The 288,358-nt window shown below is 36.3% G+C and overlaps 5 protein-coding genes and 3 long non-coding RNA genes across 19 annotated transcripts in view; 6 read left to right on the top strand and 2 right to left on the bottom strand.

The window, feature by feature from the left end:
- LOC128211073 (uncharacterized) overlaps positions 1 to 782 on the top strand; it is a 7,336-nt gene extending 6,554 nt beyond the window's left edge. Inside the window, exon 4 of the long non-coding RNA XR_008257200.1 lies at positions 1 to 782. This exon is cut by the window's left edge and continues 183 nt beyond it. This is a non-coding gene — a long non-coding RNA (uncharacterized LOC128211073).
- A 68,377-nt stretch (positions 783 to 69,159) lies between these two features.
- On the top strand, positions 69,160 to 84,525 carry LOC128210601 (cytochrome P450 26A1-like). The gene is made up of 5 exons (XM_052914952.1): positions 69,160 to 69,299; positions 75,274 to 75,466; positions 76,279 to 76,776; positions 83,647 to 84,078; positions 84,193 to 84,525. The coding sequence occupies exons 1-5, from the start codon at positions 69,160 to 69,162 to the stop codon at positions 84,523 to 84,525; spliced, it is 1,596 nt and encodes a 531-aa protein (XP_052770912.1).
- An 18,642-nt stretch (positions 84,526 to 103,167) lies between these two features.
- On the bottom strand, positions 103,168 to 118,711 carry LOC128212430 (peripheral-type benzodiazepine receptor-associated protein 1-like). Its single transcript, XM_052917891.1, has 7 exons — positions 118,498 to 118,711; positions 115,941 to 116,143; positions 115,110 to 115,201; positions 112,321 to 112,489; positions 111,908 to 112,042; positions 105,065 to 105,139; positions 103,168 to 103,956 (listed from the first exon to the last, which is right to left on the bottom strand). The coding sequence occupies exons 1-7, from the start codon at positions 118,595 to 118,597 to the stop codon at positions 103,900 to 103,902; spliced, it is 831 nt and encodes a 276-aa protein (XP_052773851.1). The 5' UTR covers positions 118,598 to 118,711; the 3' UTR covers positions 103,168 to 103,899.
- Positions 118,712 to 146,570: 27,859 nt separating this feature from the next.
- On the top strand, positions 146,571 to 155,364 carry LOC128210600 (mucin-2-like). Its single transcript, XM_052914951.1, has 4 exons — positions 146,571 to 146,635; positions 151,828 to 152,855; positions 153,123 to 154,295; positions 154,682 to 155,364. Exons 1-4 carry the CDS (start codon positions 146,571 to 146,573, stop codon positions 155,362 to 155,364), a joined length of 2,949 nt encoding a protein of 982 aa, XP_052770911.1.
- Positions 155,365 to 155,764: 400 nt separating this feature from the next.
- LOC128211651 (5-hydroxytryptamine receptor 4-like) lies at positions 155,765 to 266,660 on the top strand. Of its 11 annotated transcripts, XM_052916652.1 has the most exons (5): positions 155,765 to 155,902; positions 180,421 to 180,536; positions 183,384 to 183,451; positions 254,915 to 254,963; positions 262,718 to 266,660. In XM_052916652.1, the coding sequence occupies exon 5, from the start codon at positions 263,260 to 263,262 to the stop codon at positions 264,508 to 264,510; it is 1,251 nt and encodes a 416-aa protein (XP_052772612.1). In that variant the 5' UTR covers positions 155,765 to 155,902; positions 180,421 to 180,536; positions 183,384 to 183,451; positions 254,915 to 254,963; positions 262,718 to 263,259; the 3' UTR covers positions 264,511 to 266,660. The 11 variants fall into 11 exon arrangements, with proteins under 11 accessions (XP_052772612.1, XP_052772615.1, XP_052772613.1 ...); XM_052916655.1 differs by lacking the exons at positions 180,421 to 180,536; positions 183,384 to 183,451 and adding an exon at positions 255,297 to 255,421; XM_052916653.1 differs by lacking the exon at positions 180,421 to 180,536.
- LOC128211658 (uncharacterized) lies at positions 249,120 to 254,339 on the bottom strand. Of its 2 annotated transcripts, none has more exons than XR_008257336.1 (3): positions 254,253 to 254,339; positions 250,428 to 250,630; positions 249,120 to 249,191 (listed from the first exon to the last, which is right to left on the bottom strand). It is a non-coding gene; the product is annotated as an uncharacterized LOC128211658 (long non-coding RNA). The 2 variants fall into 2 exon arrangements; XR_008257337.1 differs by having other exon boundaries at positions 249,150 to 249,258.
- Positions 266,661 to 281,119: 14,459 nt separating the features above from the next.
- On the top strand, positions 281,120 to 283,144 carry LOC128211659 (uncharacterized). Its single transcript, XR_008257338.1, has 3 exons — positions 281,120 to 281,184; positions 281,861 to 281,918; positions 282,302 to 283,144. It is a non-coding gene; the product is annotated as an uncharacterized LOC128211659 (long non-coding RNA).
- Positions 283,145 to 284,197: 1,053 nt separating this feature from the next.
- Positions 284,198 to 286,329, top strand: LOC128210599 (uncharacterized). The gene is made up of 3 exons (XM_052914949.1): positions 284,198 to 284,260; positions 285,220 to 285,412; positions 285,539 to 286,329. The coding sequence occupies exons 1-3, from the start codon at positions 284,198 to 284,200 to the stop codon at positions 286,327 to 286,329; spliced, it is 1,047 nt and encodes a 348-aa protein (XP_052770909.1).
- The last annotated feature ends 2,029 nt before the right edge of the window (positions 286,330 to 288,358 follow it).

Raw genomic sequence — 288,358 nt, 5'->3', positions numbered from 1 at the left:
GTATCCTTGATTTGTCAAAATATACCATGTACGATTTTTATTATAATCATTTGAAAAATGTGTATGGTAGCAACGTTGAGCTAGAATTAACGGACACAGATTCATTTTTAGTATCATGTACAACACCGGACATTTTCCAAGATATGTTGGCCTATTCACATTTGTTTGACACTTCAGATTTCCCTAAAGATCATTTTTTATATAGTGACTTCAACAAAAAAGTAATGGGAAAAATGAAAAGTGAAACAAATGAGAAATGTATTAGTGAATATTGCTGTTTGCGATCGAAAATGTATGCATTTAAGTGTGATGATATAGATGAGAAAAGAGCAAAAGGGATATCAAAAGCGGTTGTTAAAAAATCATTGACTCTTAATGATTATAAACATGTATTATTTAATAAATCTCAAATGCACTCAACAATGCATTCATTAAGAAGTCATAACCATAAAATTTATCTGGAAACAATCAGCAAAGTAGGATTATCTAGTTTTGATGACAAAAGATTTTTATTAGAAGATGGAATTAAATCATATGCTTATGGACATTATAAGATACAAGACATATAATTTCTATGTTTTATACCAAATTACATCTAATTTCATGTAATTTCATGTGATGTTATCTACTGCTCTACTGTTGAAATGTAACCTAAAATAAATAAAAAAAATGAATAAAAATGTATGATCTTTGTTAAACAAATTGTTTGAATTCAATTATAATCAACTTTATTTGTATTTGCATTGTATTGTACTTATAAGAAAATAAATATTAAAATCTTGTCTGATATTTTATTTATTGATACAACATACCAGAATGGTATAAAATAGCTCGTCAGACATGTCCTCAACTTATAAATCTCAATTTGGTCTTGTTAAATTTTAAAGTATTGTATTAATGGAATGAAATAGTTATACACAAAAATAAATAATAAAAAACATTCACGTTTTCATTACAATAAGATCGAACACATCTTAACATTTCTGTAGGGTTGATTTAATGAAATGTAAACGATACATCATACCTTTAAGGTATGAGGTTATTTGATAAAGAAATTGTGTGAATCCTTTACCGATTTCATAAAAATAGTGAAACTCAAAAGAAGCTAAGAGAGGATAAAACTGTTATATCTTCAAAACCTACTTTTGGTGGTCAAAATAAAAGATTATTTAGTAAGTTGTTTGAAAAACTTTCATGTCATTGTAAGGTTCAACGGAGGTGTCCATAATGATAAACAGAGTCCAGTGAATCGAGCGCTGGCATTTGACAATGGTTTAATAAGTGATTTATTGTGATAGCTCACCACAATGGAAGAGCTTTAGTCACCCTGAATGATAAACTAGATATATGATAACGACAATCTCGTCTTTTAAGCCATCAGCAGCTCATTTAACTGTCTTCACTTTTAAGTTATTACAATGGGTACGTTGGAGAGTAATTGGGTGGCTATTAGATATGGTGTTGTTGTACGAATTGACACTAAACGGTCAGGCTTTAGTCATTCAATTTCTTGAAATCACTTGATCACGCGATGGCTGGGTTCTGATGAACTTTTGTTTGTCAATGACCTGTGATCTTACATATAAAAGAATCCGTTTGATCACATATAAAGATGGTGGAGGTTATGATAAGTCCATCGTCTGATGAGGGAAAACAATACCATTAAATAGATCCTAGGTCGATGACCCTATGTTAGAAACGTTGGATGAGTTGTCCTTTGACATACAATACACTGATGTGATTAGTGTGACAATGCTATTGTTTATATCCCTTCTATTGAAATGAATACTGTTAATCAATGGAGACCCAGTTAAACAATGACCCTTTGTCTTAGATTTCAAACAATGGTTAAACATGGCCGCTAACGCGGGAAACCGTCAAATATGGCCGCGAGAGTCCCCTGGCCGTTAACGCGGGAAATCGCCAAACATGGCCGCTAACGCGGGAAATCGCCAAAGATGGCCGCGAGAGTCCCCTTTTTACCCTACTCCAATGCAAAGAAATTGCAAGCGATATCTGACGCAGTGAAACAACTATATGAAACATTGAAATTGCAGAATAAACCAATTTCTACAAAAATAACATCACAGAAAACAGCTTTTGAAAACGACGTGAGACCGATTGAGCACAAAACAAAAACACTGGTGATTGGGGATTCAATCCTCATATGTATGAAATTTCGGCGTCTGCATCCAAAAGTTGAACTTGACGTAAATCCAGGCAAGAAGTTATCACACATCTGCACTAAGTTAAATGATTCAAGCAAGGAAGAGTGGCATTCGGTTATAATCTACGCCGGCGGGAATGATGCTGCTCCCCGGGCTCCACTGGATACAATCTACGGAGATCTTAAGAAAACCGTTGAACTTTTGCGCCAGTGTGAATGTAAAGTTTATGTTTGCACTGTGTGTCCACGACGGGATGCAAATGTCTCTCCGATAAATGAATTGGTACAGCGTGTGTTTGCAGAGACTGATGCTGAGGTAATGGATATATATAGCTCCTTCGTCTACCGAAATGGCAACGCGGTCCAACATCTTTTCCATAGTGATGGTATACACATTAATGACCAAGGTGAAACAAGGCTATTTCAATGCATCAATCGCCGTGTTAATATTGCAGACAGGAAATATTTTCCATCACCGTCTTTGCAAGGTGTCAACAATTCCGACAGGAACGGTTACCAATATCAGGTGCGGCACAAAAAACAAACTGGTCACTTCACCGGAAACGCTTACATTAGACATCCGGTTTACTAGAAGGAATCGGTTCACAGAATGGTCTTGTAATGAACAATATGTGCGACCTGAGACCAGAAGAAACGAGATAACCGGAAGAGATGGTTGTAATTATCCTATACGCCATCTATATCGAAGAAATCCGCAACAGAACACCGGAAGGGATCCCTGTACCGGAAGTGGCTATCGAGAATATCCGGTGCGACAGCTGACGGGAAGGTATCACCCCTTCGGAAGCTCCGGGGCGGAACTTCCGGTGCGACAAGACGCCGGAAGAAATAATTTCACCGGAAGTGCAATGTACGAACATCCGGCGCGACAGGATATTGGAAGGTATCACTCTGCCGGAAGCGCGTGGTATAAACATCCTGGCCGACATGACACTGGAAGAGATCTGCCCACCGGAAGCGGTTGGTATACGCACCCAGAACGACAGCGAACCGGAAGGAACGAGCTTGCCGGAAGGACTGGCTATGGACTTGCGGGAGAACGATCTGAGCACGGGCAATCCCATCCGTATAGACAATCCTCTTATGAAGGTGTTATGCACGGACATAGTTACAACAAGACTAGAGTCTTTTGTACGAACTGCAATATGGATAATCATGCAACAGAAGCATGTCGACGACTTTTCTATTAGGGATTTACTGACAGTCACACAATTGATTTTACTAGAAAGAATAGTTTTGAAAATTTGCTTAATATTTGTTCAGAGTGTAATTTTTAGACTGTCGGCTGCAAGCCGACAGTCTTAAGAGAGCGATATTTCAGAAACGCGACTAGTCGCCTGACACGACATATTGAACATGAATATATTAATACACACAACCTGCGTAGCATCAGAACTACTTAAGTGAATGCGGGGCGTCAAGTACTTGCTTATGTGTATTTAACGCGTTATTGCCTTTTTTTATGACAAACACTGCGTGTTACTCTTAGTATAGTTGTACTTGCAATTGGTGAGTTTTATTGAACAAAGTAATGAAAAATAATGAAAGTATAGCATTTACATACGAAGTCATTTTACCCTACAACCAATAGTAAGCTACACCACATGTTTGCACCCCGTGTGACGTCACACATATCCCGGCATTCAAGACTGACCAGGCAAACCCCGGCAAAGAACATATTTTATGAATGAAAGCTATTAAGAAATAAATCATACGCGGTTAAAGAGTTCATATCATGTAATATTTTGTTAAATAGCTTGTATGTTTCAAATGATTTATTTTCAGCAGCAATCGAACTATTGTATTTGTTTGAGTAAGTTATTTGGATTATAACTATCACAGTGTTTCAACGTTATGCCTATTGTTATTCTGTACTATAGGGTGTAGTTTTTAAAGTCATACACAATATGGCGGCGATTATGCGGAAATGAAATTGAATGTTACTTCGAACACGTTCCTCTACAAAATAACCGACCTGTATTTAGTGTTATTGCTTCAACATCAATCAAAAAAAAAATGGCATCAATGTATGCGTCTAAAAATGTTAAATTTAGATGGAGACAATCCAGAAATGAGCTGCCAGGAAGTGATCGATTTCGGACACGAAGGTACATGTACATTAGTCTGAAATAATAGACGTGTTATACGGGATTCTTCCAATCCCTAACGTCTAAACGGGTTTGTGCAAAAAGCGGGAGTGTTTGGAAAATATTGAAATTGTATTAAATGAAGTATTTTATGGTTGAAATAGATAATTAAGGTTTATATTCATATTTTACCATGGAATAGTCCAAATAATTGTACGTAGTTCTGGCTTCCATAACTTTAATGTTGATACTTATTTTTTTGATGTTTACAACACATTAAAGTTATGGCGTAACCTCCATAGTAAAGTCAACCAGAATCAATTGAGTGTGATGATGCAATGCAATCACATGACCATGATGACGTCGATGGATTCTATTTATAGTATCGGATTCACATTGTTCATTTAGTTTAATCCAATTGCAGTAAGGCTGAAAATATCTTTTGATAAGTAAAAACAATTGATTTATTCCAAATTTGTAATTAGTTATTTACTAATTATTCAAAATAGAAAATATAACAGCAAAATAAACACTACATTTGTGAGGTCAAATGTTGGTCACATTGGTATTTTCTGAAAATCTTGGTGTCGCGTGATTAAATTTGAACACAACTATGACCTAGTTAAGGAATGCTTATAATCGGATTTATTAAAATGATAAGTTAATTATCTATAAAGCGTTTTTTTAGTTTTGAAAATGTGTTTGTGAACTACATTTTACTTCATTTACCTGAGGATAAAGTTATTTTGTCTGTACAATGCATACAAGTGAAATAACAGCGTGACATAAAAATGTCACGAATTCTGGTAGGGTTTGGATACGGCGTTCTCTTCAGCTAAATTGTACGTTGACGGATTTTTTTTAAATATTTGATATGGCAAATCCTTCACGTACAAATTGTTTAGTATCAAAAGTGGGTAGTTGTTCCGATCAGGATTCCGGGTTAAAGCATATAGCGTCAGGCCAGGCCAGGTTTTAGAACATGCCATTGTAAACGAGTTCAGCCCAGATACAGTTGAGTCTGCCATAACATATTTCAGATAGTGTTGAAACCTTCGATTGATAATTAAATGTCACTGGCTGGAATCTGGTTTGTGTATTGATAACTGGAAATCAAATGCACATTTGAGTCAAAAAGGAGGGAAATCAAACACAGTTATACATGAACATGTGTATGTCATGGAGCTAGGTACTGCCTTCTGTTAAAATAATTACTTTGGGCAGAATAAGAAGACTCAAAAAATGGAACAAAATAATCATGACAAAGAGAGATATAGTTTATTTGACTGAAAAACAATAGGAGATATTCACTTTACATGGCTCTCTTACTCCCAAATAAAATTAACCACAATTAACGCTATTGTTTAATATTCCAAAAAGAATGAACAATGGTTCTTATGAAGAATACTGAGTTTAATTCGAACGAAATATGCATAAGCACGGTATTTCTACCTTATGAGACTATAGTAGATCAGGATAAATCTTTTTGCATTTATCAATCATTTATTTATTTTTTCCGTTTTTGACTGTTAAATACATGATTATAATCTTATTATCAGTAATTAATATTTTCCAGAAATGCATTATTTAGTAAGTAGTAAAAGTAGTAAAAGGATTATCACTCAAAATTTATGTTTATTAAACATGTATATGTATTGATTTTGAATAAGAATGTCACTTTAATGGTTTTCATCCATGTACTCAACATACACGCACGCATGTATTGTGACACGCAACACATTCACTCGAAAACCCACGCACGCACACACGCAGGGACATTCAAGTTCACACTATTTTTTAATTAAGAATTTCTGATTATTCTAGAACAGCTTCGTCTTAGTATATTTCAGCGACGAAAGTCTTTAATTTCTTGGCAAAAAAAGAATAAAGGCATTGAAAGTGATGAGAGATTGCAGGGATTATACAGTGGGTGTCGAGAAGTGATGAGAGACAGCGGGAATTATACAGTGGGTGTCGAGACTGCTGGAATTATACAGTGGGTGACGCGACTATGGGAATTATACAGTGGGTGTCGAGACTGCGGGAATCATACAGTGGTTGTCGAGAAGTGACGAGAGACTGCGGGAATTATACAATGAGTGTCGAGAAATGCTGAGAGACTGTGGGGATTATACAGTGGGTGTCGAGACTGTGGGAATTATACAGTCGGTGTCGAGAAGTGCTGAGAGACTGTGGGAATCATACAGTGGGTGTCAACAAGTGCTGAGAGACTGTGGGAATTATACAGTGGGTGTCGAGAAGTGCTGAGAGACTGTGAATATCATACAGTGGGTGTCAAGAAGTGCTGAGAGACTGTGGGAATTATACAGTTGGTGTCGAGAAATGCTGACGGAGAGACTGCGGGAATTATACAATTGGTGTCGAGAAATGCTGAGAGACTGGGGGAATAATACAGTGGGTGTCGAGACTGTGGGAATTATACAGTGGGTGTCGAGACTGTGGGAATTATACAGTGGGTGTCAAGAAGTGCCGAGAGACTGCGGAAATTATACAATGGGTATCAACGAGTGCTGAGAGACTGTGGGAATTATACAGTGGGTGTCGAGAAGTGCTGAGAGACTGTGGGAATCATACAGTGGGTGTCGAGAAGTGCTGAGAGACTGTGGGAATTATACATTTGGTGTCGAGAAATGCTGAGAGACTGCGGGAATTATACAGTGGGTGTCGAGAAGTGCCGAGAGACTGCGGAAATTATACAGTGGGTGTCAACGAGTGCTGAGAGACTGTGGGAATTACCGGAATACAGTGGGTGTCGAGAAGTGCTGAGAGACTGTGGGAATCATACAGTGGGTGTCGAGAAGTGCTGAGAGACTGTGGGAATTATACAGTTGGTGTCGAGAAATGCTGAGAGACTGCGGGAATTATACAGTGGGTGTCGGGAAGTGCTGAGAGACTGCGGGAATTATACAGTGGGTGTCGGGAAGTGCTGAGAGACTGCGGGAATTATACAGTGGGTGTCGAGAAGTGCTGAGAGACTGTGGGAATCATACAGTGGGTTTCGAGAAATGCTGAGAGATTGCGGGAATTATACAGTGGGTGATGAGAAGTGCTGAGAGACTGCGGGAATTATACAGTGGGTGTCGGAAAGTGCTGAGAGACTGCGGGAATTATACAGTGGGTGTCGAGAAGTGCTGAGAGACTGTGGGAATCATACAGTGAGTGTCAACAAGTGCTGAGAGACTGCGGGGATAATACAGTGGGTGCCGAGAAGAGATGAGCGACTTCAGGAATTATACAGTGGGTGTCGAGACTGCGTGAATTATACAGTGGGTGTCGAGAAGTGCTGAGAGACTGCGGGAATTATACAGTGAGTGTCGAGACAGTGGGGATTATACAGTGGGTGTCGAGAAGAACTGGAAGAATGCAGGAATTATACAGTGGGTGTCGAGACTGCGGGAATTATACAGTGGGTGTCGAGCAGTGCTGAGAGACTGCGGGAATTATACAGTGGGTGTCGAAACTGTGGGAATTATACAGTGGGTGTCGAGAAGTGTTGGGAGACTGTGGGAATTATCCAGTGGGCGTCGAGGAGTACTGAGAGACTGCGGGAATTATACATTGGGTGTCGTGACTGCGGAAATTATACAGTGGGTGTTGAGAAGTGCTGACAGACTGTGGGAATTATACAGTGGGTGTCGAGAAATGCCGAGAGACTGTGGGAATTATACAGTGTGTTGAGACTGCGGGAATCATACAGTGGGTGTTGAGACAGCAGGAATTATACAGTGGGTGGCGGAGAGTGCTGAGAGACTGTGGGAATTATACATTGGCTTTCGAGACTGCGGGATTTATACAATGGATGTTGAGAAGTGATGAGAGACTGTGGGAATTATACAGTGGGTGTCGAGAAATGCTGAGAGACTGTGGGAATTATACCGTGAGTGTCGAGACTGTGGGTATTATACAGTGGGTGTCGAGAAGAGCTGGGAGACTGCGGGAATTATACAGTGGTTGTCGAGACTGCGGGAATTATACAGTGGTGTCGATCAGTGCTGAGAGACTGCGGGAATTATACAGTGGGTGTCGAGACTGCGGGAATCATACAGTGGGTGACGAGAAATGCTGGGAGACTGCGGGAATTATACAGTGGGTGTCGAGACAGCAGGAATTATACAGTGGGTGTCGAGAAGTGCTGAGAGACTGCGGGAATTATACAGTGGGTGAGGAGAAGTGCTGAAAGACTGCAGGAATTATACAGTGGGTGTCGAGACTGTGGGCATTGTACAGTTGGTGTCGAAAAGTGCTTAGAGACTGCGGACATTATACAGTGGGTTTCGAGAAGTGCTGAGAGACTGCGGGAATTATATAGTGGGTGTCGGGAAGTGCTGAGAGACTGCGGGAATTATACAGTGGGTGTAGAGAAGTGCTGAGAGACTGTGGATATTATACAGTGGGTGTAGAGAAGGGCTGAGCGACTGTGGGAGTTATACAGTGCGTGTCGAGAAGTGCTGAGAGATTGCGGGAATTATACAGTGGGTGTTGAGACTGTGGGAATTATACAGTGGGTGTAGAGAAGGGCTGAGAGACTGTGGGAACTATACAGTGCGTGTCGAGAAGTGCTGAGAGATTGCGGGAAGTATACAGTGGGTGTAGAGAAATGCTGAGAGCCTGCGGTAATTATACAGTGGTTGTTGAGACTGTGGGAATTATACAGTGGATGTCAAGTACACACTTATTTTTAATTAAGAATTTCTGATTATTCTAGAACAGCTTCGTCTTATATATTTCAGCGACGAAAGTATTTATTTTCTTGGAAAAAAAGAATAAAGGCATTGAAAGTGATGAGAGATTCCGGGGATTATACAGTGGGTGTCGAGAAGTGATGAGAGACAGCAGGAATTATACAGTGGGTGTCGACACTGCTGGAATTATACATTGGGTGACGCGACTGTGGTGTGTCGAGAAGTGCCGAGATACTGCAGGAATTATACAGTGGGTGTCAAGACTGTGGGAATTATACAGTGGGTGTCGAGACTGTGGGAATTATACAGTGCGTGTCGAGAAGTGCTGAGAGACTGCAGGAATTATACAATGGGTGTCGAGACTGTGGGAATTACACAGTGGGTGTCGAGACTGCGGGAATTATATAGTGGGTGTCGAGACTGCGGGAATTATACAGTGAGTGTCGAGACTGCGGAAATCATACAGTGGGTGTCGAGAAGTGCTGAGAGACTGCGGGAATTTTACAGTGGGTGTAGAGAAGTGCTGAGAAACTGCGGGAATTATAAAGTGGGTGTCGAGAAGTGCTGAGAGACTGTGGGAATTATACAGTGGGTGAGGAGAAGTGCTGAAAGACTGCGGGAATTATACATTGGGTGTCGAGACCGTGGAAATTATACAGTGCGTGTCGAGAAGTGCCGAGAGACTGCAAGCATTATACAGTGGGTGTCGAGACTGTGGGAATTATACAGTGCGTGTCGAGAAGTGCTGGGAGGCTGCAGGAATGATACAGTGGGTGTCGAGACTGCGGGAATTATACAGTGGGTGTCGAGACTGCGGGAATTATCGGTGGGTGTCGAGAATGCTGGGAGACTGCGGGAATTATACAGTTGGTGTTGAAAAGTGCTGAGAGACTGCGGTTTTTATACAGTGGGTGTCGAGAATTGCTTGGAGACTGCGGGAATTATACAGCGGGTGTTGAGAAATGCTGAGAACCGTAACTGTAACCGGAAACATTTTTTCAAATAACATCACAATAACGCGGGATAAGATAAACTACTTGAAATCACTTTTAAACGTAAAATTAAAACACTTATGGCCACAAGACATTTTGAATATAATATTTTAATTTTTTTTAAATGTTGATTTATATTTAACGGGACCTGCTGACACATAACTAACAATAAGATGATCAATAGTTTTCATGCGATAAATTGCGATCCGAACATATCCGACGATGTTGCGTTCATCCATTGATAAACGCAATTGCCGAAAGGCAGTTCATTTAAGGTAGCACACCCCTAATGAAAACCTTCACTTGAAACTCTTCAATTTTAATGCTTTAGCCTATGTTGTTAAGCACAGGACTACACATCTTATGAGGGTTTTAAGGTAGTGGTTCAAATCCACTCAGAAGCACAATTTTTTTTCTTCTTCTTTGTTTTCATTAGCAAACATTTTTTTTTACAAAAGTTAATATTGTATTTTCATTAAAAATTAATTAAATACATTTTTACACATAAATAGTTGCTTCTGTGAAGATTTTATAATTTGCAGGCACGGCTAAAATAGGTGGTTGGGAATTACAAACTTTTTTTTTTAAATGAGACGGTACAACATTTTGATTTTTTGGCACAATGTTCCCAAAAAATTAAGGATAATTATTAATAAGAAACAGGTCATGAGTATTTCTAGAACTTGTTATTTTTGCTTTTAAACATCGATGTGCCAATTTTACGCGGTCAAGACAGTATGTTAAAATTGAAATACCATATGGCTATTTCAGTACAGTATGGTTATATTTGTTGGTGATGTGATCAATAATGTATTATTTCTGAAAGCAAATATATTTCTTGTTACTCTGATACCAAATTATTACCAAACTGTTGATAAATAAATGAAATAAAGGATTATTCTTGTCTCTCGGGTGATGTCGTTTTAATCGGCGATTCTGAATTGGGGTAGGGTAATTTAAATTTAAATAAAATTGTTATTTGATGGTAAATTTCTTTTTAATTTTGTTTTTGAATCCAGGACATGATACACATTAAGAAATTATCAAGCTGATCATAGTTTGAAATGGTGGCCATTAGGGGTGTGCTATAGAAGTTGAGGTGTAAATATGAAGAAACATCATTTAAAATTACGTCAATACTTAAGATAACTTATGTGTAAGAACTGTTGATGTATGTTATGTGCTAGAAGTGTGGTTTTAATGGGGGAAATTGTGTAAACGTGTATTATATCGTTACCAAGTATGTTGTTAAGACGATTGGTTCTTGAATCCTGCAAACAATTAGTGATATTCCCTTACACTCTGCAATTTTATGTTGCAAGTAATAACTATGAATAGTGCATGATATGAAAACAATAATAAAATTTGGAAGAAGAAGTTACAACAAATATTGACTTGCAAATAATTTTCGTTCTAACTTGCAGCCATGCTATCCATTAAATGCATACTGTTAGTGCATATTACACGTACCTTGCAATAACCTCTTCAATGCTTTGCCGATCATTTGAATCAGCCTCGACAACCATTATGATACACCCCCAGTCTTAAAGCATTTTCAGTGCTTTGATTTCCGGAGAACAGTGAAGATGCACAGTGATATGGTGGGAATGAGCTGAATTTTGACCTAATAACTATGAATTACTGCACTTTTACAAAGTCAGAAAATCTCGAATTGTCTAAATAGAGTACTCAATTCATAGTTATATATGCTAGATAGTTGGTAGGAGTGACCCCTTTGATGAATCTGAAGAAATATATATATATATTGGGTTATTTTAGGTTAAATGTCACTAAATTTTGTTAAGGTAAAAATTCAGCTCATTCCCACCAAATCACTGTGTGAGATGTAGACAGCAACGGGTCTGCACCGACGGTATTCCTAACCGAACATACCAGCACTTGTATGCGATTTATCGCCTATTTATACCATTACTCTGTACAATATTGCTTATCAAGTGCCTTTCTCATCATATTTAAGATTTAGAGGTATATTCCATAACACTAAATAACCAACGAGAAACTGCTGCGACCATTGCATATGCTCACCTTCCGGCGCCATACTTCCAAAGTATGACGGAGTTTTTATTACAAATTTTAACTTACAGAATCCTAGTCATTTCGTTGCTTTGATTTTAGAAGAACAGTAATGTTTACTCGTTACTGCATTTTTTTGTATAAAAAACACTTTTGATTAGCCCCACTTATATAAATACACCCAAAACTAGCTAGAACTGATGGTCTATGCCAGGTTTTCCTATTTCTGTCACTCAGGCACACGTGTGTCTGAAATTGTAAGGCCCTTTTAGCCAAAAATCCATTCTTCCAGGTTTTCTATCGAACCTTGACTGAAATAACAGTTTAAGCAAATGGTGCAGTTCTACACATCTGTGCACACATTTCAAGTTCTCGCAGTCAATGTTTTATCAAATTGACATTTTGCGTGAATGAAAAAAAGCGTACAACACATTTAAAACATATTGGCAGAAGTTTTGAAAACCAGAAAGTGGAATACTTTTATCCATCAGACAAGAGAAATGTATTTAATAGTGATAATTTGCAAGAAAGAGTGCAATGCAACACATTCTAAAATCAGTTTGACCCAAACAGTCCCTGCAAATTTGAGAAAATCACTTCGATTATGTCCTCATACATAAATACAACAAAAGCAAGCCAAATCTTATAGCATTAGTGGATCCAGTGGGTGGGTGCGCGTTCGAACTTTTGAACCTTAAATATTAAGTATTAAAAAGAGTCAAATGAATAATTTATTACTACTTCTACTACTACTACAACTTCCCTAGTTTTTTAACGTGTGCATGTATGTCACTGTCATGTGGGATCGCGTTTAACGCCCCTCTTGCAAAAAATATGAGGTAAGGCTTCGATCCTACATCCCTGTTTTGTCGGTCGAGTGTAACCACTCGACCGCCCATCCGCCACCGAACCTGACATAAAATGGAACGAGTTATAAGTATGCCATTTAGCGCGTTTCAAACCGTGAGCTATTTGTTCGGAGAGCGAATTGTCAGAAACACTAACGGTTCTTTAGCTGCACAAACAGGTGTAAGTGACGGTTTGGAAGATGTTGTCACACGTTTATCGAATATCTTTCAGCACATTTAGCGCAGCGACTCATTGCAGAAACGGTCTCATTAACGTCAACAACCGACTGTCTTGCTATTGGCCTTTGTTGCGAATTTTTAATGAAATAATTCGGGGAAATAATTAACATATGTTGAGGAAGAAAACAGATTAATTTGAAGAGTAACTTAAGGTTATAAAAGTGGTGTACTATAAAGTTACTCAGAACATTTAATTGTTGTCTGGATTATAACAAATATAAAAGGTGTACCTTAAACTTTTCAGTGTTGATTACGGAATGTCAGGGGAGACACCATTGTCTGTAAACTCTAGTCGCGTCTCCCTAGGTACAATGAAACAATGGATTTGGACGAAAATCTCTACCCAAAGCGGCGAAGGCGGCGAGGGGGCGGACCCGCCGGCGACGATGGAAACGTCACGACAGGAAGGGGCGGCGATCCCTAGAATCACCATTTCTCGGGGAAGCGAGAAGAGTATAAACACTATACTGTCGCCCAGCCCGGCGACCGCCCGACGACCAAGTCCACTCACTAAGACCTGGGGAAATGCCAATTTTCACGCTCTTGACGTTGACAACCCTTCCCGCCCAAAGACGTCTCCTACTGTCGCAAAGTCGTCTTTTACGTATTCACCAACGACGGTTTCAGCGAGGAGTAAAAACTTTAAATATGAATCGAAGTCAATGCCTGGTACACCGATGAATAAAGAAATTACAACACACACAACGCACTTGCCTTCGGCCGATTCGATTGTGTTGAAGTCGCCGGTGCTTAAATTTTCGCAGAGAAACAAGATTCCTATTGCAAATGTGTTGTCGGACGTTAGATCACAACATAGCAGCTCAAGAAGCGAGCTCGATACCACGTCGGTATGCGGCGCTTGCGGACAGCGGAAGTTTTTCGGGAGTCGGGATTTTGTGGGATTCAAACCACCAGAGCTTCGAAAACAGGCGCACATAAATGCAATGGATTCCCAGCTGGACGATATTTATACAATGCCGGTAGACAGCCTCAACCTGCGTCGCTCGAGTTCTTGCCGATCCCAGGTTATGAGAGATATTGATCGGTTTAGACAAACATCTGGCATCGTAAAGGCATCTTCGAGTATTGACATGCAGAACAAGCCAAAAGGTTTAGAAAAATCTTTACGTAATATAATATATCATGGTAAACGCAAAGAATCAAAGGAAAAATCAAAAAGCACGACCGCTCTTTCGCGATCGCTGTCGAGCCAAATGGATATATTTAATAAGGTTGTTCGAACTGATTCCTCCCAGTCGGACCGCCAGGCTACGCACGATAACTACAACCGGAAGATGTCGCTAAATGACAACGAGCTCCGGCGCGTCAATGAGCGGCGCCGGTCATCCCTCTTGCGGCTTCTTTGTATGAAAGAGGAGGGCGCCCGAGAGGACAGCGACGAGTACAATTCAAGTATAGATACCGCTCCACAGAATGGGTCAATCGACGAAATGCTCGACTATTCCCCAAAAGTGACGCGCTCCTTTACCTTAAGTCACAACTTTCGGTCTACGTTTGAGACCGACAGTCTCCGAATTCCAAGTACGTATGGACAGATTAAGGTTATGTTCCAGTTTTTCAATGAGAAGGCTGCTTTGCATGTGACGTTGCTGAAGGGCTCCAACGTGGGATGCAGGGAGACCGGAAGTCTGCGAATCTACGCACAGGTCTGCCTCATGCCCGGAAAACAGCAGCAGAGGTGTGGCGAGCAGGTGAGTCGTCGTAAAAGTGAATCGCCTTTCTGTGTCTTACCTATTATTCTTTTCAATTTTTTAATATGATATACAGAGCTGATTGAATACTCGGTTTTTCTTAATTTCTTTATATCATCATACTTAATTCAAAATTGTATCTTCAGTACAAGTTTGTATGGCCCCCTTTGAAGAAGATGGAGCATATAAGTATGCTTACGGGCGCAAAATGTTGACATGCGCCTCTCTCCCCTATAAACGAAAACTGCCAGTTAAGGTTTATAATGATATTTGCAGGCGAGTGGTGCGGGGGAGAGAGAGAGAGAGAGAGAGAGAGAGATAGAGAACTCAGAGAACTCACCTTCGAACATTTTAACAATTTCAGTCAGAAATGGTGCATTTTGGGCGTAGTTTATGGCTGTTTTTCTCCGATATCGCCATAAAAAGTTAACTTAAACTATTTTAGGGGATCGCGTGCCGGGTGCTACCCCTACCCCCCCCCCCCCCTTCAATCCGCTAGTGAAAATTTCGGTCGAATGTTCGAATGGTCTGACAGTAGGTCAATGGACCATACTTTGTCTTTGTATCACAAGTATAACTTTTTCTCCCCGCTTTCGGGCAGGTGCACGGGACAACGGACCCAGTCTTCTACGAACAGTTCGTGTTCAACGCGGAGCTAGGCACCCTTCTTGACCGATGGCTTCGTATTAAGCTCTACAACACAACTAGTGTGTTCGCGAGGCGGCGGCCACTCGGGGAGTGCAGCATTCCCCTCTACCCGTATGACCTGACCGCCGTCACCGTTATATGGAAAAACCTGAAAAAGTGCAAACGGCAAAAGGTATACGTGTACTGATATTTTATTGCGATTTTTTTTGTATCTTCATATCACCCCCTCTTTTCGGGCTTTCCTTTCACCTATTGTTTCTTCGTTTATCCTGTTTTAACGCCACCTTCCTTCCCACCCAGTATCCGCCAGTGACTACTGAAATCGATCCATTCTTTCACTTTTTGCCTTCAGTCTACTACCTTCCGTTCTCTTTTCCTTCATGGATAACTCATTTATTTATACCGTCTCTCGCTCGCCCGATCCGCATGCCCCGACCGCCCTGACAAATAGAGGAATCAAAGTGCTGAAAGCACTGATGGACTAGGGCTTCATTCAGGGGAATGTTGACAACCATATAACCATATTCTAAGCATTGAAAAAATCGGCTCACATCACAAGGGGTCACTGTTTAATGGGCTAGCTTAAACTTTAGACTAAAACTGCTTGCAGGCTGCAAAGGAAATTTGAAAAATCTAGTTAAGTGTGTGTAGAGTGAGGGGGGTATGGGGGGGGGGAGGCACACATACTTCTTTAATTTGATCAAATCCTTTTATATCAAAGGTCTGTTATTTGCAGTTTCACAGAAGATTTTCAATGATGTAATTATATACTATATAGAAAACCTGTCACCTCTTTCAGGGGAGCTTTAAACCACAGGGCCATACTTTGAACAATCTTTGTAAAAGACATCTACATTGTACACCTATGTCAGACTGCATACACAATGCTATTAGGAAGTAGTTTTTATTTAAAAAGAGAAGAATAATTTTCTCCCTCTTAATTTGTGCTTGGTATTCAATTCATATAACATGTTACCATGATAACTTAGTGCTGTTGATAAATATTAGGCACTGCCTTCTGTCTAATGCTATTCATATTACTGCTGCAGACTTTTGTACATAGCAAAGCAAGTTGAGTAGACTAAGATGAGATGAATATTGTTTTTAAAGTATGAAATATTGAAATGTCTTATAAATACTTTGACCATCAAATTTCATAACATGGTGTCAGCAGTTCATCACACTGCTAGCGAGAATGGAATACCAAACATAATTTTATTCTTTATTTTATACCCATCATCAATCCACATGCAATACATATCACAAAATACTTTAACCCATATTCCGTTCCAGTGCAATACGGCCATATACCACTCTTGTGACGTCACGTCATAACAAGTATGTTGCGCAATATTAAATTGACGTCATTAAACCAATGAGTGCATCCTTAAAATGAAATTTATTATGCAAAGATGTGGCTTCTAAGTGATCTTATCAGTAATGTATTTAATAAAAGGGTTATAAGTACTGCGTTATGATCCTGATATGGCGGAATGTCATATTTGATTCTGGTAGATTTTTGTAAATTTGATTTTACTCGGCTTGTGCCTTGTGAAATCCGAATCTGCAAAAATCTATTTGAGTTAAATACAACCTCCTGGATCAAAACGCAGGAACAACAAAACCTGTTACCCCGTGGGCAGAGCATCTTTAACCCACAGGGCCATTGTAACTTTGAACAATCATTGTAAAAGACAACTACATACAAGATGCTTAAGGAATTAGTTTGGAAAAATTCAGAATTATTTTCTCCCTTTTAATTTGTATGCATTAGATAACTCAATAATTGCAGCAGTTGGCCATTCTTGTATTGTCCTCTGTCACTGTCTTGATAGCTCCCTATCTCAAAGATGTAAAAATGTTGTAGGTTCATGATTCTCCTGGTCCAATATGTCATACAGAAAGAAGATGTTGAATGTAGAATCAAGAAGCTTTCTTTTCAGGCACTCCAAATTGAATAGTACTGTAACAATTGGAGTGCCAAGAATTTGTTGGATTCCTAGGCAACAGGTATCAGGTGTTGCAGTACATTTGGCAAATACTTTTAACCCGTCCTTGTAAATCTAAAAAAGCTTTCATTTCGCAAAAGTAGTTCATATAACTATATTAAGGTTGCTAAATCAGAGTTTGAATAATTCTACAAACTAGATGTGCCTTTAATTGCAGCAATTTGAACTCCAACTCATAATGTCAATTAAGCTGGTTAAGCAATACTGCAGTTCCTTGGTGTGGGGATTGCTTTATTTACTTGAATAAACAAACAGTTCTTGCGTTGGAAAGTACAATGTATTAATATACATTTTTCTTGCCCTGACTCCATCCAAGCCTTAAATCTTAGATCAACATGTACTTGGGGCTATGTGTAATATCAATGAGAACTATAAATTATGTTCAATTTAGTGTCACTTATGATATTTCATTCCACATACAAAAACACTAACATGTTCTTTAAAACCAATATCCTATGTTATGATAAAACCATTGCCAAGTTGGTAATTTGATTAAACAAGAAATTATATCTGGTCAGGGTTTGACATAGTCTTTCTAGACAGCGTGCTGGACTTGTTTTGCATTAACTTTAAAAATCTTCAAAAGCTAAACTGAACAAGACTGGAGCAAAAAAGGGGTTTAAATGACTTACGAGATCATTCTAACATCACCTATACCATTAGTTCTTATCTACAAACTTAAGTCAACATAATAATTAATGTTTTAAACATATTGCAACAAGTGCCAATAACATAGCAATCAAGTATGATCACTATAGACCTAAGCATGAGATTTCAACATTTCCTGATAAACAAAAAAAAAATTACCCAACAATTTTCTCATTATTTACACAAGCTAAAAAAATGGTCTCTTTTTGAATACTTCACATATTTCATAGCTTTCATCATTCAAACTAACATTTCGCTTGTTATTCCAATATTCAATGATTTTGTAAACATTCATAAATGATGGTTAAAATTAACATTCATGCTAATCATGCCTACCAAAAGCACCTGACTGACCAATCAGTATCCAATTTTGGTAGGGCTTATTGGTGGTTCATTGAAATCAATCATGACCTCCCACAATCTGCACTGATCAACAGTAGTTAATGAATTGTTTCAATTGTTCTTATTTTCATAAACTTAGAAAACACAACTGCAGTGAATAAAATTTATTCCTCATCACTGAGAGAATGTTTAGAAAAATGAAAGAAGCCGAGTTACATCTAGTAGGATATCAAATCCTACAAATATATTCATCATTTTATATAACCGTATAAAGTAAATGTTAAATTTTTGAAAGTCTAAAAAGTTTCATTTTTTAGTATATCAAAGAACATTTGTGTGTATAATTTTGATGATATTTTGTGATTCATTTAATTTCATTCTTGTTTCATTTAGTGTTCAATCCCAAGCTTTCTTGTTCACATTTAAGTGCAAGAAAAGTCACTTAATAATGATCTGAATAAATTCATTATAATGTCTGGTCACATAAAGGATATATTGTGCGTTTGAAAAATAACATTTTTTCATCTGTTTAAAATTATGTCAAATGTAGTGCATTGAAATTTTATTATGAATTTAAAGCTGCACTCTCATATTGACAACTTTTTTATTTTTTGTCTTGAAACGAGCCAATTTTTGCGAAAATCCATGGAAACCAGTTATATAAGACTGCTTACCAAAATTTAGATGGCATTTTTTATATTAAAGTTAAAAAATTGATGTTTTAAGCATTATTCTTAAACTGTTAGTAACGGTTTAAGCCATAAAACATTAATTTTCGAACGGAAATATGACAAACTACAAGCTGATTGTTTGTCAGCAATCTGATATCATTGGTTTGAAGATGTTTATGCAAAAAATTACTCTTTCCAAGACAAAAAAGAAGTTGTAAAAACGGTAAATCTGTGAGAGTGCAGCTTTAAACTATGACCTGAATAATTCAAGGGAATGATTTTTTGTGAATTCTAGCATTAAAATTGTCTGAATCGCATGAAAATTTATAAATTATGTAAGGTATTCTCACATTGGTCACACTTTTTAAACTTTGTGCTGTCTTCTTTTTGTTTGTCTCAAATTAATACAGCATTGGCTTCACTTGTTGTTTATGAAAGGGACTGTACACCAGATTGGCACCAAAAAAGTTTTTTTTTCCTGTAACGAATCTAAGGACACCTTTTTAATAAAATATTTTACTCTTTGATATCGTTATTGTAAATAAAATACCAAAAAAAACAAACAAATTGCAGTGAAGTGTCGTATCCACTATGCTACGAAGACTTACTTTTACTGAGTGGAATTTTCCAGATGTATACCTAACTCGCTAATATCATGTAATAACATCAACGGCAGATCACGCATAAGGAATGAATTCTACTCGGTAGACATACCTAGTAATCTTTTTTTTAATGGAAAAACACGAAATAACTGCTATTAATAAATCATTTGTAAACTATGGGGATCATCAGTTAGTAAGTTTCAATGCATTAATTGTACACATCGATACCAAGTTTATGTCAATTTTCTACAATTTTCTTTAAATTTTTGCTTTTTCATCATAAACTGAGTACAGCCCCTTTAAACTGTACCTTATGATGTCTGTGACTTATTAAATATTTAATAGTAATGGTCTACAACCAAGATTTGTTTTAATTATCCAGGTTTCAAACTGCATTGTGTATGCGATTGGAAAGGTAATCTTGAAAGCTCACTTGGTATAATTTTTACAAATAACATTCACCCTGCAAGGTACTCATATTTGGATGATACATAAAGATTTGCACAGTCATTTATGTATACTTGCATTTATTGATAAAGGATACCTTTTTCAAATCTTTGATTTAGATTGCAAAGTATAACTTATATAAATAAATATATATTCTTAACTTTATCTGAATACACAAGCTAATGCATCAGTCAATTGTAAGGCCTAAAAAATTTTTGTTTGGTTAGGGTTACATCCTTTTCAAAAGGTAGGGTAGGTAGGCTTTTTTATTTTTATTTTTTATTAGGCTTTATATAAGAATGTTAGTTTCATCATTGGAGAATGGTGTTAAAGTTATCTCCTGTATAAGCATTAAAGGTTTTAAACTAAACATTGAAAAGCAATAAAAAAAAAGATTTTTTTTTTGTTTTTTTTTTTAGTTTTTCATTAGGTTTTTTTTTTCAAACTGACTATAAAAACGGTAGGGTCGGCGCCTATTCCGTAGGTAGGGTCGGGTAACCCGAACCAAATGTATTTTTTTTAGGCCTAACCATGCCCCCCCCCGGTCCCGGAATAGCGGGGACTTTTACTTTCGGTCCAGCCAACCCCAGCTAAAATCCCCGCCCTGCAGAGATAATCTAATGGTAAAGTCCTCACCAAATGCCCCGCACCCAAGGGACATTATGTTAAGCCCCATCCATACTGTATTTTTCGGGAAGAACTGGCTCTGCGGGGCCACCTGAGAGGTAAAAACATGGCCCATTTCGCCAGCTATCCCCGGTATACCCCCGGATGAGGGAGCCGTGGTTACAATTGACTGGTGCATAATGATCCATAGTGATCCAATCTCATGCCAAGGTGATTTCTGGTCTGACATCGCGAGGTTAGTTATTCTTAAGCATAAAAATATTCGGCACTGCATTGTTAAATAAAACTCAAAAGTTACACTTGTAAATTATTTAACCAAGTACCTTTCCCTCAAATATTTCACAAATTTATATTGATCTATCAACAACAATGCATCACCATACAGTATCTTTGACTGATTTTTGATATTCATTCTTGGCTAGAAAACAAAAAGTGAGCACAAAGCGTCTTCAGAAAAAGAACTTGTAAAGTATGTACCAGTCAATTGTAACCACGAACCACGCCCCCCCCCCCTCCCCCCAGGGAATAGCAGGTACTTTGACTTTCCGTCCAGCCAATCCCCGGTAAAATCCCTGCCCTGCGAGAACGAACTGGTGGTAAAATCCCGTGAATAACCCCCCCCCCCCCCGCACCCAAGGGATCTAAGATAAGAGCAATTCATGATATATTTTGAGGGAAGACAAAACCACCGCAATCACCCGGCATTGCGAGGACAATAGTTCTGGCTTCCATAACTTTAATGTTGATATTTATTTTTGACTGGTACATTTCACAGGGGCAGGTTGTTTTGTTTTGACACACCACGCCCCTGTCCGTTTTGTTGTTTTTTTGACCCTGAGTTTCCATATATTTGCTGACATGACGCTGTTTAAGAAGCCATAACTTTATCAAAACCTTTATGTCAAAACAACGCAACCTGCCCCTGTGGTAAGAGAGGAAATCAAAATTGAGCATGCAAAATTGTTTTATCAATGGCGATGGTTTATCACAATGTCTTGTACTTACACTGAGAGTGGCTCCAAGACATTCTATGCACATAGGTAAACAATCATCTTATTCACAATTGCTGTGCACATATCCATACATTTGGCTTCATTTAGAATGAAACTTCATAAATAAGTATGCGCATATTTGATATTTTTTTATCTCCATTTTGCAAAATTGAAATCACATGATTTTTTCAAACGAACTTGTATTGCTTGAAAATTTACGTGTCAATTTAAAAATGCTACCCACAGTAAGATGAAAATAAATCCGTTTGATGGTGGTAATCATTCAATGGCGGCTTTATTGATAAATTTCCTCAATAAAACACTAAGAAATTCACATCATCAGCATCCGGAAGTAGCATAACATACATGTATGTCTGAATCATTCGGCCGCTCTGTTCATAAATTTTGAGGTTAATACGTAGACTGGTACCCTGATTAACTTTTCCTCAAAAATATAAAGATATACAGGTACGGGGCATATGGTTTTTAGTAAACATTAATAGTATTTGAACAATAAATACCAAAAATCGTGTTGTATTTAAAAATGTGCTAAGTGCCATGCGATGATTAGTTAAAAAAACATTGTATCGAAAAGAAAATATCACGGAAACATGCAAATTATGTCGAAAAAAAACAACAATTCTTATTGCATATAATCTGACCGTATGCAAGAATATTCATGTAGTTAACCCGATTAACTCACTCGCTACGTATGAATGTCTTGTGCTTCATTAAAAGAACATACAGTTAGCTTGAATTGTTAGGAGAACTATTTTTATTGGATGTTTTCATTGTAATCAGTTCCGGTACTACTTTGATTATTCAAATTCGCTAACGGCTATCCAATCAAAATACAGCGTATGAATACATTACGTCAGTGAACCCCAAGATGCGACTTGAAAATGCAGACATCGCGGTAATGGCTATGAACTAGGCCACAAGTGCCTTAGTCCAAAAATGATTTATGTTACCTAAACGAAGTGTGTGTGTGATGGGGAGGGGGCGTCGAATACGTAGAATATATTAGAATCCAACATTTTAGAATCATATTAGCCAAAAATGTATTGAGGAAGTCTTCCAACACCTCATGGAACATTTAGAGCCAATATGTTTTGCTTCCTGAGGAGGTAAAAGGCTTTAAAGTTACACCCCCTCATATGTAGACATTCTAACGTTGTAACCGTCATTTGTTTGTTTCCTCATCTAGTTAGTTTAATAATAGCGTATTGTTCTTTTGAAACACATCAAAACATACTGGTTATGCGTACAAATTAGTCGGGCTACAAGTTATTCCAACATTAGTTATAGTCCTTCTCATGTGCCATTGAAAGGCAAATGTATTGATACGTCAGTCATGTATTTAAAACTAAGCGATACTTTGTTGAGCATAGATATACAGTTTGTATAATAGAATACCAGAGAATCGATTGCCACCAAAACAACAACAACAACACATCGCATGCGTAAACGTCTCAGACCGATATCAGGAGGGCGATAATCAAAAGTAACGCTAGGTTTGTTTTATATGCATGCACATTTGTACTCTAGAATCAGCATACAGTTTTCATCCTTTCTTTTGTTTTCTATTCCAAATAACAATTTGGTTGAACTGGAGTACTTCAAATATATATTCCCCCAACACGTCATCCTTTTTCCTTCCCTTAACTTCTTTCGTATCCCTTCGTTGTTTGTATATCTCTTCCTTCTCTCCATCTCTTCCCTTCTCCTCTCCTTATCTTCGTTCATGTCCTTTTGTTTGTATATCTCTTCCTTCTTCCCATCTCTTCCCTTCTCCTCTCATTTTCTTCTTCCATATCCCTTCGTTTGTGTATCTCTTCCATCTCCCCATCTCTTCCCTTCTCCACTCCCTTTCTGCTTACCTATCCCTTCGTTTGTGTATCTCTTCCTTCTCCCTATCTCTTCCATTCTCCATTCCCTTTCTGCTTTCCTATCCCTTCGTTTGTATATCTCTTCCTTCTCCCCATCTCCCCCCTTCTCAAGTCCCTTTCTTCAACCCATCCCTTCGTTTGTGTATCTCTTCCTTCTCCCTATCTCTTCCCTTCTCCTATCCTTTTCTTCTTTCCTATCCCTTCGTTTGTATATCTCTTCCTTCTCCCCATCTCTTCCATTCTCCATTCCCTTTCTGCTTTCCTATCCCTTCGTTTGTATATCTCTTCCTTCTCCCCATCTCCTCCCTTCTCAAGTCCCTTTCTTCAACCCATCCCTTCGTTTGTGTATATCTTCCTTCTCCTTATCTCTTCCTTTCTCCACTCCCTTTCTGATTTCCTACCCCATCATTTGTATAAATCTTTCTTCTCCTCATTTCATCATTCCGGTGGCTTTTCGCCGCCCTTCTTATCATTACCAGTCGATTCCTTGGGCCCTTTTCACCCTTCCGTTTTAAATTTACCGTCTTGCTCTGTTGCGTGTGTGCTAGGAACGGATTCAGGATTTGGCGTTAGAGAGAGCGTACCTTTAGGGGCGCAACTTTCGACACGTGCCGCCTTCCTCAGATCCGTAATTAAGGTAAGTAGGACTACTTGGGCTCCACCTCCCCACCCCCAAGAATACAGAGATAATTGTAAATATTCTATTTTTCTTCTTATTACTCCTTTTTCTGCGGAATTTAAAAGCAATTGAATGTGTTTTGTTTTCGTGTAAGGTTAAATCGACATATTTTGGAACAAAGATATAGATGTTTGAGATAAAAAAAATGTTTTAAACTATTCGGGTTATTAAAAAGGTTCACGAGACCTTATTAAATTTTACAATTTTGTCATTATTGAACGTAACCAAATTATCTTGCCAAAGCCGATAGTGCTCCTTGCAGCACTGCAGTCAACGATATGTCTTTCTTTTTCCAGCCGGATGACGATTTCGATTTTTTCCCCTTTGAGGCTGCAGTAGCGGCGGAAGCACAGGGGAAGGGGAGCCGGCGGTCGGGACTGCGGGGGCTACTGTGTGGGATACAGAAGCGGACAAAGTGATACGGCCGCCGACGACGACTGACTTGAATTTGCCGCCGGCTATCCGCCTATCCAAGGACAAAACTATGTTATTCGTTGTTGTTGTATTTGTTGTTGTTGTTGTTTTTTTTGTTGTTGTTTTTTTTTTTTTTGGGGGGGGGGGGGGGATTAAATAGATTGAATCACTGAAATAACAAGTACTTCGATAATGATATTAACGGTTTGTTGTGTATACGGTAATACTTAAACGTGAAGCCGGTGTAACGTTGTAAAGTGACCCCCATAGAATAATGACCCCCCGGTCATTATTTTATATAAAATAATGACCCCCGGTCATTATTTTATATAAAATATTGACCGGGGGGTCATTATATTATGACTGGGGGGTCATTATATTATGACTCCTCACACGTAGAAAAATGACCCCTCACGTAGAAATGTGACCCCCTATAGAATAAGGACCCCCCCCCCCAATCCAAACCTTGACCTAACCTATCTAAGGTACACTTGCACAACATAATTATCTTCATCCATAGACATCGGAGGAGAGATGGCACCCGTCCGTGCATGCGTCCATACTGCACGTTTTTTTTTGACCGCAGTTAGATGGAATTGATCCAAGCTTCAGGGATTACCACTACCGATGCCTATTTGTGTGGAAAGAAAAAATGGTTAAAGTCTCCGACCGAGAATCACTTGCCCCTCACCGTTGTGAGTTCGACGCCTACCAGGGTCGTGTATGGGTGACAGGCATACAAACTGTGCGCTGCTCAGTTTATCATTTAAAACATAGGCGATGGACTGCATAGGAACGTTCCATCAACAAAATACGCAACTACTTGTTGTAATTTACGGCCTGTTTGAATATCAACAATCAAAAATATTTATAATCACAGAACTAGCTAGTTTTCAGGGGGCGAGGGTGGCTGGATTTCAATCTAGTATCGTTGGACTTCTTACCAGAACTCGTCTAATCCTGATCTGATGTAACATACTTCGATAGCTTCCTCGCCTAAGAATCGAATCTGTGCAACTGGATTAGGAGTCAACTATATAAACCTCTCTGCGATTGAAATTAAATAATTATTAATTATACAAGCAGAATCACTGTAAGTGCACTGTAAGTGACAAGTGTTTGTTAGTGATTTGAATCATTTTCGTAGTCATCAAAGTTGTATAGTGATTAAACGTCCCACACAGATTAATGGAACTAGCAATGATGAATGACTTAAAAATATTATCCCTTTTTTCTTTTCATGACCATTCGAAAAGTGGTTTTAGAAATCATTTAGCACAAAAAGGATAAGCAATTCATGCAAAAGATCTGAGTTACAGGTTAATTACAGCAACCTCTTATTATCATAAATGTTCTTTCTTCCCCAGGACTGTGTACCATTGGAACAACCTACCACTTACTGTTGCCCTCCTCCCTACCCCTGAGCAGTTCAGTGCAGCTATATTTAAGAAATGAACGCCTTCTCGCGTCGGTTCACGATTATATGAATACAACAAGTCTCGTGCATAGTTCGTAAACCCCGAAGGGGTTTACGTTAACTATGCACGCTACTTGTTGTATTCATATACCCGTTGAACTATAGCGAGAAGGCGTTCATTTCTTATATTTATATTATCATTTATATTATTTCTACTTATATCAAAAGAATAATAGTCGATTTATTGGATTATCTTCTAAGAAAATCGATTGCATCTTATTAACACGACGATCGCGTCCGTTATTCGGAAGAGCGGTGGCCAGCCCATATGACGTCACGGAGACTTGTTTATTTCGTATGTGCCAATCAGATTGCGTGACGAAATATCTCGCTCATTTTTTGAAGGAATTTAACATTAACTTGAGATATATTTTAACCTTAATTAGAAGACGTGTCGCGCACACCACCCAGATCCGCTCGTCAAAGGTCAAGGTCACACTTGGAGTCGGCGCAAAATCCGTGTCCGGAGCATAACTTCTATATGGATGGAGGGATTTTAATATAATTTGGCATAAATGTTCTCCATGGCAAGGCGGTGTGTCGCGCGAAAAAATTATGTCTCTGTGGCAAAGGTCAAGGTCACACTTAGAGGTCAAATGTCAAATAACAAGTTCAAGGTTACATAGACCTTAAAACTGAAAACGGTTTCCGCTCAATAACTTAATTATTGTTCAACCTTCAGCTGCCAAACCTGATAGGATGATCACCCATATTGAGTAAATGACCCCTATTGTTTTTGGGGTCACAATATCAAAGGTCAAGGTCATTATCATTCTTTCATCTTCACAAATGTCCATTATGAATCTTTCTGTGAAAATTTAAACCTACAAAGCGGGCTCGACATCTGCCCGTGGGCATGCAGAATGTATTTCTAGTTAACCCTTTTAAACATTCTTTTAAATCTTTTTAAACTACTCTTTAAACCTTCTTGCGATTTTGACGCGCAACCATGTCTACGTCCCCGGGGGTGTTTGACATTACCGGAAGACAGACAGACAGACGGACGGACGGACAAACGGACAGACGGACGGACATACTTCTAATTTTGACCTAATATGACTCAGTTTTAAACTCACTCGAATTAACTAGCATTCTGACCAAATTTTATAAAGATTCATATAAAAATGTGGCCTCTAGAGTGTTTTTACTTTTGTGTGAATATAGATACGGGTCTTGGTAGCATTATCGTTGAATTTGCTAGATCTGATTTTATCACATGACATCGCTTGTTTTTCATGTAATATAATCATTACGAATTTCTTTATATTTAACACGTGTAATATAACTTTGACGTGACTCATTTCCGCCAATACATTCCATATAGAAAAAAGGCGTGAAAAGCGTGCGTACTCATAGCGTTAAAAAGGGTTTATTTTATATGTTTTATTTTTATGTTTTAAGTCATGTGATAAAACGAATCTCACATTCGTTGTCAAAAAATATAATATTTTATTAAACTCGTTCAAGAAAATGTTATAAAGCTCGCCCGAGGCTCGCTATGTAACATTTTCTTGAGCTCGTTTAATAAAATCTTATATCATATGACAACTCATGTGAGATCCTATATATCCGTGGTTCGGGAGTGTTGTTCGGTATATAATAAGGACAATTTCATAAACGAAAGGACTTTTTATTTAAAACTGTATGGAATATAGAGGCGAATCCAACAAAACGTCCCAGGGTGTTGACCTGTGCTTTGGTAAAACTACATGTCACATATGTTTATATCTTAAGCTATTATTTTAGTTAGTAAATCACACAAGGTATATTTAGCACGCATTGTTATGCTCATCAGATGCAATATGTTAAACCAAATTTAGCATAAATTGTATCGTTCTCCACTGAGTTGTTGATTTATTCTTGCACGTGTCACTTATCAATTAAGTATGTTTTCGACATCGCTCCAGTCACATACTATATTGAAAATATTTGCATCCACCTCGTCAGATAACCCACGCAGCCCTTCTACATTGTAAGGCGTGTTAGTAAAAGCCTTCACATATACAGTCTTTACACTTTTGTCAAGTTTTAATAGCAAGGCTTCGTCTGCGTAACAATTCACTAAAGCAGCATCTAATATGTCATCACTTATAAGGGCGTGGTATCTTTCTGGAATGTGGTTCCGAATTCGTTTGTATGGCTTTCTTGAGAACTCTTCGCCATCTACCTCTAGCACCGGGACAAAATGGTCGCTGGAATTCTGAATGTACACTGCTCGACCCCTTAAATTACCACCAATGAGGCCTAACGGTTTGTATTCTAACCAACGCCACTGTTCCTTACTGCCATACTGTGAATAAACATACACAACGCTTCTGGTGAGAGTTGCAAAAGCAAATATCTCCACTTCTGTTCCCCAAGTGTTTTCGGAGGCCATCATTGACGTGTCTAGATATCTGGAAACCGAATCACGTGTAATGCCTTTCATTAGAGTTTCGTTTTCTTTCATGAAGTCAACAATCGCTTGCCTTATCAAGCTATGGTGTGTTTGTACGCCAAAAACTAAATAACTGAATGTTCTAAACAAACAATTGCCATCCCCACGCATGTTTACAGTTTTAGTAGGTTTGGCGTCTCGTCGTATATATTTGTCTGGACCGGATGCATACGTGTTTTTGACTGCCGACTTAAATACACTCGAGATTTGTTCCTGCCATTCTTGATTAGATGGTCTGAATTGAAATGGTTGGGGTTCTTGATTAGTAGATTCTGTAGAATTGGTAGGTTGTGTTGCAACATCTTCTCGCGATACTCTTCTCTTTTTTGGAGGGAGATTGCAGTCGTCAGATTTATCGTTTCTTTTTGCAGGTCTTTCAAACGCTTTCTCGTTTGCTTGGGTTCCTGTTTCTTTGTTTATTAGACTGTGGTCATCTTTTGGACCTTCAGTTGGTCGCTTTTCTGTGTTATCTGTAGCAGCATCGTCATTACTCTGCCTATAGCGATTCAGTCTGTTCCCACTTACACTTGTTTTCATTCCTTCTAGGAAATAAGTGCCTTTTCCAGTTACTTTTGTTATTTTGAATGGTCCTTTCCATTTTAGACCCAATTTCCCTCCTTTTCTCGTCAATTTTCTGGTGTTATGAAGAAGGACTTGGTCGCCGACTTCAAAACCTGCTGTATCGTCTTTAGGTAGTGAAGAATCGTAATATTTCTTCTGCTTCGATTGTGCCGTTTTAATATTGGACGATGCTTCTTTTCTGTTGCACGACAGTTTAATGAACGAGTCTATTCTTTCCTTTAGTGACAATTCAGAGTCTTGGTTATCATCCGATTGCATTGCTAAGTCTAGTTCTATTGGTAAGCGTGCGTGCCTTCCAAACACAAGATAGAATGGTGTTTGTTTCGTCGACTCATGTTTAGACGTTCTATAGGCAAACAGTACGTATGGTAACTTAATGTCCCAATTTTTCTGCGACAAATCTACACTGTGCACAAGCATATCGCACAAAGTCCTGTTAAATCTTTCAGTATGTCCTCCTGTTTGTGGGTGATATGCTGATGCAATTCTATGTTCTATCCCAAACTGCTTGCAAAACTTTTCATTCAAGTCGTTGCAGAATTCTCTCCCCTGATCCGTTATTAATACGCTGGGGCAACCATGTGTCGTGACAAACTTTGTGAATACTGATAGTACAGTTTCAGATGACTTGTCTGGAATCCCTTCTGCCTCTACCCATTTTGTCAAATATTCTGTTATAACGACAATGTACTTGTTTCCTGAAATGTATAAATGTAAGCATTTTACAATACTTATTTTAATCAACGATGCATTGTCAAAGACAATACTAGTATATCCCCAGCCGATAGATGTTTCTTTTCAAGTTTGAGTTTGCATAGAAACTAGAATTTCATTCTGCATGTCTACGGGCCAGCATCGCAGTTTTAAGATGTTGCATAAAAATTCCCTCATGCATATAGGATATCCTCTAGAAAAGCACTTCTAATGACCTCTGTTATCTTTACCTTTAACTGGAGACCTGGTTGATGCGTGCGACACTAGATCTCATGGTAGTTAACATTTGTGTGAAGTTATAGTAAAAAAAATCTCTTCATGCAGTTACCAGATATGCCCTGCACAAGCATTTATCAGTGATCTCTAAGAAGACCTTTACCTTTGACCCATAAACCCAGTTCATGCGCGCAGAACTAGAACTCATGGAGGTGATCACTTGTGTGAAGTTTTTACAGAAATTCCTCCATTTTCATTCAAATTGGAGTTATGGTCCGTAAAAATCAGGACGGACACATGCACGCACATATAGCGAACATCAAAACCTGGCGACTAAGGGTCGAGTTCACCGAAGGTGGGCTCGACAAAAATGGAAGGAAAATAAAAAAGCACTACTCTGTTTCTTAATAATATCTTTCTCAAGTTTACAGTTGATATGTTCTATACAAACTACTTTAAGAAAAAAATCCCCCATTCATTTCGCTTGAAAATTGCAAATTGCTAGTCAAATGCTATAACTCTTAAAAAAAATAATTGAAATCTGGCCAATAGTCTTCAAGAAATAGCCCGGAAACAAAATTTGGACGGACGGACAGACGGGACAGACGGACGGAGGGCAATCCTATCTCGGTTACACCGGTAGGGGAGTTCCATAAAAAAATTCAATGTACTTTTGGAGATATAGTGGAATCCAGTTAGGTTAAAGATGTGTTGAATGTTTTTTAAAGCAGACAGACAGACGGACGCAAAAACGAAAAAAATAAATAAATAAAAAGACGTGCATAATCTCCATATTGCCCTTTATCACTATTCCAAGTTTCATGAATTTTTTTTAAGTATTTTGAAGATATCGCGGGATCCAGATTTTCGGACGGACGGACGGACAGACGGACGGACGGACAGACTGACGGAGGGCATTCCTATAGTCCTCGTAGGGGACTAATAAGCCTGATCATATTTGACTGACAGGTCATAAACAGCTGGTACATTGACATATCAGCTGGCAACCGTCGACGGCGTTTAAGTTACAGAACTATCAAAATTTAATTTAATAAACTATGGTTTTCCCGTAAAAATACAGAACTATCAAAATTTAATTTAATAAACTATGGTTTTCCCGTAAAAATACGACATATATTTACAGTGCTTAAAAAGAAATGCAGTTGCTTTCGCACATGGCCCTGTTTCACATGGGCGGTCGCTTTGCTTGTAACTAATCGTAAACTGCGTAAAATCTATTTCAGTTTACCACCACTCAACAGGTGCATTACCGATACGTCTCTACCGCTCCAGTAACTAAAAATCTCAAGTTAAACTGACTACAATGTATTACAACGTTTCAAATGAGTACGGTGGTACAGAGGTGAAATACCCAGTAGGTTGTTTTCCACCATCATTTAGCATTAACTTCACCGTCAAACCACGTGAAGACTGGACATGGTGATTTTATCAATATAAGTATATTGTAACTTAGCAAACTGATCCTTATAGAAATATGAGTCGCATCATTACTTTTATGCATAATAGTGACTAAAAATGAGCAGTGCAACCGTTGGTACTATGTGAAGGGCGTTTTCTATGTGTAGGGGAGATGTAAAATTATGACCCCCAGTCACAGTTTATGACCGGGGGCACAATATTATGACTCTGCCTCACACAGAAAATAACCCTCATATAGTGGTTTGTGTGAGACTCATTTTCCTATGTGTGGAGGAGTCGTAATACTATGACCGGGGGTCATAGTATTATGACCCCCGGTCATAGTATTATGACCCCCAGTCATAGTATTATTACGGGGGTCATAACATTATTATGCCCTGTGGTGCCGCATAGCGGTGTTGCCGCATAAAGGTGGTCGGACTCGTTTATGCGGTGATTTTCAACGCATATAGAGGGTGACCACCTTTATGCGGCGACATGCCACGCATAAAACAACTAGATATGTGTCCATAGGACACTGGTGCACCCCTACATGATGCTTAGTAACATGTTATATCATTTGATCTTTAGCGCATATTAAGTTTGTCTTAAAAAGGTTGTTGTGCTCAAGCATGAAGAAAACTAATAAATAAATAGCAAAGTTTTAGTCACTTTTGGGAAATTTCAAACTTTAAAGTCCCATAAGGCTTTTATTTTTATGTTAAAAATGGGTTTAACATTTGTCTAAATAGGGAATGTCAACAATAAAACGTAAAGAAACACTCACTTTTAATTATCCTACATGTAAACATATAGTAAAAAGAATTAAGGGAGGTAATAAAATATTTTGTTTTCCTTATAATGCTTATTGGATATACAAATCTGTTAAAAAGCTTTAAGAAAACAGTTATTTCTTATATAATTTAACTTGAAAAATATATAATTTCTTTAGTATACTTTAGTCACAAAAATAGTGGCAGCCACTCCAAACACAAAGGCCTTATGAGGCTTTAAATTTGAAGGTCAAGGTCATTCAGAGGCCAAGGTTATCTTCATATTAATTTTTTGAAGGTCCAGTTCAAAGCTTTGTTGTGTTCAAATATGAAATTAATAAGTATATTAATACCAAAATTATTACTTCACAAATATTTCCTTATATAATGTATAGTGAATAAAACAACAAAGGGCCATAATTCTGCTAAGACTAAACGCAGCAAAAATTCCTGTCTGTACGATCATCAACATATTAAGGTTGATCATCTGTGAAAGTTTGAACAAAATCCCCCAAGCGGTGTAGGAGGAGTTGCGTTCACAATTTTTTTTCCATATATAATGTATAGTGAATAAAACATCAAAAGGCCATAATTTTGCTAAAACCAATCACAGCCAAAATTCCTGTCTTTACGATCATCTACACATTAAGGTTGATCATCTGTGAAAGTTTGAACAAAATCCACCAAGCGGTGTAGGAGAAGTTGCGTTCACAATTTTTTTCCCTATATAATGTATAGTGAATAAAATATGCCCCCACTTAAGATGGAATGACCTTCGGAACTTAAGACTTTTTCAGAGGAAGAGAGAGTGAGTACATAAAACTAGATCCTGGTCTGGTTGAAACTTCATAGAAGTAACTAGTAATTATCGTTTATGTTTTAATGGGTTTCTTTATGCGGCGAAAGGGGGCCTTTCTGCCGCCTAAACATGCCCTCTGCATGCGTTGAAAATCGCCGCATAATTTTGTTTGACCATCTTTATGCAGCAACACCGCTATGCGGCACCACAATGCCCCGACATATATTGTCTACGAGTCAAAGTCACCAGGGTCTACCAAAGCAGCCCAACAAACCGACAGACAAAACTTACCCTGATAAGAGGTTTCTAGAGGACCTATAAGGTCCATGCCCACTTGCTTGAAAGCCTCGGCGGGAACTGTGATAGGTCGCAGTGGCTTCTTTGCTTTCTTCAGGTTCACCTTTCTTTGACAGTTGTCGCAGTTCTGTATAAACGTGTGTACATCTTCGAAACATCCTTTCCAGTAAAACCTAGTCGAAATCTTTTCCCATCTGAAACAAAGCAAACATAACTATTAGTCCAGATAAGTTACCAAAATACAGTCAACCTTGCCTTAGCGACTCACTGATTTAGACAACTTCCTGCCGTATACGACCCTGTTTACGACCGCCTGACGTAAAAAAATCTATATAAAGTCACTGACTGAATTAAAAGACTCCCTGTCTGACGCCACAAACGACCGTAATGTTTGCACCCCGTGATGATAATATGGCTTAATTAAACGAATTTCATGCATTTTTCAGTCATTAACATATAGCGCTTCGGATCTTGGATTTCTTACCAGCGTGTTAACTTTACTGTGTGCTATGGCAAAAATGTTTATTTTTCTCTTTTATTATCTGAGTTAAGTCAATTTAACCATAACTTCTAATATGTCCAAAATTGGACGATCTGTGGATGCACGAGTTCATTTTATATAATCCGTACGAACAACTTTTCTTGTGAGAAAATCGAATTGGAGCTACCAACCTAATTAAAATTTCGAAATTTCAAAATCCCTGCTCCTTTTAGTATTACCAAACAATAATAAAATATGATGGAAATATAATCTCATATAAACCTATCCATTACCCGATGAATAAACGCGGGATTTGAAAACTCAACCGATGTGCAGTAATATGATATCACGGCAGACAAAATGGCTTGCAAAACAAGTAAAAAGGAATTAGACAAATAATAATGCAAATACGTATACATATTCTAAATAGGGAATATCTTATATCAATTTAAATACCATAATCCAAGAAAAAGACAGGCATCAGGATTTACAAGAACAAATAATAAATTGAAACACTTGACGTTAGTGGACCTGAATTAAAAGACTCCCAGTCATACGTGACCTTTTTGTTAAGGTCTCACGGAAAGTCACCTATTACAAGTTTCACTGTAGTATCATTACTAAAAATAAAGCTAGCCATGGATGCACCTGAGACAAGTTGAAATCCAATACATGTTGTTCTAAATGTTCTAAATGACGATAGAATTATTAGAATTAGTTTTGAGTTTACATAAGCAACTTTCAATGACTGTGGCGTAGTGGTATAATGGAAGAATGCGGAACACTACACATGTTATGATCATGGGTTCGATCCTCATAAGTGCACAGATACAACCTTTTCCTTTTCGGCGGAATTCAAATACTTTCCTGGCATTCTTATAGTTTACTTGGAGGATACTGTCTACTTATTATGTGTACTCGGACCTTATTTGAATTATACATGCAAAATCGAGATAAGTGAGGTTCTCGTGATTTAGATTTTTACATAACATTACTAAATACAAACTATGTAATTCTTTCCAAAAATGAAATAACAAGAGCTGTCACTGTAAGAGACAAATGCCCCCCTAGCACATTGACCTTAATTTGACCTTTGACCTTGAAGGATGACCTTGACCTTGAAATGTTTGAACTCAAAATTTGCAATTCTGTGAAGTTTGATTCAAATCCATTCAATAGTAAAGAAGTTATGGCTGAGACACGAAAAAATTGAACTTTGACCTTTAAGTGTGACCTTGACCTTGGACCTGGGGGACCCGAGAGTTGGATGCGACACACCGTCTCATGGTGCTTTACAATTCTGTGAAGTTTGATTCAAATCCATTCAATAGTAAAGAAGTTATGGCCAAGACACGAAAGATTTGAACTTTGACCTTTAAGTGTGACCTTGACCTTGGACCTGGGGAACTGAGAGTTGGACGCGACACACCTTCTCATGGTGCTTTACAATTCTGTGAAGTTTGATTCGAATCCATTCAACAGTTAAGAAGTTATGACGAAGACACGAAACGGGACGGACGGACGGACGAACGAACGAACGGACGAACGGACAGACAGTGCAATCACTATATGCCTCCCACTTTGTGGGGGGGGGGGGGGCATAAAAAAAACTTCCTCACTTGAGGTTCGAACCCACAACCGCTATCGTCATAGATCTGAACGATACCACTGGGCCAGCGACTCTATATGAGAAATTAATATCTGTAATTTCATTAAGTACAGAGCATTTTAGAGGACAATTAAATTAAAGTGAATATGCTAATGCATCAAGTAAATAAAATACTTATCAAAACAATAACATTTACCTGGAGTCATCCGATCATTACACCCCTATTTATTGACAATAAACTCGTATCTCATAATCAGCTTTTTTAAACGGACTATACTTTAATATTGCACACTGCATATCAAAATAAACCAGTATCATTTACTATTGGCATGAAAAGCGGACAATATATAGACAAAACACTTTATTTCAGTTTTATCTAATAATGGAATGATCCAAAGACCTGTTCACCTATATTATAAACTTTAAAATCAAGTACCGTTATATATTCTTTACCTTTTTCAGTATAATGGTTTTGTCAGCGAAAACCAAAATATTGCGTTCGGACTGTTCTCACAATATATTTACAGTTATTATAATCGAAAATTAATCATAACTGATACAAAGATCTAGAGCTTAATGTTAGTTTGTAAAACGACTCATCTGATACGCCTTATTTATACATACATGACTGTTTTAAAGCATGAAATAACTTTGAGAGTATCCCCTGCCTGTCGGTTGTTCGCTCTCAGTGTCCGTGTCCGTCATAATCCGTACAAGTCTAATAACAAGATAGTTGTCTCGTTATAACGAGATACTTAGTCGTTTTTACGAGATATTTATCTCGTTATTACGAGTTCAGTCACGTTTTGACGCTTTTGTTATTCAGCTTTCGTACTAATTTAAATAATCTTAAATGTCATATCTAACACAGGCTCACAGGAATCACAAGTTCCTTTTTGGTCATGATAATGAAATCATTATATCAAACTTACGTTTTTGAAACTCCCAAATGTCCTCCGTGATCTGATGCATGCATGCTCTGAATGATGTCATCTGTCTTCCCTTTCTTAACAACTTGCAAACGTTTTGATGAGCTGGTTTTCTTATAATACAACCCGTCATCAAAAATAAAAGGTTTGCACTTTCTACGAAAATTCCTCTTTTTGTTCTTGTCTTTTACAGAAACGGGATACTTCCCATTTTTTACAAACTCTACAACATCTGTGTAATCTTTCTCGTCCATGCTGCAAGGTTGGACTGACTGCTTACCACAGACCTTTATATATACACGCGTTTACGTAGAACTGCTTTCGGTGTCGCTGTCGTTTTCTTTGATGTTGAACGAGCGGCTTTTCTGAGGTAAATCAAAGGAACTATTTTTAGAAATGATGCAGTCTGCATAAAACATAAAAAACACCGCTCAGTGACATCATGGACTTTGATGTAAGTCATGGCACGAACAGTGACTGCTTAAATAGCTCCTCAAAGCCTTGCATTTTTAACACATTCGTTTTAAGCAATGCCTCCACGGTATGAACAAAGGCTATCTAACGTCAGATGAAGTAGAACAATGTTGTCTTTGAAGTTGAATCATATACAGCTACGTTAAAGCGACTTATGTATATTGTATTACATTGATGATAATTTAAATGAAATTCAAATGGAAGCAATTTTATATTTCATTTCAATAGATGTAGACACAGCAGCTTCTGCAGCAGTAACATGCAGCGGCTCCAGAAGCAAAAACAACAACAACAAATATAAAAGCCATAGAAACACGACAGTGACTTGAATTGATATAGATATGTTAGTAACAGGCTAAGTGGGGGGGGGGGGTCAATATTTTACAGATAAAATCGGGGGGTCATTATTTTATAAGGGGAGTCAGTATTTTATAGAAAATGGTCATTATTTTATATAAAATAATGACCGGGGGGTCATTATTCTATGGGGGTCACTTTACAACGTTACACCGGTCTGCCGGTACTAGTGGTGTATTAATATCTCTCTTTTGTTTTACATGTGTTATGATGTATAATGATGATACTAAATAAAAAAGAATAAGCGAGCTTGGGTCAATCATACGACCTGTGTGGATGTTACTCCCTCCCCCCCCCCCCCCCAAAGCGTACCGAATATTTCTTCGTGTTTTAACCCAATCATACGACACAAATAATACTAAACAACTTTAAGTTTGACCGTTTCCGAATCATGCAAGACAATAGTTTCTGCGTACCGCGTACCACATTTAAGTCCGAGTAATTACTAAAAAACAGCCACTGAATACCGCGTACAAAAGAGTGGGATTCTTGTAAGTAAGTCAGTGCGTTAACACAAAGGTGAGGGATCCACCTTAACCATATCCATTCAGAACACTATTTATGGTTTACGTAACAAAGTAATTGGAAGAACGTATTAACAAACGAACGAGGTCTTCTACAACGTGACATGAACGTACCATAGTCGTAGTAAAAGCGTAGAGAGGTTGTGGTGAGAGCTCCATTGACGTAGTGTAATGTTCATGGAATCATGTAGTCCGGAGCACGGAAAATAATCATTTCTGTTTTAGTGAATTTTATAGAGTATTTGATTTTCGCTTTATCGCTATGACTTCTTTATGATGATTTCGTGTATTTAATACTAATGTTAAGGTTTTAGTATTAAATGTCTTAATTTAGCTAGTAAATGATTAATTAATACGAATAAGTTGTATTCTTAATAGTTTTTTTTTTACTTTTTCGTAAGTTTGATATACTTGACACCCCTACTCTGTAACCTTAGTTATATATAATGGTTTCACCCATAGGATTTGTTAAAATGGACCATTCCATTTTGGTCACGTGATGTTAGGGTATATGGCAGGTCTTCACGGATGGAAGCAAACACCCGAACCTCCATTTGGCTTGGGCCGGGATAGTAGGCTTATCTCAAAATATGACACCCCTTTTTGAATGTGGGTTAAAATTTGACTTCAGGCTTTCTATTTATTCTTATGAACTGGCGGCAATAGACATGCACTAAAAATGCTGCTCCAGCAAGCAGAAGCAAACAATATACACAACAAAGTAACAATACTATCAGACTCTTTAAGTACACTCATGTCAATGAAAACAAGCTTTTCTAGGTCACGACCAGAAATTTTACAGCAAATACTTAATAATACTACACTGCTTCATAATCTAGGGGTGTCAATAACATTTGTCTGGATTCCTAGTCACATAGGCATATTAGGAAATGAAATTGCTGATAAAATTGCAAAGCAAGGTTCACGAACAAACATCAAATTAAGCGTCCCTGAAGCATACAGCTGGATAAAGAAACTAACAAAAACAAATTTGTAAGAGACTTTGAAGTATATAAACTTGAACACAATTTTGAGTATGGGGAAATTAACACTACAATCAAAACATATAGTACTAATACACTAAAAGATAAAGTCTACACACGACTTCGTTTAGGAACCAGTATGCTAGCTGCTGAGAATTATACAAATACTGACTGCTGTAACCAATGCGGAGACAAAGAAACATTCCGTCACATTTTCTTTAAATGCCCAACTTATATGGAACAACGAGAAAGCCTGAAAATAGAACTTCTGAAACTAAATATGTCAGTCGTCGACAGGTATCATCTGCTGTTTCCCGAACCTGATATTACAGAGAAGGTAAGGGAAGCAATGTTCGCATACCTGTCGGGAATAAAATACCTAAACAAAATTTAATACCACACAAAACAAAAGGTTCTATAAGAAATAGGGTCTAAATAGCACAGCACTTATCAAACAACATATGCAAAACATGTTCATTGTATACGCCGTGTACCTGTTGTTGGGACCCTTTTTAAAAAGGGTGGTAATAATACAATGACTGTTTTAGCATCAATAATAAGCACAAAGCATAAATAATAATGATGATATACATCGATTTAACCATAAATTATTAAATGCAAGTCACCATAACCTAAAACGAAATCAAATTATTTTTCGGGCGAAGTTGTCAAGAAAGAAAACCAATATCGATATAAACTGTATAGAGACATTTTGAGTTAACAATTCTACGGTTTAAACCGTTACATCCATAGTACTATTAGAAGTTCATGATGATTTTACATGCTATGCTAGGTGATTGTGTTGTAATATAACGCTTCTGGCCCAGGTTTATTGTTAGGAAAATCAGTTTTTGATCCTAGCCCTAATTCATTCATTCACTTAAAGATATTTAAATTTTGAAAATATATATTTTTACGACCCATTGATAAAAAAGGGAGAAGGCACTGGACCAGGGGCTACATACCTGTGTATAGAAAGTATACTATGTATTTTTATCCCGCACATACATATTAAAATGGAAAAAGTCGGGCGTGGGCCGATTTAAAAAATAAAATAAATAAATATAAAAAAAAACATTATTATTATTTATTTTTTTTAAAAACAACCATAGTAACCCTCTCTATATATGTACATGAACATTTAAAAAACATGTAGGGAAAACAAGTAATGTCAACGCACTCTCTGGTCTTGAAGAATTTTCAATAAGTAAATAGTGAGGCAATAGTCGGGCATCGACAACATTGTGGTCAGTTCATATATATATTAGAAATATTAATACATATAGTGGGCAAAAAGTGCTGTTCTCACAACACTTTCTTGTTAATGAACTGACCGTGAGTCTTGCCCATCCTTTAAATAAATACCATTCTTACACGTAAATGTCATTTAAGATAAAATGCAATATCAAATTTACAACTGTATTTAAGACTGGAGAAATGAAACCATATCCAATATTCAGAGCTGTGGGACCTCCCTAGATGTCATTCATCGCAGGTTTCGCGGCATTTGGGGTAAAAAATTACTCCTTTGACGAATATCCCATCAACCGATGGGGGTAAAACTCCCCCTTTGGCTTCGAAATTCTGTTTAAGTCACACTTGGGGATGTGACGGGGTCAAGCCATAATGCAGCCATTATAGGGCGCGGGCAGACCTATATAAACTCAACAACAACAACAGAAATAGTTAGTTCGTGTCTCGACGCCGATGTGAGAACATCACGTTAATGTATAGGGAAGCCTTAAAGTATCTTTTTGTACTGTTGAGGGCGGGTTCTGAACTATTGGAGGCTAGGAGAATAAAGGTGAAGCATTGAGCTACAGCTTCTAGTTTCCAGGTTCGGACATCCATGGGTTTTCTTTTTGGCCTCTTAGTAAGCCTGGATCATTGCGATACAGACGGAACAGGGTCAATGGTTTGAATCCCCGTTAAAGCAATACACTTAGGACTGCATGTTTCGCTGATATATTGTGATTGGTTTAAAAGCGTTTTGTATGCTGGTCTTGTTTGAAGTTATGGTTTAAAAGCGTTTTGTATGCTGGTCTTGTTTGAAGTTATAGCATAGGTGTTGTAGTGTTTCTGTTTGTTCGTTCTTGCTTTTGGGATAATTGAACATTGATTCTTGGACCGTAATAATTATTTCCAATCATTTGGTTTTGTAAGCAATCATTGTTAATCACGTGTATAAATTACTAATTTCATACTTAATTTTTGGGACAATGCAGTCCGAGAATAGGTTTATAGTTTAATTTAAGGTAGCGTGTCCGAGCAAGCTAGGGAAGAAACGTTACAGTAGCAAGAACGAAATGACAACCTAGAGACAGCACGATGAGAACGCCATTCAATATTTCCCGTCCATTGTCACGCTTGGACTACGCCAATCAAGTTCCTACTAGGTCTTAGTTAAGCAGTCACTACGTCCATGCAGTCCATAATACGTTCTTATTAAGTTCTTACTACGTCCCGATTCGACCACGTCCTCACTTTTTTTAACATGTTCAAAGTCCACTCACGTCCTGTACGTCCATATCATGTCCATACCACGTCCTTATCGGTGTCATCTGCGTTCCTTCTACGTTGACAAAGTTCTGACTGCGTCATGCCAAATTTCGTAGGCCGTAGTGGGAACGTGGCCGAGTGTGATGGGGGCATCATGAGGGATATGTTGAGCAATTTATATTTTTATCAAATACGTGGGCAAATGTTCAGATTTCTTTATTACTATGATATTGTTTTATCTGCAATTCAGACACAGTTCATGCCATCTAGAATTACATATGACTATCTTAGTACTACCTAGTCGTTTTCTTGAGCATTCAGTATTAAACTAAAAGAGTACATTTTATTTTACATTTCCTGTGAGTAGACATTCTTCTCTAATTCACCTTACATTTTATACTTAGTTCATATTGGTTAAGGGCTTCCACAGTGCAGAAGTGGGTGGGGAAGGCCAAAAATTAAAACGCTTCAAAAGTTCATGTTTAATTTAGTTTTGATGAGCGATCTTTTTTGGGACTGAAACATACATTCGTTGTGACATGTTATAAGCTAGTAAGGAGATAACCAAATTAAACGTAAGAGGATTTTATCAGATTTAAAAAAAAAAAAAAAAAAAAAAACAACATTCAGATATTTATTCGGAAAAGTATGTTGACATTTTCACTTTGTTTTTGTTTCAAAATGCCCATAGACTACCCAGTGAACTATGTCTTGTGGGTTCTTGATGATATCTTTTAAAATAAGAAAGAAATAATTAAATAAAATAACGGATTCAAATCACTCCCTGATTTCAAAAATGCAAATATCTTTCTTAAAATATGTGATATCAAAGCCTCAAGAGAGTGCTGATTGGGTAGTACTGACAATTTTGATACAAAAAATATTCATTTTGTATAAGGACATTTCTGGGAAAATGTAAACGATTTTTATTGAAAATCTGATAAAATTTTATTTCGTTAAATTTGCTCAACACATAGTTACAGCTACAAATGTTGCAACGGATATATGAATTATGCTTGCTAAATATCGGACCTCAGTTCTAAATAAAAACAAATATTTTGTTCAACATTTTTAGTTAAATGGTATTTCTTGTATTTACTGTAATGGCCCGGGTTGTTTACTTCACCACCCGGCACCCCTTTAGATGAAAGTTGATGAACAGTCAGTGATATTGCCATAATAAAATCAATAAACTATTCCTATTGGTTAGTTGGTCAAGGCTAAAGATTTCACGTGAAGTGAAGTGAAGAAAAACTTATGTCTAACATCCTGAACATAATAGAACATTACAAAGAAAATAAAAACTGCCATGAAACGTCTCGATGTAGATTATAAGTATCTCCCATGGCCGAGATTGTAAGATCGGTTCATCCCGATTCTTTTTCTCTCACCTTCAGTTAAACAAAATTACATAAAAACTGTATTTCCTGCTGGAACTCTTTTGTGCGTATGGATATGTGATAATTCGTTGTTGTCATGGATATGCGCGCAATGATACAGATTATGTTAATAGTCAAATCGGCCTTTAAATAGTTCTGAGGAGAGTGAAAAGGTCTTGGAAGGTGCGTGAAAACCTTTTCATGATGACATTTGAAGCGAGAAATAATTAATTAGCATTCTAAATATTAACACAAGACAAGGTTTCTATGATGCTACAGTCGACAGTCTTCAACAAGGGAGGTAATTAGAATGAGTTGACCATTAAAAAGGAGTTTCATACGGGTACTTATTTTATCTTTGCCCGTAGGCAAGATAAGAATTTCTAACATTGTCCAATTTTTGGATCTACTTATCTGAGGTGGGAGAAATGACAGTAATTTTGAAAGCAGAAAAAATAACAATTAAGGACCCTAAAATTGTCTTTTTTTTCTTTTAATGAAAATCGATATTTCAAGAAAGGCAGTTGTTAACGTGAATTTTATATATGCTGTTGTTAACGTAAATTATTTTCATAATATTGCTTATTTTATTTAATAAGTAGTTTGAACTACTCTTTCGACTGTGACGATAATGCATTAAACATTGAGCTATTATTCCAAATGATATATATTTCATGAAATGAATGTATATCCATTTATTTGATTGATTTTAAAATGTTAAATTTATGTTCTAGGTAAGCCGTCATGGTGATACGTCCAAATTATCCATCATCCCTCTGTAAGACACGGATTCAACCCCCATATGTTTCATTAAATGTTGACAAAAGATGGTTTAATTCAATTGATGAAGTGATGAATACATTCAAATGGAAGACAAGATACTCCAGCCAACTCCGCCCCATGTGCATCCCCCGGTAAAAGAAAGTCAACAGTTAAGAAATGGCTGAAATACGTGTTAGTGTACACCTATATCATTGAACTATTGAATAGAAGTAATAAATGATTACATGTGTTGCTGGTTTGATCCATTTTATTTGTATGTGAAGTCATTATAAACTACTTATTTCTTTTTCATGATATAAATTTGTATGTGAAAAGCTACAGAAACAAGCTCAGTAGCAAAAAGTTGAAACATTAAACCCGATTTAATGGCACTCGGGGTAAACGCCAAAGACATAGAACATAAAATAACAAACAAGAAACATGGAAGAACAACACAGAACTCCACAGGCAGTACAGTGCATAATTTATATAATCAAAGTGCTGAAAGCACTGATGGACTAGGGCTTCATTCAGGGGAATGTTGACAACCATATTCAAAGCATTGAAAAAAACGGCTCACATCACAAGGGGTACCTGTTTAATGGGCTAGCTTAAACTTTAGACTAAAACTGCTTGCAAGCTGCAAAGGAAATTTGAAAAATCTAGTTAAGTGTGTGTAGAGTAAGGGGGGTGGGGGGGGGGGCACACATACTTTTTTAATTTGACCAAATCCTTTTATATCAAAGGTCTCTTATTTGCAGTTTCACAGAAGATTTTCAATGATGTAATTATATACTATATAGAAAACCTGTCACCTCTTTTTCAGGGGAGCTTTAAACCACAGGGCCATACTTTGAACAATCTTTGTAAAAGACATCTACATTGTACACCTATGTCAGACTGCATACACAATGCTATTAGGAAGTAGTTTTTATTTAAAAAGAGAAAAATTATTTTCTCCCTCTTAATTTGAGCTTGGTATTCAATTCATATAACATGTTACCATGATAACTTAGTGCTGTTGATAAATATTAGCCACTGCCTTCTGTCTAATGCTATTCATATTACTGCTGCAGACTTTTGTACATAGCAAAGCAAGTTGAGTAGACTAAGATGAGATGAATATCGTTTTTTAAGTATGAAATATTGAAATGTCTTTTAAATACTTTGACCATCAAATTTCATAACATGGTGTCAGCAGTTCATCACACTGCTAGTGAGAATGGAATACCAAACATAATTTTATTCTTTATTATATACCCATCATTAATCCACATGCAATAGATATCACAAAATACTTCAACCCATATTCCGCTCCAGTGCAATACGGCCATATACCACTCTTGTATGTTGCGCAATATTAAATTGACGCATCCTTAAAATGAAATGTATTATGCAAAGATGTGGCTTCTAAGTGATCTAATCAGTAATGTTTATAATAAAAGGGTTATTAGTACTGCGTTTTGATCCGGATATGGCGGAACGTCATATTTGATTCTGGTAGTTTTTTTTGTAGATTTTGATTTTACTCGGCTTTTGCCTTGTAAAATCCGAATCTGCAAAAATCTACTTGAGTTAAATACAACCTCCTGGATCAAAACGCAGGAACAACAAAACCTGTTACCCCGTGGACAGAGCATCTTTAACACACAGGGCCATTGTAACTTTGAACAATCATTGTAAAAGACAACTACATACAAGATGCTTAAGGAAGTAGTTTGGAAAAGTTAAGAATTATTTTCTCCATCTTAATTTGTATGCATTAGATAATTCAATAATTGCAGCAGTTGGCCATTCTTGTATTGTCCTCTGTCACTGTCCTGATAGCTCCCTATCTCAATAGATGATTGTCCTGGTCCAATATGTCATACAGAAAGAAGATGTTGAATGTAGAATCAAGAAGCTTTCTTTCCAGGCACTCCAAATTGAATAGTACTGTAACATTTGGAGTGCCAAGAATTTGTTGGATTCCTAGGCAACAGGTATCAGGTGTTGCAGTACATTTGGCAAATACTTTTCACCCGTCCTTGTAAATCTAAAAAAGCTTTCATTTCGCAAAAGTAGTTCATATAACTATATTAAGGTTGCTAAATCAGAGTTTGAATAATTCTGCAAACTAGATGTGCCTTTAATTGCAGCAATTTGAACTCCAACTCATAATGTCAATTAAGCTGGTTAAGCAATACTGCAGTTCCTTGGTGTTGGGATTGCTTTATTTACTTAAATAAACAAACAGTTCTTGTGTTGGAAAGTACAATGTATTAACATGCATTTTTCTTGCCCTGACTCCATCCAAGCCTTAAATCTTAGATCAACATGTACTTGGGGCTATGTGTAATATCAATGAGAACTATAAATTATGTTCAATTTAGTGCCACTTATGATATTTCATTCCACATACAAGAACACTAACATGTTCTTCAAAACCAATTTCCTATGTTATGATAAAACCATTGCCAAGTTGGTAATTTAAAAAGACAAAACATTATATCTGGTCAGGGTTTGACATAGTCTTTCTAGACAGCGTGCTGGACTTGTTTTGCAGTTACTTTGAAAATCTTCAAAAGCTAAACTGAACAAGACTGAAGCAAAAAAATCACAATACCAAAAGGGGTTTTAAAGACTTACGAGATCATTCTCACATCACCTATACCATTAGTTCTTATCTACAAACTTAAGTCAACATAATAATTAATGTTTACATAAATATTGCAATGAATAAAACATATTGCAATAAGTGCCAATAACATAGCAATCAAGTATGATCACTATAGGCCTAAACATGAGATTTCAACATTTCCTGATAAAAAATAAATAATTTTACTTAACAATTTTCCATTATTTACACAAGCTGAAAAAATGGTCTCTTTTTGAATACTTCACATATTTCATGACTTTCATCATTCAAACTAACATTTCGCTTGTTATTTCAATATTCAATGATTTTGTAAACATTCATAAATGATGGTTAAAATTAACATTCATGCTAATCATGCCTACCAAAAGCACCTAACTGACCAATCAGTATCCAATTTTGGCAGGGCTTATTGGAGGTTCACTGAAATCAACCATGACCTCCCACAATCTGCACTGATCAGCAGTAGTTAATGAGTTGTTTCAATTGTTCTTATTTTCATAAACTTAGAAAACAACTGCAGTGAATAAAATTTATTCCTCATCACTAAGAGAAAGTTTAGAACAATGAACGAAGCCGAGTTACATCTAGTAGGATATCAAATCCTACAAATGTATTCATCATTTTATATAACCGTATTTAGTAAATGTTAATTTTTTGAAAGTCTAAAAAGTTTCATTGTTTTTGTATATCAAAGAACATTTGTGTGTATAATTTTGATTATATTTTGTGATTCATTTAATTCCATTCTTGTTTCATTTAGTGTTCAATCCCAAGCTTTCTTGTTCACATTTAAGTGCAAGAAAAGTCACTTAATGATGATCTGAATAAATTCATTATAATCACTGGTCACATAAAGGATATATTGTGCTTTTTAAAAATAACATTTTTTCATCTGTTTAAAATTATGTCAAATGTAGTGCATTGAAATTTTATTATGAGTTTAAAGCTGCACTCTCATTTTGACAACTTTTTTAGCTTTTGTCTTGGAACGAGCCAATTTTTGCGAAAATCCATGGAAACCAGTTATATAAGACTGCTGACCAAAATTTAGATGGCATTTTTTATATTAAAGTTAAAAAATTGATGTTTTAAGCATTATTCTTAAACTGTTAGTAACGGTTTAAGCGATAAAACATTAATTTTCGAACGGAAATATGACAAACTACGAGCTGATTGTTTGTCAGCAATCTGATATCATTGGTTTGAAGATGTTTATGCAAAAAATTGCTCTTTTCAAGACAAAAAAGAAGTTGTAAAAACGGTAAATCTATGAGAGTGCAGCTTTAAACTATGACCGGAATAATTAAAGGGAATGATTTTTTTGTGATTTCTAGCAATAAAATTGTTTGAATCGTATGAAAATATATAAATTATGTAAGGTATTCTCACATTGGTCACACTTTTTGAACTTTGTGCTGTCTTCTTGTTTGTCTCAAATTAATACAGCATTGGCTTCACTTGTTGTTTATGAAAGGGACTGTACACCAGATTGGCACCAAAAAAGTTGGGGTTTTTCTGTAACGAATCTAAGGACACTTTTTTAATAAAATATTTTACTCTTTGATATCGTTATTGTAAATAAAATACCAAAAAAAAATGCAGTGGAGTGTCGTATCCACTATGCTATGAAGACTTACTTTTACTGGCTGGAATTTTCCAGATATCTGTATACCTCGCTAATATCATGTAATAACATCAACGGCAGATCACGCATAATGAATGAATTCTACTCAATAGACATACCTAGAAATCTTTTTTTAATGGAAAAACATGAAATAACTGCTATTAATAAATCATTTGTAAACTATGGGGATCATCAGTTAGTAAGTTTCAATGCATTAATTGTACACATCGATACCAAGTTTATATCAATTTTCTACAATTTTCTTTAATTTTTTGCTTTTTCATCATTTACTGAGTACAGCCCCTTAAAACTGTACCTTATTATGTCTGTGACTTATCAAATATTTAATAGTAATAGTCTACAACCAAAATTTGTTTTAATTATCCAGGTTTCAAACTGCATTGTGTATGCGATTGGAAAGGTAATCTTGAAAGCTCACTTAGTATAATTTTTACAAATAACATTCACCCTGCAAGGTACTCATATTTGGATGATACATAAAGATTTGCACAGTCATTTATGTATACTTGCATTTATTGATAAAGGATACCTTTTTCAAATCTTTGAATTAGATTGCAAAGAATAACTTATATAAATAAATATATATTCTTAACTTTATCTGAATACACAAGCTAATGCATCAGTCAATTGTAACCATGCCCCCCCCCCCCCGGTCATGGAATAGCGTGGACTTTTACTTCTGTCCAGCCAACCCAAGCTAAAATCCCCGGAGATAATCTGATGGTAAAGTCCCCACCACATGCCCCGCACCCAAGGGACATAATGTTAAGCCCCATACACACTGTATTTTCCTGGAAGACCTGGCACTGCGGGGCCACCTGAAAGGTAAAAAATGGCCCATATCGCCGGCTATCCCCGGTATACCCCCGGATGTGGGAGTCGTGGTTACAATTGACTGGTGCATAATGATCCATAGTGATCCAATCTCATGCCAAGATGATTTCTGGTCTGACATCGCAAGGTTAGTTATTCTTAAGCATAAAAAAGCCTGGACAGCATTTGAGAAAGACTTTTGTGAGGTTATATCTTCATTACTTCACTATTCCATAACATTGGGTGATACGGGAACTTAATTGAATATTTTGATTTTAATTTTGTTCCCTAAACGCCACAAGTCAACTGATTAATTAATACAAATTCAGTTCTATCTCCACAATATTCGGCACTGCATTGTTAAATAAAACTCAAAAGTTACACTTGTAAATTATTTAACCAAATACCTTTCCCTCAAATATTTCACAAATTTATATTGATCTATCAACAACAATGCATCACCATACAGTATCTCTGACTGATATTTGATTTTCATTCTTGGCTAGAAAACAAAAAGTGAGCACAAAGCGTCTTCAGAAAAAGAACTTGTAAAGTATGCGCCAGTCAATTGCAACCAAGCCCCCCCCCCCCACCCCCCACCCAGGGAATAGCAGGTACTTTGACTTTCGGTCCAGCCAATCCCCGGTCAAATCTCTGCCCTGCGAGAACGAACTGGTGGTAAAATCCCGTGAATAACCCCCGCACCCCGGGGATCTAAGGTAAGAGCAATTCCCTGATATGTTTTGAGGGAAGACAAAACCACCGCAATCACCCGGCATTGCGAGGACAATAGTTCTGGCTTCCATAACTTTAATGTTGATATTTATTTTTGACTGGTGCATTTCACAGGGGCAGGTTGTGTTGTTTTGACACATCACGCCCCTGTCCGTTTTGTTGTTGTTTTTTTATCAATTTTTAGTAAAAAATATGATGTGGTAACTGTAACTTGTGAAAATTGGCAATTTTTTTTTTATTTTTTATTTATATTTTATTATCTTTGTAAAGGGTGACGACTTGACCCTGAATTTCCATATATTTGCCAACATGACCCTGTTTAAGAAGCCATAACCTTATCAAAACTTTTGTGTCAAAACAACGCAACCTGCCCCTGTGGTAAGAGAGGAAATCAAAATTGAGCATGCAAGATTGTTTTATCAATGGCGATGTTTTATCACAATGTCATGTACTTACACTGAGAGTGGCTCCAAGACTTTTCTATGCACATAGGTAAACAATCATCTTATTCACAGATACTGTGCACATATTCATATATTTGACTTCATTTAGAATGAAACTTCATAAATAAGTATGCGCATATTTGATATTTTTTATCTCCATTTTGCAAAATTGAAATCACATGATTTTTTCAAACGAACTTGTATTGCTTGAAAATTTACGTGTCAAATTAAAAATGCTACCCACGGTAAGATGAAAATAAATCCGTTTGATGGTGATAATCATTCAATGGCGGCTTTATTGATAAATTTCCTCAATAAAACACTATGAAATTCACATCATCAGCATCCGGAAGTAGTGATAACATACATGTATGTCTGAATCATTCGGCCGCTCTGATCAGAGTAAATTTTGAGGTCAATAAGTAGACTGGTACCCTGATTTACTTTTCCTTAAAAATATAAAGTTATACAGGTACGCGGCATATGGTTTTTAGTTAACAATAATAGTTTTTAATAATAAATACCAAAAATCATGTTGTTTTTAAAAATGTGCTAAGTGCCATGCGATGATTAGTTAAAAAAACTAAGTATCGAAAAGAAAATATCACGGAAACATGCAAATAATGTCGAAAAAAAAACCAGGGACCGACTTCGGAATACCAACATTGTATGCAAAGGATAACAATACTTTTTTAAACCACTTTCCTGGTTGTTTTCTACTTAGACCGCACGCTTTATTCGCTTTACGTATGAATTCACAAGACATTTCGAATGCGCGACGGGCACCGCGGTTAGCTGATACTGGTTTCTTTTCGGATAAAAGAGAAAGAGGGTACCAGTCTTTCAATACAGAGCATTGAACGGAAAATGTTCGATGCGTACTTTTCCCATATGTTCATATTCTTATTGCATATAATCTGACCGTATGCAAGAATATTCATGTAGTTAACCCGATTAACTCACTCGCTACGTATGAATGTCTTGTGCTTCATTAAACGAACATACAGTTAGCTTGAATTGTTAGGAGAACTATTTTTATTGGATGTTTTCATTGTAAATAAGTTCTGGTACTACTTTGATTATTCAAATTCGCTAACGGCAATCCAATCAAAATACAGCGTAGGAATACATTACGTTAGTGAACCCCCAGATGCGGCTTGAGAATGCAGATAGCGTGTTTATGGCTATGAACTAGGCCACAAGTGCCCTAGTCCAAAAACGCTAGGTGTGTTTATCAAGGATTGTTAGGTACCGCCTTGGAACGGTCAGTAAAATGTAAATTTACTGGGGGTTTAAACCAGTTTGTGTGCACAACCTCACTCTTATCCCAACAATCCAGAATAAATCAATATAGTAAACGTTTAAACGTCATCATATTTCTAGGTATTTCATCCAACATTTGCCTCTCAAGTTATTGCCATAATCTCGTTTAAATTGGTAATTCTTAAATTTTCTATTTAAACATAAAAACGCTAGGTGTGTTTATCAAGGATTGTTAGGTACCGCCTTGGAAAGGTCAGTAAAATGTAAATTTACTGGGGGCTTAAACCAGTTTAAGTGCACAAACCTCACTCTTATCCCAACAGTCCTAAATATAGATAAAACGCAAAAGGTAAATCAAAGTATGCATTAAGCCAAAGCCTTTGAGCGAAATGACTCAAAACATCGCGCTCATAATGTAATATTTCAACCCTTTTAAGTTATGGTTGTAGTGGATGCAATACCAATTCCTTTTATATATTATATGCTTTGCATATGACATAAGCATAGTCATGTTGTTGTTAACATAAATATAAGCATATTCCATTGTGGTTTAGTATGGCCTTTGTACAACTTTGAATACATTATACATCGGAAATGTGTGCACAATGACAAAACTATCTGCGTTTTGAAAATAGCTGTAGTTGTTTGTTTGTTTTTTCAAAAAGGAAACGTATTTAGGGCAGTCTATTTTATCAGAATCTGAAAGTGAGTTACAAAATGACCTGTTGTTGTTAAAAGATTACTGTTATAGATAGAAAGTTCTTTACATAAATATTAATGTAAATGCAAATAAAACAAGGGTAATAATTTCTAAAAAAAAGGCTGAAACCTTAGGCGAAATTTAATATTTTTGTACCAAGGGCATGAGTTTAAAATTGTGAATAAATTTAGAAAGATATTTAAATAATTTAAATGATATTTGTTACCACTGTCACCTCAATATGGTTATATTATATTATATGTGTACTGTCTATGTTCAATGTGTGTTTTGTACGTACCTTGTTAGTATAAATAAGTATACAGGTATTAATATACATTGTGACCTACGATCGATTGATGTAAGTGCATTTAATTATATATATATATATAAATACTTACTAAGTCATAATTAGGAGATACGTACTCATAATTATGACTTACTAAGTCCTAATTACAAGATACTATCTCGTAATTAGGAGATACTATCTCCTAATTATGACTTACTATCTCAAAATTAGGAGATACTAACTCATAATTATGACAAAAACGATGGTGATGACGTTGATGATGATGATAATGATGATGATGATGATGATGATGATGATGATGATGATGATGGTGGTGGTGGTGGTGGTGGTGGTAGTGGTGGTGGTGGTGGTGGTGATGATGATGATGATGATTATGATGATGTTGGTTGTGGGGATGATTGTGGTGATCATAATGGTGGTAGTGGTTATGATTGTGGTGATGATGATGTTGGTTGTGATGATGTTGTTGATAATGGTGATGATTAAAATTAGGGCTTTGCATATTACTGTCATTTTTAAGAACATATTGGACAAGTTGGCAGCCAAGTTGAGCCAAAATGGCAGTTAAAAAAAAACCTTGGAGTGTTCAAATGACTAGTGCATAGAAACACAATCAATGAAAGAAAGAAGTCCATGATGACCCTATTATTAGTTTGAAATGACGTTGAAAGTAGGTACGTGAAGTTAGCGGCCTAGCGGCCCACCGGCTCAGCGGCGTGAAGTTAGCGTCCTCGCGTCCTAGCGGCCTAGCGGCGTGAAGATAGCGGCCTAGCGGCCTGGTGGCCCAAAATGCTATCCTATTTTCTTAAAAAACAAAGAAATATTAACTGAGTTTTAAGCACACACTATCACTCTGAGGCGATTATCAACATTAAAAAAAAATCGAACAAGCAGTCAGCTTTTCAAAGCATGTGAACATGCCTCTCCTTCTATTTTTTATATGTATATTCTATTTTTATGGCCAAATTATCACTCTTCAGCAATTATAAACTCTCTTTTTTAAAAAGTCGATCGAGCACTTAAGCGGCCTAGCGGCGTGAAGTTAGCGGCCTGGCGGCCTAGCAGCCTAAAATGGTTTCCGATTTCAAAGTATTTATACATGCGTTTTCTTCCAAAACTGTAATAATCGCGAGTTAGTATCTCGTAATTAGCACTTAGTAAGTCCTAATTATGAGTTAGTATCTCCTAATTAGGAGATAGTAAGTCCTAATTATGAGTTAGTATCTCCTAATTAGCAGTTTGTAAGTCATAATTATGAGTTAGTATCTCCTAATTATGAAATAGTATCTCGTAATTAGGACTTAGTAAGTCATAATTATGAGTTAGTATCTCCTAATTAGGACTTAATAAGTCGTAATTAGGAGATAGTATCTCCTAATTATGAGATAGTATCTCGTAATTAGGACTTAGTAAGTCATAATTATGAGTTAGTATCTCCTAATTATGACTTAGTAAGTCGTAATTAGGATATAGTATCTCCTAATTATGAGACAGTATCTCGTAATTAGGACTTAGTAAGTCATAATTATGAGTTAGTATCTCCTAATTATGACTTAGTAAGTCGTAATTAGGAGATAGTATCTCCTAATTATGAGATAGTATCTCGTAATTAGGACTTAGTAAGTCATAATTATGAGTTAGTATCTCCTAATTAGGAGATAGTATACTGGAAAATATTTTTCACTTTGGCACCTGGACGCTTCCATAGAGACGGAATATCAATGAGTAAAATATTTTCACCATTTCGGGTTGGGCCGAAAATTGAATGAACAACATACCAATTAGGCACATCCATTCTATTGTGATCTCCCTATCCCGGTTCGCAATGACCTAAGGTCACCTAGAATCCTGGGTCGTTTTGGGCTAAGCGGCAATTTACGGACCGGATGTGGCCAGGTCGCATGGGGACACGGTACAATAGTTATAGGGTGAACGGGCAATATAGATTATAGTGAATATTTCAAAGGCCCCAGAGGTTCAAAGAACACAACGGTCGTAAGTGGATTGGGTTCTCTGGTCATGTCAGTAGCTTACATAATGTTATAAAGTCAACAATTCTGAATACGTGTGTATTTGTATTGGTCCACTTGTATTTGAACCATTGCTATTTTTATGACATTAGTGATGGCATCATGATTATCTAATTTTGACTTTGTAGAGAGTCATTAAAATTGATGAGCTATGAATTAAAGTGCTATAATTTGAATTCAACCTCAACGAAAAAAATACCACTCACAACTCTTTTTTCTAAACAAAACAAAGTGAAAAAACATAGCTTTTTCATCACATTTGATGTATTTTAAAACATTTTACATTGCAAATAATAGACGGTGATTAAAAGTCCAATTTCTTATAGATTTCAATGAAATTAGAATAAAACAAATTAAGTAACAACCATTTTCGCAAATTTTATTTTAAAATATCTTCATTTTTGGCGCAAAACGATTGAAACTGACTCATGCTACAACGCCAATTATTTGCAATAATTTACTTGTCGCATTTTAATCACTGAATTTTATTTTATAAGAAAACATATATATTTTGCAATATTTAAATGTACATTGCATATTAATTTTACAATGTTCTTTTGTTCGTTACATATCCACCACGTTACAATTACATGCTTTAGATATTTATCTTTAATGCCTATCGCCCTAACCGCATTTTGTTGTTAAAACGTCTAATTCCTAAATGCGGCGGTCGAGCATGGATACAAGTTATGTAAATTAACTAATTTTTAGCCTTATGACAGTCACGTGGTAGATACTGACCATTCATTGATTAAACATTCTGGTTTTGACAAGCGTCGAGGATACACCTCTGTTAGGATTTCCTATCAAATTTACAAATATATATGACCATTTTAAACTAGTGAAAAGTAATTGTAATCACTGTTATTGATTATCATCACAGTCAAATAAAACACTTAAAATTTGTATACTGTTTTACTTGGAGACTTTCGAAGTGAGCGTTGGAAAAATAAATGCTATGTCAACATTGTGTCATAGTCGACTAAGTCTTCGTGACTAACACGTGTATTCCGGACATTACTTTTACACACCGTAACACGATATTTTCATCGTGTCATCACTCACGGTAACAACCAGGAAAATCTTCATTTAGTGTAAATGTCAGTTATTCATGGAAAGTAAACACAACTGAAGCCATATTAAATCAAAGTGCTGAAAGCACTGATGGACTAGGGCTTCATTTAGAGAAATGTTGACAACCATGCTCTAAGCATTGAAAAAATCGGCTCACATCACAAGGGGTCACTGTTTAATGGGCTAGCTTAAACTTTTGACTTAAATTGCTTGCAAGCTGCAAAGGAAATTTGAAAAATCTCGTTAGTTGTGTGTAGAGTGAGGGGGGCGGGGTGTGGGGGCTAAAGCGTTAAATCAGATAAAGTCATAGTTCTTTTGAATTTCTCAAAGTCGTTTAATCAGACTTGTACAAATTAATTTACGTGTTTGGCGTATGTTAACCAAAGTACACATACTTCTTTAATTTGATCAAATCTTTTATATCAAAGGTCTGTTATTTGCAGTTTCAGAGAAGATTTTCAATGATGTAATTATATACTATATAGAAAACCTGTCACCTCTTTTTCAGGGGAGCTTTAAACCACAGGGCCATACTTTGAACAATCTTTGTAAAAGACATTTACATTGTACACGTATGTCAGACTGCATGCACAATGCTATTAGGAAGTAGTTTTTATTTGAAAAGTGAAGAATTCTTTTCTCCCTCTTAATTAGTGCTTGGTATTCAATTAATATAAAATGTTACCATGATAACTTAGTGCTGTTGATAAATATTAGGCACTGCCTTCTGTCTCATGCTATTCTTATTACTGCTGCAGACTATTGTACAAAGCAAGTTGAGTAGACTAAGATGAGATGAATATCGTTTATCAAGTATGAAATATTGAAATGTCTTTTAAATACATTGACCATCAAATTTCATAACCTGGTGTCAGCAGTTCATCACACTGCTTGTGAGAATGGAATACCAAACATAATCATATTCTTTATTATATAACCATCATCAATCCACATGCAATACATATCACAAAATACTTTAACCCATATTCCGCTCCAGTGCAATACGGCCATATACCACTCTTGTGACGTCACGTCATAACAAGTATATTTAAATTCACACTTCATTCCTTAACGATGGTTGTTGTTTATCAATTGCACTTTATTGGCGCCGCACTGAAGTGCGCGCCTATTATGGAATGGAAATTTATTTTAGTTAGTGGTAGGAGCGGTTTTTAAGTTGGTTGACAGTTGGGTTTTACTGTTATTTTATAATGATTAAAAAATGCAAATGGGTGGCGATTGCATGGATGTTAAAAATGCTTTTTATGGTTGAATAGATAGTCTTCAATTTATCTTCAAAACATTATTTCGGAAGAACGACACATAAGTTTAATAACTGTTCCCGATTCATTTACGTTTTCCGATTGGTTACCTGAAATATCTGAAATATCATGTGCCGGAAATGTAAAATGTGTGGACCGATAATTATGTGAATGGGAATAATTATGTTTTATGTTGTTTTGTTATGTTTACTGCATTGATTAACCATGAGGTAATCTTTTTTCTTTAATCTAATCGATATTGGAATTAAATGTTCACCTAACTTTATTTGTTAATGTGTTGAAGGTGACATTAGTAAAATTTTATTACGATTGTCCCCGAGCTGTAACACATACCGGATGTTGCTATTTTTAGAACCAGAAGGTATTTCCCCGCTATTCATAGGTCAATAATGGAATTTCTACATAGTAGCAGTTGGAAACTCGGGTGATGATTTTATCATGAATATACGTTTAAAATAAGTAAACACTCAAAGTGCACACTGATAGTTGATTACGATACACCTAACAATTTGAGTCATTACAGTAAAACATGGATTATAAGTGAATTATACGCGTAAGAGAAGATTTTCTGTCAAAAGAACGAATGTCAACAATCGGCATGGAACTGGGATATTCGTATCAAAGGGCTATGTATGTAAGTATTTTTGAGTAGTTTTGAACGTTGATGTGTTCAAAAATGTTTGTTTTTTAATTTATCTCTGGAATTCTTAAATCATTTTTATTTGCTAAATTTTAAGACAGCGTGTTAATATTTTTACATACATGTACTATAATTATATATTATTATAAATATACATGTTACATCTACTTCTGCACCAGTCAATTGTAACCACGCCCCCTCCCCCCCCCCCCAGGTCGGGGGTATACCGGGGATAGCGGGGGAAAAGGACCGTGTTTTTACCTTCGAGGTGTCCTCACAGTGCCGGGTGAATGCGGTGGTGGGGCATGGTTACTTTGACTTTCGGTCCAGCCAACCCCAGGTAAAATCCTCGTCCTGCGAGGACGAACTGATGGTCAAATCCCTGCCATATGCCCCCGCACCCCAGGGAGCCTAGGTAAGGCATATTCCCCGCTATATTTTGCTCGAAGACAAAACCACCGCATTCACCCGGCACTGCAGGGCCACCTTAAAGGTAAAAACACAGCCCGTTTCCCTGGCTATCCCCGGCATAACCCCGGACCTGGGGGGCCATGGTTACAATTGACTGGTGCATTATGTACATGTTTCATATTTTTAAATGTACTTATGCACATTATTTATGTATATGATATGAGTATGTAATCTTTTATTTGATTGTTTTATCTTAGAAAAATATTAGAAATAAAATGTTGTTTAAAAATGATGTGTTTTGGTATGTGATCTATTTTTAACATACCATAATACATGAACATATCCATTATTTGTTTACAAACTGCATATTTTCAAAATAAACCTGTAAGAAAAGACATACATGGTTTCGGGCTGGAAGCCACGACAGCTTTGACACTAGCGACATTCATTTGCTTGGTGAAGGTCTCGTTAAAACCCATACTGTTGTGAATCAATATCAACCATATGCACAACTACACATTTGTGCTTACCAATTTACTCTTGGCTAAAACGGATATTAGTGCAGAATGTATAATTGGTACATGTGCAATTGTCTTTCACAGTTGTAGTTTCTGCCGGTTGATAATCAGAAGTTTAATTTCTTTCAGGTAGGAAAATGACTGAATATTACTAAGTCAACAAATTGGGGTTATGAAGAATTCCAGCCTGCATTAAATACTATGTTAGATCATTGAGACAGATTTGACATCCATGTCATCACAAGGCAGTCACATCTGATAGAGATGATGTGAGTATTTCATATACAGTGAAACTGCGTTCCCTCGAACAAGCGGTCGCTCGAGAACCGGCGTTCCCTCGAGGTCGGAGCTTGGTCCCGAACTTTTTTCCTTCTATTTTCATATAAAATATCCCCACACTGCCTCGAAACCTAATTATGTCGAGCAGTCGAGCAATATCCTCGGTCCCAAGTACACAAATCGTGCACAAAACCTTATGGCTCCCTCGAGGTCATAATTTCACACTTTTTCCCGAACGCGTGTTCCAAAATAAACAAACAATTGCCAGGTGTTAAAATTTTCGCAAGTTGTAAAAATTGCAATGACAGTTGAAAGGCAATTTGATAAGGTGTGAAAAACCGTTTATCACTGTTAACGCTTGACCGATATTAGTTGATATGGGCATTTGAGATGATAATTATGAGAAGTTAATGACGAGAAATTTAAATGAGTAATAAAAATATGAATAAAACACTACCATATCGATCCAACATCGGAATATCTGAAAAGAATTCCTTCTTGTCACTTTGCTTTGCAAAATGGCAAATGAGAAAGAACTTACAAATTGTCGAACACCTGAGCAACCTAGTGAAGGACCCATGACTGGGGGGGGGGGGGGGGGGATAACTAGATAAAATACACTGAAAGATATTTCATATCAAACTGGAAAATTGAAAATCGGGTCGTTCGAAACATCGGTTCCCTCGAGGTTTTGGCTCGGTCCCTGGCGACCTCGAGCGATCGCAGTTTTACTGTAAAACATATTTGAGTTGGTGTTTGTTGTTTTATAAACTCACTGTATTCAATAATCAAGTGGTGGTGGTGGTGGTGATGACAATGATAATGATGATGATGATGATGATGATGATGATGATGATGATGAATTTTATTGATAAATTTAGTAATTTTCTTTATATATTATCTACATGTATGTATCAGCTTGTTGTTGTTTTTTTAAATAATGTCGAGAAATATTAAACTGTTCATATTTAATTTTGTATATGTATGGCAGTATTATTATCTATACTAATAAGTTAGAAAGGCTTTTAAAGTACTCTTTTTTTTCTTTACAGCACTAAATATTCTAGATGGGTAAAGAACCTGAAGGGGCATAAAAACCAAATCAGCATTGACTCAGCATTGAGTATTTATCATCTGTGCACACACTACAAGTACAAACGCATGGGAACAGACCAAACTTCAAATGTTGAAGAGTGAAGACTTATTGTGAAAAATTCTAAATGTAAGAATACCCAATTTTGAAGATATTTTACCGTTAATTAAAGTTAATTAAGTTTCATTACACCCAACCTCAAACTCCACGTCTACAAAGAGCGAAAAGTAAATATTTTGTCTATATTTGATTTTTGTTTCACATTATCAGAGCTTATGAAATAAACACAACAGTTTCTGATGAAATAAACTTCAGTTAACAGAAAACATAAGTTCAACCGAACAGCATTATTGATACACATGCAAAAAAATCATTTTGATTGATCTTGTGAGTCTTCTGAACAGAGCAGTATTTCGATGTTTGAAAATATAAAGCAGTTTTATAAATTCATAAAAAATAATTAATAATAAGACAACCTGCTGAAATCATTTTAAATATTTTCTATGATGTCTAATGAACAATTTAAAAGACAATTTATGATAGTTTACCGTTTATTTATTTATATTATTTTGAAGAAAATATTAAATAAGAATGAACATAAAACATGGTTTTTCTGTCTTGTGATACTATAGACGACCACAGTAAATCTTTTAGCAATCACCAATCATTTAATATTTGTCATGCTTTCTGCTATTATAAACAGAGTCACAAGCTTGTTATAAATCAGTAAACAATATTTCAGTAAATGCATTATTTAGTAACTAGTTATTGTTTTATCAGTCAATTTGATGTGTGTTATAAATACAATTATATGCAGGGCTTCCATAAAAGGAAGTATACTACTCCTTAGAAATGGGTTAAAACTTTCAAAATTGATTTCTAGGAAGTACAAAAACTTCCATAATTTTGAAGAAAACCACAAAAGTAGAAAGCTTGGAAGTTCAAAATATTCAAACTTTGTGTCAATATTACTTTTATGGTCACAATTTCAATCAGTCTTATGATAAAATAAAATAAAATGATTTTTTATAATTTGGCAAGTTAAACTTACAAATTACTTGATTTTTAACATTCTAATTGAAAAATAGTGGAAAAAGATATTGTATTCGGGAGATTTTAACTTCTACATTTCAGTGTAAAACTTCCAAAATTGATGGACAGGAAGTTTATACTTCCAGTTTCAAATTCTTAATGGAAGCCCTGTTATATGTATTGATTTCAAATAAGAGTTTCACTTTAAAGATGCTCATTTAAAAATAATGAACAGACACACAAAAACTAGACACATTCATACTAATTGTATGAATGATTATTGTTTAGGTGACCTCTGATTTGTTTTGGAGATATTCATAAATGGGTGTTATTCATTTTTGTCTTCAGTTTCTTATACATTTAAGGATTTTTATAATTGCTTTTCTGGTATATATTAATTTAATGCAAATGAAAACACACTTTAAAGTAGACACATTTGATACTAATTATATAAATGGTTATTGTTTACATGTACTCTGATTTGTTATGAAGATATTCATAAAGGGGTGTTCTTCATGTTATTATACATTTTGGACTTGATTTAGTATTGCTTTTCTGGTATATATTCATTTAATACACAAAGTATCACTTTCACACATTGTTTACTATTATTTTGTGCATATTTGGTCTATTTATGCTTATATGTGCATTGTTGTATTTCAAAACCTTTGTGAAAAAATAGAAACAGTTTTTTCTTTCATGCATAGTCTGATACATATTCAGTTTGTATGCATTATTTTTATCATATTTGAAACATTTGCCATTGTCCTATAAGACACATGCTATTTTTGTATTAATATCACTATGAACTAAAAACATCCATTTTCAACTCTTCTTTACCATGTAAATGGAGAAGTTAACATAATAACTCCATTGACCAGTTTTTATGCAATTTGTCCAATTTCATACATTTTAGTATTATTAAACAGCTAAAACAAGGCATGTTATGTTATAAATGCATTTCATCTAGTAAACAATGTTCTCTTTTATATAACAATTCAACAATTATGTTCTATTTATGTTTGTAACTTTCATACTAAATGATAATGTTTATTAAAGTACTACAAAAATGGTTATTTCATGTCACTTTTTCATGATGAATTCCCCATATAATCAAGAAACTTATTCTTCCCTTCAAGTTGTCATTCCAGCATGGTGACTTTGCCCCCTCCCCCTAAATGATTAGAACTGCAGTGTACAAGAAAAATAACTCTATTTCAGCGAATTGCAAGAGTTATTCCCTTTGTTCCTTTTCCTGTCCGTAGCATAACAAGAAAACTACTTTTTGGAATTTCATTAAACATCATTCAATGGTAAAGCACAACAAGAGGAAGTGCAGTGCACAATGAATATAGTTGTATTTCAGCTAATTACAGAATTATTGCCCTTTGCCTCTTTTTCTTGACCAGAGCATTACTTTCAAAATACTCATGGTATTGAAGCACCCTAATTCTGTCGTGTTCATTAATGTACCACACCCATAATGAAATGTTCAACTTGAAACTCTACAATTTCAATGCTTTAGCCTATGTTGTTAAGCAGAATACTACAAATATTTTGAGAATTTCATGGATGCGGTTCGATGCATTGTAATATGCTTGTTGGCCTTGACATTCCTTGTTTTTCAACATATAACAAATGCATAAACTATTAAACGGCGCCCTTTGATGCTTTGCATCAATGGTTTTCTTGTTTCTGTATAAAGTGCAATGGCATTTCCCATGGATATCGCGTGCGTTTGTTCGATACTTCTGTCCTGTCATTGGGCGCAATAATACAAATGGGCGGAGCTTATTTACTTCGGAACTATTTTTTTCAATGAAATCGTAGTAAAATTATTGGCAACCTGTCAAAATAATGCAGACGAGGAAAACTTAAAGAAACATTAAAGAAGAGAAAACAAAATGAGCAACGATAATTTCATTGATTTTAATCTAGATTTTGATTTCATGATGGATGGAACATTTGAAGAACTATTTAATTACAATGATGATGACTTATTTCGGGATTTGGAATTAACATTTAGTGATTGTAAAGCATCTGACAATTCAACAAAACATGAAATCAAGGAATTGAAACAAGAACAGAAGGAAGAAGAAGAACTGAAGGAAGAACAAGAAGATTGTAACAGGTTTAGAAGGGTTGGCGAGGAAGACATAATGGTTTTTGAAGAGTCTCACCGGTCAAAGAGAACAAGAGAAAACACAAAATGGGCAGTAAAGGTATTTCAAGGTATGAAAGTGTTTTTTTCTTCATTTTTTTTTGTGAAAAATGAGTGTTAATTATTTCATTTTGATTCTCCAATTGGTGAAAAGATAAATCAACTTAATTTAACACATAAAAATGTACAAAAACAGTGTTTAAAATTTTAATATTTACAATAAAAAGATATTTTAACAATATTATGAAAATATATTTTTAACAATATAGTGAAAATATATACGAAACTCATTTAACAGGAAAACATAATTATAAACAACTATTATAAAACATTTTTAACACTAATACAATACTTAAATGAACAAATGCTTTTTCTAACTCCAGATTGGCATAGATCTAGGTATGCTGAGCCTCTAAACACGTCTACTGTCTCAGAAGAGTTACTTGGCCAGATTTTGCGCAAGTTCTACTGCGAAGTCGCCCCGCAGCCATCAGAAAGGCGCTCAAAGGCTTTCGGAGCTGGGTCTAAGGTGTACCACAAGAATAATATGAAGAACATACGATCTGGTCTGAACAGACATCTGACCGACCTTGGCCGCAACATGGACATTGTTCATGGCACATCATTTAAGGCTGCAAATCGCACACTTGGTGGCTTCATGAAGGAACAAACTAAGGCCGGACTTTCCCGACCCACACATAACAAGCCTATCATCGAGCAAAGCGACCTTGAAACCATTTCCAGGTTCTTCGCCAATGCTCCATGCTCTCCAACTATTCTTCGACAGTGTGTATGGTTCCATCTTGCTCTCCACTTCGTGTCACGCGGCCTTGAATTTCATCACCAGCTTCAAACGACTACTTTGAGTTTACTGAAGACCATGATGGAATTGAGTATGTCACCCTGAAGCACAAGACGCAGCAAAAAAATTCCAGGGTGGGCTTACCAAGGATGAGGCTCCATCAGACCGCAGAATGTATACGACAGGTGGCCCATGTTGTCCTGTAGCAATGTTAAAGTTACTCATCCATAAAACCGACAAATCGGCGCCTATGCTGTTTAATGCCTGCACCAAGGATGCCATCGCAAGACCTGAGGCAAATGACTTTTGGTTCACCAATGCGCCTCTGTCAAAGCGGTCGTACAGCAGTTTCATGGCTGACATTTGCAAAGCAAGCAAAACAACAGGTTGGTACACCGCGCACAGTGTCAGGGCCACAGCTATCCAAGCAATGAACGACAGTGGCTTTGAAGCTCGTCATATTATGTTCATGTCCGGGCACAGGAATGAGGCATCATTAAAGTCGTATTGCAGGGCACCCAGCAACGTCCAGAAGAAAGAGCTCAGTTCAACACTGAGTCTTCTCGCGTCCTCTGGCTCTACTTCCGCAAAAGCTCCCATTGATAAACACGTTACCCCACCCACCGCCACAGTCGTTTCATCCGATGTTAAAGTCCAAAGAAATGAAAATACGCTTGCAGATTTGTCTAACACCATATTTCAACATGGTTCTTTCGCCAACTGCTCCTTTAACATAACGCTAAACAAGTAAATTTACTGGAATTTATCTTAAATTTGACAACTCGTGTTTAACAAACACTTTGGGTCGCGTTTATCGCGAGATATGATGAGAACTTTGCATGTGACGATATTTTTGTTGTGTTCTTGTTATTGTAAATGTTCCTAACTCCAGTTGTATTTGCCTAGTTGTTAAACAGTTATAATGTGTTTTTATAATATACTTGTCCTTGAAAATATAGAAACTGAACCTATAAATAAGAAACTATTTTATCTGCGCATTCATTGTTTTATGACATTCGGTTGAACAGCAGCTGTTCTAATTTACCCACCGTTGAGAACAACAAGAGAAAGAAAAGAGTAAATGCTCTTGAATAATCAATTCATTTTAGCAGAAATGTAGATTTAAATGAATGTAAATATAAGTATTAAAATTCGACATGTTGCATTTTACCGGGGTATGGTATGCAATGGCGCAGTTCAAAACCAATTTTGAACAGCCCCATTGCATACCATACCCCGATAAAATGCAACATGTCGAATTTTAATCCTTAAATGTTGCGCAATATTAAATTGATGTCATTAAACCAATGAGTGCATCCTTAAAATGCAATTTATTATGCAAAGATGTGGCTTCTAAGTGATCTTATCAGTAATGTATACAATAAAAGGATTATTAGTACTGCGTTTTGATCCGGATATGGCGGAATGTCATATTCGATTCTGGTAGTTTTTTGTAGATTTTGATTTTACTCGGCTTGTGCCTTGTGAAAACCGAATCTGCAAAAATCTACTTGAGTCGAATACAACCTCCTGGATCAAAACGCAGTACTTATAACCCTATAATGTACAAAACCTGTTACCCCATGGACAGAGCATCTTTAACCCACAGGGCCATTGTAACTTTGAACAATCATTGTATGCAGTACTTATAACCCTATTAAGTATAAAACCTGTTAACCCATGGACAGAGCATCTTTAACCCACAGGGCCATTGTAATTTTGAACAATCATTGTAAAAGACAACTACATGTCAGACTACATACAAGATGCTAAGGAAGTAGTTTGGAAAAATGAGAATTATTTTCTACGTCTTAATTTGTATGCATTAGATAACTCAATAAATGCAGCAGTTGACCATTTTTGTATTGTCCTCTGTCACTGTCCTGATAGCTCCCTATCTCAATAGTTGCAAAAGGTTGTAGGTTCATGATTCCCTGGTCCAATATGTCATACAGAAAGAAGATGCTGAATGTAGAATCAAGAAGCTTTCTTTTCAGGCAATTCGAATTGAATAGTACTGTAACATTTGGAGTGCCTAGAATTTGTTGTATTCGTAGGCAACATGTATCAGGTGTTGCAGTACATTTGGCAAATACTTTTCACCCGTCATTGTAAATCTAAAAAAGCTTTCATTTTGCAAAAGTAGTTCATATAACTATAATAAGGTTGCTTCATCAGAGTTTGAATAATTCTGAAAACTAGATATGTCCTTAATTGCAGCAATTTGAACTCCAACTCATAATGTCAATTAAGCTGGTTAAGCAATACTGCAGTTCCTTGGTATAAACAAACATTTCTTGCGTTGGATAGTACAATGTATCTTTGATTTGGATTGTAAAGTATAATATTTGACAAAGACTGTTGTGAGGTTAATTCTTCATTACTTCACTATTCCACAACATTGGGTGATAATGGAACTTTATTGAATATTTTGATTTTAATTTTGTTCCCTAAACGCCACAAGTCAACTGATTAAATTTATATTGATAGATCAACAACAATGCATCACCATACTGTATCTCTGACTGATTATTGATTTTCATTCTTGGCTAGAAAACAAAAAGTGAGCACAAAGCGTCTTCAGAAAAAGAACTTGTAAAGTATGCACCAGTCAATTGTAACCACGCCCACCCCCCCGCAGGGAACAGCAGGTACTTTGACTTTCGGTCCAGCCAGTCCCAGGTAAAATCCTTGCCCTGCGGGAACGAACTGGTGGTAAAATTCCGTGAATAACCCCACACCCCGGGGATCTAAGGTAAGAGCAATTCCCTGATATAATTTGCGGGAAGACAAAACCACCGCAATCTCCGGCATTGCGAGGACACTAGTTCTGGTTTCCATAACTTTAATGTTGATATTTTTTTATGTTTACAACACATTGAACAAGTCTAAAAAGGTAATATACAATGTATAATGTGTTCGCTGAAGTTCTTTAGCTACGAGGACACCTGAAAGGTTAAAACACAGCCCCCCCCCCCCGGTATATCCCCAAGGGGCCGTCCGTGGTAACAATTGACTGGTGCAATACGAGAGGAAATCAAATTTGAGCAGGCAAGATTGTTTTACCTACGGCGATGGTTTATCACGATGTCATTGAACAAAATGTACTTACACTGAGAGTGGCTCCAAGACTTTTCTATGCACATAGGTAAACAATCATCTTATTCATAAGCCAGATGCTGTGCACATATACATACATTTGGCTTCATTTAGAATGAAACTTCATAAATAAGTATGCGCATATTTGATATTTTTCATCTCCATTTTGCAAAATTGAAATCACATGATTTTATCAAACGAACTTGTATTGCTTGAAAATTTACGTGTCAAATTAAAAATGCTACCCACGGTAAGATGAAAATAAATCCGTTTGATGGTGGTAATCATTCAAAGGCGTCTTTATTGAAAAATTTCTTCAATAAAACACGTATGAAATTCACATCATCAGCATCCGGAAGTAGTGATAATATACATGTCTGAATCATTCGGCCGCTCTGATCAGAGTAAATGAGGTCAATACAGTAGACTGGTACCCTGATTTACTTTTCCTCAAAAATATAAAGTTATACAGATACGCGGCATATGGGTTTTAGTTAACATTAATAGTATTTGAACAATAAATACCAAAAATCATGTTGTGTTTGAAAAAGTGCTTAGTGCCATGCAATGATTAGTTAAAAAATAAACTTTGTATCGAAAAGAAAATATCACGGAAACATGCAAATTATGTCGAAAAAATGAACAAGGACCGACTTCGGATTTTTTTTATTAACAATGGATATCGTTTTTATAAATAAATACCAACATTCTATACAAAGAATATTAACAATACTTTTTTTACACAAACTTTCCAGGTTGTTTTCTACTCAGACCGCACACTTTAGTCGCTTTACGTATAAATTCACAAGACATTTCGAATGCGCGATGGGCACCGCGGTTATCTGATACTGGTTTCTTTTCGGATAAAAGAGAAAGAGGGTACCAGTCTATCAATACAGAGCATTGAACGGGAAAATTTCGATGCGTTCTTTTCCAATATGTTCATATTCTTATTGCATATAATCTTACCGTATGCAAGAACATTCATGTAGTTAACCCCATTAACTCACTCGCTACGTATGAATTTCTTGTGCTTCATTAAAAGAACATACGGTTAGCGTGAATTGTTAGGAGAACTTTTTTTATTGGATTTTTTCATTGTAATCAGTTCTGGTACTACTTTGATTATTCAAATTCGCTAACGGCAATCCAATCAAAATACTGCGTATGAATACATTACGTCAGTGAACCCCCAGATGCGGCTTGAGAATGCAGATATCGTGAGTATCGCTATGAACTAGTGCCCTATTCCTAATGGTATGAATTCAAAAATATTTTTTTTTGATTCTTCTTGCAAAATTAAAAAAAAAATCACAAAATTAATCTGGTTTATAACTGTTTTTAACCTATTTAATGTTGCATAGTTTATACTGGTTTATTGATGTTTGTTTATGCATTTATATTGCATTTTACCAGTATAATTGTATCTCTATAGATCCTATAAGACATTATTTTGCGCAAAAATGTATGCTATATTTTGACGTTATTAACGTTGACGTCAATTAATGTTGACGTCATTTCCTGTTTATTATATACATACAACCTGATGAAGGCCGAATGGCCGAAACGTTGTTTCATAAATAAATAATTTGTGTTGAAGTTGGACTTCTTTAATTATCACCTAGTCCAAAAATGTAAATGATAGGAACTGAGAAACCGCTCCTGAATTATTATACAACTATTTAATAGTTACAGCAGCTTTGCGCCAATCATGCGAGATAATAGAAAGCGGTTTGAAAAAAAAAATTTGAACGAGGATTGTTTAAATCAGTCAACGGCCAGTGGCCTAATACATATTTAAATTGATGTGACACGCGAATAACCCGAAATTTCGAGGGATAGGCTTCAGGGGCGGAGCTAAGATTTGACATAAGAGGGGGTATTAACGAAGAAGGGGTGTAAGGCTTCTGACTTGCGCCCATCCCTGTGTTTGGTGTAAAGTGTTGGCATGGGGTAAGCTGGTACTCCACCAATTTTTTTTTAATAATTTCTACTCAGAAACGGTGCATTTAGGGCGTATTTCATTATTTTATATCTCTTACCTGGAAATGAAAAGGAAACAAGGACAATTGTTTTATTATCTTCATTTTTAGAGGGGGGTGCCAGATGCACCCCCTCCTCTCTGGATCCGCTAGCGGGCTTATTTTTGGAGCAGGTACTACTGTTGACCTTGCCTTACGCAATTGACCCAGCTTAACCCGATCATGACATCGAGTAGAACAAAAACAAACACTCTGTACTCCATAAATAACATTGCTAATGGCATTACGGCTTGACCTTTTATATAAAGTTGTAACGTTTTGCTCTGTAGTTCGGAAACTAAGTAGAAGAAAAGTGTTATAAATGATAAATATAAATAGCAAAAAACCAATAGTTTATTAGTTTATAAGAAATATGAGGTACTTTGTTGATATTGTTGTTGTTTGATATTAAAGCTTTTTTTTTCTTTCTTAACGAGGATTTCCAAATATACAACATGAGCGACATGCGTTACGAGACGTGTGAGCGACATGTGTTACGAGATGTGTTAGCGACATACGTTACGAGACGTGTGAGCGACATGCGTTACGAGACGTGTGAGCGACATGCGTTACGAGACGTGTGAGCGATATGCGTTACGAGACGTGTGAGCGACATGCGTTACGAGACGTGTGAGCGACATGTGTTACGAGACGTGTGAGCGATATGCGTTACGAGACGTGTGAGCGACATGCGTTACGAGACGTGTGAGCGACATGCGTTACGAGACGTGTGTGCGACATGCGTTACGAGACGTGTGAGCGACATGCGTTACGAGATGTGTGAGCGACATGCGTTACGGACGTGTGAGCGACATGTGTTACGAGACGTGTGAGCGACATGTGTTACGAGACGTGTGAGCGACATGCGTTACGAGACGTGTGAGCGACATGTGTTACGAGACGTGTGAGCGATATGCGTTACGAGATGTGTGAGCGACATGTGTTACGAGACGTGTGAGCGACATGTGTTACGAGACGTGTGAGCGACATGTGTTACGAGATATGTGAGCGACATGTGTTACGAGACGTGTGAGCGACATGCGTTACGGAGGTGTGAGCGACATGCGTTACGAGACGTGTGAGCGACATGTGTTACGAGACGTGTGAGCGACATGTGTTACGAGATGTGTGAGCGACATGCGTTACGAGATGTGTGAGCGACATGCGTTACGAGACGTGTGAGCGACATGCGTTACGAGACGTGTGAGCGACATGCGTTACGAGACGTGTGAGCGACATGTGTTACGAGACGTGTGAGCGATATGCGTTACGAGATGTGTGAGCGACATGCGTTACGAGACGTGTGAGCGACATGCGTTACGAGATTTGTGAGCGACATGCGTTACGATATGTGTGAGCGACATGCGTTACGAGATGTGTGAGCCATATGCGTTACGAGATGTGTGAGCGATATGCGTTACGAGATGTGTGAGAGACATGTGTTACGAGATGTGTGAGCGATATGCGTTACGAGATGTGTGAGCGACATGTGTTACGAGATGTGTGAGCGACATGTGTTACGAGATGTGTGAGTGACATGCGTTACGAGACTTGTGAGCGACATGTGTTACGAGACGTGTGAGTGACATGCGTTACGAGATGTGTGAGCGATATGCGTTACGAATATGCGTTACGAGACGTGTGAGCGACATGCGTTATGAGATGTGTGAGCGACATGCGTTACGAGATGTGTGAGCGACATGCGTTACGAGATGTGTGAGAGATATGCGTTACGGGATGTGTGAGCGACAAGCGTCACGAGATGTGTGAGAGATATGCGTTACGAGATGTGTGAGCGACATGCGTTACGAGATGTGTGAGCGACATGCGTTACGAATATGCGTTACGAGACGTGTGAGCGACATGCGTTACGAGATGTGTGAGCGATATGCGTTACGAGATGTGTGAGCGATATGCGTTACGAGATGTAAGAGCAATATGCGTTACGAGATGTGTGAGAAATATGCGTTACGAGATGTGTGAGCGACATGCGTTACGAATATGCGTTACGAGACGTGTGAGCGGTATGCGTTACGAGATGTGTGAGCGAGATATGTGAGCGACATGCGTTACGAGATGTGTGAGCGACATGCGTTACGAGATGTGTGAGCGACATGTGTTACGAGACGTGTGAGCGACATGCGTTACGAGATGTGTGAGCGATATGCGTTACGAGATGTGTGAGCGTTATGCGTTACGAGATGTGTGAGCGACATGCGTCACGAGATGTGTGAGCGATATGCGTTACGAGATGTGTGAGCGTTATGCGTTACGAGATGTGTGAGCGACATGCGTTACGAGATGTGTGAGCGACATGCGTGACGAGATGTGTGAGTCATATGCGTTAAGAGATGTGTGAGCGACATGCGTTACGAGATGTGTGAGCGACATATGTTACGAGATGTGTGAGCCACATGCGTAACGAGATCTGTGAGCGACATCCGTTACGAGATGTGTGAGCGACATGCGTTACGATATGTGTGAGCGACATGCGTAACGAGATGTGTGAGCGACATGCTTTTAGAGATGTGTGAGCGATATGCGTTACGAGATGTGTGAGCGACATGCGTTACGAGATGTGTGAGCAATATGCGTTACTAGATGTGTGAGCGACATGCGTTACGAGATGTGTAACGACATGCGTAACGAGATGTGTGGGCCATATGCGTTACGAGATGTGTGAGCGACATGCGCTTCGAGATGTGTGAGCGACATGCGTTACGAGATGTGTGAGCAATATGCGTTACTAGATGTGTGAGCGACATGCGTTACGAGATGTGTAACGACATGCGTAACGAGATGTGTGGGCCATATGCGTTACGAGATGTGTGAGCGACATGCGCTTCGAGATGTGTGAGCGACATGCGTAACGAGACATGCGAGCGACATGCGTTAAGAGATGTGTGAGCGACATGCGTTACGAGACGTGTGAGCGACCTTCGTTACGAGATGTGTGAGCTATATGCGTTACGAGATGTGTGAGCGACATGCGTTACGAGATATGTGAGCGATATGCGTTACGAATATGCGTTACGAGACGTGTGAGCGACATGCGTTACGAGATGTGTGAGCGACATACGTTACGAGATGTGTAAGCGATATGCGTTACAAGATGTGTGAGCGACATGCGTTACGAGACGTGTGAGCGACATGTGTTACGGACGTGTGAGCGACATGTGTTACGAGATGTGTGAGCGATATGCGTTACAAGACTTGTGAGCGCCATGCGTTACGAGATGTGTGAGCGACATGTGTTACGAGATATGTGAGCGATATGCGTTACGAGATGTATGAGTGACATGGGATACGAGATGTGTGAGCGACATGCGTTACGGACGTGTGAGCGACATGCGTTATGAGATGTGTGAGCGACATGAGCGACATGCGTTTCGAGATGTGTGAGCGACATGTGTTACGAGATGTGTGAGCGACATGCGTAACGAGATGTGGTAGCGGTAAGCGCTATGTGTTTTCTTGTTTTTAGAGGGGGGGGGGGGGGCTGCACATTAACAAATAATAATAATAATAATAATAATAATAATAATAATAATAATAATAATAATAATAACAACATCTTTATTTAAAGAAGGTTACACATTATGACATAATTACAGTGTCAACTATAAAACATGTGTAATATGGCCTTCTAAAACAAAACATAATGACATACAGCTTTACACAATTCACATATGTATACGTACTATTATTCAAATGTCATCAAAAACGATAAACAACAAGTTATATAAAGCATTAATGAATAATTAAACACTTTAATTATGTTAAACACAAGTACACAATTCACACATGTACACTATAATTCAAATAGCAAACAGGATAAATATAAGTTATATGAAACATTTATAAATAATAAAGTATTGTAAACACATGTACCATTTCAGCGAACTTCAAGCACTTACCGACAGACACCCAACTTAATTTACAACAAGTGAGAACTATAATAATGAATACTAGTATAAAGTTTTAACAAATTGTTTGAAAATATTTAGTCGGAATTCAAGTATTTACTAGAATGTTTAAATGTTTATTAAAAAGGAAAGTTTTATACTTCAATTTAAACATTGCCGATTTGTGGACATTTCTGACTTCTATAGGTATTTCATTCCATGTGTGCATACTGTTATATGAAAAGGAATCCTTGAGATAATTTGTTCCATGTTGAAAACGGTAATTCGATATTCTGACATGTTAAGAATTGTGTGGAAGTCCCACACAAGCCCGTCCTCGTGGTGAGCTACAGTGGTGGTGACCCTCTTAAGGTCACAGGTAACCTTACCATGTCCCCACGCTGACCTAGCGGTGGAATGTCGGTGATTACCCCACAATATCCGTGTTACGTATAACCAAACGGTCAGTTGAGGTCAGCAGAAGATCGGTCACCGGTGACCCCGACCCCCGCATAAAAGGTTGCTTTTCTTATACGTTTACTCATTATTTATACGAGTTTCGAGTCTCTGAGTGTCTCGTAATATATTGACCAGTGTAAATGCAGTACTTGTTCATAAATTATACAGATGAAACTATTTACTGAGTGAACACCGTAAAAATAAATTATATGAAAACGAAATAATTTAAGTTTACAAATGTCGGAAATTATCGGAGAGTTGCGGGTAAATGTTTCCCACAATTTTTTGTCGGCCGCGCTTGGAAATGAAAAGAGTGGATTATCCGGAGTAATTCAACACAATGTGAAATTTGAGGGGTAAGCCTTTAAGGATATACATAATGAGTTAAATTATAAGTTACAATAGAGCACCACCTAACGCACTCGAGCTTGCTACATTCCTCTACACTGGATTTCTACATTTTCAGTAACGCTATTATAAACATTTATTACATGGTTTAACAAGTTCGATTCTTCTTTAGAAAAAGTAAATTAAAAGCGGGAAATACACGTGACCAAATTGTTGGTAACAGTCCAAAATGTCATTGACATCAGGCTTGATTCGAAAATAGTTAAGGTAATATTGTTTATCATAGTGTTTTGAATTTTACTCTTATTCCATCTATGTAGCTGTATTTATCATGTGACGTCCACATGCTAAATATACACACTACAAACTTGGAAATCATTACCCGCTTTTTAAACGGGTAAACTCAGTTGTAACAGCGACATAGTATTCATTTAATCATGTAAAGTGATGTAAAGTGATGTAAAGTGATGTTTGTTATCGGTCTCAAACTAGCTCATATTGACATCTCTTGGTTTGTTTTGGAAATACTGTATTTGCTGATTTTGGGACCATCTGGTGTCCAGACCCTTAAAATGCCGCCCTTCATTCTGTCCTTCCTTCCGCCCTTCCTTCCTTGTTGAATGCGTTATCATGACCGTCAAAAAACAGATTCAGGCAGAGCGAGACTGCGAGAGTTCATAACCCCCAGAACACCAATTAGCCACTCCCCCGGCAATTTCAAATTATCAATCTGACAGTTAGATTTTTTTCTCAAAATCATGTTTCTAGTTATCTTTCAAAAACAAATTAAGGATTTTTCATTGGTGTAACCTTCATTCTACATGCCTGCAAAGTTTCAGGTCGAAACTCTTTGTAGGTATTGCTTAATTTTGAAAAAAGTGTCCCTGAAGTGAAACATGCATAAAATTTAGAAATTAAAAATAAAGCTTGCCCCAGCGCCACCTGGAGGTTTATATAGTCCTGTTGCCGATGCCATTGGATATTCAGACAATGCGAGACCGCTATAATCCGGTGCTATGGCTTTTAAACTGTTGTAATACTTAGAAATGCTTTTGCCTACAAAAAACTATCTATAAGAAAGTATTTATAAGATTATCACCAATATTGATTTGCCTTTAGATGCATGGTGATAAATCGTATGAAACGTTTACTGTGTTAGTTTAAACCATTCACTGTGATGATCTTATTTACCAGCGAAATATTTTAATTTAATAATAGTTAACGGCATGAAAACAAATTTTACAAATAGAATATCAATGCAAAGTTTTTCACAGTATTTGAAACCAACATTATAAAATCAAACATGCAAGGGGATTGGGCCACGAGTTTTGCCAACATCAGTTAATGCCCTAAAAGATTCAAGCGAATGAGAAAAATATTATTTTCTGCCAAAAACATTTCACTTATTTTTGCAAACATTCAACATATAGGTACGGCTTTTTATGTTTCCGAGCGCATTGATGAAATACAAACTTTGTTATGAAGATTGTTATGATCTGGTAGCCACCACCACACAAAAGACCAGAAATGTGTGATGCTTGTAATGAAGCCAAACCGGTTGTATTCTATAGAGACGTATATTATTAAGCTTTAACGCTAGAATTTGGACCGATTCAGCAATTCAGACGGCCACCGATCTTAGGAACTTCAAAGTCGTGGCTGTAACATACTATTTTCTTTTTGTTATCATATATGTTATAATAATGAAATCATATTATAGACATGCATTGACGAGTTAAAATTTTAAAACATAAATCTTTTCCCTCATTTTACACTGTACCGAGTCAAAATAATAATTGAGCCTGTAACCTACACATCGGATGTAGGACATTTTGGAAATATCACAACTGGTCTCGACAACGACAGATGTTTCACAGAAGATACTGTTAGTGTAATAAGCACTTGGTAGGTGGGCGTATGATAGCATAAGTGTAAACATCAAAATACTCTGATAACAATAGATATTTCCTTCATTTACGTCGCGAATCGAGCCTGAGTTGATGCCAGTTTGGACTGTAAAAAACATTTGGTTACGTTGATTTCTAGCCTTGAAATTAACTAAAAGGAACATTGACTTTCTCGCCCGTACAGAGCTCTTTACATCCTAACCCTGGTTCTCGGCGTACTAAAGACACTCCTGGTTCCGTTTCTGCTGAACATAACGGTTCGTCATCTATGGAGGATCTACGTGACGTCACTCAGGGACCGGAACTGCTTACTTCCGCTTCCACCCGGGGAGTTTGGTCTTCCGATCATAGGAGAGACGGTTCAGATGCTACTTAACGTAATTTTCTATTTACTATTCATTTTTGTTTATTTGTCTTTTATGCTAAGTGTAAGCTTTTTTTAGATAAAAAATAAACAATAAACAGCATAAATGAAACTTTTACAATCAATATGACTTTGGTTCACCTGGATTGTCTAGGTATAAACATGTCCAACTTGGGGTTTTGCTAATTTAGTGTCATAATTATGATAATAGAATTATTACTTTTATTTTCAGCCAATGAAATTGCAAAAAGGCAATCAATAAGAATTAGGCTTAATCATTGAGAATTTCAACTTTCGCGGGAGTTTAAAGCTCCGCTACTACCACTCATCCGATACACACTGCCTGCGTCAGAGTTTGCGTTGACAATGGTATCAGCCAATGGCGCTGTATTCTAAGTCAGTTAGATGCCCTTAAGTTATATCTTAAGTAATAGTTAGATGACTTGAAGTAAATTCTTAATGAATAAGGGTGGGCGGTGTGTGCGCAGCGAACGAGCCCTTCTTATTCATTAAGAAATTATTTCAGGTCATCTAACCCACATAGAATACAACCTCATTGGCTGATACATTGACAACGTGTGTATCGGATGAGTGGCAGTAGTAGGATCGTTAAACACCCGCGAAGTTGAAATTCTTAATAGTTTAGTCCAGTACTTAATGATAATGCCTATCTGAATATTCATTGGCTTAAAATGTAGGTTGTATTCTAATGATTAAGAAGGACTCGTTCGCTACCTTCACTTCGCTCTATCTTAATCATTGATATTTTACTTCATGTAATCTATTACTTAGTTTGTTTAATTTTCTATTTTATATTTCGTTCAGATGAATGAATTCACCAGGAGAAAAAGAGCGCAATACGGAGATGTTTACGTCACGCATTTCCTTGGCAACCCGACGGTGCGCGTATGTGGTGCTAAGCATGTGCGTTCGGTGTTAAGAGGGAAGCACACAACAGTTGAGGCTGTATGGCCGCGGAGCACTCAGCTATTACTGGGAGCAGGGTCGCTTTCACAAGCTACCGGACAGGACCATTTAACGAAGAAAAGGGCATTGATGAAAACATTTTCTTTCGACGCATTGTCTAAATACGTACCAACAGTTCAAGGAATCACCCAGACATATATTCACTTTTGGTTAAAAAAAGGCATTATCAATGGATATGAAGAACTCCGGACCCTAAATTTTGCCTTGTCTTGTCGAGTTCTTATAGGGGCCACGCTAGATAGGATCGAATGCCAACGTCTTATGAACGTGTTTGAGACCTTCACGTCGAATATCTTCTCCATGCCAGTCAATATGCGGGGATTCGGCTTTTGGAAGGTAGGAATCTTAGCAGTTGTATCCCCCATTGCATCAGCTTTAAAACTTTAAAATTAAACCGTGCGGCTGTCAAAAAGACCCGTCAATCGTTGCAAGATATTGTAATTTCATTTAAATCAGCCTTGACACTGAAATTGCCAATTTTCATATGCAAAAAGTAGGCGTGGCTGTATGCGTATGTGCAGTTATGGTCAGTTAACTTAATCATGAAGGGTCGTCTTCAGCAGTACGTAACAAGGGCAGTAATGTCAGGTGTGTCCAGATTTCTTGGTTCATTGTGTTGGGTGAAAAACGTCCTCGATTTGAGGAGTATAAGCATTGATTTCTATATGTTTCAACGATATCTTTAGAAACGACCTTGTGCACCGAATAAAGAGCAATGTCTTGTTTACGATGGTGCTCGTCTTGGATGAAAATCAAGTTAAAAATATCTCATGAAAACAATGTACTTTCTTACAAGGCTTACCCGGTGCGGGGTGATACAGGAATCCAGTGGATTTCACGTGAAATCCACTCAAAACGTGAAATCCACTCAGAACTCAGTTATTTTAATTAATAATTTATTTTTTTCGTATACATATTAGAAAGTGCCTCATGAAGGGTTTATATTTCAAATTTTATTGAAATTGGTCAAAAAATAAAGAAGTTAGAGCAATTTTTCAATTTTTTTCCAAAAATAGATCGGAAATCGAGGTGAAATCCAGATTCCGATAAGTGAAATCCACTCATAACTCATTAATTTTAATAAATAATTTTCTGTTTTTGTATTTTTATTAGAAAGTGCCTCATAAAGGGTTTATCTTTCAAATTTTATTGAAATTGGTCAAAAAAATGAAGAAGTAAGAGCAATTTTTCGAAAATAGATCGGAAATCGAGGTGAAATCCAGTTTTCGAGAAGTGAAATCCACTCTTAACTCAGTTTTATTAATTAGTAATTTTTATTTTTTGTATACATTTTGGAAAGTGCCTAATGAAGGGTTTACATTTCAAATTTTATTGAAATATATCAAGAAATGAAGAAGTTAGAGCAATTTTTCGGAAATCGAAGTGAAATCCACATTTTGACAAGTGAAATCTACTTTTTCAGACGTGAAATCCACTCATAACTCATTTATTTTTAACAATTTTTTTTTTTTGTTAAGCAAATAATTGAAAGGGCTTCATAATGGGTTTATATACACAATATCCATACACATCCAGGCCATACCACGTGGAGGCACCCTCAATCATGGCCCTTTTTTACTTTCGAATTTTGAAAATATTAAAAATTTAATAAATAATCCGAAAATTGTTTTGTTATTTGTTTATGCCAGACATTTATTTATGGTTATTTATACATGTACATTGGTTGATATACGTAATCATAAAAAAAGAAACAAACAAATACAACAGAGCAAAGTTACACCAAGTGAAGTCATATGTTTAACTTGGTTTACAATAATGAGAGATAATGAAAAGGTATGTTCACAACAGTGAAGAAAAATAATTACACAAAATAAACAATAGCAAAATATGAAAAAATATACACAGGTAAACTTTGAACATAGCCCCATGTGAAAAATTTAAAATGGAATAATTCGTGAGGGTGTGCACTGCCACCCGTGCTGGGCTTCAATAGTGATTCTCGGCGTGTGCACACCAGAAAGGGGAAACTTCAAAGACAAATTTCTAAGCAAAAAAAGTTTCAACGCACAGAGAAAACGCATCAATAATCTTGTTCGAAAAAGTGTACAATGCATTGAAATGAAGGACATAAGATTTCATAAGGACTATCACAGTGACATGGTGCACTACAACAACAAAGGACACATTAAATACTTTGACGCCATCGGGAAACATATTAATACGTAATTTCACAGATTAATACGAGCTAAAAGCAATTATTGTGATGTTAGTTATAAATATGCTTATTGTTGTAGTAATAGTAGTAGTAGTTCGCAAATGTGCTTATAAAAACACGTAGTTATTAATTTATTGTTGTTATATAGTTGTTGTTATTTATGTTATTTATGTTTTCAAATGTGCTTCATTCATTCATTTAAAGATGTAGTAATATCTATTCATGATTGTTAATATCAAGACCAAAACAAGGTATCGGATCATATTTGCTCGAAAGAAAACGGAACAAAATCGTAGTTTTTAAAAATAAAGTGCATTGAGTGAGTAAGAACACGAGGTATTTTAACAGACATGATTTTCATCTAAAACAATCGTCATCGTAAACAAGAAATTTCCCTTCCATCGGTGCACAATGTCGTTTCTAAAAACTATCGTTGAAACATATAGAAAACAATGTACGTTCATACTCACCGAATTGCAATCGGAACTCCTTGGCTAGTATCAAGATATGGCCTCGGATATAATACCTCTCAAAATAGTAAGACCGGTGTGTACACAATGATATAATACGGGTCGTACGAAAATTGTCCATCATGGCCGACCAAGAAGATGTTCAAACAACCAAGAGATATGTTAGTCCAAAGACAGAATGAGGAGCGAACTTTTACCACTTATTTGTGTGTGAGTGTTATTTTTATACTTATTGTATTTTAATAAAATATAAAAATAGTTTCAAAAGAGCCCTAATGAGAAACTAATTGGAAATGTCATTAATTCTTAGTGGGTGGGGTAAAGTCTTCTTTCAATTGACAGATTCTAATTTAGTAAATAACAATTTTGAAGCTCCAGTGATCAATGGCAAAAATTAAGAAAACAAATACTCTATTTATTTTTTTTATAACAAATAAGTCTGAATCTGACTTTACTTAGATCAATAATAGGTTCTTATTGTCATTTCAGAGAAGAGTATGGTACCAGGGGTGCAGCTGACTCTGATTCCCGGCTTGTTCTAATGAAAAAAGGCAGATGAGGTAATGGTTGTGCTATTTTCGAAATTCGGACAATAATTTAACAGTCAAGTATCCTATTAGTTTAAGCCCAAAAGTACCTGCATGTTTGTACAATTAACCAACAAGGATTGACAGTATTAAAATATCAACATTGTAGATGAATTTAAACATGATAACAATTTCATTTCATATTTTTTAATTAACCAGTAGTCCAGAGCTAAAAGCTGCTCTTTCACAGATTGACAGTTCTTCTTGGCCATTCTTTAAAAGCCCAAAGGAGTAATTAAATTAAATTTACACATATAATTAATTATATGGCTTAAAGCAATAGCAAAAAAATATTTTCCAAACAATTGAAATCTGTTCTATTATGTGTGACCTTATATGACTTGTTGGAGGAATTTTTACCAAATTTTCAAACTTGTATATGAAAAACTGTGATCTGATATTATGTCAGCAGTCTAATATCACTGGTTTCCATACATTTGCACAATAATTGCCAATTGGCTCGTTTAAATACAAAAATAAAAAAGGGTTCAGAACAGTAAAACTGTGAGGATGCAGCTTTAAATTAGTGTTGCACTTAATGTTTTGTGAATACTTTTCTGTTGTTGTACAGGCTTTTAAAATAATTGATCTGAAAATAGAATTCCTATTATTGTTGTATTTTCTGTTTTCTATTTCAGGCACTGGAATCCGAATGTAATCAAAAATGCCATTGTATGCGGATTGACCTGCAATGCATGGCAATCATCTTAACACAATGCCTTCCTTGGAAAAATGAGTGCAAGATGGAAACAAAGCGTTCAGTGGAACATCTTGTCATCTCAAATATTTGATGACTTACTTACTGATGTGAAGTTGAAGATAAAAGTCATCTGTTGGTCCGTGATTATTAAATAAATCATATATTTTAAAAGGGTAAAATGGTAAAGGATTTATATACGCTTTAAGTGGTTTTCCTATATTATGAAGGGAAGATAACTACAAAAACAGAAACAGATGGCATTGGCAGACCATATAAAGGATAACTATTTTGTTCAGTTCAATTTTTAAGACTTCAGAAAATCTGTTAATAGGGCACATCCTTGCAAATGCCATATTGTAAACTCTTTAAAATGTGAAAAGGTGAAAGTGGTCTAGAGGATAAGCCCCAAATTCAAGGTTATGAGTTCAAGACCTCCAAGATACTTTCTCTTGACCTCAGGAAAAGGATGTCCATACTTGTTTCTTCTTAGGCAACAGACTTAAGAGCGATTTTGTAAGCTTCCAGCTTGCATAGCAATCTGATAAGGCATAAAATAAGATACTAGCTGACTTGCAAACAGTTTTTCCATTTGTGTTGATTTATTTTTCAGTCTGTTGGAATGTTTATTAGAGTGATGCGCATTGCTTACTGCAACCAATATTTATTTTCTTTATTAAGTTGAATTTAACGAACACATAACATTACTTGTGAATTTACAGATGCACGTTTATTTCGTTGATTGTATGAGTTTATTTTCTCAGATGATGTAATAAAAGTTATTCTGAATGACTGTCCTATTTTGTTTGAAGAAAATGTGTTGAGGTTTTGGCATAGCAGAGTGTCATCATCATCATCATCATTGTTGTGTACAAATAAAACATTCAAAACAATGTATTAAAAACCAAACTGTCAAGCCAAGTACTCAAAGAGGCACAAGGATATTGCTAAAGAGACCGGTAATACAATTAGACAAATACAATGTAAAGAAAGATCTATAATTCTGACACATGGTAATGCTTTAAATAGTCCTCTCATTGTGTGTTTATGGTTAAAGTGGAGACATACAGTATATTTTGTAATGAAGATTTAAATTTGTATGGCAACTTAAAGCCATATATGGGGATTAAGCGCCAGAAATATTGTGAAGTCTCCCAAAAGACTCAATGCACTTAAAAGGGCTTGGCACAGAAATGAAAGTAAAAATGGGAGCAAAACCTAATTTATCATTGGTTTTACATTGGATTGCATACACATGGCTCTGTTATTACTTGACTAATATTAAAAATAAAATTAAGAGACATGTTGATCCAAACTGTAATTATTCTTGTTTGCATTTTATGGAGTTGGACATAAAAGAGTCATTTGGTAAAGAGTGATCTAAAGGCTAATTATTCAAAATAGATTAAGTATTATTGAAAAAAGTCTGGTATACATTGCTGAAAAGCTTAGTAACATGGCTAATTTGATTAAGGCTTTTATTTACAAAAAAATAAATCAGTTGAGTATCTTATCAGTTACTCTTTTGGTGTTGTTGTTTTAAATAAAAAATGACAATTTACTCAAAGATATTGAGACTAATAATTATAGATTTAGACAAGTATAATGTGTAAGGAAACTTCTAATGAGTGGGTTTAATCCACAGCCTATGAGGTAAAGTGAAGCATGATCTGCCTTGAACAAATACAATTTTAAGACAAGATCTGTCAACTTAGTGCACCAGTCAATTGTAACCCCCCCCCCCACCCCCACCCCAGGTCTGGGGGAATACTGGGGTTAACCAGGGGAAATGGGCCGTGTTTTTACCTATCAGGTGGCCCTGCAGTGCTGGTTGAATGCGGCGGTTTTATCTTCGCTTAAAATATAGAGGGGAATGGACCTCACCTAGAGTCCCTGTGGTGTGGGGGCATTTGGCAGGGATTTTGCCATTGGATCGTCCGCGCAGGGTGGGAATTTTAGCCGGGGTTGGCTGTACTGAAAGTCAAAGTCCCCACTATTCCCCAGACCTGGGGAGGCCGTGGTTACAATTGTCTGGTGCATATCCACATTAACGTTGTATTGGTACTCTAACAATTGAGCTTACTGCGTGGATAGTCACCGCCCCACTTCAACCCCACAGAACTGTTTACACAAAAAAAAATCTGCAGCCCAAACCCAATAATGCTGAAGTAAAGGCATGCATAGATTTCAGCTGGTAAAGCTGACTGGGTGCCAAGCTCACACCCATCCTACCACAATCCACAAAAGTCTGCACAATGCAATCAATGATTTTACAGAATAGTAATGTTGTTTTAATGGCAAGGCATAGTGTGAAAAATAACACGGCAAAGTATGAATTAAAACTTACATTTCATAGGGTATTCCTATAACTGTTGAGAACATGTTGACATTTAGTCCATGCATGCATTTAATCCGATGTAATGATTCATGCATGCCATGAACCGTATGATCATTTCAATGACTGTCAAGTACATTTTCTGTGTGTTCACGATTTTTCTAGAGGAAATAGAGTGCTTCAACTATAAGAAAACATCTAAATATTCATAAAACGAACATTTTTTGAGGTTACAATAAATATTTTCTCTTAAACAAGCACATTTAATTTAACACAGTCCATTTCCTTGTTGTTACAATGGGCCTTCTTTACGCGGATTGAAAACGGTGAAAACGGCAGCCGCATCGCACTTTCGTATATCCTTACTACTATTTACGAGGTGTTGAGAGATTTCGTAGAACATGTCATTTGTGTAATAGTAATAGTTTAGGTGATGAATTTCATTACTTGTTTGAATGTCAACATTTTTCAGACGATAGAAAGAAAAATATTAAATTGTACTTTTGTCGTAACTCTAATTGTATTAAGTTAGATCAATTAATGAACAGTAAAAACAAAAAAGAACTTATTAAACTGGCTATATTTTGTAAGTCCCTTTTATCTAATGTCAAATAGTCATTCTCCTTTAAAAACAATACGACTTATTTGTCTTAGTATTTCCTATTATAGGAAACTGTATGTAATATATGTCCACTTTGTTTATATATATATATGTTTAATTAATTGTTTGTAAAAGCGTTATTGTTCTGATCACATGGTTGTAATAACCCATGATCTAAATAAAAAAAGTCTATCTCGAAGCTTGCCGGAGATGGCCGAGTTGTTACGATTGACCGAATTGATGACATTTTCACCCCAAACAATGAACCAGGAAACCCGGACCCGCCTGACATTACTGGAGAAAATGGAGCCCATGGTTACAGCTTTTATTCTTTTTGCAGGCATTGGGAGCCCGACAAGTTCTTATGGACAAAATCGACGAGGTTATTCAATCAAGAAGACAACGTTCCGGAGTGGAAGAAAAAGATAATGTTTTGAGTATTATTCTTCAATCAAACGATTTTGACGATTTTTCTCAACTGGAACTTAAAAATATGTGCCTCGAGTTGTTATTTGCCGGACATGGAACTACTTCTAGCGCGGAGAGTTATCTCGTCTACGTCCTTACAAAACGGCCGGATGTGTGTCGGAAAATTCGGGAAGAAATGACATCCTATGGCATCTTTACGCATGACCTTCCATTGACGGATTCTCTGTCGTTACAACTGTTGAACAAGTTGACTTATCTCAACTCGGTGGTTAAAGAGGTTCTTCGAATTTCTCCGCCGGTTGGCGGAGGCTTCCGACAGGCGCTGGAAACGTTTGAAATTAATGTAAGATCTTTTTCATATATGTATAAAACTAAAGTGTTAAGCTAAATATGAACATTTGAACTGAAAAAGAAAAAAATAACTTGGCAAACTTGCAAGTTTACTATTCCATTTCAGGGTTATCAAGTGCCAAAAGGCTGGAAGGTTGTGTATTCTATAGCCAACACCCACAACATTACGGGACACTTTCAAGACCCCACTAACTTCGACCCCGACCGCTGGAGCAACAAGCAAACATCCGGTGATCCTTGGGGGTACCTCCCATTTGGCGGCGGCCGGCGCGCATGTGCGGGCAAAGACCTTGCACGACTCATGTTAAAAGTGTTTGCTGTGGAATTGTTGGGTAGGTGCGACGTCGGTCTTTTGAAAGACGATACTGTTTTCAGGACATTTCCGCTTCCGTCGCCAAAGGATGGGATGCCGTTGTATGTCAGGATGAAAAGCCAATAAGAAGAAACAACCGTTGTCAAATCATCGTAAACATCGTACATTTTGTTCAATTAAAGTACATGTACTACAGTGCATAAATCTTATAAAAAAAGGTTCTATTTCACGCATTGAGCCGTGAATGTACGTTTGTATTTATAAATATTTGGGTTAATTCATGTAATAGGAAATGTGCTTATGGCCACAATACATGTATGTAGACATCTCACAAAATTTCAACGACATTCATGCAAATTTGCATATTTCCGTTCGAAAATCAATGTTTTATGGCTTAAACTAACGGTTTAAGAAAAATGCATAAAACATTAATTTTGAGCTTAAATATAAAGATCGGCGATCTAATTTTTGTCAGCAGTCTTATATCACTGGTTCCCATGGATTTTCGAAAAAATTGGCTCGTTCCAAGTAAAAAAAATAAAAAAAGTTGTCAAAACGTTCAATCTGTGAGAGTGCAGCTTTAAATGTAATACATTGTAATGGAAATGGGTGAACATGGATAAATATAGCAATTAAAAAATATACGAGTTGAATGAAAAACATTTGTTATGAACTTTATTAAAATAATGAAAAGCAGCAATACAAAATGTTGCCCTTAACTGATTCGAACTCGCAACCTTTTGCATCACAGCCCCATTCGTTACCCGCTGCTCTATATGCCCACTGGGTTAAGCAGTTTAATAAGTGTCTATATATATACTATAAGGTAAAAATTTCCCAAATGATAAAATTTGAATGACACAAGGTATCTAACAGTGGGCTTGTCCAAAAGGTCACAGCTCACGTGTCAAACTCGAACTTCATGTTAGCTTCCTGTATAGCAGGAAAGTATAGTTGCGGTCAAAATTGTGTCAAAAAGTAGAATTGACTCCGATATGGAGTGGATACATTCTCTTTTTATAAATATGGATCTATTGTATATTATTAACCCCAGTTACACCAACGTTGCGACTGCGACTAAAATGAATGAAAATTATAAAAATATTTCAAAAGCATCGGAAATGTTCGCTGAGGTCGCTAACAGACCTTTCGACCGGTCGCATAGTACAATCGTTCTTAAACAGACCTTCGAAGAGACAGATAGGCAGACAGACTGCTTTTTGCACTTTAAAGGCCTCTTTTACAATCTGGCGAGTGAAATTTGTATGGTTGTTTTGCAGTTGCACACTGCGTACTGTACGGTATGGTCTTTTGGTTAGGTCGTGACCTTCGAAACCATGAATGAACGCTGGAAATTTTTGCTCTGGTGTACGAGAATGATTGGCTCGTGATATGTTACAGAATTGAATAAAATATGTAAAGGGTATGTCACACTTTATGCAATTTGTCCTTGATGTAACTTCCGCTGAAATGCGTTGGGTTCACTTTTCTAAACGTCCGAAAAAAATCACAAACTAACCACCTCCATCAGGTTATGAATGGTATTTTAGGGTTATTTAGAAAGAGACATCTTACACGGAATGAGATACAACTTTGACCTTTCCCAACCAGTTATTGTACTTTGGAGACACTTTATTTACTTTTTCTCTCACTTCCGGTATTTTGTAATACATTTTCGCGACTTTTGATAAATTCGAAAATTGGCCTATTTTAGCTTGATACTTGCTTCAATATGTGTAAGATCACTATGTGTGTGGCGGGGATAATATCCTTATCTCTATATATTACGAGTGCTGAGCTGTGATGCATGATGGAGGAGGTTCCTTCAGAAAGTTGGGTTCCATCAAACTCAACAATATTTGGCATTCAAATATATTAGTCAATGCCATCTTGCAAAATCACTGCAAATATTTTACACATTAGTAAGATTAAGTTATGGTTATCCAGATCTGAATATTGCTTTTGGTTTGTGTGCTGGATTGCTTAAAAGTAAAAAGAAGCTCCTCAATCAAAATAAACTCACACTCATATACATACATGTATGTCTCATCTTGATAATGCTAGCTTTTGATACTGAAACAAATCCCGGTCCAGTAAGACCCGACCTATGTGGGATTTGTGATAACGTGGCAGGATGGCATCCAGAACGTGGTATATTTTGTGAAGAGTGTTGCACCTGGTACCATGCACAATGTCAGGGAATGAACACCCTCACATATGACTTACATTGTGAACATCCTGATGAGTATTGGCTATGTTTGAAATGCGGAACACCCAGCTTTGCATTTATTTGAAAGTTCATCTAATGCAGATACAAATCACTCCATTTCCACAATAAGTACAAATGAATCTGCCATCCAGTCACCAACACCTAGATTTTACCACCCCTTATATAGTAGCACACCATCTGGTAAATCACCTCCCCAAGCACATATTGCTCCTTCAAATAGAACACCTAAGCAAGGAGGAAGAAAACTAAATCTCCAACACTTAAAACTAATTACTGTAAACTGTCAGTCTGTCAAAAAAGAAAAATCTTGGATTTCTTACTATGCGTTCTACTGTCAAACCTGATATTGTGCTGGGTACGGAGTCATGGCTTAAGCCTCATATCAAGAGTCCTGAAGTATTCCCATCTGATTACAAGATATACAGGAAAGACCGTAAACGCCGTACAGGAAGGGGGTGGGGGGTCTTCATTCTGGTATTAAATAAATTTGTAAGTACCTCACCTGCTGAACTCAAGACTGATTCGGAAACCATGTGGGTCCAAGTCAAACAAAAATGCAAACACGATCTTTATGTATGCAGTGCCTACAGGCCAAACCGAGACTTTATAGTTGTATAGAAGATATCAGTCGTACTGTCTACACTATTAACAACTCAAATAACACCATTGTAGTTGGTGGAGATTTTAACCTTGGTGATATGGATTGGAAATCCCTCAGAGTTAACTCTGGAGCTACCCACTCAAAGGAACGCTATAAATTACTAGAGTTAGCAGAAAACCTTGGCTTTAAGCAGTTAATTCATGAACCTACATGAATAACTGAAACCACACAAAATTGTCCCTCTTATTTATAAATAACCATAGTCTTGTAGACAACACTAAAATCATTCCAGGCTTCAGTGACCATTGCATCCCTTTTTTAGATATTACTTCTGGGCCAAGAATTAACTTTAAGGAAAGAAGAAGTATAGTTTTGTTAAATAAAGCTGACTGGAACAGGATTATAATTGGGTTAGTTTCTTTTGGAAAAAAAACTAAACTATAATGCACAAACATGTAAGCTAAGTGTACAAGAGCTTTGGGATAGTTTCACGTCTATACTTGAAAAACTAATCAAACCCCATATACCTACTATAACAGTGAATGGGAAACAACATCTACCATGGATAGATACAGACATTAAGAACTTATTGAAAAAGAGAGTCAAACTTTACTGTAGTTAAAAGGGGTTAAATGGGAAGTACATTTGTTAAGCTAAAAAGTCTCAAAGCCACTATCAAAAGAAAACAAGGGTGGCCTACTGGGATTATATAAATAATATTGTATGTGACCCTTCAGAACACAAAGAAGGGACCACTAAAAAATGTTGGTGTTTTATTAAAGGCCTGAAAAAGACTCCTCTGGTGTAGCGCCACTTAGAGATGAATGGTTGGTAAGAACAAACTCTATCGACAAAGCAAATATCCTTAATCGTCAGTTTTCGTCGATTTCACCAAACCAGACAAATCCATACTCCCAGACCTGGGTAATAGTCCATTTCCGGATATGCAGAATATACAGGTTACCGAAAATGGAGTTTTTAAACTACTTAATAACTTAAACCCACACAAGGCAGCTGGACCTGATAAAATTAAACCAATATTACTTAAAGAATCTGCTCAAGAGATTGCACCCTTTTTTATTTACCCTGGTATTTAATACGTCAATTACATCTGGACTTGTACCTTCAGATTGGATTAAGGCAAACGTCACCCCTGTCTTCAAAAAAGGTGAACAATTCAAGCCTAGCAATTATCGTCCGTTATCCTTGACTTGTATTGCATGTAAATTACTAGAACACATCGTGGTCAGTAACAGTCTCGACCATTTAGATACCCTTAACGTATTGGTGGACAATCAGCATGGCTTTCGATCACATAGATCATGTGAAACACAGTTGGTAGGTTTCCTGCATGAACTTACTATGTCCACTAAGCGAGGCCAAGTTGACGTTGCTATTATGGATTTTAGTAAAGCCTTTGATGTGGTTGACCATAGAAGACTCCTGCATAAACTTGATTTCTATGGGATCAGAGGGACAAGACGGACATGGATTAAGATTTTTATCAACGACCTCCCTTCAAGTGTCTGTTCAAGTGTAGGGCTCTTTGCCAATGATTGTGTTGTATATCGTGAAAATAGCACCCACATATGACAGGAAGACCTGAACAGCCTAGCGACGTGGGAGAAGAGGTGGAAGATGTCCTTTTATGTCTTTAATGTAGACAAATGCCATTTCATGCATGTCTCCAAGTCTCGGAAAATAGTCGTGACTGACAACACTCTTCACAACGAGCCCCTGACAAGAGTACAACAGGCCACATACCTCGGACTCGAGCTTTTGGCAAATATCTCTTGGACACCCCATATAAACAAGATAACAGGTAAAGCCAGCCAAAGCCTTGGTTTCCTGAGACGAAATTTTCACTCTGTAAAACCTGAAACAAAAGCAACAGCATACAAATCCATTGTCAGACCCTCTTTGGAATACTGTTCCTCCGTTTGGGATCCATTCCAGATGACTGATATTCAAAAACTAGAACAGGTTCAAAGAAGAGCAGCAAGATTTGTTACAAATAACTACGCCAAAGCTCCAGGAACTGTAACAAACATTATGAACCAACTGAACTGGGAATCACTTGAAAGAAGAAGACAGACCAGCCGTCTAAGCCTCTTTTATAAAAGTCATTATGGATTAGTCGACATTACAGCCTCTCAATACATGACGCCATATCAACGAAATTCTGGACATTTTCATCATTTGGCATATCAGATACCACACTCAAATACTCATTCTTTCCTCGCACTATTGTCGGGTGGAACTCACTACCGGTACATGTAGTCAGTGTTGACATTGCCATTGCATTTAGGGCAGCACTGGCTACATTGCCACACATCCCTTAGACAGTACAGATATATTTTTATCTTTGAACAGCGCTAACATTCTTATTCTTTTTACTATGTACATACTAGGTCTGCATGATGTAATTGAGGCTCATGTGTTAAACTCGTAATCGACCGTACATTTTTTTACATTGTGCAACAATTAAAACTGCAATGGAAAAAGCAAAACGCTGGATAAAGTAAGTTAAGACATTAAAGTTACTGGATGAAGTGTTCTTTATTATTTGAATATGCACCATTCTTTTCAGTAAGTGCATTGTTTTGGTCTTAAATTAATTCATATTGTATGAACTATTTATATACATGACAACTGTTGTAAGGAGCATATACTTCTGATGCATGGAAGGCATTCTGTCTCCGATAAGTGTTTTTCTTGCATGTCCATGATATAAGGAATACAGATGAAATTCTTTAAACCATACTCCTGCCATTTGCCAACATTTATTTAATACATTCGAATACAGTCTTAATCTCAAGCTTTATATCAGCTAGTGTATAATATTCCAAACTTTATATCGGTGAAAAAATTGCAACAATAACTTTTTTAATAATAAAGTTATGGCGATTTTCGCAAGACCACTCCTGTTTTTTAAACCTGCTCTGGTGGTCAAATATTGTCGATTTTATTTAACGGCCCTTTTAACTCACCGTTTCAATGCCAAATGCTATGCAGACCATAATTCTATCCGCAAAAAAAATCAGAAAACAAAATAGTGCATCATTAAATTGTAATTTATTATGTTATAACAAGTTGTTTTCAGTGATTAAAACCAGTAATTCATGCAATAAAAAGGTTATAAGTAGTTCAACTTGCACAAGAATGTGGAATTCGGCCTTCACCCTCGGTAAATCCGAACTTGCCAAAAGTCACTCTAGGCGAATACAACCTCCCGGATCAAACCAAAAACAACATGCAAACAAAACAACATGTAGGGCGGGTGAACTGCAGAGGCACGACATTGAAACTTTCCTGCTTTATTCGCAATGGTATTCTTAATAGCCCAAACAAAAATATGTTTACATTTTTTTTTAAATTATTGACCTAGTGACCGACTACCTGATCCACATGACATACATTTGTATTATCAAAATGGCACACTAAAGAGACATATATTCCGACCAAGTGTCACGAGACCGTCTCCGTGGCCTTGTGGTTAAGCATCTGCCTGCCGAGCGGGAGGTCGTGGGTTCGATCCCTGGCGTCATACCAAAAGATGTTAAAAGTTGGTACAAGTAGCTCCCTTGCCTGGCGCTCGGCATTTAAAGGGTAGTGCTTTGAAAAGTGGTGTACTCAGTACTGGTTTAACCCAGGAAAGTTGTACCCCGTGTTATCGGTGCTTTACACCGAGCACGTAAAAGAACCAAGGGGTCTCTTTGAAAAAGAGCTACGGTATTGCACCCGAACTTCCTTGTATCCCACCACTGTCTCTTCAGCGTGCTGTCCCTTCAGCAAAAACAAAGGACCCCCTTTGGAAATAAGTGCTTGCAATTGAAATCACAGATTATCCTTGACTGCAAGGTCTAAAGAAATACATACATACACAACATACTTGACATCTACAGTGTATTCAAGGTTTTTGGACAAGGGCTCTTGTGGCCTAGTTCATAGCCGCAACCGCGATGTCTGAATTTTCAAGCCGCATCTGGGGGTTCACTGACGTAATGTATTCATACGCTGTATTTTGATTGGATTGCCGTTAGCGAATTTGAATAATCAAAGTAGTGCCAGAACTGATTACAATGAAAACATCCAATGAAAATAGTTCTCCTAACAAGACAAGCTAATTGTATGTTCTTTTAATGAAGCACAAAAAATGGGTACGTAGCGAGTAAGTTAATCGGGTTAACTACATGAATCTTCTTGCATACGGTCAGATTAAATGCAATAAGAATATGAACATATTGGAAAAGTACGCATCAACATTTTCCGTTCAAAGCTCTTTATTGATAGAATGGTAGCCGCTTTCTCTTTTATCCAAAAAGAGACCAGTATCAGCTAACCACGGTGCCCGTTGTGCATTCGAAATGTCTTGTGGGTACGTAAACCGAATCAAGCGTGCGGTCTAAGTAGTAAACAACCAGGATATTTGTTTTTGTTTTTTTTAAAAGTAGTGTTATCCTTTGTATAGAATGTTGGTATTAATTTATTAACAGTGCTGTTCTTTTTTTCGACATAATTTGCATGTTTCCGCGACATTTTCTTTTTAATTACAAAGTTTATTTTTTAACTAATCATTGCATGCCACTCAGCACTTTTTTAAATACAGCATGATTTTTGGTATTGATTGTTTAAATACTATAAATGTAAAATAAAAACCATATGCCGCGTACCTGTATAACGTTATAACTTGTGTTCTTGAGGAAAAGTAAATTCGGGTACCAGTCTACTGTATTGACTCATTTACTCTGATCAGAGCGGCCGAATGATTCACACATGTACATGTTATCACTACTTCCGGATCCTATGATGTGAATTTTATACGTGTTATATTGAAGAAATTTATCAATAAAGTCGCCATTGAATGAATACCACCATCAAACGGATTTATTGTCATCTTACCGTGGATAGCATGTTTAATTTGACACGTAGAATTTCAAGCAATACAAGTTCGTTTGATAAAATCATGTGATTTCAATTTTGCAAAATGGTGATAAAGAAATATAAAATATGCGCATACTTATTTATGAAGTTTCATACTAAATGAAGCCAAATGTATGAATATGTGCACAGCATCTGGCTTATGAATATGATGAGTGTTTACCTATGTGCATAGAAAAGTCTTGGAGCCATTCTCAGTGTAAGTACATTTTGTTCAACGACATTGTGTGATAAACCATCGCCATTTGCCTGCTCACTTTTGATTTCTACTCTTATTATGCACCAGTCAATTGTTACCACCCCCTCGGGGTATACTAGGGAAAAGGGCAGTGTTTTCACCTTTCAGGTGTCCTCGCAGTGCCTGATGATTGCGGTGGTTTTGTCTTCCCGCAATATATAGCGGGGAATTACCCTTACCTAAGATCCTTTGGGTGTGAGGTTATTTGGCAGGGATTTTACCACCAGTTCGTTCCCGCAGGCTAGGGCAGGGATTTTATAGGGGATTGGTTGGACTGAAAGTCAAAGTATTCCCCAGACCTGGAGGTGGGGGGGGGGGGGGGCGGGCGTGGTTACATTTGACTGGTGCATAAAGTTCTTTTTCTGGAGACGCTTTGAGCTCACTTTTTGTTTCCTTGCCAAGAATAAAAATCAGTAATCATCCAATGTTGTGGCATAGTGAAGTAATGAAGATTTAACCTCACAACAGTCTTTCTCAAATGCTGTACAGGCTTTTTCATGCTTAAGAATAACTTACATGGCGATGTCAGACCAGAAATCGTCTTGGCATGAGATTGGACTACTATGGATCAGTATGCACCAGTCAATTGTAACCAAGGCCCCAACATCCGGGGGTATACTGGGGAATGGACCGTGTTTTTACCTTTCAGGTTGCCCCGCAGTACCGGGTCTTCGTGGAAAATACAGTGCGGATGTTGCTAAACCTAATGTCCCTTTGGTGCTGGAGGGGGATTTGGTGGGGACTTTGCCATTAGATCATCCCTGCAGGGCGGGGATTTTAGCGTGGGTTGGCTGGACCGAAAGTAAAAGTCCCCGCTATTCCCTGGACCGGGGGGGGGGGTATGTGCATGGTTACATTTGACTGATGCATAAGCTTGCGTATACATTCAGATTCAGTGTTTTGGTGCACAGTTGACAAATTAACTAATTACTTATTAGAAGTTAAAAATATATATTTATTTATATAAGTTATACTTTGCAATCTAAATCATAGATTTGAAAAAGGTAACCTGTATCAATAAATGCAATTATACATAAATAACTGTGCAAATCTTTATGAATCATCCAAATATGAGTACCTTGCAGGGTCTATGTTATATTTTAAAAATTATACTAAGGGATCTTTCAAGATAAGCTTTCCAATGGCATACACAATGCAGTTTGAAACCTTGAAAATTCAAAGAAAATCTTGGTTGCAGACCATTACTATTAAATATTTGATAAGTCACAGACATTATAAGGTATATTTTAAATGGGCTGTACTCAATTAATAATGAAAAAGAAAAAACTTTCTTTTTTTATAGAAACCTGACATTAACTTGGTATCGATGTGTACAATTAATGCATTGAAACTCACTAACTGATGATGCAAATAGTTCACAAATGATTTATTAATAGCAGTTATTTCGTGTTTTTCCATTAACAAAAAGATTACTAGGTACATTGTATGTCTACCGAGTATAATTCATTCCTTATGCGTTATCTGAAGTTGATGTTATTACGTGATTTAAGCGAGTTAGGTATATATCTGGAAATTCCACCCAGTCTTCATAGCATAGTGGATTCGACACTGCACTGCAAATTTTTTACATTTTGGTATTTTATTTACAATAACGATATCAAAGAGTAAAATAGTTTATTAAAAAATTGTCCTTAGATTCGTTTAAGAAAAAAACAACAACTTTTTTGGTGCCAATCTGGTGTACAGTCCCTTAAATAAACTACAAGTGAAGCCAATGCTGTATTAAATTTAAGACAAACAAAAAGAAGACAGTACAAAGTTCAAAAAGTGTGACCAATTTGAGAATACCCGGTACCTTACGTAATTTATAAATTTTCATGCGATTCAGACAATTTTAATGCTAGAAATCACAAAAAACATTCCCTTGAATTATTCCTGTCATAGTTAAAACTCATAATCAAATTTCAATGCACAGCATTTAAAATAATTTTAAACAGATGAAAAACTGTTATTTTTAAAAAGCACAATACATTGTTTATCTTTTATGTGACCTAACATTAATATAAAAATTATTCAGATCATAATTTAGAGACTTTTCTTGCACTTAAATGTGAACAAGTATGCTTGGGATTGAACACTAAGAAATTTTTTTTTCAAAGAATGAAATTAAATGAAGCACAAAATATTCAAAAATTGAAACTTTTTAGACTTTCAAAACTTTAACATTTAAACTAAATACGGTTACATAAAATGATGAATACATTTGTGGGATTTGATATCCCACTAAATGTAACCGTCGGCTTCGTTCATTCTAAACTTTCTCTCAGTGATAAGGAATAAATTTTATTCACTGCAGTTGTTTTCTAACTTTATGAAAAAAAGAACAATGGAAACAATGTATTTACTACTGTTGATCAGTGCAGATTGTGGGAGGTCATGGTTGATTTCACTGAACCACCAATAAGCCCTGCCGAAATTGGATTCTAATTGGTCAGTCAGGTGTTTTTGGTAGGCATGATTAGTATGAATCTTAATTTTAACCATTATTTATGAATGTTTACAAAATCATTGATTATTGAAATAACAAGCGAAATGTTAGTTTGAATGATGAAAGCCATGAAATATGTGAAGTATTCAAAACGAGACCATTTTCCAGCTTGTGTAAGTATCGAGAAAATTATTAATTAAAATTATTTATTGTTTATCTGGAAAATGTTGAAATCTCATGTTTAGGCTTGATTGCTATGTTATTGCAATATGTTTTATTCATTGCAATATTAATGTAAAACATTTTTATGTTGACTTAAGTTTGTAGATAAAAACTAATGGTATAGGTGATATGAGAATGATCTCTTAAGTCTTTAAAATCCCTTTTGGTATTGTGAGTTTTTTGCTCCAGTCTTGATCAGTTCAGCTTTTGAAGACTTTCAAAGTAACTGCAAAACAAGTCCAGCTGTCTAGAAAGACTATGTCAAACCCTTACCAGATAAAATTTCTAGTGTTTTCAAATTACCAACTTGGCAATGGTTTTATCATAACATAGGATATTAATGCTAGTGGTTTTAAAGAAAATGCTAGTGTTTTTGTATGTGGAATGATATATCATAAGTGGCACTAAATTGAACATAATTTATAGTTCTCATTGATAAAACACATCGTCCCAAGTACCTATTGATCTAAGATTTAAGGCTTTGGATGGAGTCTGGTCAAGAAAATTGCATGTAACATTGTTAATACATTGTACTTTCCAACGCAAGAACTGTTTGCTTATTCAAGTAAATAAAGCAATCCCCACACCAAGGAAATGCAGTATTGCTTAACCAGCTCAATTGACATCATGAGTTGGACATTAAATTGCTGCAATTAAAGGCACATCTTGATATCAGAATTTTCAAACTCTGATTTAGCAACCTTATTATAGTTTAATATATGAACTACTTTTGCGAAATGAAAGCTTTTTTAGATTTACAAGGACGGGTAAAAGTATTTGTAGTAAAGTAAATGTACTTCAACACCTGATACATGTTGCCTAGAAATCCTACAAATTCTAGGCACTCCAATTCGGAGTGCCTGAAAATGAAAGCTTCTTGATTCTACATTCAACATCTTTCTGTATGACCAATGACCAGGAGAATCACGAACCTACAACCATTTGCAACTATTGAGATAGGGGGCTATCAGGACAGAGACAGAGGACAATACAAGAATGGCCAACTGTTGCATTTATTGATGTCTTTTACAAATATTATCCAAAGTATGGCCCTGTGGTTTAAAGCTCCCCTGAAAAAGAGGTGACAGGTTTTCTATATAGGATATAATTACATCATTGAAAATCTTCTCTGAAAATGCAAATAACAGACCTTTGGTATAAAATGATTTAATCAAATTAAAGTAGTATGTGTACTTTGGTTAACATACGCCAACCACGTAAATTAATTTGTTTAGGTCTGATTTAACGACATTGATATTTTCAAAAGAACTATGACTTTATCTGATTAAACACTTTACCCCCCCCCCTCCCTCTACCCACACTTTTAAAATTTCCTTTGCAGCTTGCAAGCAGTTTTAGTCTAAAGTTTAAGCTAGCCCATTAAACAGTGACCCCTTATGATGTGAGCCGATTTGTTTAATGCTTAGAACATGGTTATCAACATTCCCCTAAATGAAGCCCTAGTCCATCAGTGCTTTCAGCACTTTGATTTCACCTGTTATTAAAATCGACATAGAATGCATATTGGCACACATTTTAGACACAAGCTGAAAAATATATCTGGAACATTTTTGTTCGTTTTCAACGATTTAGAGTATTTAAATATGACTTGATTGGGAAATCACACACCGAGTTTCGGAAATACATGTATTATATATATATATATATATGCTCCAACTCCAGTCGCCATTATGCTCTAAACTTTGATTGCAAAGCTGGACGTTCATACACATTTACCCATTACTTTAACAATTTTTAGAGCTCTTGTTAGTAATTTGCCTTGCAAAACATGTGAGTATTTTCACTGGTAAAATGAGAATTAATTTGTATGTGAATGCGTTGGACGGGTTTTCAGTTATGGGCAAAAGTGTGTGCAAGTTTTTTTGTGACTGTTTTAAGACTATGATATAGAGGATGTTTGTTGAATTCAACAAATTTTCTTTTTATTTCATGCATATATCGTGTTTTTTCAATATATTTCCCCGCTAGAATAAATTTCTGTGGCCTCTTTACGAAGGGAAGTAACTGCGGCATAATCGCTATGTCAAAGTTACCTCCTCTTCGCGCGAGCAGTCCGTCCACTAAAAAAAAGTCCCACACTTTATGGAAATGCTTGTTGGAATTGAAATTATTTTTAGATTAAACCCTACTTCCATCAACGAAACCTATCATGTTTAACATTTATTGAGGCACAAAACAAGTATTTAAACAAAAGCATTTCGAAAATAAAAAAATGTATCGCGTAGAATTACAATGCAATGAAACTTGAGCATGTGACATTTTTGTACATTCAAAAACAATTTCATCCGATTTAAATCAACAATGATGGACTTACAAGTGTGTATTCGTAAAAGCAACGGAAGTCTGTATTTAGTGTTTTTCGTAGTGTATATCTAGTCACTGTCGCTCTCAGACTCTGGATCTTACGGTATTTTTTCGGGGTGAATTCATGCTCAGTGCAGCCGAAGGATGTTTTGTTTTTCAGACAGCGAATTAGTTTCATATATATTAAAGTTGAATGTCACGTTCCCGTGTGTTTACGAATACCCCAGAGGAAATGTCGAGGATGTGCCCGAAGAAGCTTTTAAGAGGGATGCAGCGCAGACTTTGAAAGTTTTTAAAAAGAAAAATGAATTGTTGAACTGATAAATGTAAACCGGAAATTAGTCAAATTCAAAATGCTTGTGCATACATGTACGCGGTTAGAGTTTGTAGGAAGAAAATGATCTATCAAATCTAATATTAGCACATGTGGCCAAGTAAAATATTCAACCGATACCTACCAAGCGGGTTATTGTAACAGTATGTTCCATAAAATATTTCATACATAAATTGGTAAGCTTGTTCCTTTTTAATAATTATAATCAATCGCAAAATGTTTGTTTTATTAAAACTATTGCATAATTTGATTTTGACAATTCAATACGATTCGGTCAATGTGTATATATTACTGCACTACAGACGACAACAAACATGCATTTGTGACATACATGTATGAAGCAAATCTTATAAAAGATGGAAAAAATAGTCCCTCGAGCCAGAGTGAAATAATTAAGTTATCAATCACAAATATTGTTCACTCTTTCACCGGTATGCATGAAATAAAAGATAAAAAAACATTTTTTGAGAGAGATGAGCTTTAATGAATATGGATGGTCACCGTGGATATGCACTGGACACATGTGTAGAAGGTATCTAAAGGGGTCAACGTGGATAGGCACTGGAAACATGTGTAGAAGGTATCTGGAGAATGGCCACCGTGGATAAGCTCTGGAAACATGTGTAGAAGGTATCTGGAAGGTGGTCACTGTGGATAAGCACTGGAAACATGTGTAGAAGGTATCTGGAGAATGGTCACCGTGGATAAGCACTGGAAACATGTGTAGAAGGTATCTGGAGAATGGTCACCGTGGATAAGCACTGGAAACATGTGTAGAAGGTATCTGGAGTTATGGCAAGCATGGGTGGTCACCGTGGATAAGCACTGTAAACATGTGTAGAAGGTATCTGGAGGGTGGTCAGAGTGGATAAGCACTGGAAACATGTGTAGAAGGTATCTGGAGAATGGTCACCGTGGATAAGCACTGGAAACATGTGTAGAAGGTATCTGGAGAATGGTCACCGTGGATAAGCACTGGAAACATGTGTAGAAGGTATCTGGAGAATGGTCACCGTGGATAAGCACTGGAAACATGTGTAGAAGGTATCTGGAGGGTGGTCAGAGTGGATAAGCACTGGAAACATGTGTAGAAGGTATCTGGAGAATGGTCACCGTGGATAAGCACTGGAAACATGTGTAGAAGGTATCTGGAGAATGGTCACCGTGGATAAGCACTGGAAACATGTGTAGAAGGTATCTGGAATAATGGCAAGCATGTGTGGCCACCGTGGATAAGCACTGGAAACATGTGTAGAAGGTATCTGGAGTTATGGCAGGCAAGGATGGTCACCGTGGATAAGCACTGGAAACATGTGTAGAAGGTATCTGGAGTTATGGCAAGCATGGGTGGCCACCGTGGATAAGCACTGGAAACATGTGTAGAAGGTATCTGGAGAATGGTCACCGTGGATAAGCACTGGAAACATGTGTAGAAGGTATCTGGAGTTATGGCAGGCAAGGGTTGTCACCGTGGATAAGCACTGGAAACATGTGTAGAAGGTATCTGGAGTTATGGCAAGCATGGGTGGCCACCGTGGATAAGCACTGGAAACATGTGTAGAAGGTATCTGGAGAATGGTCACCGTGGATAAGCACTGGAAACATGTGTAGAAGGTATCTGGAGTTATGGCAGGCAAGGGTTGTCACCGTGGATAAGCACTGGAAACATGTGTAGAAGGTATCTGGAGTTATGGCAGGCAAGGGTTGTCACCGTGGATAAGCACTGGAAACATGTGTAGAAGGTATCTGGAGTTATGGCAGGCAAGGGTTGTCACCATGGATAAGCACTGGAAACATGTGTAGAAGGTATCTGGAAGGTGGTCATCGTGGATAAGCACTGGAAACATGTGTAGAAGGTATCTGGAGTTATGGCAAGCATGGGTGGCCACCGTGGATAAGCACTGGAAACATGTGTAGAAGGTATCTGGAGAATGGTCACCATGGATAAGCACTGGAAACATGTGTAGAAGGTATCTGGAGAATGGTCACCGTGGATAAGCACTGGAAACATGTGTAGAAGGTATCTGGAGTTATGGCAAGCATGTGTGGTCACCGTGGATAAGCACTGGAAACATGTGTAGAAGGTATCTGGAGTTATGGCAGGCAAGGATGGTCACCGTGGATAAGCACTGGAAACATGTGTAGAAGGTATCTGGAGTTATGGCAAGCATGGGTGGTCACAGTGGATAAGCACTGGAAACATGTGTAGAAGGTATCTGGAGTTATGGCAGGCATGGGTGGTCACAGTGGATAAGCACTGGAAACATGTGTAGAAGATATCTGGAATTATGGCAAGCATGGGTGGTCACAGTGGATAAGCACTGGAAACATGTGTAGAAGGTATCTGGAGTTATGGCAAGCATGGGTGGCCACCGTGGATAAGCACTGGAAACATGTGTAGAAGGTATCTGGAGTTATGGCAGGCATGGGTGGTCACAGTGGATAAGCACTGGAAACATGTGTAGAAGGTATCTGGAGTTATGGCAAGCATGGGTGGTCACAGTGGATAAGCACTGGAAACATGTGTAGAAGATATCTGGAGTTATGGCAGGCATGGGTGGTCACAGTGGATAAGCACTGGAAACATGTGTAGAAGATATCTGGAATTATGGCAAGCATGTGTGGTCACAGTGGATAAGCACTGGAAACATGTGTAGAAGATATCTGGAGTTATGGCAGGCATGGGTGGTCACAGTGGATAAGCACTGGAAACATGTGTAGAAGATATCTGGAATTATGGCAAGCATGTGTGGTCACAGTGGATAAGCACTGGAAACATGTGTAGAAGGTATCTGGAGTTATGGCAAGCATGTGTGGTCACAGTGGATAAGCACTGGAAACATGTGTAGAAGGTATCTGGAGTTATGGCAAGCATGTGTGGTCACAGTGGATAAGCACTGGAAACATGTGTAGAAGGTATCTGGAGTTATGGCAAGCATGGGTGGTCACCGTGGATAAGCACTGGAAACATGTGTAGAAGGTATCTGGAGTTATGGCAAGCATGGGTGGTCACCGTGGATAAGCACTGGAAACATGTGTAGAAGGTATCTGGAATTATGGCAAGCATGGCTGGTCACAGTGGATAAGCACTGGAAACATGTGTAGAAGGTATCTGGAGTTATGGCAGGCAAGGGTTGTCACCTTGGATAAGCACTGGAAACATGTGTAGAAGGTATCTGGAGTTATGGCAAGCATGGGTGGCCACCGTGGATAAGCACTGGAAACATGTGTAGAAGGTATCTGGAGAATGGTCACCATGGATAAGCACTGGAAACATGTGTAGAAGGTATCTGGAAGGTGGTCAGAGTGGATAAGCACTGGAAACATGTGTAGAAGGTATCTGGAGGGTGGTCACTGTGAATAAGCACTGGAAACATGTGTAGAAGATATCTGGAGTTATGGCAAGCATGGGTGGTCACTGTGGATAAGCACTGGACACATGTGTAGAAGATATCTGGAGTTATGGCAAGCATGGGTGGTCACCGTGGATAAGCACTGGAAACATGTGTAGAAGGTATCTGGAAGGTGGTCACCGTGGATAAGCACTGGAAACATGTGTAGAAGGTATCTGGAGAATGGTCACCATGGATAAGCACTGGAAACATGTGTAGAAGGTATCTGGAGAATGGTCACCATGGATAAGCACTGGAAACATGTGTAGAAGGTATCTGGAGGGTGGTCAGAGTGGATAAGCACTGGAAACATGTGTAGAAGGTATCTGGAGAATGGTCAGAGTGGATAAGCACTGGAAACATGTGTAGAAGGTATCTGGAGAATGGTCACCGTGGATAAGCACTGGAAACATGTGTAGAAGGTATCTGGAGAATGGTCACCGTGGATAAGCACTGGAAACATGTGTAGAAGGTATCTGGAGGGTGGTCAGAGTGGATAAGCACTGGAAACATGTGTAGAAGGTATCTGGAGTTATGGCAAGCATGTGTGGTCACCGTGGATAAGCACTGGAAACATGTGTAGAAGGTATCTGGAGTTATGGCAAGCATGGGTGGTCACCGTGGATAAGCACTGTAAACATGTGTAGAAGGTATCTGGAAGGTGGTCAGAGTGGATAAGCACTGGAAACATGTGTAGAAGGTATCTGGAGAATGGTCACCGTGGATAAGCACTGGAAACATGTGTAGAAGGTATCTGGAGGGTGGTCAGAGTGGATAAGCACTGGAAACATGTGTAGAAGGTATCTGGAGGTATGACAAAGGTTCAAGTTATTGCACAATGATGCTGACAATAAATAAAAAATGACCCCAAATCTATGTCACCAAGTCCATGTCTTATTTCTTCTATAACTGATGAACTTAAACCACTAAGTACGATGTACCTGTACTTCCAAGTCACTTACTTATAAATAAGATTATTTTTTAAGTTGAGCATGCAGTGTCATACTCACAATAAGTCCCCATTGCTTACTTCTGGTACGTTGTTCCATATTTCATGAATGAAAGGAATGGCTTACCAATCCCTCCAAATACTTTGCTCAATAATGATTTGATAAGCCCCTGACATGGTCTAGCACTTTACTAAATTAAACACAAGAGGCCACAATTATATTGGTTACTGGTGTGCCATGTGAAAACGACAAAGTAACTAACTATATATCAATACTATATTCTTAAGAGTTATTTGATGGCCTAACACGGGTTTCAAACAATTAATAGCAGGGCAACTGCTTTTTTTTCATGACATGACCCATCAACAAACTTTCATAGACTATATATTTTACAGTTTCATAAGTAAATACTAGTAGTTGATATGTAGAAGTGACCTACTTTTGACAGGAAGTTTTGACCTTCATGTATATTTTCATAAAGTCAACCATTTTTACATTTTCTGACTAGAAATGTTAACACTATTTTAAAAGAAAGGCCTAGTAACCTACTTCTGACCCACATCTCTAAAATGAAGTTAGAGACAAAAACTTTGACCAAGTTTTATGAAGATTGGCTGGAAAAAAGGCCTCTGCAGTGTGAACAAGGTTCTTCTAATATTTGATATAGTGACCTTTTTATGTAAAAATTGAAATTGCCCTAGATTTTGTTTAGACATACATTCTTGCTAAGTTTCATGAAGTTTTGACAGAAAATGTGGGCTATTGCAAGTGTTAACAAATGGACATGGCAAAGCCTCACAATTAACAGTATACCCACACTAAAGCCTGCTACAATTGCTGAAAAACTAAGACTTTTTTCAAAGCCAGTCATTTATAACTGCTTTAACTGTATATGTTTATCAAGTGTATAAATATAATTTGCATTCGACATTGCTGGGATTTTCTTATAATTATATACGAAGCTATTTGGCTGCTTTGACCTCCAAAGATGACCTTGACATCTGAGCCGACAGCAAATATTTTGTGATAGGCAAAAAATAGGCCAGTCTAAAAGTATGAATAGGAGATATGTCAATAACTCGAATGTGCTACTTTAGATCTTTAATCTTATAAAAAATATAAATGCATGTTACATATGAGTGTATATCTTAAAGTAATATTTAAACAAAGTTGATGACATTGAAATAAAAAGACAATTGAACATTTAATAAAATCCAGAAAATTCTAAGTTCAAAAATTCTTACCACTACAAATAAATTCACACTGTTGTTAACATTTTTTTTTTTTTTGCATTTTTGCAATTTTTTTTTTTGCATTTTTGCATTTTTGCATTTTTTTTCCCCACTTGCTAACAAGCAGTTTTACTGAAAATATCAAATATCAAACTGGTCCATTTTCAGTGACCTTGACCAAAATGGAAATATTGGTGAGAAATAAGGTTTGTACCTTTACAGTTAATAAGCATAATGCCTGTAAACAATTGCACAAAGTGTGCTGTATATAAAATGCATACTAATATACTCCGATAAAAGCTATATGTAAGAAAAAGTTAATGTTCTAAAACTGATCTAAAATCTACATATAAAACATCGCAGTATTGCTGTTAGTCAAGTGAAAAACACGAATGTACAATAAAATATAATACATGTAGTACTATTTAAATAGGATGTAGAAAATAAAAGACGAAAAGTAAATATACAAAGGATAAAAGAACGTTAATATCAGCTGTTTTTTTATCTAAAATTATTTAATATCATATTTTGGTCAAAGTTATAAATCAAAGTTTGTCAAAGTCACACTTTTACAAGGTCAAGGTCACTAATCCAGTTTCTCTCCTGTCTTTTCCTTACTGGCTTGTTTATTCCTTGCAGCTATCTGTAAAACATGAAATAAGGTACTTGAATTCTTTCCTAGTCATTGGTCTACCACAGAATGCTTTTTATTCCAAAATATATGTAACCACAATATATGACTTTTATGTAGGAATATATGTAACCACAGTAAATGTATGAAACCATGTAACAACAGTGCATGTATGAAACCATGTAACAACAGTAAATGTATGAAACCATGTAACAACAGTAAATGTAGAAATAAATGTGACCACGGTAAATGTATGAAACCATGTAACAACAGTATATGTAGGAAACCATGTAACCACAGTAAATGTATGAAACCATGTAACAACAGTATATGTATGAAACCATGTAACCACAGTAAATGTATGAAACCATGTAACCACAGAATATGTATGAAACCATGTAACCACAGTAAATGTATGAAACCATGTAACAACAGTGCATGTATGAAACCATGTAACAACAGTGCATGTATGAAACCATGTAACCACAGTAAATGTATGAAACCATGTAACAACAGTATATGTAGGAATACATGTAACCACAGTAAATGTATGAAACCATGTAACAACAGTAAATGTATGAAACCATGTAACAACAGTAAATGTATGAAACCATGTAACAACAGTATATGTAGGAATACATGTAACCACAGTAAATGTATGAAACCATGTAACCACAGTATATGTAGGAATATACATGTAGGTATACTTGTACATGAACATTTCAAATAACACTCACAGTAGGGATAATTATATTCATCATTAAAGGGTATTACTGTATATCATTTCGCATAAACAGGAGCAGAGCGAATGCCATTGCTCATCCGTCTCTTTGATGCCAAACAAGGTGCCTTACCCTAAAATTACTGAGGTGCAAGTTATGGGCCTTATACGTGTGCATATTGTCTCTGTTCAAGTGTATTTTTAATTTCTTTTATCTTTAATGGTTTTAGAGTTAAGTCCATGATTAAAGTTTTGGGACGATGATGCAGACAAGACAAAGACAACTAAACCATAAAAAAAGAAAAGAAGAGCTCATCTTTTATGGAGGGCAAACGTATTAGAGTAATCATTAGAAAAATCAATTTATGTAATATGATTTTGTTTACACAAATGTTTTACCTTCTTGGTCCTGGGTGGAGGTTGAGGCATCTCCTCAATGAAGAAAGTAGGGACCAGACCCCGTACACCATTTAACTGGAAATAAAAACACTTTATTTAAGCTCAATTTCCTGATAAGAGATCTGTCTTGGCTTTCATTTTAATGGACAAGACAGTCAGTTTAGGTATAACTGTTAGCATAGATTTGCTAGCAATACTATCATTGCCGGGAGGTTAGCCAGATGATTGTTGAGGTAAGACACCAGCTAGGGAGGCAATGGCCTAACACCTCTATTTTTACCATTTTTACCATGTCATTGCATCTTCAGAGTAATGTTAGTATTGGTAGGTATGCCCCTGATTGCATCTTTAAAGTAATGAAAGTATTGGTAGGTATGCCCTTGATTGCATCTCAAGAGTAATGTTAGTACTGGTAGGTTTGCCCCTGGTTGCATCTCAAGAGTAATGTTAGTATTGGTAGGTATGCCCCTGATTGCATCTTCAGAGTAATGAAAGTATTGGTAGGTATGCCCCTAATTGCCTCTTCAGAGTAAGGTTAGTATTGGTAGGTATGCCCCTGGTTGCATCTTTAAAGTAATGAAAATATTGGTATGTATGCCCCTGATTGCATCTTCAGAGTAATATAAGTATTGGTAGGTGTGCCACTGATTGCATCTTCAGAGTAATGAAAGTATTGGTAGGTATCCCCCTGATTGCATATTCAGAGTAATGAAAGTATTGGTAGGTTTGCCCCTGGTTGCACCCTTAAAGTAATGAAAGTATTGGCAGATTTGCCCCTGGATGCATCCTTAAAGTAATGACAGTATTGGTAGGTATGCCCCTGATTGCACCCTTAAAGTAATGAAAGTATTGGTAGGTATGCCCCTGATTGCACCTTTAAAGTAATGAAAGTATTGGTAGGTATGCCCCTGATTGCATCCTTAAAGTAATGAAAGTATTGGTAGGTATGCCCCTGATTGCATCCTTAAAGTAATGAAGGTATTGGTAGGTATGCCCCTGATTGTATCTTAAAGGAATAAAAGTATTGGCAGGTTTGCCCCTTATTGTGTCCTTAAAGTAATGAAAGTATTGGTAGGTTTGCCTCTGATTGTATCTTAAAGGAATAAAAGTATTGGTAGGTTTGCCCCTGATTGTATCCTTAAAGAAATGAAAGTATTGGTAGGCTTGCCCCTGATTGTATCCTTAAAGAAATGAAAGTATTGGTAGGTATGCCCCTGATTGTATCCTTAAAGAAATGAAAGTATTGGTAGGTATGCCCCTGATTGCATCCTATAAGTAATGAAGGTATTGGTAGGTTTGCCCCTGATTGTATCCTTAAAGTAATGAAGGTATTGGTAGGTATGCCCCTGATTGTATCCTTAAAGTAATGAATGTATTGGTAGGCTTGCCCCTGATTGCATCCTTAAAGTAATGAATGTATTGGTAGGCTTGCCCCTGATTGCATCCTTAAAGTAATGAATGTATTTGTAGGCTTGTTCCTAATTGCATCCTTAAAGTAATGAAGGTATTGGTAGGTTTGCCCCTGATTGCATCCTTAAAGTAATAAAGGTATTGGTAGGTTTGCCTCTGATTGTATCCTTAAAGTAATGAAAGTATTGGTAGGTTTGCCCCTGATTGCATCCTTAAAGTAATGAAGGTATTGGTAGGTTTGCCCCTGATTGCATCCTATAAGTAACTAGAAATGTGTCCATAGGACACGGATGCCCCCACTTCGATTTTTTGTCACAAAAAATAAGCCATAATGATTATTCAGGATAATCTGCACACAGTTTTCAAGAATTAGATCGGAAACAATCTTCGGGACGTATTTTTCAAGTCTTTTTTTGCAAATAAAGGGCCGTAACTCCTAAATGACAAAAACGATTTCCATGGCTATCGAACTTGATCAAGATATTATGGTCACAATCATGTATGTAAAGTTTGGTGAGGATTGGACACATACTTTTCAAGAATTAGATTGGAAACATATATTTTTGAAGTATTTTTGGCAAAAAAGGGCCGTAACTCCTAAATGACTAAAGCGATTTCCATGACTATCGAACTTGATCAAGATATTATGGTCACAAACATGTGTTTAAAGTTTGGTGAGGATTGGACAAACAGTTTTCAAGAATTAGATCGGAAACAATCTTCGGGACGTATTTTTCAAGTCTTTTTTTGCAAATAAAGGGCCGTAACTCCTAAATGACAAAAGCGATTTCCATGGCTAAGGAACTTGATCAAGATATTATGGTCACAAACATGTGTTTAAAGTTTGGTGAGGATTGGACAAACGGTTTTCAAGAATTAGATCGGAAACAATCTTCGGGACGTACGTACGTACAGACAGACAGACGTACGTACGGACAAGGGCAACCCTATATGCCGCCACTTTGTGGGGGCATAATGAAGGTATTGGTAGGTTTGCCGCTGATTGTATCCTTAAAGTAATGAAGGTATTGGTAGGTATGCCCCTGATTGTATTCTTAAAGTAATGAATGTATTGGTAGGCTTGTTCCTGATTGCATCCTTAAAGTAATGAAGGTATTGGTAGGTTTGCCCCTGATTGCATCCTTAAAGTATTGAAGGTATTGGTAGGTTTGCCTCTGATTGTATCCTTAAAGTAATGAAAGTATTGGTAGGTTTGCCCCTGATTGCATCCTTAAAGTAATGAAGGTATTGGTAGGTTTGCCTCTGATTGTATCCTTAAAGTAATGAAAGTATTGGTAGTTTTCCCCAGGGTTTAGAGTAATGAAAGTAACTAAGATGATACTTGAGGTAAGAAAATATGAAATCATAAAATTCTCTAAAATAATTCAGAGTTAAGCTGTGGCTGATCAACCAAACTATTATCAACAATGAAATTTAATCAAACCTGATACTGTACACATCAAATATATAGTGCTAGTAAGAACTGGCAAATATTGGTTCAAAGTTATATCAGTTTTCCAAGGTGTTGAAGTGCTATCAAATGTTGGTTATACAGTAAAACTACAATCCCTTGAGGATGCTGGGGCCGGAGCTAAAACTTTGAGTGATTAGATGTTTCCAAGGACCCAAGTTTCCATTTTAGTCCATTATGAAATGTCTTACAATGTATGTTCAACGTTTAAAGACGTCATACCGATTGTTAACCTCGGCACTCATTACGTATTGCTTTGTGGAAATCGCTCATATGTTTAAAGGCTGTCATATACCAAATGAGATGTAAGAAAATAAACAATAAACAGTAAAAACAGCTGTCACAGAGACAGTGCGCTCGACTATTCCGCCGCTCAGTGTAAGGATTGAAAAGTTTTGGTGAAAAATGGATCACTGTTAAATAAGATAAGATTTCAATGCAATACATGATGTATTTGCTGAGATATTAACATAAATGTCATTTCATGTAAAATTTTAACCAGAATTTCTAAGTCCAATAAAAAAGGGCCATTATTTGCAAAATACAGTTATCTAACTTAATTATTCAAGTAGGTTGGGTGGTTGAGTACCATTGTATAAAGTCTCAATGCAATACATGAAGTAGTTGCTGATATATTAACCTATGTGTGCATGTACATGCAAAACCTTAACCAGAATTTCTAAGTCGCATAATAAAGGGGAAAAAATTACATAATATGCAAGATAGAGTTATCTTTCCTGATTTATTAAGAAGGTTGAATGGTTGGGAGCAGGGCTTCTAAAAACCGGCAATTTGCCGGTCTGGACCGATTTTGGCCAAGCCAGACCGATTTCAGTTTGAAAAAAGTGTAAAAAAATCGGTCCGAATTTTTCTCATTTTTTTTAGAATTTCGGTCCAAAACGACTAAGTCAGTCAAAGTTATAGAAATTGTAATACACAAACATTTACGGGTCATTCACACATTCAAAACTACTCCGAATAGGTCATAAAAGTGTCTTAGTTACCATGAATGTTGACCCACTGTAGATGCATTAAGCAAATAAAACATAATACTGTTTCACTTTCTGTCGTCTGACCGCTTCCAGACAGCCACAGTTATTTACGATCGCAATCGTTCTTATTAGAAACGCCGCAGAACTCGATGAGACTCTCATTTGAATTAAGCTTGTTAACAATGACTATCTGAATCGGCTATGCAGCTCTAAAACCTTCTTAGGAATTGCGATATCGCGAAAAATATTGACAGAAAAGACGTCGCGAAAATGTGTGAAATTTCTAAATATTCGGACTTTCTTTTTCTTTTCTTTTTTTTTGGGGGGGGGGGGGGGGGGCGCCGGATCCAGACCGATTGTGACTGGGTCCGGACCGATTGAGGTTCCAAAATTTTAGCATTAAGCAAATAAAACATAATACTGTTTCACTTTCTGTCGTCTGACCGCTTCCAGACAGCCACAGTTATTTACGATCGCAATCGTTCTTATTAGAAACGCCGCAGAACTCGATGAGACTCTCATTTGAATTAAGCTTGTTAACAATGACTATCTGAATCGGCTATGCAGCTCTAAAACCTTCTTAGGAATTGCGATATCGCGAAAAATATTGACAGAAAAGACGTCGCGAAAATGTGTGAAATTTCTAAATATTCGGACTTTCTTTTTCTTTTCTTTTTTTTTGGGGGGGGGGGGGGGGGGGCGCCGGATCCAGACCGATTGTGACTGGGTCCGGACCGATTGAGGTTCCAAAATTTTAGAAGCCCTGGTTGGGAGCCTGTGTATAAAGTTTCAATGCAATACATGATGTATTCGAAATTTCTATGTCAAATAAAAAAGGGCCATTATTTGAATTTAATGCAAACTAGAGTTATCTTACTTGGTTATTTAAGTGGATTGGATGGTCGAGTACCATTGTATAAAGTCTCAATGCAATACATCAAGTAGTTGCTGAGATGTTAACCAATATGTGCTTACATGCAAAACCTTAACCAGAATTTCCAAGTCAAATAATAAAGGCCCATAATTTGCATTATATTCATAAAGTGTTACCTACTTCATTAATTTAGTAGGTTAGATAGTTGGGAATACATATCTAAAGTTTCAATGCAATACAAGATGTATTTGCTGAGATATTGACTAAAATATGGCTACATGTAAAACCTTAACCAGACTTTTTAAGTCAAATAATAAAGGGCATTTATTTGGCATTAAATGCAAACTAGAGTTATCTTACTTGGTTTATTAAGTAGGTTGGATGGTTGAGTACCATTGTATAAAGTTTCAATGCAATACATCAAGTAGCTGCTGAAATATTAACCTATGTGTGCTTACATGCAAAACCTTATCCAGAATTTCTAAGTTGAATGATAAAGGGCAATTATTTGCATTAAATGCAAACCAGAGTTATCTAACTTGGTTAATTAAGTAGGTTGAATGGTTGAGTACCATTGTTTAAAGTCTCAATGCAATACATCAAGTAGTTGCTGAGATATTAACCTTTGTGTGCTTACATGCAAAACCTAAACCCGAATTTTCAAGTCAAATAATAAAGGCCCATTATTTGCATTATATTCAAAAATGTGTTATCTAACTTCATTAATTTAGTAGGTTAGATAGTTATACATGGTGTATTTGCTGAGATAATTGGCCATTATTTGCAAAATACAGTTATCTAACTTGACTAAAATGTGGTTACATGCAAAACCTTAACCAGAATTTTGAAGTTGAACAATAAAAGGCATTTATTTTGCATAAAATGCAAACTAGAGTTATCTTGGTTGGTTAATTAAGTAAGTTGGATGGTCGAGTACTATTGTATAAAGTTTCAATGCAATACATCAAGTAGTTGCTGAGATATTAACCTATGTGTGCTTACATGCAAAACCTTAACCAGAATTTCTAAGTCAAATTAAAAAGGGCTATTATTTGCATTACATGCAAACTAGAGTTATCTTACTTGGTTTATTCAGTAGGTCGGATGGTTGAGTACCATTGTATAAAGTCTTAATGCAATACCTCCAGTAGTTGCTGAGATATTAACCTACATGTATGTGTGCTTACATGCAAAACCTTAACCAGAATTTCTAAGTCAAATAATAAAAGCCCATTTTTTCATTTATTTAGTGGTTTAGATGGTTGGGAATACATATCTAAAGTTTCAATGCGATACATGATGTATTTACTGAGATAATGACTTAAAGGTGCTTAAATGCAAAACCTTAACCAAGGTGTGACGCTGACGCTTGCGTGAGTAGTATAGCTCTCCATATTCTTCGAATAGTCAAACTAAAAACATCTAAGTTTATGTTTACAAAAAAAATACAGGCAACATTTGAATATGACAAATTATGGTATAAGTTGGGTTTAAGTTTCACAAAATCAAGGATGGATAAATGGCCCATCTTATCTGTCTCGTGGAACTGTTAAATCATAATATCAATATATTTCAGATTTTACCTGTTAGACTATTTTAGTAGGGGTTTATTCGTATGTTTATTTCTCACAATTAATTCTCACTAGCTTCTCAAATGCCCTTATCAAGTAATAGCTGTCCTGCGTAACGGTGATAATCTGTTTTCACATCTGGTCGAATTTCCTTTCATCTGTCATTGCATATTTTACAACTCGCGAACATTTTAACACTTGGCAATTGTTTATTTTGGAATACATTTTCGGGGAAAATGTGTGAAAGTTTGGCCTCCAGGTAATCATAAGGTTTTGTGCATGATTTGGAACCGGCAATGGTGCTCAACTCCTTGACTAATTTAGGTTTCGATCCATTGTTGTTATATTTTATATGAAAAAAGAAGGAATAATGGTCAGGACTAGATCTCAACCGATCCGCATATCTTAAACGACGGCCTGTTCGAACGATCACAGTTTTGCTGTAGTTATCTTGTTTTTGTAACAACACATGCATCATAAGCTGTTTACGCTCATATATTTTTTAGTTGGTCTAAATTTACTCACCTCTGCGTAGTAGAAGCCATCACCTCTTTGTCTTCCATACACCGTAATTATGTCACCAGCATTAAAAGCCAGTTCACATGTTGGGTGTTCGTACGGAGAGTTCTTACTTGGATCATAATCGTAAACACCCATAAACTAAAAGAAAGAAAAGTACATAAATTGAGTGCTTGCTTCATGTTTGTAAAGTTTGTCTAAGTGTAGCAATACATCATAACTATGTCCCCTGCATGAAAAGCTAGTTCACACGTTGGTTGATTGCAAGGTGTTTTTCTTTGGGAATATAATCACAGACCCATGAACTGAAATAACAAGACCTTTTATATGAAGTTTGCCTCCACTTTTCCTTATTAGCTCCTAAGACCAATTCTTTCATAAAATTGCATATAAAAAAATGGTGACATTAACTAATTTACCACTCGTTTCTGGCCAGTCTTGTATTCATCCACATTTAGAACATGAGCCATGTCCATTTCGCTCTCGGTATCGCTGTTTTCTTCGGACGTAACTTCCTCTACACCTTCGTACATTAACTCCGACAGATCTGATGTTCGCCCGTCCACGCACACTGTTTTGATACTAAACCTGAGGACGTTAAAGTTGACATTATTATTGTCATTCTAATAGAGGTTAAAAAATGCAAGTCAGTCTACACACAAACATATATGGTTTATCACACTTAAGGCATTTAGATAAACATGCATCATAAACCTTAGATAGGATTAATATGTTATATGACATAGAGAAAATTTGTTTCCGATTCTTTTAAAAGTCCTTTTTTATATTAACAAAGTGTTTTATAATTATAACAAGAGGGCCATGATGGCCCTAAATTGCTCACCTGAGTAAAAAGTGTTTGACCTTTGTAATCAATATAGCTTGATATTTGTTCTCAAAGCTGTACATATGGTCAAATTTTAAAACTGTAGCTTCAAAAATAAGAAAGTAGATCAAAAGTTACCTGACAATGTCAATATTCAAAACTGTGCACAAGCTCGAAATTTCAAAACAGATACTTCAAAAATAAGAAAGTAGGTCAATTAGTTATAATTAAGGTCATCCAAGAACCGCAGCGATATTTGTTTTCAAAACTGTACACATGATCAAAATGGCATTCCTGGAGCTTCAAAAACAAGAAAGTAGGTCAAAAGGTCACAGTCAATGTCATCCGAGGATAACATTAATATTTATTTTCAAAACTGTACACGTGTTCTAAATTTCATTAATGCAGCTTGAAAAATAGCTAAGTATGTCAAAAGATCACATTCAAGGTCATCTAAGAACAAAATTGATATTTATTTTAAAAAACTGTATACATGGTCAAAATTTCAATACTGTAGCTTCAAAAAAAAAAAAAAGTAGGTCAAAAGGTCACAGAGAAGTTTATTCGAGGATAACATTGGTATTTGTTTTCAAAACTCTAAAATGATCAAAATTTCATTGCTGTAGCTTCAAAAGCAAGTAGGTCAATTGGTGGCAGTCAAGGTCATCCATGCAGAATGATAATATTAGATCTAAAATTGTGACCATGGTCCAAATTTCTTTCCTGTAGCTTCAAAAAAAAAATGTTTTTCAAAAGGTTACAGTCCAGGTCAGTTAAGGATAACATTGATTTTTGTATTCAAAACTCTTCACATGGTCCAAATTCCATTGCTGTAGCTAAACGAATAAAAAAGTACATCAAAAGGTCACAGTCAAGGTCATCCAAGGACAACGTTGATATCTTTTTACAAAACTGTACAAATGGTCCAAATTTTATTTTTGTAGCTTTTAAATAAGAAAGTATATCAAAAGGTCACAGACAAGGTCATCATAGGACAACATCGATATTAATTTTCAAAACTCTAATCAAAGTTCAAATTTCATTGCTCTAGCTTCACATATAAGAAATTAGGTCAAAAGGTCACAGTCAAGGTCAAACGAGGACAACATTGATATCTTTTCAAAAAACAGTACACATTGTCCAAAATTTGTTGCTGAAGCTTCATAAACAAGAAAGTATGTCCAAAGGTCACAGTCCAGGTCATCCCAGAAAAACATCGAAATTATTTTCAAATCTCTAGGCATTGACCAAATTTCATTGCTGTAGCTTCAAAAATAAGAAAGTAGGTCAACAGGTCACAGTCAATGTCATCCAAGCACAACATTGTTATTTGTTTACAGAATTGGGATGGTAAAAATTTCTTGGCCTTAGCTTCAAAAATAAGACAGTAGGAAGGGTAGGACGGGCTTTGACCCAAGGGGCATAATTTGCACAATCTTGGTAGAGGACAACTATATGACCCTTGTAACAAAGTAACAAAGTTAAAGGTCTGGGCCTAGCAGTTTCAGACAAGAAGATTTTCAAGTATAAGTCCACAGAAAACCTCATGATCTGGCCAGTATTGACCACACGGGCATGTTCACAAGCAATTGTGTTAAGTACAGACACAGGAACAAGGGACAGTGCACCATCAAATTAAATCAATAAACTACCTCAAACTCTGAAGATTTGATAAAACTACACATATATCAGCTTCAATTAACAATGTCTTCCATCTAACATATCACAACATTCATTCCCTATATGTCAGAATTAAATTCTTGTTTACATAAGGTGTGTATTCACTATCCATGCAAAAGATAAGATTGTAGCTTACAATAGTCTACATGTCGTTCAATAGAAAAGTTTGATTATTAAATAAATCATAGAGTAAAAATGAAAAATAGAGATAAAATAATTGCTTTTACCTATTTACCTATAAAAAATACAATAATTACCTTAGAAGTGACTATTTTGAAGAATTATGTATTTATAGTGAACTTGTAACCAACTGGGTGGAGCAAATTTTGACCCCAGGTGCATACTTTGAACAAACTTGGTAGGCAAACACTAGACAATGTTACACAACAAATATCTAAGCTCTAGGCCTCATGGTTTTTATCAAGAAAAGTTTTGTAGTTTTTCCTTTAGGTTGCCATTGCATCCAGAGTTCTGCATGGAATTCATTTCTTTGAACAATTTAGGAAGAGCACCAACCAAGGACCATTCATATAAAGTTTCATCAAAATTGTCCAATCAGTTTAGGAGAAGATGATGTTTATAAGCAATTGTTGACACTGGACGCCAGATGACAAACGGCGGACATAGACCGATCATAATAGTTCACCTTGAGCACTTTGTGCTCATGTGAGCTAAAAATATGCAGGTCATATTTGTACAAACCTGTGTTGCTGTTGAATACTTATGTTTTCAATGATAGCCTTGGACGCATGCCTACTACTTGGCTGTACCAACAGCTTGTTGTTCTTGTAAATCTGAACAAGACATTAGAAGGTTATTCAAAATGTTAATTACAAAACTTGATCAATTTGAGTACATCAATTGTGTAAAAGTTGCATTAATCTATGAGAACATTAATTTTGTGTTATTAATCAAACAAACATGTAAACTTCTGAAAAAATCATACATTCTTGTGATAAATCATAAAATCATACATTCTTGTGATAAATCATAAAATCATACATTCTTGTGATAAATCATAAAATCATACATTCTTGTGATAAATCATAAAATCATACATTCTTGTGATAAATCATAAAATCATACATTCTTGTGATAAATCATAAAATCATACATTCTTGTGATAAATCATAAAATCATACAATCTATATGGTATAATTTGGTAAATATATTTCATAATGATATTTAAACAATCCCTCATTTTTTTCCCCTTGATAAGCAGAGAAGTTAAAAATCATAAGGCAACACTAGCTATCAATGATTTTTGTAGCACTTAAGTTATTTACACAAAACAATATGTAGTAGTCTTCAGTTTTGATCACTGATCTATAATTTTACAACATTGCATTTTCAGCTGATTAGCATCACAAATGTTCTGGTAACCAAATCAAACAAACAAAAGTTGCGTTTAAGACTTCTTTTATTCATTTTTCTAGTATGTAAGAACTGTACTGTTTATTAAGTGATTGTTAAAGTATTTAATATATTATTTTATTATCAGTATAATTTTATTTTATTTGGCAAAGTAATTACCTTGTAACCAGTCACCTTGACCCCATTATTACAACCACTGTTGTCAAGGTCTACTGGTTGCCATGCCAACATGAGGCTGTTGTTACTAATGATTTTCTCCACATGGAAGTTGCCTGGGGTATCAGGACGACTAGTTGCCATCGAAGAAGGCCTCCTATTGCCTGGTAAATCAGTGGCACAGCTGGGTACCCCATTTAGAAAACCTATAAAATATTATATAATATCACAAATAAATTATGTGAACATTCCCAAAAACTATTGTGATAACCACTGTTATATTCTTGTAAGATCAGTCTGTGTATGAAACTATTTTTAAATAGTCAATAGTCAAGTGTTAATAAAACTGTTGTGATATAAACAATAGTTCTATTTGTATCAAATAGTCTGTAAAAGAGCGTACATATTTTTTATGAGTAACAAAAAAAAAACACTCTGGCAAAGGAAAGAAAACTATTCATTCTACTAGACAAGTATTTCTCAGATACATTGTATTTAGTAGTATAACACCAAAAACAATTGTGATGTGTGGAAAATGCAAACATATTTAACTTGTGATGGTGATTATACAAAAGACAGCAGGGCTTCTAAAATTTGAAATCTCAACTGTTCTGGTCCTATCGACCCCGTCCCCACCCCCAATTTTTTTAATTATTTTTTTCTTCAAATTTTAGAAATGACCAAAGAATTATCACACATTTTTGCAATGTGAATTCTGTCGAGAATTTTTCATGACGTGGCAATTAGAGAGCCTTTAAGCTGATTTACATTGTGATTTATGCAAATTTAATTTAAAATGCGATTCTTAAGGCATTGTGGCGTTTTCGAAGAGGATCATATTTCTTCCGCCACCTCATTATAAGTCATACCCTGCAGAAAGCTGATACACAAATAGTGGGTCTTATCACATGATAGTACTGTACATGATTCAGAGTTCCCACTGGTGATCACCATTGTCACCTGAGTTGAGACAAAAGGCAACAACAAATTTTAGCAGTCTGAATGTTATTGATTAATTCTGCAGTTCAATCAAGTGTGTTGCTGTTGATATCCTATAACATGGACTACTCGGTTAATTAATTTAGAATTTTATGGTTTTCACAAGGTTAAATGATAATGGCTCTTCAAGGCAAAAGTGTGACAATAATAAATTATTTACATGAGAAATAGGTAGTAAAGTCCACTTCTCTTTAATGTAATAAAACAGCGAGGTCAAATAACACAGAGCAAAGTTACTGCCCTCAAGTACTTCCCTGTCTATTTGGGGATGTGTTAATGGCAAACAATGATTTTTTATTACAATTTCTACATTTTTTACTGACTTAGCTGTTTTGGACTGAAAATATAATTAAATGAACAGATTTCATCATGATTTTTTAGCCATTTTCTGATATTGAAATCGGTCCGGCTTGGTCAAAATCGGTCCAGACTGGCAAGTTGTCGGTTTTTAGAAGCCCTGATAGACAGATTAACTGGTACCAGTTATGATTTTCCCTTTCTTTTATCAACTACAGTTTCCTTAACATTGTCCTTGTTTGCTTCTTTCAGTTTATCCACACTGATTATTTCTTTCAACATTTTATTTGACTCCACATCCTCAAATATGGAAAATGGAACTGCATGAAATAAGCAAAATTCAGTCACTGTCCAATGGTATTGAGAAACTTGGCAAGCAAATATTTCATGTCACTGTAACTTTCAAACATTTAATAAGAAGTTTTTTTTATTATAAAGTAGTAGTATCTAGGTGGAGGCTATATTGATGGAGTGCACAAAACGTCAAATCCTCCAAATAAGACTGACATAATGGTTTGATATTGATGGATTATAAGTATCTTCCATGGCCGAGAGTGTAAGATAAGTTCATCCCGACCCGAGCATAGTGTGTTTTGCGGAAATGAGGTTTACCGAGTGTTTGGATGAACCTATCTTACACGAGCGGCTATGGTAGATGCCTTTTTTCCCACCTCGGTTAAACAAATTTTAGTAAAAATGTATTTTTTGCTGGATCTCTTTTCTGCGTAGTTAAAATAAATGCTTATGGATATGTGATAATGTGTGGTTGTCATGGATATGCGGGCATTGATTCAGATTATGCTTATAGTCAAATCAGTCTTTAAAAAGTTCTGAGGAGAGTGAAGCATTATTTCTTAAAATGTGCGTGAACACTTTTTTTATTGTGACATTATTTGGCACGGGTTTGAAGCGAGAAATAATTAATTTGCATTCTAAATATTGCCACAAGGCAAGGTTTCTATGATGCTACAGACGGCAGTCTTCAACAAGGGATTAATAACTATGTGATGACCATTAAAAAGAAGTTCCATACAGGTACTTGTTTTATAAGAATTTCTAGCATCTAAATTTTTGGATCCACTTATATTTGAGGTGGGAGACAAAATATTCTCAATATAATGTTTTAATATTCTTCTCTCATTAACAATTCCACCCATTTCCTATACAAGCTAAATTATCAAATAATCAATTGCATTGACATTTGTTTTCTACAGAAACTTTTATAAGGTTTGTATAAACAAATAAATAAATAATTCTCACTCACCATGGGTGTTGATGACATGTACATTGTGCAAGCTCTGGTACAGCTGGGCGATTCTTTCTGGGCTAGCATTAAGGTGCCCTGGTACTGATCTCTGTACCATGGCTTTGCGGTGTGGGGAACATGGCTGCAAGTAGCTCAATGGAACCAATCCCACTCTTCCACGTGCTTCTCCCTCAACATAACCTCTATTGTGTATAGGGCCAGTAACAAGAACAATGTCTGTTCAAGCTATATAGAGTCCATTTTGTAATGTTCAAGCTTGTATGCAAGAGTCCATTCTATATTGTTCAAGCTAGTATACAAGAGTCTATTCTGTAATGTTCAAGCCAGTATGCAATTGTCCATTATGTAATGTTCAAGCTAGTATAGAGTCCATTCTATAATTATCAAGCTAGTATGCAAGAGTCCATACTGTAATGTTCAACCTAGTATAGAGTCCATTCTATAATGTTCAAGCTAGTATACAATGGTCCATTCTCTAATGTTCAAGCTAGTATACAAGAGTCTTTTCTGTAATGTTCAAGCCAGTATGCAATAGTCCAATCTGTAATGTTCAAGCTAGAATAGAGTCCATTCTGTAATGTTCAAGTTAATATAGAGTCCATTCTATAATGTTCAAGCTAGTATGCAAGAGTCCATTCTATAATGTTCAAGCTAGTATGTAGTAGTCCATTCTGTAATGTTCAAGCCAGTATGCAATAGTCTATTCTGTAATGTTGAAGCTAGTATGCAAGAGTCCATTCTGCAATGTTCAAGCTAGTACAGAGTCAATTCTGCAATGTTCAAGCTAGTACAGAATCCGTTCTGTAATGTTCAAGCTAGTATAGAGTCCATTCTGTAATGTTCAAGCTAGTATACAAGAGCGCATTCTGTAATGTTCAAGCTAATATAGAGTCCATTCTGTAATGTTCAAGCTAGCATATAATCCATTCTGTAATGTTCAAGCTAGTATACATGAGTCTATTCTGTACTGTTCACTTTAGTATACAATAGTCTATTCTGTAATGTTCAAGCTAGTATGCAAGAGTCCATTCTATAATGTTCAATCTAGTATACAAGAGTGCATTCTGTAATGTTCAAGCTAGTATGCAATAGTCCATTCGGTAAAGTTCAAGCTAGTATAGAGTCAATTCTATAATGTTCAAGCTAGTATGCAAGAGTCAATTCTGTAATGTCCAAGCTAGTATAGAGTCAATTCTATAATGTTCAACTAGTATACAATAGTCCATTCTGTAATGTTCAAGCTAGTATACAGGATTCTTTTCTGTAATGTTCAAGCCAGTATGCAATAGTCCATTCTGTAATGTTCAAGCTAGTATAGAGTCCATTCTGTAATGTTCAAGCTAGTATACAAGAGTCCATTCTATAATGTTCAAGCTAGTATACAAGAGTCCATTCTGTAATGTTCAAGCTAGTATACAAGAGTTTAATCTGTAATGTTCAATCCAGTATGCAATAGTCCATTCTGTAATGTTCAAGCTAGTATAGAGTCCATTCTATAATGTTCAAGCTAGTATGCAAGAGTCCATTCTGTTATGGTCAAGCAAGTATACAAGAGTCTATTCTGTAATGTTCAAGCCAGTATGCAATAGTCCATTCTGTAATGTTCAAGCTAGTGTAGAGTCCATTCTAAAATGTTCAAGCTAGTATGCAGTAATCCATTCTGTAATGTTCAAGCAAGTATGCAAAAGTCCATTCTGTTATGTTCAAGCTAGTATGCAAGAGTCCATTCTGTAATATTCAAGCTAGTATGCAAAAATCCATTCTGTAATGTTCAAGCTAGTATGCAATAGTCCATTCTGTAATGTTCAAGCTAGTATACAAGAGTCGATTCTGTAATGTTCAGGCTAGTATGCAAGAGTCCATTCTGTAATATTCAAGCTTGTATACAAGAGTCGATTCTGTAATGTTCAAGCCAGTATGCAATGGTCTATTCTGTAATGTTCAAGCTAGTATAGAGTCCATTCTGTAATGTTCAAGCTAGTATACAAGAGTGCATTCTGTAATGTTCAAGCTAGTATGCAATAGCCCATTCTATAATGTTCAAGCTAGTATGCAAGAGTCCATTCTGTAATGTTCAAGCTAGTATGCAAGAGTCCATTCTATAATGTTCAAGCTAGTATGCAAGAGTCCATTTTGTAATGTGCAAGCTAGTATGTAATAGTCCATTCTGTAATGTTCAAGCCAATATGCAATAGTCTATTCTGTAATGTTCAAGGTAGTATGCAAGAGTGCATTCTGTAATGTTCAAGCTAGTATAGAGTCCATTCTGTAATGTTCAAGCTAGTATGCAATAGTCCATCCTGTAATGATCAAGCTAGTATACAAGAGTCCATTCTGTAATGTTCAAGCTAGTATGCAAGAGTACATGATGTAATGTTCAAGCTAGTATGGAGTCCATTCTGTAATGTTCAAGCTAGTATACAAGATGCAATTCTGTAATGTTCAAGCTAGTATGCAATAGTCCATTCTGTAATGTTCAAGCTTGTATGCAAGAGTCTATTCTGTAATGTTCAAGCTATTATGCAATAGTCCATTCTGTAATGTTCAAGGTTGTATGCAAGAGTCGATTCTGTAATGTTCAAGCTAGCATGCAAGAGTCCATTCTGTAATGTTCAAGCTAGTATGCAAGAGTCCATTCTGTTATGTTCAAGCTAGTGTGCAAGAGTCCATTCTGTAACGTTCAAGCTAGTATACAAGAGTGCATTCTGTAATGTTCAAGCGAGTATGCAAAAGTCCATTCTGTAATGTTCAAGCTAGATGTTCAAGCTAGTATGCAATAGTCCATTTTGTAATGTTCAAGCTTGTATGCAAGAGTCCATTCTGTAATGTTCATGCTAGTATAGAGTCCATTCTGTAATGTTCAAGCTAGTATACAAGAGTGCATTCTGTAATGTTCAAGCTAGTATAGAGTCCATTCTGTAATGTTCAAGCTAGTATACAAGATGCAATTCTGTAATGTTCAAGCTAGTATGCAATAGTCCATTCTGTAATGTTCAAGCTTGTATGCAAGAGTCGATTTTGTAATGTTCAAGCTAGTATGCAAGAGTCCATTCTTAAATAATCAAGCTAGTATGCAAGAGTCCATTCTGTAATGTTTAAGCTAGTATGCAATAGTCTATTCTGTAATGTTCAAGCTAGTATGCAAGAGTCGATTCTGTAATGTTCATGCTAGTATACAATAGTCCATTCTGTAATGTTCAAGCTAGTATGCAAGAGTCCATTCTGTAATGTTCAAGCTAGTATAGAGTCCATTCTGTAATGTTCAAGCTATATAGAGTCCATTTTGTAATGTTCAAGCTTGTATGCAAGAGTCCATTCTATATTGTTCAAGCTAGTATACAAGAGTCTATTCTGTAATGTTCAAGCCAGTATGCAATTGTCCATTATGTAATGTTCAAGCTAGTATAGAGTCCATTCTATAATGTTCAAGCTAGTATGCAAGAGTCCATACTGTAATGTTCAACCTAGTATAGAGTCCATTCTATAATGTTCAAGCTAGTATACAATAGTCCATTCTGTAATGTTCAAGCTAGTATACAAGAGTCTTTTCTGTAATGTTCAAGCCAGTATGCAATAGTCCAATCTGTAATGTTCAAGCTAGAATAGAGTCCATTCTGTAATGTTCAAGTTAATATAGAGTCCATTCTATAATGTTCAAGCTAGTATGCAAGAGTCCATTCTATAATGTTCAAGCTAGTATGTAGTAGTCCATTCTGTAATGTTCAAGCCAGTATGCAATAGTCTATTCTGTAATGTTGAAGCTAGTATGCAAGAGTCCATTCTGCAATGTTCAAGCAAGTACAGAGTCAATTCTGCAATGTTCAAGCTAGTACAGAATCCGTTCTGTAATGTTCAAGCTAGTATAGAGTCCATTCTGTAATGTTCAAGCTAGTATACAAGAGCGCATTCTGTAATGTTCAAGCTAATATAGAGTCCATTCTGTAATGTTCAAGCTAGCATAGAATCCATTCTGTAATGTTCAAGCTAGTATACATGAGTCTATTCTGTACTGTTCACTTTAGTATACAATAGTCCATTCTTTAATGTTCAAGCTAGTATGCAAGAGTCCATTCTATAATGTTCAATCTAGTATACAAGAGTGCATTCTGTAATGTTCAAGCTAGTATGCAATAGTCCATTCGGTAAAGTTCAAGCTAGTATAGAGTCAATTCTATAATGTTCAAGCTAGTATGCAAGAGTCAATTCTGTAATGTTCAAACTAGTATAGAGTCAATTCTATAATGTTCAACTAGTATACAATAGTCCATTCTGTAATGTTCAAGCTAGTATACAGGATTCTTTTCTGTAATGTTCAAGCCAGTATGCAATAGTCCATTCTGTAATGTTCAAGCTAGTATAGAGTCCATTCTGTAATATTCAAGCTAGTATACAAGAGTCCATTCTATAATGTTCAAGCTAGTATACAAGAGTCCATTCTGTAATGTTCAAGCTAGTATACAAGAGTTTAATCTGTAATGTTCAATCCAGTATGCAATAGTCCATTCTGTAATGTTCAAGCTAGTATAGAGTACATTCTATAATGTTCAAGCTAGTATGCAAGAGTCCATTCTGTTATGGTCAAACAAGTATACAATAGTCTATTCTGTAATGTTCAAGCCAGCATGCAATAGTCCATTCTGTAATGTTCAAGCTAGTGTAGAGTCCATTCTAAAATGTTCAAGCTAGTATGCAGTAATCCATTCTGTAATGTTCAAGCAAGTATGCAAAAGTCCATTATGTTATGTTCAAGCTAGTATGCAAGAGTCCATTCTGTAATATTAAAGCTAGTATGCAAAAGTCCATTCTGTAATGTTCAAGCTAGTATGCAATAGTCCATTCTTTAATGTTCAAGCTAGTATACAATAGTCCATTCTGTAATGTTCAAGCTAGTATACAAGAGTCGATTCTGTAATGTTCAGGCTAGTATGCAAGAGTCCATTCTGTAATATTCAAGCTTGTATACAAGAGTCGATTCTGTAATGTTCAAGCCAGTATGCAATGGTCTATTCTGTAATGTTCAAGCTAGTATAGAGTCCATTCTGTAATGTTCAAGCTAGTATACAAGAGTGCATTCTGTAATGTTCAAGCTAGTATGCAATAGCCCATTCTATAATGTTCAAGCTAGTATGCAAGAGTCCATTCTGTAATGTTCAAGCTAATATAGAGTCCATTCTATAATGTTCAAGCTAGTATGCAAGAGTCCATTTTGTAATGTGCAAGCTAGTATGTAATAGTCCATTCTGTAATGTTCAAGCCAATATGCAATAGTCTATTCTGTAATGTTCAAGGTAGTATGCAAGAGTGCATTCTGTAATGTTCAAGCTAGTATAGAGTCCATTCTGTAATGTTCAAGCTAGTATGCAATAGTCCATCCTGTAATGATCAAGCTAGTATACAAGAGTCCATTCTGTAATGTTCAAGCTAGTATGCAAGAGTACATTCTGTAATGTTCAAGCTAGTATAGAGTCCATTCTGTAATGTTCAAGCTAGTATACAAGATGCAATTCTGTAATGTTCAAGCTAGTATGCAATAGTCCATTCTGTAATGTTCAAGCTTGTATGCAATAGTCTATTCTGTAATGTTCAAGCTATTATGCAATAGTCCATTCTGTAATGTTTAAGGTTGTATGCAAGAGTCGATTCTGTAATGTTCAAGCTAGTATGCAAGAGTCCATTCTGTTATGTTCAAGCTAGTGTAAAGTCCATTCTATAATGTTCAAGCTAGTATGCAAGAGTCCATTCTGTAATGTTCAAGCTAGAATGCAATTGTCCATTCTATAATGTTCAAGCTAGTATGCAAGAGTCCATTCTGTAATGTTCAAGCTAGTATAGAGTCCATTCTGTAATGTTCAAGCTAGTATAAAGTCCATTCTGTAATATTCAAGCTAGTATTGAGTCCATTCTGTAATGTTCAAGCTAGTATGCAAGATGCAATTCTGTAATGTTCAAGCTAGTATGCAATAGTCCATTCTGTAATGTTCAAGCTTGTATGCAAGAGTTGATTCTGTAATGTTCAAGCTAGTATGCAAGAGTCCATTCTTTAATGTTCAAGCTAGTATGCAATAATCCATTCTGTAATGTTCAAGCTAGTATGCAATAGTCTATTCTGTAATGTTCAAGCTAGTATGCAATAGTCCATTCTGTAATGTTCAAGTTAGTATGCAAGAGTCCATTCTCTAATGTTCAAGCTAGTATAGAGTCCATTCTGTAATGTTCAAGCTATATAGAAGCCATTTTGTAATGTTCAAGCTTGTATGCAAGAGTCCATTCTATATTGTTCACGCTAGTATACAAGAGTCTATTCTGTAATGTTCAAGCCAGTATGCAATAGTCCATTCTGTAATGTTCAAGCAAGTATGCAATAGTCCATTCTATAATGTTCAAGCTAGTATGCAAGAGTCCATTCTGTAATGTTCAAGCTAATATAGAGTCCATTCTATAATGTTCAAGCTAGTATGCAAGAGTCCATTCTGTAATGTTCAAGCTAGTATGCAAGAGTCCATTCTGTAATGTTCAAGCTAGTATGCAATAGTCTATTCTGTAATGTTCAAGCTAGTATGCAATAGTCCATTCTTTAATGTTCAAGCTAGTATACGATAGTCCATTCTGTAATGTCAAAGCTAGTATACAAGAGTCGATTCTGTAATGTTCAAGCTAGTATGCAAGAGTCCATTCTGTAATGTTCAAGCTTGTATACAAGAGTCTATTCTGTAATGTTCAAGCCAGTATGCAATGGTCCATTCTGTAATGTTCAAGCTAGTATGCAATAGTCCATTCTGTAATGTTCAAGCTAGTAAACAAGAGTGCATTCTGTAATGTTCAAGCTAGTATGCAACAGTCCATTCTATAATGTTCAAGCTAGTATGCAAGAGTCCATTCTGTAATGTTCAAGCTAATATAGAGTCCATTCTATAATGTTCAAGCTAGTATGCAAGAGTCCATTCTGTAATGTTCAAGCTAGTATGTAATAGTCCATTCTGTAATGTTCAAGCCAGTATGCAATAGCCTATTCTGTAATGTTCAAGCTAGTGTGCAAGAGTGCATTCTGTAATGTTCAAGCTAGTATAGAGTCCATTCTGTAATGTTCAAGCTAGTATGCAATAGTCCATCCTGTAATGTTCAAGCTAGTATACAAGAGTCCATTCTGTAATGTTCAAGCTAGTATGCAAGAGTGCATTCTGCAATGTTCAAGCTAGTATAGAGTCCATTCTGTAATGTTCAAGCTAGTATACAAGAAGCAATTCTGTAATGTTCAAGCTAGTATGCAATAGTCCATTCTGTAATGTTCAAGCTTGTATGCAATAGTCTATTCTGTAATGTTCAAGCTATTATGCAATAGTCCATTCTGTAATGTTCAAGGTTGTATGCAAGAGTCGATTCTGTAATGTTCAAGCTAGTATGCAAGAGTCCATTCTGTAATGTTCAAGCTAGTGTAGAGTCCATTCTATAATGTTCAAGCTAGTATGCAAGAGTCCATTCTGTAATGTTCAAGCTAGAATGCAATAGTCCATTCTATAATGTTCAAGCTAGTATGCAAGAGTCCATTCTGTAATGTTCAAGCTAGTATAGAGTCCATTCTGTAATGTTCAAGCTAATATAAAGTCCATTCTGTAATATTCAAGCTAGTATAGAGTCCATTCTGTAATGTTCAAGCTAGTATGCAAGATGCAATTCTGTAATGTTCAAGCCAGTATGCAATAGCCCATTCTGTAATGTTCAAGCTTGTATACAAGAGTCTATTCTGTAATGTTCAAGCTAGTATGCAAGAGTCCATTCTGTAATGTTCAAGCTAGAATGCAAGAGTCCATTCTATTATGTTCAAGCTAGTATGCAAGAGTCCATTCTGTAATGTTCAAGCTAGTATAGAGTCCATTCTGTAATGTTCAAGCTAGTATAAAGTCCATTCTGTAATGTTCAAGCTAGTATAGAGTCCATTCTGTAATGTTCAAGCTAGTATGCAAGATGCAATTCTGTAATGTTCAAGCTAGTATGCAATAGTCCATTCTGTAATGTTCAAGCTTGTATGCAAGAGTCGATTCTGTAATGTTCAAGCTAGTATGCAAGAGTCCATTCTTTAATGTTCAAGCTGGTATGCAATAATCCATTCTGTAATGTTCAAGCTAGTATGCAATAGTCTATTCTGTAATGTTCAAGCTAGTATGCAAGAGTCCATTCTGTAATGTTCAAGCTAGTATGCAATAGTCCATTCTGTAATGTTCAAGCTAGTATGCAAGAGTCCATTCTGTAATGTTCCAGCTAGTATAGAGTCCATTCTGTAATGTTCAAGCTATATAGAGTCCATTTTGTAATGTTCAAGCTTGTATGCAAGAGTCCATTCTATATTGTTCAAGCTTGTATGCAAGAGTCTATTCTGTAATGTTTAAGCCAGTATGCAATAGTCCGTTCTGTAATGTTCAAGCTAGTATGCAATAGTCCATTCTATAATGTTCAAGCTAGTATGCAAGAGTCCATTCTGTAACGTTCAAGCTAATATAGAGTCCATTCTATAATGTTCAAGCTAGTATGCAAGAGTCCATTTTGTAATGTTCAAGCTAGTATGTAATAGTCCATTCTGTAATGTTGAAACCATTATGCAATAGTCTATTCTGTAATGTTTAAGCTAGTATGCAAGAGTGCATTCTGTAATGTTCAAGCTAGTATAGAGTCCATTCTGTAATGTTCAAGCTAGTATGCAATAGTCCATCCTGTAATATTCAAGCTAGTATACAAGAGTCCATTCTGTAATGTTCAAGCTAGTATGCAAGAGTCCATTCTGTAATGTTCAAGCTAGTATGCAATAGTCCATTCTGTAATGTTCAAGCTAGTATGCAATAGTCCATTCTTTTATGTTCAATCTAGTATACAATAGTCCATTCTGTAATGTTCAAGCTAGTATACAAGAGTCCATTCTGTAATGTTCAAGCCAGTATGCAATAGTCCATTCTGTAATATTCAAGCTAGTATACAAGAGTCCAATCTGTAATGTTCAAGCTAGTATGCAAGAGTCCATTCTGTAATGTTCAAGCTAGTATGCAATAGTCCATTCTGTAATGTTCAAGCTAGTATGCAAGAGTCCATTATATATTGTTCAAGCTAGTATACAAGAGTCTATTCTGTAATGTTCAAGCCAGTATGCAAGAGTCCATTATATATTGTTCAAGCTAGTATACAAGAGTCCATCCTGTAATATTCAAGCTAGTATACAAGAGTCCATTCTGTAATGTTCAAGCTAGTATGCAAGAGTCCTTTCTGTAATGTTCAAGCTAGTATGCAATAGTCCATTCTGTAATGTTCAATCTAGTATACAATAGTCCATTCTGTAATGTTCAAGCTAGTATACAAGAGTCGATTCTGTAATGTTCAAGCTAGTATGCAAGAGTCCATTATATATTGTTCAAGCTAGTATACAAGAGTCTATTCTGTAATGTTCAAGCCAGTATGCAATAGTCCATTCTGTAATGTTCAAGCTAGTATGCAATAATCCATTCTGTAATGTTCAAGCTAGTATGCAATAGTCTATTCTGTAATGTTCAAGCTAGTATGCAAGAGTCCATTCTGTAATGTTCAAGCTAGTATGCAATATTCCATTCTGTAATGTTCAAGCTAGTATGCAAGAGTCCATTCTGTAATGTTCAAGCTAGTATGGAGTCCATTCTGTAATGTTCAAGCTATATAGAGTCCATTTTGTAATGTTCAAGCTTGTATGCAAGAGTCCATTCTATATTGTTCAAGCTAGTATACAAGAGTCTATTCTGTAATGTTCAAGCCAGTATGCAATAGTCCATTCTGTAATGTTCAAGCTAGTATGCAATAGTCCATTCTATAATGTTCAAGCTAGTATGCAAGAGTCCATTCTGTAACGTTCAAGCTAATATAGAGTCCATTCTATAATGTTCAAGCTAGTATGCAAGAGTCCATTTTGTAATGTTCAAGCTAGTATGTAATAGTCCATTCTGTAATGTTGATGCCATTATGCAATAGTCTATTATGTAATGTTCAAGCTAGTATGCAAGAGTGCATTCTGTAATGTTCAAGCTAATATAGAGTCCATTCTGTAATGTTCAAGCTAGTATGCAATAGTCCATCCTGTAATATTCAAGCTAGTATACAAGAGTCCATTCTGTAATGTTCAAGGTAGTATACAAGAGTCCATTCTGTAATGTTCAAGTTAGTATGCAAGAGTCCATTCTATAATGTTCAAGCTAGTATGCAAGAGTCCATTCTGTAATGTTCAAGCTAGTAGGCAATAGTCCATTCTGTAATGTTCAAGCTAGTATGCAATATTCCATTCTTTAATGTTCAATCTAGTATACAATAGTCCATTCTGTAATGTTCAAGCTAGTATACAAGAGTCGATTCTGTAATGTTCAAGCTTGTATGCAATAGTCCATTCTGTAATGTTCAAGCTAGTATACAAGAGTCTATTCTGTAATGTTCAAGCTAGTATGCAATAGGCCATTCTGTAATGTTCAAGCTAGTATGCAATAGTCTATTCTGTAATGTTCAAGCTAGTATGCAATAGTCCATTCTGTAATGTTCAAGCTAGTATGCAATAGTCCATTCTATAATGTTCAAGCTAGTATGCAAGAGTCCATTATGTAACGTTCAAGCTAATATAGAGTCCATTCTATAATGTTCAAGCTAGTATGCAAGAGTCCATTTTTTAATGTTCAAGCTTGTATGTAATAGTCCATTCTATAATGTTCAAGCTAGTATGCAAGAGTCCATTCTGTAATGTTCAAGCTAGTATGCAAGAGTCCATTCTGTAATGTTCAAGCTAGTATGCAATTGTCCATTCTGTAATGTTCAAGCTAGTATGCAATAGTCCATTCTGTAATGTTCAAGCTAGTATAGAGTCCATTCTGTAACGTTCAAGCTAATATAGAGTCCATTCTATAATGTTCAAGCTAGTATGCAAGAGTCCATTCTGTAATGTTCAAGCTAGTATGCAAGAGTCCATTCTATAATGTTCAACCTAGTATGCAAGAGTCCATTCTATAATGTTCAAGCTAGTATGCAAGAGTTCATTCTGTAATGTTCAAGCTAGTATGCAAGAGTCCATTCTATAATGTTCAAGCTAGTATGCAAGAGTCCATTCTATAATGTTCAAGCTAGTATGCAAGAGTCCATTTTGTAATGTTCAAGCTTGTATGTAATAGTCCATTCTATAATGTTCAAGCTAGTATGCAAGAGTCCATTCTGTAATGTTCAAGCTAGTATGCAAGAGTCCATTCTGTAATGTTCAAGCTAGTATGCAATTGTCCATTCTGTAATGTTCAAGCTAGTATAGAGTCCATTCTGTAACGTTCAAGCTAATATAGAGTCCATTCTATAATGTTCAAGCTAGTATGCAAGAGTCCATTCTGTAATGTTCAAGCTAGTATGCAAGAGTCCATTCTATATTGTTCAAGCTAGTATACAAGAGTCTATTCTGTAATGTTCAAGCTAGTATGCAATAGTCCATTCTGTAATGTTCAAGCTAGTATGCAATAGTCCATTCTATAATGTTCAAGCTAGTATGCAAGAGTCCATTATGTAACGTTCAAGCTAATATAGAGTCCATTCTATAATGTTCAAGCTAGTATGCAATAGTCCATTTTGTAATGTTCAAGCTTGTATGTAATAGTCCATTCTATAATGTTCAAGCTAGTATGCAAGAGTCCATTCTGTAATGTTCAAGCTAGTATGCAAGAGTCCATTCTGTAATGTTCAAGCTAGTATGCAATTGTCCATTCTGTAATGTTCAAGCTAGTATGCAATAGTCCATTCTGTAATGTTCAAGCTAGTATAGAGTCCATTCTGTAACGTTCAAGCTAATATAGAGTCCATTCTATAATGTTCAAGCTAGTATGCAAGAGTCCATTCTGTAATGTTCAAGCTAGAATGCAATAGTCCATTCTATAATGTTCAAGCTAGTATGCAAGAGTCCATTCTGTAATGTTCAAGCTAATATAGAGTCCATTCTATAATGTTCAAGCTAGTATGCAAGAGTGCATTCTGTAATGTTCAAGCTAGTATGCAAGAGTCCATTCTATAATGTTCAAGCTAGTATGCAAGAGTCCATTCTATAATGTTCAAGCTAGTATGCAAGAGTCCATTCTGTAATGTTCAAGCTAGTATAGAGTCCATTCTATAATGTTCAAGCTAGTATGCAAGAGTCCATTTTGTAATGTTCAAGCTAGTATGTAATAGTCCATTCTGTAATGTTGAAGCCATTATGCAATAGTCTATTCTGTAATGTTCAAGCTAGTATGCAAGAGTGCATTCTGTAATGTTCAAGCTAGTATAGAGTCCATTCTGTAATGTTCAAGCTAGTATGCAATAGTCCATCCTGTAATATTCAAGCTTGTATACAAGAGTCCATTCTGTAATGTTCAAGCTAGTATGCAAGAGTCCATTCTGTAATGTTCAAGCTAGTATGCAAGAGTCCATTCTATAATGTTCAAGCTAGTATGCAAGAGTCCATTCTGTAATGTTCAAGCTAGTATGCAATAGTCCATTCTGTAATGTTCAAGCTAGTATGCAATAGTCCATTCTTTAATGTTCAATCTAGTATACAATAGTCCATTCTGTAATGTTCAAGCTAGTATACAAGAGTCGATTCTGTAATGTTCAAGCTAGTATGCAAGAGTCCATTCTGTAATTTTCAAGCTTGTTTACAAGAGTCTATTCTGTAATGTTCAAGCCAGTATGCAATAGTCCATTCTGTAATGTTCAAGCTAGTATAGAGTCCATTCTAAAATGTTCAAGCTAGTATGCAAGAGTGCATTCTGTAATGTTCAAGTTAGTGTGCAAGAGTGCATTCTGTAATGTTCAAACTAGTATAGAGTCCATTCTGTAATGTTCAAGCTAGTATGCAATAGTCCATTTTGTAATGTTCAAGCTAGTATGCAATAGTTCATTCTGTTATGTTCAAGCTAATATGCAATAGTCCATTCTGTAATGTTCAAGCTAGTATGCAATAGTCTTTTCTGTAATGTTCAAGCTAGTATGCAAGAGTTCATTCTGTAATGTTCAAGCTAGTATGCGATAGTCAATTCTGTAATGTTCAAGCTAGTATCGTTGCATTAAGATTCAATACGCATAATAGGCCGACGTAAAAGCTGACTGCATGTTTTGACGGTCACTGTAATGATGTTGTAGATGCAATGACATGTAAATCTAGATGTCATGAAATCATGTAGCATTTGGCGTGACGTAAACAAATTGTATTTGTAAAAAATCGTCGATGTATAATATGTTTGAAAATGCAAGGATACAAGTGTCTTTTAATGATTTGTTGCTTATGGATCACATGCAATCATTATGCATTGCATTTTGACAAAAGTTGTATTTTATTCCTAAAATAAATCGTTGAGCACTACGTCGAATGAATACAATTCATATAAGTCTCTGTTGAAATTGATTATTTGTCGATAATGACTTATTCATAAAAGTACAGTTATGCCCTCAAAACTAGCAATCCTTTTGTTGTCTATGACGCCTCAAGTTTCTATTCCAGTCATAAACATGCGGTCTCAAATAGAGCTGAAATATAAAGGCAAAGCTAAAGGCCCGTGATGACATTCCGACTTCGCGATTTCATAATTTGAATATCGTGATTTTTAAAAAATGAGATCGTGAAGATGAAATGTCGTTACGAGTCTTTCGTATTTGTGTCCGTTACGGAATTCTGATTCCCTGAGCTGGTTTGGTTTGAGATATATTTAGGTAGCCAGTCTCAGGGCGTGGCTGCGAGGTACAGGGCAGACTATTGAAAATCAAATGTCCCTCGCGCGATTATTGGTCAATATATCTTATCTTGGTTTCAAATAAGAACACAGTGGAATTGAGATTTTTCGATTTTGTTTCAAATTAGTGAGATTTTTTTTCTTCTGAAAATGGCGAATTTCAGAGACTATTTTTGAAAATAATAAACAGGCTCTTTGTGTTCTATTTTCAATGATTTACCAAAGACCGATTAGAAGCATACGCCATATACCTCCAGATTCCGAGAGGCTCTCAAAGGGGTAATAAGACTGTATTGACGATACAAACTGAAAACATCATGTTTTAAAACAATTTGATAGTTTGCATTTAAATATAACATTTTATGTGGTTTCACGGGAAGTTATTGCTCAAGAAAAGCAATTCGAAGTCAGTATCTAGAAAATTTAATTTCAAAACTTCGTCTTATCAGTGCCTCTCGTAGGCTCACCGCCTTCACTATAAACTAATCAAACCGGTTCATCTCCTTCATTTTTCTACATATTTTATTAAACAAAATAGTTGATTGGTCTACAATCTAAGTCAGTTGTCTAACATCTAGGCCAAAACTGATGGTAAATAGCTATCGCCAGAAAGGCGGTGGCATTACAATAAATTAAGATCGATACATGTTAAATTCGACATGAGACACCCCTCCAATTTACGTCATATTGTCTTCCCATTTGTATGCCCCCGAAGGTGGGCATATTAAAATCGCACCGTCTGTCCGTCTGTCCGCCCGTCCGTCCGTCCGTCTGTCCGTCAGTCCGTGAAACTGTAACTTTCCCTTGTATGGACATATTTTAAAATAACTTGACACATGTGTTCGACAAACCAAGACGACTTGTCGTGTGCAAGACCCGTGTCCCTACCTTTAAGGTCAAGGTCACACTTAGGTGTTTATACACAATGGATTGCTGCATATAAGGACACAGAGTATAGGTTGTCGTGTCCGGGCTGAAACTTTCTCTTGTATGGACATATTTTATAATAACTTGCCACATGTGTTCGACATATCAAGACGATGTGCTGCGTGCAAGACCTGTGTCCCTCCCTCTAAGGTCAAGGTCACACTCGGGTGTTTATTCACAATGGAATGCTGCATATAAGGACATAGAGGGTAGGTTGTCGTGTCCGGGCTGTAACTTTTTCTTGTATGGACAGATTTTAAAATAACTTGCCGCATGTGTTCGACATACCAAGATGACGCGTCGCGTGCAAGACCCATGTTCCTACCTCTAAGGTGAAACATACACTTAGTGTTTATTCACAATGGAATGCTGAATATAAGAACATAACAGAGTAGGTTGTCAAGTATGGGCGGTATTTTTTATGTTCAGTGGCAATTTAAAAAAACTTGCCATATATATTTGACACGTAAAGGCAACTTTTCATGTACTGACCTTGTTCATAGGTCAATGTCACATTCGGGGACATTCGTCACATACTGTGACAGCTCTTGTTAAAAACTTCTTTCTCATCTTTAATAAGGTGATTTCACAATAACTGGTGGTGTCTGATAACTCATTGTTAATGTTTGAACCTTGTAATCGTATTACCTTAAACATGGGATTGAATGAAGACCTTCCCATTTATAAATGCTCAACAATTGTTCTCAATGCTAACAATAGTTGTAGAGGGCAGGATACGATATAATTTCATTACTGTTTAAAGTGAAATTTTTATAATTCATTTAATTTAAGTTATAATGTCATATCACATTGTGAAAAAAGGTAAGTATTACATTATGAAACTCAAAGCATATGCATTATTTCAAAATTAGATTTTGACGTCGGCCTTCTTCAGGTGCCGCGATTACAAACAGTCCCTGGTCTAAGTTTGAATTTCGGACCCATATTCACTAATTACTTGAGTCTGGGATCTGAGACTTATAGAGACAGGAATTTGAATTCGTATTTGGAAGAAAAAAGTTTTTTTGCCAACAGGTTTAGACCTAATTGTAAAAAAGTCATCTGTAACATATACTAGTACATCATGTTTTATGATCAAAACCTTCTGATACTAATTTTACGACAAATTCAAGGTATCGAGTCACAAACTTAGACCCAAGGCGTGAATATGCCGAGGATGGAACTAACTCCTGAAGAATTTTAGGTTTGTAAATGTTAATTATTATGTAAACAAATCAATTATTTATCAATGAGTGCCCTGTATGGTTCAATTTTGGGCTCGTCTTTATCTTATAGCAATACGACATTCATGCTATTTAACTGGTTGTTTTACGGGAATAAGGTCACGGTTAAGGTACCCGACATTTTGTCATTAATGGAAGAATCAGAGCTTCGGTTTAAAGATAGTTTTGTTCCGAGCTTGACTGATATGGTCGAGCATAAGCGATAGTTTAACAATTCACACTAAGGGACACAATAAGACCAAGATGAACATAGAGAAATTTAAGTTTTAAGAATTGTTGTTGTTGTTGTTGTTGTTGTAAGAATATGTTTTATCGCTTTTGTACTAGGCGTAGATTTAAGAATATGTGTTGCTGTTGTTGTTTGTTTCAATTGCGTAGAATAGGTTATTGTAGGTGTTCGGCGTTGTGGGACATATTATATAACTTCGGAGCTGGCCCAAATATACATAAAACAAATCTAAGCCTGTCGTTATGGCAAATAACTAATAATTATGCCCCTTTCAAAGAAGTACCTATAGTTTTTAAATTGTTTTGTAAATGTCAGACGGTAAGTCTTCCCATCGGTCGGTCAGTCTGTATACCAAAGAATGTCCGATTGATAACTAAAGAACGCTTGGGCTTATAATGCTCAAACTTGGCTTTGTTTGGGTCACCAGGTCAAAGGTCAATGTCACAGCGACCGTATACAGTAAAACATATGATTACAACTTGTAAATGCTTTGGTCCGGTGTATATCAAACTTAGTAGGGATGTTGGTTATGACTTTCACATGATCCCTAATTGACACACAGACTTATAATGTGATATGACTTATGCCGGCCATTCGGTGGACATACACAATCATTCATATGTTCCTGACAAAGGCTCTTCGTGTGGCATAACATTTGCGAAACATCTTTAAATATCTTTGAAGAATATGATTCTCTTGTTTACCACCATTTTGGTCAATCATATCACAGTTTAAAATTGTGAAGAATAGGATCCTATTTTTCCCAGACCTGTGAATAATATGATCTGGGAATAACAAGGTCTTACAAAGCTTTGAAGGTCTACAAAGTTCTGTATGCATGTGGCCAGGCTAAACATTAATAATGTCCGTGTGGTGTTAAATTGTGTTGTGCGAATGTAACTTCGGCTGAAGATGAGCTATGGTGAGGCATGAAGCTTAAAAGGTCAACAGTTGGCTGCAATGTGGTCGGGCTTAACCGCATTGTCTGGCGGTGGGTATGTTCTGTAGCAAGAATGTAACTTCGCTTGTAGGTTAAGCATGAAATCGAAGATAGAAGAGTGTATCCATTTAGAGGTTGTGATGCAACTTATAGAAATGATCAAGCGGTACACAACAGTAACTTGAGAAGGAAGAGGAACCAGCCAGGTGAAGCCCCATTCAGTTCACATGTTTATCCCAAACAATCATGCACAGGAGTGGCTCACGGCCTTTGGTGGTGTTTAAATTTCCTTCTTTCACAAATGGGAAATTCTTTTCGCTTTTTATGTTCGTTCTATACACCGGAAAACATGTCGGTGTGATGGACCTTCTTCTTAGTGTAAGGGGATGTTATGAACAAGCTTCTCACCACAGTATCAACACATGCGTGCTATTGTCCCTTTGAAGCTTCGAGACATTCGATGCACGTACACATGAATTGTGAACGAAATGGAATTGAATTAATTTAAAATTACAGGTGTTTGTGTCATTATATTTTCTCAAAGACTTCCAAACCAGACCAGATTTTAGGCAATGAATAATGTTGAAAAGTAGTATCACTGGTAATCATATTAAGAATATATAACACTTCTAATAATATGCAATATAATAGCACAAGTGGTTACGGCAGCTGTCTAGAGTATTTTCTTTCATATTTTAAGTTTTTAGCAGGTTTATGGGTATTTCCAAGAATAACCTTGTCAGGAAATAATACATAATGGGAAACGTATGTTATGGTGAAAACCTATCCGACCATTCAATGTATTGTTTTTTGGGTTTTTTTAAAGACGCACTCTTACTCCCAAATAGCATGTACCACAGTTAATACAATTGTTTTCATTTACCGGTAAGGATGAATAAACATCGAAACAATGGTTTTTATTAAGGATACCGTGTTTAATTTTGAAAGAAAGGTGCAGAAAATACGGCATTTCTACCTTATGAGACGATCGTTTATCACTGTAATTTTAGGACCCACCAGTCATTTAATATTAATTTTGTGCGTTTTCAGCTTTTCAATAAACGGTTACAATCTTGTTATCAGTAATATATATTTTTCATAAATGCATTGTTTATCACTCAAAAATTATGTTTAAAATACATGTGTATAATTATATTGATTTTAAATACGAGTGTCACTTTAAAGGCTCAAGTTAGGAATCCTAACACGATCGTATCCGCTTGACTTCTGGATAACCACCAGGCAATTGTTGCCTTCCGCAAGAGTTTATCTATGTTTTAAGACAACAACACCTTTTTGTATAAAGAACTTGCCAACAACAAAAATTCGCCTTATTTCATGATGCTGTTAAAACCTAGCACACGGGTGATTAACTTGCTGTTGTTCTCCATGCCAATCTAATTTGTGAGTAGATTTTCTCTCTAAGTAGCATTTCAAAAAATAAATCCAGTCGATTTCTTTTTCGCATAGATCAACGTAAATAAATAAAGCTAACCCTCAACTGAGACAAAATCAAATGCAAGTTGAAGAATATTATAGAGACAATAAAAATAGTTACGGTATAATTTAATGAGAAAACCTCTTCAAATCATTAACAAGCAATCTCAAAAAGAGTTGAAATATGTCGGAAATCTACGGAAGACCCATGACGACATTTATACTTCACGATTTCTTAAATTCAACTTCAATTTATGAAATATTCAATTTGGTCAATGTATTGATGGGGTGGGGTGTATATGTGTAGGGGGAGAGAAATGGAAGGGTGACCACTCATATAATCATTCATGCGTTAGTTTCATCCTCAGGCCATTTTCACTAAACGACTTGGACCTCAATACATTAAATTTGTTGAAAATTAGTATAAAGCCACACTGAATTATTTTTGTTAAACGGATGTTTGAAAAAAGGAGCGAGCGAGTGAGCGAAAAGAAATTATACAGTTGTTTTAATTTTACATGAAATCCAAAGCTTGCAAAATAAGAAATATAAAGACGAAAGATTTTTCAACATATCGCCCTTTAACTCATTTGAACACAAACTTGAACTTAATCTCCATTTGTCAATGGGAAAATGTTTCAATACGAACTGCTTATTAATAGCGTTCATTTTCATTAATAATAAATCATAACCAAGCTTTGAAACCACTTATCTACATGAATCATTTCAACACCATGTCTTATGGAATAAATAACATATGCTGATTTAAATTGATAGTAATACCACCGCTTTTGATTCTATATTTACAGAGCAGCAGTCGAACGTTTAAACTAAATCGAAACACTTCATTGATTATCGATGGGATATAATGACAAATTTAATCGTTCTTTTTAATCAAATAGTTAAAATGTTCTTTTTTAAGGCCGGTTATTTTTATACTCCTACTTCTAAGCTTAACTGTAAAATGATAAAAAGCAGGTACCCATCAGGATATTATATTTTTGTAATAAATACAACCATTATCTTGAAGCACCTTTGGAATTCTTAATAAATAATTTTATTCCACGTTTAATTTGTTATCCCTATATAGATGGGACACTCCGAATGATTCATAAACGCGCTAAGAATTGTTTTCTAGGAAAAAGATATGTCTCCCTCCCATGTCAAGGTCAACCATACAGGAACTCTTAACAACAAATTTGTAAATACTTTCGGGCATACATACTTTGTGGTCCGAGTCGGTCCAGCAGTGTTAGTACTTTCGGGCGGACACACTTTGTGGTCCGAGTCGGTACAGCAGTGTTAGAACTTTTGGGTGGTCACACTTTGTGGTCCGAGTCGATACAGCAGTATAAGTACTTTCGGGCAGATACACTTTGTGGTCCGAGTCGGTCCAGCAGTGTATGTAATTTCGCGCAGACACACTTTGCGGTCAGAGTCGGTCCAGCAGTGTTAGTACTTTCGGGCTGACACACTTTGTGGTCCGAGTCGGTACAGTAGTGTTAGTACTTTCGGGCAGACACACTTTGTGGTCCGAGTCGGTACAGCAGTATAAGTAATTTCGCGTAGACACACTTTGTGGTCCGAGTCGGTCCGGCAGTGTAAGTAATTTCGCGCAGACACACTTTGCGGTCAGAGTCGGTCCAGCGGTATAAGTACTTTCGCGGAGACACACTTTGCGGTCCGAGTCGGTCCAGCAGTGTTAGTACTTTCGCGCAGACACACTTTGCGGTCCGAGTCGGTCCAGCAGTGTTAGTACTTTCGGGCAGACAAACTTTGCGGTCAGAGTCGGTCCAGCAGTGTTAGCAATTTCGTGCAGACAAACTTTGTGGTCCGAGTCGGTCCAGCAGTGTTAGTACTTTCGCGCAGACAAACTTTGCGGTCAGAGTCGGTCCAGCAGTGTTAGTACTTTCGCGGAGACACACTTTGTGTTCCGAGTTTGTCCAGCAGTGTTAGAACTTTCGCGCAGACACACTTTGCGGTCCGAGTCGGTCCAGCAGTGTTAGAACTTTCGCGCAGACAAACTTTGCGGTCCGAGGTGGTCCAGCAGTGTTAGTAATTTCGCGCAGAAAAACTTTGTGACATCAATCCATCAATCCATCCAGGTAGACATACAGATAGATGGCAAGCAACCATCAAATTCTCTTACCACAATCAGGGCAGAGACAACTGTTAATGGTGGTTTTAGATATTATAATATTGATATGTCACTTGTGCCATTCATATGTATTATGGGTTTTGTCTCTTGTCTTTTTTGCCGTCCTTTTTATCTTCGAATGTAATGGGTCAGAACGGTCATACTACAGGTAGATTGGAGTTAGGTATTGCTAACTTATCGCACATTTATCATAAAGTTGCCATGTTTGAGTGGTTTGCAATTATACCGACTTGTGCCATGTTTAGGGAGTTTGCAATTATACCGACTTATGCAATGTTTGAGTGGTTTGCAATTATACCGACTTGTGCTATGTTTAGGGAGTTTGCAATTATACCGACTTGTGCCATGTTTGAGTGGTTTGCAATTATACCGACTTGTGCCATGTTTGAGTGGTTTGCAATTATACCGACTTGTGCCATGTTTGAGTGGTTTGCAATTATACCAACTTGTGCCATGTCTGAGTGGTTTGCAATTATACCGACTTGTGCCATGTTTGAGATGTTTGCAACTATACAGACTTGTGTCATATTTGAGTGGTTTGCAATTATACCGACTTGTGCCATGTTTAGGGAGTTTGCAATTATACCGACTTGTGCCATGTTTGAGTGGTTTGCAATTATACCGACTTGTGCCATGTTTGAAAATGTTTCTTTTGTTTTCGTTTATATAAACAACTATCTCATGATTAAAGCGCTCGACTTCAATATAAATAATTTAAGTTATGGGTGCAGTAGCTTAATTATCAAAGCACTGAAAGTGCTGATGGACGGTGCCATTGTTCGATCTGCTGCAAGTATAGAAATAAGTCCTTTCTCTTATAAACACAGAAAATCATCGGGACCCAATCTTGAATATAGGAGGATAATTTGAACACTCTTAAGTGAGGACAATTAGACAATGCTTCAAACCAAATATCTAAGCTTGATATTTATTTTCCAAACATATTCATTTTATTGCTGTAGCTTTGAAAAGTTGATGCAAAGGTCACCTGGCAATATCATTTTTAATATTTGTTTGCAGAACTACATCATGGTCCAAATTTCATTCTAGTTGCATAACAAATACGCCAAAAGGACACAATCAAGATAACCGAAGCATAACATTAACAGATGTTTTTAAAACAGTTCACATGGTCCAAAGTTCAATGTTGTACTCAAAATTAAAAACGTAGGCCTTAATTAAAGCAACTGTGCACAAGATGATCAATTTGCAAGAAAAATAAAATTGTCGAAAACTGAACTAAACTTGGTATTTATGTGTCAAATGCATTGAATCTTACTAACTACATAGTTTACAATTTATTTTAGCTAAGCAGTTATTTCGTATGTTGCCATAAAAAGGATTACTGGGTATGTCTACCAATTATATAGCTTATATATACCACTCGTTTGGAGAAAGCCTTCGTAGCACAGTAAATACAACACCGGACTGCTATTTTTTTACATTTTGGTACTTTTTCTATAATTATGATTCAAAGCTTAACACATTCTATTAAATAATTGTCCTGAGATGCTTTACAGAAAAAAACTTTTTAGTGCCAATCTGGTGTACGTCCCTTTAAAGTAACCCGAGGACAACAATGATGAATTGTTTTTCAAACATAGCAACATTTTATTGCAGAGGCCACAAAAATAAAACAGTAAGTGAAAATGTCACAATCATGGTAAGCCAAACACAACATTTATAATTATTCTTAAAGCAGTACATTTTGTCCAATCTGTAAACATATGAAAGAGGGTCAAAAGGTCACAGTAAAGGTGATCTGAGGACAACATTGATAATTGTTTTGCAAAACTTACTGAACTTTCGTTGCAGTACCTTAGAATAGAAAAGGGGGTCAAACGGTAATTATCAAGGTTATCCAAGTACAATATTGATATTTGTTTTAAAAGTTATACACATGGTCTAAATGTCTTTGCTGTTGCTTCAAAAATAGAATGTATGTCAAAAAATCACGTTCTATGTCATCAAAGCACAACATTGCTTTTTGTTTTGACAACTGTACTAAAAAACTTTCATTGAAGTAGCTTAAAAATAGGAAAGTATGTCGAAAGGACAACGTTATCCAAGTACAATTTTGATTTTTGTTTTCGATTATATGGTCTGAATTTCATTGCTGAAGCTTCAAATTTAAATGTGTGTCAAAAGGCCACAATCTAGGTCATCAAAACACAACATTAATTATTGTTTTCAAAACTGTCTAAAATGTTATAGCTTTAAAAAATAATTAGGTCAAAAAGGTCCCAGTCAGGGTCATCCGAGGGCGACATGTATAAATATATGTTCGTTTTCAAAACAGTACAGATGTCAAATTTTCATTGATGTAGCTTTAAAAAACATATTCAACAACTTCAGGAAATGTGTAAATAAGTTAGCCTATGTCGAGCTCACTAACATATTTCCTTGACGTGTTGTAAATACAGTCTATTATATGATGACGAGTCTTAGTATCTTTTTATCAAAATATTCTTAAAGTAAAGACAGCAAAAACAACCAACCTGTTTAACTTCTCTAGTAAAAAACAGGATACCATAAAAGTGATGCTATTCCCTGGACTAAATGCATGCATTGCAAAAATGTTGTATTAGGAATAATTTCCAACCAAAGAATCATGCGATCATTCTCATACTGTTTGTAAGAAGAATACATATAAAGGTGATATCAAGTACAGCAGAAGGAATAACAACAAAAAACTAAACTCTTTCTTTATAATTGTGAATTACTTGATACTGTGCAATATACGACAATGATGGAAATGTGTCTCTTCTTTTGTACAATAGCCCAATTCTCGCCGAAAGTTGCATGATTGCTCACAAATGTTCATTTATGTGGTACGATTTCAAACATAAATCAACAAATTAAAAGTAAGAATAAAAACTGAATCGAGCGATTTCATTGAAATTACGTAATCTAGTAATGTGTAAAATATCAATATGATATCTTTTGTTGTTACAGAGATAATCATACCTTTTGATGCCCTGGCAGTGTACTGGGGATAGATGAAGCAAAGAAATAACTGCACAGGGGATAGCTATTAAGTGGACTGAGGATAGTAACGATGTATTTAGAAAAATGAGACTGGGATAATGATAACGGTTATTTATCTATACGCGAGCTCGAGGGAAATTGTTCGATGTTGTCCATATCGAGGGATGAGAGCAAAAACATGTTGTTGTTCTTTGTATCTGTATGCACTTAAAACTGTTTCATTCATACATAGTAGTCAACCATGATGTGTTTTTCACAAGCATCAATATCTAAAGATTTGAAATACGCCGGTAATCTGATTTAAAGAGAAACACAAAACATATGGCCGTAGAATTTTTGTGGTGTTTGCTATTCATATATATATAATATTGCTTTGTAAATCAAGTAGGTACGTTATTGCAAACAGAAAGTCACCAGTAGGGATATTGTGATCAAATTTGGAACACGTAAAGCTTTTTTCTAAGCTTGGGTCGATGTTGGTATTACTTAGAACAGAATAATGGTCTCTGCTCGTTCACTTCAGAGAGAAAGAATGTATTGTGACCAACCCCGATATTTACGCAGTTTGCATATATACGTTCATTTAGGAGAGCACGGATCAAACTCGTTATTAACTAAAGTTTGCTCAATAATTTCTTATCAAATTGTACTCTCACTTTTTGCAAATTATTTGAAAGTTCGAAATATACATGTATAATGTATTTTAACAATGTTTCTATATATTTCTCCCATTTTACATGTTATCACCAGGACACACATTTCTCAACTTTGAAACTATCGCCAGTACATAATACGGCTATCCCCAGTACAGTACTGTGAACATTTCTAAGGGCATATCTTTAACAGTTTAAAAGTTACATTGCCATTTCTTACAATAAAAATAGTTGAGCTTATTTTTGTGAAATCCTTCGATTTAGATTTTTTATTTATTCGTTATATTCCCTAAAAATAACAATACTTGTCAAAATTCAGTAAGTCTTGAGGTGATCATCTCAGATTTGAAGAAACCTTTTACGAGGTCTGCTAAATCGTAAGCACTTTAAAGTAAACCATAGGCCAAATTTAGCATTCAGCTATTAGTTCAAACACTTGCTTCATTTGTGGGTACGGTAGATATGCGTTAACACAGCAAGATCTTACCTCTGGTAAATTAAAACAACTGCATAATTGTCTGTTTACTTATCACTTTTTGAGCTATATCCGGTGTCCCTTCCCACAAGGTGAAGATGAAGTCATAGATTACTATGTGTTCATGACGTAATTTCCTATTTAAACCAATATAGTACCCCATTCAGTACCCAGCGTGATTGAAAGCTTTCATCAGAAAATAAGATAAATATCACATTTTCCTCTTAAGAATTGGTTGGAAATTTAATTTTAGCTGTTTTCATCACAATGAATACAAAATGACAAATTGTCGTTTGAAAAAAATATTCTTGCCAATGAATTTGTTTAAAAACATGTGGAAAGATACTATAAGTTCCATGGTCAGTAGGTATCTGAAAAATAATTTGCTTAATTGTAGGTTTATTTTATTTTTGTTGTTTAAGCTGCACTCTCACAGATTGAATGTATTGACAACTTCTTTATTTTTTGTCTTGGAACGAGCCATTTTTTTGCGAACATCCATGGAAACCAGTAATATAAGACTGCTGACAAAAAATCAGATCATAGATTTTTATACTTAAGTTCAAAAATTGATGTTTTATGCATTTTTTTCTTTAACCGTTAGTATCAGTTTAAGCCATTAAACATCAATTTTGGAACGTAAATATGAAAATCTAAGATCTGATATTTTATCACATAGCATTGGTTTGCACATATTTACGCAATAATTCGCTCTTTCCAAAACAAAAAAAAAATAAAAGAAGCTGTTAAAATAGTCAATCTGTGAGAGTGCAGCTTTAAGGGCAAATTATTTCTTAGTCTTAACTAATTGATGTTCAAAATAAGGTTGTTCTTATCCATAAACATCTATTAAAACAAGCTTTTTAAAAAATAGGATGTTTTGAAAATATCAAAATTGAATTAAGGAAAAGAGTTTCATATTTGTCAGGTTTGAACTGACATTTTCAAATGCCTTATCCTTTGGAACAGGCTATGCGGTTACTAAGAATAAGTCAAGTCTAAGATATACGGATTACCACAAAATTAACCAAGCACAACTTTGATCACAAGTCACACACTGTGCAAGCATGTCAAAACATGGCCATGTTAAAATGGCAAAATTTCCTTCTGATTGAAAAAAAATCACAGGCTGTCAGACTGAATTACTGACACTCCTTTTCTATAAAAGTTCATGCTGTCTTCAGAAATAAATTGAAATACATGTTACAAATAAAGGTAATGTAACATTCTGCCAAAGGGGGAAGTGCATTCATAGTATGTGGATGTCCTGGATTAAATATGCAAATTAACATACCAGGTCTCTGTTTGGAGGGAGAATATATGTATATAAAAGGGTTATGCATGATTTTCTCTGAAGGGATCTGTTGGCCTCGCACATTTCAGTAATATGGCTTGTTTGTTATTGATCTTTTTTAGACATACATGTTTGATGCTTGATAGGCATACCAATGAGAAAAAATTGCCCAAAACTGCAACAGAACAATTTAATTTATTGCCAAAAAATGTCAAAATCCTGTCTACATTCTAGTATTTTGATTTTTTTTTCATTGAATAAGACCTTTTTTGCGCTATTTAAACACTGTAAATAACTGTAAAGCTATAAACATGTATTCAATATTGATATCCCCAGCATGCACAATTAAGTTATGCATTATCTTTTTCAATTGTTAATTTTTACATACAAGAAAATACTGTAATTTACACTTACCTGAAAAATGTGTAGTCAATGATAGAGAATAATAAGTGTAGAATAGGCCAATTTCAACTATAACTCCACCCCAACTGTTCTGTTTGTTATTGTCACTTGTTTGTCCATGTGATTCTCATGTTTATGTAAATGAGTGTATGAGGTTATGTATGAAAGTGGTCAAACGGGTATATTTATATTTAACTAACAGTTTCATTGGCTCTCCTATTTTTATCTCACCGCCCTTACTAATTTCCTTCATTATGGCTATCACTTGTTTTCTAGAAGTCGGACTGCGAGGTCCGCTTCTCCTTCAAAGTCATTTCTATATTGTTACAAAACTTTATAGTTTATATATTCATATTTAGTAGTGTACTGTTTCACAGTCTGGTGAGTGTATTTCTTTATTACATTCATATTAGTATTTATTTGTATTTAATCCGAAAAGCTGTAATTAGAGATAACCTGCTTAATTGTATTTACTGAATTTCATAAAGGGCGTGGCACTTGCTTTTATCTTGTATGTTTTGTATTGTGTCTTATAAATGTTTATTGTTTCTGTCATAATGTTATTATATTTATAGGTTTTTTCTATACGACCATTGAGAAATAAATATATCGAATCCTGAGAAGTGTTGGGTCGAAGTACTATATCCGCCCTTCTACATAAGTGGCAGATTTCAAATCTAGGCATTTAAGGCTCACCAGGGGCTTAGCACCGTACAGATAATACAGTCGGGCTAGTCCGTGTCCTAATGCAAGGATCATTTATAGTAACTTTATCGTTATGCATTATCTTTTTCAATTGTTAATTTTAACCTACGAGAAAATACTGTAATTTACACTTATCTGAAAAATGTGTAGTCAATGACAGAGAATAATAAGTGGCAGATTTCAAATCTAGGCATTTAAGGCTCACCAGGGGCTTAGCACCGTACAGATAATACAGCCGGGCTAGCTCCGTGTCCTAATGCCAGGATCATTTATAGTAACTTTATCTTGTTGAAAAGTTTAATTCTTGACTAGTCCAAATAAACAGCAACTTCAGAGTCTTTGACAACTTTTGCTTTGGCGATTCTTCATGTCCACATCCAACTTGTTCTCCTAGCCAAGAATGGCATTTCAAGCACTAAGTTTATTTAGTTGGAATGAGTTTACATAGAATAATTTTTTACCATTTTTGATATGGCACGTCCCGTAGAACACGTCTATATTTTTTGACTTGATGTATATTGAGCTTCAAGATGACGCGCATCAGCTAGATAGTTCCAAAATGGCAATGCTATGTTGACAGAAGCTGATCGGAATAATTGTTTAATAAAACAATTGTGTAATTAGACACAGTTGTGTGATTAAACAATGATATTGGCTCAAGATAAATTATGTGTAATTTTTGTGTTTCTATTTTGCAATGCAGTGTTTAATATTGAAGTGTAACAGTTGAAGAAAATATTTTACAATGGTAAGAATCAGATCAACATGGCATAAAGTGAACCAAATTATGCACTGGTCAGTCAATTCTTACCACGCCCCCCCCCCCCCCCCAGATCCGGGGAATAGCGGGACTTTGACTGTCAGTACAGCCAACCCCGGCTGAAATCCATGCCATATGGAGACGAACAGTTGGTAAAATCCCCGCCAAGGCCCCTGCAACCCGGGGACTCTAGGTAAGGCCAATTCCCCGCTATATTTAAAGCAGACAAAACCACTGCATTAACCCGGCACTGCGGGGCCACCTGAACGGCAAACAAACGACCCATTTCCCCGGCTATTCCCGGTATATCCCCGGACCTGGGGTGGCCGTGGTTACAATTGACTGGTGCATTAATATCACAATTTTAAAGAAATACCCTACAGTACACTGTTATATATGTTTTATGCAGAAAGATGACAACTGTGACGCAGATTGCAAGTTGTTTCGAGTTATTATCATTAATTTTCACATCAATATTTGCAACAATTTTTAACATCTACTAATGGCACGAAGCAAAACGACGTTATTGTTTTTTGGATTTTCACTAAGTTCGTATTTCCGTGTTTTACTGCAATTTTACTTTTAGTAATTGGTGACCTTTCACCAGATGTATTTCAGTCATTAATGGTATTACGTTAAATTAAGCCAATATGACCACAAGGTGATGATGTTATTCACTTAATTATTCTTATTTCTCCTTTTTGCACTAACAATCCATTGTAAAACTCTAGTTTGATGCTTTAAATCCCATTTGACATCGGAAATTCCACGGACATGTGTTGATTCGTCCGCAATCTTGGGTAAACCGGGTCATTTTGGGTCATGTCATTAACACATCATATTTTGATGATTCTACTTTAAGAGTCTACAATATGATATATATTTTTAAATATTTCGATAGTTCAAAGTATTAAATTAATTCTGTTTAGCAACAATGTACTTCAGCATTCAGTTCGAAACATTTTTAGTTAGAACTACTGCGTCTGGCGTATGGATATATTTAAATGTAAGGTGATTTGGAGGATATTAAGGAAAATGTAACTAAGCGAGTTAGTGATTTAAAGAGGTCGTATTTGCGCATTGATATATCACTCTGTTTATGCGTTCACGCTGCATATGATCAACATAATTCTAAGTTTGATACCTTTTGTACTTTTGTTTACATATCATTTGAAATTATGCACCAACAATAAAATCCATCTTCGTATTGAAAACATCAAATACCGAACTATTTCCATCGCCGTTTGTTGTAAGCCCTGAATGAGAATTTTGGTATGTAGTTTCGACGGCTGATGTGCCTACTTAGGACAGGTGCCCTGAGGGGCACCGTCCAAAAACTACAAATGAACTACACTAGCAAGTTGTAGGTTCACATAAGGTATAATAAGCTAACCTTGGGCCATGCCGCTAATGGCAAGATACTGTGGTAAGTCATTGACTGTTGTCATTCATGCATCGTGCGTCGTCCGTTGTGCGTCTCCCTTCAAACATAGACAACCATCTTGACTATATGAAAGTTGAACTCGTTGAAAAATTCGAAGACAGTCCATTGCTATTGTAATGCATGCTTCTGTAATGCAGCTATGTATCGGAGTTGCAAAATGATATAACATAAATTGCACAATTAGGACAGCGATGCAAGGAAGTTACATAGAAATTCGCTTATTTATGTCTGACGAAATGATACGTTTATGGCTACATCGATCAAAAAATGTCTTAGATTCATTGTGTCCGTATACCGCAATTGCACCCTTCTTAAGTGGACATTTTATTAGATGAGCCCTAACTATTAAATAAATCATATCCCAAATTCGACTTCGTGTAGCTTAACAGAACAGATATAACTCTGTTTCTTTAGAGAAACCTTATATGATAAGATTTAGAGGGAGCCCTACACTAAATTTGTCAATTATCGTGCCATCTTTTTGTAAATGTATACATTTCATGTTTGAATTAATGAATCTTGACAATTTGAAATGTTTTAAAACATTTCTGATGTAAGCAGTCAAACATATTAAAAATTGGAAGCCGTAAAGGAATTTAAAATGTTAGAAATTAGATGACGCATAGTTTACGAACCTCAAAACCAAAAATTTACATTTAAATGCTTGCTTCACATGCAGTTATATCATCGGAAAAAATAGTTTTAAATGGTACTTAGTGCTGTGAGAATAAATGCCGTTTTAGTATTTATTCATATTCCATCAGTGAAAATGAAGCAATGGTTTACAAATAAGCGTTTGTTATTGATAAACGTTTTCCTTTGACATTTAATTACAACTATGAGCATTGTTACGACATCCATTATCTTTACGACGAGTGTTGATCGCAGACATTGAAAACTGCGGGAGTTTGACTTGTTTACTTGTATAGTTGTTGACATTCTTGTCTTCGTTGCACGTATTATGGATCTGACTTTAAGGCCACTTTTTTTGCTTGTCAAAAAACTAGCTGTGTAAGAGGTTTTAACAATGATTTGGTGGGGTTTAAAAAAAACAAAGACAATAATTTGAAAAAAAAACTACCATACTTTTATAATTCCTCCATAATCGTATTTTACTGATGCCTATAGGAACATCAAAAGTTTAAAACCTTTCCATATGTAGATTTTTGCGAGTTACATTTTATATCCTTAAGTTGAACGTCATTGTACTAAATTAAATTATAAATGTGGCCATAGTCTGTGTGTTGAGCTTGAAATGAGCTCAGTGGTAAATTATGTGTTAATACTGATCTATCTAGAGTTTACATCCGTTACAAGATCGGTCGCTAGGTAAGTACCATCAGATTGGTTTGTTCGGTTGGATGTAAGACCATTTTAAAAGTCTCATTTACATTTACAAATAAAGAAATAAGTAATACGTTCTATCAGACTTCTTGGATCGCTTCTTTTTACCCTACAACCTGATAGCAAATGGTATGGATAACCGTGACATGGAGATATCCAGATTCAATTTTATTTCTAGACTTCGTACATAGAATGTATTTCAATTAATCCACAAGTTATGTTTGCTTACTTCAAGACTGTGGCAAAATAATGAGCTTTACAATTGTTATGTTACCATTTTGTTGCTGCGTGTTGTGTGCCGCAGGCGAGTGACCCAACAACACACGCTGAAAGTGGTAAAAGTAATACAGTGGTAACTCTGGTGTCAAGTCAAAACAAAATCCATGTCTTCCTCTATAGAACCATATGCAAAGTATCCAAAATATGTGTATACTTTTCCTGTAGACAAATCTCAGTACACCCAGAAGAGGTGCGGCATCCAAACAACGAGAAATAATATGGATGTGGAAGAAATAATGGTTTTATAAGTCTTACACTCTACATGTGTATACGGATGAAACATCTAGGACTCATTTCTAAGAAAACGTGCAAAGTATTACTTTCTGTCTAGTATTGATCTTGATAGCAAAGAAGACGGGCTTTCCGACTTTCTAGAGGAGATTGGCATTACATGCAAACTGGCCAAATTGCTGCATACGAGGCGATTCGACTGTCGGGTTGCATATATCGTTGTCGGTGAGGACCAAACTGAACTCATAGAGGACCAGGATATGTATTGCCAGATGGATCAGTGTGTCGGGAATGGCAAAAACGCTCGGATTATCGGGCAGAACAGCGGGCTAAATGACAACTTGTTTACAATGGCGTTTAATATTATAACCCGAAACGCAACTGGTGTACTGACAGGAATGCCATATTTATTTGATGTACTTTCGAAGAGGAAGGTAACAGTTGGAACATTGGCTCTATATTCACAACTTGTATATACATGTACTTGACAATGTCGATAAACACTACCAATTTCTAGTTTTAACATGTTCTTGACCGAGTTTACTGCCTTGGCACGCCGATAGGGAAAGGTGGGGTAGCCATACTTTGGCATACAGACATCGAAATCAGCATTTAACCTATTGTCAGTCAACAGCGATGGTAGAGTTGCTATCAAACTAAACTTACCTGAACAGCATTTTGTAATTGTGCAAGTTGAACGACCATGTACAAATCACCTTGTTGAGGTGTATAAACATGAAGTGGATCTCCTTACCGATGTCTACCAACAATACCAGTCGTCTCTTTATGTTATTATTATGGGTGACGTCAACACAAAACTAACTTCTTGCCGTGATGGCAAAGCTATGTTTGCCTTAAAACAATATAAAGGATAATATCCTAGAGAGTGATACATCTCAAATGTGTAAGGGTTCAGAATTTTCTATCTATACATGTGTAACAGGAAGACCGTCACTGATTGACCATATTTAAGTCGATGAAACTATACGCTCTGACATTATCTGTTCTGATAAATGAAAAGAAGCACCACTCAGAGTTTCAATACATTTACGGCACTTCTATTCGAACAAGAGAAGAATGAAAGAACCGAGAAACTTAGCGAACTTGACCAGAGAGGGTTTTGGAAGACAGTTAGGAGCTTTAAAATTTTCCCTGTATCATCTCCAGATAATTCAATAATGGTCTTCCGTCTAAGCTCAATAATCTACAACATTGCTTTTAAAAGTCGAAGATGTTCCAGGTGGGCTCGTCGCTCTGTATGAAATCCCGGTTTTCAGCTGCATAGGAAGGCCGAGTTGTTAATTAACATTCGTGTACTAAAACTGACATCGTGTTCTCCAAAAAATAATGCTAACATGTTTTTAAACACAGTTAAAACATTGTAAAGAAAGTTAATATTGTTTTTGTTATTCCTTATTACGCTTAAAGGAAACACAAAAACAAGTTTACCGAAATGTTTAACAGCTAGTTATTCTGGGCACCGACTATATTTGATATTACTTTAGAATTATTCCAACTAAGGGACTAGTTCATTAATTGCAGAACAGTGCTTTCAATATTTTCCACGTTGCATGATAAAATGTGAAGTTTAGTATGTTTTATAAAACCTTACACTTTAATTGATAATGAAACCTTAAAGTATAATAGCCCTGCTTATCATTTTGAATTTTTTGATTTTAAATATCAACTCAATCATAACAACTCGGCCAACTCCGGCAAGCTCTGAGATAGATACTGGCCGAGGTGTTCCGATTGATACCAACTTCCCCTAAAATAGATAAAGGTTACACGGTACTATTACAATATCCTTTTTGTTTCTAAACCTCCTACGCAGTAATCTCCCTTGGCGACAGCAAAAAGGCTCTTAATGTATAGTCATCTTATCCCCGTTCAATATACTCATAAGAGTTACATGTGTGCACAAAAACATATACACTATATAAAGCCAGGAATTCACATTAAATGCCGGTACAAATAAAAAGTGAATTTCATGCTATTGAAATCCATGTATTAGACCATTGACTCTATTTCTTCCGAAGAAACGTGTGTATGTTTTTGGTATAATTTAATTTGTACCGTGGGATTAGCTTGGAAAAACAGAATATCAATAATTCCGGGCTTAAACTAACTCCACGAGACACACGTCACACCACAACAGACACTCCACGAGACACACAACGTTACACCAAAACAGACACTCCACAAAACTCACAACGTTACACCACAACAGACAGTCCACGAGAAACACGGCGTCACACCACAACATACACTCCAAGAGACACACAGCGTTACACCATAACAGACACTCTGCAAAACTCACAACGTTACACCACAACGTACACTCCACAAAACTCACTACGTTACACCACAACAGACACTCCACAAAACTCACAACGTTACACCACAACAGACACTCCACAAAACTCACAACGTTACACCACAACAGACACTCCACAAAACTCACAACGTTACACCACAACAGACACTCCACAAAACTCACAACGTTACACCACAACAGACACTCCGCAAAACTCTCAACGTTACACCACAACAGACAGTCCACAAAACTCACAACGTTACACCACAACAGACACTCCGCAAAACTCACAACGTTACACCACAACAGACACTCCGCAAAACTCTCAACGTTACACCATAACAGACAGTCCACGAGACACACAACGTCACACCACATCAGACACTCCAAGAGACACACAGCGTTACACCACAACAGACACTCCAAAAGACACACAACGTTACATCACAACAGACACTCAACAAAACTCACAGCGTCACACCACAACAGACACTCTACGCGACACACAACGTTACACCACAACAGACACTCCACGAGACACACAACGTTACACCACAACAGACACTCCACGAGACAAACAACGTTACACCACAACAGACACTCCACGAGACACACAGCGTTACACCACAACAGACACTCCAAGAGACACACAACGTTACACCACAACAGACACTCCAAGAGACACACAACGTTACACCACAACAGACACTCTAAGAGACACACAGCGTTACACCACAACATACACTCCACAAAACTCACAGCGTTACACCACAACAGACACTCCACAAAACTCACAACGTTACACTACAACAGACACTCCACAAAACTAACAACGTCACACCACAACAGACACTCCACAAAACCCACAACGTTACACCACAACAGACACTCCACGAGACACACAACGTCACACCACAACAGACACTTCACAAAACTCACTACGTTACACCAAAACAGACACTCCACAAAACTCACAACGTTACACCACAACAGACAGTCCATGAGACACACAGCGTCACACCACAACAGACACTCCACAAAACTCACAACGTTACACCACAACAGACAGTCCACGAGACACACAACGTCACACCACAACAGACTCTGCAAGAGACACACAGCGTTACACCACAACAGACACTCCACAAAACTCACTACGTCACACAAAAACAGACACTGCAAGAGACACACAGCGTTACACCACAACACACACTCCACAAAACTCACAACGTCACACCACAACAGACACTCCACAAAACTCACAACGTTACACCACAACAGACACTCCACAAAACTCACTACGTTACACCACAACAGACTCTCCACAAAACACACAACGTTACACCACAACAGACACTCCACAAAACCCGCAACGTTACACCACAACAGACATTCCACAAAACTCACTACGTTACACCACAACAGACACTCCACAAAACACACAACGTTACACCACAACAGACACTCCACAAAACTCACAACGTCACACCACATCAGACACTCCACAAAACTCCCAACGTTACACCACAACAGACACTCCACAAAACTCACAACGTTACACCACAACAGACACTCCACGAGACACACAACATCACACCACAACAGACACTCCACAAAACTCACAACGTTACACCACAACAGACACTGCACAAAACTCACAACGTCACACCACAACAGACACTCCACAAAACTCACAACGTCACACCACAACAGACACTCCACAAAACTCACAACGTCACACCACAACAGACACTCCACAAAACTCACAACGTCACACCACAACAGACACTCCACGGGACACACAACGTTACACCACAACAGACACTCCACGAGACACACAACGTTACACCACAACAGACACTGCACAAAACTCACAACGTCACACCACAACAGACACTCCACAAAACTCACAACGTCACACCACAACAGACACTCCACAAAACTCACAACGTCACACCACAACAGACACTCCACGAGACACACAACGTTACACCACAACAGACACTCCACAAAACTCACAACGTCACACCACAATAGACACTCCACGAGACACACAACGTTACACCACAACAGACACTCCACAAAACTCACAACGTCACACCACAACAGACACTCCAAGGGACACACAACGTTACACCACAACAGACACTCCACGAGACACACAACGTTACACCACAACAGACACTCCACGAGACACACAGCGTCACACCACAACAGACACCCCACAAAACTCACAACGTCACACCACAACAAACACTCAACAAGACACACAGCGTCACACCACAACAAACACTCAACAAGACACACATCGTCACACCACAACAGACACTCCACAAAACTCACAACGTCACACCACAATATACACTCCACGAGACACACAACGTCACACCACAAAAGACACTCCACAAAAATCACAACGTTACACCACAACAGACACTCAAAGAGACACACAACGTCACACCACAACAAACACTCAACAAGACACACATCGTCACACCACAACAAACACTCAACAAGACACACAACGTCACACCACAACAAACACTCAATAATACACACATCGTCACACCACATATTCACTCCACGAAACACACAACGTCACTCCACAAAATATACTCCACGAGTCACACGTCACACCACAACATTCACTCCACGAGTCACACGTCAAACCACAACATTCACTCCACGAGACACACGTCACACCACAACATTCACTCCACGAGACACACGTCACACCACAACATTCACTCCACAAGACACACGTCACACCACAACATTCACTCCACGAGACACACAGCGTCACACCACAACATTCACTCCACGAGACACACGTCACACCACAACATTCACTCCACGAGACACACGTCACACCACAACATACACTCCGCGAGACACACAACGTCACACCACATTATTCACCTCACGAGACACACGTCACACCACAACATTCACTCCACGAGACACACGTCACACCACAACATTCACTCCGCGAGACACACAACGTCACACCACAACATTCACTCCACGGGACACACGTCACACCACAACATACACTCCACGAGACACACGTCACACCACAACATTCACTCCGCGAGACACACATCACACCACAACCTTCACGCCGCGAGACACACAACGTCACACCACAACATTCATTCTACGGGACACACGTCACACCACAACATACACTCCACGAGACACACGTCACACCACAACATTCACTCCGCGAGACACACGTCACACCACCACAACATACACTCCACGAGACACACATCACACCACAACATTCACGCCGCGAGACACATAACGTCACACCACAACATACACTCCACGAGACACACGTCACACCACAACATACACTCCACGAAACACACATCACACCACAACATTCACACCGCGAGACACACAACGTCACACCACAACTTGCACTCCACGAGACACACGTCACACCACAACATACACTCCACGAAACACACATCACACCACAACATTCACGCCGCGAGACACACAACGTCACACCACAACATTCACTCCACAAGACACACGTCACACCACAACATTCACTCCACGAGACACACGTCACACCACAACATTCACTCCGCGAGACACACAACGTCACACCACAACATTCACGCCGTGAGACACACAACGTCACACCACAACGTACAATTGTTAACTTCTTATATTTTTATCATATTCTCTTTCCAGATGAGCAACCGGGACCCGTTTAGGTCGTGTTTCTACGATATAATTACCAATAACGCACTTGTATAGTTCACGGAATTAAAACAACACATTTGGAGCTCGCAATTAACACAGCATCACCTGTACATATACAGGACAAGGTATGTCATAGCATTATTTGATGATACAACTACCGTAAACAGTTCAACTTCTATGATGTTCCATTACTTATAATGTGCTATGTAACAGTAAACATTCTAGTATGTTTATCTACTGATCAAGGCGTAACGCCGAAACGTTTAGATATAACAGTTAAAAACATAGTGTGTTTGTATGATTTTGAATAATCATATTATTTCTATGTATTTCTAACAGTAGAAAAAGTAAAACAATATATTGTCCTTTCTAATGACTGACGTTTTTCTTAAGTATTCCGGTAATGATTATTTATAAGTTCTTTGGAAATGATAAGCAATATGTTAAGTAAATCACACACTGACATTGGTTTAAGTGCTTATATACATAAGTTACGTGAACATGTTAATCCAGTATGGTAATGCACCAAACGTTTCTGTTATTGTAGAATTTGCGGATTAAAAGTGTATATTGTGTTCTGGAAACTGATGAAAGCAGAAATAATGAAATCTATAACTGGCTTGAATTATATCTGAAGGTGTATTTTTCATTATATAAATCATACTAACCAATTTACATATGATTACTATATTCACATAAAGTCCTTACATGTGAAACGGTCCGCTTTAGGCAGTGGATGTGCGTTCATAGTATAACATTCCATTCCGTTAGTACGTTCATAGTACGTATGTTTCCTTGGTTGGTAATATGCAAATTAGCAAAGCCCGGGCTCCGTGTGGATTGAGAATTTACTGTATATAAAGACCGGTGGACCCCTTTAAGGTCGAGTATGCTTTTCTTTGAAGGGATCTGTTGGCCTTGTTTGACGTCGCACGTTATACATACGACTTATATATATATATATATATATATGAATGACTGGTAGTAGTCATGGCTTTTAATGGTTGTTCTCATCATTTAACTTCCTGACTTAATCACGCGCAATATGAATACCCAGTATTGAAGGTCAAAACTATGAAAGTCGTTCATTTCCATCTCAGATAATTGTCGGAGGCATCCAGGCAAATTTCAAAGACTTTTAATGGACGTTGTCATCAGCATCTACTGGTATCTGTTTCTGTAGAATATCGACTTTGACCCTCTGCAGTCGCTGCTATCGTATTGGGAATTTCCGTTACTTATCCAATTCATCCTCACTCTTATTTTACCAGCGATTATACTTTATATGAGTACATGTACTTTTGCTAGCTCAATTGGTTTTAGATATATAAAGATATGTTTATCATATCTCTGTTCAATTTAGATATGTTAGTAAAAAATATGAAAACTTATCGACAGGACTAGGGAGACTTGGTAACTGTAAACTACCTTTTGTTAAATGATGAAAAGCCAGATACATTGATAAAGAAATATACGATTTACATACTTATGTTTTTCTGAATCGGAAGTGAAAAGTGCTTTCTTTTATCTTGAGGTTGGACGTTACTATGTGTATTTACACCGTTTCGAATTTTGAATCTTACGTCTAGTCTAGCTATTTACCGAATATAACGATTAAATCACTATATCGACTGTGGGTTCACTCTAGACAGAGTTTATATTTGAATTTTCGACTACCAGACTTTACCATGTATGGTTTAGTGTAGTATTGTATATATTATAAGTGTAATAGATATTCAGTGTTTGTGATAGCTTCAAAGCAAAATATCAAATAAGTTATAATAGTGCAAGCGTATTCAACATTGTGACAACTCAGATATATGACGAATTCTAATTTAAACAAATACTCAGGAACAAACACAGGATATGGACGTTTGCATACATTTAACCAAAGTCATAGTTTAACATCTTAATATGACGGGACAGATATCTCTATTTCTCACCTTGGAACTATTCTATGCATGAATGTCGGCGATTTTTGCAGCAAATTCTGTAAATTCTGCAATTAAAATGATTTTTTTTCTCGTATGCAGTGGAAACGTATTGTACCATCGGAGCACTTTCTACTGATGTTATGTCACCATGCTACTGTATGTGCTTGTTCTTTGGATGTGAATGTCCGAAAAGTGAAATTGTAAGACCTCAACAATTTTATTAGGGATACACTGCCAATCACTCGTTTTTTACACACTTTGCTTATCGCCGCGATTTTCCTTACCGCGGACGTGATCTTTTTAATCTAATTTTCACTATAAGCTGTGGATGAAGCATAATGCCCACCGCGTTAATACCTATAATTTCCCCCGCGTTCCACCGTGTCGAATCACCGCGATACGCGGCGTTGTGACTTGTCAATATACGGGAATTAAGGTATCTGTTAATTCTCTGAAGGTTTGTTTTTGTTCCCGTCCTATACATATAATACTACATGTAGTCAGTTTTATTAAACTCATAAAAACTTGACCCGTAATCTACAAATCTTGGTTCGTATTCAAAACGTTGTTTGATCCCTGGGAATTATGCTTTGCAATTGTGAAAGTATTCAGACGCTATTGTCACCTTGTTCGAAAAATACATAAATTTCGAATGCCCTTGTCAAACTTGTGTGGTTGTGAATAAAAACCAGTCAAATAAATTATTAAAAAAAACTTTTACAAACACTAAATATTCCAGCGATATAATTATCAAGTTGAGGGGATGAGATTGTTTACCCTTGCAATCGAGTAAAACATTCAGCGAGCACTGTGCAATTTACATGTACAATCTTCTGTTTGTACCACCGCTACCTGTTAAAATACCTACATAGCGTGGTAAACCGCATCGCGGCGATGCGCCGCGTGCATGTTTTCGGAAGTCGTACGCGATAGCAGCAGATGAACGCGGCGATGACGCAATCTCTCCCGCGTTGGCAACACGTTTTTTGTGGAGTTTTTTCGTTTTCGTCTTCAAGACAAATAACATACATTCCTGGTAAAGTCGATACGTTGAAGATTCAATCAGATTTCCTCGCTGATCAGTATATTTATACGGCTTTTGTTTCAACGATTTAGCAGGATTTAAGAAGCAATATAGATTCCATCATAATGACTTTTAAATTCATTTACATCAGATACTTTTTTTTGATGTGTGAATTTTTGTCATTTGAGAAAAAAGTCAATGAAATTAAGGTTTCTCTAATATTTGCTGGATACCAGTGGATTCGTATTAGGCTGAGGACATGCTAAATTTATCCAAATATGCAGTTGATATGGGTACCAAATACTCAGTGTAAAAGCCCGCCTAGTATACTAGGTATTATATTGCGCCACATTTCAGTGTGTGACATGCATATGTAATAATCCAAAGAAATGGCCAAGATCACGTGTTTTAAATGCTACCAGGGGCGGATCCAGGATTCACCGTTAGAGGGGATGTAACTTAGGGGCGTAACATTTTGACTTGCGGCCATCCCCCAGAACCGAATTTATTTGGTTTTAAGAATTGGCAGGGGGGATTTACGATTTTATGACCCCTGGATCCACTAGTGGCTACACTGGTCAAGGTAAATACATATCATTTCACCATTTTTTGAGAGATTTAATGATCAAACATTAGCAATCTGCTCAGATCCAAACACTTCTTCGGTCAAGGGTTATAAATGACTTCCAATCTGTTCATGTCAATGGCTAAACACAAACTCCTCCGCTTCCTTTTGACAATGATCTTAGCAAAACCCTCATTACATCAAGCATGAACTAAAAGTGAACAATGTTTGAATAAATTGACTGAAGAAGTGAACCCTTCGCGGATGTATTGTAGAAATATGACATTTTGACGCTTATATCTGCCAAAGACGGATTGAATATTAAAGCAAGTTCAAAATAGGTGTCTGAAATCTCCCAGATGAAAAAGAGGTTTATAATTTTGTCTTTTGGAAGCTAATTCTATGTAGTTTTAAACATTTGAAGTTATTTTGGTTCATAGTTGTGTCATTATTTACATAGTTTTGTTTGTTTTGAAATTTAGTTATTGTTCCTTAAAATTAAAAAGTCCTAGCCTGAATTAAATCCACAGTTAGTCATGATCTGCTCCTGCGGAATTCTGGACTATGAAGAAGTGGTTCTTTAAAAATGATTTTGTTTTCGCCTCAGTGCTAGAACAAATGGCATCATTGTACCAAACATTTTCTCCCACCTCAGATAAGTACATCCAATAATTTAACCATGCTAGATATTCTTATCTTGCCCACGGGCGAAGATAAAATGCCCGTATGGAACTCCTTTTTCATGGTCACCACATTGTAATTACCTCCCTTGTTGAAGACTGTCGTCTGTAGCATCATGGAAACCTTGTCTTGTGGCAATATTTAGAACGCTAGTTTTTTATTTCTCGCTTCGAATGTCACCATAAAACAGTTTTCACGCACCATTCAAGAAATAATGCTTCACTCTCCTTAGGACTATTTAAAGACCGATTTGGCTATTGATATAATCGGAATCACTGCGCGCATATTCATGACAACCACGAATTATCGCATATCCATACGCAATTATTTTCACTAAGCACAAAAGAGTTCCAGCAAAAAACACATTTTTACTTAATCATTTTCAACTGAGGTGGGAGAAAAAGCATCTACCATAGCCGCTCGTGTAAGATAGGTTCATTCCGACCCTCGCGCAGGGTGTTTTGCGGAAACTCGGTAAACCTCGTTTCCGCAAAACACCCTACGCTCGGGTCGGAATGAACCTATCTTACACTCTCGGCCATGGTAGATACTTATAATATCAAATATACAGTCTCGAACATAGACTGCTATATTTCTCAATACATCCTGTGCTACCGAAGAATTGCTATTCATGAAACGTGTTTGAACCCGTCGCTGAACATTTCTAGTCCGGCTAGTCGCAACAAAACACAGTTTAAGTTCCACATACGGCGGTGAAATTGCTGCCAACAATTACAGTGAATTTTAGTAATATGCATAGAATCAAGAAAAAGATACGTTGACGCAAAATTTGAGTATGTGTTTCTTCGCCAAATTATATCGAATAATGATGATAATAATATGTTTACTAGAACAAGTATCAAGTAACACAAATAAGTTATCGGTTACACCGAGCAATGCAGATTTCATGGAATGTTATCAACTCGCCAATACGAACGCCACATAACATGGCAACCTACTCTATCTTAGAATACAACCTTCATTTTCAGCCAATGAAATTGCAGAAAAGCAACTATTAAGTAGTAGACTTAATCGTTAAGAATTTCAACTTTCGAGCGTGTTTAAAAGTCCGCCTATTCTGCCAATCAACCAATACACACTCTCTGCGTCAGATTTGACAATGGATCAGCCAATGAGGTTGTATTCTAAGTCAGTAAGATGACATGAAGTGAATTTTTAATAATTAAGAAGGTCTGGTTCGCTACGCTCACTTCGCCCATTCGTAATAATCAATAATTCACTTCATGTCATATAACTATTACTTAGAATACAACCTACATTTTCAGCCAATGAAATTGCAGATAGGTCCGCCTACTGCGAATCATCCGATACGCACTGCCTACGTCAGATTTCGCGTTGACAATGTATCAGCCAATGAGGCTGTATTCTACGCTCACTCCGCCCATTCTTAATCATTAAGAATTCACCTAATGTCATCTAGCTATTACATATTTCAATTAGCTGCACCGATATGGTTAGAATATGTTACTGTTAAACAATTTTAGAATACAACCTACATTTTCAACCATTGGACTTGTAGACAGCAGTGCGTATACCTGGTATAATACGTGACAAATTGCGTTATAAATGCCACGTCGGAAGGCAGCATTTTGCGTCGAATGAAGACCTTAAACAAAGATAACTTCAGCTGTGTGAAGTTAGCTAAACATACGACATTGGACATTCGACATTCAAAATGGAATGTTGTGCTGGCACGACATTGGACATTGGACATTCAAAAATGAATGTCGTGCTAGCACGACATTGGACATTGGACATTCAAAATCGAATGTCGTGCTGGCACGACATTGGACATTGGACATTCAAAATCGAATGTTGTGCCAGCACGACATTGGACATTGACATTGGAATTTCAAAAATTAATGTCGTGCCAGCACGACATTGGATATTGGACATTCAAAATCGAATGTTGTGCTGGCACGACATTGGACATTCATAATCGAATGTTGTACTGGCACGACATTGGACATTGGACATTCAATATCGAATGTTGTGCTGGCACGACATTGGACATTCAAAAATGAATGTCGTGCTAGCACGACATTGGACATTCAAAATCGAATGTTGTGCCAGCACGACATAGGACATTGGAATTTCAAAAATGAATGTCGTGCTAGCACGACATTGGACATTCAAAATCGAATGTTGTGCCGGCACGACATTGGACATTGGAATTTCAAAAATGAATGTCGTGCTGGCACGACATTGGACATTCAAAAAAGAATGTTGTGCTGGCACGACATTGGACATTGGATATTCAAAATCGAATGTTGTGCCAACACAACATTGGACATTGGAATTTCAAAAATGAATGTCGTGCTGGCACGAGATTGGACATTCAAAAAAGAATGTTGTGCTGGCACGACATTGGACATTGGACATTCAAAATCGAATGTTGTGCTGGCACGACATTGGACATTGGACATTCAAAATCGAATGTTGTGCTGGCACGACATTGGACATTCAAAACCAAGACGTACGGCATTGGGCATTCAAAATATGTCGTGCTGGTTAGTTGTCTAGTTAATAAATATCAATTTTGGACCCATGGTGCTAGCACAACATTCGATTTTAAATGTCCAATGTCCAATGTCGTGCCAGCACAACATTCGATTTTGAATGTCCAATGTCCAATGTCGTACTAGCACAACATTCGATTTTGAATGTCCAATGTCCAATGTCGTATGTTTAGCTTACTTCACACAGCTAAAAACTTCACCATTTCTTCTCCATTTAAAATGAAATACGGCGCAGTGTACGCCGCTTATGGAGTCCGCCGCTTACGGAGCCCCACCTTCGGCCTTTTACCATAGTTTGATTGAGAGTTTAGACTTCGACACCTTTTCACACAACGTTCTGACGAAACACTGTCAAAACATTATTTTGGAAACAGGTTTGTCGAAGTGTTGATGAAACTAATCAACTCCGGTAAAAAAAGAAGGCGGTGCTTTTTAGCGGCATAGTCTGCCCTTTGTTTCATTTAAAATGGTGTAGTAAAATAAAGGTTATCTTTGTTTAAAGCCTTCATAGTTTTTTATCTTTGTACTGGAATTACACAAAACAATACGTTCATTAAATCATTGAACCATCTGTAAAATAATCCCATTTGATTAATTTTCGTAATGCCATCTTCCTAGCAGAATATATTTTTTTTCAACATACCCGAGATATAAATGATCGAGCAAGAACGCATTTACATGTACTATTTTAGAGAGTGTTTCCTTTGTTTTCGGATGAATATTAACTCCAATATCGGAACGGTAACATGTAGGCGGAGCTTAACAGCAATCACTAGTGGACGAATAAATTACAATTCTTTTCATTTATACCACATGCTTGTTATTGAACGTTGCCCTTGACAATATGTACAAAACAGTCACGTCACCAAATAAACAATCGCTCTGTAGCACTCGTTTAGAATTTCAAAATCTATTGGCGTGTATGCAGTATATTTTATATAAAGCCTTTTGTTAAAGGCATTGCTGTTGTCGATTTAGCGATAGATTTCCGAAAAGTACATTATACATTCCACACGAAACACTCACAAAGGTTATAACCAACAACTCATATTGAGGCAGACATATTAGTGAGCAAGTAAAATCTAATCTGGCGTTTGATAATCTCAGAAATGGAAGTTTTATTACAGACCATGGCTACTGAATATATTCTATATTTTCGTGTCCTGTAACATACTCAGCAAACCATTTAATAGATAACAGAAATGTCGGTGATCAATAATCTGTGATTTCATGAAAAACCAATGCCCCATGTCTAGGATTTTTACCTATACTGAAGAAAAGCAAGTTGATTTTACATACTTATCTGCCTTCCAAAATGTATTTACGATCGAAACATGAGATCAATGCTAACAAATTCCTCTTCAGAAAAATGAGTCAATGTTGTTTTGTTGCTTGTCTTCAAAATACCCGGGTTGTCCGTTTAGCTCAGTGGTTAACGATCTCGCTTCTCACCAAGGCCAACCGGGTCCGATTCCCTGGGCGCATGTGAGTTTGGTAATTTGTGAAGCCGGGCAAGTGCGTTTTCTCCGGGTACTCTGGTTTTCCCCAAAACACAGGACAACACTCTCGCGCAACATCGTGCATACGAGAGTGACTTAGTATAAGTTACCATAGCCTTTTCACAGTCGCTGTAAAAATGACAATGTTTAAACTAAATATTTGTAATAAATCAGTGTATAGTAATATGCGTTACTGTATTCTGCTCGCGCTGTTACAGCGTCGTTTCTGTCGCTGCGTGTTGTCTCAGTCTGTATGTAGATTGGTGTTATTGCTCTTAAAAGTTTCTTTTGATGGTTTCACTACATTGGACAGGAGGTGTTCATGGCAAATTCAATCTCCTCTCTCATTTTTTGTTGTTTAAATATATATTTTTCCATAAGATAATTCCATGGCACACGATGTTCGTTCATCGTCAGATTAGTTATGATGAATGTCCAACTTGTTCTTATGGTGTCGCTGTGTGTGTTCTCCTTACTCTCTCTCTTTTAGTCTACTGTCCACGAGATATCTCATTATATATATATAATCTACTTGGATTATCTATTTGAATCGGATTGGTGTTTATGTTGATACAATTGGTCTTTACTTAAAGCTATGAAACACTTTCTCTAACTGTCTATTTGAATTAAAAAAACGTGTATCTCCATATACTTATAGAGTATTTATCTCGTCATGGCTCATCAGTTACCAAAATAATCTGGATTACATTTGCTGCATCGTAGACTTCGTGAATGTTACAGTGTATATACATCGGGTCGGAATGAACCTTACACTCTCGACCATGGAAGTATCTTATAGTCCTAACATACCAGAAATCACCCATGGTTTAGAATGAAGTCAGAAGTAGTATTGATTAACATACGCTTTATAGTCCCTCGACCTTTTTAGGATACAAAAAAAAAAACTTTTCCATTGTATTATTATAAAATACAACAGTAGAATGCTTTATTTTAGCGATTAAATAAAAAACAAATATCCATTATAAGTAACCTTTGCCCACTTTTATATGTAGAAATGAATGATTTTATCTATCTAACAGAGCAAAATAGGTTCTAGGGTGAGATTTGAACCTAAAACCACCAAAATAAGTTTTTTGCATCCCATCTGACTTTCTGAATTTGAACATATCAAGAAGTATTACATATAATACTTTTTTATTTATTAATCTTTATTAATAAATAGTTTAGCGTAATAATATATCTCTGTTCAATTTAGATATGTTAGTAAAAAATATGAAAACTTATCGACAGGACTAGGGAGACTTGGTAACTGTAAACTACCTTTTGTTAAATGATGAAAAGCCAGATACATTGATAAAGAAATATACGATTTACATACTTATGTTTTTCTGAATCGGAAGTGAAAAGTGCTTTCTTTTATCTTGAGGTTGGACGTTACTATGTGTATTTACACCGTTTCGAATTTTGAATCTTACGTCTAGTCTAGCTATTTACCGAATATAACGATTAAATCACTATATCGACTGTGGGTTCACTCTAGACAGAGTTTATATTTGAATTTTCGACTACCAGACTTTACCATGTATGGTTTAGTGTAGTATTGTATATATTATAAGTGTAATAGATATTCAGTGTTTGTGATAGCTTCAAAGCAAAATATCAAATAAGTTATAATAGTGCAAGCGTATTCAACATTGTGACAACTCAGATATATGACGAATTCTAATTTAAACAAATACTCAGGAACAAACACAGGATATGGACGTTTGCATACATTTAACCAAAGTCATAGTTTAACATCTTAATATGACGGGACAGATATCTCTATTTCTCACCTTGGAACTATTCTATGCATGAATGTCGGCGATTTTTGCAGCAAATTCTGTAAATTCTGCAATTAAAATGATTTTTTTTCTCGTATGCAGTGGAAACGTATTGTACCATCGGAGCACTTTCTACTGATGTTATGTCACCATGCTACTGTATGTGCTTGTTCTTTGGATGTGAATGTCCGAAAAGTGAAATTGTAAGACCTCAACAATTTTATTAGGGATACACTGCCAATCACTCGTTTTTTACACACTTCGCTTATCGCCGCGATTTTCCTTACCGCGGACGTGATCTTTTTAATCTAATTTTCACTATAAGCTGTGGATGAAGCATAATGCCCACCGCGTTAATACCTATAATTTCCCCCGCGTTCCACCGTGTCGAATCACCGCGATACGCGGCGTTGTGACTTGTCAATATACGGGAATTAAGGTATCTGTTAATTCTCTGAAGGTTTGTTTTTGTTCCCGTCCTATACATATAATACTACATGTAGTCAGTTTTATTAAACTCATAAAAACTTGACCCGTAATCTACAAATCTTGGTTCGTATTCAAAACGTTGTTTGATCCCTGGGAATTATGCTTTGCAATTGTGAAAGTATTCAGACGCTATTGTCACCTTGTTCGAAAAATACATAAATTTCGAATGCCCTTGTCAAACTTGTGTGGTTGTGAATAAAAACCAGTCAAATAAATTATTAAAAAAAACTTTTACAAACACTAAATATTCCAGCGATATAATTATCAAGTTGAGGGGATGAGATTGTTTACCCTTGCAATCGAGTAAAACATTCAGCGAGCACTGTGCAATTTACATGTACAATCTTCTGTTTGTACCACCGCTACCTGTTAAAATACCTACATAGCGTGGTAAACCGCATCGCGGCGATGCGCCGCGTGCATGTTTTCGGAAGTCGTACGCGATAGCAGCAGATGAACGCGGCGATGACGCAATCTCTCCCGCGTTGGCAACACGTTTTTTGTGGAGTTTTTTCGTTTTCGTCTTCAAGACAAATAACATACATTCCTGGTAAAGTCGATACGTTGAAGATTCAATCAGATTTCCTCGCTGATCAGTATATTTATACGGCTTTTGTTTCAACGATTTAGCAGGATTTAAGAAGCAATATAGATTCCATCATAATGACTTTTAAATTCATTTACATCAGATACTTTTTTTTGATGTGTGAATTTTTGTCATTTGAGAAAAAAGTCAATGAAATTAAGGTTTCTCTAATATTTGCTGGATACCAGTGGATTCGTATTAGGCTGAGGACATGCTAAATTTATCCAAATATGCAGTTGATATGGGTACCAAATACTCAGTGTAAAAGCCCGCCTAGTATACTAGGTATTATATTGCGCCACATTTCAGTGTGTGACATGCATATGTAATAATCCAAAGAAATGGCCAAGATCACGTGTTTTAAATGCTACCAGGGGCGGATCCAGGATTCACCGTTAGAGGGGATGTAACTTAGGGGCGTAACATTTTGACTTGCGGCCATCCCCCAGAACCGAATTTATTTGGTTTTAAGAATTGGCAGGGGGGATTTACGATTTTATGACCCCTGGATCCACTAGTGGCTACACTGGTCAAGGTAAATACATATCATTTCACCATTTTTTGAGAGATTTAATGATCAAACATTAGCAATCTGCTCAGATCCAAACACTTCTTCGGTCAAGGGTTATAAATGACTTCCAATCTGTTCATGTCAATGGCTAAACACAAACTCCTCCGCTTCCTTTTGACAATGATCTTAGCAAAACCCTCATTACATCAAGCATGAACTAAAAGTGAACAATGTTTGAATAAATTGACTGAAGAAGTGAACCCTTCGCGGATGTATTGTAGAAATATGACATTTTGACGCTTATATCTGCCAAAGACGGATTGAATATTAAAGCAAGTTCAAAATAGGTGTCTGAAATCTCCCAGATGAAAAAGAGGTTTATAATTTTGTCTTTTGGAAGCTAATTCTATGTAGTTTTAAACATTTGAAGTTATTTTGGTTCATAGTTGTGTCATTATTTACATAGTTTTGTTTGTTTTGAAATTTAGTTATTGTTCCTTAAAATTAAAAAGTCCTAGCCTGAATTAAATCCACAGTTAGTCATGATCTGCTCCTGCGGAATTCTGGACTATGAAGAAGTGGTTCTTTAAAAATGATTTTGTTTTCGCCTCAGTGCTAGAACAAATGGCATCATTGTACCAAACATTTTCTCCCACCTCAGATAAGTACATCCAATAATTTAACCATGCTAGATATTCTTATCTTGCCCACGGGCGAAGATAAAATGCCCGTATGGAACTCCTTTTTCATGGTCACCACATTGTAATTACCTCCCTTGTTGAAGACTGTCGTCTGTAGCATCATGGAAACCTTGTCTTGTGGCAATATTTAGAACGCTAGTTTTTTATTTCTCGCTTCGAATGTCACCATAAAACAGTTTTCACGCACCATTCAAGAAATAATGCTTCACTCTCCTTAGGACTATTTAAAGACCGATTTGGCTATTGATATAATCGGAATCACTGCGCGCATATTCATGACAACCACGAATTATCGCATATCCATACGCAATTATTTTCACTAAGCACAAAAGAGTTCCAGCAAAAAACACATTTTTACTTAATCATTTTCAACTGAGGTGGGAGAAAAAGCATCTACCATAGCCGCTCGTGTAAGATAGGTTCATTCCGACCCTCGCGCAGGGTGTTTTGCGGAAACTCGGTAAACCTCGTTTCCGCAAAACACCCTACGCTCGGGTCGGAATGAACCTATCTTACACTCTCGGCCATGGTAGATACTTATAATATCAAATATACAGTCTCGAACATAGACTGCTATATTTCTCAATACATCCTGTGCTACCGAAGAATTGCTATTCATGAAACGTGTTTGAACCCGTCGCTGAACATTTCTAGTCCGGCTAGTCGCAACAAAACACAGTTTAAGTTCCACATACGGCGGTGAAATTGCTGCCAACAATTACAGTGAATTTTAGTAATATGCATAGAATCAAGAAAAAGATACGTTGACGCAAAATTTGAGTATGTGTTTCTTCGCCAAATTATATCGAATAATGATGATAATAATATGTTTACTAGAACAAGTATCAAGTAACACAAATAAGTTATCGGTTACACCGAGCAATGCAGATTTCATGGAATGTTATCAACTCGCCAATACGAACGCCACATAACATGGCAACCTACTCTATCTTAGAATACAACCTTCATTTTCAGCCAATGAAATTGCAGAAAAGCAACTATTAAGTAGTAGACTTAATCGTTAAGAATTTCAACTTTCGAGCGTGTTTAAAAGTCCGCCTATTCTGCCAATCAACCAATACACACTCTCTGCGTCAGATTTGACAATGGATCAGCCAATGAGGTTGTATTCTAAGTCAGTAAGATGACATGAAGTGAATTTTTAATAATTAAGAAGGTCTGGTTCGCTACGCTCACTTCGCCCATTCGTAATAATCAATAATTCACTTCATGTCATATAACTATTACTTAGAATACAACCTACATTTTCAGCCAATGAAATTGCAGATAGGTCCGCCTACTGCGAATCATCCGATACGCACTGCCTACGTCAGATTTCGCGTTGACAATGTATCAGCCAATGAGGCTGTATTCTACGCTCACTCCGCCCATTCTTAATCATTAAGAATTCACCTAATGTCATCTAGCTATTACATATTTCAATTAGCTGCACCGATATGGTTAGAATATGTTACTGTTAAACAATTTTAGAATACAACCTACATTTTCAACCATTGGACTTGTAGACAGCAGTGCGTATACCTGGTATAATACGTGACAAATTGCGTTATAAATGCCACGTCGGAAGGCAGCATTTTGCGTCGAATGAAGACCTTAAACAAAGATAACTTCAGCTGTGTGAAGTTAGCTAAACATACGACATTGGACATTCGACATTCAAAATGGAATGTTGTGCTGGCACGACATTGGACATTGGACATTCAAAAATGAATGTCGTGCTAGCACGACATTGGACATTGGACATTCAAAATCGAATGTCGTGCTGGCACGACATTGGACATTGGACATTCAAAATCGAATGTTGTGCCAGCACGACATTGGACATTGACATTGGAATTTCAAAAATTAATGTCGTGCCAGCACGACATTGGATATTGGACATTCAAAATCGAATGTTGTGCTGGCACGACATTGGACATTCATAATCGAATGTTGTACTGGCACGACATTGGACATTGGACATTCAATATCGAATGTTGTGCTGGCACGACATTGGACATTCAAAAATGAATGTCGTGCTAGCACGACATTGGACATTCAAAATCGAATGTTGTGCCAGCACGACATAGGACATTGGAATTTCAAAAATGAATGTCGTGCTAGCACGACATTGGACATTCAAAATCGAATGTTGTGCCGGCACGACATTGGACATTGGAATTTCAAAAATGAATGTCGTGCTGGCACGACATTGGACATTCAAAAAAGAATGTTGTGCTGGCACGACATTGGACATTGGATATTCAAAATCGAATGTTGTGCCAACACAACATTGGACATTGGAATTTCAAAAATGAATGTCGTGCTGGCACGAGATTGGACATTCAAAAAAGAATGTTGTGCTGGCACGACATTGGACATTGGACATTCAAAATCGAATGTTGTGCTGGCACGACATTGGACATTGGACATTCAAAATCGAATGTTGTGCTGGCACGACATTGGACATTCAAAACCAAGACGTACGGCATTGGGCATTCAAAATATGTCGTGCTGGTTAGTTGTCTAGTTAATAAATATCAATTTTGGACCCATGGTGCTAGCACAACATTCGATTTTAAATGTCCAATGTCCAATGTCGTGCCAGCACAACATTCGATTTTGAATGTCCAATGTCCAATGTCGTACTAGCACAACATTCGATTTTGAATGTCCAATGTCCAATGTCGTATGTTTAGCTTACTTCACACAGCTAAAAACTTCACCATTTCTTCTCCATTTAAAATGAAATACGGCGCAGTGTACGCCGCTTATGGAGTCCGCCGCTTACGGAGCCCCACCTTCGGCCTTTTACCATAGTTTGATTGAGAGTTTAGACTTCGACACCTTTTCACACAACGTTCTGACGAAACACTGTCAAAACATTATTTTGGAAACAGGTTTGTCGAAGTGTTGATGAAACTAATCAACTCCGGTAAAAAAAGAAGGCGGTGCTTTTTAGCGGCATAGTCTGCCCTTTGTTTCATTTAAAATGGTGTAGTAAAATAAAGGTTATCTTTGTTTAAAGCCTTCATAGTTTTTTATCTTTGTACTGGAATTACACAAAACAATACGTTCATTAAATCATTGAACCATCTGTAAAATAATCCCATTTGATTAATTTTCGTAATGCCATCTTCCTAGCAGAATATATTTTTTTTCAACATACCCGAGATATAAATGATCGAGCAAGAACGCATTTACATGTACTATTTTAGAGAGTGTTTCCTTTGTTTTCGGATGAATATTAACTCCAATATCGGAACGGTAACATGTAGGCGGAGCTTAACAGCAATCACTAGTGGACGAATAAATTACAATTCTTTTCATTTATACCACATGCTTGTTATTGAACGTTGCCCTTGACAATATGTACAAAACAGTCACGTCACCAAATAAACAATCGCTCTGTAGCACTCGTTTAGAATTTCAAAATCTATTGGCGTGTATGCAGTATATTTTATATAAAGCCTTTTGTTAAAGGCATTGCTGTTGTCGATTTAGCGATAGATTTCCGAAAAGTACATTATACATTCCACACGAAACACTCACAAAGGTTATAACCAACAACTCATATTGAGGCAGACATATTAGTGAGCAAGTAAAATCTAATCTGGCGTTTGATAATCTCAGAAATGGAAGTTTTATTACAGACCATGGCTACTGAATATATTCTATATTTTCGTGTCCTGTAACATACTCAGCAAACCATTTAATAGATAACAGAAATGTCGGTGATCAATAATCTGTGATTTCATGAAAAACCAATGCCCCATGTCTAGGATTTTTACCTATACTGAAGAAAAGCAAGTTGATTTTACATACTTATCTGCCTTCCAAAATGTATTTACGATCGAAACATGAGATCAATGCTAACAAATTCCTCTTCAGAAAAATGAGTCAATGTTGTTTTGTTGCTTGTCTTCAAAATACCCGGGTTGTCCGTTTAGCTCAGTGGTTAACGATCTCGCTTCTCACCAAGGCCAACCGGGTCCGATTCCCTGGGCGCATGTGAGTTTGGTAATTTGTGAAGCCGGGCAAGTGCGTTTTCTCCGGGTACTCTGGTTTTCCCCAAAACACAGGACAACACTCTCGCGCAACATCGTGCATACGAGAGTGACTTAGTATAAGTTACCATAGCCTTTTCACAGTCGCTGTAAAAATGACAATGTTTAAACTAAATATTTGTAATAAATCAGTGTATAGTAATATGCGTTACTGTATTCTGCTCGCGCTGTTACAGCGTCGTTTCTGTCGCTGCGTGTTGTCTCAGTCTGTATGTAGATTGGTGTTATTGCTCTTAAAAGTTTCTTTTGATGGTTTCACTACATTGGACAGGAGGTGTTCATGGCAAATTCAATCTCCTCTCTCATTTTTTGTTGTTTAAATATATATTTTTCCATAAGATAATTCCATGGCACACGATGTTCGTTCATCGTCAGATTAGTTATGATGAATGTCCAACTTGTTCTTATGGTGTCGCTGTGTGTGTTCTCCTTACTCTCTCTCTTTTAGTCTACTGTCCACGAGATATCTCATTATATATATATAATCTACTTGGATTATCTATTTGAATCGGATTGGTGTTTATGTTGATACAATTGGTCTTTACTTAAAGCTATGAAACACTTTCTCTAACTGTCTATTTGAATTAAAAAAACGTGTATCTCCATATACTTATAGAGTATTTATCTCGTCATGGCTCATCAGTTACCAAAATAATCTGGATTACATTTGCTGCATCGTAGACTTCGTGAATGTTACAGTGTATATACATCGGGTCGGAATGAACCTTACACTCTCGACCATGGAAGTATCTTATAGTCCTAACATACCAGAAATCACCCATGGTTTAGAATGAAGTCAGAAGTAGTATTGATTAACATACGCTTTATAGTCCCTCGACCTTTTTAGGATACAAAAAAAAAAACTTTTCCATTGTATTATTATAAAATACAACAGTAGAATGCTTTATTTTAGCGATTAAATAAAAAACAAATATCCATTATAAGTAACCTTTGCCCACTTTTATATGTAGAAATGAATGATTTTATCTATCTAACAGAGCAAAATAGGTTCTAGGGTGAGATTTGAACCTAAAACCACCAAAATAAGTTTTTTGCATCCCATCTGACTTTCTGAATTTGAACATATCAAGAAGTATTACATATAATACTTTTTTATTTATTAATCTTTATTAATAAATAGTTTAGCGTAATAATATATCGATATTTCTTATCAAAACATGCATTCTTATACGGCGTATTGGCTCAAGCTCTATGGCTTTGGGCTCAAGCTCAACCCCAAAAGGTAGTATAAAAATGCTTGTTCCAGTGAACAGACTGTACTGTTCATTCTCGACAAAAGAAAGGCACTCGATAATACAAGTTTAATATTAAACGTATTTTCTTAAGTGAAATTCAGCTGAAATTGATAATTTATTTTTTCTTTCCTTTCTAAACAAATCTCATTTTGTAAACATGGTAGAATCGTTTTTACTACATCATAAACAGTTGTTTTACACAAAATAACCGGAGAACTTGTGAAGATTGAACATATTTATACAGCACTGCACTCCCCGATTTCTCAAATATTCTTTCATAATCATGATATTTAGGTAACATTACGAGTCATTCATACTTTTTATCAAAATCTCCGCCCCTTATCCCTAGCTCTTTTTTTCTGTACAGTTCCCAAAAGAGCAGGGGGCAGTGTTTCGCGCCCTTTTACAGCTGTCGGGTGTGTACCGATTACTCTCATGGATCCCCGCTCCCCAACATTAACAGTTGTTTTTTTAGCTATTTATATTTTAAGCGTGAAAATATCGCTTTACCAAACTAAGACATGCCCTTAATGTGGTATAATGATATGTACGTTCATTTGAAAACTAGGTCAAATTTGCCTATGACTTCCACTTGTCTTTTAACGTTCATATGTAGTAAATTAGTGGAAATTATTATTATGGAAATTACGTAGAGATTCTCGGTGTATGTCAGAAGTTATTACCGTCATTTATCACGTCGGGAAATTGTATAGGAATTATGAAATGCGTTTCAACGCCAGATTGGTTCTAGAGTTCTGCAAGAACAAAGTGCATGTAGAAACATTACAATGCGTTAAAATTCATATATTAACTCTCAACAAGAAACAAAATTGTACTTTGCACTCATTTAGATTTATTTAGTTACTTGTTACATATGACTTTTAAAATATTAAATGTATTAAATATTAATAGAATAAAAATCGTATTTTTGTATTTACCTTTAATACATACCCTGTGTTTGTTGCAACAATTAAACAACGAAACGACGATTTATGTACAATTGCATCTCTGTATTTATTGGTTTTGTCCATTTTCTATCAGTGAACTGCCCATAAAATACAATCAATTCTGGAAGGGATAATTTGATTCTTACATGCAGCCGTTTTAGTTGAAACTGTCTCGCGGTAGTCGATAATACACTAGGGTTTGAGGTCTAATAGCTATGGGATCGGTTCAAATAAATGATGCAATCGTCACTGAAATCAGCTCTAAAGTAATTGTTTAAAGGCATGAGAAGGTATATTCCGAATTTGTAGACATGAAATGCCGGTCGAAACTCCCAACTGATCAATATCCTGTTCCAATCATAATTGTGTGCTGAAATGATTTTTGTTGTTAAAAACAACATGTGGACTTACACAGACTCCAACGACTAGCTGCAATTAACCATAAAATTAGCAGTAATGCTAGAATAAAAATGGATAACATTTACATGGATGCATTGCTTTCAAAAAAAATACTTCCGATCTTTGACATTACTACTATGGCAATCATTTACATGTCCGTTCTCAGATATAAACATTCAGTTAACTAGCATATTTGCTACAAATCCAATATCGGTCTGTTATTTATATTTTCTTCCGGACTTAAGCCATGATAAGTCAAATTTGACACGACTGTCAGAAAAGCTACGACATTTTATAGTTTAAAACCAAGAATTAATGCCGTTTACTTGACAATTTAATTATGATTCAAAAAATGTCTACTAATGTTCATAGGAGAAATGTGGATTGCCGCCATCTGAATTACATACAACTGGAGAGACAAGCTGAAATAAAATATTGACTTCGTTTTCTTCTTTTTTGACAAACTTTGATAGTGTTGATAATGTTTAAATTAATCAAGAAATGGATTAATAAATCAACAACAACAAAAAAACGATTTCAGTACTAGTATTTCTATTTTATGACATTAAAAAAAAATTGATGGAAACTTCAATGAATCAATCAGTATTAAAATTTAAAAATCTGTCTCTCTGGTTTAAATGTCTTGGATGTTTTTGTCTAGATTTCCAAAAAAATATTGACAAAACGTCAATATCATTATTAACGACATTTCACCTTGAATATATGCATATAAATATCATAACAACTGCAGGTGATATACGCAGTTAAAACGAACGCTTTATTGTGTGTTGCCTTCATTAGTAGAACAATTGGCTCAATGTTAATAAATATCCTACGAGATTCGAAGCAGACAAATGTCCTATAGCTACTATTGTGACAATGACATGAGGTTAGCGTGGACAGCACAATGCCTTTTTCTAAAATTATGTTAACCGTTGATATAACTGACAGAAATGCACAATAATGCGGTGTTTGGCTTAAAACGAAGTAAGCTACTTGTATGTACAAATAATCTCCTTTGAAGAGTCAAGTGCCGATATAATACCGACGAATGACACCGCGGGACAAACCGACAAAGAATGATTTTCTCTAAAATGTAAGCTAGATTCACATCGATACTGCTGTTTCCGTAAACTAAACCTACATTGCTTGGTAGATAGACGGGTTCAGTTTAAGTCCACTTACACAATTAAAACATGCGTTTATCAAATTAATTAATTTTTATTTACGTTTTAATTTACCTTAATAATAGTATTACTACCGTTAATAAGCGGACAAACGAACACGCACTACTGAAACCGTATATGTATATCTACAGGTGATATGGATTGGTCCTGATGTATTTTCTCCAATCAATTTATGTGTGGCTCTTTTTGGTTTGAAAAAAGTGTGCACAATATACTTGGTACCATATATTATATATATTGTTCCATCAATGTTAACATGCAGGTATTTCCGTATGAGATATTTAAGTTTATAAAGTGTATACCTGCGACAAGAGACCTTCAAACAAGAAAATTTAAGTGCGTTGAAGCATCGGGTCTTCTTGCTATTTTAAATACCAAACAGTCTAAATTCTCACTCACTTCCGAACAGCAGAGCAAACTATATATCGAAACAAACATTCAAATTTCCGTTATTCGCATAGAGTACGATGGTTAGCTTTCATATGTCTCAAAAACCATGATTTGTTGATATAACAACAGTGTAGTTGACTGTTGACTTCATCTTTGTAATGTTGAGTCTTACATTTGGTTTATAACAAATGCAAGTACCCTTAGAACAATGGCAGATTTCCAAATGGTGTCTGCAAACATAAAGCCAAAACGAGTTAACCTATTTGAATATCTAACAGGCAATTTTATGGTATAAGTGACCAATTGCTGTAGCGTGATGGGCTCGGAAAAAAAGTCCAATCATTTCGTACCAGCAATCAATTCCCTTTAAGTCATTCTAGATAATAACCTTTGTACCCATTGAAAACTTATATGCACTATAAGACGTACTCACGAAATATATATATATATATAAAGCTGTTTCGCGCCGAAATATGATTATAGTGCAATATTACTTAATGCAAAATCATCTGTTTATCGTTAGAGTAGCAGATCTATCATTTGGTTTTTCGGTGCTTTAAATAATTTCACATGATATTTCTATGTTTATCAGTTAGATTACAACAATACTGAATGTGATGCAATGTTTTTAGTGGCAAATTGTCAATTGGGATAGATAATGGTAAATCTTCTCCTGAACAATTTGCGCAGCTGAGGCCTCTTGAAAAAAAATTGATGTCTGTTTATGTTTACATATTTGAAAGTGTTAATATTTAAAAGTAACACTTGTCCATATAGTTTAAGGAGGTTGAACAAAGCGATTTAGCTCTGCAGTTGTTAGGATTGAGTTTGTCATTTCTACCTCCTTCCTATAGCGTTGTGATCATAACGTTTCTCATCTCTGATGGACAATGTCCGTATTTCGCAATTTTTCCTGAGGAATAATATCTTCAAGCTAAGGGCCGCCGCCACACAACATATTTTTGTAGTAAAGGCCATCGTAGCTGCAGGATTTTTTATGTTTTAAGTGCTGATAATACATGTGGAAAATTTTGCTATGCCTGTATATTCTTAATATCGGTATACTCTTTAAATGAATGAGCAATATCATATAAGCCATTGTGTGCCGAGAAGTAGATCACTGCTAATTTCCAGCCTTCGATTTTTACCTTTTGAAGGTGTACATAACTTTACGTCAAACACATCTTTAATGGTTTACTGTTGCACTTTTTCCGTTGTTTACTAGTTTCCAGAACGCATTGCTGTTCATTTGAGAATATTACCCCAGGTATTTAGAACACCATCTGAATTGCATGATCTTGCTCTTTCCGAATTATGTGTTTAAATCGCCCACAAGAAGTACTGTTCCTTTAAGTTTATAGCTACTCAGTATATTTTCAATATCTTCCAGGTAAGAATGCTATGTTTTTACATGGAATGTATGCCTGAAAACTTTATGCATTACATTGAAACTCAACTGTTAACAGACAGCTACTTTTTTTCTTTCTAATATTGATACTTAGTCATTTAAAGCCCTTTTTCAAATACTTTTTGAGATCGCAGTTCGCATGTTCACTTATATGTTGACCGTGCCCTCATTCGCGTCAATTAAGCGATCTGGACTGAATACCGGGATACCTTCCTGCCCGTCGATACTATGGAGAGCTGATCGTCAAGCGTCACAGCCTCGAGATCAAATGATACATTGTCAGCCGTTGTAACGGTCCTCGTAACTAAGTGGTAATTGCAATGGAATCCACGCTTGCCTCGTTGCTACGTTGCCACGTTGAAAACACAGTCATGCAAGCGAATCAAGGGTGTCTCCACATGATTATGCAGGTTTCCACTACACTAGGTACTATTGCAGTAAATGTTTTTGTTATAAAAGAATAGTTTTAGCTTCACACCCCATGTCAATTTTGCAAGCACTTTCAATGACTTCTCGGTACTTGGCATTATTCACGATACAAGCGATGTTTCAACTAGGTTATTCATTGGAATTTCTGATTGATATTATAATCTGTTACATTTCCTTAGAAACAACTGACGTCTTGACCGTAACGATTTATCGATGAGTATGCAATAAATCGTGCCCATAAAACGGTGCTTATAATAAATTGCGTCCTGTTAAGATCGTTGACCATCTAAGCCGATCGTTGACGAGTTCACGGGAAGTTATTTTCCTCGACTTTCCAATGCGGTAGCCACATACCTCCGCCTTTTTGTATTCACTGCGCAGCACTGGATACATACAATGTAGACCGTTTAGGGCATATTACTTCATTTCGAAAGGGCCTATTCATTGTTTCATGCCTTGTTTTTTTCATTGAGACATGACAATGCATCAAAGCATGATTATACCATCTCAGACCAATGGCTACCTTCCATTATATATGGTTCGTTATTTCATTTGATTTACTTTTAATGGTTTACATTTTTACCGTATGGTTTGTCTTTGTATAGTGTCATTTAGCGAATACAGTGTTTTGGGTCAACCAATTTTAGTGGTCTTAGGAGAAACGTTAATGTTATTCTAACGTTGTTTAAAGTTTAGTATACAAGTGGAGTGGAGCTTTCTACCAATGTAGGATGTTGGGGTCCTGAAACACTAGAAATCAGTGCTATCTTGCATGCAAACTGGTCGACTGACTATAGGGTTTACAGGAAAAGTATTTTGTTGTGTCTGACCATTACAACGGAATATGCTCTCACACACCAACAAAGTTAACCATGACAACAAAGTAGTGCTAAGCAGTGCATTTTACAGCAAGACGCAGAACCTAAACTTTCAATCGTGTGTATCAATACTACGGCGTTAAACATATCATCTAGCATGTGTATTTGAACTCGGTTAGTAAGCCGTTTATATAGATATGATTACGCGCAAGGGTATGCGGAATGTTGAGTAGTTTCGATGCAAGGGCTTAACTATTCCGAAGTTACAACCAAGCATGATCACCGCTATAGTGTCACACACAGGGGTTAATTAAAAAATGAATGCACGGCAAGCTTTGGCGGTGTAAATTTATCGTTTATATTTATATTTTGTATTAATAACAATGGACTTCAGTTATTTAATGCGATGATGTTAAACCTTTTAATCTTAAATATGAAAAAAGGGCACAAAATAAGCATTATGGTGTAAATAGGCGATAAATCGCGTACTTATGTTGGCATGATCACTGTTGTCATTGCCGACTCGTTGCTGTCTACAGCTTCACGACTGATCTCCAAAAATCAAAGCATTGAAATTGCTTAGAGACTTAGCAGAATAGCATAGTGGTTGTCTAGACTGATTTAAACTACGTAAATCATCAAATAGGTGAATATGTGATGCATTAACAATCTGTGCTATGCAGATAAAGGTTTGCATAACGATGGAAAGCATGGGTGCAAGTTTCTTCGAGTGGATGATGTATATATTATTTTTAAGTCAATATTTGTTGTAACATCTTCTTCCAAACTGTGTTATTTCTTTCATAGCATGCATCATACACTACTTACTACTTGCACCATCAATTAACAGATTGAAAAGAATATCACTAATTGTTTGCAGTATTCACGGACTAATCGTCTTTACAATGTCTAACGATATAATACACTATCACACAAATTTCCCATTAAACCCAGACTTGCACTTAACAAACTGCTCTTACACATAAGTCATGCCCTGTATTGACGTATTTCAATTGAAGTTAACCTCATATCGCCATCTTTGCGTCATCAAAAATCAGTCTCGAAACCCTTTATATCATTTTCCCAGACTCTCAGCACTTTCAGAGCTTTGATTAAATACGGTTTCGAGAAATTGTCTTAACCAAGACGGAATATCAAAGTTTTCTTGTAAGGAATGGAATGGGAAATGATCTGCTCTATTCTTTATCATAAAAACAAAACTAGAAATTAAGGTATGCCTTGCTGGAGGATCACTAATTGTACAATAATTGTTTCCAATGAAATTGTATCGACGTGTGGGATGATATTGTAATATTGCACATGTTTAATACACAAACATACATGATGGTTGTATGAATCTAGAAACATAGTATGTGATAAAGAATACTATGAAAGGAGCATAATTCTTTATATTTAACCACATTATAGAGAAGTGGATGACTTACGCGCGGTAATGGTGAACACCGAAGACGCACGATCATAGCTCAATAAACTGGCAAGGCAATCGAATTAACAATACAACATTCTGACCGATTGTGTTGCACGTATGTATTCTTTTACTTGATAAAACGTTCATGGGTGTGCATTAGGCAAACATCTGCTTGAATATTTCGTATTTATTTACGGTTACTCAGGAACTTTAAAGAACGTCTACCAAACGAAGTTCTGCTAATTGATTCCAATTTCCTTTTTTAACCTGACACGGAGTAAATTAGTGGAAATTATTATTATGGAAATTACGTAGAGATTCTCGGTGTATGTCAGAAGTTATTACCGTCATTTATCACGTCGGGAAATTGTATAGGAATTATGAAATACGTTTCAATGCCAGAATCGTTCTTCAGGTACAGTTTTGCAAGAATAAAGTAGGTGTAGTAACATTAATACGTTACAAATACATAGTAACTCACAACTAGAAACACAATTGTACTTTCAAGATATAAGGTTTTACGTAATAACAGTTTTAAGTTAAGTGATTTACTCTCAGTATTTCAACTGTATGAATTACCTGATTAAGCTCCGTATTGTTTTACAAAGTTTAACGATATAATCATGTATCACCTACTAATATCTGATATAACTGTTGCTGATTTTGAAAAAAATTAGAGTCATGTTACTCATAATCCATAAATGTGTGTGTGTGTTCGTTTTAGTTACATTTTAAACAACAAAAACAACCATCATATCCTGCATCCATTTAACAACGAAACAGTGATTTGTGTAAAATTGCATCTCTGCAAATATTGTTTGACCATAAAATGTAATCAAATCTGGAAGGTCTTATTTGATTTGGGATTTTCATCAACCGTTTTAGAATTTTAGTTGTATTTTTAGAGCAAATTGTACAAAAGGAGTCGATAATCCATATGTGCTCGAGTCTTTCAGAAAATATACATGGATGACTCGTCTTCACAAAAGTTGACTTTGTTGGTCCTAAGGTAGAAATTAATTGACATTATGACGTTTGACGACCGGAATTTCAAAAGACGATTAAGTTGTTTCAATCAAAGGCCTTCAAACATATAACTTTCCACCTGCGATATTACTACTAGATCCAGATCAATCATTTACATGTCCAATGCCCGATGTTTACATTCAGTAAAACTAGAGCAGTTTGCCTATAGTCCGTGCCATCGATATAACATGGTTTATGCGAATATTGGCCCGTCAATTAAACATTCTTCTGGACGTTAGCCATAATAAGTCTTATTTACATGCTAGGATATATTACTTTTCGTCATTGGTTCCATTCACTCATGGACTCTAAACACCAGAAATTATTTACATAAATATATATTGTTTTAAATTGACTGCTAATGTTAGACTAACTGTGGATTACGGCCGTCCGATTTAAATGAAACTGGAGGGGCAAGCCCAATTGCTGAAGATCGTTCAAATCAATGTTTAGTTTCCGGAATATGGAACGCGGGATTTTATCACTCTATATAAAAGGAAAAGTACCGTTGGCTTTGTTAAAGCTGCACTCTCACAGAATGACCGTTTTTACAACTTTTTTTTATTTTTTGTCTTGGAAAGAGCCATTTTTTTGCGTAAATATCTGAACACCAATGATATAAGATTGCTGACAAAAAACATATCGTAGATTTTCATATTTCTGTTCGAAAATTAAAGTTTTATGGCTTAAACAGTATAAGAAAAATGCAAAAAAAATCATTTTTTTAACTTGAATATAAAAATCTGCGATCTAATTTTTTGTCAGCAGTCTTACATAACTGGTTTCCATGGATTTTCGCAAAAATTGGCTCGTTCCAAGACCAAAAAAAAATGTCAAAACGTTCAATCTGTGAAAGTGCAGCTTTAAATCTTTACCCTGATGAGTTGTTATTTACTTCGAGGAAGAAGGCTTACCCCACGTTCCATACATTATTTAATGGGATAGCTATAATGCTTTCAGTAATTGGAGGTATCACGCATAAAGACAACAGAACCAATAGACAACCATATATGAACTTCAGTATAGACCTTGTCCTTGAACATGTGAGTTGTGACAGACTTACGAAGAAAAAAATATATCTCATTACTTAGTCTTGTATGTTAACCTACTGAAGTTAGATGGATGGGTGGAAATATACATCCCAAAGAACCATTTTTTGCGACATTTATTCATCCTTTTTGGAATATTAAACAATATTATTCATTGTGGTAAATCTTATTTGGGAATAAGAGTGCATCTTTAAGTTTAAATAGTTCTTATACGGATTTTTTTTAATAAATATACATGTATGAAGATATAATTAAGAAAAACAAACAATATATATACTTGTTTGTTTTTCTTAATTATATATTTTTTAATATATATATGATCAATTCATAATATAAAAACATCCGGCAATTCTTTATCAAAACTCTAACCTTTTAATACCATACATAATTATGCCAAGTTGTTTAAAAATGATGCATGATTGAAAGGTTTTCTTAAATGAAATGAAGTATTTTTTTTAACAATTCTTGAATGAAATAATGAACTATTGGTGTGAATATAAGTAATTTCCGTGTCGATGGCATTATCGGGGATAAATGGGCTGTGCACTTCGACTATACACCCCAACTGCGTTCAAGCCCCGATACTGACATCATTCCCGCAATTCATTACTTTAATTACTTTAATAGGTGTATGATATACGGAAGCATTGTAATCAAACCGAAATACATATAAATACACTGCTCCTTAAATTAATGGCTACGCTGACATTATTATACCATGTATTGATTCCAACCGTATGTACATAATTTCCCGTATTTGGTTGTAAAACAAAGTACGCTAATGTTTATACAGAAGAATCTCCATTGACTCGTCATGTGCCATTATATTACAGACGAATGACACCGCGAGACAAAGTGACAAATACTGGTTTTTTTTCTGTTTTAAGATTTACATCGATACTGCCGTTACCGAGCGCTTTAATATTCTGAGAAACGACACTTAATTGCTATGCAGGTAAACAACATTCAAACTATCTTTGGAAAAAGGTGTTATACAACTTCATTTCAAGTTCTGTAACCATTAACACCCTTATAATGAAAATAAAGTACCCATGATAATTTCGTTAATAAGTTGTTGTTGTTTTTTACTTTTTTGTGAGTGCTTTGGAAGTAGTATGCAGACTATAAATCATATTGTGATGTATGCGGATTATACATTATATCGTGCTGTACGCGGATTATACATCATAGCGTGCTGTGTGCGAATTATACATCATATCGTACTGTATGCGGATTATACATCATATCGTACTGTATGCGGATTATACATCATATCGTACTTTTTGGATTTATAAGTATCATATTTTACCATTAAACACTTAGTCACTTTTTCACATCGATTGTTTATGCATCATATTGTTCACAAATTTCTTGACATTGTGACTGAGGCATTTTCGGATTAATAAGAAATTTGTCATTTCATTTTTACAGATATGTCAAAAATGTGAATTGTAAGATATGTACCAGTAATCTAACGAACTATATCATACTGCAAAATTTATGTGTATGTAGGCTGTGTTTTTCGCACGATACGATCCTTTATGTAATAGCTAGTTGACATGAATTACGATGTTAATGATAAAGAATGAGCGGAGTGAGCGTAGCGAACGAGCCCATTCATAATCATAAAGGTATTACTTCAGATCATCTAACTGACGTAAATTACAAACTCATTGGCTGACACATTGTAAACGCAAAATCTGACGCAAGGAGTGTGTTTTGGATGATTGGCACTAGGCGGACTTTTAAACACCCGCGAAAGTTGAAATTCTTAGTAATTAAACGTACCACTTATAATGATCTGCAATTTCATTGGCGTAGAATGAAGGTTGCATTCTAAATTCCTTGTAAACCCACTTCCGATATTTATTAAGGTTCTATTAGCTTCGGTAGCGTGGTGATATGACATTGTTCGGATGTCGTTGAAGTGTGATATGGCGTGATATGGCGTTGAACGGATGTTGTGGAAGCGTGATATGGCGTTGTACGGATGTTGTGGAAGCGTGATATGGCGTTGAACGGATGTTGTGGAAGCGTGATATGGCGTTGTACGGATGTTGTGGAAGCGTGATATGGCGTTGTACGGATGTTGTGGAAGCGTGATATGACGTTGTACGGATGTTGTGGAAGCGTGATATGGCGTTGTACGGATGTTGTGGAAGCGTGATATGGCGTTGTACGGATGTTGTGGAAGGCTGATATGACATAGCACGGATGTTGTGGAAGCGTGATATGACATTGTACGGATGTTGTTGAAGCGTGATATGACATAGCACGGATGTTGTGGAAGCGTGATATGACATTGTACGGATGTTGTTGAAGCGTGATATGACATAGCACGGATGTTGTGGAAGCGTGATATGACATTGTACGGATGTTGTTGAAGCGTGATATGAAGTTGCACGGATGTTGTGGAAGCGTGATATGACGTTGTACGGATGTTGTTGAAGCGTGATACGACGTTGTACCGATGTTGTTGAAGCGTGATATGACATTGCACGGATGTTGTTGAAGCGTGATATCCGTTGTGGAAGCGTGATATGGCGTTGTACTTGATGTTGTTGAAGCGTGATATGACATTGCACGGATGTTGTTGAAGCGTGATATGACGTTGCACGGATGTTGTAAAAAAAGCACATATTCGCAACTAGAAACGCAATTTTAATCAAGATATCAATGATTAACCATATATCTTGACTTCAAAGTATGACCGGCTAAGTTAATGTATTTAAATGTATTTGTTTACAACACAGAAAAAAAGAAGTTCAACATGGATCACAAAACCCCCAATTAGCTTGTATTATCAAAACTTATTAGAGACATGTTCTTTTCAAAACAGATCCATCAATCCACCATTTTGCAACAAAAACACCATCACATACTGTGTTTGTTGCATCAATTAAACAACGAAACGATGATTTATGTAGAATTGCATCTCTGCATTTAATGCCTTTGTCCAATTTCTGTCAGTGAACTGACCATAAAATGCAATCTCTCCTGGAATGGCTAATTTGATTTGGTCTTAACATGCAACCATCCTAGGGAAAACTGTAAAGCGGTAGTCAATAATCCGCTTGTGCTAGAGGTCTAATAGTTATAGGGTTGGTTCAATAAATATTATAATCTTCTGTGGAATATCCTTTAAACTAATTATTAAAAACACTAGACGGCGTATACCGACCTTCTATTGATGGCGGACAAAAAATCAATAATGACCAGTCTCCTTTCCCAACTACATATGTATCCTCGTTGTGTTTATACGGATTTATTTGTATACAAATCAACATGTGGACTTCAAAACTCAGAATACCTACTGCAGTAAGCCATTCATTTAACTAGAATTTGATGCAATTTTATAACTGGTAAAAACGTAGAAAAATCCTTGCCATTTTGATGTATCATTACATCACAGCTGTTAGGAAGAGTCGTCAGACTGCCGAAAAGATGCGTCACGAACATTTTAAGATTTAATATCTTATTAGGTGAAACAAAACTTCTTCTAATATTTGGGTAAGGTTGTACAATGTTAGATAAATTATATTTTACAAATGTACAGTCAATATTATTTTGGTAGAATATCTCAAATAAATATAGGTGCCAGTAATTTCAGAAAATCCCATATTCCTCAAATCAAATACTATCCAAGTTAAAATATACTTTGGAATATCCAGAAAATAAAAAAGACATCAGCAAATAAGTGTTATTCAATTCAGATCTTTGATATTTTGTCAAATGTTTTCAAAAACTTCCAAGGTTTAACAAAAATCGCAGAAAACCAAAAATGCGGCTTGTCTCAATGATAACCTAAACTAGGATGCCATCTCCCAGCAATTTCCAGGAATTTGGCCAAAAATAGCCGATTCTTTGCCGGGTTGTTTTCACGGCCAGGTTTTGACCAACTTTCCTTCTTACACTCGACCGGTGGCCAAAGAAGCACTATGTAGCAGAAACAACGGCAGTCATATTTGATTGGCCGATTTCCAAATTTCCTAACAGAGTGTTACGACTGCGTGTCGGTCAGGTACATGCATTTACATATGTATGTGATAATTATATTTCTATAAGCGTCCGTAACGTGTCCTTCGTACCCTACGCATTACCTTCCCTAAAGAGGAAACTTTAACACAGTCGAAAATGAACTTACATGATCGTTTAAGGAAAACAAAGTTTTCCACTTCATTTAACAGTGGTAAGAAAGGAGCACAGAGGAGTCTGAGTAAAAAGAAAGTTCCATCTAGATGCAATAAGCCTGCAAGGAATTGCGTTCCAAAAACATGAATGTCACTTATAAACAACGTGCGTAATGTCGATGTCGCAACGCATACATTTACACTATGTACTAGCTCATCTGTCATTGGAAGAGAACATTGATCGCAAATATTTTTCTGGAGTTTTACACTGCGGCACCAATGTCTTGCAATAGTGTTCATTATATATCTGTATTCTCTGTGAGAACACACTTTGTATACATGTACTATACATGGACGGACGTTTGGGTGAAGAACCCTAAAATATTGAAAACTGTCATCACAAAGCACACGTGAGTTCCACTCGCTCTCTTCAAACTGGTAAACTAAGGTCTTAACGTGGCTTTTCCAAATTGATTTGGATGGCAGCTTTAATGGATTAACAATCACATCGTTAACAGTTGTCCGTAAACCATATTTACATAGAATACAACATATATCAGGTACGAAACCATACATATGAGTTCCAACGTGAGATAAATATAACAGATACCTACGAATAAACAGATTCCTGCTAATGCAGTGGACATTTAAGCTTAGGAAATTGTACAAAACAAAGGCTTTCTTATTTCAAAATCACAACTTAGTTTATGCAAGCCAACTATCGCTTCATACAGATCTAGTCAGTTTCATAAATCCCAGTATTTTTCCAATAAAGTTTTGAAACCTATTTACTAAGTTAGCAGTTGTCGTAGACATGTTACACCAAAGCTCACAACCATATAATGCTATTGGTTTGACAATTTTCTTATATAGATATATAGAGATCAGTGGGTTGATTCCATGGGGACTAACTCCCTGCGCAGCCATGGAATAAAATGCGTTTCTCGCCTTCTGTAGTCTTTCTTTGATGCGAGTGGTATATTTTAAATTATAGTCCTGCCTTATACCAAGATGGATTACGTAGCTTGATTGTTCAATGTACATGTTTCCATAAAGTATTCTTATTGGTGGTGCAGTTCGTCGTTTTGTAAAGACAATAGTGTTTGATTTCTTGACATTAACTTCAATTTTCCAGCTCTGGCAATATGTATAGACAAATATCTACTAGGCGTTGTAGATAAAGGGAAGTGGGGAATTAGCTTTTTAAAGTCCAAACCAAAATCCTTTTCACGACACCAGGTTCTTTTCACGATTTTATTATGTTGTTCTTTCCTTAACAAATACTTGATGTAATAACACAGTGTGTGTAGTCCAAAATTTAACACCAAATATATTGTACAACAGCGACAACACTTTAGTTTGCTGGACTGTGGTAAAACCACCTCCGAGCTCAGACAAATTTCAAGAGTCCGTTTTCTATATAGAACTACCTTTTTTAACATTTAAAAATCAGTAACCTTATATTGTGCGGCCCGGTCATGCCTACCAAAAAATAAACCAATAGAAAAACAGAAAATATTTCAAAAAGACTGACAGATCAGCTCAAACTTATTACTTCTGATTTCAAATAGTTTTCAATCAAAACATATGTAGAGGTGCTAAATTAGATACGAAGAAACAATAAAACATTTAGCTTAAGTAAATCTGGCTTCGACTGACACCTCCTTTGTTTGGTTATTAACTTGACAACAGAATGCAATCCATCGAGTCAGGAATCAGTAAGATTGACTCAGTGAATCATGAAGTAACACTCGTGAAAACGGAAGTGGATAACATCAGGCAAGATAACAAATCCATGAAATCTGCTCTTGGTGAAATTGAAATCTTTAGACACTCTTTAAGTGACTTCATAGATGACTGTAATCGACACACAAAACAGAATTCCTGCGACATCAAGGGCATTGAAGCCCAGAATTCTACATTGAGTGCGGATATCCAAACACTGATTTCGCAAAACTCATCCTAAGCTCAAGAAATCCTTGATTTAAAATGCAGAAATATGCGGGACAATCTTGTATTTTTGGGAATACCCGAAAACTATAACATTGACACTGAACCAAATCCAACCACAAATATCCATGAACAAGCGCTCCGTAAATTCCTTACACAACATCTTAAAACGAACACTGATATCAATGCAAACGGTACAACAAAGATAAATGACATACATTTTCACAGGGTACATAGGATAGGAGGCCCGTCCAGAAATGCACAGCCCAGACCGATGGTGGCTAAATTCGAGTGCTACAGTGATCGCGAATTAATCCGTAATGCTGGCATCAAACTGAATATGAAACATTCGGGGTACTACATTAATGAACAATTTCCACCCGAAATCGACGAACGACGGAGACAACTGTTCCCAGTGATGAGAAACTATTAAACAAATCCTCAAAACAATGAAAGGTGTCGTCTAGTTCGAGACAAACTGTACGTAGGTACAAAGTTTAAGATCCCAAAACCGACTCACTAGTGTATCCTAAACACCAAAACACTCAGACACGAGACACTGCGATGCAGGAAACACAGCGCCCGGAGCGAGGTGACACCACTAGTAACCGCGCCCCGTCACAGGCAAGGTATGGCCATGTGAATTTTGCCACACCAAACAGATTCAGCGTACTTGCGGACCACGTCTCTGACCCCCATAACCCACGGGGAAGACAGATAATTAGATCTCCCCCCACTCCCCTTGAAGAAACTATGTTAAAACGCCCAAGAGAGTCTGAGCCACTAGAGAACCTTGTAGCACCTCAAACAAACACCGCAACGGTACACGAGGATGTCGTGCAGACAGCGACAGAGAGTGACTAGGCCAGGACAGAGGAGTGCAACCCTCATGAAAGTTTTTTTAACAATGCATATGTGTCAAAATGTCAAACTTTTGGTCAAAATTGTAAAATTAAACTTTTATCTTTAAACGTCTGTGGAAAAGTATCGAAGCAAATTTGCCCAGAATTTATTTCTTTTATTAATACATTTGATATTATTGGCTGCCAAGAAACTAAAACAGATTGTTTGGACTAAGTAGAAATAGAAAATTGTTTTACTTTGCATTTTAAACATCGACAACAGATTGTTAAACGAAAATCAGGTGGTTTATGTGTTGGGATTAAAAACGAGTTATTACCTTATGTATCAGTAATTGACACATATTGTAACCTTGTGATGTGGCTTATGTTATCTGAAAAGTTTACTGGTAAAGGGGATATTTTACTAGACGTGGTGTATTTGCCACCTGACAACTCGGATTACGCGATAGATGACCCATTTATAGTATTACAAAACGATATTGATAATCTGTCTCGAAAGTATAAAAATGTATGTCTATTTGGAGATTTTAACTCGAGAACAAAATATTTACAAGATTTTGTCACACCTGACCATGAAATTTTTCATGAAATGCAGTTAGATGAATTATATTCAGATTTAAACTCGGATACGTCATACTTCAGCGAGTCGAACTTGTGTAAAAATAGATGCAATTAAGATCTCTCCGTGAATAATTATGGATATAAATTAATGGATTTTGTGAAGCTTAACGGCATGTATGTATTAAACGGTAGAACACCAGGTGATTTATTAGGTCACACCATGTTCATCATATCTGTTAAAAATAAGTGCCAAAAATTGTTACTTGATTCTAAAAGCCAGAACTGATGTTTTGTACAGGTAGTGTGTGTATATATATCAATACAAACCAACACATAATAACATGATTTGCTATCTGCTGTTGGTATTTTGAATCAAGAGCTCAATCTAGCTGACAGCATATATCAAAACATTGTGTATATGATATTTAGCTATTTTAATTCATAGATAATTTTAGAATATATGTAGATAATATCTCCCCTTTTTTAAATAATAGCATATGTAACTTTTTAAGTCATACGTAAAATGGCTTTGCTAATCCGACCACAAATGATCTGATCGTATGTGGATTTCGTATCTTATTCCTATTTCTTATTTGTGCACTAGTACTAATTTACACTTTCAGAATTTTGTTCTCATTGTTAGCTCCACTGGCCGAAGGCCATGGAGCTTATGTCGTCACAGATTGTCCGTCGTGAGTGCGTGCGTGCGTGCGTGCGTGCGTGCGTGAACTTTTACTTTAAACGACATCTCCTCTGAAACTGATAAGCGGATTTTGACAAAACTTCACAGGAATGTTCCTTTGGTGGTCCTTTACCAAAATTGCTCAAATGGTTCCGGTCCATTGCACAATATGGCCGCAAGAGCTAAAAATAGCAAAATCTTTAAACGACATCTCCTCTGAAACGGTTCAGCAGATTTTGATGAAACTTGACAGTAATGTTCCTTGGGTGGTCCTTTATTAAAATTGCTCAAATGGTTCTGGTCCATTGCACAATATGGCCGCCACAGCTAAAAATAGCAAAATCTTTAAACGACATCTCCTCTGAAACGGATAGGCAGATTTTGATGAAACTTGACAGAATTGTTCCTTGGGTGGTCCTTAACCAAAATTGCTCAAATGGTTCCGGTCCGCTGCACAACATGGCTGCCAGGGCAAAAAAATAGAAAAACCTTTAAAGAACATCTTTTCAGAAACCGATGATCAGATTTTGATGAAACTTAACAGAAATGTTCCTTGGATGGTCCTTTATCAAATTTGCTTCAATGGTTTCGGTCCACTGCACAAGATGGCCCCCAGAGGTAAAAATAGAAAAACCTTTAAACGACTTCTCCTCAGAAACCGATGATCGTATTGCAATGAAACTTGACAGAAATGTTACTTGGGTAGTCCTTAACCAAAATAGCCCAAACAGTTCTGGTCTGCTGCACAACATGGCAGCCAGAGCTAAAAATAGGAAAAACCTTTACACCACTTCTCCTCAGAAACCGATGATCAGATTTTGATGAAACTTGACAGAAATGTTCCTTGGGTGGTCATTAACCAAAATTTGTTAAATGGTTCCAGTCCACTGCACACCATGGCTGCCAGAGCTAAAAAATAAAAAAAACTTTATACGACTTGTCGTCGAAACCGATGACCTTTTTTCGATAAAACTTGACAGAAATGTTTGTTTGGTGCTCCTTTACTCAAATTGCCCAAATCATTTCGGTCCACTGCACAACATGGCAGCCAGAGCTATTAAAGTAAAAAAAAAATTTAAATAACTTCTCCTCAAAAATTGATGATTGTATTTCTATGAAACTTGACGAAAATGTTCGTTAGGTGGTCTTTGCTTGAACCTTTTGGCCAGTGGAGCACAGGCACTGATGTGCCTCTTGTTTTTAAAAAGGGATTAGCAAGGGTATTTTGCTCATATCTGTATAAAGATGTATTGATATGTGTCTTAGTTGTATAATAAAATTGATAGTCTTTTATAACTCTTACTAGAGTGGCAATGCACTTGTATGTACTGTTTGTTGAATGTTGTTTTATTCATGAATGTACAATGCATTGATGAGACTGGAATAAATAAAGAATTCACCACGTGCAAATCTGTTAGTACGGTGGACTACTTTACTTCTAGTCCGAATTTGTTTTGTAATATAGTTAATCTATGTGTGCACTATTTTTGTACCTTGCTTTCCGACGTTCATAATCCAGTGAGCCTGATCTCATACTTTGTTGTAAACAAACAATTAGTAATGAACGTAATGGTTCCCAAATGCATAATGCGAAGTTATGGGATAATACCAAACCAAACGAATTTGTTAACACTATAAGAAAGTATTAAACACAAACTATAAAAATACAACAAAGATTAAACGCTTCTAAGTTAAAACAGCTCAGCAAATCTGACCCTAAATGCTTTTGGAAATATTTAAACGCTCGAAAGCCTAACAACTGTTCTGCATCATTAAATGTAATGTTTGATCATTTTAAAAAACGCCAACTCGGGCGATATAAATGAAAATCATGCTGATATCACTACGGACACAAATACGTTTGATATTAAAGCAGATGTAGATATACACATGCTAGATAGCGAAATAACACTTGAAGAAATTAAAAGTGCTGTTAGAAATTTAAAAAATAACAAGGCATCTGGCGATGATAAAATAAGAAATGAATACCTGAAATATTCCTTTGATATTAGGAAGATTGTGTATCTTAAGCTATTTAATATTGTCTTTAAACCTGCAACTATACCCGAAAATTGGACATTTGGTGTTATTAACCCAGTGTATAAAAATAAGGGTGATATGTGTGATCCCGCTAACTATCGCCCAATAACACTGCGTAGTGGCTTTGGTAAGCTATTTACTACAGTTTTGAATAATAGACTATTAAGATTCATTGAAAAGTACGATAACATGTTTGTTTTGAATATGCTTATAGAACACATGTACACATCTCGCAAGAAATTGTTCTGTGCCTTTATTGACTTAAAAGGTGCCTTTGATTCCATTAATAGAAACATGCTATGGTTTAAACTACATGGACATAAGATACAAGGAAACTTTTTAAATGTTGTTAGGAACATGTACGAACAAGCAAAAAGCTGTGAATGAAACAAAGTCGGATTATTTCCCTTGTTGTGTTGGGGTCCGACAAGGAGAAAGTTTATCTCCTTTACTGTTTTCATTCTTTGTTAATGATTTGCATCAATATTTTCTAAGTAGCTTGGTTGTAAATGGTTTTGTTATTAACAAACATGAACATGATTACAGGTTAATTTTTTGAAAGTTATTTGTACTCCTTTATGCGGACGATACTGTTATATTGTCTGAATCTGCTCTAGATTTACAGAATGCACTAAACCTGTATGAGAACTATTGTTTACAGTGGAATTTAACTGTTAATACCTCAAAAACTAAGGTTGTCATTTTCTCCAGAGGTAGACTAAACCATATACGTTTTCTTTATGTAATGATACAATAGATGTTGTTACGGAATATAAATATTTAGGAGTTAGTTTTACTAAAAGTGGCTCTTTTTGTAAAACAAAGGACTATATTGCAAAACAGGTAACAAAGGCAATGTTCTTTTTGCTTAAAAAGTCAAAATATTTATGTTTATCTATTGATTTACAAATAGATTTGTTTAACAAAATTATTAAACCTATATTACTATACGGTTGTGAATGTTGGGGTTTTGGCAACAAGTACATACTCGAAAATGTTCAATTGAAATTTCTAAAATATATATTAAATGTTAAAAGTAGTACGCCAACATGTATGATATATGGTGAAACGGGTGTTAAGCCTTTACAAATAGATATAGATTCACGTATGGTCAATTACTGGTCCAACTTGATCGTTCCATCATGTCATAAACTCTCAATCTCAGTATACAACGTCACATTGAGTAAATTCCTGTATTCTGCCAATGTTAGAGCTAATGACTTCAAATAGATTAAACATGTTAAGAGTATCTTCATCAAATGTGGTCTTATAAATGTTTGGCAAAGCCACGAATTCCCAAATAAAAAATGGTTACAAAAGAGTGTTAAGCAGTCTGATTTGTTTTTAAACGAATGGTACACTACTGTGAACTCTTCAAGTAAATGTGTAAATTATAGATTGTTTAAAGAACGTTTTGAATTTGAAAACTATCTTGTTAAAACACCGCCAAAATTATTGAACTATGTTATACGATTTAGAACAAGAAATAATCATTTTCCTATTGAAGTAGGTAGTTGGAGGAATATAAACATAAATGACAGAAATTCAAATCGTATTGGTGATGAATTTCATTATTTGTTAGAGTGTAGTTATTTCACTAACGAAAGGCGACGTTTCATTGATAACAGTAATTTTAGAACTCCGAATATATTGTCATTTAAACGTGTTATGAAATTAAACCCAGAATGTATTATGTTTTCAAAGTTGTGTAAATTTATGAAATCTATCCTTAAAAAAGATAATTATAGAATATAATGTACTCCTCTTTATACCATGATGTTAATTATTATATTATGATTGAAGTTCCTTTTTTAAAGCCTCTTTATGTGTAACTGTATAATATGTTCATTACAATTCTCATTTTGTCATACATGTATGACATGAGTTTACTGAATAAACTTCAAACTTGAAACTTGAAACTTGTTACTAGCAAAATCCTAATAAGTTAGCGTTTGCCAACGTTTTACAAACACAGTTGCATATTTCAAATAACAGGTGTAAAAACATCTAACAAATAATTTGTAAATAACCCAACGCTGAAATTATGAAACTGATTTCAATTAACAAAACAATTTTAACCAAAGTATGGCATGACGTACATCATAACACTAGTGAGATATCATCCGCAAACGATGGATTACCTCCCTTGACTGACATAACCATACAAGAAGTCGGTCGACGTAAACCAAACACAAACATGTTGACAGGACCCTTCCTTGCCTAACAGAACGCAAAACGTCAAACGGCTCTGATTTAAATCCTTGCACTCTTATCACTAATTTCAGGACCTTGTACGAGCTCATTAAAAGTCTCAGAAATTTCATATAGTATCCCAATTTGCCTAACTTGAAGAAGAGTACCATTTGCCAAACGGAGTCAAAGGCGGCTTTCTGGTCCAAGCAGGCAACGTAAGCATTGCTTTCATTTTCAATTTGGTGTTAAATCGTTTCTTGAAGGTTAAACGAGGTAGTGAGATCCTTTTGGAAACCTTGCTGCTGTGCTGTTGGAAATTTTGACTATGCACATTGATGTTTGTATTTAGCCTTGAAAGAAGCATCTTTTCAAACAATTTATAAAAACACGGAATTAATGAAATCGGCCGATAGCTGCTTGGATCCGTTTTTCTTTTCCCTTTCCCTTGAAGAATGGTACTAAAATGCTTCTTTCCCAAGTTTCTGTTACACGTTCATGGGATAATATTGCATAAATTAGCCGAACTAGCGCTTCCTGGATGATTTGTCCTCCCTTTAGTACGTGCTCATTGAGGATATTGTCGATCCCCGGCGATTTCTGTGCTTAAAGCGTTTTGTTAACTTTTTTAACTTCAGTCAATGTAACTTGAATACTCGTTAACATCGTCTATCATTGATTTGTCTTTTTGCAATGTTTCGTTGGGTTTGCTGAACACAGTCTGAAAGTATTGCCAAAAACCGTTGGCTACTTCGTTGTCTTTATGTCAGTGTTTGTCAAATATCATTTCATTGCATCGTTCGGATTGTTTCGGACTTCGAAGACACTATTTGATCATATATCAACATTTGTTCAAGGGTTTCAGCCGTCAATTTCTTAGTTTTAACACACCTAATGATATCGAAATGAGAAAAAAAATCCGTAATAAGTGCATTTTACAAACCTTCAACAGGTTCTTTTAATATTTGCAAAAAACATGTAATGGATTATGCAACAGGATGCAACGTAGATAGATTAAATCAAGCAATTTAAAACAGGAAGCTTTCAAAAAATATAATTCCACCGTGTTCTTTTTTGTACACAAAGCGAAAATAGATCAGCAAATACCATAATGCCCCGTTTTCACAGAGCTGCGATCGCACCACGTTCATGCCGCTCATCCCGACCTGAAGAATGTATCCGATCGGGGCGAGAACGGCGTCAAAATAATGAGAATCGATGAGTTTCGTCCGCGGACCAACTGTTCTACGCTTGTACTACGTTTTCTCCGTGACCCCGCGTTTCCGATACGTTGCTTTCGCGCTTGTTCCACGTTTCCACCGCGACCATCACCGTACAACGTTGGTAGACAGATTTAAAAGACTGCTCCACAATGTCGCCGCGCTCTTGCCGGCCACAATACGTTCTCTCCACGATTTGATTCGATGCGTATATATAAATTATAGGGATTTCAAACACTTTTCCAGTTCAATCAAAAACGTTGACAAATGAACAGGCCAGAATTGGTTATCTTTTAGCAAGAGCAGATGCTTGTCGAATATCAGATGGAAAATATTATTCGGAGGAGAAGAAAGCGAGAAAGAAGATACTGGATCCGACCATGGCTAGCTGCAGAAAGAAGGCTTCAGTTTGGACATTACGATAGACTGGTCGGTGAATTAAGATTAGAAGACACGACGTCGGCGTGTATGACCGAAGTTAAATTATTCGTCGATTGCACTACGATGTTAATACGATAATGAAAATCTTGTCACGATGCTTCGACGATGCTTTTACGCTTATGTCAATCTTACTACGTTCTTACAACGCTTTTACCCGGGCTCATTTTAGGCACACTTCTGCTACGATTGTTTTGAACAAGTTCAAAATAAGCGTGGCGAGGTCGTTGAACTTCACGAGCTTCGTGAATCTTCTGCGACCCTAATACAGTTATGACGACCCTCTCTCGATCTGCCACGATGATACCACGATTGGTCACGACAAGGTTCCTAGTTTAGAGCGTGGTAGAAGCGAGGCCCTGTGTGAACGGGGTATAAATTTCTGGTTGAATGCCCGGACGGTCGACGATCGTTAATACTCCCTGAGAGGGGTATCTGATTTTCAGTATTCTGCATTACCTCGCGGCCTCGCTCTGGCATTGACCTTTACTAAAATTATTTCAAATGGTTGCCTGTTCGTTCAACTATGTAACATAAGTGTCTTCATTTAAACAGAAGAAGAAGTAAATTGAAACACCGAAGTTCACTTACGCACGATTTTCATTTGCTTTTCTGAATTTTCTTTGCCTTTTGATTTTTTGTGCACTTCGCCTTGCTTTTCGATGTTTTTCGTTCCGTTCGTGTTAGTCTGTGCTTTTCGGTGTTTAATCATACCGGGCTATTAAGTTTAATTGACCAGTCCAGTAGCTGACCTAGTTTTCATAGCCTAACCCCGGGGATTTTCCCTCTCCATATAGGAAAAGTGTCATTGACTTTCATCCTTACACTTTTGAATCAAAGCGCTTAAAGCGTTGAATGGCTTTCGGCCTGCAACGTTTAGTGAGTATAGTCATTTAATAGTAAAACATAATTATCAACATAAACATATAAAGATAGAATATGCTCGCTATTATTTCCTTTGCGAAAACTATTAGAGTTTAATGTTGATTTTCAATGAGATCATGAACTATAAGTCACTTGAAATGTGGAATACGCCAAATAGTTACTTATAAGGTATGGAGTAATTCTCAATAGCATATAAAACCTTATCTGGAGCTTTGGTTTCATAAACAATGCACTTCCACAGATAAAGCATTAAGGAAGTTTTAGTAAAATCTACTCTACACTTCAAACTTGACTAAGGCGTATTTAATTTGCTACCAGGGTATACCAGCTAAACCAAATGCATTCCAACAAAATGCATTGACATATTTATTAGGTATGTTTAAGGCTTCTTTCTACAACGCCAAATACCTCTGGATCAAATCATCCATATACAATTTATTCCCTGTATGTTTGATGTACATGTATCTTTATAATGCCCTCAACATTTGTCACTCGTGGACAAAATGAACAGATTTATATGTTGTTTTTTTTAAATATGCATATGCATTATGCTACTTGCTCAAGAAATTGGACTGAAATTACTGAGACAAACTGAGAAATATTCACATACTTTCCGTTTCATTCGGCATTACATGACTATGACACAAATTGTAGCAGGTCGATAGCCTGTCAACGCTTGACGCGATTTGATTTGAATGGTAAAAGTGTATAATATTTATTTAGTAATGGTTAAAAAGTTGTTAGTATGTACTTACACATGAGAATGGTTTTATGCGACACATATTTTACTAGCACAAGTAAAAACTAACTATATGAATAAAATATGTCAAGTAATAGCCGATTTAGACAATTTAAAACATAGAAAATATACTTATGAATAAACTACAATCACCAAAAATCTGATTGTAGGATAAAATAAAGTATTGTAATTTCATTTAATACATTATGAATTGATATTTTACGCCTAATTAGCATTAAATTGCATCATAGTACGATCCATATTTTTTCCGGGTTTTAAGACTTCTCAGAGTTTATTTCCGGGGAATAAACCTGTCCTAATGCGATGACCAACATTATATTCTAAACTACAATGTACATGCAGATAGTATCGGTCCTCGGCCAAAACAAAATCTAAACACAGGTATATAATACCTGTATTTATTTGATTCATTATGCGTTCATTTTGAAACTATTTGCGGATTTTACTTTTTATACTGCGTTCTGTAACTCGCCGATATTAAAATAATAGATTTTTGTACGATTTCAATTGCGTTATATTTCGAAAACACAGCTTATTCGAACTATATTAACCGCTTAACATGGATTGAAAACTCATTACAGCGCTATTTATAGCAAGCTTATTAATATGCAAAACGCAGTTCGCAGCTATTAAAGCAGATTGCTTATTAGGTATTTTCGATGTAAATGTTTATGAATATTAGGTCGGTGACCACCGCAGTTCTAACCGTGCTGGGGTTGATACGCCCGTGCGCGCATTAATTCGCCAAAAGTTAAAAATATTATCTGCTGATGCGATTTCCGAGATACGGTTATAAAAGTATTCGTGCGACCAACAGCCTGAAAATGAGACTGACGAACTGTGTATATTGCCTTCAAGTGACTCAGTCATGTTTTGGACCAAAAAATAGTTTTCCCGGAAATGCATCTGAAAACACTCGGTTATCATTATTCTACTCTATGATATCCAAATTTCAGAAAACAATACAGTTATAGCATGTTTTTAGTGGGGTTCAAACCAACTCCGGCAAAGTCAAGAAAAAAAAGAAGAAAACAGCCGGCTAGTCCATACGACCACCGGCACTTAAATAACAGTTGTAGATATGTTGACCTGTTCAGGATACATTGATAACATCACGTGATAATGCCAATCAACCAATCACGCAACACCACAGCTGCAATTAATTTTCAATCGTGTTATAAAACGCTAATGAAAAAATGTGGTCTTCAAAGACGATATTTGAGTAAATATCAACAGTTGCTGAAAGGTTGCTTAGTAAGTTTAGGCCACAACTTAGAAAATTGAGGCCACAACTTAGTTACTTGTTACCACAACTTAGTACATGTAAGTTGAGGCTAGAACTCAATAAGTTGAGGTCACAACTTAGTAACTTGTGGCCACGACTTACTTTAGCCAGTCAAAACCGCCGTTTCATCTTTGCCTCTTTGTGGTTATATCACATATATAATATATATGGTTACGTTGACAATTAGCTAGCTTGGACTGCACTTTGCTTCATTTAGTAAACGGTTTGTTTCCCATTTTCAGTGAACTTTCAAGGTAGGAGATATGGAGCAAAAACAAAATATTATTCTCATTTTTTTACTTAGGATGTAAACATTGACTTCCCCGGTAAGGTCTGCATTTCGTCTAGATGAATTATGTTAGCATTGAAATGCGTGACTGACATTACTGGACTACCATATATAAACTGCTTCTTTATTTCAACACGCCGTTTAAGTATTGTCCCACATATTGTTTCCAACCCTCATTTAAAGAAATGACCATATTGCCTTGTTTGGTTTAAAACAAAGTAAGCCACCTATATAGAGAAGAATCTGGTCAAGTGACGATGAAACAAGGATGAATGACAGCGCAAGATAAAAAGTGCTGTTGTTTTTCTCTTTAAAGCAAATTAGATGTCCATCGATATTGGCGTTGCCGTGCACAAAACATTATGGAAAACGTCAAATAATTGCTTAAATACTAAACGACATTCACTCATCGTTGAAAAAATATAGATGTACGTGTCACCAGAAAAGGTCTTCTAACCATTACAAAATACGTTTATCAAATTTAATTAAAGTAATACTACCATTTATAAAATCACACATGATTGACAGAACGAACCAAATCCAACCATTTAATTTACATGATTAAAACAAACTAAATAATAAATTAAAATCAACAAATAATAAAAATTATAAATTTTGATTAATTACAGAGGCAATCACAGCGTAAATGGCGATCTTGAAGTTTATAAAGGTCGAAAACAACTGACAGAAAAATAATTTCCAAAACAAGAAAAGAGTGTGTTAAAATACATGGTGTACTTGCTGTTTTAAAACAACAGTCCACTCTATCCAACTCACTTTCGAACAGCGAGCAAACTATCGAAGCAAAACGTCCCATTTCCGATATTTTCATTTAGTAAACAAGGTGAGGAACCATGTGGGTCATCACGGTTCAGAACTGATGTAAACAAACAAGAAAGTGACATTAATGACCTTTTTTTTTTAAATAAAAAAATGAAAATATTTCTTAGCTTATACAAGACTGCTATTTTCTGCTTCCACACGTGTAAACTATTTTAGATGTGCTTGTATTTTAACGATACAGTGCCAAAATGTCAACTTGACGAAATGCTGTAGAACGATGCAACGCTGTGTGCGCCGTGATTCTTTGTTTTGTACTAATTTATTAGTAATTAATAATATTTAAGAGAAGTCAGACATTTGTTGAAAAGTTAGTTTTGTTCATTACTTTCATAAAACGAATTGTTTGTAAAATGTCTTTTAGTTCTTTCAAAAAATATCAAATTTTCAAGAAATGCTGTTGTAAATGTGAATTTTAAATATGCTGTTGTTAACGTGAACTTCACCTAATAATGATATCTATGTTTAATCGGTATGCTTCACAAACGTGTCATTACATGCTTATTGTATTCTATTTTATAGTTTGTATTACTCTCTCAATTGTCACGATAATGTATACAACCAGAAACTGTTATTCCAAATGATCTTTCTTTCATGAAATGAATTTACATTAATTTGATCGATTTGAAAATGTTCAATTTATGTTGCCGTCATGGCGAGACTTCCAAATACTCATTGTCCCTCTGTAGTTTTATCAAATGTTTACAGAAGATGGATAAATTTAATGGATAAAGTAATAAATACAATAAAATTGAAGGCAAAATACACTCCAGTCCAACCCGTTACATGTACGTTCCCGAGTAAAAGAAAGTCAAAAGCCAAGAAACGATTATATTCAATAACAAAATTGCTATTCCAAAAGTTAACACATAAAAATGCTCACACTCCATTTAAATCCCATGCTTCGAAAAGGGTCAAATATCTTTATCCAGAAGAAATAAGGAAATAATAAGAAGCACTGACAAAGTAGTTGACTAACGTAATAATATACAGTACACATATTATATGATATAATCATAGTGGGGAGACAATGGTTACAAATATCATTTAAATGTGTAATATAACATCTTAATAAATAGAACATTGAATTTCTTATTTCAAAAGCCTTGTGGATAAACATTGCTAATTTCCTTTGAATAGTCTTATTTGTATTTGTAAAAAGGTCAACAAAGTTGGTCTATTGCAATAGTATTTATGTATGTATTGTCTTCTTAAACCACTACATAAAGTTCATTCAAACAAGACATGAATTTCATCTTCTTACAGATATTGCAGTAGGTTTGTGCCATCCACCGGCCTCAACCGGCCTTCTAACCTGTGTGACGAAAGTCTATTTCTCGTCAATGCTTTCCTAAATTTAACTATATCAACATCACACAAATATGGTTGTAACTTATAGTCTGCGAACAATACATACGTTTTGGCTCTAGATGAATTATTAAGTTCTGCAAACCATTTTTATATATACATCTTTAAGTCTCCGCTTGAGCTCACATATAAATAATTATATTAAAATCACCAAACCTTTGAAATAACTATGTATCATAAAATCCTAGAGATTGTAATATATCTCTAATACTTTTTGCCCATGACTTACAATTTGGCAATCTTTCTAAATCTCTATACAATATTCTATACACAACTTTAACATATTTAATATTATCACATTGTAAAATCTTTAAACAATACTTAATCACATTTACAATTTTTTTAGTTAGTAATGGTATTTTACCAAGTTTTCCATAAACAATATTGTTCTGACCATTTTGTAACTCACTTTCAGATTCTGATAAAATAACATATAGAATGCCTTAAATAAAATACATATCCTGTTTGAAAAACAACACTTACAAAGAATAAAAATGCTCTTTACTTAATGCACGCTAAAACACTTAAACATACTTAAAACGCTTATCAGATACAGCTATTTTATAAACCCAAATTGTTTTTGTCATTTGTACACAAATTTCCAATGTATTATGTATTCAAAGTTGAATGTACAAAGGCCATGTAAACCACAATGGAATATGATTATATATATGTAAACAACATCATTGATATACTTATGCATAACGCAATTATTATATTATATATCAAAGGAATTGTTATTGCATCCAATACATCGATAACTTAAAAGGATTAAAATTTTACTTTCACTCAAAGGGTTTCACTCCAATCATGATTAATTGTACATTAGCTTTAAAGTTATTTTAAGTAATTGTTTGGACACATGTGAGTTCAATCATTTATTGACTGTTGACTTTCTTTCACTCGGGGATGTACATGGAACGGGGTTGGCTGCAGAATATCTTGTCTTCCATTTGAATGTATTCATCACTCCCATCAATTGAATTTATCCACCTTTTGTTAACATTTGGTAAACCATACGTGGGCCGACTCCGTCTCTTACATCTAGGGACAATGGGTAATATGGACGTATCCCCATTCCGACCTACATTGAACAAAAAATTAACATTCTAAAATCGATCAAATAGATGGATATTTCATGAAAGCAAGATCATTTAGAATAATAGTTTAATGTTGAATGCATAATCGTCACAGTTGAGAGAGTTATTCAAACTATTAAGTAAAATAAATTATGCATGTTATGACAAATTTGTAAAACCTACAGATCAATTTAAATTGCTTTATTTGGGTCAGAAAAACACGTTAACAACAGCATATATAAAATTCACGTTAACAACAGCAGATATAAAATTCCAGTTAACAACAGCTTTTCTTAAAATATCGATATTCATGAATAGAACGAACTAAAAGGCATTTTACAACAATTCGTTTAATGAAAGAAATGAACAAAAATAACCTATTTACACATGTCTGACTTCTTAAATATTACTAATTACAAAGAAATGTATACAAATCATCGTTCTACAATATTCCGACGAGTTTAGATTTTGGCAAAGGAATGTATCGTTTAAATACAAGCAAATCTAAAATAGTTTACACTTGACAAAGCAGAAAATAGCATAGTTTTTATAGGCTAAGAAATATTTTCATATATTTTCTCTCCAAAAAGGTACTTAGGAATTAACGTCGTCACTTTCTTGTTTGTTTACATCGGTTATGACCCGTGGTGATTCATTTGAGATCCCCGTTGAAGTTGATTCCTCACCTTGTAAACAACTACAATTGAGTGTAGCGCGTCACAAAAAGCACACATGTCGGTCATGCTATGTAACGCCGCATAACAGCATCGCCGCATAAACGAAATCGACCACGTTCATGCGGTGATTTTCAACGCATAAAGAGGACTTTCTTATGTGGCAAAACGGCACACAATCGCCGCATAAAAAAAAAACAATTAAAACACATACTAGTACAATAGAGGTTGATAAAGTTTCATCAAGATCTGACTTAGTTTTTTGTGCCCACTTAACCAAGCTTTGAACTAGACTTTTAGAGACGTAAATTCTGACAAAGATTTAGAAAGATCGGTTTAAATGTGATCAAAACCAATAGATCTGTCTGCGAAAACGTTTGAAATGACGTTTGGCCCAACTAAAGGCGGGAATATATGTTACAACAACGCACAACGCCGTCATTTGGGACAATCAGAAAATTGAATCGTCGTATGACGTAACATATATTCTCGCCTTTTTGTCAGGCTGACAGGCATGTACCCCTGACAATGCGCACTTTCAACGTCATTTCAAACGTTTCTAGAAAAGTCAATTGTTAACGACGGACAAAAAACAGAAATCCAACAATCCTCACAGCTCCACGTATGCTCTTTATGCTCAGATGAGCTAAGAATTATATCAATGTCAAGAACCACTGGTAATTGTGTTATCGTGAAATTTATTCACATCTAGGTCATCAGCGTGTATCTCTGGTTACCTGAGGGCAACGAAAGGAAAAAAAATATTTCCAAAAATTTCAACACAACATTTGTTTTTGGCACTTGAACAAGAGGACTCAGATGACTGATATAGGGTCATCATGGACGTCTTTCTTTCATTGAGTGTGTTTTTATGCACCAGTCAAGAACATGTAGATTTGAACACTCCAAGGGGAGTAAAAAAATATTTTCAGCTTTCAATTTTGGCTTAACTTTAAAATATTACCTTAAATTTGACCAATTTGCCTGCCTACTTTTCCTGTAACTCTTCAAAATGACAGTTATATGGTACGCCCTAATCTTCATCTTCATCATAATCAACAACATCATCATCACAACCATCACCATCATCTCCACAATCACAACCACCACCATCATCTCCACAACCATCATCATCATCATCATCATCATCATCATCATCATCATCATTCCCGTATTTTTATAAAAAGGACAGTAATATGCCACGCCCTTATCTTAATCGTTATCATCATCAACAACAACAACGTCATAAACATCGTTTTTGTTGAAATATTAGAACTCTATTTTTTAGCTTTATAACAAATGGTTTAATAATCCTTTTTATGTGGCAAAAGGGCACGGTTGCGCCCCATATAAGCAATTTCTGCTTTATACGTTGAGCGTCGTGGCATAAACGTGGTCGCCCTGTTTATGCGTTGAAAATCACTGCATAAACGAAAAAACACGTTTATGCGGCGATGCTGCTATGCGGCGTTACAGTGCTACCATAACTATGCACAGGTTTCAAGACTAAATCAATCATTAAATATTGTAGGTTGCTACATAATTGTATTGTTGATTAATAGCCGATTTTCTGGGCGAATCCTCTAAGAAGCCATTTCAGAATTCGTTAAACTGCTCCTATCGAAACTCTATATAATTTTAATAATTATATAATTTTAAGTACCAATGATTATGAACTCTTTACTTGGCAAACATTCAATTTTATTGATAGAAGTTCAAAAATGTTAAGCATGATGGAGTCAGAAAAGACAATCGGGTTAATATGTGCCATCCGAGGTAGTTACACAATTAACTTAAAACTAGGTCAAGCTACCAAATGTAGTTTATTAGTTGTTAGTCCATATTTGTACCAATTAAATGTCGTGACTTCGTTGTGAAGCATTGCTTAATGATAGCATTAAATCAAATGTGTTATGCATAATAAATTAAAGATAAGAATTTTAACCTGAAGAAACACCAATCAATCAATCAATCAATCAATCAATCACTTACACATTTCGTATCAGCAAACAAGTTTTTATTCTATCGTCTTCTGTATTGCCGATATTGCCAATAAAACTTGAATTATATTTTCTATCAGAGAAATAAAGCAATCGACTGTCACAATTCTGCATTTTATTTCAAAGTGTCTGTCATGTGAAGAAATGGCCAACACTAGACCAACTAATAATATTCGAGTGACAAAACTTTTCAGCAAAAAGAAAGCCGCTGATTCCATTCATATTCTTCAAATATCAGCGATGTTTTAAATGCCTAAGACAGTGTCTTATAATTAATATATGCATTGTCTTGATATCACAAAACTTTCATTTTAAGATATCACAGAAACTGTTACCCGAAATGTGTTTCAATTGCAGACAGGTTTTTACTCGTAAAGATGTTTGAATGTGTTTATTAAAAACTACTTTACACAAACTGCTTTTAAATAGAAATTTTTGCTGTGTATTACATTTATTACAGAGAGATTGCTGAAATATACCATTTTCTGATCCATTCCTGAAGAACTCAGTAATATAAAACTAAGGACCACCTGATTTACCATTATTTATTTTTTGCAAGCCGTCTCTATAAAGGAGAGAGAGAGAGAGAGAGAGAGAGAGAGAGAGAGAGGGAGGGAGGGAGGTTCGAGAGAGAGAGATGAATTGAAATTTTAAATTGGTGGCAATGAAATTGGTGTTTAAAAACGAGTAAAATTCCGCATTGTTTTTTTTTTTAGTTTTAAAGGGTTGTATTTTGTGTGCAAAAGTGTGCAGTCCAATATTTTAATCACTGTATATAATTTAGTAAACTGAACGTGGCGTGTATCTGGTCATTGTTAACATTCACAATATGCCTTTTACAAGCAAATTGGAAATGGGAATTTGCCTTGCCAGAAGAAAAGGACTGACATTGTTTAGAAAGATATTTCGTATCATTAGAGAACCTTGATCTACTATAACACGAGTTCATTTAAAATAGTTTGTATTCAATACGTTAAAAGAACAGGAATAATGAGTAACACTATTCTACACCAAAGTTAGACGTAACTTTATAGAACTGCCACCTGTTACCTTTTTAATACCTTTTTAAGCTGTACAACATTAACAGATAAGGCCACAACAAATTGATCATTTGTTCGTCGGATTTGCCGCACCTAAAATTCGAAAAACGAAAAAAAAAATAAAAAAAACTTTTTTTTTGAGCCCGCACTTACTATTTGGCCGCGCATATTATTTTTTTTGTTTACTTCTGAATCTTTTACTAAGAATTTAATCCTTCAACGTCAACTTCGCCTTTTTTGAAGGTATTTCCATGCTTTACATTCTTCGCGAGCAAAATTTCCTCGTGTCAGGACAAAATCAGGTCCGGGTAACCGCAAAACAGCAGATATTTGTTGACAGTCTTTTTTGTCGGGAATATTTTGCAGGACGCACCGTTGTTATTTATTTCCGGTATTAATTTTCGGGTTACTTTCAGTTTTCGTAATGTAAAATACACGTTTTTAATGAAAATCAGTGTCAAAGTCAATGGAATACAGTCTTCAGTAAACAACAACAGTTTCACAGCGTCGAAGGCAATAATTATCTATGTGTGTTTTAAGTAATTCATTGTTTTGTACTCAAAATTTTGTGTTAAATAATAACTAAATCGGATTTTGAGTGCAAAACTTATATTAAAATACACGGACACACGACTTAACACAATTGAACATGTTTTGGTGAGTTATTTTTTAAATTTTCTAAAATGCATTTCTCAGTTTTCATATAATCATAATCGTTATAAACAGATAAAAATAGTAGGACTTGTAAATGTTTTAGAAACAGCATGTACATTGAATTTATGAACCAGTCAATCCACGCCCCCTTCCCCCACCCCAGGTCCTGGGGTATACCAGGGATAGTCGGGGAAATGGGCCAAGTTTTTACCTTCCAGGTGGCCCCACAGTGCCGGGTGAATGCAGTGGATATACCCGGGGTTGGCTGGACTGAAAATCAAAGTCCCCGCTATTCCCAAGACCTTAGGGCGTGGTTACAATTGACTAGTGCATTACATACACATGGACAGTATAAAAAAACATCAGTAAAATCAGAAAATAAAACCTTTTATAAGTAAAATGACTGTTTTAATTTTCTCAATTCTTCGTTTTTATCCACTTGTTTTCTTTGATCTATTTGTATAAAATGGCCTGTAATTAAAGTGGCCTGTTTCTTATGGGCATTGAAGCTATGGAGGCCGACATGATATTCTTTTTCAAGGCACGGACCTATAAACCATAGGTTCGGGGTAAAGGCGGGTTCTTTAAAGGGAAATATCTTTATTCCACCACCTGCTCTAATATAATGACTGGTGCCACATTTGCAGATTTGTTTGATACTGCTTCATTTATGTTGTCCCGCAATTTAATCCACAGTGTCTTTTTTAGATATGTTCTCTGTGTTATTTACATTTTCAATCTTCTGAAATGTCAAAGTCACTAGTAGTTGACACCAATTTAATCATGTGCTTCAAGAGGTTCAAATTTAGACCTGACCCAATATTTAGAAATGCTCAAATCATGAATAACTCTTGCAAGTCTAAAATGTTTTTTTTGTAATAGTAAGTTACGGAATGAATACAATAGTTTTCTTTTTGGTCTTCGAATAATTGTATGTTACTATGAGGAATGTTGTCTTTATAATAATCCACGTTTAAATTGAAGTTAATAGTAAAGCACTGGACCTTATTGCCATTTGTTAAATATTGAGACAGATTTACATGTCACTGTGATACAATCAAAACCTTTTCATTAATAACTGAACATATGTTTGCAATTAAAAAGCATTTCTTGACATAATTGTATGATAAATTTGGTAACAAATATACTTTTTAATTTTTTTTAATTTTTCGCCTTGCGCTCGCCTCTGATTTGCCTTAAATTAAATAAAAAGTTGTTGTTTTTTTTTCGCTCGCTCGCTCCTACTTTTTTTGGGCAAAATCCGTAGAACAAATGATCAATTTGTTGTGGCCTTAACTAGTTATGGTTTGCGAAGTCCACTTAGTAAGTATATAACCAGTTACTGTTAGAAGCCCAAAGTGCATTTATAGCTAAGTGGTAACACGAATCTTACCAAAACATTAGTGTGAATTTTAACTAGTAATGCTACGTTTACACTATGTTCCCGGTGGCCACGGCAGCCCCGTTTGCCCGAAACGTATTGCGCCGTGGGATTTTGGCCATTTTTGTCTCCATAAACAAGTTGTGTTAGGTTGTGCTAAGTTTCCTCACGTTTTATTATGGTAACCGTGACAAGCCGTAGGGGCGAAAAAGTTGTTCGTTCAAGGCGCACTAAGGTCCGGGCGCGGTCTACCAGGGATGCATGTACGTTGCGTCCCGGTCCGATACGTTCTGATAGGATCCCTCACGTTGTTCACGTCTTCATCCAGGTCTGATGAGTTTTCCACGTTTTGTCAAGGCCTCCTATGCATCGAACGCGAACACCACAGAGCTTTGGATTACGTTTGTGTCCACGGTATAAAGAAAATCCCCCAGGCAACAGCAATCACTGTATCAGAATACTTCGACAAGTAAACATGAATTCCCAAGATGAAGAAGATTTTGTGTTTTCATCGCAAATGAAACGTAACGAAACGGCTATCGTCCACCCTAGCTTGCCGTGAAAACCGTTACAAAACGAAGCACAACGTGACAAAACTAGAAAGGATTACATATGATTCCCGCCCCCCCCCCGTACGGACGATTTATAGGTTGTGTAAAGGCCTATTACGTACTGTCACGTACTGTCACGTGTCATTGCGTTTACCCCGTTTTACTACGACCACTACGTTTCTCATCCACACCGTGGCTGCCGTGGCAAATGTTTTGACAGTTTAAAATTCTGGCCCGGCATGCACGGCAATAACGGTCTGTCACGTTTGCATATCCCGTTCCCGCGCGCTGTCTCACGTTTATCCCGTTTTCTCCACGGTTGTCTGAAACGGGGCTGCCGTGGCCACCGGGAACATAGTGTAACGTAGCATAACCTAGATAATCATCACGAAACAATTCGCGAACGCTATCAGGTTGTCTTACGGCAGTAATATGCCGCCATATTTATAAGAAAGCTACCAAAGTATTATAATTCGACACACGAACATTTTTTTACAGATACTTTAAGATGATATCATGACCATTATTCAAAATCGTGAAAAAACTATACAAACGAATATAATTGACCACTCTCATATCTGCAATATCACGAGATTACTTTCTCATTACGCATAGATGTGTCGTAGCGGTATAAGATAGATCATTAAAGAACCATGTTAATAATGTAATATTGCTTCCAATTTTCCTTTCACTTTGACATTACCTAAGGCAGAGGGAATCGGTCGAAAAGAACATAATGGGTTCTCAAAAGCAGATTCTCATAAGCCGTCGTTATGTGTTGGTTATTGCAGTCATACACCACATGCGAAACTGAACATACTAATTTAAACGGATAAAGATTCTTTATTATGTCAGAAAACGCACTTCAAGTTTGCAAAACAGATGTATGCATTTGTTTTAGATTCTTTTGTAATTAGCCTTCTCTTCACTGCAATTTATTACATTTTATTGTGCTGTACAGGTATTTACATTTAAACAATATTTGGCAACGGCAAGGAAGTAAAATGTTAAAGATATTAATTCTTAGTTCACATAATCGAATCACTGTTGTTTAATCGTTTATAATACAGTGCATAACTTGTGTCTAAAACTTGCTTTTGAAGTAAATGATGTTACTGGATTGAGACAGAGCTAAATAATAGAATGCTAAAAGATCCTTCTATTTCAACAAAATGACAAAAAAACAAATCAATAGGACACTCGCAGGGAAAAGCTCAGTAACGAAAAACTAAAACGATCACCCTGATAAAAAGGCTCAATGCCCAACATAGCAGTGCCACAAAACGCTCTCAAACAATGGTGCCATGTGTTGTCATACGAAGACTATGTACTGACGGGGTATAGCCAGGAAAGTACGACGATGGTCATGTGTTGTCATACGAACACTATGTACTGACGGGGTATAGCCAGGAAGGTACGACGATGGTCATGTGTTGTCATACGAACACTATGTACTGTGGGGGGTATAGCCTGGAAGGTACGACGATGGCCATGTGTTGTCATACGAACACTATGTACTGACGGGGTATTGCCAGGAAGGTACGGCGATGGCCATGTGTTGTCATACGAACACTATGTACTGACGGGGTATAGCCAGGAAGGTACGACGATGGCCATGTGTTGTCATACGAAGACTATGTACTGACGGGGTATAGCCAGGAAGGTACGACGATGGCCATGTGTTGTCATACGAACACTATGTACTGACGGGGTATAGCCAGGAAGGTACGACGATGGCCATGTGTTGTTATACAAACACTATGTACTGACGGGGTATAGCCAGGAAGGTACGACGATAGCCATGTGTTGTCATACGAACACTATGTACTGACGGGGTATAGCCAGGAAGGTACAACGATGGCCATGTGTTGTGAAGATTATGTACTGACCGGTGTAATAGCCTGGAAGGTACGGCAATGACCATGTGTTGTCATACGAAGACTATGTACTGACCGGTGTTATAGCATGGGAGGTACGACGATGGCCATGTGTTGTGAAGACTATGTACTGACGGGTGTTATAGCCTGCAAGGCACGACGATGGCCATGTGTTGTCATACGAAGACTATGTACTGACCGGTGTAATAGCCTGGAAGGTACGACGATGGCCATGTGTTGTCATACGAAGATTATGTACTGACCGGTGTAATAGCCTGGAAGGTACGGCGATGGCCATGTGTTGTCATACGAAGACTATGTACTGACGGGAGTTATAGCCTGGAAGGTACGACGATGGCCATGTGTTGTGAAGACTATGTACTGACGGGTGTTATAGCCTGGAAGGAACGGCGATGACCATGTGTTGTCATACGAAGACTATGTACCAACGGGTTTAATAGCCTGGAAGGTACGGCGATGGCCATGTGTTGTCATACGAAGTCTATGTACTGACGGGAGTTATAGCCTGCAAGGTAGGACGATGGCCATGTGTTGTCATACGAAGACTATGTACTAACGGGTATTACAGCCTGGAAGGTACGACGATGGCAATGTGTTGTCATACGCAGACTATGTAATGACGGGTGTTATAGCCTGCAAGGTAAGACGATGGCCATGTGTTGTCATACGAAGACTATGTACTGACCGGTGTAATAGCCTGGAAGGTACGGCGATGGCCATGTGTTGTTGGAAGGTACGGCGATGGCCATGTGTTGTGAAGACTATGTTCTGACGGGTGTAATAGCCTGCAAGGTACGACGATGGCCTTGTGGTGTCATACGAAGACTATGTACTGACGGGTGTTATAACCTGGAAGGTACGACGATGACCATGTGTTGTCATACGAAGACTATGTACTGACCGGTGTAATAGCCTAGAAGATACGGCGATGGCCATGTGTTGTGAAGACTATGTACTGACGGGTGTTATAGCCTGCAAGGTACGATGATGGCCATGTGTTTTCATACGAAGACTATGTACTGACGGGTGTAATAGCCTGGAAGGTACGATGATGGCCATGTGTTGTGAAGACTATTTACTGACGGGTGTTATAGCCTGGAAGGTACGATGGTGGCCATGTGTTTTCATTCGAAGACTATGTACTGACGGGTGTTTTAGCCTTGGAGGTACGATGATGGCAATGTGTTGTGAAGACTATGTACTAACGGATGTTATAGCCTTAGAGGTGTGATGATGACAATGTGTTGTGTAGACTATGTACTGACGGGTGTTATAGCCTTGGAGGTACGATGATGGCCATGTGTTGTGAAGACTATGTACTGACGGGTGTTATAGCCTTAGAGGTGTGATGATGGCCATGTGTTGTGAAGACTATGTACTGACGGGTGTTATAGCCTGGAAGGTACGATGATGGCCATGTGTTGTGAAGATTATGTACTGACCGGTGTAATGGCCTGGAAGGTACGGCAATGACCATGTGTTATCATACGAAGACTATGTACTGACCGGTGTAATAGCGTGGAGGGTACGGCCACTGCCATGTGTTGTCATACGAAGACTATGTACTGACCGGTGTTATAGCATGGGAGGTACGACGATGGCCATGTGTTGTGAAGACTATGTACTGACGGTGTTATAGCATGCAAGGCACGACGATGGCCATATGTTGTCATACGAAGACTATGTACTGACCGGTGTAATAGCCTGGAAGGTACGACGATGGCCATGTGTTGTCATACGAAGACTATGTACTGACGGGTGTAATAGCCTGCAAGGTACGACGATGGCCTTGTGGTGTCATACGAAGACTATGTACTGACCGGTGTAATAGCCTGGAAGGTACGGCGATGGCCATGTGTTGTCATACGAAGACTATGTACTAACGGGTGTAATAGCCTGGAAGGTACGACGATGGCCTTGTGGTGTCATACGAAGACTATGTACTGACGGGTGTTATAACCTGGAAGGTACGACGATGACCATGTGTTGTCATACGAAGACTATGTACTGACCGGTGTAATAGCCTAGAAGATACGGCGATGGCCATGTGTTGTGAAGACTATGTACTGACGGGTGTTATAGCCTGCAAGGTACGATGATGGCCATGTGTTTTCATACGAAGACTATGTACTGACGGGTGTAATAGCCTGGAAGGTACGATGATGGCCATGTGTTGTGAAGACTATTTACTGACGGGTGTTATAGCCCGGAAGGTACGATGGTGGCCATGTGTTTTCATACGAAGACTATGTACTGACGGGTGTTTTAGCCTTGGAGGTACGATGATGGCAATGTGTTGTGAAGACTATGTACTAACGGATGTTATAGCCTTAGAGGTGTGATGATGGCAATGTGTTGTGTAGACTATGTACTGACGGGTGTTATAGCCTTGGAGGTACGATGATGGCCATGTGTTGTGAAGACTATGTACTGACGGGTGTTATAGCCTTAGAGGTGTGATGATGGCCATGTGTTGTGAAGACTATGTACTGACGGGTGTTATAGCCTGGAAGGTACGATGATGGCCATGTGTTGTGAAGATTATGTACTGACCGGTGTAATAGCCTGGAAGGTACGGCAATGACCATGTGTTATCATACGAAGACTATGTACTGACCGGTGTAATAGCGTGGAGGGTACGGCGACTGCCATGTGTTGTCATACGAAGACTATGTACTGACCGGTGTTATAGCATGGGAGGTACGACGATGACCATGTGTTGTGAAGACTATGTACTGACCGGTGTTATAGCCTGCAAGGCACGACGATGGCCATGTGTTGTCATACGAAGACTATGTACTGACCGGTGTAATAGCCTGGAAGGTACGACGATGGCCATGTGTTGTCATACGAAGACTATGTACTGACCGGTGTAATAGCCTGGAAGGTACGGCGATGGCCATGTGTTGTCATACGAAGACTATGTACTAACGGGTGTAATAGCCTGGAAGGTACGATGATGGCCATGTGTTGTCATACGAACACTATGTACTGACGGGTGTTATAGCATGGGAGGTACGACGATGGCCATGTGTTGTCATACGAAGACTATGTACTGACGTGTGTTATAACATGGGAGGTACGACGATGGCCATGTGTTGTCATAAGAAGACTATGTACTGACGGGTGTTATAGCATGGGAGGTATGACGATGGCCATGTGTTGTGAAGACTATGTACTGACGGGTGTTATAGCCTGGAAGGTACGACGATGGCCATGTGTTGTCATACGTAGACTATGTACTGACCGGTGTAATAGCCTGGAAGGTACGGCGATGGCCATGTGTTGTGAAGACTATGTACTGACGGGTTTATTAGCCTGGAAGGTACGGCGATGGCCATGTGTTGTCATACGAAGACTATGTACTGACCGGTGTAATAGCCTGCACGGTACGGCGATGGCCATGTGTTGTCATACGAAGTCTATTTACTGACGGTTGTTATAGCCTTGGAGGTACGACGATGGCCATGTGTTGTCATGCGAAGACTTTGTACTGACGGGTGTTATAGCCTTGGAGGTACGACGATGGCCATGTGTTGTGAAGACTATGTACTGACGGGTGTTATAGCCTGGAAGGAACGGCGATGACCATGTGTTGTCATACGAAGTCTATGTACTGACGGGTTTAATAGCCTGCAAGGTAGGACGATGGCCATGTGTTTCATACGAAGACTATGTATTGACGGGTGTTTTAGCCTGGAAGGTACGGCGATGGCCATGTGTTGTCATACGCAGACTATGTACTGACGGGTGTTATAGCCTGCAAGGTAGGACGATGGCCATGTGTTTTCATACGAAGACTATGTACTAACGGGTATTACAGCCTGGAAGGTACGGCGATGGCAATGTGTTGTCATACGCAGACTATGTAATGACGGGTGTTATAGCCTGCAAGGTAGGACGATGGCCATGTGTTGTCATACGAATACTATGTACTGACCTGTGTAATAGCCTGGAAGGTACGGCGATGGCCATGTGTTGTGAAGACTATGTACTGACGGGTGTAATAGCCTGGAAGGTACGACGATGGCTTTGTGGTGTCATACGAAGACTATGTACTGACGGGTGTTATAACCTGGAAGGTACGACGATGGCCATGTGTTGTCATACGAAGACTATGTACTGACCGGTGTTATAGCCTAGAAGATACGGCGATGGCCATGTGTTTTCATACGAAGACTATGTACTGACGGGTGTAATAGCCTGGAAGGTACGATGATGGTCATGTGTTGTGAAGACTATGTACTAACGGGTGTTATAGCCTGCAAGGTACGATGATGGCCATGTGTTTTCATACGAAGACTATGTACTGACGGGTGTAATAGCCTGGAAGGTACGATGATGGCCATTGTTGTGAAGACTATGTACTGACGGGTGTTATAACCTGGAAGGTACGACGATGGCCATGTGTTGTCATACGAAGACTATGTACTGACGGGTGTAATTGCCTGGAAGGTACGATGATGGCCATGTGTTGTGAAGACTATGTACTGACGGGTGTTATAGCCTGGAAGGTACGATGATGGCCATGTGTTGTGAAGACTATGTACTGACGGGTGTTATAGCCTGGAAGGTACGATGATGGCCATGTGTTTTCATACGAAGACTATGTACTGACGGGTGTTATAGCCTTGGAGGTACGATGATTGCCATGTGTTGTGAAGACTATGTACTGACGAGTGTTATAGCCTTAGAGGTGTGATGATGGCCATGTGTTGTGAAGACTATGTAATGACGGGTGTTATAGCCTTGGAGGTACGATGATCGCCATGTGTTGTGAAAACTATGTACTGACGTATGTTATAGCCTTAGAGGTGTGATGATGGCCATGTGTTGTGAAGACTATGCACTGACGGGTGTTATATCCTGGAAGGTACGATGATGGCCATGTGTTGTGAAGACTATGTACTGACGGGTGTTATAGCCTGGAAGGTACGATGATGGTGTTGTGAAGACTATGTGCTGACGGGTGTAATAGCCTGGAAGGTACGGCGATGGCCATGTGTTGTTAAGACTATGTGCTGACGGGTGTTATAGCCGGGAAGGTACGGCGATGGCCATGTGTTGTGAAGACTATATGCTGACGGGTGTTATAGCCTGGAAGGTACGGCGATGACCATGTGTTGTCATACGAAGACTTTGGTCTGACGGGTGTAATAGCCTGGAATGTAAATTAGGTCTATGGCTACCGCAGTTCTAACCGTGCTGGGGTTGATGCGCCCGTGCGCGCATTAATTCGCCAAAAGTTATGTTATGTCGATTTGTCGATTTGCCGATGCGATTTCCGTAATACGGTTATAAAAGGCTGCAGGCCTAGCGGCCTACAGCCTAAAAATCCTTTGCAGTAATTTTATATCATTTCATAAACTGATATCCTCAATTTCGGTATGCATTGATGCGTAGAACGTATTTCAAAAAGAATGATAATTTTGTAGTTTTTCAATAAATCTACTTAACTAAATCCTCGCGTATCTGAACTATCCGTACAGTCAGTCTTCTTTAACTTAGATATCCTGAAAGTCTTCATCAGTTTTGAAATATATTTCCGTCATTCCAATTCAAAAGAGAGGCTGGATTTATACATTGATTTTTGTTCTCAGAACATAATATTTCAAGTAAATATTTTAGATCAATTCATTTAATCTTAGAACGATTTGAATGGTTAAAACCAATAGAATATCCTGGCTTACACAGTGTATAAAATACACAATAGGTGGCGCCAAATACCGAGAGAACTCAATACACTCGAACATTCTTCCTACTCGTGAAACAAGGCATAGATTCTATTCGGTAAATGGGACTTGACAGCTTCTGGTAGAGTGATGTTTAGTTTGGCACAGTTTCGGAGGTTGTGGGCGATGCTTGCATAGAATAACATTGTTCTTTCCTTGGAAGAATACAATAAATTAATGACTGATACTTATTACTTACTTACTGAAACTAATATACGTACTACCTGAAAGTGTTTGTATATAATTGATACACATCAGCATTATCTATTAAAACAGTTTAAGGTGAAACATAAAGACAACAACAAGGGCATCTTAGGTCGCTTGTTTCCAGGATAGAATTGAGTCGAGTCAGAACGCGTAACTCGCTTAAAACGCCCTTGCATCGGGCTCCGGAAGTAGAGTTGTTTACATAATCGATGTGGTATTTCTGCTGCAAATCTTGCATACATCGTTCTTACCTTTGTGATTCGCCATTTTGTTCTCGTGTAGTTCTCATTCCTGCCAGTTGGTATGTACTGTGGAATTTTGACCGCGAACAATGTTCTTGGACCTTGTTCGTGTCGCGAGGGCGATTGTATCTCGGATCGGACAATAAAGAACTAAAAGAGCGAAGCGCCCATAGACGCCATTGCAAGTTACGCCTTCCTATTATCGTGGTAGGCTATCATGTCAATTTTTAATCTCAATGTATCTGATATACTTGAATATAGCCCGCATTTTACACTACAGTAACATCAGATACTCCGTTAATGGATGGTTCATATTATTCGCTTTTCGTTAAAACCACCACAATCACGGCTGCCAATCACGTGACCATTCGAAAAAGTAGGAAAACAACTTTCTGCAAACACGACGAAGGCCGGTAAGTTTTCATGTTTTTCATGTTTAATCAGTATGTTGTCAAATTTGATCGCCCATATGTTAGAGCCCATTTTCCTCGGCATAATTATAGGAATAATGGTTAATGCCATATTGCCCGTATTTTGTTGCATTACTTTGAAGAAGTGTTTAATCGAGAGCATATGCATTGTAATTGGCGAACGAATGAATTTTTCGTCCCTTTGTCGACCCAATGAAAGTGAATACAATAATTAGCGAAGATACATGTCGACACCATATTAAAAAGTGTACAGAAACTTTTTTACTCGCCACAATAAACACCACAAGTAGAAAAACATCTTTATTCAATAATTGATAAAGTACGCGAACACAAATTAATGGGATAAAGTAGACTTACCCTTTCGTGACATTTTCGAAAACATCATTAAATGAGCCTGTTTTATTGTATTTTTTTCTGATTGAAAATTACATATATATATACAAATCTTTATTTCAGTGGAGGCTGTATGGAGTAAGTTTCCGGAATAAGTCTTAATTGTATACAAACGGAAAAATGCCACTTACAGATGTTTAATATCGATTCCTCATTGTAGTTTAACGGTTATTTTGTCATCGATGTCTTCAACAATGTGCTAATACTTACATGTGTTTATAAAGGTACAACGCCTAAGGTGCGAGAACGGATGTGGCCCTTGGTTAATGTGACTGCCGCATATGTGCATTTGTGACAATTGTCGTCAGGGGTCATCTTCAGGACAATGTAACTGTTCAAAACAACTCGATCATCCTCATTAAGAGAAGATATATAGATATTTTTCTGACTGTTATTTTTCTCGGATGAAATTTATGTTGCTACATGTAAAATGTATGTGATTTGTAACTTCAACATTTTGCCACAGTATATGACATCTTATTGCTGTGTTTGATCACAAATACAATCAAATGGAAATGCTCCGCGAGTTCCTTATAAAAATGTAAACATGTTATGATATCTGACAAATTTAGTTGCAAAACATTGGGATCTTGTTTTAAATAGAAAACAAAACTGCGTCAGCAGTGAATACAGTTATGGCCGTATTTCAGAAGCGCGTTTCGTTTGTGACAGAACTTGCGAACACACCAATAAAGTAGTGCTATGCAGGGCATTATAAAGCTTGACGCGGAATGCTTTGATTTCAAACTATAGATGGTCGCTTTACGTTGTTCAACTGTGTTCTATGAATTCGTGCCATTCGGAAAAGCTCGATTTTTTTAATAAGAGTAATTATGTTTTACAATGCACTTATATAGTGCAATAATAAGGATAAAATAATAATTCCCTCTCCTGGTGTTCACGTCCAACGTAAACAGTTTACGTCCACAAAACAGAACAATGCTGTTAAGCTGTTCTGTGTACAACCTGACTTATTGATGTTATTTTATTTATTTATGTCATTTCAAATTCAAGGACATAATAGTCAGAACAAAAAGTTCCTGTTTATGATACATCATTAAGACTTCTATTGATATTATGTTCCTTCATATACTTTTCTACTATAATGCATGAATAAAATAAATGTTCACTTCACTCCCATAAACAAGGTAATGTACGTCATAGAATAATTGCCTTCTAAACATATTATTGGGAAAATCGTTGCTGATTATGTTTGACGGTTTGTGTATACTATCTTATTTTGTTTTTCCATTCCTAAATTGAACTGCGTTTCGGCCATTGCGAATATTTTCCAATGAACGCAACATCTTCGTGTATGTTCGGATCGTGAATCATCGCATATTAATATACATGTAGATTGAATATTGTTTAACTTGTTATTGTTTGAAATGTGTCAGCAGGCCACGAAAAACTTAAATCAACATGTTAGCTTTTGTTTATTTGTAATATGTTAAATGTATTGTTGGCATTAGGGTTTCAGTCTTTTGTTTAAAAGTGATTTGAAATGATTATGTTCCTCGAAATATTGTGACATGATATGATAAACTGTTTCCGGTTACTGTCGGGTCGTTCTATTAACAGAATGAGTGAGATAGAAATACTGTAAGGTTTTCTTCGATGAAATGTTGTAGTTTTTTAATATTTCTTGAAAAAACTGTTATGAATACTATAAAGTTCATAAACAACATAATTGGCGAAAGCCCAATGATCTGGTGGATATGCTACTGCTCTGAAGGATTCGGTCATGTTTGGGGCCATTTTTTTCTTTCCCCGTAATGCATCTTATATATTGACTATTTTTTTCAATGATACCGAAATTACAGAAAAAATACACATCAAGTATACAAAAATATTTCTGGTTTCAGTTGGTAACAAACCCATGCAGGTACAGTCAAGGAAAATTATGAAACTGATAAAAAAAAACACCCGCCCACATCGACTCATGCACAAACATAAGCATAACTTCACCTTTAAACATTTTGTTGAAAAGGGTTACTGACGCTTTTTAAAATCCTGGACCGCAAAGACAATAATTCAGTACATTTTAACATTTATTGAAGGGTCCTAGCAGTCAGTATCTTAGTTTTAACACTCCTTTTCATTTGCCACATGACCAATGCAATTACGTCAAACTCTACATATTCCCGTAGCAGTGAGTTTACCAGTTATAGCAGCGCTTTGAATTAGTATGCCTTAATATGTACCCTGCCATTCATTGATTGTTCTAATTAATTCACTGATTTCAAATGTGATATGACTGGTAACTTCAATATCAACAACCTTTTTCCAAAGTGAATATTCGGAATTGGAGAAAAGTGCTCTTCTTAAATTTAATATGTAATGTACCGTTAACTCAACTTCACTGACATGCTTTTCAAATGAGGATTGAAAGGCAATCTCCAAGACGGGAAAACTTATGGACCTTCCATGTTTTTCGTAATTGTCATAGCTACGGAACACAATATTCAGCAAACTACAATAAACATTTTATTCATCTGATTTAATCATACCAGATCTAGCTGATGTAAACATCAACTTTAGACTGAGTTATTAAAAACAGTTTCAGCTTATCTATGAGTGATGAGTGTCACTGTGATTACTTTGATTCGTTAATTTTGGAGTTTGTCTGTGATAAAATAGTGATAAAAAGTTTATATGACTGTATTCATTCGTTTAGTAAAAGTTAGTTTAATCTTCTTCTTTTTTTAAGTTATCACAACATTATATCAAAACGCTCTTGTCCGGCTTGGGGACCACAAACTGAACTAACCTAGATGCGCTCAGGTCGGGAATCGAACCCGGGTCGCTTTGGTGTGAAGCGAATACGCTTACCACTGCTCTAACCATAAAACCTGCCGTTTACTTTAGTTAATGAGGTATCCATGTTGTGATGTCGCCATTTAGAAAAAATGATACCAACTTTTAATTATTACTTTGAATATACAATTCCATATATTGTAAAAGCAGCTAGGCAGTTGATCGTATAAAAGGCATAATAATATGCAAAAGGCAACGACGATTACGAGTAAGCCCACTTTATCCACTTATTTGTGTTCGCCTGCTTCATCAATTATTGACTTATTATTTGTTTCTACTTTTGTTACTACCTAGGTAGTTGTTTCATGAGTTTGCTATTGCCATCATACGGGATAAATTACAAATGTGCTTACTCTGTCTAATTGGTCACTTCGTTCATGCTATTGGTGAGTTCTTTTCTTTAAAGCTGAGCAAGTGAAGTGCGTTTGTTATAAATCATGGGATTTCCATTTGTTTGTTATCTTCACATTTAGGCATCAACATGTATTCTATTTAAAATTGGAGAACTTTTATTCATAAACAATCATAAACACAAGGTACATGGATGATATCGAACTAATTTAATGGGCGTTGTTTTATTTTAGTGTGTGCATTGACCCTTTATCAAAAGGTGTCTAGGGAAGTTATTGTTTTTGTGTTCAATACAAGTCGGACTAATTGACTGTTATTTAACATTAGGTCACTGAAATGTTTTACGCTTTCAATTATGGCGTGCTGCATTTTAGTGTCGCAAACAATATGGCGGCAGAACTTTTCAAAATGACATTTCATACGAACACAATAATATGTTCATGTCGGCGTAAAACTGTATAGAGTTGCAGTAATATTTTATACAGTGATTTAAAAAAGGTAAAGCATAGGTCCCAGGTTTAGTTTTTTGAACCAATTCCGACTGGCAATGCCAGTTATAACATGTCCCTTAATAATACGGAAAGACGCATGTTCAGATGTCCTGAACTCTTAGTTATTGCATATAAGTTGTTTGTTCACGCCGGTGATTACATTCTGAAAGTTCTATCTGACGTATACAATATAGCTTTTGACAGGTCTGGTCTGCATGGTTCCCATTTTGGAGCCTAGCCAATAGTTAAAAGTAGAAACACTGGCTTTCGTATTGTTATTACATGAAATGAATTATTCAGTAGGCGCTAGTTTTCTGTTTTATATGTTGTTGCTTGTTTCTAATACAACGCAGTTCCAGGTTGACTTTCTTTATGTATGTACCGCAAATATCCGGCTCATCTGAACTGCAATTAACCGTCAGCTCACTACCTCCTCGAATGTTGACTTTACAAGTGAGTCCTCTGGTCGTCAACTTGTCACTTACCCAAGAGTTCATCGGAATACAATTGATCACGTGAAGGGTTCTGTCAGTCTAGGTGGGATTTAATTACAGCATGGTTTTAGATAAGCAAAAGCAAATTAGGTTTCATTTATGTCTAAGTAAAGCCAATAAATATCGCCTGTAAAAAAAAGAATGTGAGTGTCACGCGATTAGTATTTAACAGATAACTTCTTAAACGTCACGATTAACCAATGATACATGGACATGTATTATCATTACACTTAACGTACATGCCTCGTTTAACATTAATATACAAATCTAAAAGTTGTTGAAACACACTTTTTGCAAGGAAGATCAATTGGTTGGAGGTACATTGATTCATCATGTTTCGATGTACGTGTGAAACACTGGTTTATATCCACTCTGGTACACTTATCTTTAATCGATCTGACTATGTTGCAAAGACAATCGACCCCATTATGTTGGAAGAATATCGCCCCAACTATGTTGGAAGACGATCGACCCCACTTCGTTGGAAGACAATCGACCCCACTATGTTTAAAGAATATCACTCCAACTATGTTGGAAGACGATCGACCCCACTTCGTTGGAAGACAATCGACCCCGCCACGTTGGAAGACAATCGACCCCACTATGTTGGAGGACAATCGACCCTACTATGTTGGAAGACAATCGACCTCACTATGTTGGAGGACAATCGATCCCACTATGTTGGAGGACAATCGACCCTACTATGTTGGAAGTCAATCGACCTCACTATGTTGGAGGACAATCGACCCCACTATGTTGGAGGACAATCGACCCCACTATGTTGGAGGACAATCGACCTCACTATGTTGAAGGACAATCGACCCCACTATGTTTGAAGACAAACGACCCCATTATGTTTGGAGACAATCGACCCCACCATGTTGGAAGACAATCGACCCCACTATGTTGGAGGACAATCGACCCCACTATGTTGGAAGACAATCGACCTCACTATGTTGAAGGACAATCGACCCCACTATGTTTGAAGACAAACGACCCCATTATGTTTGGAGACAATCGACCCCGCCATGTTGAAAGAATATCGCCCCAACTATGTTTGGAGACAATCGACCCCACCATGTTGAAAGAATATCGCCCCAACTATGTTTGGAGACAATCGACCCCACTATGTTGAAAAAATATCGACCCCACTATGTTGGAATACAATCGATCCCACTACGTTGGAAGACAATCGACCCTACTACGTTGGATGACAATCGACCCTTCTACATTGGAAGACAATCGACCCTACTATGTTAGAAAACAATCGACCCCACTATGTTGGAAGGCAATCGACCCTACTACGTTGGAAGACAATCGACCCTACTACGGCCGAGGATAATCGCCCCCACTATGTTGGAAGACATAAAGTCATGTTCATCTCAAATGGTCATTGTACCGTTTAACTAGGATTTTGTAGAGTTTTGCCACTCAGTCCTTAATTTTGAGTATTGTATTTTACACTGAAACCTATGATCTAACCGTCTTGACATATATTAAATGCCATTGAAATATAATTTTATAACTTGGGATTTGCTACTAATAAATTCATTTGAATCAGAATATAAAACCATTACGAATCAGTTGAGGATACATTTTTCGTTGGGAGAGGTACTTCCTTTTAAGAGTTCTTTAGACATATGCTAAGCATATCTTCCGTTGTCCATAAACTCAACGTGCCTAATGGAGACAACGTCTAGACAATTGCTGCAAATAATGTCTGACTTCGTTGCATGTTAGTTTTGATCAAAGTCATTAGTATTAGTATGTGCATGCACAATGCTGAGTGTGTGCCTACTTTTTCTATCTATCATCGTCGACATGTACTATGAAAGGTCTGCTATCATCGTCGACATGTACTATGAAAGGTCTGCTTTGTATTATTCTAAGTTATTCTTGTTAATTTGCGGACGGAACGATTGTTTTACCTCCAACAAATAAGTTCAATATTTAAGTCCTTGAGAATTTTCTTAAATGTTTTCTGAATTGCTATGTATTGCATGTCCGTTTACCAAAATGGAACATTTGCATGCAAAGCGTACGTGAAGGGAAAATTCCAGTGTCACTGACATTTTGTTACTGATCACTTTCGAAATTGCATTTGTTTGCTTCAGAAAATCCTATATGTAAAACTGTCGGCACGACAGTGAGATAACTAGACATACTACAAAAAGATATCAAGCGAGAAATAACAAAGCCAACTGGAGCGAAGAAATACTATTCTGAGGCGTTCTATTCTCAAACATCCCATCCTAGTTTCCTAGACGTATGCCTTTTAGTACCATCAATATTTGGCTCGTTTCATTCTAAATCCAGTGTCTAGTTCATTATTTCTTCGAATGTTTTTCAAAGTGAGTCCTGGTCATCGACTTGTCAGCTACCCCGGAGTTCACCGAAATCTAATTAACCACGTGACCGTTTCGGCCAAAATAAATGATAGTCAGTCTATGTTTAGTATAATTGCAGTCCGCTTGTAAATAGACGCAATCCAATAAGGTTTATTTCCACTTAGATTTGTGTGTCTTAGTATGGCGAATGAACTAGATAGACATATCGACATCGACCGCGAGTGACATGCTAGTGTAGGTGTTTTGTACGTGTTCATAATAAAGAATAACCCCTTACTAGTTAGCCGCGGTGGTCGTTTGTCAGTTTAATTCTTCAGTAAAGAAATCAATTACAGTCAACCTTAAATCACAGTCAAGGGACAGATAATGTCTGGGGAAATCTTAATTGAATGCTGTGATAAATGGATTACTCTGCATTTTTTGTAAATATAAGATGTAAGGTGTCATCGGATCAGAAGAACGTGTGTTTCATAAAATTTTCATCCTTGGTTTTTCATTTACGTTCCAATCGAAATATATGATTGTACAAGACTGACTGATATATTTTAAGGCGGAATTTTCGTAAACCCTAAAAGTATGTTTAAATTGGGTTAATGGGATATGTGCTGTTTTTTCTACCTTAACGAGACAACAAAACAATATAATCTACTATGGTTCACTCTGGCTTATTTGATCGCCTTGTTCACTGCTAAAATACCAAAAGCTGGACCCTTCATCAAATGTTGAAATTTGTTAAAATATAGTCTTTTAAGACCACTATTTTAATAACGCTAATGTTCACTCAATAGCGGCTTTGTTGTTGTTGCGTGATTGGTAGATTGACATTATCACGTGATGTAATAAATGTACTGTTAAACATCAACATCTGTTTTCTATAAGTCCTGGTGGCCTAGTGGTGAAGACGTCGGTTCGCACCTTACTGAAACAAAGTACATTTTTTTATATCATAACATAACATAACATAAAGTTTATTCTGATGTAAGCATGTACAGCTTATTATCAATCACACAATTTTTCAAATATACATGTATGTAAATGATATGCAGTCAAACAATAACATAGATTATGATAGAAACACAGAAAACAAAATAATAAGTTACTTGACATGAGAGTGTTAATGCAAAATATAACATGTCTCACAGGGATGTTGATAGCAGAGTTTCGTACTTTAATTGCCTTTATCAGATAAGTTGCTATTTTGTGTAGTAAGTGTTTTTTCGTTGTATTCAGCATGTTTACAAATTTGAACATATTCGGTCTTCTCCGATAATACAAAGGAATATATTTTTCACGAATTTCCCTATATGTTGGGCATATAAGAACAAAATGAAATTCATCTTCAATGTCATTATTTCCACAAATATTGCACTTCCGATCACTTCTTGCAATGTTCGTATATCGTCCTTGTTCTACGAATAGTTTGTGTGAAGACAATCTAAGTTTACAAAGCTCTTGTCGATGTTTAACATTATCTATAACTAACAGATATCGAGACATATTAAAGTTTATATCAGTATTGTATTTTTCTCCAATGACGGTATCATAGAGTAAAACAATGATAAAATAAGTGTTTTCAAGTGCATTACCGGGACACCATGAGCGAGTGAGTTCCTTTAAACCATAGGTAAACGTTTAGCCAGTTAGTAGGAAGATTATACAACTGAGTAGTTATACATATATGACCATAAACATACTGATTGGGTTTAAGTATTACCCCACATGCATCAACACAAAATGTTATTACATTTGATACACACTTTGCTTCATGCACGGGGGGGGGGCTGAATTTAATAGAAATGAATTCATATATAACGTAAAATGAAAATAAATCAGCAATTTTTTTCCATTTCTTAAAAAAAAATAACATACTCGATCCCTGAGAAAACTTGAGCACATGCAATAAATGTATATTATGTTTATGAAAGTTCATTCTTCACAATTATGATAGGCAATTCATATGCATAGTCTCCGATGTCCTTTTATACATGCTACATGTTCATAATATGTCTAATTCAGTTGTGCGAATCCAACAAATAAAACGTTTGGTAAACAAATTCAATATTGCGACATTTCTAATCAAAGTGCTGAAAGCACTGATGGACTAGGGCTTCATTTAGGGGAATGTTGACAACCATGTTCTAAGCATTGACAAAATCGGCTCACATCACAAGGGGTCACTGTTTGATGGGCTAGCTTAAACTTTAGACTAAAACTGCTTCCAAGCTGCAAAGGAAATTTGAAATAGAGGGGTGTGTGTGTGGGGGGTGGGGGCTAAAGCGTTAAATCAGATAAAGTCATAGTTCTTTTTTGAATTTCTCAAAGTCGTTAAATCAGACTTGTACAAATTAATTTACGTGGTTGGCACACATACGTCTTTAATTTGATCAAATCCTTTTATATCAAAGGTCTGTTATTTCCAGTTTCAGAGAAGATTTTCAATGATGTAATTATATACTATATAGAAAACCTGTCACCTCTTTTTCATGGGAGCTTTAAACCACAGGGCCGTACTTTGAACAATCTTTGTAAAATACATCTTCATTGTACACCTATGTCAGACTACACAATGCTATTAGGAAGTAGTTTTTTATTTAAAAAGTGAAGAATTATTTTCTCCCTCTTAATTTGTGCTTGGTATTCAATTCATATAACATGTTACCATGATAACTTAGTGCTGTTGATGAATACTAAGCACTGCCTTCTGTCTAATGCTATTCATATTACTGCTGCAGACTTTTGTACATAGCAAAGCAAGTTGAGTATACTAAGATGAGATGAATATCGTTTTTAAAGTATGAAATATTGAAATGTCTTTTAAATACTTTGACCATCAAATTTCATAACATGGTGTCAGCATTTAATCACACTGCTAATGAGAATGGAATACCAAACATAATTTTATTCTTTATTATATACCCATCATCAATCCACATGCTATACATATCACAAAATACTTTAACCCATATTCCGCTCCAGTGCAATACGGCCATATATACCACTCTTGTGACGTCACGTCATAACAAGTATGTTGCGCAATATTAAATTGACGTCATTAAAGCAATGAGTGCATCCTTAAATTGAAATTTGTTATGCAAAGATGTGGCTTCTAAGTGATCTAAACAGTAATGTATATAATAAAAGGGTTATTAGTACTGCGTTTTGATCCGGATATGGCCGAATGTCATATTTGATTCTGGTAGTTTTTTTGTAGATTTTGATTTTACTCGGCTTGTGCCTTGTGAAATACAAATCTGCAAAAATCTACTTGAGTTGAATACAACCACCTGAATCAAAATGCAGTACTTATAACCCAATTATGTACAAAACATGTAACCCCGTGGACAGATCATGTTTAACCCACAGGGCCATTGTAACTTTGAACAATCATTGTAAAAGACAGCTACATACAAGATGCTTAAGGAAGTAGTTTGGAAAAATTAAGAATTATTTTCTCCGTCTTAATTTGTATGCATTAGATAACTCAATAAATGCAGCAGTTGGCCATTCTTGTATTGTCCGCTGTCACTGTCCTGAACGCTCCCTATCTCAATAGATGCAAAAGGTTGTAGGTTCATGATTCTCCTGGTCCAATATGTCATACAGAAAGAAGATGTTGAATGTAGAATCAAAAAGCTTTCTTTTCAGGCACTCCAAATTGAACAGTACTGTAACATTTGAAGTGCCAAGAATTTGTTGGATTCCTAGGCAACAGGTATCAGGTGTTGCAGTACATTTGGCAAATAGTTTTCACCCGTCCTTGTAATTCTAAAAAAGCTTTCATTTCGCAAAAGTAGTTCATATAACTATATTAAGGTTGCTAAATTAGAGTTTGAATAATTCTGTAAACTAGATGTGCCTTTAATTGTAGCAATTTGAACTCCAACTCATAATGTCAATTAAGCTGGTTAAGCAATACTGCAGTTCCTTGGTGTGGGGATTGCTTTATTTACTTGAATAAACAAACAGTTCTTGCGTTAGAAAGTACAATGTATTAACATGCATTTTTCTTGCCCTGACTCCATCCAAGCCTTAAATCTTAGATCAACATGTACTTGGGGCTATGTGTAATATCAATGAGAACTATAGATTATGTTAAATTTAGTGCCACTTTTGATATTTCATTCCACATACAAAAACACTAACATGTTTTTTAAAACCAATATCCTATGTTATGATAAAACCATTGCCAAGTTGGTAATTTGAAAAAGACAAGAAATTATATCTGGTCAGGGTTTGACATAGTCTTTCTAGACAGCTGGGCTTGTTTTGCAGTTACTTTGAAAATCTTCAAAAGCTAAACTGAACAAGACTGGAGCAAAAAAACTCACAATACCGAAAGTGGTTTTAAAGACTTACGAGATCATTCTCACATCACCTATACCATTAGTTCTTATCTTCAAACTTAAGTCAACATAATAATAAATGTTTTACATAAATATTGCAATGAATAAAACATATTGCAATAAGTGCCAATAACATAGCAATCAAGTATGATCACTATAGGCCTAAACATGAGATTTCAACATTTTCTTGATAAACAATAAATAATTTTACTTAACAATTTTCTCATTATTTACACAAGCTGAAAAACTGGTCTCTTTTGGAATACTTCACATATTTCATGGCTTTCATCATTCAAACTAACATTTTGCTTGTTATTTCAATATTCAATGATTTTGTGAACATTCATAAATGATGGTTTAAATGAACATTCATGCTAATTATGCCTACCAAAAGCACCTGACTGACCAATCAGTATCCAATTTTGGCAGGGCTTATTGGTGGTTCATTGAAATCAACCATGACCACCCACAATCTGCACTGATCAACAGTAGTTAATGAATTGTTTCGATTGTTCTTATTTTCATAAACTTAAAAAACAACTGCAGTGAATAAAATTTATTCCTCATCACTGAGAGAAAGTTTAGAAAAATGAACGAAGCCGAGTTACATCTAGTAGGATATCAAATCCTACAAATGTATTCATCATTTTATATAACCGTATTTAGTAAATGTTAAATTTTTGAAAGTCTAAAAAGTTTCATTTTTTTGTATATCAAAGAACATTTGTGTGTATAATTTTGATGATATTTTGTGATTCATTTAATTTCATTCTTGTTTCATTTAGTGTTCAATCCCAAGCTTTGACTTGTTCACATTTAAGTGCAAGAAAAGTCACTTAATTATGATCTGAATACATTCATTATAATGTAAGGTCACATAAAGGATATATTGTGCTTTTTAAAAATAACATTTTTCATCTGTTTAAAATTATGTCATTGAAATTTTATTATGAGTTTAAAGCTGCACTCTCACACATTGAACGTTTTGACAAGTTTTTTATTTTTTGTCTTGGAACGAGCCAATTTTTGCGAAAATCCATGGAAACAAGTTATATAAGAAATTTAGATGGCAGATTTTTATATTAAAGTTAAAACAATTATGTTTTAAGCATTATTCTTAAACGGTTAGTAACGGTTTAAGCCATAAAACATTAATTTTCGAAAGGAAATATGACAAACTACGAGCTGATTGTTTGTCAGAAATCTGATATCATTGTTTGAAGATGTTAACGTTAATTGCAAATTGCTCTTTCCAAGACAAAAAAAAAGTTGTAAAAACGGTAAATCTGTGAGAGTGCAGCTTTAAACTATGACAGGAATAATTCAAGGGAATGATTTTTAGCTCCACTGGCCGAAGGCCATGGAGCTTATGTCGTCACAGATTGTCCGTCGTGAGTGCGTGCGTGCGTGCGTAAACTTTTACTTTAAACGACATCTCCTCTGAAACTGATAAGCGGATTTTGACAAAACTTCACAGGAATGTTCCTTTGGTGGTCCTTTACCAAAATTGCTCAAATGGTTCCGGTCCATTGCACAATATGGCCGCCAGAGCTAAAAATAGCAAAATCTTTAAACGACATCTCCTCTGAAACGGTTCGGCAGATTTTGATGAAACTTGACAGTAATGTTCCTTGGGTGGTCCTTTATTAAAATTGCTCAAATGGTTCTGGTCCATTGCACAATATGGCCGCCACAGCTAAAAATAGCAAAATCTTTAAACGACATCTCCTCTGAAACGGATAGGCAGATTTTGATGAAACTTGAAAGAATTGTTCCTTGGGTGGTCCTTAACCAAAATTGCTCAAATGGTTCCGGTCCGCTGCACAACATGGCTGCCAGGGCAAAAAAAATAGAAAAACCTTTAAAGAACATCTTCTCAGAAACCGATGATCAGATTTTGATGAAACTTAACAGAAATGTTCCTTGGATGGTCCTTTATCAAATTTGCTTCAATGGTTTCGGTCCACTGCACAAGATGGCCCCCAGAGGTAAAAATAGAAAAACCTTTAAACGACTTCTCCTCAGAAACCGATGATCGTATTGCAATGAAACTTGACAGAAATGTTACTTGGGTAGTCTTTAACCAAAATAGCCCAATCAGTTCTGGTCTGCTGCACAACATGGGCACCAGAGCTAAGAATAGAAAAAAACGTTAAACTACATCTTCTCAGAAACCGATTATCAGATTTTGATGAAACTTTACATAAATGTTCATCGGGATGCCCTTTAACCAAAATTGCCCAAATGGTTCCCGTCCGCTGCACAACATGGCTGCGAGAGTTAAAAATAGAAAAACCTTTAATGACTTCTCGTCCGCAGTCTTCACGAAAAACATTTTAACCTACTAGCCAGTTGGACTAGCATAATGGCATATTTTACTAGTCCGAATGACAATCTAGTAGTCCGACTATTTTGCCACATTATAAAACTGTATGCTTGAGGATAATACCTATTTCAATTGAGCAGCTTGCAGTTTGAGTAAACATTTCTTTATTATGATGCTCATGCAGTGATAGGGAGTGACATCCTTCTGTTGGGAATAGTGCTCCTTGTTTTTCAGAACCTATGGGTACTATGTAAAAACAAAAGGCATCTTGCTTGAATAGACTGTAATAATATCAACATGGTTAGAAAAGAAATGCCATGCTTTAATAGCTTTGATTACATTTTACTACTGAATTACCTCCCTTTAATAGAAAAAAAAATAATGTCTTAATTTTTCACGTATAGCATCTTTAAATAATTTTTAAACAATAATAATTTATGAGTAAACATATAAGCATAAAGTTCTCACAAAAAGATCAATTTAAAAACCTTACATTTATACATAGGAAAGTATATATAGACTGAACATTAATTTTCGTTTAAGTGACATTCTGAAAGTTTATGAAACAGCTATTTTTAGTAACTTAAATGGCCGAAAAGTGTAAGTGAAACACCAAGTCGATTCTATCTCGTCAGTTCTTGTTCAGGTTAGATATTTGCTTCATAATCTATTCAGATTAAATGTTAACCGATGATCAGATTTTGATGAAACTTGACAGAAATGTTCCTTGGGTGGTCATTAACCAAAATTTGTTAAATGGTTCCAGTCCACTGCACACCATGGCTGCCAGAGCTAAAAAATAAAAAAAAAACTTTATACGACTTGTCGTCGAAACCGATGACCTTTTTTCGATAAAACTTGACAGAAATGTTTGTTTGGTGCTCCTTTACTCAAATTGCCCAAATCATTTCGGTCCACTGCACAACATGGCAGCCAGAGCTATTAAAGTAAAAAAATTTTTTAAATAACTTCTCCTCAAAAATTGATGATTGTATTTCTATGAAACTTGACGAAAATGTTCGTTAGGTGGTCTTTGCTTGAACCTTTTGGCCAGTGGAGCACAGGCACTGATGTGCCTCTTGTTTTGTGATTTCTAGCATTAAAATTGTCTGAATCGCATGCACATTTATAAACTATGTAAGGTATTCTCACTTTAGTCACACTTTTTGAACCTTGTGCTGTCTTCTTTTTGTTTGTGTCAAATTAATACAGCATTGGCTTCACTTGTTGTTTATGAAAGGGACTGTACACCAGATTGGCACCGAAAAAGTTTTTGTTTTCCTGTAACGAATCTAAGGACACTTTTTTAATAAAATATTTTACTCTTTGATATCGCTATTGTAAATAAAATACCAAAATGAAAAAAATTGCAGTGAAGTGTCGTATCTACTATGCTATGAAGACGTACTTTTACTGGGTGGAATTTTCCAGATGTATACCTAACACGCTTATATCATGTAATAACATCAACGGCAGATCACGCATAAGGAATGAATTCTACTCGGTAGACATACCTAGTAATCTTTTTTTAATGGAAAAACACGAAATAACTGCTATTAATAAATCATTTGTAAACTATGGGGATCATCAGTTAGTAAGTTTCAATGCATTTATTGTACACATCGATACCAAGTTTATGTCAATTTTCTACAATTTTCTTTAAATTTTTGCTTTTTCATCATTAACTGAGTACAGCCCCTTTAAACTGTACCTTATAATGTCTGTGACTTATCAAATATTTAATAGTTATGGTCTACAACCAAGATTTGTTTTAATCATCCAGGTTTGAAACTGCATTGTGTATGCGATTGGAAAGGTTATCTTGAAAGCTCACTTAGTATAATTTTAACAAATAACATTCACCCTGCAAGGTACTCATACTTGGATGATACATAAAGATTTGCACAGTCATTTATGTTTACTTGCATTTATTGATACAGGATACCTTTTTCAAATCTTTGATTGAGATTGCAAAGTATAACTTATATAAATAAATATATATTCTTAACTTTATCTGAATACACAAGCTAATGCATCAGTCAATTGTAACCATGCCCCCACCCCGGTCCCGGAATAGCGGGGTCTTTTACTTTCGGCCTAGTCAACCCCAGCTAAAATCCCCGCCCTATGGAGATAATCTGATGGTAAAGTCCCCACCAAATTCCCCCGCATCCAAGGGAAATTAGGTTAAGCCCCATCCACACTGTATTTTCCGGGAAGACCCGGCACTGCGGGGCCACCTGAAAGGTAAAATCATGGCCCATTTCGCCGGCTATCCCCGGTATACCCCCGGATGTAAGAGGCGTATTTACAATTGACTGCATAATGATCCATAGTGATCCAATCTCATGCCAAGATGATTTCTGGTCTGACATCGCGAGGTTAGTTATTCTTAAGCATACAAAAGCCTGAACAGCATTTGAGAAAGACTGTTGTGAGGTTAAATCTTCATTACTTCACTATTCCACAACATTGGGTGATAAGGGAACTTTATTGAATATTTTGATCTTAATTTTGTTCCCTAAACGCCACAAGTCAACTGATTAATTAATACAAATTAAATTCTATCTCCACAATATTCGGCACTGCATTGTAAAATAAAACTCAAAAGTTACACTTGTAAATTATTTTACTAAATACCTTTCCCTCAAATATTTCACAAATTTATATTGATCTATCAACAACAATGCATCACCATACTGTATCTCTGACTGATTTTTGATTTTCATTCTTGGCTAAAACAAAAAGTGAGCACAAAGCGTCTTCAGAAAAAGAACTTGTAAGGTATGCACCAGTCAATTGTAACCACGCCCCCCCCCCCCCCCCCCAAGGGAATAGCAGGTACTTTGACTTTCGGTCCAGCCAATCCCCGGTAAAATCCCTGCCTTGGGAGAACGAACTGGTGGTAAAATCCCGTGAATAACGCCCTTGCACCCGGGGGATCTAAGGTAAGAGCAATTCCCTGATATATTTTAAGGGAAGACAAAACCACCGCAATCACCCGGCATTGCGAGGACATTAGTTCTGGCTTCCATAACTTGAATGTTGATATTTATTTTTTTTTTAATGTTTACAACACGTCCAAGAAGGTAATATATTATGTGTTCGCTGAAGTTCTTTTATATAATAGCTACGAGGACACCTGAAAGGTAAAAACACAGCCCTTTTCCCCGGTATATCCCCGAGGTAGTCCATATAAACAGCCGCTTCAGAGTCTTTGATAATTTTTGTGTTGGCGACTCTTCGCGTCCATATACCACTTGTTGTTTTCCTAGCCAAGATCCCAGCGCTAAGTATATTTAGCGCAAAGATAACGCGCACCTGTTCCGGTTAAACTCCACTAATAAAATGCGCATTTGAAATCAAGTAGTCATCTTCAGTTAAGGGCATCAATATTTGATAAAAATGTGAACACATATAAATAAGGTTTTTTAAAAGCTTAAATAAAACAAATACATTTATATATATATATATATATATATATATATATATATATATATATATATATATATATATATATATATATATATATATATATATATATATACTAATCAGGAAAACAGTCGAAAAAAATCAACCCTATGAAATATGTATCAAGTATATTGATGTCCCAACAGGGAAGGTCACTGCGTAGGATAAATATACTAATAGTGGCTAACCCAATATGGCAGTGAAAAGTTGACAGAAGCCGATCAGCGTCAGTTTATCATGGAAAACTTAAGTTATAAAAAGGTATTAACCAGTATATCATTTATGTGTCCCTTTTATGTTTTCTTTTAACAATTCAGTGTTGTTGGAATATATAAGTCTAATATTTTATTTTTCACTGGTATAAATAAATCGACTTGTGGCGTTATAGGGAACACAATAAATATCCAAATGTTAAAAAACGTTCCCTTAACGCGCATTATTGTGGCTAATCCCCGAGGGGGCTGTGGTAACAATTGACTGGTGCATTATAAGAGAGGAAATCAAAATTGAGCATGCAAGATTGTTTTATCAAAGGCGATGGCTTATCACCATATCATTGAACAAAATGTATAAAGTAATTATGTACTTACACTGAGAGTGGCTCCAAGACTTTTCTATGCACATAGGTAAACAGTCATCTTATTCACAGATGCTGTGCACATATCCATACATTTGGCCTCATTTAGAATGAAACTTCATAAATAAGTATGCGCATATTTGATATTTTTTATCTCCATTTTGCGAAATTGAAATTACATTATTTTTTCAAACGAACTTGTATTGCTTGAAAATTTACGTGTCAAATTAAAAATGCTACCCACAGTAAGATGAAAATAAATCCGTTTGATGGTGGTAATCATTCAATGTCGGCTTTATTTCCTCAATAAAACACTATGAAATTCACATCATCAGCATCCGGAAGTAGTGATAACATACATGTCTGAATCATTCGGACGCTCTGATCAGAGTACATTTTGAGGTCAATAAGTAGACTGGTACCCTGATTTACTTTTCCTAAAAAATATAAAGTTATACAGGTACGCGGCATATGGTTTTTAGTTAACATTAATAGTATTTGAACAATAAATACCAAAAATCATGTTGTTTTTAAAAAAGTGCTAAGTGCCTCGCGATGATTAGTTAAAACTTTGTATCGAAAAGAAAATACAAAAGGCCAGAAGAGCTTATGCGATGGTAATGTGTACGTAATATGTTCGTCCGTGCGTCCGTGCGTCGGTAAACAATTGGTTGTGAACACGATACAGTCTTCAGTTTTGATTGTATCTCGATGAAACTTGTACAGTATCTAGATATCCATTAGAGCTCGGTTTCTATCGAAAACCAGCCAGATCCAACTATGCATGCCTAGATTATGGCCCTTGATAGTATAAAAAAATGCTATTGTGTAAACAATTGGTTGTGAACACGATACTGTCTTCAGTTTTGATTGTATCTCAATGAAACTTGTACAGTATCTAGATATCCATTAGAGCTCGGTTTCTTTGGAAAACCAGCCAGATCCGCCCATGAATTCCTAGATTATGGGCCATGAAAGTTTTCAAGAAATGCTTTCTATTTTTAGCCAGGTCTGCATGAGCGAATTCTATTTTTAGCCAAGTTTACATGTACATGTAAATTCAAGTCTAGAGTTAAGGGAGACAATTTACAAGTCTAGGATTTTGAGAGACAATTTGCTTTTTGCTTCTGCAGTTGATTTTGTGAATTACTCTGCCTTGTTCTTGTTGAAAGCCCAAAGGCCATTTTTTAGCTTTAAGTTCTGTAGTTTGTGCATTCATCTTAACAAAATTGGTTGTGAATGTTTAAGTTATGCACCTGGTGTCATTACTGGCCAGACCCAGGGTTCACAGGTTTGGTAAACATAAATCTGGAAAGGTTTGAAAATCTTGTTGTGTGTTCGTGCATCCATCTCAGCACAATTGATTGTGAATGTTTGTTCAAATTGATCAATGTTGTCCTAGGATGCCCTTGACTTTGACCTTTTGACCAACTTTTTTTAACTTTTAAAACTACAGAAATTTTTACTATGAGTACAGTTTTGAAAGCATTTTTTTTTTGTCAGATGACTTTTACTTGGCACATATTAAAATAGTTCATGCAACTAATCTGCTTACAATACTTTCTGGGCTCAGATGTTGAACGTGCAACGTTTTCATGTAACCCAAACACAAAACATAAACTATATGTCTGTTGCCTTTTACCCATACATACATGCTCTGGATTGAGATGACCACAAAAGCCATGCCAGTAGAGCATAGGCCCTTTTGGGCCTCTTGTTGTTAAAATATTAGAACTATATTTTTTAGCTTTATAATAAATGGTTATTCCTCTTTATGTGGCAAAAAGGCACAGTTGCGCCCCATATAAGCAATTTCTGCTTTATGCGTTGAGCGTCGCCGCATAAACGTGGTCGCTCTGTTTATGCGTTAAAAATCACCGCATAAACGATGTACGTGAAGTTAGCGGCCTGGCGGCCTAGCGGCTTAACGGCCTAAACTGGTATCCTATTTCGAAGCATGTATACATGCATTTTCTTCTTAAATAAAATGACACATTTATGGTTTCTATTCACAAATCACCATCCTTTGGCGAATATATGCATTTCGCCCAAAACTCGACCAAGCTGCCTAAAAAATCCATTATAGCGAATATATCAGCATTTTTATTTTTTTTGTATTTAGCAAAATTGTTAAACCATAGATTTATCATTTTTTTGGAAGAAAACGCATGTATACATACTTTGAAATAGGAAACCATTTTAGGCCGCCAGGCCGACAGGCCGCTAGGCCGCCAGGCCGCCAGGCCGCTAACTTCACGCCGCAAGGCCGCTGAAGTGCTCGATCGACTTTTTTGAAAAAACGTTTATAATTGCTTAAGAGTGATAGTTTGAGCATAAAAAAGAACATAAAAAAATAGAAGGAGAGGCATGTTCACATGCTTTGAAAAGCTGACTGCTTGTTCGACTTTTTGAAAAAAATGTTGATTATCTCCTCAGAGTGATAGTGTGTGCATAAAAACAGTTAATATATCATTGTTTTAGAAGAAATGCATGTATACATGCTTTGAAATAGATAGCATTTTAGGCCGCCAGGCCGCTAGGCCACTAGGCCGCTAACTTCACGCCGCTATGCCGCTAGGCCGCTGAAGTGCTCGATCGACTTTTTGGAAAAGAGTTGAAAAACGCTTCAGAGTGATAATTTGTGCATAAAAACAGTAAATATATCATTGTTATAGAAGAACAGGCATGTTTGATGCTTTGAAATAGCTGATTGCTTTATCGACGTTTTTGAAAAAAAAATGCTGATTATCGCTAATCGCTTCAATGTGTTAATTTGTGCATAAAAACAGTTAATATGTCATTGTTTTAGAAGAAAATGCATGTATAAATGCTTTGAAATAGGATACCATTTTAGGCCGCCGGGCCACTAACTTCACGCCGCTAGGTCGCTAGGCCGCTGAAGTGCTCGATCGACTTTTTTGAAAAAAAGTTGAAAAACGATTCAGAGTGATAATTTGTGCAATAAAACAGTAAATATATCATTGTTTTAGAAGAAAATGCATGTATAAATGCTTTGAATAAGCTGACTGCTTTATCGACGTTTTTGAAAAAAAATTGTTGATAATCGCTTCAATGTGTTAATTTGTGCATAAACACAGTTAATATGTCATTGTTTTTGGAGAAAACGCATGTATACATGCTTTGAAATAGGATTCAATTTAGGGCCGCTCTAATTTCACGCCGCTAGGCCGCTGAAGTGCTTGATCGACTTTTTTGAAAAATGTTGAAAATCGCTTCAGAGTGATAATTTGTGCATAAAACATTTTATTTATAATTGTTTTAGAATAAAACGTATAAAAAATGTTCTGAATAGAAACCAATTTAAGGCCGCTATGTAATTGTATGAATAAAAATCTTTGATTTATCATTGTTTTTTAAAAAAAACGTATTAACAATTGCTTGTTAATAGAGAAAAAAAAAGGCCGCCAGGCCGATTCACGCCGCTATGCCGCCAGGCCGCTAGGCCGCTAACTTCACGCCGCTAGGCCGGTAGGCCGCTAACTTCACACCGCTAGGCCGCTAGGTCGCTAGGCCGCTAACTTCACGTACATGCATAAAAAAAATTAAAAAAAAGTTTGTGCGGCGATGCAGCTATGCGGCGTTGCAAGGCCGATGTATCCCGCTCTTTCTTAGTAGATCGCCAAAAGAGGACTCTTACTATTAAACATGATTTTGTAGTTTTTTGTTAAATTCGTAAGAATCGTTAAATTGATGAACAGAAATTTGAAAAATCCTTTGATTGTCATTGGCGCACATAAAAGTGCAAACCCCAAGTATATGCTACCTTTACTACTGACACAAGTTTAACAATTAAGCCTTGGTGGAACAAGGACTCACTGAAACATAGTCCATGGAACTATTGTTTGGTGCATTCATCAGAACTGATCTACGTAAAATTTATGAACAGAAAAAATGATAAATCCCTCTATTATCATTAGCGCACAAAAAATGCAACACCAAGTGTAATTTCAGATCGGACTGGGGATAAACGGGATTATGTTTCTTTTTCCTGCATACGTAGGTGGTTGTTTATCTCGGAAAGTGCAGCAACCCGCTTTAAAATGGGGACATTGTAATTTAGTGGCACGATTATGTAACGTATAACGTTAAATAATCGAGTGATTTTCAACTTTCCTACTGCAATTGATAAATCAATGCGTTTAGTCGCTATACCACATGCATCTTGGAGCATCTTGAATATACTTATTATCAGAACACTTTTTCAATGGGAATCAAAACCCACACAGGTACATGTTGTCACTGATCGACCCAAATTATATAAGTGTTTGAACTAAACTGACATTTTCCAGTTACGTCAATGTGTATTTCTGTATGGGTTTTGTTTCTTTTCTTCTCTCTTGATTGCAAAACGGTTTAAGTTCATGACGGTAAAATTGGAAGGTAGTTGGAAGTTGATAGTTGGGGATTCAAATATTCAACTACGTACTTGTTGCCAGTTGGGGATTCCAATTATCAACTACGTACTATTGTGGATTCCAATTATCAACTACGTACTTGTTACCAGTTGTTGATTCCAATTATCAACTACGTACTTGTTGCCAGTTGGGGATTCCAATTATCAACTACGTACTAGTTGCCAGTTGGGGATTCCAATTATCAACTACGTACTAGTTGCCAGTTGGGGATTCCAATTATCAACTACGTACTAGTTGCCAGTTGGGGATTCCAATTATCAACTACGTACTTGTTGCCAGTTGGGGATTCCAATTATCAACTACGTACTTGTTGCCAGTTGGGGATTCAAATTATCAACTACGTACTTGTTGCCAGTTGGGGATTCAAATATTCAACTACGTACTTGTTGCCATTTGGGGATTCCAATTATCAACTACGTACCAGTTGCCATTTGGGGATTCCAATTATCAACTACGTACCAGTTGCCATTTGGGGATTCCAATATTCAACTACGTACCAGTTGCCAGTTGGGGATTCCAATTATCAACTACGTACCAGTTGCCAGTTGGGGATTCCAATTATCAACTACGTACTAGTTGCCAGTTGGGGATTCCAATTATCAACTACGTACTAGTTGCCAGTTGGGGATTCCAATTATCAACTACGTACTAGTTGCCAGTTGGGGATTCCAATTATCAACTACGTACTAGTTGCCAGTTGGGGATTCCAATATTCAACTACGTACTAGTTGCCAGTTGGGGATTCCAATATTCAACTACGTACTAGTTGCCAGTTGGGGATTCCAATATTCAACTACGTACTAGTTGCCAGTTGGGGATTCCAATATTCAACTACGTACTAGTTGGCTGCTAGTTGCCAGATGGGGTTTCGAAAAATCAGTGTTAGATGTTGATGTTTCGGCGACGAAATGAAACACATTCAAATAAAGGAAAACCACAATAACTGCATAATTGGACCAATTAATTTAATAAATTGACTCAAATACACAAGCGAGTCGGGGGAGCGCACCCGTCCCCCTGTCAACCGTATCAGCACCCCCTCCCCCTTTTCAAAAAAGTGACCTAGTCATTTTTTAGATAGTCGAAATATTCGAAAGGGGAGGACACCGAAAACCACTTAATTACATTTGAACCCTAGTCCACCGAATGGCGCAGAGAATCCTCGCGGCCACAATTTTGAAATTATCTCCGTTAAAAATTCAAATTTCTACGAAAATTTCATTGCCTACTATTACACATATATTTATATTTGTCATTATGCCAAAAAAACATGTTCAGATATCATAAATCACTTACATTTGTCGATTGGTTATCAAGTATACCAATATCTGTAAATCTTGGACAAATCTAACAGGTTGTATAATTGATGTGAAATAACGACTCTAATGACAAATTCAATCCAGCAGACAGTTTAGATCACTGTCGGGTATATATTGAACAATTTTGTCATCATTATTTCAACATCGATGAATAATATTACTTTATATTCTTTCGCCCGGTGTTGTAGTGTTACAGAGATACATAAGAAATGTCAAAATAATAAAAAGTATCCCTGATCGCTCATTATTGTAGCTAATTTGAACCCTATATTTATCGGCTTTGAGCAATGTTCGCTTATACCCAAAGTTGTCCCAAAGTCAAAATTATTATATGTGAACAAAATACTAATGATATAATACGACAATAGTGAGTTGTTATTCAAGTGTATATAGCGGTAGCCATATATCTGTATGGTGTCAAGAAAATGTGCTCAAATAAGATAATTGCTAGTTGTTGCCAATGGAAATTTGAAACTGACAAGATGTCTGTACGTATATCAATTCTTGGAATTATGTGTCTGTTATTCTGTTATTCGAAGCAGATTTTAGAAATTGCGTTCGATGATTGCAGGTCGATAACAGTTGGTTTGGATCTTTTTGTGAGCGAAGTGGTAGAAACAAAATCATATTTATTACGTGTGGATTTTAACGGTTAAGCTCACGCAAACATTGAGAGTGGGCAATAATGAAGGTCAGGTCAGCGGAAACCTCCAACCTTTTTAAATATATTCTAATTTTCTTCATACAATATGTTCTATCTAAAGTAATGCTTCATTTTCAAGTAATTAGGCAAATCATATTTATGATGTCTTTTTTTCTGGAAAGATATCCTTAGTGTTAATGTATCGGACTTTAAATACTATATAGCGAACGTTGATAATAAAAAACAGATCACCCTTATAATTTTAACAAGACTGAAACATCACAGCAAGCACGGAATATGGCACCAACGGCGTTGATGTTTTTATTGAAAATGAAAACCTTACAACATGGCATGTGGTAAGCTTTTGTGCACGATACAATAGTTCTAAAAAAATGCAATTATCTGGCTCGTTTTAGTTCATTTATTTATATTGTAGGAGGTTTGAATACTTGTTTTGACAAAGATGTCTTGAAATGACTAAAAATGCTACGAAACATTACACCAAACTTTCTGAAATGAATTTCATTGTTGAACTACCATTGTCTTATCTTAACTTAAATCAGCTTCATTGTTGAACTAGCATTGTCCTGTGTGTAATCATTATCTTAAATCAGCTTCATGGTTGAACTAGCATTGTCCTGTGTGTAATCATTATCTTAAATCAGCTTCATTGTTGAACTAGCATTGTCCCGTGTGTAATCATTATCTTAAATCAGCTTCATGGTTGAACTAGCATTGTCCTGTGTGTAATCATTATCTTAAATCAGCTTCATTGTTGAACTAGCATTGTCCTGTGTGTAATCATTATCTTAAATCAGCTTCATTGTTGAACTAGCATTGTCCTGTGTGTAATCATTATCTTAAATCAGCTTCATGGTTGAACTAGCATCGTTCTTTGTGTAATCATTATCTTAAATCAGCTTCATTGTTGAACTAGCATTGTCCTGTGTGTAATCATTATCTTAAATCAGCTTCGTGGTTGAACTAGCATTGTCCTGTGTGTAATCATTATCTTAAATCAGCTTCATTGTTGAACTAGCATCGTTCTTTGTGTAATCATCATCTGAAATCAGCTTCATTAATGAACGGGCATTATCATTTATGTAATCATTATTTATTTGATATGACGTATCTCTTTAAAAGAACAAAGCTCGTGCTTGTCGTGTGTTGTTTGTTTTTTTTCGACTAATAACCGCTTGTAGAATTTGAGACTTTTGTAAAGCGTGATTTACTTATTACTAAAACAATGAAAACTACAGGGACAAGACATATAGCCCAAAATTATTTTGAAACAAAATGTTAAAGGCCTTACAGACACTTGGTGGGAGATACTTCCTGTAAGAATACTACAATGAAATATAACATATAGATCACACTTTCTGTATACTGAAATAAATGTTGGGCTTACATCTTTACATCAGTTTGCGAAAAAGGAGTTCACGGGAGTTAAACTAGTCTTGAGTACCCAATCTCACACTTGTTCAATTTTTAACGGTGTTGATACTTAGTTAACTTGATATCTCTACTGAACAGAAGTCAGATACATTTATATCAACTGAAAACTAATATTTCTGTAGTCAACTGACCGAGCAGTATGAATTTACATTAAGAGTTCATGCTGGTTTATTTGTAAACATCTAAATCATTTGACCTCACAGGACATAAATACTATCTTAATCCCGGTTCGAACTCACTCTATTCATAACTGTCCGTTGATTAAATTCTGTCAGGGAAGTTTTGATGAATTGAGTGTACAATACTTCTTTGACTCAACTCTATGAGACTGGTGTAATAAATGATTTCGACAAAAGGACTTGGACAAAGAATGTAAAAGGGGACGGTGCATTAAACGTCTTAATATGCCCTTTATTAAAGTGTATCGATCTGTTTTCACTAACCAAAAAACACTTTCAATCAACACTTGGATTGATCTCTCTCCGGTCTGAATGCAAGATCCATGTAAAATGTTCCTCCCTACTGCCAGTTGGTCTAATCGTTCATTAATACCGGCGCTGCTAATGCTATACTAGTGTTCCGGTTTCTTCCGTTATTATATTGCTGATAACAGTGGTATTGGTGTTGTACTCCGTAGCGTGTTAGAGACGGTTACATTCTTAGAATATTAAGCGTTAGAAAGCAACACAAGTGCTTTATTCAGTGACATAGTCCAAGCTATTTCGTGAGTTTAAATCTTATCGATAAAGGTAAACTATAGTTGTTTGAATTAACAGATAACGGATAAAATGTGTTTGCTAAAGAAAGTTTATGTACAAATAAAATTGGATTTAACACGGAAACACAGAAATTCAATTACTTTTTTCTTTACTCTAAGTGCTATGGTCGTTATCTCGTGTGGTTAGGAATGAGCGGCGAGTTGTAAAGAGCTTTCCCTTCAACTCCCCCCGAGATCATTTAAGGTTCAACTGTCAATATAATTGGACCGCTGAAACCAAGATGAACGGAAAGCTTACTTTTGAAGAAGGATTAACGAGTATATTATCCTCTTAATAGGTACGATATGTAATATATGTAATATATGTAAACATTGAACAGAGAAACAGTTCATGCTCCTTTTTAAACGAAAGATCAATTGTATCTTAAACAATTTCTCGAGTTTTAACACATAATTCTCAAGCATAGTATTGAAAGAAAAATATCATGATTTTATTTGAGTAAATATGTAATCCATGTGTATGTACGTAACATACAAAATGTTATACTACAATGGTTATGTGTGTGGTACTTGAATAGTTATACTCTCAGCGAAACATAGCTTATGTAAATACATGTATATTGTTTTACGGGATGTTTCAGGGACGTAATTTCTAATCATCTAACTATATCATTAACATTTTTTTTTACTTTTGTAACTATTTTTTATGTACTATATTCATGCTTTACATTTCCTATCATTCAGAAAAAACCCATCATCACAGCTTGGTAATAAATGTAGAGTGCAATATTCCAGAAAACACCCTAACACTTACATTGCATCGTTACAATTACATTCATATCAGCATGAGTTTGCATAAGGACAGGGTTTCACGTACCACAAAGGGTAACGCTTGTTTAAAACTGCACCTATGTAAACAGTCCAATTGTAAAATCGCCGTTTCCTACCATGTGGCATATTTCAAAACACTCGTATATTTCAGCGTATTTCAAAACATTGGCATATTTCAGCGTATTTAAGAACATTGGCAAATTTCAGCGTATTTCGCAACATTGGCATATTTCAGCGTATTTCGCAACATTGGCATATTTCAGCAAAATTCGCAACATTGGCATATTTCAGCGTAATTCGTAACATTGGCATATTTCAGCGTATTTCGCAAATTGGCATATTTCAGCGTATTTAAGAACATTGGCATATTTCAGCGTATTTCGCAACATTGGCATATTTCAGCGTATTTCGTAACATTGGCATATTTCAGCAAAATTCGCAACATTGGCATATTTCAGCGTAATTCGTAACATTGGCATATTTCAGCGTATTTCGCAAATTGGCATATTTCAGCATATTTCACAACATCGCCTATTGATACTATTGATACAAATAAGTAAAACTAGGTTTTAAGATGATTTGTTAACTATTCATGTATAATTATATTAACAAGATATTTTCCTTCGATCTTGTGTTTTGCTAAAATTCATATTCGGTATCAGTTGCATTCTACCTGTTATAGCATGCACATCAAGTAATATTCTCATCGAAATATAGCTGATGAAAAAAAAAATTGTTTTGTTTGATATTGTGAGATATACAGCTGCACTGTTAAGATTTCTGGCTTTTTGTCCCAATGATTTGTTATCATAGCACACAACATGTGAACTGTTTTCATGCTATTCATTTTATTTCCTGAACCGTCATTACAGCTTGAGGATAAAAATAGAATAGAAAAATCCAGAAAACATCGTTACAAATACATTTATAGGGAAATCAAATGTATTTTAATATTCATCATTTTTTACAAAAATAGCACCTGAAACCATTAAGCGTCGATAACCAAGGCAACTCGCCGTTTTTTAGGGTGTATCGAAATGTAGTTTTGCAGTGCAAGGGTGTTTGCTGTTTGGTTACTTCATATCTCCCCCAATGTTTTCGCTGATTAGATCAACCAGAGAAAACTAATCAGGCCCCGTACTGCGATTCTGAAATTCCATAGAGCTGTGTTTTCGCCATCAAACTAACTGTATGTATGGAGTTTGTCTGGTGTTATTTTGCAGTTCATAATGATGTTTTGTTCAGCGAAAACAACATTTATTTAATTTGTCAATGCGCATGAAGAAAATAAATTTATATTGGCTCCTTTTTGTCTGATTCTGCTTTTAACCAGTTTTACAATGTAGTTTCGTTTCATTCAACGTTTTCTGTCAAGGCAGTGTACTGGATATGGTGCAGCTATTTAGCATGTGTATCTACATTATAATTTTTTTACCATTGTTTAGTTTTTCTGTCCAAATTTGGAGCATTTAAACCCTGTAAATGTATTTACAACTCTTTTAAGGCGTCTAAACTCTTTCCCTAGTCCAGGTGGATCAATTCGTCCATGTGGGCGAGTCAAAAGCGTCCATTAGCTTAAAAAGCTAACCTCATTACAAACAAGAGAAGTTCACATCATCTTAGTTAGTATATTTATTTAAGTTGTAGTATACGTATACTACGTGTTTTGTTTTATATCCAAACGTGAAAACGTATAAAATCAAAGCGCTGAAAGCGCTGCAAGATTGTCGGTGACGTAACTGAAGCAAGCAAACACTACCGCAAAGTTCTTTCAAATGAAACGTGATCAAATGATTTCATACAAATGATGAACACTCTTTAAGGTAGATGAAGAAGGATAAATGTGATTATAATAAGCACAAATATATTGGCCCTACTTAATCATGTATCCAATGGCCTACAAGATTCTTAATTCAAATTTCCTAATTTTGAACCGCTTTAAATTAGTTAAATGCATATTCATTATGTTAAAATTGCTTCAATTTATGACGTCGCTTATAACAGTTTCAGTAAGCAATTACATTCCTTCATTTCATTAGGGTCTGTTGAAGCCAATGTCTTTAAAATGCAAATACAATACAAACTATACCCAAGATTCAAGGGACATAATAAAAATATAACTTTAAAATGATGCTCTTTCAAGCCTAAAATGACTCCCAGAACTTCTATCAACAGAGTCCACATATCTACAAAATTTGTGCTCGAGTTACTTTCTTTGATATAAAAGTGAAAACAAATCTGCATGGTGCTGTGGCATCATACCATGAAAAAAAACTAATATCTTTAAAATTTGTTTTCTAGTTTGTTTTTATTATAAAAGTGTTAATAAATCTGCATGGTGCTGAAGAAAAAAACTAATGTCTTAAATTTCAAACCTGCAGCATTAATTAGCTTGCCATGTTGTCAAGAATATCTGGACAATTGAATGAAATATGCATGGACCGAAATGACAGCTGGTTTTTCATTGACAAAAGATGCCTTTTAGGCAGTTTTAAGATTATGCTATTCAAAGTATGAGGGTAGTTGGTACAGTTTTCACTCATATTCAGATGATGGCTGATATTTTTTGATAAACATGTATCCTCTTAGCAGCAGGGAATAAGTAAATGACATAGTTTTAATGACCAATATTGGAGATGTGACCTTGACCTCCAAATCCAAAGGGGTCATCTGCTGGTCACCCCAAACCTAAATTTCAAGTTTGAAGGCCATGGGTGCAGACTTTGTCGAGTTGTCACACAAGCAAGCTTTTTGCGTTCAATGGTCTGTGACAAATCAATAGGGCTCACCTACTGGTCAGGCCCAACCCCAAGTCAAGTTGTTCAAGGGCCATGGGTGCAGGCTTTGTCCAGTCATTATTAGTACAACCTTTTAGCATTCAAGGTCACTGTGACCTTAACTTCTGACCCAATGACCCCTTAAATCAATAGGATCTTCTAATAGTCAGACTTAGCCTCCATGTTGAGTTTGAGGGCCATAGGTGCAGGCATTGTCAACTTATCAGTCAGATGTATGGTTTGACACCTTCCTGTTCAAGGTCACTGTGACCTTTGACCATATTACCCCTAAAATCAAAAGGGGTCATCTACTGGTTAAACCAAACTTTCATGTCAAGTTTGACAATAGGTCTAGGAATTGTAGAGTTATCACCTGGAAAAGCTTTGGTGTACTGTCAGACAGACGGACGTAGCGGCCAACATGTGCAAAGCAATATACTCCTCTTCTTTGAAAGGGGCATAATAAATGGAAATTGATTAGATATTTTTGTTTATTATGTTAATTAACTTACACTACATACAACAAGTACCATTTTGATATTTTCGAATGCTCATTTGGGCATGTACATGGGTTTTGATCTGACTATGAACATGAAACTACATAGTGATGTTCCCTCCTATCAATTCTAAATTTAAATAACCATGAGAAAAAAAGAATGTTTTCACTGCACCATGAATAAATATGTCAAACAAAATAAATGTCAAGTTATTCAAGATTAATTTAACACTGTTCTTTTGATGATTTCCCTGCATTCCTGACTGCAGGTTTTTCCCATTTTCCCACACAGTTATTTCATATTGGCCTTACAAGGTCAGATCTTGAGTTGGGTCTTCATTGCTGGACCCTATCTCTTTATCTCCACAGAAAACACACTGGTGCGAGTTTCACTGCAACAACTGCAAAAAAAGTTAAATTATATTCTAACTGAACTCTGCATCAATATTCAATTTTTTTTTATTGGATTTAGGAAATGTCTTTGTTTTAAAGGGTTCATATAAATTAATGCATTTTTTTCAATTTAATGCATTATCATGCTGGACTCTTTGACATTGATGGTTAAAACAAAGAAGGCATATGATTTGTGTACAGATTAAACATTATTCATTATAAATGTGTTCTTTAATTAATAGACAAGTGGCAACAATTTCCCAAGTTAAAAAAGCTTACATTTGTATATCTGCAGATTAATCATTTGCATTTCTTTTGCTTTGATCATTTAAGTCAAATGAGTTAGACATGATAATGCATTAAAATAAGAAATATATTTTTGGGCATCAATCTATAGTGTGTGCCTTCAATCTAAAAATAAATTTCTTCTCAACAGATGCTAAATTATAAAAAAAAATATAAACCAAGATTTTGATTATGACATACCTGCATAGTTAGTGGTCTCCATAACTGCTCAGAAATGCTCCCTATGACAAACTAAGTGCTGGTGTATGGCTGGGTAATAGTGCTGCTACAACCAATAGCGCAATTCTTCCTACAGGTGGACCAGCTCCTCAATATGGTTTCTGTCATGGTAGTGATAACAGTATGTAACATGCCCTTTTCTACTTTCCAGAGAATGAATCTTCCAATCTAAATTACAAATTTAAGAACAAATATATACATATGCACATGTAATGTTGTTAAAAACAAACCTTTTAGATGCCACAAAACTATAAGATTTTAGGTGAAAATTGAGCCAAATCAAAACATTTAGTCATTTAAAGCTGCACTCTCACAGATTTACTGTTTTTACAACTTTTGTATTTTTTGTCTTGGAATGACCTATTTTTTTGCTAAAATATCTGCAAACCAGTGATATAAGACTACTGACAAAATATTAGATTGCAGACTTCCATATTTCAGGTCGAAAACAAAGGTTTTATGGCTTAAAGCATTACTAACGGTTTAAGAAAAATGCATAAAACATTTTGAACTTAAATATAAACATTTTCTGACAAATTTATTGTCAGCAATCTTATATGAATGGTTAACATGCATTTTCACATAAATTGGCCCGTTCCAAGACAAAAAATAAATAAAGTAGTCAAAACGTTCAATCTGTAAGAGTGCTGCACTCTCAGTCACAGATTGAAGGTTTTGACAACTTTTTTTACTTTTTGGCTTGGAATAAGCTAATGAAAAGCAGTATGAAAACTGATGAAATAAGACTGCTGACAAAAGATAAGATCATGTTTTTTATATTTACATTTGTAACTATTGGTTTTATGGTTAAAAGCATTACTAACGCTTTACTAATAATGAGATTTTTGGCACAGAACATCGTCTTTTGACCGTATTAAAATAAGAAAACAGCGTTCCAATATTTTCAGTTGTCTTTTTTGACTGAATTAATATAAGAAAGCAGCGATCCCCTTTTTCCAGTTGTCTGTTATGTCCAGTGTTCAGAAATTCGCATAAAATAATTTATTACAAGACCAAGAAATAAAAAAAGAGTTGGTAAAACAGACAATCTGTGAGAGTGCAGCTTAAACATATGATATGCATTATCAGCCAAGTGCAGACCTACTCACATCCTGGCTACACAACCAGTACATTCATCAGCTTTACTGATTCGAACCAGGCACATTTATATTGGTAGACTAGCATTTTACCATTCTGTACTGGCCAGTAAAGTTCTCATTTGAATTAGAATTCAAAATGTATATACCTTTGTTCATTTTTTTGCCAACTCTGTTTCAACTGAACTTTCTAAATAAATGAGAAGTTTCAAAAAATAATTACAATATCTCAGTAAATACCTGCATTTATGTGTTTCTTGTGCAATCTGTCAGCTTTGGTAGGCTCAGGTTTCATTTTGTCCACCTCAATACTTGTAATCTTCTAGTCTGATGTACTGCCATCCAATTTTTAAGTCAGGTCAGGCAGCCATTTCAGCTTTGTTCCAGTTGATTGTATCAGATGATGTTAACAATACTAGCCTTGTATCCAGGCACTTCTCAATCTGAAAGTTTACAAAAGAACATGGCCTGTAATATTTAATAAAAAAATCATAATTGTTTACTCCTGGATGATGGGTTCTAAAGTGAACCTTTGAGAAAAGATGCTACTGGTATGGTGCTTGAACCCACGACCATGTGAACACTTGCATGGAGATCTGTCAAACTGAGCTAACTGGGTAACTGATTTTTAGGCAGCTCCCAGCTTGGCTCTACAATTGACAGGTGCATTATACATTATAGAGACAATAAATCAAACACTTGAAGCACTAGTCCAAATAATAGTAACTTAACTGATCTTTTTACAAACTTTGAAATGGCATATCCTTCACATACAATTTTTTTGTACCAAAAGTGGGTAGCTATTCCGATTGGGATTCCGGGTCAGATAATTATATATATCTAAAATATGAGTTATGTACACAAAAAATAAAAGCTGACGAATTATTATGAATTTGATGAGTGTTTTTCTTCATTTCATACTGTCAAAACATAATGTTATAAACTGTTATACATGAAGATCACCTGCAAGGCTGCGGTGCATAGATTTACAGAGATGTAAAATGGTTGTGTTTAAATGCATTAAATGCTTGTTTTGCGAAAAAAATCTTTGCACTTACATGGTAATAACTAAAATACGAATATAAACCTTTAATATCTATTTCAAACATATAATACTTATCTAACTACGATTTCAATATCTTTCAACCCCCACCCTGTTTTGCACAAACCCGATTAGACGTAAGGGATTGGAAGAATCCCATATAACACGTCTATTTTTTTAGACTATTGAAGCATATATGTTCTTTTTTGATGGTTGAGACGTTTCAGGTTAAACAACAATTAAAAATGCTATTATTTTAGTGAATAATCAACTCTGAATTGAAAGTAACATGAAGATGTTGTAGTGAAGGATTTGCCATATATATATATATATATATATATATATATATATATATATATATATATATATATATATATATATATATATATATATATATATATATATATATACATTTTTTTTTAATCGTAAAAAGAGTCCGTCAACGTACAAATATTTAGACTAAGAGATGTACATCAGCTAGATGTACCTTCTAGTCCAAATAATTGTACGTTGACAGATTTTTTTACGATTTTTAGCTCACCTGTCACGTAGTGACAAGGTGAGCTTTTGTGATCACTCTTCGTCCGTCGTCCGTCCGTCCGTCCGTCCGTCCGTCCGTCCGTCCGTCCGTTCACAATTGCTTGTGAACACAATAGAGGTCACAATTTTGACCTAATCTTTATGAAACTTGGTCAGACTGATCATCTCTATAAAATCTAGGTCAAGTTCGATATTGGGTCATCTGGGGTCAAAAACTAGGTCACTAGGTCAATTAGTAGAAAAACCTTGTGAACACAATAGAGGTCACAATTTTAGCCTAATCTCAATGCAACTTGGTCAGAATGGTCATCTCTATAAAATCTAGGTCAAGTTCGATATTGGGTCATCCGCGGTCAATAATTAGGTCACTAGGTCAATTAGTAGAAAAACCTTGTGAACACAATAGAGGTCACAATTTTAGCCTAATCTCGATGCAACTTGGTCAGAATGATCATCTCTATAAAATGTAGGTCAAGTTCGATATTGGGTCATCCGCGGTCAACAACTAGGTCACTAGGTCAATTAGTACAAAAACTTTGTGAACACAATAGAGGTCACAATTTTAGCCTAATCTCAATGCAAGTTGGTCAGAATAATCATCTCTATAAAATCTAGGTCAAGTTCGATATTGGGTCATCCGCAGTCAATAACTAGGTCACTAGGTCAATTATTAGAAAAACCTTGTGAACACAACAGAGGTCACAATTTTGACCTAATCTTTATGAAACTTGGTCAGACTGATCATCTCTATGAAATCTAGGTCAAGTTCGATATTGGGTCATCTGGGGTCAAAAACTAGGTCAGTAGGTCAATTAGTAGAAATACCTTGTGAACACAATAGAGGTCACAATTTTAGCCTAATCTCAATGCAACTTGGTCAGAATGATCATCTCTATAAAATCTAGGTCAAGTTCGATATTGGGTCATCCGCGGTCAATAACTAGGTCACTAGGTCAATTAGTAGAAAAACCTTGTGAACACAATAGAGGTCACAATTTTAGCCTAATCTCAATGCAACTTGGTCAGAATGATCATCTCTATAAAATCTGGGTCAAGTTCGATATTGGCTCATACGCAGTCAATAACTAGGTCACTAGGTCAATTATTAGAAAAACCTTGTGAACAAAATAAGAGGCCCCACCTAGGGGGTCACAAGTTTTACATAGGCTTATATAAGGAAAGTGTTTAAAAATCTTCTTGTCTGAAAATGCAAGGCCTACGCATTCAATATTTGGTATGTATCATAACCAAGTGGTCCTCTACCAAGATTGTTCAATTTATGCCCCTGGGGGGAAGAGGCCCTATCCTGGGGGGAGTCACAAGTTTTGCATAGGCTTATATAGAACAAAAAACTTCTTGTCTAAACCAACAAGACATTGGCATTTTATATGTGGCATAACCTAGTGGCCCGCTACCAAGATTGTTCAATTTGTGCACCTGTGGTGAAAAGAGGCCTCACCCTGGGTGTCACAAGTTTTACATAGGCTTATATAGGAAAAAACTTTAAAATTTTCTTGTCTGAAGCCACAAGGACTAGGTCTTAAATATTTGGTTTGAAGCATTGCCTACTGATAGGGTCATGTGGGGTAAAAAACTAGGTCAGTGGGACAAATAAAAGAGTGGCCTCTAGGGGCCATACTTTTCATTGGATCTTTATGATAATAGGTCAGAATGTTCACTTTATTTAGCAAAGCTACAGGTGAGCGATACAGGGCCATCATGGCCCTCTTGTTGAAACAGCAAATCCTTCACGTACAAATTGTTTTATACGAAAAGTGGGTAGTTATTCCCATTGGGATTCCGGGTTAAAGCATATTTCATCTATAACATATCATAAAACAAGAAATATTACCAGATAATGTTATTTTATATAAATTTCGTAACCAAAAAGTAATATCAAGCAAATAATTATGAGTTTGATGATTTTTTCTTCATTTCATTCTGTCAAACATAACAATATATACATGAAGGGCACCTGCAAGGCTGCAGTTCACAATTTTACAACAATCTGAACATTTCGGCCATCAATTGTAACAACTCGCCATCTTCGGTAAGCTTCGAGATAGTCAATCCCTGTTGGATACTGGCTGAGGTGTTCAGATTGTTCGGCCAAGGCCGAGTTGTTACCATTGTATTATCTCGAAGCTTGTCGGAGGTGGCCGAATTATTACGATTGGGTCAAGTTGTTCCACTTGGCATAATTCATTGTTGTCTGTGTCAGTCAACTTTCCTTTTAATGAAAAGGTAAATAATGTGTTTTAATGCATTAAATGCTTGTTTTTTGCAAAATAGGTGTGCACTTCCATGGTAAAATATGATTATAAATATTTACTTTATTATCCATTTCAACCATAAAAAACTTCACTTAATACAATTTCAATATTTTTCAAACACCCCCGCTTTTTGCACAAAACCGTTTAGACGTTAGGGATTGGAAGAATCCCGTATAACACGTCTATTATTTCAGACTAATGTACATGTACCTTCGTGTCCGAAATCGATCACTTCCTGGCAGCTCATTTCTGGATTGTCTCCATCTAAATTTAACATTTTTAGACGCATACATTGATAAGAGTAACACGCAATGTTTGTCATAAAAAGGCAATAACGCGTTAAATACGCATAAGCAGGTACTTGACGCCCCACATTCACGTAAGTAGTTCTGTTGCTACGCAGGTGGTGTGTATTAATATATTCATGTTCAATATGTCGTGTCAGGCGACTAGTCGCGTTTCTGAAATACTGCTCTCTAAAGACTGTCGGCTTGCAGCCTTAAAACAATTGAAGATTCAGACCTTGACAAAGCTAGATCATTGGCCCAGGAACGAATTCAAAACATTTTCCGTTTAACATTGTTTTGTAAACTAAGTTACTGAGAACCGCAGCAAGGATCGTTAATTTGAATTGCGCGTAGAGGAAAAACACTCAAGAAAAACTAAATAAATCTTTCCCTTTGTAGTCGTGTCACTGATTGATTGGAAAAGCGCCTTGCTGGTTATGAAGCGCTATCAATTGTGATATTCTTATTTCATTATGGCAAGAAAATATAACCATGGAAATTTAAAAGAAGCAGAAAGTGATTCCAATAACAGCATTGCACACAAGGCTGTCAATAAAGTTTTAAGTTAACTCTTCTTCTTTTCAGGACATATACACAGAATCGATTAGTCGATTAGATGCCTAATTTAGATTACGTAAGTACAAGTCAGCATTACCTATTTTAAAAAGATATAAAATAAACTGATAATTAACGGTTTTCTTTGACATATTAAACTTGGCATAGTTGTCTTAGAATTTTGATTAATTGCAATACTTCAAGTTGATGTGAGTACTTGTTCACACAGGCTGTTTTTACGTCATTCCATAATTAAATCACCGAAAGCGGGGTACTCTGAACACACTCTAGTATACGTATTGAAAATACCTATCGACGGTCCATGGAAGACTATTATTAGTCATGTCATATTTTACATTCATGCACTACAGTTTTAGAAGCGCCACATTACGTATTTGTCTTTATTATACAGTTGATACAACAGTTGATCGGTGCGTTGTTTCGACCCCCTCCCCCTCTACTACCCCCTACCCTCCATAACCCATCGATTTGCAAAAATGCACTTGTGTCAACGATAGTCAACGATAATTTGAATTGGTATGACAAACTGATAAACCTACCAAAACTATATCTCTGTCTGTATTTCTTTGTAGAAAAAACATGTTGAATAAGAGCTTATTTACTCTGGACAAAACGGAATTTACAAATCGGTCATATGTGTGCGGACTAGGTCATTTAGGAAGTTTATGAGTTGGTAAATGATGTGTATTTGAAGGGCGATGGTTTTTATTGTTGGTTGTTCTTGTATAGGTATCCTCCACACGAAACGAGTCATTATTTTGTCAGGATTGTCCAACTTTGGCGTGTATAGAAATAATTTAAAAGGTGTAATTTCAGCAGACTTCCGTGTCTACCTTTCCATAATAAACCTTGGTTTCAGATGGGAAATAAAAGTTTGATGTAATGTCACATTATGATGTTTAAAATTTATCTGCATATTTTCGAGAGATTTAGGAAAAATGCTTGGTTGGGTGATACATTCAGCTTCTAGACAGTATCAATTTTTCTATCAATTATTAGGGTACAACTCAGTCTTAAACCGTTATACTTTATTGCTTATCCATTTGAAAGCAATCCGTGCCATAAAATCAATGGTTCTTGCATGCTGGTGTAACTAGGTTATTTTAACAACAAACAACATCATATGATACGCACACTCACCTTTGCCTAATTTTTATTTTCTTTCATTTGACTGGCACATTTTTTTGTATATTTTCAACCAGTGTGAAACCTGGTTATTAGAATGATGTACGCCGTTGTTGGGGCGTTGTTGGGGCGGGCCGACATTGGGCGTCAAACTCACCGAAGGCATATGATAATTTTAATAAGGTTTGACAAATGGTGACCAAGCTTGGTTTATAGGGAAAGTTTATGAACACCTTTCATGGTATTGCAATTCGGGCCTCTAAGGACAAGATCAGGAAGAATCTATAGAGACCATTCATTGGATTGTGTTTGGGGCTCAGACAATCAACGTCAAGGTCAAAGTCAGTTTCAATAAAAATATATAAATGGTTTGTACTAAAAAACTTTAGTTTGGGTTGACATATTGTTACCAAACTTGGTATATGTCAAGAATAAGGAAACCTTTAATGGGATAGGGTTTGGGTCCCTAAGGTCAAGGTAATGTTACTAAAAATAGACAAACGGTTGGTACTGACTAACTTTAGTTTGGTTTGACATGTTGCGACCAAACTTTGTATACAGAAAGAGTTAATGGAGACCTTTCATGGGATTGTGTTTGTGGCCCCTAGGTTGAAGATCAAGGTCTATGGTCACTGTTACTAAAAAAGATGACAGTCTGGTACTGAATAACCTCAGGGTTGACTTAATGTGACCAAACTCGATATGTTGGAAGTGTTTATGGGGCTGGTTTGCATTTGGGGCCCCTAGTATTAAGGTCAAGGTCACTGTTAATACAAATAGAAAAAAAAAACAGTTATAACTGTATCTCACAACGAAGGCTGATTTTTCTGTCAGTCATTAAAAACCCGGTTTCGTCGTATTGGGGCTTTGCTTGTTTACTTTTTAATCTATCAGTGTTATTATTGCTTTTAAAAGACACATATTTATATATCAATATTGTATTTATATCTAAGACAAACAAAGCGGCGATAAGTCGAGCCTACGACAGCTCTTGTTTGTATTGATAATTCTAGACGTGGAGGTCGGAATCGGTTTACGTATTTTGGGAATGCCTCTATTGTCTAAGAAGACGGTTACAAAATGGATTTGTATGATGATAAATAGTCATAAATCACATACATTAATTAACTGTTTATATTTGCGGTAAAGTAACATACCGTTCGGAATGTCATTGTACACGCTTTGAGCAGTTGTCCAAAAGTTATTATGTGACAAGTTTGTAATAGATGATATAATTGAATTGATTGATTGAGTAGTTAGTTATTGGATTAATTTTGACCATTAAATAAACATAATGGCTAACTTTAGCCTTACCAAAAACGTTAACCACTTGTATGCAACTAGCTACTGTCAGTTATTGGCAATCATAATAGGGGATGAATAGGTTGCTATGTCAACGTTTTAACATGTTTATAATATATAACATAATCTAGAATTTACTACTCGTCATCTATTGTCTACGGATATGTGTAACTAAGTCATTAGTCTACCCGATCTGCGAATGTGTGTAACTAGGTCATTAGTCCACCCGATCTGCGACATTAGTCCGCCCGGTCTGCAGATGTGTGTAACTAAGTCATTAGTTCACCCGATCTCCGAATGTGTGTAACTTAGTCATTAGTCCCCCCGATCTGCGGATGTGTGTAACTAAGTCATTAGTCCATCCGATCTGCGGATGTGTGTAACTAAGTCATTAGTTCACCCGATCTCCGAATGTGTGTAACTTAGTCATTAGTCCGCCTGATCTGCGGATGTGTGTAACTAAGTCATTAGTTCACCCGATCTCCGAATGCGTGTAACTTGGTCATTAGTCCATCCGAACTGCGAATGTGTGTAACTAAGTCGTTAGTCCGCCTGATCTGCGGATGTGTGTAACTTAGTCATTAGTCCGCCTGATCTCCGGATGTGTGTAACTTAGTCATAAGTCCACCCGATCTCCGGATGTGTGTAACTTAGTCATTAGTCCACCCGATCTGCGAATGTGTGTAACTTAGTCATTAGTCCACCCGATCTGCGAATGTGTGTAACTTAGTCATTAGTCCACCCGATCTGCGAATGTGTGTAACTTAGTCATTAGTCCACCCGATCTGCGTGTCCTTCATGCATGTTTTTGTTATTTATAATAGGGTTTCCATTCCATTTGTAGTTTCAATTCAATTACATGCATACACTAAAATCACACTTAAATATAATATTGTACTTTGGAATACTATTTTGTTTAAACCATATATTCAACGTTTAAGCATAATCAAAGGATAAACATTAGTAATAATACATGGAAATAGACAGGTGGTATATGGTAATAACACATGGAAATAGACATGTGGTAAATGGTAATAATACATGGAAATAGACATGTGGTAAATGGTAATAATACATGGAAATACACATGTGGTAAATGGTAATAATACATGGAAATAGACAGATGGTAAATGGTAATAATACATGGAAATAGACAGGTGGTAAATGGTAATAATACATGGAAATAGACATGTGGTAAATGGTAATAATACATGGAAATAGACATGTGGTAAATGGTAATAATAAATGGAAATAGACATGTGGTAAATGGTAATAATACATGGAAATAGACATGTGGTATTATTAGTTACACTGTTAGTAGCTGGGGGGTAGGGGGAGGGGGGTATGTGATCTTCGCTCTCGCATGGTATGAAACCACTGGGGGTTTATATCACATACCCCCCCCCCCCCAGCTACTAACAGTGTAACGAATATATCTCACCGAGTACCTTTAATAATAAGGTAATATTATATAAATATTGACTGCCTTGATGGTGACAGTGCATATTGTCAACCTGAGGTAAATACTGTCGACCTACATCGTTAATGAATTCCAGGACGTTGTAGATCAAAACAACAGTTATTCACTGGGGGTACGGATTATATACATTTGTTTTCTTTTCATTTCATAGCAACGTAAATAAGCAATCGAGTGAAGTGTAGTATGATGGAATGAACATACACGTTAGTGTCGGTATTGATATATCCGCTATTGCAAGACGCAATAGCGGATATATCAATACCGACACTAACGTGACTTTAGTAGCGTAAATAAGCAATCGAGTGAAGTGTAGTATGATGGAATGAACATACACGTTAGTGTCGGTATTGATATATCCGCTATTGCAAGACGCAATAGCGGATATATCAATACCGACACTAACGTGACTTTAGTAGCGTAAATAAGCAATCGAGTGAAGTGTAGTATGATGGAATGAACATACACGTTAGTGTCGGTATTGATATATCCGCTATTGCAAGACGCAATAGCGGATATATCAATACCGACACAATTTATATCAGAACATAACAAAACGTCTACCTCAATGAAATAGGCTGTTATAGCTCATGATCATTTAAATTAATTAACATTTGAAAGGCGGTTGACATCGAAAATTCTTTGACAGCATTTATCAATGAATATACACAAATAAGCAGAACAATTCAGTAATGATGTTGAGAGTCAGAAGTATTATTTGATGATTCAGGGACGTATTTATCTTAACAAGACATAATTGACTGTGCTTAGTTCTAACTCATAAACATTTCATAAACAAAGTGATAAATGATAAAATTCTTTCTCTTAGCAAATGGGTTGTATACGACAATAAAAAGGTTCATTAACACAACAATATTTGAATGATGATGAACTATTTGAAATTATGCGAAATCAGAGTGAGAAATCACGTGACTTGAACGGGTTTCTCACACGGGTCGCCACTATTCAAAACCTATGTAAACAAAGCAAGAAATCGACGTTAATTCCTAAATAACTTTTTTGAGAGAAAATATATGAAAATATTTCTTAGCCTGTAAAATACTATGCTATTTTCTACTTCTACACGTGTGAAATATTTTAGATTTGATTGCATTTAAACGATGCAATCCTTGGCAAAAAGAATAAACTCGACGAAGCATTTTTAGAACGATGCAACGCTGTATGCGCTGTGATTCTTTGTTTTGTACGAATTTCTTAGTAATAAGTAATATTTAAGAAAGCAGACATGTGTTAAAAGAATTGTCAAGAAATGCTTTTGTAAACGTGAATTTTATATATGACGTGTTGTAAACGCGATTTTCTTCTCACTTAACTTGTTATAACATGCTTATTTTATTTAATTAAATAACTGATATAACTCTCATTGATTGTGACGATAATGTAAACAACACAAAAGTAGTATTCCAAATGATTTGTCTTTCTTGAAATCAATTTGATCTGTTATGCGGAAACAAGGTTTACCGGGTTTTCGCAGAACACCCAGCGCGAGGGTTGGGATAAGCCGATCTTATTTTGAAAATTTACACACCTGCTTCCGTAGTCTTTTTTGACTGGTTATTTCAATTGTAAATATGAAATTTGTATTTAGCAAACGCCTTGATATTTTCAGGATGTCTAAGTTAGAACAAACAAATTAATATTGATCACTTTTGAAATGTTCTTTTTTACTTTGCATGGAAAAGACATTTTAAGACCAACGTTTCCTTAAGATTTTTACATATGTAAATAGTTGACATGATTAAAAAATAAAAATTCAATTCAGAAAAACTGTTCGGTCTTTTCTTATACAATGCATTTGTGTATGTAAGGTATGTACATTTTAGCACAGCGGATAGGCATTTCCGCTGAATTCAACCGTGCTGAAATAATAATATTTGTCATGCGTTTTGAAAACTCCGACCCGAGGGCACCTGCGTTGCCAGGTAACGAGGCTCCGAAAAGGACACACATGATTTGTGATAATAATGTTTTCTAGCATAACTTAAATGAAACATATGACAGATATTATAAATGCATTACATCCCTAATACTGCCTATTATTCCTTCAGGCTTTTATTAGATGCGGCCTCCAGGGATACATGTTCGCAATTGTCAATGGGGAAGTGTATGCGGATAAATTTTAGTGATGAAAAAAAGATTTGTTAATGATATCAACTCTTATTCAACTTTACTTAAAAATTTGTCGTCAATAACCGTTTTGATGCGTGTAAAACTTCCAAAACGTAATATAAAACGAATAAGCCTAATGTTTAAAACAGGAAATTAAAAAAAGTTATTCTCTGTGTTTTTGTATTGACTGGTCGCCGGTCATACGAGTTCGTTATTTTAGAAATTTACTTTCTGTGAAAACAATTTATATACACGCTGTGGTAGTAAATAAGCATGTGAGAATTTACGGGCATATTGTGAATAATAGCTTAAATTATGCATTTGATAACAAATATAGGTGCCTTAACACGACATTAATTGACTATTTTAAATTTAAGTGATATAAAATAAAAGTACAAAGCTTAATTCACACGATTTTACTAACAAGTATAAGTCGCAATAACGAAATTAACACAATTTAAATTTAACTGATATAAAATCAGAATTCAAAGCGTAATTCACACGATTTAAAACAAATATTAATGAATAAAAGTAGGCCGAAAAGGATCAGGCCGAAATGATATCTCGGCAGAATCGACCCGACACCAATAATTTTATCGGTGATAATGCAAGGTACCAGTCTAAATAATTTACGCATGCCGGAGACGACCGAGTAACTACGATCTAGAAAGTTGATCAAACCGTCATAGTTGGCTATGTCCGTGTTTATTCGGAATGTTAACAATTGTATATATTGTCACATGACTTTATTGAGCCAATTGGGTATCGATATTTTTCACGTATTATATTCAATAAAACCCATTCAGCCACGTCTTTGATGCCTAGCATCAACATTCGTCTTGTACACTTTCGCATTCAACAATCCATTTGTCTGACATGTTTGTGTAATGCAGTTAAACTATTCAGCATTTGTCTGTCAGTATAGTGCGACCGGTAGCAATATCATGATTGATGCTAAATCGTCATGTTGGTCTGCTTTAAAATGTTGTCATTATTTTCTGCGCACTATCCTCCATAACTGCACTTATTCAGCTGATCTAATCACACCAATAAGAAACTAAATTAAAGGACTGCCATGTTGTCGCCCATGTTCGAACAAAGTATAATTGTTATAATGTAGCTATATGTGGAAGGGCTTTTATTATATCTCATCATTCTTTTCAAAATCAAGCAGCATTTAACAAAAGCGGATTCCCTGAATTCCACCCCCATTATCTCTCATCTGCACGTAACTGGTTCTACTTACTAGTCTAAATGTTCTTTCATCTCAATACTCGCAATATGAGGCATGCCAAAATCATAGGATTTATGACACGGCAATTCTAGGTAGCTGTCATATTAACGAGTATGAGGCAAAGTATATGCTGGTAATTTTGATGGTGCGTGTAATTATAGAGAGTACGGTTCCGTCTCCGTGCTTTGTTGGCTTGTTTTGATGTGATGTTATAAATGTCCTAGTCCTTTTTTCATAAGATCGTATCTTGTCTTTTTCAAGGGAGCGTAATTAGGTCTTTCTGGTGAAGTGAATATGTATATAATTTTGTCTCTGTAAGTGCACACACTAAGATACAGTCATAAACTTGAAATAATAAATTTCTGCCGATCAGCAAAATTGTTATAATTGACTGAAAATGATGAATTCTTTTGGAATTTGGTTATTACAAGGACGTTGGTACATGTCCAACTTACGAAAATATTTGCGTGGGATTATAAACAGACGAATTTGAACATTCTTTTGAATTGTGTTCGTCCTTTCAACTTCTTACATATATTTTCAGAAGAACGGATGACAAATAAACCCCCAGTGTACACTCCTGAGAACTTCAAAATATGCTCTTGGACAAGACAAGACTGATTACCTCACTATTAGAAGAGACAGAATCAAGATCACATCGGGCGCCTAAATGAAATCAATTACTTTGTAAACGCCATTACGCGTATACGGAAAATCTTCTTCTGTATTGAGACTTGGCAGACAGGAAAACGCGCTATACATTCAATTATAAATGAAAACCTTTCGTCTGATAAGATTCCTGTAAATGACGAAAGGTTGTCACATTCGCTACGTTGTGCCATTGATTTTTTCTGGATTTATAGTAAACCGTATATATGGAAGAAATGTTAAGATCAATAACATATCAGAAAGGATTAATTTGCATCAATACAACTGGAACTGTGCAAAAAACAGCATACAGGATATAGAACCAGCAATAATCGAAATGATAAATTGTCTGATTTTAGAAAAAAGTGATGACCGGTCACTAAGTGCTTGTACGAGAAAAATAGTGTTATCCAATTGAACTATAGAATGTGAAAGTTTATGCCAAATACCCCAAATATGGCGACATACTACAATGACACCATTGACGCCAGTAATTTTACTGTAGCGTATCCAACCATGTTGCCGACGTCACCAGATAGCCCCAACTACAATACCTCACCGGCTGACAACTGCGCTGAAATCCTGAGGGATTCATCAGGAGCGCCCCCTATGTACTCTCACACAGTACGTTATGTGATATCAGCTGTGCTATTTGCGTTTCCGTGTCTCACTATGCTAGGAAACGGAATGGTCATCGTGGCCGTATTGACACACAAACGTTTACAGACGGTAACCAACGCCTTCGTTGTCTCACTTGCAATAGCAGATATCATGGTCGCCATTCTTGTCATGCCTTTTGGTATTTACCAACAATTCAATAATAAGAACTGGCAACTGGGCCGTGTATGGTGTCTTATCACGACCAGTTTTGACGTAATGTTCACTACCACGTCAATATTCAACTTATCGTGTTTAGCCATTGACCGTTATCTGGCCATATGTCGACCGTTTATTCACGAACGATTGACGCGGCCAAAAGTGATACTAATGTTATCATTCTGTTGGATTGTGCCTATTTTCATTTCGTTCGTGCCTATCTTGCTTAAATGGAATCATATCGGAATAGAGGACTATGTTAATTGCGCCTTCCCTCCCGACGATCCCACACACTGCGCGTTTGTTGTGAATACGGCGTTTGCGACAATTTGCTCTTGCATCGCTTTTTACATTCCATGTATATTTATTGTTATATGCAACGTTCACATATTCATCGCGGCTCGTAAACAAGCCCTCCAGATACGTAGCTTAGAACTGTCCGCGCATAAACATCACCGCAAGGGCAAATTGAAGCATGAAACGAAAGCCGCCAAAACCGTAGGCATCATCATGGGCTGTTTCTTCATTTGCTGGCTACCGTTCTTCATGCTTAACATTATCGACCCGATTATTGGTTACAAAATCGACTACATCATCTGGACTATCGCGCTTTGGCTTGGGTATATAAACTCGATGTTGAACCCTTTTCTCTACTACAACTTCAATAGACATTACAAGATGGCGTTCAGGCGCCTCCTAGCGTGTAAAGTGTGTCGCGGGATCAGCGAATATGAGGACGATGTTGTCCCCAGTACCTTGTACACGGATCTCTCCCATTCAGCGTCCGCCAACTCTCACTCATGTCTCCATAATGGAGCTCATTCCAGACACTCCATACCTCAAGCCCATTTTAACAACAACGTTGAGTTGTGAGAGTGAACGTTTTGCTTTCTAAAACAATGTAATTTCAATTCATAGTACATTGTTTATCATGTATTCAAAATGATGCAAGTTCTCTATATTTTTATCGCTAACTAAATTAAGTATATGTTTTCCTACGTGTGTATGTTTATGTTTTATTAAGGAAAAATTATCGTTGCCCAAATACCAAAAAGTGTTACGTATTTATAAATAAGTCGCTAGAGATAGACGACGGGTGTTTCATATATCATGTTGTCAGTTTTAGTAATACCGCATACTGATTTATTAACATTTTGTTAAATTTATATGACAGGAAAGAAGAATAAGGGAGAGCATAGTGGAAAATGCTCTTAGTGGAGCATGTGTCTATGTATTGTGTTACGGCACCAGCACCAAGTATGATAGTTAAGTGCATATACACTTATTGTTGAAGCTTCATCTCAGTACAAGTATTGAACCTTACAATGTGCCTTACACACTCTTAAAACTTAGTCACATTCCAAGATATTCTTGGCTCGGATCATTCCCGAAAAGTACGCGAAATGGCGACCATGTTTTCGTTAAAGGCGAACAATAGATAATAATTTCATTCCACGGTAATACAGGCAATGGTAGTTTTAAATTGTCACTAGAATGATGCGTTTTGTGCATGTAAGGGATACTTATGTCGAACACTTTGTTATTTGTTTTGTTGAATTCAGAAAATTTTATTTTATTGTAATATTTTAGTAAAATATACACATTGCTACTATGAACTAAGTGTCGTAGATAATTAATGATTGTTTTTCTGCGCAAGGGACTATATCTCAACCATGACAAATTTATTTTACTGATATACAAACAATAACAACTGTTGTCCTTTATAATAGTATCATTATGTTATACCATAGATCTTTCTAATACAGCTGTTATTGAAATTATCACTGATAAACAGTTCTCCTTAATGTTTGTTCATTGTGCATGAATAATTGTATGAGCGTTGTGCTTGGCATCCTTACAATGCATTATGTATGTAGATCTAGAGACTACAAACCTAGCTCAAAAAGCAATAGGTAAAAACAGTTCATTTTTAATTTTTAAATTTAATTATGTTTTCGTGGGGTGGGGTGGGGGTATTTTAAAAAAAAAAGATAGCCAAAAAGTATCGATCTACAAACATTACTTTCTGAAGGTAGTGAAATTATTACTTGTTTTAGAATTTGTTTCCTTTATAAAATACGAGTAGTATCTGAGCTAGAGTTGAATAACAGCAATTATAATATAAAATGTTTATTCTTAACACGCTTTTTTCGAATTTCGTATGTATACACGTTTTCGACAGACAGATTTCCATACTTCTTATTATATCAGAAATTTGTTTGTTGTGAAATGTATGTTACACGTTACGCGAAAGTAAGTTATTGTTATACAATAGTATATCCTTTACATCGATTTCATTCATATCTAAACCTAACTGATATTACACTGATATTGCTATGATATAACCATTTGCACTTTTTCAGTTTTAAAAAAGCATTTAGAGATCTCCGCCGTTAGTTCAGGGTAAATCTTGTTTTCAGATCAGTGTGTACCAATGAAACTACACAAACAAAACCGGTAGATAATACATTTGCATGACCCTGCGTACAGAGGCGCAGGGTACTTTCTTTGAAACCTTTTGTATGCTGTTATAATGTAATATCCACTGCATAATAACAATCATTATATTAAACTGTATTTGTCCAGACTTATGTATCAGCTTACATTTACAATTCTCAGACAAATAAATCCAATGTTGATTCAAAGTTTTTGGAAAATTACTCGAGACTTTATCTCGACAAAAGTAGAAAAATATAAATATGAAACAAAATTATCTTACTGTATTTGTCGATAAAAGTGAGCTAACAAATGAATCTTTCAGGTATGTCTGATGAGTATTTAAGAAAACCAATAACAATTATATGTTAATGCTGTTATAAAAATGTATGATTGTGTATAATTATAAGTAAAGTAGTACTGCTGATGCTTTTCAATGCAGTTTCGTTAGAAAAACGCTGAGATGCTAAGCTTATGTTTTGTATAGCTGCTCTCATATATTTAATATTTATTCTTATAGTTGTGGTTGTTAAAAGTATTGTGTTTGTATTCATGAAACTACGTTGAATAATAAAGTCAAAAATATATCCTTTCCAAATTTCCCTATATATATATGTTGCTTGCCTTACTTGGCATCTTGCTGTCGCCATCGTAAAGGTCCGCGTCGAAGTCTTATAGTCCGCGTCATCGTCGTAGTAGTAATCCGCACCATTGTCGAAGTAGTCCGCGTTATCGTGGTAAAAGTTCACGACATCGTCAAAGAGGTCTGCGTTGTCGCCGAGATGGTCCGCATCGTCGTCGTAAAAGTCCGCGTCATGGTCGTACAAGTGCGCATCAGCGCCTTTGTAGTCGTCGTAGAAGTCCGGTTTATCACCGTCGTATTCCGCGTCAATGTCGAAATAGTTCGTGTTAGCATTGTAGAACACCGCGTCGTCGTCGTCGTCGTCGTAGATATCCGCGTTATCGCCGAAAACGTCAACGTCATCGCCGTAGAAGTCCGCGACATCGTCGTTGAGGTCCGCGTACTCGTCGTATAAATCAGCGTCATCGTCGTACAAGTCCGCGTTATCGTCGTAGAAGTCCGCGACATCGTTAGAGAGGTCCGCGTCGTCGACGTAGAAGTCCGCATTATCGTCGTAGAAGTACGCGTCGTCGTCGTAGAAACCCACGTAGAATTCCGCGACATCGTCGAAATAGTTAAAAGTGGGTCACATGGGGTCAAAAACTAGTAAGTAGGTCAAATCTTAGAAAAATATTTTGAACATACTAGAGGCATTATACATGGTCAAATATAAATATTCATGAAACTTTATCAGAATGTTTTCCTTGATGAACTCTTTGTGTAAATAAAACTGGGTCAAATATGATCAAAAATTAGGTCACTAGGTCAAACCTTTGAACATTCTTGTCCAGAACCATTTCATGGTAATGATTGGTCAAGTTATGTTTAAAATTGGCCATGATGTAAACCTTGATGAAATATGGACCACTTAAAAAAGTGGGTCACATGGGGTCAAAAACTAGGTCAGTAGGTCAAATCTTAGAAAAACCTTTGGAACATACTAGAGGCATTATACATGGTCAATTATTCATAAAACTTAATCAGAATGTTTTCCTTGATAAAATCTTGGACTTATATAAAACTGGGTCACATATGATTGAAAATTAGGTCACAAATCTTAGAATTTTTTTGTCCGGAATGGAAAAGATTGGTTGAATTATGTTCAAACTTGGTCATGATGTACCCCTTGATGAAATATGGACCGCTTGTAAAAGTGGGGCATATAGGGTCAAAAATTTGGTCACTCGGTCAAATTTTAGAATAATTTTTGAAAGACATTAGAGGCAATATGTATGGTCTTATATTCAAGAAACTTGATCAGAATGTTTCCCTTGATAATCTGATGGACATGTTTTAAACTGGGTCACATGTGATAAGAAATTAGGTCACTAGGTCAAATCTTTCAAAATCTTGTCCGAAACTATTTTATGGTGGTGATTGGCCTGATTAAGTTCAAAAATGGTCAGAATGTTCTCTAAATTTCGACTGCGTTTTAAAAGTGGGTCATATGTGGGTCAAACACTAGTTCACTAGGTCATATCTTACAGAAATCTTGGGATCACTCTAGAGGCAATACATCTGCTCTAATTTAATGAAACTTAATCAGAATGCCTCGATGAAATATTGGAATAGTTTGAAACTAGTAGGGCATGTGGGTTCAAAAATGAGGTCACTGAGTCAAAAACCTTGTGGACACTCTAGAGGATATATTTTTTGCATATTTTTTGCATATATCTGGACCAATTTTCATGAAACTTGATCAGAATGTTTGCCTTGATGAAATCTTAGATTAGGGTAACATGGAGTCATAAACTAGGTTTCGTAGTCAATTCTTAATGTGACATTTTTTTATTTCAAACAGTTGCAATCAAACTCAAACTCATATATTTATTTCATCAACAATTGATTTCCATTCCTCGCCCAATCAGGCGGAGGATATCAATTCAACGAATTTGCTTGTTATCGTACAATCAGCGTAAACGTCATAGAAGTCCGCGACATCGTTGTACAAGTCCGCATCATAGCCCTAGTAGTCCGCATCATAGCCCTAGTAGTCCGCATCATAGCCCTAGTAGTCCGCATCATAGCCCTAGTAGTCCGCATCATAGCCCTAGTAGTCCGCATCATAGCCCTAGTAGTCCGCATCATAGCCCTAGTAGTCCGCATCATAGCCCTAGTAGTCCGCATCATAGCCCTAGTAGTCCGCATCATAGCCCTAGTAGTCCGCATCATAGCCCTAGTAGTCCGCATCATAGCCCTAGTAGTCCGCATCATAGCCCTAGTAGTCCGCATCATAGCCCTAGTAGTCCGCATCGTCGTCATGGAAGTCGAACAGTCCGCGTCATTGTTGAAATAGTTTGCGTGAACGTGGGAGAAGTCCGCGTCATCGTCTTAGAAGTCCGCGTCATTGCCTTAGATTAGTCCGCATCATCCCCGTAGAATTCCACGTCGTGGTCGTAGAAGTCCTCTTCATCATCTTAGACCTCCTTGTTATCGTCGTACAATTCAGCGTAAACGTTATAGTAGTCCGCATCATCGGCATGGTAGCCTATCTCATCTTAGAAAAAAAACGCGTCATCATCGTAGAAATCTACGTCATCGTCGTAAATGTCCGTGTACTCATATGTAGGAATCCGTGTCATCGTCGTTATAGTCTGCCTCAACGTCGTTGTAGCTCTCGTCATGGTCGTACAAGTGTGCGTCATTGTCGAAGACACCTGCGTATGGGTCATCGTAGACCGTGTAAAAGTTAAGCAAAAGACGTATGGCCAAGTAACCGACAGACAGACCACCGGATGAATATTTCACTAATCGCACAAAGTACAAAACGTATAAAATACAGAAAGCATACTTATAGGACAACTTGTTTGAAAATGTGTTCATTCGTACACATTTGCCATTCGTAATACTACTAACATATTTCAGGAACAGTGAAAAAAGACATTTGTGAATGCTGTGGCTAATCAAGTCTTCCAACTGGTATTTCACGCTCTGAAAACCAGGGAATCATTTCATCAAGAATCCTATGATCGTCAACAGACTTACTGTGAAACATCCACCAGGAAGGTTAATGAAGCAAATAATAACGCAAATATGCAAGTAAGAGCACTACGTCCCCTTATTTGCATACTGAACTCAATATTGGCGAGTAAAGGACGAATACGAGCTTTTCATGTTAAAAGTTGCCTTGCTTTATTGCAGGGAAAGCTATATAAGATGATATTAGTCTTCCTTGGTTTCCGGTTTGTTTGTTTGCTACATGTCAGATTTCGTGTCCATTATTAGAGGCATCAAAAGGGCCCACAAAAAGGCGCACAAGAATGGACAGGCACCGAGAAAGTTAGACCGATCCCACAATGTCACGACATTTCCTGCAACAATATATCCTGCCAGAATTGGTGACAATTGCACGGAAGTTGTACGACAATGTGCGAGTTGGTAACGATAGTTTGGGCGGTGAAAAGTAAAGCTTATAAATGTCGTATGCCTTAACCAATTATGTACGAAAAATAACAACTAATATGGCATCTTTTTGACAATCCCTCGACAAAATGCGTCTTGGGAACATACGTAAATCGTAGCAAAAGTCGTCAAGACAAATTGACAGTGATGTAAGGCAGGTTGTACAAAGAGGTAGGTCCACCTACTTGCTTGAAAGAGTCTTCATTGTACCAAATATTCTCGGAAGCCTTACAGTCTGTCAGTCATTGGTCAGGCGAATCATATACTTCCACCGTAAAATAAACCGGATCTATAGTGATTGCAAGAGTTATTAGCTCTATAAATGTTTCTCGAACTAGCCTTATATACGACTACTACTAATACGACTGCTACTATTGCTGCTGCTTATGTTGCCATACCGCCTCCACCGCCGCCGCCACCACCACCACCACCTGTTGCTGTTGGTCCTCCTCATACTACTACATTATTACATTTTATTATCAAATTTATCAAACAGCAATGTCATCGATAACATCTGTGAAGAATATGATTCTCTTGTCTACCACCATTTTAGTCAATCATATATGTCACAGTTTAAAACTGTGAAGAATAAGACCCTATTGTTTCAAGCCCTGTGAAGACTATGATCTGGGAATAAAAAAGGTCCTACAAAGCTCCTTCATTTTCTACTTAATATCTCGTTTAAATTTTTTTCGGCAAATTGCGTACCGAATAACCCTTATGGTTTCCTTGTACCACTCTATTGAGTCCAGACTACTTCTCAAAACCCACGAGAATCCCCTACTCAAATTGGGAGATTCAGATCATTTCAGTGTAAATATGATACTGCTGAACCTTCAATAAAGATCTACTTAAGGAATCTATCTTCTAACTGTTAAAACTGGTTCTGTGATAGTAAATACAGTATTTTTTTCTCTATTTCCACTGAAATCAGATGTGAAATTACCTCCTTGCTATATTTAAGGCCAAACAAACTTGTTCGCAATACATCTTTATCTTTAAATCGGTGGTAAATATGAGGTAACCAGGCATCCAAAAAATCCCATAATTGAGTGTCGGATAGTCATGTTGTCAACATACGCGTTGTAACGACGTATAACAGCATCGTCGCATAAACGAAATAGACCACGGGTAAACGATGATTTTCAACGCATAAACAGGACCTTCTTAATTTAAAAAAGCACCCTTTTCCGCATATAAAAACAATTAAAACACATACTTGTACAATAGTGGTTGATAAAGATTCATCAAGATCGGATTTAGTTTTTTGTGTCCACTTAAAGCTGCACTCTCACAGATTAACCGTTTTTACAACTTTTTATTTTTGTCTTGGAAAGAGCAAACGTTTGCGTAAATATCTGCAAACCAATGATAAAAGATTGCTGACAAAAGATCAGATCGCAAAACGTTCAATCTGTGAGAGTGCAGCTATAACCAAGCTTTGACCTAGTCTTTCAGAGACGTAAATTCTGTCAAAAATTTAGTAAGATCGGTTTAAATGTGAACCAAACCAATTGATCTTGCTGCGAAAACGTTTGAATGACGTTTGGCCCGACTGAAGGCGGGAATATATGTTACGACAACGCACAACACCGTCATTTGGGACAATCAGAAAATTTAATCGTCGTATGACGTAACATATATTCTCGCCTTTTTGTCAGACTGACGGGCATTTACCCTTGACAATGCGCACTTTCGGCGTCATTTCAAACGTTCCTAGAAAGTCAATTGTTAACGACGGATAAACAACAGAAATCCAACAATCCTTACAGCTCCACATTTGCTCTTTATGCTCAGATGAGCTAAGAATTATTTCCTTGTCAAGAACCACTGGTAATTGTGCGATTGTGAAATTTATTCACGTCTAGGTATACCTGGTTACCAGGGCTGTAACGCCGCATAGCAGCATCGCCGCATAAACGTGTTTTTTTTTTCGTTTATGCGGTGATTTTCAACACATAAACAGGGAGACCACGTTTATGCGGCGACGCTCAACACATAAAGCAGAAATTGCTTTTATGGGGCAAGACTGTGCCATTTTGCCACATAAAGAGGATTAACTAAACCATTTATTATAAAGATAAAAAATAGGGTTCTAGTATTTCAACAAAAACGATGGTGATGACTTTGATGATGATGATGATGTCCGTCCGTCCGTCCCTAAATCTCGTGACATGGGAGTCTCCAGAGTCACATTTATTCATTGGTGTATGAATGATGTTGGTGGTGGTTGTGATTGTGGAGATGATGTTGAACGTTTTAATACAATGCGTATTGAATAAGAAACAGGTATAGGGGTTAGATTATTTGATACTGCGCAAAAACGAAGTTGGTAAGGTACACTTTCTTGATACCTGGCGATTTGTAATAAAACACTGAATACATGTATTTAAAAATTCAAAAATTAAACGTGCAGTTTTTTTCAAAAATTAAAAAAGTGCTTTTTCAGCGAAACATGACGCCGTTTTTCCCGCGAAAAATTACGTTTTAGAAGAATTTAAAATAAAAAACGTAAAACAGGAGAAAGAAAAATATACGTGCGTGAGCGTTTTAACCAGACGCACTTGAGGTTTAAATTTCATAGCGGTAAACGAAGAATTGATTTAAATATCGGTTATTGTAGCTGGAACTTAACAATATGACAGACGTCTCAAAATTGACGTAAGTGGTATATTTTGAAGACTCGTAGTTTTTAAACTGTTCCGAATATTAAAAAAGTAAAAACAGTCCCTAACTGTGCATATGCTCTTCTATTCGTATACCAATTTTCAGACATTAACTCGAAAATTCGCTCAGGGTCGCGTTCCACCTTTAATCCATTGACGTCAAAAACAATATATACGTCTGTTGTTATCCCGAAGTGTTTGTATGGCTGCGAGTTGTGGTCAAATATTTCACTCTCGGGGCTACTAAAGTTGGAAAGAGCGCACAGGTTTTGTGTGAAGTATATGCAGTCTCTACATAGAAGCAGCAGTACAGACTGGTCACTTTGTGCAATTGGGATTGCTCCCATTGATAATTCCATTGATGTGAGGAAGCTTCATTTTTTTGGACAATTGCGTCGGTTACCAAATAAATATCTTGCCAAACAAGTATTTAATAGAAGGCTATGCAGATTTATTGGCTATGATAACCAGTCCAGGGGAACTATTCCAGAAATGTATAGGCTATTGTCAAAATATGGGCTGCTGGATATTCTGTTCAACTATGTACAGACTGGGACATTTCCACCAACGTATACGTGGAAGGCGATTTTGGATGGATACATTAAGGCCCCAGCATTTCAATGTTAATTTCAGAAACTTAGTCAATCCTATTGCCGGCCGTTTGTCCAAAGTGTTTTAAGGGAGAAAACTGGGTCAACCCTGTGGGAATTTTCCAGAAGGCAACCACAATTATCTCCCTTGTGTCGCATGCTGATGTGATTGATGTGCACATTACTGTCTCTATAACTCTAGAACATTTATTGGATTGCAGATGGAAAGCCCGGCCAATCAATTCGTACAATTGTTAACACTTGCAGCAAATTTACCAAGTGATGTATATCTTGCAAAAATCATTTGCATCATGTGCAAGTAAAATATTGTTTAAGTCGAAATTAGAAAGCCATTAGGCAGTGTTTATCAACACTACAGTTTGCATACCTAGTTACTTCGTTTTCGTTTGCACTAATGTGTAGATCACATTTCAGATTGTGATGTTTTTCATAATTATATTAATGAAAAACATGTTAAATGATTGATTTAAAACTTAAGTGTGATGCAAATGTTGATTCTAGAATTCGCTCTCGGTCTAGCCTTCGCCTAATAATTTGCATCTGAACTAAGTTTTGTGTATCACTGCATGTGTGTGTATATATGTGTATATAAGTATCAATCTATCGTACTTTGTATTTCAAGTGTAATGTTCTTTGCTCTTCATTTATTGGAGGAAAATAAATATCTACATCTATACCACAATCACAACTACCACCACCACCATCATCATCCCCATAACCATCATCATCATAATTATCATCATCATCATCATCATCAACGCCATCACCATCGTTTTTTGCTGAAATATTAGAACTCTTATGTTTTAGCTTTATAATAAATGCTTAATGTGGCAAAAAGGCACAGTTGCGCCCCATATAAACAATTTCTCCTTTATGCGTTGAGCGTCGCCGCATAGACGTGGTCGCCTTGTTTATGCAGTGAAAAAAAAACCAAAAAACACGTATATGTGGCGATGCTGCTATGCGGCGTTACAACGCGTATTGCCTGACAAGTCAAAATGGCCGTGTCAGTATAAGTATAAATAGAAAGAATATCTTAAATCCACCGTCATTTGTATTTAGTTAACCTCGTTGCCACTGACGTTCCCATCATTTATTTATCTCGTTCCCACGATTTATAAGTTCGTTTCCATGATTTGGTATGTTTTGGCCACAACTTACTATTTCGTTTCCATAAATAAGTATTTTTCTCGTGGCCACGAGTAAATTAGTAGTGGCCACGAAATAAAAAATATATTTTTGTCATTTTTGCTCCCCACAGTGCTGTAAAAGATGGTTCATCATTTACCCGTTTTTGTCTTATATGTATATGTTTGTACATAATGATTGTTTTGGGCCGGTGGCCTTTATAAATTGGTAGCATTAATCTTACACCGGTTCCACATGAAGTCCGACAAGAGAAAGGTGTGCAGTGTCACGGCTATTTAACGAACTAACCGGAGATGGACTAAAGGTTACGATTCGGTGGTGGCCGTGTCGATGCTGACATTTTGTCATGTTAAATCCATGTATTTGTATGTCTATGTTAATGTCTGTTTATGTATGTACGCGTGGCCCCAGCTCATATACGCACCTCATACACAATGCACATGTGTGTTCAAATCCCCTTTATAGGTGACAAAATCGGCAAGGTATCCATACATGAAACAACAAAGCTTCTTTAAGTAAGTAACTGAATATTCTGCACAGGCTACGATGAACGGTGAAGTTTCGCATAACAGGAAAATAAAAACATACCCCTTCAATTTATTTAGTCATTAAAGTTTATACATGTATAGTGAAAGTTCCTATGTGTGTGAAGTTGGCTCAGCCATCGGCAATCGACAATCGACATTCGATATTATAAAGCAAATCTTCAATGTCGAGCTGCAATGTCGAGCTGGACGGAATTCTAGCTCGACATTCGATATTATATAGCAAATCTTCAATGTCGAGCTGCATTGCAGCTTGACATTGAAGAGTTGCTATATAATATCGAATTTCAATTGTCGATTGCCGATGGCTGAGCCAACTTCACACACATAGGAACTTTCACTATACATGAATTCCGTCCAGCTCGACATTGCAGCTCGACATTGAATATTTCCTATATAATATCGAATATCGAGCTAGAATTCCGCCCAGCTCGACATTCCAGCACGACATTGAAGATTTGCTATATAATATCGAATGTCGATTGTCGATTACCGATGGCTGAGCCAACTTCATACACATAAAGTTCCTTGTTCTTTTGCAATATGTACTGCTAGTATACAATCGTTCCTTCTGTGACTTAAGTGTCATTTTCATATTTTATGCATTAATGTTTCTTAGAATACGATGTACCCATTTGAACTGTTTTGAGGTACCCGAAGTGCAAATAAGTTTGACAGTTCATTAAATCATTGGTGATAATGTTACATTTTGATGCATCGTGACCCCATTATTTGAAAGGTCATTGCTTCCTACTTACTATTTTCAAAAATGAATGACAGAAACAACATACAAGATAAAAGTTTCACAATACATGTACATCCAAAATTAAACTTACGCTTACAATGTCTGTGGCCGACGAAAATTCATTAATACTACTGTAGTAACAAGTTAAGCAACATACTTCAATATTCGATGTTACCAATGTAGCCAGTTGTAACCAATGTTACCGCGTAGCCCGATATTGGAGATAGATAAAAATCACTTTTTCAAACTTTTCGAAAACTTTGCTGTAACTTATTGTAGCTGTTGTAACCGCATAACTCTGATCAGATGTCGACCTGAAAACTCGATTTTGGGGTTGAACTTCTTTTCATTGTATATTATATGCTCTGTTTGATTGCCTGTAACCCATTAAACTATAACGTGGGAATGGTTACAAAACCCGAAGTTCTCATTTTATGGGCCGATTTCTGACGCTAATTGGTTATTACTGGTGTTCAGACATTCACGTCAAAGATTATTCCAAAACCATGAAATAAAAAAAGGTTGTCAAAACAGTCAATCTATGAGAGTGCAGTTTAAAAGTTTAAAAGTGATTTAAATGCATTCTCTGCCAAAACTGGACCTATTTACATCCTGGCTACACAACCAGTACATTCATCAGCTTTATTGATTCGAACCAGGCACATTTATATTGGTAGACTAGCGTTTAACAAACTGTGCTGGGCCAGTGCAGAACTGTTTAAGTTTTCAATTTGAATTAGAATTCAAAATATACATACCTTTGTTAATGGGGGTTTTACCAACTCGGTTTCAACTGATCTTATGAAGTGAATTACAAATACAAAACAACACTATCCCAACAAATACCTGCATTCATAATTATTAATGTGTTTCTTGTGCAATCTGTCAGCCTCAGGGTGAGAAATCACGTGACTTCAACGGGGTTCTCAACATGTGTCACCACGGTTCAAAACCGATATAAACAAGCAAGAAAGTGACAGTTATTCCTAAATAACTTTTTTTAGAGAAAAGATAGGAACATATTTCTAAGCCTATAAAAGACTATGATGTTTTCTGCTTCTACAGGTATTAAATATTTTAGATTTGCTTGTATTATAACGATACAATCCTTGGCCAAAAATTCAACTCGACATTTTTGTAGAACGATGCTACGCTGTGTGCGCCGTGATTTTTTGTTTAATATTTTATTTATTTTTTGTAAACATTTTGGAAAGTGCTTCATAAATAGATCGGAAATCGAGGTGAATTCCAGATTTCGAGAAGTGAAATCCACTCATAAAATTAACTCATTTATTTTAATTAATATTTTTTTTATATTTGTGTATATATATTGGAAAGTGTCTCATAAAGGGTTTATATTTCAAATTTTATCGAAATTGGTCAAAATATGAAGAAGTTAGAGCAATTTCCACAGGTGCAAATCACTTCTTACGGCGATATATTGACATTGCATCTTTTGCAAACCTTAGTATTTGAACTTTCGCTTTTTGTTATTTAAATGCTTCCCAAAGGTGCAAATCACTTCTTACGGCTATTGACATTGCAACTTTTGCAAACCGTAGTATTTGAACTTTCGCTTTTTGTTTACAAATACTTCCCACAGGTGCAAATCACCAAATTTTGCACACCTAAGTATTTGAACGTTCGTTTTTTGCTAAGAAATACTCTGCACAAGTGCAAATCCCTCATAATGGCTAATATGAACTAAGGCGCTGCCTCTACGGGCTTGAAGTGTTATTGCCGGACACTTTAAGTTTACTTATTGACTAAGTGAAACATACTAGGAGTAAAAGGGAAACGTTTTTTTGTATATATATGTAAATAAAACTTTTTAAATAACAAGCAGTTCTGTTGCTGTTAGCAATTTATTTAGTGTATACGCAACAATCTTCAATAATAGTGTATACATTATATATAATGCATTACTTTATATTTTATATGAAGTTTAGAGTTATTATTCTTAATAAACTTAAATAAAGCTACTATGCATTGGAGATCAAGTACACAAACTCATTTGAGGAATATGTTACAAACAGAAAATAAATAAAAACAAGAGCTGTCACAGAGACAGCGCGCTCGACTATTCCGCCGCTTTTCGGTGTATGGACTGAAAAGTTTTGGAGAAACATGCATTGATCACTGTTATATTAGATTTCGATGCAATACATGATGTGCTGAGATATTTACATACATTGAATTGGAAAATAGTTGAGGTTGTACGCTAACTTTAACATAAATTGTAAGTTGAAAAAGGGGCATAATTTTGTCAAAATGCTTGAAAGAGTTACCATCAAGCGTGCAAAGTTTCAAAGCAAGATGTCAATGGACTTTGAAAATATTTGAGGTGGTACGCAAACTTACACGTAAATTCTAAGTAAAAAAGGGGCATAATTCTGTCAAAATGTTCGATAGAGTTACCTCCCCCTGTTTACAGGTTGGGGGAATGATGGTGAACAAGTGTGTAAAGTTTCAAAACAGTATGTCAATGGACTTTGAAAACATTTGAGGTGATACGCAAACTTACACGTAAATTCTAAGTAAAAAAGGGGCATAATTCTGTCAAAATGCTCGATACAGTGACCTCCTCCTGTGTACAGGATGGGAGCATGACGGTGAACAAGCGTGCGAAGTTTAAAAACAGTATGTCAATGGACTTTGAAAATATTTGAGGTGTTATGCAAACTTTAACGTAAGTGGTAATGCTGACGCTGACATTCGGGTGACTAGGATAGCTCTCCTTATTCATCGAATAGTCAAGCTAAAAATGATCACATATCAATAATGTTGCACTGAAGTATATTACAAGCAGGGGTAATTATAATTTTAACTAGAATTAAATGGGCAAAAATCTATTTATATATGATGGTAAAACATGGCAAAACATTTAATCAATTACTTATAATTATGATTGTATATGAACAATATGTAGCCAAGCAGCTCTGGAAAATTGTCTGCAAAATATCTCAGTGAGAATACAGAATATGTTCTTATTTGTTTGTTACAAAAACATACACCACACCCTCGCCAAAAAAGTTGCAAAATGTTAATTATGAACAAATGTGTTGTTTAGATTTTAAGGGCAAATACAATTCTGCTTTAATTACAGAATTATCTTAGCGATGCTTTCAATAAACTTTAAAATAATTTGTGTTTGCAATGACAAATCTGACAAACATCATGTATAATGATCAAAATTATCTAAATTTCAATTAATGAATATTGTAAACAGCTTTGCTAAAATCAGGTATAAACCAAAAGACCTGTGACAGTTAAATATGCAGCAACACATGTATTTTTTACAGATCACCAACAGTGACCTTTTTGTCTTGCTTTTTGATAAAAAGGTTGTTGTTTTTTACATCTGGTGGGAAATAAAATTGTATAAATAAATTAATGTTAAAATTTTCTATCTTTTCAAGGCCCAATATGTTATGACCTCTTATGAGGTATATTCTAAATGAAGCATGAAAATAGTTAAAACCAAGTGTTCATATCATGGGACTTTCAAGACCCAGTGTATTAAAAATTAAACTTATCAAGGTGTAATTACAAACAAATGAGTTCTAACCCTCACATAATGTTTAACCCACAGGTTGATCTAAAAAGAAATGATAAATTGCAATTACAATCAACATTCAACAGAGCTGAAAATATATTCTAAATTTAGCACCTATATAGAATATACAATAAAATCAGTGATATTGTTGGAACACACCCAAATAAGATCCCAGTGAAAAACTGTCAGCTGAGCTCACTAAGCACTATTTCATATATTTTTTATATTTGTTGAGTGTACCAGCCAATAGAGCAAGACCAAATTTCAGTTCCCAAACCATTTATATGTGAAAACAATTGAAACAATTAAAATGATTATATTATATAATTTATACAGAATGACATCATGAGGCTATTAAACTATTCACATATGTTAATATGCACAAATTGAGGCTACAGTTATCTACTTTTAATTTATATAGATTTGAAAAAATGCTTGCAATATGTACAGTGTCAAATAATGGTGATAAAATTCAGTGTTCTCAAAAGCACAATCAATGTTTTCTGTACTGACAGCTGGATCTTCAATGTTTAACATGTATATCAGTTCGACAACATACAGTGATCTTGGATTCATTGACAGTTAAAACACCATAACTACTATACACCGAATTGGTGTCTTCTTGAAAAAATCACGAATAAAAGAAACCGAACAAACCAGCAAAAACTGAGAGTATCTGGTTTTAAATGCTAAATATGGCACAAAATTAACAGAACAGAGTTTTGCAATTGTCTATACGTTGCTCAATTATTACATATTTGCTGTAAATGTCACATTTTGTATTATTCACACAAACAAGTTTGACAGGGGTGACTAACATCTGCATTCTCTTGAAATATGGGATTCTGTGCTGCATCCAGTTTCAAATTGTTTGACCACTTCAGGCTGCTGGCACATCAGAATCTGCAAATAACATAAATGCAATGTTTTTAACAGAATAAAAGTACTAACTACTACTGTGAAGGTATACCAGTTAACTATCATTTGAGGCATACACACTTCTTTAAGTAGTCATAAATTTTATATAGTCACATATGGTGATAATTAAAGACGTCCAACTTCAACACAAATTATTTATTTATTTATGAAACAACGTTTTGGCCATTCAGCCTTCATCAGGTTGTATGTATATAATGAACAGGAAATGACGTCAACATCAAATGACGTCAACGTTGATAACGTTGATATAGTCACATAATGATAGTCATAGTGTAATTTGACGGATTCAAAGATCAAGACAAAATAGATGAAATATATTATGTTTGAATATTTTGCAATGAGTATTAAACAACTCCAAGGTAATTGACTACAAAGAAGCATTTTGGAGGAGTCAGAAATGCACTTGCTTAGAATCTCTTCTTACTTGAAGACATTTTCCATTCTCTGGAGGTGGTATGGAATTCCAGACAGAACTATCTTTTTTTGTCCATAAAAGTCCTCTCGAGCTTCAGCAACCAGGGGTGCGTTTCAGAGACGATCGTTAAGGCGATCGTTAGGTGATTTTGGTAGTACGACCAAAATCACCGATCGGCACCGTTTCAGGGACACAACGTGCACCTGCTTTATCGTTAATTTTGCTCGTAAACCTACGACCGGTAAGAGGCACTCGTTAACTTAACGATCAAGATGGCGGATGAAGATTTTCTCCATATCAAAGTATACTTTTACTTTTTATCAACATTTGAGAGTTTAATATTGCGTGTAGCATGTTCGCTGGTGTGGAATTTTCAAACTATGTCTAAAAATAGCTGAAAACAGTATGAAAATGTTCTATTTCCGCCGTTCTGTCAAAAAAGGATTTTAACTGTAGAAGATGTAAGCTTTTTGTTATATCTGTGTAGTATGATGATATTGTGTACATCTAAAACATGGAATATGATGAAGAATTTGATTTGGTTTCATTGCTGTTAAATATGTCATGTAAAACATTTTCTTATTTTTTTTCTATTTCGGATGGTTTTTAATTCGGATAAATAAATGCCTGTACATATTTTGTTGTAATATTACCGGCCTTTGTGGCATGTTGTCAGTGAATTATTGAACAGTGTTACCATTTTATCATGTCATGATATAACATAATTATTTTTTCTTATTTTTACACATCTAAAACTGATGCTAAATATGTAAATATACTGTACAGTACTGTAAAAGGTACCATTTGATGCCAAGTGTACAATAAAAACTGAAATGAAAATTGCCAACAGTGTCATGGTCTTGGTGGAAAATGCTGTGTTCTTCATTGACATCTGTTTAATAGTGGTATGGAAAAGGGAATTAAATTTTAATGTTGGTTTTATGAATAATAATGGAGGTATACATATTCAACATTTGAACACATTGTCATAAGGACTTATGTAGAAACTAAACTGCAAAACCATATTATGTATCTGCAGTTAATGCACAGGCTATGTACAGATGCTTATTGATATTCTATGTTTTCATTTTTTAGTGTTTTTACTTGTTAAATATTTGTTTTAGTTAATTATTTCAGGCTGGTGATAGAAAACTATCAGGAATGCTTCAAGCTGGCAATGGAGGGAAATGTAAAAGTAGGTAGGAAATGATAAAATGCAAAAGGATATTAACCAATGTTATGAAAAATACAATAAGATGAATTTTATATTGATACAATGTTGGGCATCTTACTTTGAGCAGTTAACTGGTTCAACATACTTGTTATTTAACTTATATGAACATTAAACAAGAATTAAAATGTGACCAGAATGGTGTTTTTCATGTTTTCTTAAAAACCCTACTTATTTTTTTTTTAAAAAGACAATAATTTTCATAAAATATGCAAACTATTTCAGTTGAAATATGGGAATGTAAATTATGTGTTACTTGTAGTTTAACCATTAAAAGGAGTTTTCAGAAATGTATTATAATTATTGTGCTGTATTAAACAATATTTTGTAACTTTTTGCCTTTTCAGGACACTGAGATATCACAAGGTTTCAAAGATCTAGAATATGCTCACAGTCAGTCTTCCAGATACTCACCTTAAAAGTTCCAGTGTGTTTTAGGAGACTTTGTCAGAACAGTACTTTATACCTACATCAACAGGAGATACCAGACCAAGCAGATAATTACAGATATATTGACACAGAATCTGAAATTAATTGCATATCGCAACACAACATAAGACTTTAAACTGTTAAATAGGCGATGAGGCATTTGTGTAACCTTCATTATTTGAAATGAAATTTCTTATAGTATTTATTTTAAGTTTGACTTTGCATTTAAAAGCCATTAGCATTAGATTTTTCAAAAATATATATATATATATTTATATAAATTCAACTGTGATGTATATCCAGTTGTACATGTTTGTGAATTATATAGGATTATCTTAATGATACATTTATTCAAACTTATGAATATATAGAAAACACACTACCATGGCTGATCATGTAAACATTCATACTATCTTTTTATAGAAATTAAGTGAATCTTTCGATATTTCTGAATACATTTATTTTTTACTTTGACTGGCTCATTTATAAACACAGAATGCTACATAAAGTGTATACTCCAGTGTATATCATAACATGATTGAAATAGATAATAGATAATATTTGCATGAACCTCTGAACACTTAACCACTATGGCAATCTGCACCAGTTAAGATACTTTTTGTTGAATAATGTGTTTTGATGAGACGAGCTTGTAAAATAGCTGTATTTCTTTTAGTAATTTTGTGTATTTGAAGCATGTCTGCAAATGTAGACTTTATCATGTATTTTGAATGGATCTGAAATGCTGTTTATTTAACTGTTATTACAACGATTGACACAATAAGGATGGATTTATGAATTGTCTTCATACAAAAAACCCAACCAGTCAATGTATTTTCGAACTGTTTCCCAATACAATAACTCTTAGTCACAGTTTTGGTGTGTATGAACTTTACGCGTTATCTGAACTAAGGCCGGTTGTTGATGATTGGATTCATCATCATCATCATCATCATCATCATCATCATCATCATCCACCGCACCAACCACAACCACCTTCACCACCAACTTCACACCTGCATCATCATCCACATCATCAATCATCAACAACATCTACGCATCATCATCTCGTCATGAGCATTGTCGTCATCGTCACATCATAATTAGTATCATTGCCGTCGTCGCATCATCATTATTATTATCATCATCTAAGTCGTCGTCGTCGCATTATCACTATCGTTGTCATCGCATCATCATTATAGTGTCGTTGTCGCATTATTATTATTAAATCATCATTGCCGTTGTCATTGCATCATCGTGACTATCATCATCAGCACCATGCTGCACGTTTGCATTTACTTTACACAACGCATACTATAATATTTCACTTATCAAAGACGAATTTAAAGTAAAATCACCAGCCTGAAAAAAACAACGTAATTTGTTGTTGTCCAATTTTCATAATAATAACACAAATATTAAAATATTATATGTCGGAACCGCCACTGCCTCCATCACCAAAAATCCCGGATGACGATGTACTTAAGATACAATTGTAACATAAATAGCACATGGTTAATCAGAATAGAGACCACGAGTTTGTATCATTTGTGTTAATCATTATAAAAAGGAGAGTTTCATTAATTGATTCCATTCAAGAGATTATCGGTATTATTATTATTATTATTATTATTATTATTATTAAAAAAGACAGGTGCGCTCATCAGGTCAAAGTGACGTAACGTCATTTAACCCACAGACCCCAACCAGCCCCCCTCCAGCCACAAACACACGCACAAGTGGCAAACAGTCTATACAAACATACACGCGCATGCCCATACGAGCACACGAGCACGAGTACTACTTTTACACATATGATCCAACTGGTGATCATGTTGAAACGGATGTCTCTGCAGATGGGGCCTGGCAAAAAAGGGGTAGTACCAACAAACACCGCTGCCATGATTAAAACCAATCAAATTCGATTACAAGAGAGTGGCGCAATTCTAAAGGTCACACCCCAACTTACGACACCTCTAACGTGTATTTCTGGATCCGCCCCTACAACATTTCAAAACAATTTCAGCAAAAATGCACGGATGTTAGAAGCAGTCTGTTATATATACCGCATTATTTTTTTAAATCTTAACTTGGAAATTAAATAGATCATACAAAGTTTCATATCATGCCAGAGTAACATTATAAGCCGTGCTTTCGTTTAATCCGTTTTGATATAGACCCGATCATAAATACAATAATATACTATTTGATGTTGACATCTTGATTTTGATATATTTGTTGAATATGTTAACGAATACATTTGATACGAATGTGAGAATTATAGTCTCAAACAATACTGAAATAGCCAATCCCATTTTTCCAATGAAATTAATTTCAATTCAGACGCCATAATTGTTGTGACATTAATATGGTAAAATTTGTGTCGTGTAAAGTGTTCTCAACGGTTACACACAACTAGTTAGTAATCTATGGATTTTGTTTGCACGACTGCCTCCAATGAAAAACCTTACATGGAAGGAAATTAATTATGTAAATTATTTTAAACATTATGTAATTACTTATTATGTTGAAATAAAATTACAGGTCAACGAAACGCACGGACTTTCTCCTGGACATTACACACATAGAAAATGTAGTGTGCTTGGCGAAAGGCGATCCAACCTAGCAGTGAAACAGAAATCGGTGTCCATGAAAAGGCGGCGATCTGAACTAAAGGTACTTTTTATATTAATGTAAAAGTACATACAGCCATAGTAGCTAGAATAGTTTTCTTGTTAATATTTGATTCTCGCAAATACACGTCTACATGATTTTCTTTTTATTTATCACTCATAATAGTAAATGCATAAGAAAAACACATCATTACTTATATTAGGCTGAACGCATGTCTAAGAACTTCATAGATGAAGTGTATGAGGGGAAAACATACGAAACAGCGGTTGGCGTCTCTGACATCGAAATTGAGCATATTGAAGACATCCCACCCTGCCCTGCTGAATGCAGTGAAACGCCCCATGCGTACGGGCAAGATGATGTCATCGTCTTCGACCTTGAGACTACAGGATTAGGTAAATAATACATTTTAAATAAAGTCAATTCTACAAATGAGAATACATGTGTTGTATAAATGTTTGTCTAAGCCACTGATATTTAAAAGTTTATCCAAACAGTTACTGAGAGTATTTTGCTTTCAGGGACAACTAGCAGCATTGTACAGATAGCAGCTTTGCACGTGTCCTCGGGACAACACCTGAATTTATTCGTAAAACCCAAATGTGGATACATTCCCACTACTGCCTCCAATATAACAGGTCTCGAGTTCCATGGTGGGGTATTATACCAGCACTGTAAAGAAGTGACGAGCGTGGCAGCCAGCGAAGCACTTCTTGCCTTCAAACGCTGGCTTGAGGCATTTGGAAGTCATATTTTGCTTGTGGCACACAATGTCATGTTTGACGCAAGACTGTTAGTAGCAAAATATCAAGAAGAAGGAATAACTGTCCCAGAAACTATAGGCTTCGCAGACAGTCTGCGTTTATTTAGAACAGTTTACCCTGGCAGACAGAATTACCGCCTGGCAAGTTTAGTTCACGATATTGCAGGTGTAGACTTCGGAGCTCATGATGCCTCTGAAGACGTGTACGCGCTTTCTTTAATTCTCCAGTTGCAAACAAACCTAGATAAACTGTCGAATTATGCTACTACTGTGTCATCCGTGAAATTCAAACTTCAGGAATTAAACAACGAAAAACTATACAAGGGATCATATACAACTTTTGTTGAGTCAAAAATAATGTCAAAAGCACAGGCCACGCGCCTATCTAGGAGTGGAATTTCAATAGAACACTTGAAAAAAGTATATTCAAGATCGGGCCTAGATGGTATGCAGGATGTATTGAAAGATCGGGGTGCAGGGAAATTTTACACAAAATTGGCATCAGCGCTTGATGCAGTTTTTAGCGAGAATAAAATTAATTTAAATTAGAATCGATCATGGCTTCTGAGTTTATCCCAGTTTTAATAGGTTCATAATAACCGTAAATTCTTGTTTCAATTCTGTAGATATATTTCAAGTAGTAAGAATTTGATTTTCCTACTATTTTCTGATATTCTACTTAGTTCCGATACTGGAAAATATTTGATTAAAAATAAAAAAGATACAGATACCATCGTTTATGGACGAATACAACGTTCCATCCACAACTATTCTCATGCATCAAACAAACCAATGGCGTCACTAACTTGACGTGTTTTATATTGACGTTGACGGTGGCGTTGAAATCACGCTAACTCTATCAATTTTCTTAGGTTACTTATATCTTTTAGCAATTAACCTCACCGTCAATTTTTTATTTTTTTACGTAATTTTATTCTTTATTCCATTCCGTTTCCTATGACTAAATAAAAACATACCCTACCCGAGTTCGTTTTCGAGATAAATACGTCAAATTCACCGATGGGTATCTGTTTTTTGGCGATTTCTTATTAAAGCCTTTTTGTCATAAAACTTAAAATTAATTATTTTTTTCTTAAATACTTATACTAAAATTATAGGATTATTTATTCATCGTACAATAAATTATATTCCGATTTTTTTTTGTAAAAAAAGCCGTAAAGTTATATTTTTTACGGTTTTATCAATGTTAGCGCCAAATAGCACGTGTCCGCTAGGTGGCGCTGTAAATCAACAAAAGACGGGATTCAAAAAAAAAAAAAATACACCTCGTTAAAGTAGAGTCATTGACGATTGTTTGTTCCAAGTTTCATTGAAATCGGCCGACATTCATATTTTTCGGAGTAACGTGGTCATGTACCTTAACGCTGTGCTTTATCGTTATTTTTTACGTACGACCGGAGAGTTTACGAGACGTTTCTGAAACGCCTTTATGATTATCGTTAAGTTGGTCGTTATTACGATCGTAAATTTACGATAATGGCAGATCGTAAAATCTATCTGAAACGCACCCCAGGTGGCTATAAAAAAAGAACCAATACATTTGTGCTTTTACAAAATGTTGAAATGTATTATGAAGTATTCAGGGATAAGTCAAACACCTGAAATTTATAAAAAAGCAAACAAAATAGTTAATTTGAAAATGATATAATCTCATGGCCGTGGCCGGAAATAATTTACAACCAGCATGAAACATTGTTATTTAGGAATGAAACAAACAGAAAAGATAACCCTAAAAGATTCAAACCCGCTACAGTTTGGATACATTTTCATAAAGTGATTGTGAAATACTAATAATTTACCGCATGATGTCTAATCCAATTTGAGTTCGGCTGGCTGGTCTGTCATCATCCCCATCTCCAACCTGTTGCAAACAATAACAAATTAAAAATAAGTTATTAAGGAATTGGATTACTTAAAAATGTCCACTATACCTGGTTGATGTAATTACTAAAAATAGTATTTCCATAAGGACATTCACTAAAGGCTTCGAGTTGGGTTGGTGAAGCTGGCATTTATGCACCAGTCAATTGTAACCCCCCCCCCCCCCCAGGTCCGGGGAATAGCAGGGACTTTGACTTCCGGTCAAGCCAACCCCCGGCTAAAATCTCCGCCCTGCGGGGACGAACAAATGGTTAAATCCCTGCCAAATGCCCCCGCACCCCAGGGACTCTTGGTAGGCCCATTCCCCGCTATATTTTGCGCAAAGACAAAACCACCAAATTCATCCGGTACTGCGGGGCCACCTGAAAGGTAACTAGAGCTACCACTGAAGGTGATTAATACCCCCGAACGCCGCCCTGATATGAAGTTGCAGTCAACTATTTGGAAAGCCAACCTATAAATGACAACTTTATCTTATGGACTATTGTCATTGTAATTTGCTAAAATAAAGTAGAGTTATGGTTCTTGAACACTGCACTTCCTCTCGTTGTGCTTTACCATTGTATGAAGTTCCAATGAATTACATCCAGTACTTTGCAAGTTATACTCCAGACAAAAAAAGTAACAAAGGGCAATAACTCAGTATTAAGCAAAAATAGAGTTGTGGTTATTGTAC

This window comes from Mya arenaria, chromosome 12 (genome assembly GCF_026914265.1).
Source record: "Mya arenaria isolate MELC-2E11 chromosome 12, ASM2691426v1".
Lineage (NCBI taxonomy): Eukaryota > Metazoa > Mollusca > Bivalvia > Myida > Myidae > Mya > Mya arenaria.
Note: the sequence above shows the minus strand (reverse complement) of the source record. Positions and strands in the feature narration are given on the sequence as shown.

Bases quoted from the DNA above. Each gene is read 5' to 3' on its own strand.
- LOC128210601 (XM_052914952.1), top strand. From the start codon at position 69,160: ATGCGTTACGAGACGTGTGAGCGACATGCGTTACGAGACGTGTGTGCG. The intron at 75,467-76,278 runs GTAATTTTCTAT...TATTTCGTTCAG, and splicing joins CGGTTCAGATGCTACTTAAC to ATGAATGAATTCACCAGGAG. The intron at 84,079-84,192 runs GTAAGATCTTTT...ATTCCATTTCAG, and splicing joins TGGAAACGTTTGAAATTAAT to GGTTATCAAGTGCCAAAAGG.
- LOC128212430 (XM_052917891.1), bottom strand. From the start codon at position 118,597: ATGGTACAGAGATCAGTACCAGGGCACCTTAATGCTAGCCCAGAAAGA. The intron at 112,490-115,109 runs GTTTGTACAAAT...TAACGTCCTCAG, and splicing joins AGTATTCAACAGCAACACAG to GTTTAGTATCAAAACAGTGT. The intron at 103,957-105,064 runs GTAAAACATTTG...CATGTTTTACAG, and splicing joins CTCCACCCAGGACCAAGAAG to ATAGCTGCAAGGAATAAACA.
- LOC128210600 (XM_052914951.1), top strand. From the start codon at position 146,571: ATGCCATATGGAGACGAACAGTTGGTAAAATCCCCGCCAAGGCCCCTG. The intron at 152,856-153,122 runs GTTACACTACAA...ACACCACAACAG, and splicing joins CACTCCACAAAACTCACAAC to ACAGTCCACGAGACACACAA. The intron at 154,296-154,681 runs GTCACACCACAA...ATACTCCACGAG, and splicing joins CACCCCACAAAACTCACAAC to TCACACGTCACACCACAACA.
- LOC128211651 (XM_052916650.1), top strand. From the start codon at position 263,260: ATGCCAAATACCCCAAATATGGCGACATACTACAATGACACCATTGAC.
- LOC128210599 (XM_052914949.1), top strand. From the start codon at position 284,198: ATGATCCAACTGGTGATCATGTTGAAACGGATGTCTCTGCAGATGGGG. The intron at 284,261-285,219 runs GTAGTACCAACA...TACTTATATTAG, and splicing joins TGGGGCCTGGCAAAAAAGGG to GCTGAACGCATGTCTAAGAA. The intron at 285,413-285,538 runs GTAAATAATACA...TTTTGCTTTCAG, and splicing joins CCTTGAGACTACAGGATTAG to GGACAACTAGCAGCATTGTA.